The sequence below is a fragment of the Cervus elaphus genome, chromosome 5, assembly GCF_910594005.1.
Source record: "Cervus elaphus chromosome 5, mCerEla1.1, whole genome shotgun sequence".
Lineage (NCBI taxonomy): Eukaryota > Metazoa > Chordata > Mammalia > Artiodactyla > Cervidae > Cervus > Cervus elaphus.
The window spans coordinates 132869047-133105208 of NC_057819.1; the positions used below are offsets into that span (position 1 = coordinate 132869047).

Here is a 236162-nt window from a genome sequence, read left to right on the forward strand (position 1 = left end):
TGTTCTTTGTCACTTACAGGTGAGGAAAGGGAAGTTTCCAGAGAAAATCACTTGCCAGCACTGCACAGCCCGTAAGGAGCAGGGCTGCATAGCCCGTAAGGAACAGGGCTAAGGCTTCAAGGTCAAATGTGCTGAAGGACGTCCTCGGGGTTGGGAAGGGAGCACGTGTGTCCAGATCAGGCCGTGGAGGGAAGATGGGTGGAGACACTGAGGGTTTACATCTCCCAAGGAGCGTAGGTTCGGATACATTGGCCAGCGTTTCAAGGTGAGCACCAGTAGAACAACATGCCAGGAGGCTCTCACTCAGAACTTTCCAGATGAGAAGAGGACAAAAGAGCAAGGAGAGGAACGGAGGAAAAACACAATCTGTGTAGGATGGAGAAGTGGAAAAGCACAGGCAAGCTTAGTTTAGACACGATCCCGTCAAACGGCCGGATGGGATGCACTGTTGATCCTACGATTTACATTCCTTGTAGAAAGTAAAAGATGTGCAGAAGAGGTGAAAGAAAAATAAAATTATTCTGCTCCATGAGACATCCCAGAGGCAGATGACATTGTTTAGTGGCTAAGCCATGTCTGACTCTTTTGCAACCCCGTGGACTGTAGCCCGCCAAGCTCCTCTGTCCATGGGATTGTCTAAGCAAGAATACTGGAGTGGGTAGCTATTCCTTTCTCCAGGGGGTCTTCCCAACCCAGGGGATTAAACCACGTCTCCTGTGTCTCTTGAATTGGCAGGCAGGTTCTCTACCTCTGAGTCACCTGGGAAGCCCAGGCAGATCATAGAGAGAGGCTAAAAGATACCCAAGAAATGCAACTGCAAATAAGATCGGAGGACAGTAACATGTCATACAAAGGAAGTGGCAACACACAAAAAAAGTTCATAAAGCAGGACCGAGTAAAATATCCTTATTATATTTTTAAGAAACAAGGAAATCTGGGGAGAGTATCTACCAAAACCCAAATGCAGGCAGTGCAGCTTGGTCAGGAAGGGTGAAGGGCAAGAGCAGAGAAGATTCTGGAAAAGAGCAGCGTTCCCCGCCTCTCTCTATCAGGCTTCTGGGCTGCTGCATGCTCTCTTGGCAGATCAGGTCCTTACACTTTGACCTGACGCAGTTTTGAGGGCTGCACACAAGTCCCACGGCCCCAGGTACCCGGTACAAATCGCCAGGAGAGTCCAGGAGGAAGCTTTAGCTCCACGCAAAGGACAGCATCTGACCTCCGGCCCTGGAGGATACCGTTGCAAAACACGGGAGGCAAAAGTCAAGGAAAACTGTAAAACGTGCGCGCCTCCCGTGAGACTCGTGGAGGGAAAGAGACACGCAGAGGGCAGACAACACAGCGCTGGTCATCTGAGCTCTCAGGCTGAAGGCGGGGTTTACCCCCAGTTCTGTTCCTCTCAAGCTGTTCGATTTTGTGCAAGTTATTTAAGCTCAGGGACTCAGTCTACTCATCTGTAAAACGGGAGTGATTATAGGAAGGCCTGGGCTTTCCAGTGAAGGGGATACGCTATGCATCGCCCTTTACTATAATTAATGGGGCTTCTTTGAAAAATAAGAATGACTTTCTCGTCACCCCCAGGCGAAGGGCTGGGAGCAGTAAAAAGTACATCGTGGAAAGACACCTTGAAAACAGGATGTTGAGGTACTGCTGTGACTGATGGAAAGCCATCAGTGACGGTTCCCGTCACCAGAGCCTTGAGGGAGTTGCTGAGAAATGGCGTCACTAGCCAAAAAGCTAAACAAAGTCCAGAAAGACCTGAAGGTTTGACACTGAGGACCATGCATTGTACATCTTTATCCCTGATCTGAGATTGTAAAGAACTGATACCTCTAGAGCCGGAACAGGGAAGTAGAAGTTAACAGTAAAAGGCATGCGAGGAGTAGGATCTGGGCTTTTGCCTGCGAGTGGCGTCAGCCCCCTGATCCCCACTGTATTTCTGAGTCTTCTTTTTCTTTATCCTTCTGCAGCTCCGCTCCCTCGGGTCGGTTCGTGGTTGGGCTGGTCCTTACATCCAGGTGGCTCAGAGGTAAAGAATCTGCCTGCCAGTGCAGGAGACACAGCCCTGGGTTCCATCCCTGGGTCGGGAAGATCCCCTGGAGGAGGGCATGGCAACCTCTCCAGGGTTCTTGCCTGGAGAATCGCATGGCAGAGGAGCCTGGTGGGTTACAATCCACAGCGTCTCAGAAGAGTCAGACACAACTGGGCAGGCATGTACACACGCATGGTGATGCCCACCTCATGAGGTTCTAATGTTTATTCAGTATGGCAATTTTTCACTGTGCCTGGCACATAATAAACACCACATGTGGTTGCTTCAGAAGGACATTATGCTACAAAATTAGCGCTATTCCACTTTTGAAATCCCAACTGGACAATTTTTTTAAATTGGGAAGCTGAAACTAAAGCTTATTCAGAAGAGTGCAGACATGGCTTGATCAAGAAAATATTGAAAAAGAAGATTAATGAGGGTATGCTTGCTGTGTTACAACACTCTAAAGTCAAGGAAGAGGCCAGCATGTTGAAAGAAAAGAATCCAGCCCAGAAGCCAACTGGGGTCAGAAGACATACTCTCTCTCCTAGATACAAAGTTCTTCTGAAAACAAAATGTCCGCATCATATTCTCTGGCAGGTATTATTAAGTATGATGATTTTGTATCTTCTGCAGAAGACAGTAGACACATAGGAACACTCAGAGTCTGTTTGTTTGACAGTCGTAGGCATTAATGAATTCAATCTGCCTCTATTTTGCTGGCCTAGCAATTTCTGGACTCATACAATTAATAAGAGAATAAATATGAGAGAATGGGAGGTAAATGAGGAAGACCTCACGTGATTATCACGGCCCGTAGGGAACAGATGAGTCTGCTTGGTGTGAGGGTTACCCTCACAGGATACCCTCAGGGGCGTTTTCAGGACATAGTTACAGGGGAGGGGAAGTAACAGACTCACGCAGCGGGCAGAGAGATGCTGGTCCCTATTCAACGTTCTCCACGAATTACACTTTCATGAAATTACAATTTCATGCAATTTCACAAGCAACTTTTTCACTTTTTTTTAGAATTGCCCCGTCTTTACCTGAAATGTTCAAAAAAAGACAGAACGGCAGCTCTTACCTGTTCAAAATGTTTCTTCAATAATATGAAAAACAAGACATACTGAAACCCAGCGGCTGCTTACAGAAATACTGGAGTGGGTAGCCATTCCTTTCTCCAGGGGATCTTCCCAACCCAGGGGATTAACCCACGTCTCCTGTGTCTCTTGAATGGGCAGGCAGGTTCTTTACCTCTGAGTCACCTGGGAAGCCCAGGCAGATCATAGCTCGTTGCAGAAACAACGAGCTTGTAGATCTCGGGAGGGCAGGTGCTTGGAGGTGACGTTGCTCTAAGGACCCGCCTACTCCCCACCGCAAGAAAGATGCTGCAGCGTGCTTGCATGCAACACAGCTCAGATGAAGATGAAAACTCAGTTCATTGTGTTCCCTTAAAAAAATTACATTCTACATCGCCATATTTCCACATCCAGATTTTAAGAACTAAATTTCAACGGAAACTTTTGAGTTACTTTCTGGCCTGTTTCTGTATTTGTCTTTTTTTTTTCCCAAATGGGTGCATGAGTGCTTCTCACAGGTATCCCCTGGACTCAGGACAGAGCGTGTGTGTGTGTTAGCTGCTCAGCCATGTCCAACTCTTTGCGATCCCATGGACAGTAGCCCGCCAGGCTTCTCTGTCCATGGGATTCTCCTAAGAATATTCGAGTGGGTCGCCGTTCCCTTCTCCGTGTCATATTTTTTTTTCTTTTTCACTTGTCTCTGCTCTGTTCTGAACTGTTTCTTTACTTATGTTTCTTTAAAAGCCTGTGTTGGGAGTCAGCTCTCCCACGAGGGCCTTGTATGAAAAAGCCAATTGGAAAAGACTAGCTCCCCTTTGATTTGATAGTACTTCATGCTTGCTGTGTCCAGCCAGCCATCTGCAGCTACGAACTCCCTGCTGAGGAGCTGGCGGGGAGACAAATGGAGAGCTATAATGAAGTCTCCATGTCACGTGAGCAGAGTTTTTGGCAGTCTGGCTGAATTAAGACCATAATCTTTTACGGAAGTCATTCTACACGGAACTATTCACAATAAACATGAAATTAAAAGCGTGATGTAGTAGTGACCCAAAAGGAATGTGAATTGTTCTCCAGGACCCGCGGAGACCCGTGGATGAACTGTTGATAGAGTCTCGCTCCAGCTTTCCTGAGAGTAAGTTAACCTCTGAAACCGTGCTTTTGCGTATGAAAATATAACTTGTGACTTCAAACAGGGAATGCCAAACACTTGGATGAAAACTGTTAAATGCAGGATGTTGTTAGCAAGTCATTTTGATTTTTCAAATCATCTGAGTATTTCATGTTGTATGGCTAAATAACCATTTGGAGAACCAAGGTTTATTTAAATTTTTACCCCATGACTAAAGCATATTTGGACAAATAGCATGTTTTATCTAAGAGACTATTGGATAAGCTGAAAGGAATGTGACTTTATGTTGCCTCTTTACTAGGATAAGCTATGTTTGTTTCTCAAACTGTAGAAATTGCTTATTCTTTTTTGTTCATTTCCAATTTTGCTGCCAGAGGCTTTATACGCACTGGGGGATACATGATTTTCTGAGTATTAATTTTTTTTTTTAACCAGCAACCTAAGGGTCTGAGCATTTAAATGATTTAACTGGCTATATTTTTGTTGACCTTGTTTATCATCCTAAATTTTTGTAAACTTTGTTGTGTAACATGATTATTCTCTGAATACTGGGAATCCTGTCTGAATGGGAAATGACTGGCTTTTATAGCCAAGTTATTATTTCTAGATCACTACGGGCTCCTATTCAGAGCAATTTAAGCTAAATGGATGTTTTGTGCAACTACAGTGAATAGTATTTTTATTTCTGACCAGGACATGCTGTGGAAAAAAGAATCAGCCTTAACAGTTAGAAACACCACAATCATGACTAGATCACGTTCATTATTCTTTAAAATATCCTGCAGCACACGCACTCATCCACAGCAAGAACGTAGAGGAGACCCCGGCAGTGTGTTAACCCTTGCAGACACCACGGTCCACTGCAGCTTTGGTTTCCTGCCTGAAGTGTTTCATATACTTGCATATTTTGTTTGTTTGTTTGTTTCTGGCTGCACTGGGTCCTTATTGCCGTGCAGGCTTCTGCCGAGCTGCAGCCCGGGGGCTTCTCTTTGCGCTGGCGTCTCCTGTCGCAGGTCACGGGCTCCCGGGCCCTCGGGCTCCAGACACAGGCTCAGACTCACGGGCTTAGAGGCTCTGCGCAAGCAGGGTCTTCCCAGACCAGGGTGTGAACCAGTGTCCCTCGAATTGCAAAGCAGATTCGTAACAACTGGGGCACCAGAGAAGCCCTGAAATATTTTGGTTTGGTTTCAGTCAGAGTCTCCAGCTGCCACAGTCTTCTCTGATGACGTTGTTATCAGGAACTCATCCACATAGCTTCTAAACCCTTCCTTCACTCCTGGACAGGTTCTAAACCTGAATCCATGCCCTCAAGAGAGGTGTCATTGTACAGCTCGGGAGGTAAGAAGTGGGACCTGAGGGTCACTGGACCAAAATCAAGGTGTTGGCAAGGCTGTGCTCCTTTCTGGAGGATGTAGGAGAGATTTCTGTTTTCTTATCTTTCTTGGCTTCTAGGCACATCTGTGTCCCTGGCTCATGCCCTTCTTTCTCCATCTTGGAAGCAAACAACAGGCTGAGTCCTTGAAACAGCACTATAGGGGCTTTGCAGCTGGTGCCGTGGTAAAGAACCCGCCTGCCAACGCAGGCGACGCAAGAGATGCGGGTTTGACCCCTGGGTTGGGAAGATCCCCCGGAGGAGGAAATGGCAACCCACTCCAGTATCCTTGCCTGGGAAATCCCATGGTCAGAGGAGCCTGGCAGCTACAGTCTATGGGTTTGCGAAGAGTCAGACACGACAGAGACTAAGTGTGTGGCTAAGCACACACACTGCATCGCTTCACTCTGACCTCCTCTTCACTCTGACCTCCTCTTCACTCTGACCTCCTGCAGAAGGTCAGAGTCCTCCCTTCTGCACGTCTAAGGACCCTTGTGATGACGCTGGGTCTGCCCTGAGAATCCAAGCTCACCTCCCTGGTTTGAAGGCAGTTGGTCACCAACCTCAGGACAGGCTGCTGATTTTACTCTCCTGGGCCCCAGGGGCATTGCTTAGTGGAGAGGTCTCCAGAACTTGGCAACCTGGGTTAAATCCCTCCTGGCCTCATGGACCTGTTTGTGCTGCAGTTTCCTCATCTGTGGAATGGGGAGAATAGTATCCCAGAGATTTATTGGAAGGGTTAAACTAATTTTAATAAAACACGTAGAGCTGGAACATAAAAAAAGCATCATTGAACATAGTTAGTTTTATTTCCTTTCCAATCTCTTATGTTCAAACTCCTTCCACTCTCTCATTGTTTCAGCTGAATGATTGAATGATTGGTTCAAGCAAAGTCCCTGTCTGTTTTGATCATTTATCTTCCTGAGTTTAAAACTCCCGTTTCACCTGCTGCCTCTACTCCCATCCCCACTGGTCGCCTTTTATTTTTTTCTAATTGGATGAAAGATTCTTTAAATTCAATTGTTGTTGTTGTTCAGTCGCTCAGTCGTGTCTGACTCTCTGCGACCCCATGGACGGCAGCACGCCAGGCTTCCCTGTCCTTCACCATCTCCTGGAGCTTGCTCAGACTCATGTCCATTGAGTCGGTGATGCCATCCAACCATCTCATCCTCTGTCGTCCCCTTCTCCTCCCGCCCTCATTTTTCCCCAGCGTCAGGGTCTTTTCCAGTGAGTCAGCTCTTTGCATCAGGTACTTTACAGTTTCCAAAAGTTTCACACACGTGAATTCGTATAAGCCCAGGACCACCCTTCCCCTACCTACCCCTGTGTCTCTCTCCCCGCCCCCACTGACAACCACTGGTATTTGTCTGTGAGAGTCTGTGTCTTTTTTGTTTTGTTCACTAGTTTGTAATATTTTTTAGCTTCCATATACACGTGGTGCCATGCAGTACTTGCCTTTCTCTCCCTGCCTTATTCTACTTAGCATAACGCTCTCCAGGTCCATCCTTGTTGTTGCAAATGGAAATGTTTCATTCTTTATAGCTGAGTAATATTCCATCTTCTGTAGCCATTCTCTGTTGGTGGACACTGGGTTGCTTCCACACCCTGGCGATCGTAAATAATGCTACGATGAACATTGGGGAAGTGACAGTCGAAGTCCCTCAGTCGTGTCTGACTCTTGGCAACCCCAAGGACTATGCAGTCTGTGGAATCCTCCAGGCCAGAATACTGGAGCGGGTAGCCTTTCCCTTCTTCAAGGGATCTTCCCAACCCAGGTCTCCCACATTCCAAGCAGACTCCTCACCAGCTGAGCCACAGACGGAGCCTGAACACTGGGGTGCAAGTATCTTTTAAAATGAGTGTTTTTGTTACTTTCAGGTATTGCCCAGGCGTGACACTGCTCAGCCATATGGCAGTCCTGTTTTTAGTTTTGCAAGAAACCTTAGCGTGGCTGTCCACAGCGGCTGCACCCACTGACATTCCCACCCACCGCACTCAAGGGCTCCCTTTCTCCACATCCTCACCGACATTTGTGACTTGTGGTGTTTCTGCTAATGGCATTCTGAGCGTTGTGAGGTGACATCTCACTGCGGTCTGGGTTTGCATTTCCCCGACGATCACCGATATGATACTGACCATCTTTTCTTGCGCCTCTGCCTTTCCTCTTTGGAAAAATGTCTGTTCAGCTCTTCTGCCCACTTTCAATAGGGTTGTTTGTTTTGGGGGGGTTGAGTTGTAGGTGTTGGTTATATATGTTGAAATGGCTGTTGGTCACCTTTTCATTGTCCTGGATATTCTTTATTGCTCGCACTATTAATTAATACAGACTTCCCAGCTGGCTCAGTGGTAAAGAACCTACATGCCAATGCAGGAGACGCAGGGTCAATCTCTGGGTTGGGAAAATCCCCTAGAGAAGGGAATGGTGACCGACTCCAGTATTCCTGGGAAATCCCAAGGAGAGAGGAGCCTGGTGAGCTATAGTCCACGGGGGCGCAAAAGAGTCAGACAGGACGGAGCAGCTGAGCATGCCTGCATTAATGAATATAAATGACGCAGCGGTATCACTTTCAAACTTCTTTTGCATTTTCTGAATTGGCACTGTGTTTTCAAACCTCTTCACGTGGATCAGTGGGTACTGATTCACTGCCTCTGAATCCTACCCGGTACTCCATGAACTGTATCCATTCAAATCTGATGACACTGCACCGCGATGCTCTCCACTCTGACGAGCCTCCTGGGACAGGCCCCGCGTGGGCGCGTGTGGGCGTCTCCTTGGCGTACACAGCAGGAGCGGTGAGGAGCTGGTGGTGAGCCCGAGAATGGCTGGGTGGTCTTCTCCCGCCAGCAGCACCTCGTGTTCCTTTATCCCGTTAAAGAACTGAACACGACTCTGCTGAATTCTCTGTTTCCTCAGTCTAATGAGGAGTCAACATTCAGTACGTGTGCACACACTTGTTTGGAGTTTTTCTTTTCATCCTGAGCTCCATCATCCCTTCACGCGTTTTTCAGCTTTTTTGGCTCCCTTTGCTACTCATGCAATTGGGAGCAGCTGCTGTGATGTTTCTCTTTGGTTGGGTTGCACAATGTTTTCTATTTCCAACCCTCACATTTTCCCCGTTTACTTTCTCCTTTTAAAATAAACAGGTCAGGATGAGCAAGAGGCACTTCAGTGTGGGCCAGCAAACGAGGGCGCTTCTTGGCAAGAATTTTCTTAGGAAATGGAGGATGAAGAGAGAGACCTTGTCGGTACGGTTCAGAGTCTATGTCATCTCATATTTAAAAGAGGACAGAGTACTTTCTTGTGCACAAACACTTTATCTGTTTTCCTTACTCTTTCATAGATATTCTATTTCTAATTAGCAGGTTGGATTTTTTTTTTTTCAAATTCTGAGCTTTGCTATTATTTCAAGTGAGATTCCTTTCAAATATGAAATTTCATTACGACATGTCTTATTGAAAGCAATTTGTAAAAAACTTATACTCAAAAACTCCGTGAAAAACAAAGCTATGAAAACAAACTCCCATTAAAAATAAAGCCTGAAAATGTATCCTACTGAGGTAGCAATTACATCTGAATTCATTTGAATATCATAAAGGAATAAGTACAGAAATTCAGCAGGAAAATAAAAGAAACTTACTTAATTCAGAACGTAATCAGAGCTTAATCCAGAAAGTAATACAAAACTAAAAAAAAAAAAACTCCAAGGACAAACTGTAGCACTTGCAAACCATTGTACTACGGACAGAGATGATGTTGGTTTGAAAGAAATCATGAGCAGAAAAACAGAGGAAAGGAAAACGGCATTTGAACTCTTGCTTGTAGTAAGCTTCCTAAGGATGATCGCATACTATTCATGTAGGAACTTTAGTAAATTCAGAAAAATCTAACTTAAAACCACTTGTAAAATACCCATATTTCAAGAGTGGATATATTAACATTTCACTTTCTGAACACTGTGAGTGTGCATGTGTTCTTTTAGCAAATGTGCACTGAGCGCTTAAATCGGCAGTGACTGAAGTGTGCAAAGACCCCCGAGTGGAGGAAGGGTTATATACGTGTAAATGCTGGAGTCTACGCTATGGGGATGTTTTATGTCTTTTTATCTCTTTTAGTATAAGGATTATAACTGTCAATTTATTTATCTAAACAGATATAGGTGTAAAAACAAACCGACATATGAGTTAAAGTACAATCATCTGGTGAATAAGATATATACCTCTTTTAAAGGCCATGTGTTACAATTATGGGATTCCCTTGTAGCTCAGACAATAAAGAATCCACTTGCAATGCAGGAGACCTGGGTTTGATCCCTATAACTGAACAATAAAGTGTGTTCTTATCAGATTTCAAATGCATTTGAAATTCTGGTACATTTCCAATTCCAGAATGCTATCACAATGAAAAAGGCTTTTAAAAGTCTTTTCAGGAAGCAATGTTTTGGAGTACATTTCCAATTCCAGAATGCCATCACAATGACAAAGGCTTTTAAAAGTCTTCTCAGGAAGCAATGTTTTGGAGCTATCTTCTTTTGCATTTGGGCAGCAGAAAATAAATATACCACTTCACTCCTGATTATGGAGGTGAATTGTCTATTTAATTTCAATGAACATTTCTTTATCATTCTCACTCAGGGGTCAACACGACCATTCATGAAGCAATCCAGCCTTTAACACTTGCACTGAAGTAAATAAACTTAAATTATTAATTATAATTGGAATTGACACTACAACTCTGCCTTGATGGATGATGTGCATATTTCAAAATACACGGATTAAAGGACAAAAGAAAGTCGAAACACTTAAACACTTAAAAACTGGAAGAGAGGAAAAAGCAATGTCCAAGCAACCAACAACAGAATGAAGAGTTTTTAAATTGTCTCTGATCAGTCCGTGGTAGAACATCTGTTGACTTGCTTCCTTTTTCTCTCACTGTTCTGTAGGAATGGCTCTTCTCGGGTCTTCTAGTGCTGTTTGCTCACCTGCTTTCCTCTAATCTACACCAAGTTAATGACTTCCCTCAACTGCCCGCTGTGGACTTGGGGCGTGTAGATAATTTTAATGATTCTGATTACGTTATTGCATTTGCTCCTGAATCCAAGACCACCCAGGAGATAATGAACAAGTTGGCTTCTGCCCCTTTCATTAAAGGTATGTTTTAAGCAGTTCGTGGTCATTTCCTTGTTTGCAAAATACACAAATTCATTTGCAATTTCTTTGATAAACTGTGTTCAACGTTCAAGTATCTAGATTTCGTTAACATTAATTCATATTCCTCTCGAGTATCAAGGAGATTTTCTTACTGGTTACTAGTCTTCTATTGAAGAAATTTTATATTAAAAGGGTGATCCTCATTGTAGTCCTTATCAAAATGAGACAGTCCAGGACCATTCAGACGTATGTTTGTGAGAAGACTCTGGGAAGATTGGTAGGTGGTGACAATGTGGCCTTTTAATCTCTTCAAATACTTCTTTGGTTTCTTCTCTGGCCGATCACCTTGCTTTGCCTGGTTCTGAGTCTGTATTAGGCTTCCCCCATGGCTCAGTGATTAAAGAATCTGCATGGAATGCAGGAAGCCCAGGAGACACGGGCTAGATCCCTGGGTGGGGACGATCCCCTGGAGGAGGCATGGCAAGCCACTCAGTGTTCTTGCCTGGAGAATCCCACGGACAGAGGAGCCTGGAGGCCACAGCCTACGAGGTCACACAGAGTCGGACACGCCTCAGCAGGAGCCCGAGTCTGGGTCTGGTTTGCCTCTGGTGCGCCCACGTGCCCGCCTCTCTTAGCCACGATGGGGTCTAGCGATGAGGCCTGTGAGGAGGCTGACATCACTCCCTTTTGACCTCCCAGGAGCCTACCCACACAGGTGCAGTCAGGAGGGTCTCCCTGACCTCGGGAGTGAGGGACCTGGGGTCTCTTATCCTTACAAAGACACGACTCAGATTCTCCCTCCTGCTGCTTTAGAGCGTCTGTCCGAAGCGCATGGGCTCCGCTGCTCCAGCGGGGGCCCATCCATCTCCTGCCTCAAAACCAAGGGCAACGTGCCCAACAGAACTAGGTGAGAAGGCGCCTCCTGCGACCTCAGAAGGTCAGGGGTGGGAACAGGGGCTCTGCGGGCCCGAGGAGAGAACAAGGACCCTGTCGGAGGAAAGCAGCGGCCCCTGCGGAGCGGACGGGCCGAGCCCGGGGCAGTGAGGCTGTCCCAAACCCCAGCCACGGCGCTGCCTCGGGGCTGCACAGAAATGTCACCGGCTGTGCCCTCCTCTCCCTCGGCAGGAAGAACCATCTCGGGCTGGCCTGATGAACAGAGCATGGGTAAGCTGGAGCTAAACTATTCTACAGACGCCGTGAGAGTCATCTTTAACAACAACTTCTCATACCATTTGAAGTTTTTGTGGGGACATAGAATCCCCACGATGAAGGAGCACAGAGACCATTCAGGTAACCTTGCTATTGGAAAAAAAATCTATTTTTTGCTATATTGTCATTAGCCACAAGGAGGCCTATGTGATAGTAGATGTCTACTATCTACAAACATACACAACATAAAGTTTAATTTCTGAACATACGTGAGATTCATTCTTATTAAATAAAGCCTATGATCTTAAGTGTATTTTTTAAAGAAATTATATTGCTATCATTCCTATGTTACTCCTAAATAAAACCTCAAGAAAAGGCTCTTGCTCAATGATTTCCAATCATTAAAAAAAGCAGTGCTTTATTGGCACAAGCAACAGAAGAACAAAACTCAACAAAACATTCTCAACTAATGGAGAGAATGGATGATAAGATTTAATGAAAAGTTGTTGAGAGAGGGTCTTAAGAACATTGATAAAGCACGTCTGGTATATTGTCCTTGGGTGAACCCCCCTGAGAACCCCTACCACCCATTATATTATTGTGGACCAGGAGTGTATTTTGGAACTTTGAAATTCTGATTTTCCCTGTATCCCAGACTGTCCCATATCATCATAATGGGTGTTTTCTTTCTTTCTTTTGTTTCCCCCTAAAGCTCATTGTCAAGTAGTGGATGAAACTGTCATTTGTGAAGCTTCTTTGTTCTGGGAGAAAGGCTTTATAGCTTTTCAAGCTGCTATTAATGCTGCCATCATAGAAGTGAGTATTGAGTTCAAGGAAACTAACTGCTTTGAAAATCTGGTTTTCATAGAGGGTGATCGAATGGCTCTGTCATTGAATTAATTTAGTCACTTAATATGGAACAACACGCTGAATAATCACCCTGCCTAAACCTTACGCCAAGCACTGAGGATTAAGAAAGAAGTAGAACACAGGCCCTTTTCTCCAGGGATCCTGGATCACGGGGCACAGAAATGTGAATAAACAGTTGTGAGAGTTCCGGCTCTGTCATGGGCGGGAAGTGATGGCGAGGCAGGCCACAGACAGAGGATTCTCTGGCGAGATGTATCAAAGGAGACTTACTGACCAAAGTGACACTTCAGAAGTGACTTCACCTGTGTGTAGAATTTCATCCACTGGAGATACTAAGTAAGGATATTCTAAGGAATCGAGACAAAATCTAGCATATTCCAGGATTTACAAGGGGACAAATCATATAGATGGACATACATATAGATTAAACGTGGAGTGAACGCATGTAACTTCTATAATGGAGACAAAATGCATGAGGCTATAATTAGCTTAATGCTAACACTGTGTTCATTGATGTCTTTCTTTAGATCACAACAAATCATTCAGTGATGGAAAAACTGATGTCAGTGACCGGTATAAATATGAAGATACTACCTTTTGTTGCCCAAGCAGGAGTTATGACTGATTTTTTCATTTTCTTCTGCATTATTTCTTTTTCTGCTTTCATATACTACGTATCAGTCAGTGTTACACAAGAAAGACAGTTCCTGAAGCCAGTGATGACAGTGATGGGACTTCGAGAGTCAGCCTTCTGGTAAACCCCATGGCTACACAGAGAGAGAACGAGTTAGCTGGTTGGACCCCCTAGACCTGGAAAGCATCATATTTAAACCTGATACTGTCATAAACTAGTGCCTTGTGTAGGAATGGAGTGAATGGACCTGTAGGTTCCATTACAACCAGTGGCCACGTTAAACGCATAATATACAGCACTTCATTTAATTCTTATTATTTTTCAGTAGAGGATAAGGAAGTTTAAACAGAATAAGTAACTACCTTCAGGGTCAGATAGGTACAGTATAGCAGAGAAAGGGTCAAACCAGCTTCATAGAAGGGGAAAGTTTATTCTTTCCTTATAAAGAAGCTTTCTTCCTGATTCTTTGAAATCAATCGCAAAAAAAAAAAGACAAAACTTATCTTCATTTCCATCTAAATATGTGTCTCTATATCCAGTGTCTATGTGTATAAATGTGTCTACATCCAGTCTTTATCCAGTCATCTGTGTCAGGGGTTGGTGAACTGAGTGGCCCATTTGTTTTTACAAAACTAGGAATAATTGGAGGCAAAAGGAAAAGAGGGGAGCAGAGGATGAGATGGTTGGATGGCATCACCGACTCAGCGGATGTGAATCTGAGCAAACTCCAGGAGACGGTGAAGCAGAGGGAAGCCTGGCATGCTTCTGTCCAGGGGGTCACAGAGAGTCCGTCATAACTTAGCCACTGACCAGCAACAACAAAAACTAGGAAAGGCTTTTACCTGAGTTTGAAAAAATCATAAGAACAATAATGTTCTAAGGCACCAACTTTTTATATGAAATTCAAAGTTCAGCATCTACAAATACATTTTTAGTGGAACACAGCCATGGTCAAACTGTTCATGTTGTCTGTGACTGCTTCTGTGTTACGAAGGTGGTGCCGAGTAGTAGCCGCAGAGACTATGGTCTGAAAAGCCTAAAATATTTACTATCTGGCTCTTCAGAGAAAAAGTTTGCTGATCCCTGCTTCATCATCTGCTTTGTTTGTTTTGGTTTTTGTTCCATGATGTTTATGTAATTACTGAAAGAGGAGGTCCAGAACTGACAAACCAATCATCATAAATGTCTTCCCTGGAAACCTCTCCCATTCACTCTCATCACGATACCCGGCTTTGCTGCCGTTCAGCTGCTCAGGCGTGTCCGACTCTTTGAGACCTGGTGGACTATAGCACGCCAGGCTCCTCTGCCCTCCACTCTCTCCAGAGTTTGCTCAAAGTCTTGTCCATTGAGTTGGTGATGCCATCCAACCATCTCACCCTCTGTCACCCCCTTCTCTTCCTGCCCTCAATCTTTCCCAGCATCAGGGTCTTTTCCACTGAGTTGGCTTTTTGCATCAAGTGGCCAAACTATTGGAGCTTCAGCTTCAGCATCAGTCCTTCCCATGAATATTCAGGGTTGATTTCCTTTGGGATGGACTGGTTTGATCTCCAGTTTATTTGTCTTATTTTGAAATTAGCTACCTTTTTTTACCCATTAACTTGTTTTATTGCGATCTTCTCCAGTAGAAGATGAAACTCAGGGGCAGAGAAGTTTGCTGACTTACGAGATGTTGTGTTCCCTTTACTCCTGGCATATGGCAAGCTTCACAAGACAGCTGCTAAAAAATGAATGAATCAAGGGGTGGAATAGCAGCACTTTGAACTGATGTTTTCTTTCTATGCCAGGCTGTCCTGGGGTTTGATGTACACTGGCTTCATCTCTATCACGGCCACTCTGATGGCCCTTATAGTGACATATGCCCCAGTGGTCGTCCTGACTGGCTTCATGGTGGTCTTCACCCTCTTTCTCCTCTACGGCCTGTCTTTGGTGAGTTGGTGAATTTTCTCTCTCTCTCTCTCTCTGAACTCTTGTTCAGAGAAAACTACCAGTCATGTCTCACCGATTCTGCTCACATATCCTCTGTTCTGTTCGCAATATTTGAGTCTTTGCGTGAGACAGTATCTAGAGGTTGGGGGCAATGATGAAACATACTTCTGCATGATGAAATTCTTTTCCATTATGTCTCTGATGATTCCCGGTGGATTGTGGACCACCTGGAGCCTTCCTCTCCTTTCAGATAACGTTAGCTTTCCTGATGAGCGTGTTGGTGAAGAAACCCTTCCTGACGGGTCTGGTGGTCTTCCTCCTCACTGTCTTCTGGGGGAGCCTGGGGTTCACAGCTCTGTACAGACACCTTCCCGCGGCGTTGGAGTGGATCTTGTGTCTCCTTAGCCCCTTTGCTTTCACTGCTGGAATGGCCCAGGTGAGAGTTCATGAGACTATTTCACTTACTGTGTGTGCTCAGTCGTGTCCGACTCTTTTCAGCCCCATGGACTGTAGCCCACCAGGCCCCTCTGTCCATGGGATTCTCCAGGCAAGAATACTAGAGTGGGTTGCCATTTCCCTCTCCAGGGGATCTTCCCTACCCAGGAATCAAACCCATGTCTCTTGTGTCTCCTATATCACTGTGCCACCTGGGAAGGTTTTTAGAGTCCCCCTAGATAATTCATGCGACACATACTAAAGGTTAAAATTCCCACTTGCTTTTGTAAAGGTGCACATTGAAAAGACAGGAAAGGTTTTTCTTTCTCTCTCTCAGCACTATCCGTTTTCTTTTAGATCTGATTAATATACACTGATACCCCATTACTGGTGTGGTCAGCTTTTACTTTTATAGGACTGTCCCCCAAAGAACATTTATTTCATTTAATGCTCAAGAAACATGACCCTTCATGTTATTATCTCCAGTGTTTGAAAACCAATAATTCCCTAGAGACATTTTTAAGACTCACTTATTTACGTATGTATTTATTTATTTATGGCCGTGCTGGGCCTTCGTTGCAGTGGGCAGCCTTTTCCGGTCGAGGCAAGAGTGGGGTCTGCTCTTCACGGCCGCGCACGGTCTCTCTCCGCAGTCGTTCTCACGGTGCTGAGCGCTGGCTCTGCGCGCAAGCTCAGTAGTTGTGGTTCCCGGGCTTAGTCGCTCTGCGGCAGGTGGGACCTTCCCAGACCAGGGATCTAACCCGTGTCCCCTGCATTGGCAGGCGGATTCTTAGCCCCTGGACCACTAGCGATCTCCTAGAACACATTTTTATTTTTTGATAGGCCAGACTGACCTCCTCTCGGAAAATTTAGTTCTGGTTACCACACCATAACTTGTGCTGAGTTGCTTCCCTGACGGCTCAGATGGTAAAGAATCTGCCTGCAATGCGGGAGACCTGGCTTCGATCCCTGAGTTGGGAAGATCCCCTGGAGAAGGGAACCGCTATCCACTCCAGTGTTCTGGCCTGGAGAATTCCATGGACAGAGGAGCCTGGTGGGCTACAGTCCATGGGGTCACAAACACCGCTACTAAGAAATTATTCTTCTGTCTTCTGCCTGACTGCAAAAGCACTCCAGCCCTCTCCCTTTCACTCTCAAATAGCGTCCTCCCTCTAGAACCCCTGCATCTCCTCCACGGTCAGCCTGGTGAAGTCCCCCGGCAGCCCAGCTCCAGTATCAGCGTCCTGGTTTTCACCTCTGCCTGGAGGACTTCCCTGTTGCAGACTGCGCCTTCCAAACCCTAAGTACCACCTTCATTAACTCCCTGAATTGCTTTGCGGTTAGATGGTTTCCTTCCCGTATCTTCCAACAGATTAGAGCTCTATGAAAACAGAATCATGTTTCATTTATCTTTTCAATCCCAATGTCTAGCAGAAATAAGACAATAATAATTTTAATGCTCTGTTTATCCTTTTTCAATTCCACACATATATCTTTTTTTTTTTTCCAGCTTATCCATTTGGACTATGACGTGAATTCTAACATCCATTCAGATTCTCCAAATGACCAGTACCTCATAATAGCTACCATTTTCATGTTGCTTTTTGATGCTCTTCTCTATTTGGTATTGACATTGTACTTGGACAAAATTTTGCCCAGTAAGTAGTAACATGATTGCGATTCAACACAGTTTCATTCATTTCTATTTCTTTAAAATAACTGTCTACAACATATTAGATATAAATTATCAAGCATCCCCTCCCCCACCAAAGTTTCTAAAATTAGCTGTAGCAGTATTCTGCATTTAATATCACTTTCTAAGATCTTGTTCTACCATAACATTTTAGATGGTTTCTTTAAGAAAAAGGCACTTGTAATAGATTAAGGATAATTTATAGATGAAGGATAGTAGACCCAGGATAACTGCACTGTTAGTGCTTGTCTCAGAATGGGCCAAAGAACCTTAGTTCCTGATGCTGGATCTGAGGAATCTCTAAACCTTCCCAGACGGGTTGCATTGTCTTCTGGCGGCTCTGGTGCTCCAGGTGGTGACTGACCCAGTGCTTCTTTACCACCTGTTCACGTAGCTGAATACGGACAGCAGCGGCCTCCCTGGTTTTTCCTGAAGTCCTCTTCTTGGTTCCAACGCCGAAGGGCTGATCGTGCAGCCCTCGAGAATGACATCGATCCAGATTTTCCATCCAATGACTCTTTTGAACCAGTGTCTCCAGAATTCCACGGGAAAGAAGCCATCAGGTAATGAAAGTATCACGTGGGGCTGAAATGGAGAGCAGGTCTGAGAGCAGAGCTCTATCAGGCAAACTCGGAGGGGACAGAGGTTTCTCTCAGCGCCTCTGAGTACCCACCACCCCAGGATGCTGCACTCGTGAAAGGCTCCTCTCATTTTTTGGGGGGCCACACCCCTATGCAGCTTACAAGACCTCAGTTCTTCACCAAGCAGGGGAACTCAGCAGTGAAAGTTCCAAGTCCTAACCACTGACTACCTGGGAATTCCCAAGGCTAGCCTCATTCTTAACCACACTTGGTCTTCTCATCTTGTCCGCGTTTGCTTTTACTAATATCTTACGATGGAACGACATTCATCAGTGAAGTGATAGCTTCATATTTGTTTTCTTCATCACCTCTCTTTTATTTTGCCTTTTTTTCTCTGTCCTTTCCCTTTAGACACAGTCCTCATCTTTGTTATTCTGACCCCCCCTTTTCTCTGCAATTCACTTTATCTCTCTTCTTTTGCTTCCTGATTAATAAGACCAGAGGGAAGAAGCAAGAGATACAGACAAGGGGAGATGGGAAGGGGCGCTCTGGCACGTGTATCTTCCCTCTGAGATAAAGTGTGTGCTGTAGTCCATGCTGATGGCTCCATTTCCAAACCACCAGCAGCACCTAAACTCCCTGGATCTCTGCTCAGAATTTGCCCATCATACGACTGTTGCCTTTGTCTCACACCTGAATGAAACCTTTCTGGTTCACCCCCTCCACTAGGCTATTTTAACTCTGAACATTTATGATACGTACAGTCTCTAAGTAGTAACTTTTGAAAACAAGGGCCCAGTATGAACAGACACCAAGAGCGGCGTTCTCTCACTCGTGGGGTGTCAGGGCTGCGTCACCAAGAATCGCGACCTCCCTGCAAGCTGGAATTTTTACGTCCCTTCCGATGTCTGGGCCAGAATCAGGGGCCATCAGAGGAGGCGTAGAAAGTCCTAAATGCGCAGGAGGCATTTTGTCTTCCCCAGTGGGTGGGGAGCAGGGTGTGGATGATTTGTGAGTTATAGTTAGCCACAGCAGCTCTGTGCTCTAAAAAAACACCCCCAGCATGAACAGAGGCCTTGGGGGCAGACAATCCCACGTATTTGATCGTGAGATAGTTTAGGAGTTTGAGCTATGAACTGGCAACCCTGGGCTACAGGTCTTGCTTCGTGGCTCTGCCCTGTGCTGCAAACAACAGGTTGTGTGTGTGTGCATGTGCATGTATGTGTGCATGTATGTGCGTGTGTGTGCGTGTGTGTGCGTGTGCGAGTGCATGTTTGTGTGTGCGTGTGCGTGTGTGTGTGTGTGCGTGTGTGTGTGAGAGTTAGTCGCTCAGTCATGTCTGACTCTTTGCGACCCCGTGGGCTGTAGCCAGCCAGGCTCCTCTGTCCATGGGATTCTCCAAGCAGGAATACAGGAGTGGGTTGCCATGCCCTCCTCCAAGGGATCTTCCTGACCCAGGGATCAAACCTGCATCTCCTGCACTGTGCCGCTAGGGAAGCCCTGGTGAAAAAAAGGTCACGCAGATGAAATCCACAGGACCCCGGCTTAGAACGGGCCTTCACTGTGATTAAAATTTTTTTTTTCTCTGTACTCTGTTTTCTTATCTTTTTCCTCTTCTCTCATCTTCTTGGGAAGTGTCTTGTCTCCCGGGCATTTTTCTTCTCTGCACATAGGATCTTATTCACTCTACAAATCAACCCTATGAGAGAGCGAATGTCATTCCCATTTTACTGCTGAACTCGGTGAGCTTCGAGTCCATGGACGGTGTGCGTGGCTCATGAGTCTTGGACTTGACCCCGGGCAGTCTGACCCCCAAAGCTGGCGTGTCTCTTTGCGGGCACGCTTGCGTCTGTCCTCCGCTGGAGTGCGGGTCCTCTACACACCATCTCATTGCCCACTTTCCCCTGGTCAGTCACTTCTCACCGTCCCCACGGCATTCTGTCTCCATGGACTCGCGCTGCCTGCGGAGTGTGAGATGCTCAGCGTGTGACGAGGACGGAGGCAGGCTCCGATGAGATGCCGAGATGTTTCTGTTCATCTGCGGACCTCCAGCCTTCCTGACAGCCTCCGTGGCTTGATTCATGAATTCTCTGCCCACCTCTACCATTTGCTCAAAACGTCTTCCTCTCTTTTCAGAATAAGAAATCTTAAAAAGGCATATGGAAAAGGCAAGCACGAAAAAGTAGAAGCTTTGAAAGGTAACTACCATTTGCTCAAATCGTCTTCCTCTCTTTTCAGAATAAGAAATCTTAAAAAGGCATATGGAAAAGGCAAGCACGAAAAAGTAGAAGCTTTGAAAGGTAATGAAATAACCTCATACGTAACCTAGTGATGTGATTTAGCGACGGTGCCTCACTGCTACACTGTCCCAGTCACGATTAAGAACAGATATTCCGGATACCATGAATTGTCTTTATTTGAACACATTATGGTTTCTTCCAAGTAAACTTCAAAATCTTATAATAATTTTAGGAAGTCAGATGCACCACTGATATCTTATGGGTTTGAAGGATACAGGATAGCATGGTACTGTTTATTTTCAACTCATGGTATTAACCCTAAAGCTATCTTTATTATAGTCAGCCTATCTTTAATGACAAGATTGCTTTTATTGAAAAAATTGTTAATCAGATAATAATATATATCATGACAATACTGATGTATACAATGTGTATCATAGAATGTGCAGTTTTATTTTTTTAAAGATTTTTTTTTATGTGGACCATTTTTAAAGCCTTTTTTGAGTTTGTTACATATTGCTTCTGTTTTACATTTTGGTTTTTTGGCTGGGAGTCATGTGGGGACCTAGCTCCCTGACCTGGGATTGAACCCACACCTCCCACATTGGAAGGGAGAGTTAACCACTGAACTGCCAGGGAAGTCCCAGAAGATGCTATTTTAAAGGAATGAATTTGGGGGTGCATTTTATCTTGAGTATTGCTAGCCAAATATGCAGAGGCTGTGAGAACTTATAAAAATTTCAGAGACTGTAAAGTTACCACGTAGGCTCTGAGTGTCATCTTCTTGGAATAATGCCAGGCCTGGTATTTGACGTATACGAAGGCCAGATCACGGGCATCCTCGGTCACAGCGGAGCTGGGAAAACCACGCTGTTAAATATACTCAGCGGACTGTCGGCCCCAACGTCAGGTGAGAAGAAGGTTGCGCCACGACACGAGCGCGGGCAAGCGAACGCACTGTGCATTTCATCGGTTCACGAGTTTCATTCTCGAACTCCTGTAAGCAGTTTCATCAGTAATAGCCACACCCAGGTACTTAAGAGAGGATCTTTAGAAGGTTCTTCAAGTTATTATTTATTTATTATCCAACGGGCTTGGATGTACGGTGAACATTAAGTGTTAATTCAAGTGTTAATTCAAGAGTGTACAGTACTCCCCTTAGGTAAAAGGAAAATGGATAAAGAAAGTATGAGAAAATAGAAGCTTTGGAAGGTAATGAAATAGCTTCATATGTAAACTAGTGATGTGATTTAGCGATGGTGCCTCACTGTTATACTGTCCCGGTAGCTATTAAGAACAAATATTCCAGATATTATGCCTTGCCTGTATTTGAACACATTATTTTTATCTGAGCACATTATTGTAATAATTTTGTTATAATGTTTAAAGGACTTTAGTATTGACCCCCGTTGTTTTCGGTTTTAAAATCTCTCTCATGAGACCTGGATCTTTATCCTGAGGCTGACCGTTTCCCTTCCAGGGTCCATCACCATCTACAATCACTCACTCTCAGAAACGGCTGACCTAGAACACATCAGCAAGCTCACTGGAGTCTGCCCACAATCCAACGTGCAATTTGGCTTCCTCACCGTGAGAGAAAACCTCAGGCTCTTTGCTAAGATAAAAGGGATTCAGCCACATGAAGTGGAGCAACAGGTAGATGCCTACGTTAGCAGTCACAGCCAGGAGAATGGAACCGCTTACCTAGAAAATCCTTAATGTGTTTGTGTTATTTCTACACAATTCATCGTCAAAAGGTCCAAAAGGCCCTTTGCAATGAACAGCAGAGTGATAGTGTCCTTAAGAGAAACAGTCTAACTTTGGACTCAATATCTTTTGTTAGGTTCAACAGGTTTTACAGGATCTGGACATGGGAAACATTCAAGACGTTCTTGCTCAAAATTTAAGCGGTGGACAAAAGAGGAAACTGACATTTGGGATTGCCATTTTAGGAGATCCCCAGGTAAGTCGACCTGAAATTACTAGTGAAATCAGGTGGAGAGTTGTGAAACTGTGGTGTGCGATCCCATTTAATTTGCAACTGATAAATGTCAGAGAACTGTTCCAATGAAGAGTTAAGTGCTAAAATATTTCTCCTAAATAATTTTACAAGTACAGTTGAGTCTTGAACAATGCAGGGTTCGGGGCGGGGGTGGGCAGCCCTCCGCACAGTGGGAAATCCTAGTAGAACCTCCCGGACAGCCGTCAGCACACACGGTCCCGCCTCTGCAAACGCCTCCAGCCTGGGACTGAGTGCAGTGTGGTGTGCAGTGGAAACCATCCGCGGACACGCAGGCCCGCGCGGTTCAAAGCCGTGCCCTTCACCGCTCTTCGTTTTTTATTCGCTTTCTTTTTTATTAACTGACTTTTGGGCGCTCTTATTCATTGAGACCTCGTTGCTTTCCGATGCTGTGTTCGCCTCTGCTGTGCATCTGTGTCCATCAGCCCTGCGCGCACACACCCTCCCTCGGGGGGCTCCCTCCCCGCCCCCCCGCCCTCTAGGTCATCACGGAGCAGAGCTGAGCTCCCAGCTCCCGCAGCAGCTTCCCGCCGGCGGCCCGTCTCACACCCAGCGTGTACACGTGTCCACCCTCATCTCCTGACTCACTGTACGTCGCTTTTTGAAAGAATCCCGCACAAGCGGGGAAAGCGGTTTCAGGGCCTTTCCTGCCATGCAGGTTTTGCTATTGGACGAGCCGACTGCGGGGTCAGACCCTCTTTGGAGACACCGGGTGTGGAACCTCCTGCGAGAGAGGAAGTCAGACCACGTGGTCCTCTTCAGCACGCCGTTCATGGACGAGGCTGACGTCCTGGCTGGTGAGCCTTGCGTTTCCTTCGTGTATCTCCCTGACGACTTAGGGACCCGGGTGGACCGTGTGCAGCGAGGTTCCAGTGCAGCTGCCGAGCATGAGGCTCCCTCGAGCCAGGCGGGGGGACGGTCCTCTGGCCAATCCGAGTGTCTTCATCCCCGAGGGCATTGTCCCAGCAAGGATTCTGACCCTACTGCAAAGCATCTCACCCGTTGTAAAATACAAAGCATGCTCCCCACGATGTCTTCTGATTTGCACTGTATGAAGGGCACTCCCCAGGCGGCTCGGTGGTAAAGAGTTTGCCTGCAGTGTAGAGACGCAAGAGGTGTGGGTTCAGTCCCTGGGTGGGGAAGATCCCCTGGAGGAGGAAAAGGCAACCCACTCCAGTGTTCTTGACCGGAGAATCCCCATGGACAGAGGAGCCTGGCGGGCTGCAGTCCATGGGGTCCCAAAGAGTTGGACACGACTGAGCCCGCATGCACACATTCAGTATATTCAGAATATCGGTTGGCTTGAAACATCCTTTTAGTGTATGACAGTTTTTCTAAATATACTCAGGAATAAACTAACACATCACTTGATTTATCAGATGTCGAAGAACTGGCTGACTTGTGGCCAGAATTAGGATATGCCTGTATTAGTGAGTGGTGCTCCTAAAATACACTGTTTGTTCATGAATTTGTTCTTTTTTAATAAATAGTGAAAAAATGATCTCTGAATACAATTATTTCTTTCTTCCAACTTAGACAGGAAAGTGTTTATGTCCAACGGAAGGCTGAAGTGTTCCGGCTCGTCTCTGTTCCTGAAGAGGAAATGGGGCATCGGCTACCATCTAAGGTACAGCCCTTACTGTATGTTAGAATGTGCTGGAAATGTCAGGTTCATCACTGTGAGCCTGTTAACATAGGTTGCTCCGTTAGTAAGATCATTTCGAGAGAGCTGAGAGAATCCCACGGACAGAGGAGCCTGGTGGGCCATGGTCCATGGGGTCACAAAGAGTCGGACATGACTTAGCGACTAAACAACAACAACCAGTGAGATGTAAATAGTGTCTGGAAAATATGTTCACAACCCAGTGTTTGCTAAGAGAAATTTATTGACACTCCAGCCTGTCTCTTGTCCTGTCTCTGATGTTTATTTTTGCCAGTCGTAGCAATTTCAGTAGCTTCCTCTCTGTTCCCCCGACTTCACTTTCCCTGTCACTTGTTTCTGTCTCCTTTTAGCACTATTAAGTCATGTCTATCACTTACTAAGCGTGGACTGAATTTTAGATATGTCCTAAGATATTTACATGTAGAGTACTCATATAATCTTACTTAATTCCCCGAATGACTTTAGGAAGATGGTATTATTATGCTTCTTTGACAAGTCAAAGAGTTTTAGTAATCTGCCCACTCTCACGTCATTTACACTGTGCTTAGTCGCTCAGTCGTGTCCAGCTCTTTGTGACCCTGTGGACTGTAACCCACCAGGCCCCTCTGTCCAGGGGGTTCTCCAGACAAGAACACTGGAGTGGGTTGCCGTGCCCTCGCCCAGGGGATCTTCCCGACCCAGGGATCAAACCCAGTCTCCCGCATTGCAATTTGGACTGAGATTATAGATGTGATGTAAATTACTCCCTACACTTCCCAGTAAAGTGTAATTATTCTTAAAAAGTGATTCAAGTCATTCCATCCCCAGTGGCTAAATGGATCCCACATTATTCACTCCAAGTGTTTTGTGGTTGCTCAGTCACTAAGTCGTGGCTGACTCTTTGTGACCCCGTGTACGACAGCACACCAGGCTTCCCTGTCCTTCACTGTCTCCCGGGGTTTGCTCAAGCTCATGGCCATTGAGTTGGTGATGCCATCCAACCACTTCATCCTCTGTCACCCACTTCTCCTGCCTTCAGGGTCTTTTCCAATGAGTCGGCTCTTCACAACAGGTGACCAAAATATTGGAGCTTCAGCTTCAGCGTCAGTCCTTCCAATGAATATTCAGGACTGATTTCCTTTAGGGTGGACTGGTTGAATCTCCTTGCAGTCCAAGGGACTCTCAAGAGTCTTCTCCAACAACACAAATCAAAAGCATCAATTCTTCGGTGATCAGCCTCCTTTATGGTCCAAATTTCACATCGGTACATGACTGCTGGAGAAACCATAGCTTTGACTGGATAGTGGTTAACCACTATATAGGGGTTAAATGGATCTCACATCATTCACTCTCAAGTGTTTATTGTGATCTAATTTACGATCCACCATGATTTCGGGGCACGACCTGGTTGAATAAATGCCTCAGCTAAAACCAACATGGGCCGTCCTCTGGGGACCTCCACGCTGTGGTGTCCTGACTCTGCTTAAGGTGGGACGCCTGTGTGCTGATTCTTCCGCCATCGCATTTTAACCGTGTTCACATCTCATCCGCTCTTGAAGGTCTTCTCTGAATGTCTTCTCTTGAACAATAAGCACCCTCTTTACCGCAACTTTGAAAGCACTATTTTGAATTGTTGCCTGAGGCATCTTAATTAACTTCTTTGATCCTCCGTTAAAAAAGTGAAACAATAATACCTACTTTGCAGTGAAGGCTAAAATGTTGAAATGAATACCTAAAGAGGAACCAGCTGCTCAGCTGGTTGAGCTCCGCTTCCCTCCCCCTTCCTCCTGTTACGCGCTGCCTCATCTCTCTGCCGTGTCCCAGCTCCTTTAGGGAAGGCACGACACTCTCCCTGTTTGGTATCCTGAAGAGCGATTCACACAGGGTCTTATAAACTCAGAATGCTTTTAGCTACAACTGATCTTTTTAGGTTTGTCTCACCAAAGTCCATCACGACGCCCTTGTCATTGTACAACCTCAGTAAGTTTCTTTTTCTTTTTAGTGTCAGATAAAGTCTCTGACTTTTTATTTAAATTTTAATACTTACTTACTTACTTGGCTGCTCCGGGTCTTAGTTGCAGCACACGGGGTCTAGTTCCCTGACCGTGGATGGAACCTGGGCCCCCGCATTGGGAGGGAGCATGGAGTCCTAGCCAGTGGACCACCAGGCAAGTCCCAGCCTCAGGAAATGCCAGTGGATGTGACTAATAATAGGGTTTCTTAAGTCTAATGATTCCATACAGAACTTTATATGTTCTCATCACGAAGATGGACCAACTTTGACTTGAATAAATTTTGCCCCCCGCAAAAGATAAAATTAGCTAACATATTTTGAGGTTTACACGTTGCCAGGACCTATATGACTCCATACATACTGTGTTTTGCTATGTCTTCCAAAATTCTTGGAGACCTGAGTATTATTTCCCATCACAGAGTAGAAGACAGATGCTCAGAGACCTAAATCTGGAACATGGACCTACAGGACACGAGAACTGTGTTCTTAACGACTGCAGCAAATTAACACTCTTTCTTTCTGCTGCCTCCACTCTGTTTTGTAGAACTCATATTTTACTGCAAAGGGAGAATTCAAAAGTTGAGATTTTGAACAGTTGGAGGCAAAATCACCATTCCCCCACCTGACCCCAGTCAGGATGGAGCCGGATATCTTTCTCCCAAATAACAAACCTTGAGTCTCCTTACTTATCCTTAAGTGTTGTGAGTGTTAGTCACTCAGTCGTGCCCGACTCTTTGCAACCCCGTGGACTGCAGCCCACCAGGCTCCTCTGTCCATGAGATTTTCCAGGCAAGGATACTGGGTGGGTTGCCATTTTCTTTTCCAGAGGATCTTCCCAACTCAGGGATCGAACCCAGGTCTCCTGCACTGCAGGCAGATTCTTTCCTGACTGAGCTACAAGGGAAGCATCCTTTAATGTTTCTCCCTCTGCATGTTGTGTAGATGATACAGCTTGGGCCACATGGATATTTTTAAGTCTTGCTTCCTCTATTAGATTGTACTGTTTTGTCTCATAAATATTAATGAAGTGACAAACACATGCTAGGATTTTTGTACAGGTAGTGTTGGATAAGAACAGACTTAACTTACTGTTTTTAAACATCAGTTTGCATCTGAATGAGACATGTGATCCAGACAGTGTAACATCGATTGTTAAACACCACATCCCCGATGCCAAATTAACAGCCCAAAGTGAAGAAAAGCTGACATATATTCTGCCTTTGGAAAGGACAAGCAAATTTCCAGGTAACAGAATGCAAGAGACCACAGAATTGTTTGTAATAATGTTGTGTACGATCACTGTGGTATTTAGAATGATGGTTGATATTCTGCTGCTTTCAAAGTACATGGCACTGTGAATTATTTATGACTTATTGTTTAATATTTCAATAGCACTTATGAGTACACTGAAGCAAGAAAATGCTAATTATGTTTCAAGTTACAACATGTGCAGTCAAGAGATACAGAGCGACATCAAGCTACAGTGAGAAGCATTAGGGGAATTTGTGTCAGGAATGCCTGAGAAGGAGGTCCAGGCAGGAAGAGGTCTGGGCAAACCCTGGCGGGGAATCAGATGGGAGCCAAGGGAGCATGCACTATAGGTAGATGGTGTCATAAGCACCGCGGCATAACGTTATAATCTACACAATTCGACAGTAATTATGATCAGCCTATAAGAAGATCAAGAGCTTTGCTGCAAACACGAATGGCTGGAGAGCCATCGCCTTTACCCCTCTTCTGTCTGGTTTCCCAATATGCTGTTTCATTCCCCAAGCATTCTGAGCTGGATTGTATTACAAAGTGTAACCCATAAAAATGTGTTTACTTTATTGAATTCCGAGAACTTGCCAACTCCTGATGGAAGGTCCTGGGGCCAATCTGCATGCTTGAATTAATAAGCCTGCAGCAATCATGGCTAATAAAGAAATACAGCACCAGGCAAGCTTGGCTGCCAGAGCCAGACTGGCTAGATTCAAAGCCTAGCTGTGCTGACCACCCTGTCACCCCAGACAGGTTATACGCCACCTCAGTTTGACCATTTGTAAAAGGAGGTTCATGTTAGTACAAACTTTATAGGGTGTTTATGAAGCTTCAATTCATTTACATTTATTATGAAAATATTAAATATAAATCAAGCACCTGGAAGATACCTGACAGGTAGCACCTATGGAATTTCAGCAAGTTTCAGAAACCCTCAGTTTCAGAATGTGCCACCAAGGAGGAAACAGAAAGGAACGATGCTGGCTTTTAAAATACGACCTCCTAGCATTTATGACACATGCTCGTTTCAGATGCACTAAAAGTTGATGAAATGTATTCATTTTAGAATCAGTGAACTAATGATCATATGAACACACACAATGCCTTTGATATTTGTATTGTTTGTGTGCACACGCGCTAAGTTGTGTCCAACTCTTCTGCAGCCCCATGGAGCGTGGCCCGCCAGGCTCCTCTGTCCATGGGATTCCCAGGCAAGAGTACTGGAGTGGGTTGCAGATTCCTCCTCCAGGGGAATCTTCCCGACCCCGGGATGAAACCTGAGTCTCCTGCATTAGCAGGTAGATTCTTTACCACTGAGCCACCCGGGAAGCCTGACAATTACATTTTTAAAAAACACATTAAATAAAATAGAATACTTTTTTTTCCCCAAAACCCCCCACATGTGTAGTAGTCTAGGCATGAGACAAGAAATTTCTAGATTTTTATACCCAAGAAGGTCTGGAAATTAACACACTCTATAGTTTATCTTAGAAGTAAGGGAATGTCTATAGCATAGGTTTGTTTCTGATGAATGTATTTGTCCTATCACAAATGTTTTCTACTTTGAAAAAATATAGTTATTATCAATCTCATTACAACTGATATTAATTTAGTACATGTTTATGCCTATTCTTAGACCTCTACAGGGATCTTGAAAGCTGTTCCAATCAGGGCATTGAGAATTATGGTATTTCCATGACAACATTGAATGAAGTGTTCTTAAAATTAGAAGGAAAATCAGCTATTGATGAATCAGGTAATAAATAATTTTTTAACTTGAAATGTCTCATTCTGTGCTATATTTTGTCCTGAAAACACACTTGGAATGATGAAAGTTCTATGATTTTCGAGGTGCTATGATTCAATATGATCTTGGAAAAAGTTAGAGCAGATGAGAAGTCTATTTCTTGTTTTCTTCCCTCTTCTCTCAGTACTGGTCTCACCTCTTGGATTCTGTATTTTGTCCCAGACATTTTACTAAGCCTGTGAAATACAGCGGTGTACAGACTAGGTCTTTATGTGGCAGACATAAATGTGCAATATAGTGTTTTTTTGAATGTAACTGCTATGGATAAAAGAAAATTAGAATTGTAAATTGAAAGTTATTTTCTTGACATATTTGAGGATATTATTTCACTATTAGGCTTCTCTGGTGGCTCAGTGGTAAAGAATCTGCCTGCAATGCAGGAGACCGGGGTTTGATCCCTGGGTCAGGAAGATCCCCTTGAGAAGGAAATGGCAACCCACTCCAATATTTCACTATTGCTGTTGAAAGATTTGCTGTCAGTCTAATTGCTACTCCTCGGAGTTTTCTGCCTTTCTTCTCTAGTTGCTCTAAGATGTTTCTTTTGTCTCTGGTCTAACTTCATCTACTGTGTTTAGTCTTGACCATGCTCTTATCTTCTTTTCTTTTTTGATTGCTCAGGTGGGAAGCCTTTTTTATATACTTGAAACTTTTTTAAGTGGTATAATTCACTTTTAGGGAACATACATTCAAAACATCTAGACTTGATCAATTTCTCTAGGCTTCTCTTCCAAAAGAGGTAACTTTGTCTAGTTTTCAGGCTTCCCTTGTGGCTCAGATGGTAAAGAATCCAGCTGCAATGCAGGGGACCCACGTTTGATCCCTGGGTTGGGAAGATATACTGGAGAAGGGAATGGCAACCCACTCCAGTATTCTTGCCTGGAGAACCCCATAGACAGAGGAGGCTGACAGGCTACAGTCCTTGGGGTCACAAAGAGTTAGACATGAATAAGTGATTTTAACGTACCTAGTTTTCAGCTATGGCTATGTTAAAAATATTGTCTCAACAAATTTCATATTCTTCTGTTCTTCGTATTCTTTCATATTCTCCTTGGTCAAAAATACTAAGAGAGTTTATCTTTTGCAATAGATTTCTCCCAGGCTAAATATGGATTTCTGTTCATTATGTTCTCTACAGTGAATTCAGTCCTTTAAAGCTCTAGGTACAGAGCTTTTTTTTTTTTTTTCCAGAAAATGTAAGATTTCCTTTTTTTTATGTCATTATTTTATCTTCCTGTATTATATCTTTTTATTTTTTTTTGCTGTGTTCCTGTTTCTTTAGCAGTTTCTCTAGTGGTGCCCTGAATTAGATTACTTGCATCTTTGCCCAAGACTCTCCTCTGACAACAATTGTTGAAAAGATGATCCTAGGAAAATCTAAACAATGCACATTAGCATCACTGACTCAATGGACGTGAGTTTGAGCAAACTCCGGGGGACAGTGAGGGACAGGGGAACGTGGTGTTCCGCAGTCCACGGGGTCGCAGAGTCGGACACGACTGAGCGACTGAACCACAGCACAGCGGCTCTTCGCAAATGACTGATTTCATCTTTTGTAGGAACTGGAGTTTGGGAACAGAGTGACAGGACAGATGACCCAGGCAGCCTCGCCGAGCCGGAACAAGTTGCGCCGTCCTTCAGCGAGGCGAACAGCACGGTCGGCGGCCTGGCCCTCTGGCGGCAGCAGGTCTGTGCAGTGGCGAAAGTCCGCCTCCTGAAGTTAAAGAGCGAAAAGAGGGCCCTGCTGGCCATGTGAGTACCTTCGCGCTTCAGGCTCACAGGAGCAGCGTGCTCTCACCAAACCCAGGAGAGGAGCTGAGACGGAAGCTGTTCCAGCAACTGCAGACGGCCTCTTTAGCACGGAAACCAGTGTTTCCTTAACTTTCATTTTATGCTGGAGCATGCTCTTGTTGTGTCGCTAACTTGTGTCCAATTCTTTCGTGACCCCGTGGGCAGAAGCCAGGCTCCTCTGTCCAGGGGATACAGCCAGCCAACAATATTGTGATGGTCTCAGGCAGGCAGCGAAGGGACTCAGCCATGCACACACGTGTCCACTCTCCCCCAAGCTCCCCTCCCGTCCAGGCTGCCGCAGACCATTGAGCAGAACCCCTGTGCTGGACACAGGTCCTTGTTGGTTATCGTTTTAAATAGAGCAGTGTGTCCGTGTCCATCCCAAACAACCAAGCATCCCTTCCCCTCTTCTCCCCGCCGGCAACCATAAGTTCACACAGAAATCAATTTTAATTGTTTTGGTGGATATGTAATTAAACCAGATAGAGTTTGGGATTTTTCTTTTAATTTTTACAGAATCTGCTCTGATCAAAGGGTTGAAGTAGTTTTTCAGGAGCTTAGAAGTCAGGCCCTAGGTTCTAAGGACTTGCCTCTTTCCCCAGAGTAGCTCTGTGCCCGTTTTTATTTGAGCACAGAATTCAAGTCATTTCCTAGAACTTACCTGTAGAGCTCCAGGCTCTTTGTTAAGTAATACTTCCTTGCAAGAGTCCTCTCTCTACCCAGGACATATATTCATTAAGAAATATTTGTGAGTACTCCTGCATAACACTCTCTGCTAAATGTCTAACACTTATCGAATAAGCCAGACATAAGATTTGGCTTTGGAGGGAGATTAGAAGTACACTAAAGAAGCATAACGCAACAATAGCCAGCAGAGGGAAGCAACCTAGATGTTCATCAACAGATGAATGCATAAAGAAGCTGTGGTCCCTACATACAATGGAGTGTCACTCAGCCATAAAAAGGAATGAATCGGAGTCTGTTCTGGTGAGGTGGATGAACTTAGAGCCTTTACGCATAGTGAAGTAAGTCAAAAAGAGAAAAACAAATACCATATATTAATGTATATATGTACATGGAATCTAGAAGGATGGCACTGATGAACCTGTTTGCAGAGGAGGAGTAGAGACACGTAGAGAACAGAGTCATGGACGCGGCAGAGGAAGGAGACGGCGAGATGAACTGAGATCAGCCCTGACGGACACACACCACAAGTGTAAAGCGGACAGCTAGTGGGAAGCTGCCGCGTGGCCCAGGGGGCTCAGCCTGGAGCTCTGCGACAGCCTGGAGCGGGGCGGTGGGGAGGGGCTGAGACGGAGGCTCGAGAGGGAGGGCGCGTGTGGACACGTACGGCTGATTCACGTTGTCCGGCGGAAACCAACATGGCTTTGGAACGCAGTTATCCTCCAATTAAAAAAAAAGGCAGAGTGCAGTTAGACAATATCGTCAGCTGTAGCACTGATACAAGAGAAATGATGTCCAAATGGGGCTTCCCCAAAAATGAATCTTACATGAGGCAGAATTTGAATTTGGTGGAAGAAAACGGAGCACATAGCTAAGGAAAGAAAGGAGGATGAAAAAGCAGGCAGAGGAGGCAGTTTGCGGCGTGGAGATACGTGAGGAGAGAGGAAAAATTGGACTTAATTTGAGTTAGTTGCCAGCCTGCAGCACAGGATGTACGAGAGAGTAAGAATAATTCTGATAACACATTAAATAGAGCTAAGGAGTTTGGGCTTTATACAAAGTAAGGAACTAATGAGTTTCTTTTATTATTTTTGAATGGGCAATTGGTATAACTAGAACAGAATGCCAAGAAACTTAATTGCGCAACCGTGCAAAAAGATTTAGAAAGAGTAGGCACTGGAGACCAGGAAGAGACATTGGGGGCAGTTGGAAAGAGGTCAGGAAAGGGCTCACTCGGGTCCAAATTTGAAAAGTAGGAGAGAGGTTTTGGAGGCAAGCAGTAATGATGACATGATAAGCAGAAGATGTCACCGTTCAGTAAAGGGACAGAAGGGAGAGAAATAAGTAGACGCAGACCGAGGCTCAGGCTTGCGCAAATGAGAAAACGTCGTTTATAGGAATTGGGAACAGGAGGAGGAGAAGGTTCAGGCCGTAGGAAGTCTGGGTGTTGGTGACACGCCAGCTTGCAGAGTTCCAGAAAAAGATGGCAAGCAGGGCTGAAACAGGATGAAGAAATGGGCGCTGGAGAGAGAGATTTCAGGGTCTTCCTCAGCTGACTTCGTCAACTGGAAAGATGTGTTCAGAGGGGGAGGGGGAGGCGGTTTAGAGATACACAGACCAAGAACAGATGCACACGCGCCACCTCATGTCAGAAAAAAGAAAAGAGCGGGGGCGGGGGGGGGGGGGCACATTCATATGCTTGACTAGTGTTTGCAACTTATTTCTATTTTCACAGTTACCTGCTTGAACTGAAAAACCCACAATAGTTGCTACAGATGAATTGTTTTCTTGTACATTTCCTCCTTGTAGATTACTGCTTTTTGGCATTACCTTTGGTCCTCAGCTTTTCGAGCATCTGTTCTATCGGTTACATCAAAAAAGCTATTCTTGGGGACTATCTCCGAACATGTACTTCCTCTCCCCGGGTCAACCACCTCGAGCCCCGCTGACCCGCTTACTGGTCATCAACAGAACAGGTGAACGTGCGGCTGGACGCGCCGGTTCAATGTTGATTTGTGTTGAGAGGCTCCCCTAGACCATACGAACCACGAAGGGAAAAGGAATTCTGTATGTTTTAGAAAAGTGTAGGTGAGGTCAAACAGGAAATGCATTCCAAAGTGAAAAATATAAGGGAGGGGAGTTTGTTTTTAAAAACACATTTTGCAAGTTTACTTAAAGCCTAAAGCTTGTTGCACAAAGCAACTCAAGGGAATTTAGAAAGTGGTTACTGATTGATGTTTGAGGTCTCTCTACAACACTTTTTAAGTACTATACAGTTGTGAGCTTTGGAGAAAAAAAAATATTTTCCACATTTCTAAAATGGAAGTTTAATATGGTCGAGGATTTGAATATTAATTTTAAGTAGCATTTGCACACAAACAGAAATGATAAGTAAATGCTTCAGCTGTAGGTAAAGCAAGTCTGACGTCTCCTTGACACCAGAATGGATTTTAGTCCCACGGCATTGATTCTGGCTTTGTAAGGAAATCCTTAGAGTCCTTATTATGGTATGCTTTGAGTGACATCATTTAGTGTTTTAAAAAACATTCCTTTGTGTGTTTTACTTCATTTTTGCTTCTTTTGATCTTACCCACCTGGTAGGGTCAAGCATTGATGACTTCATATATTCACTGAGGCACCAAAACATCGCTTTAGAAGTGGACGCCTTTGGAACCAGAAATGGCCCCAATGAGTCATCATACAATGGGGCCATCACCGTGACAGGAGATGACAAGGTACGCCGGGCTCTGACTGACGCCCAGCACATCAAAGACGGGCAGGAACGTGCAGCTTCAACAATGCACATCAGCTGATACAAAAGGCCAATCTGACACAAGCAGATGGGAAATTTCTGATTTTTAGAGGTTCATTCATTCTGCACATTCTTTATTTATAAACTGAATGTGTCACATCCTGAAACAAAGCCTACTGTTGTGTTTAAGTGAGGTTGCATTATGGAGGTCTATAGTGAGTGTTTAAAGTTTAAAGTGAAAGTCGCTCTGTCGTGTCCAACTGTTTGCGACCCTCCATGAAATTCTCCAGAGGCCAGAATACTGGAGTGGGTAGCCTTGCCCTTCTCCAGGGGATCCTCCCAACCCGGGGATCGGACCCAAGCCTCCCACATTGCAGGCAGATTCTTTACCAGCTGAGCCACAAGTGCTGCTGCTAAAAATCATGTGATGTATTTTGTTTTAGTTTAGGCATAAATAGTCACACAGCTAATGCTGTCACAGTTGGTAGAGATCAAAATACTGAACTCCTTCCAGTATATTGGGAATTAATTGAATCATATGAGTGATGATAGTATTCATGACACTTAGTGCTTTAGCCTTCCTGTGTTGTCCATAATTTGAAAGCTTTTCTACCATGCACTTTCATTAAATTGTATATTTGCTTTCTGAGGACTTAGAATGCATGTTTGCTATGCTTTAGGATCCCAGATTTTCAATAGCCTGTAACACCAAAAGGCTGAATTGCTTTCCTGTACTCATGGACATCATTAGCAATGGGCTACTTGGAATGCTTAATTCTTCAGAACACATTCAGACAGACAGAGCCACATATTTTGAGGTAAGTATGGTATCATCTCACTTTTCGTGGGTCATGAGACGTTTTCAGGAAAATACTTGAAATGCTGAAATAACAGGGTAGTTTTTACGAACTTATTCTTGAATGTTTGTTTTATATGCAACTAAATTAGCATACATATTTATATGTACACACATGTGTATACATACATATGCAATATTTAGCAATATTGCAAAGCATTGTAACTTTAATTGGATGACAGGGCCAATGGAACAACAGAAATACAATTAATTGGGAAAAAATGATGAATTTTGGGCTTAGATGTGTTAGCATCTGTGGCTCTCAGTAGTGGGACCTAGTTAAACAGCCAGCATCTTAAATGCCAGGCTTTGTGACCTTGTAACAGCTGGACTTTTGTAGGTCTAGGTTCAACAATCCACAAAAAAATACAGATAAAAAGTTTATCATGAGGCTTCCCCAGTGGCTCAGTGGATGAGAATTACCTGCCAATGCAGGAGACGTGGGTTCAGCCTCTGGTCTGGGAAGATCCCACAGGCCACCGAGCCACTGAATCTGTGGGCCTCAACCACTGAGCCTGTGCTCTGGGGCCGGGAGCCCCCGAGCCACTGAATCTGTGGGCCACGACCACTGAGCCTGTGCTCTGGGGCCGGGAGCCCCCGAGCCACTGAATCTGTGGGCCACGACCACTGAGCCTGTGCTCTGGGGCCGGGAGCCCCCGAGCCACTGAATCTGTGGGCCACGACCACTGAGCCTGTGCTCTGGGGCCGGGAGCCCCCGAGCCACTGAATCTGTGGGCCACGACCACTGAGCCTGTGCTCTGGGGCCGGGAGCCCCCGAGCCACTGAATCTGTGGGCCACGACCACTGAGCCTGTGCTCTGGGGCCGGGAGCCCCCGAGCCACTGAATCTGTGGGCCACGACCACTGAGCCTGTGCTCTGGGGCCGGGAGCCCCCGAGCCACTGAATCTGTGGGCCACGACCACTGAGCCTGTGCTCTGGGGCCGGGAGCCCCCGAGCCACTGAATCTGTGGGCCACGACCACTGAGCCTGTGCTCTGGGGCCGGGAGCCCCCGAGCCACTGAATCTGTGGGCCACGACCACTGAGCCTGTGCTCTGGGGCCGGGAGCCCCCGAGCCCACGTGCCCGAGCTCCACGGCAGGAGGAGCCGCCGCGGTGAGAAGCCCGGGCACCGCAGCTAGAGAGGGGCCCGTACGGCAACCAAGACCCAGCACAGCCTCAGCTAAAAATAAACGAGAAAAATGATAAAGAAAAACACCAAAAACTCCATCACAAAGCTCCCTCACGAAGGAGACAAGACAATGTTGGCAGGAGGTTTTGGGGCTGAGTTACTATAAAGACAAGTGACGAGGCACATAGAAAACCAGAGGCGCTCGCTAATCTCACTTACTATCACTATTGAGGTTTGCTCGATAATCGCACTTACTGTCACTATTGAGGTTAGTATTGTTTTTCTTGGGAATTCATCAAGTTTCCCTCAAAGAAGGTTCAGCTTTGACTAGACCAGGGACCGGCTGAGTTAGAACTGGACGACGCACTTGCATAAAACACGACTGGCCGGCCGTGCCCGGACCCCTGAGTCAGGACCTCAACGGGGGGCGAGGCTGTGCGGATCCGCATCTTCAGGTCACCCCTAACGTCCCTGTCTGTGTTGGGTCTCTCTTTGCCTCCTTTAAATGACGCCTTGGGCATATTCTGTAGCTCACTGGTCACTTTCTGTTGTCAAGAATTACTCCAGTGCGGTCCAAACCTCAAGTTCCTGTCCGGTTCACACCCTGCAGTCAGCGGTAGCCTGAGGGGTGCGGGCCGGCGTGGGCTGTCGCGGTGTGAGGCGCGCCTTCCTCCCCTTCCGCGGTCCAACCTCTTGGGGCGGAGAGGAGCGCGCGCCTTTCTCCTCCTCCTGAGTAACGTGGCGGGTGCTGGGAGAGTAGCCGGGGACGAGTGTGAGGGGCTGAGGCTCTCCTGCCATCGAGCTGTGGCTGCCCCGGTCCCCTCTGCTACGTGGTGGCCCCGCCAAGGGGGCCTGTGTGGTGGCTTGGGGCGGGTTTAGCTTGGACCCCGGGCCCTCCTGGAGATGAAGACCCGCTCAGCTTTGCAGAGCAGAAGTCCCCTCGGGCTGCGGGAGAGACAGTCACACCATCCTGCTTTCTACAGGTTTTATTGTTTAATGTGCCATCGGTCAGGTAGTGGAACAATTTTGTCTCCTGGGTCTAGAACATATAATTTAGGGTTTACCTCATAAAATTCAGCTATTTAAGAACATTTTGTAATATATAAATATAAGTAAAATATAACTTGCTTTCATTTCTTAGAATACATTTTAATTTAAAATAGTTTAAATTTGCCAGTAATAAAGAAAATGCATTAGTCTTCAAATAAATATTTCAAAACTTTAAAGGAGTTATATTGAGTAACAGTTTTATCACTGCAGTGTCTTAGTTTTGGCATTAAATTATATGGTAACTTTAAAAAAAAAATGGCTTTACTACAAAATGTTTGCCGCCTACCAGCCTAGCTGAGCTTGGGTACCTGTGTAGATAATTTCTCTCAGAGTGAACCCTGTTGATTCCCCCCCTGCCCCCACTCCTGGCCTGCTCCGATTCTGCAAGCCCGTTTGCCTTGAGTCTAAAGCATAGAGCTCGCTTCTGCCCCCACTCATGACTTTAACTGTCCGTCAGAGTGTCCTGCAGTGGCCCCCACTGGCCACCCTGCATGTCCGCGCCTGACCAGTTCCCCAGCTGATATCAAGAGGCTCTGCGGGCTCTTGCAGGCTGAGCTCTACAGCACCCCGCCTGTGGGTCCATGTCATCTAACACGGACAGAATATGATGTTTATGAACCAAGTTTTGAGTGAGGAGTCAGCCATTGAGACTAATTGTGAATTTTCCATTCCCAAAGAGCATCCCTGGTTGCTCAGAGGGTAAAGAACCTGCTGCAATGCAGGAGATGTGGGTTCGATCCCTGGGTCAGGAAGATCCCCTGGAGAAGGGCATGGCAACCCACTCCAGTATTCTTGCCTGTCCCTTGGACAGAGGAACCTGATGGGCTAGAGTTCATGGGGTCACAAGTAGTCAGACATGACTGAGCCACTAACACACACTAAAGATATCCCAGATCTGGAAAACCAACAAGGGTGACCAGAGGCAGAGATAAGAGATGCTATGGTGGACCTGGGTGCACTTTCTTCCCTTTATCTCCACGTGTGCATCTAGATTCAGGCAGTGCTGACCAGCCGCAAGAGCGCAGAGGGGCCCTTTGTTTAGGAGGGGCCAAGAGAAGGTAAGCAGCTCTCAAGGCTCGGGGTCCCCACCTCAGACGATGAGCAAGCAGTGAGGCAACAAGTCACCGATGAGATCAAGGCTTCACGCCAAACCCAAAGCCCTCTTTAACCTGTACAGGACTTTGAATCGCTTTAACTCGATGCTTTTATGTAGAGTGTGGGCTGATCATTTTTCTCCAAGCCCAGACACCTACCTACTCAATAATTCATACCTGCCGGCACTTTGAAGGCATTTGAGCTTCCTCCATTATGTTGAACAAGAAAAATGATTCCTCCTACATGTTGAACTGAACTGACTTAGCCTCAGGTTCTGAACGTAGCATAGTAGCTCCTCTGTTGACAGCCCACGACCTCTGTCTATTAAAATGTCAGCCTCAACGCAGTCGTCTCAGAGCTGGGGATGAGGTGGTGTGATTATGTCCCCTGTTGTTAACCGTGGGAATACAGCCAGGTCACGCGATGCGATGGGGTTTGCTTCTTCGTGAATAAATCAGGATGTGTGTTCGAATGTCCCAGCCGCTGTAACACACGACTAAAGATGCGAAGTTGCAAACCTTGGGAAGTGCTCTGGGTAGTTAGACCGCTTCACTCGTGGAAACGATTTGGTTTAGAAATAGTATGAATGAGGTCTATACCTGATCGCCATCAGCTCACGTGTTCGGCATGATTTCAGGAGCACACGTCTGACGAGCACGGGCACCTGAACATGGCCTCCTTCTGGATCCCCGGGATGGCCTGCTTCACTCCGTACATCTCCATGGGCAGCATCGGCGACTATAAAGTAAGAGCAGCTAATCAGATCACGTCCTGCTCTGTAATCCCCTGTAACACCCAGAGGGGCGGAGAGTGAGACGGGATAGACACTTGCAGACGACCTCTGGGTCACTCTGCCGTACGCCTGAAACCAACGCAACGTTGTCAGTCAGCGACACTCCCACATAAAAGAAAAATTCGTAAAAGCCGAGGAGTGAGAAAAAATGCAATGAAAGGGATTAAGTCAGATTTCTCAAATTTTCCTCCCTGAGGGGAAAAATGTTTCCTATCCTAAGTAGTAATAATAATAAAGAGCAAAAGTCCTCATATGTTCTTCTATATTTTTTTATTGGAGTATAATCGCTTTACCACGTTGTGTTGGCTTCTGCTCTACAACAAGGTGATTCAGCCGTCTGCACGCACACATCCCCTCCTTCCTACACCTCCCCGCTCCCCCACGCCACCCCCTCCCGCCCCCCGCCCCCCAGGTCATCCCAGAGCCCCGCGCTGAGCTCCCCGCCAGCTCTCTGCCTCGCACACACTAGTGTGTATGCGTCAGAGCCACTCACCCACGATAGACTTCCTGTGCCTCCATGCTGCGTCTGTGCAGAGAAGTTCCCTCCTCGCGCTTCCACATCCTCAGCGTCATCCGCCGGGGTTCCCTCTGCGCCGCTGAGCCGTGTGCAAGTGCGGGAGGTGTTGTTGGTGGACTCAAGTTAATCTCCACGTACCCTGCTCTTAAGCTACCCTTCTCTTTAGCAATTTCTCCCCTGAGAAACAAAGCAAGATGCCGATTATAAGTGTGCTGTTTACATTCAGCAAAACTTAAGAGTCTTCCAGGAAATTGTGCACCTCCTTCTCTTGAAACTCTGTGCAGCTTGCAAGGCTCCATAGTGTCAGAGGCATCAGTAGCTTTGACAAGAAAAGAACAAGAATCTTCTCACCGCGGCAATGCTGTGTAGACCCCTTCTTCCTGGAGATAGCGTGGCATACAGCATTATCAACGCCCCTGAAATAGGACCGGGGCAGGTCACAGTGTCGTTCGCTAAATTAGCATAATATATAAAAGAGACATAGGGGAAATGAATGCTTTTGTGCTGCCTATTTGCAATTTCTCAAGCCTAAACTATTCAAAAACTTTTGATGATTCTTTTGCTTCTTTATCAGAAAAAAGTTTACTTCCAGCTGCGGATTTCAGGCCTCTACCCTTCCGCTTACTGGTTTGGGCAGGCACTGGTGGACGTTCCCCTGTACCTCTTGATCCTCCTTCTAATGCAAATAATGGATTACGTTTTTAGCCCAGAGGAGTCTGAGTTTATCATTCAAAACCTGGCAGTTGAGGTAAGTGGCAAAAGCTATCAAATGGCTTTATTAGACTATTTTTCATAAATGCAATTACATGATTCATCTTAAACCAAAGAACTTCACACTATGTTTGTTATAACTTAGTTCTGGAAAGCTGAGTTTAAGTTGTTGTTCAGTCCCTAAGTCGTGACCAACTCTTTGCAACCCCATGGACTACAGCACGCCAGGCTTCCCTGTCCTTCACCATCTCCAGGAGTTTGCTTATATTCATGTCCATCGAGTCAGTGATGCCATCCAACCATCTCATCCTCTGTCGTCCCCTTCTCCTCCTGCCCTCAATCATTCCCAGCATCAGGGTCTTTTCCAATGAGTCAGCTCTTCGCATCAGGTGGCCCAAGTATTGGAGCTTCAGCATCAGTCCTTCCAATGAATATTCAGGGCTGATTTCCTTTAGGATGGACTGGTTTGATCTCCTTGCTGTCCAAGAGTTTAAATATAAATTTGTATTTAGATAGCATTTACCTTAGGTAACAGTAATATTTCTATTTTCAGACCCTGTGTATAATTGGCTATGTCTCATCTCTTGTTTTCTTGACATATGTGATTTCATTCATTTTTCGCCATGGGAGGAAAAATAGTGGCATTTGGTCATTTTTCTTCTTAATTGTAAGTATGCATATGGTGCACGTTATTTTATTTTTAAACTATTTTTAATAATTCTGAGAATATATATTTTAATCTTTGTAGTAAGCATGGTGGTAAATTAATATTGCTTTCAGAATGTTATACTTTGATGAAACTATGCTCTTCTTATTTTAGGTCACCCTCTTCTCCATTGTTGCTAATTATCTGAACGAACACGCATTTCTAGGACTGTTTCTCTGCACCATATTGATACCACCCTTCACGCTAATTGGCGTTCTACTCATTTTTTCTGAGGTGAGTATTTTCACGTCTGTTCTGGGATCATGAAAAGCGCTGCCTTTGGAGAAAACCCTGGATATGATACAACGTAAGTAGAGCCCTCAGCCGGGCAGGTTTGTGCCTGCCTTCAGAAGATCGCTCACTTCCCACAGGCGGGGGTCGCAGTCTCCTTCTGGAGGAAGCCCCGCCACGCTTTACCCAGGTCAGAGGCAAAGGCAGAGGGTAGGGTTTGACAGTTCTCTTGGCCACCCTCATGCTGGGGGTGAAGGACCTACTGGGAGGTGGCAGAGACGCCCTTTCTCTATTCATTCCAGACACATGAGGTTTAAGGTTCCTAAGAGACATGCAGTGGGAAATGGCAAGTGGTCAGTGAGTGAGCTCAAAACTAAAGCTGAACCCCTGAGATTCACACGCTTAGGGGTGTGTTTAAAGCCGCAGGACTAGGTCGTGTAACCTACAGAGTGAGCGTTGTTAGATTGAAAAGAAGACGAAGCATTTTTGCTTTGAGCTACAAACTTTAAAGATTGGGAAGAAGAGGACTCCACGAACCACTTTAAGAAGAAGCCTGTGAGGGAGGAGGAAAAAAGGAGGAAATTTGTGCATCAGACTCTCATCTCTGAAACCCACCCACCCACCCACCCCCGAACACTCAGGGTATCAGTAACTAAGGATGTGAGTCAGATGGCAGCAAAGCATGTTTCAAAAAGGATGGAGGGGTTCATCTAATGAGTGGTCTAGAAAGATGACAGTTGAGAAGAAACTGCTGAGCTGGACCACATTAGAGTCCCTGGCGACGTTCACAAGACAGGTTTCAGTGGAAGCGTGGACACAAAAGCTTAGAAGGAGCGAGCTTGGTACAGAATGTAGAGTGAAGAGCTCGTGAGGTGGTTATAGACACATAGGTCTAAGAGCTTTGCTGAAAAGGGTACCAGCGAGATGGAAGAGTGGGTGAGTGAGCACAGATTTAGGTTTAAGGAGGGAGATACTGTGCTGATGTGACAGAAATTTTAGATGAAAGAAAGATGGAGTACCTCGGAAGCCAAGTCCTTGAAGATCTGGGAGAAGATGGCATACAGAGCCCAAGCCGCCGGGGGTGGGAGGGGGTCCCGTCACTAAAGCTGGAATATTCCAGACGCAGATGGAGAGGATGGACCTGTGGACCCGGGGGGGCGGTGGTGGGGAGAGAAGGGTGGAGTGAATTGTGAGTGGCTTTGACACAGACACGCCGCCTCTTGTGGGGCAGAGAGCCGGCGGGAAGCTGCCGGAGCGCAGGGAGGCCGGCTGAGCGCCCGTGATGACCCGGGGGGTGCGGTGGGGACGGGGGACGTTCAAGAGGGAGGGGATGTGTGCATATCCGTACAGCTGACTCACTCCACTGGACGGCAGAAACCAGCACACCATTGCAAAGAGATTATACTGACCTTTGCCCTGTCCAATTTTACAAAAAGATGCCACAGGGGAAAAAAGGTCATGTCCAGAGCATATGGAAACTGAAATATTCTCCTTTCTTAGGGAGAAAGGGTAAATTATCATCTGAGTGAAGTGAAGGGAGGTCTTGGGACTTTGAGGGTGGAAGAAAAGATGTGAAAAATTATTTCAGAGGGCAGGTCAGCAGAATGGACACAGTGTTAGAGGAGCACCCCCCCACCACTTCCCAAGTGAAGTCAGCAGAGTGAAGTTTCTGTCATCTCATCTGCTTCTCTTGTGTAACTCAGGAGAAGTGGAGAGTCAGCTTTGACCAGGGTTAGGGTTTTGCCAGATGAGTTGATGAAGCAAAGGGTCAGGGACAGAGTTTCTGTGTAAAGAGGGGTCGTGACAATGGACCGTGGCGTCTAAGCTCGGGAATGAGGAAGGGGAGGAGGCGAGGGGGGTCTGTGGACAGGGGAGTGGTGGGTGGAGGGTCACCAACTCCAAATTATAGAGAAAGGATGCTCAGAATAAAATCAGTGGCAGACAGGGCAGAGACCAGGGAGCCTGAAGTCGACTTTGGATATGATACAGTCCTTGGATGTGAGCAAGATGACGTCAGGATCCGGGCAGGTCATCCGATAGGAAAACAATCATCTTAGATGGCGGATGGCTGTGCTGGTTAGAGGTTTACTCTGTCTGGTCTGTTAGTCGCTCAGTGGTGCCCGAATCTTTGCAACCGCATGGACTGCAGCCCATCAGGCTCCTCTGTCCATGGGATTTTCCAGGCAAGGATACTGGAGTGGGTTGCCATTTCCTACATCGGATTAAAGATGCTCAGAAAAGAAGTCTTGGGAAATACAACTTGAGAAACAAAACAGGTCCTGTGCCCCTCAATCACAAAAGAGCTGGGAGGCCTTTTAAATAGCGCTGAGGAAAACCACGCCTTTGAGTGTGTGCAGGGGAAACCCCGGTGAAGAACTTTGTCCTCTGGCTGAGGGTCGGTCACAGGTGCTCTCCAGAGCAGGGGGAGCAGGTGACGAGCAGCGGGCTGGTTCCAGGGCAGAGGTGTGAAGAGAAAGGCAGGTGGGGGGCGGGGGAGGGTTGTCTCCAGGCACGTCTTGCCCTTGGCTTCAGTGGGTCCCACCAGCACCACCCAGGCTTCCACTGGCAGAGCAGTCCTGCTCACTCATGCACAGATGCATCTGAGCTACAGCCAAGCTCAGGTTGGCAGGTAGGTCGCCAAGTGACCGTGGAAGCAAGGAGGGCGCATGGTTAGGAACTGACTCTTAACCTGATGCAGAAGACGACTCACGTAGAATGCAGGCGAGTCATTTAATGGGCATCATTCTTCGTGGGAAGAGATTCACACACGGATCAAGTTGCATCTAAATACCCCTTTTTCCTCATTTCACAGATTTCTCCTGACTCTGTGGATTACCTGGGGCCTTCAGAACAGCAGGTTGCATTTCTGACATTGCTAATCGTAAGAAGACGCTTTCATTTAAATGTTCTTGCCTGAGGGGACAGCTTTGCATGCTCTGTGTTAAAGGAACAGTTTTAATTCGGACACTTCAGTTTTAATTCCTCACTTCCGGCATCTGACCCCTAGTTGATACTCATCATCTGACACTGAGTGGGAAGCCCGAACTCCCAATGGTGTGGGTAGTGCTAGCATCAACTCATTACTATTTCTTTTTTTTAAATGATTTTATTTATTTAAAAATAAACAGAGACGCCTGCATGGGCTCTCTCTGGCTGCAGAGAGCTGGGCCACGCTCTGGCTGTGCCGCATGGCCCCTCACTGCCCCGGCTTCTCCTGTGGCGGGGCGCGGGCTCAGGGCGCAGGACCCAGTCGCTGTGGCTCCTGGGCTCAGTCGCCCTGCGGCACCTGGGATCTCCCCAAGTCAGGGATCGAGCCCGTGTCCCCCGCACTGGCCAGCAGATTCTTCACCACCGAGTCACCGGGGAAGCCCAGCTTACGGCTATTTCTGTCATGATTCCTCTTACTTACAGTAACACAAACTGGGAGAGCGTCACCAAATGTTAAATATATTGCCTTTCAATCTTGTGAAAATGTTACCAAATCCTTAACAACCTTGCACATGATCAAACTCCTTAAATCAGTTCCAATATGGAAGTTGCTTTTATACTGATGCTAACTGTGATTGTCTTTTTCTCCCCAGCCTTATCTTCATTTCTTCATTTTCCTCTTTATCTTACGATGTCTGGAAATGAAATTTAGGAAGAAATCAATGAGAAAGGATCCTGTGTTCAGGTTAAGAAAATTCAAATAATATTTCATGTCTTACTTTAATACTCACTGTTTAAAGACATTTTAATATGTCCAATTAATTGCATAAAAAGTCTGTGTAGAATTGTTTTGAAGGGACTGTGTAGAGTTGTTGCTCACTCGCTCAGTCGTGTCCGACCTTCGTGACCCCACGGACTGCAGCACACCAGGCTTCCCTGTCCATCACCAACTCCTGGGCACGTCTATATAAGCAGCTGAAGTATAGGCATCCAGGAAGGAGGGGTAGCTGAGCGAGAGGATGAAAGTTGGAATAAACACCGCCTTCCTGTAGATTTGAGAAGGCAGCTGGAACAAACTTGGAGGCATGTGTTGCAGGATCATGAAAAATTAAACTGAAGCTCAGTACTGGAGGGTTTTGGGTAGAGAAGCTTAGGGAGGGTTTTGAAAGTTACACAATGAAAAATGAAGACAGATGTGCTTTGAAAGCATTGCCTTACTCAGGACAGGAATCAAGCTCAAGTCCAGCTTACGCGAGCAGAGCAGGAGATGACAGCTCTGCTTTAGGACATCGGCTGTCAGCAGAAGTCGGAGAGAGAGACAGGCAGCAGCCGTAACCAGTGGTTTGGGGCGATGATGGAGGGAATTCGGTTGGTAGCAGTCGGAAAAGAGTAATTCTGACACACAGGTCATGTCTCCGATTATAAGCATTTTGGTCCACTGTGGCAACAAAGCCTTCAGAATTCTGAAATGTCTGTGCCAAAATTACAGTTCCTAGGTTCCTTTCACATGCAACCCTGCCTCAAAATCCTTTTCCAGGGAAGTGTGTACCAGTTTATTATTTAAAAAGAAGTTATGACCGATAACGAGTATTATGCTCAGGCAAAAAGCCAGGATGATGTGAAAGTAGCGTCACTGATGGGATTGAGGCTGTTTGAAAGGGGAACGGGGTCGACTAGAAGCTTAGAGATTCTGCTGTGCATTCTCGGCCAGCTGAGCCACAAGGGAAGCCCCACAGCTACTCAATCTGTCCAAATGATTGATCGCAGTACATGCAAAATTCACCATTTTGGGTACGCGTTTTTCAGCTGGAAACCTGTTAGATTCGCACTGTTTTGCTTTTAGAATTTCACCAAGGAGCAGTGCTGTTTTTCCAAACCCAGAGAAACCCGAAGGAGAGGATGAAGACGTCCAGATGGAAAGAAGGAGAACAGCAGACGCCGTGGCCGCCCCGGACTCAGAGGAGGTAGAGCCGTGAAATCACGCATCAGACACTTGACTCTGTCCGGGCAAGGGGGCCAGTGTGCGGTCTTACTTTTCCAAACACACTTGAGGTTCTTTAGTTCTTACACATGGAGCCCATCATTTGACTTCTGTGACTGTGCAGTGCCCACAAAGATGAGAGAACCAAGGAAACACACACACACTGACTTGTCCATTCCTTTTTCAGTCATAGTTTTGGCAAATAAAGCCAGTCATCACAAAACCAAAGTGAGACTTTGTAAGTTTTCTAAATGGAGTAAAGTTTGCTGCAAGCAGTTCAGGGAGAGAGTTCATCTGAGCTGTGTGTGTCTTTGTGTGCCCGGCTGTGTCTGTTTGTGTGTTTGTGTGTATTTGTGTGCCTGGATGTATCTGTGTGCCTGTGTGTGTGTGTGTGTGTGTGTGTGTGTGTGTGTGTGTGTGCCTATGAGTGTGTGTACGTGAACACACATCTTCACAGACCTACTGGTTGGGTGGATGTTTCTATTCCAGCTTACAGAGGAAGAGCAAGCAGGAATCATATGATACAGTACAGATGTCTCTTCCCTGAAGGAATGTATTAGACTGGGGGAGTTTGCTGGAAAATGGCAGTTTCTAGGGGGAAGGGCTGGTCTGACTCGGGGTATTGAGCAGGAGAGATCTGGGCCCAGAGAGGAGGGGACACGCGCTCGTTTCACGGTGAAAATGAAGCCCCATCGGACTTCTTGCTTTTCCAGAAACCCGCCATCGTGGCCAGCTGTCTGCGGAAGGAGTATGCAGGCAGAAAGAAAAACTGTTTTGCCAAGGGGAAGAAGAAAGTAGCCACCAGAAATGTCTCTTTCTGCGTGAAAAAAGGTGGGAACCAGTCGCTATGCTGGCAGAGCCGTCTTGACCCGTGACCGTGAGGTCTCCTGAAGGGCCTGGGAGGGTCTGAATCCGGGGCCGTCTGCAGATGAACCCGGAGGCAGCCAGCCCTCCTCCACAGGCCCCGGCCGAGCCAGCCCGTGGAAAATCTCAGCTGTAATTACAATGGTGTTTTCTTTGCGTAGGAAGACAGTTCTGTTCAATTCAAACAGACACACGGAAAAGAGGAACGGTAAGGACAATGACCAAAAAAGGAGGCGGTCCTTCTATTAAGAAGGATGGGCTTATTTTCTAAGTAATATAATTAATTTCACAACAGGGATTAGTTCCCAGGAAGAAACCTCCTGGGGTACCACAGTGCATCCATCCTCACAAATAGCATGTTTTGTAGCGTGTTGGTTAAATGCAAAAAAAAAAAAAAAAAAAAAATGCACTTCAGATTCCAGCTCAACCTCAGATTGGCTGCAAGACCTTCGTCATTTTGTTCTCCATTCTCTTTGCATCTCCGTTTCCTTGCCTGCAAAATGAAGCTAGTGACAACACTTAGGTGTGCGTGTGAAGAATAAGTGAACTAATGCCTATAGTTTGACACACGGTGAACCATGAAACAGTATTTGTGTTACTTTTATTATAATAATTTGCAGGTATAATCCTGAATGTACCTGTTTCTTTCAGGTGAAGTTTTAGGGCTCTTGGGACACAATGGAGCAGGTAAAAGCACAACCATCAAGATGATAACTGGAGAGACGAGACCAACCTCAGGACAGGTGAGTAAACACATGGAAATATTCTTATCAATGCTGCCTAGAAGAAATATTTTCCAGTGACCATAGATGCCAATCTTAAAAATATATATCTGGTCCTTTCTTATTAATCAATGTGATTTATGCATTGAATGAAGAGGATTAATGAAAAATGTCTCCCCTTAATTCCAAAAATAGTTAGGCACTGAAGCCTATGTGTTATCTATACTATGCCTTTTACTGAGTGAAAAATAGACACATTCACGGGAAACATTTGGAAAAGTAAAGCTAAACATTAGCTTTGTTCATGGTCAAAAGTCTATTTTTTTTTTTTAAGTTCTGTATCCTGAGAACTTGTTGAATTGAATTGCCAAGATCCAGGATTTATTCAGAAAATAGAGATCTTAAATTAGTGAAAAATTGTCCAAATTCCAAAGCAAAAAACCACAATAGTATATGAATACAATGGGGTGCTATGTCGGGGCCAAGTTGTGTAAAGTGATGGACAGAGGATTGAAGTATTACAATTTTGTCTTTTTCATTTTTTTTTTTTTTTTTTAGTATGCCTTTATTTAGCTGCAATGGGTCTTAGTTGCAGCATTGAACTGGGATTCAGGGACTGAACCTGAAGTTATAGGGCTCAATCCCAGGTTCAGGGACTGAACCTGGGCCCCCGCGTTAGGAGCACAGAGTCTTAGCCGCCCGGCCACCAGGGAAATCCCACAGTATGCACATTTGAAGGGGAGATGCTATTGACACGGGTCAGAAGGTGAAGGCCAGAGGGCGTGCTCACCACGAGAAGCTGATGGCGCCCTTGGCTTCCCTTCCCCTCTCACTCCCTGGCAGCCAGAGTGGTCCCAGAGGGCGTGCTCACCACGAGAAGCTGATGGCGCCCTTGGCTTCCCTTCCCCTCTCACTCCATGGCAGCCAGAGTGGTCCTTAAAAAATTGCAGAAGCGCTCATGCCATTACCCTGCTTATGACCCCGCAGCTGGAGTGCGTCCAGAACCTTCACAGTGGCCGCAGAAGGCCCTGCAGCATCTGGGCTCCGGTGATGACTCTGGCTCCCACCAGCCTTCGGTGGTCTTCCCACTGTGAGGCCTTCGGGCGTGCTCTCCCGGGGGCTGGAGGGCTCCGCCCTCGGCTCCTCACGTGTCTGCTCATCTCGGTCTCGTCACTGAAAATCCACGTCCCCAGAGGCCTCTCCCAGTGACCCTCGGGGCTGACAGCGTTACTGCCCCGAAAGCGGTCAGCAGGCGCGGCGATCCACTCACGTGTCTGCTGCTGAACTCTCCGTTTCTCTGTCTAGACTGAAAGCTCTGTGAGGCCAGGTTAGCGAGGGCTCTGCTCCTCTGTCCTGGGCAGAGACGAGACAGCCCCAAGGTCACGGGCTTGCCGTCCAAGGGCAGGCCCCAGTTCCCACTCCCGGCTCTACCTCGGACGGCCTCCTGCATGGGTCTAACAGACGACGCTTGTTTGTTTCCTCATGTGTGAAACATGACTATCCAGCTAATGCCCGAGTCAGGTCGGGTTTTTCTGAGGCCAAAATAATTTGAAACACAGAAAACGTAAGCACTGGTACACATACCTGTTATTATTATTATATGGCACAGTATCTGGCTCATAAAAAAAATAAATGCATGTATTTATTGATTCCTATGTGCCAGACTAGTGCTGAGAGGTTTCCATTTGCCTTAGTTCAGGATTTCTCAGGTTTGGCCCCTGGGACCATGTTGGGGTTTGCAGGGGGTGGGGGGGTAGGATGCTTGTTTTCGTTGTTTATCTTCTCTTTTTTTGAACTTAATAAATACCTTTTTATTTCACATTGCCCATTAACAACGTTGTGATGGTTTCAGTGGACAGCAAAGGGACTCAGCCACACACACACACATGTGTCCGTGCTCCCCAAACTCCCCTCCTGTCCAGGCTGCCTCAGAACCTGAGCAGGGTTCCCTGTGCTGCTCAGGAGGACCTTGCTGGTCCCCATTTTAAATACAGCTGTGTGCACGTGTCCATCCCAGCTCCCTAACTGTCCCTGCCCCCATCCCATCCCCCGGCCACCCTAAGTGTTTTTCTGCATCTGTTTATCAGTTCAGTCACTCAGTCGTGTCTGACTCTTTGCGACCCCATGAATCGCAACACGCCAGGCCTCCCTGTCCATCACCAACTCCCGGAGTTTACTCAGACTCATTTCCATCAGGTCATGACGCCATCCAACCATCTCATCCTCTGTCGTCCCCTTCTCCTCCTGCCCCCAACCCCTCCCAGCATCAGGGTCTTTTTCCAATGAGTCAGTTCTTTGCCTCAGGTGGCCAAAGTGTTGGAGTTTCAGCTTCAGCCTCAGTCCTTCCAATGAACACCCAGGACTGGTCTCCTTTAGGATGGACTGGTTGGAGCTCCTTGCAGTCCAAGGGACTCTCAAGAGTCTTCTCCAACAACCACAGTTCAAAAGCATCAATCTTCGTGGCTCAGCTTTCTTTATAGTCCAACTCTCACATCCATACATGACCACTGGAAAAACCATAGCCTTGACTAGACGGACCTTTGTTGGCAAAGTAATGTCTCTGCTTTTTAATATGTTGTCTAGATTGGTCATAGATTTTCTTCTGAGGAGCAAGCATCTTTTAATTTCATGGCTGCAGTCACCATCTGCAGTGGTGTTGGAGCTTAAAAAAATAGTCTGTCACTGTTTCCATTGTTTCCCCATCTATTTGCTGTGAAGTGATGGGACCGGATGCCATGATCTTAGTTTTCTGAATGTTGAGCTTTAAGCCAACTTTTCCACTCTGCTCTTTCACTTTCATCAAGAGGTTCTTGAGTTCTTCGCTTTCTGCCATAAGGGTGGTGTCATCTGCATATCTGAGGTTTCTGTTTTTAAATAAGTTCATTTGTATCATTTCTTTTTAGATTCTACACATAATGTCACAGGATATTTCTCCTCTGTTTTACTTCACTCAGTATGACATTTCTAAGTCCATCCCTGTGTTTTTTAAGCTTTTTGTTCCATGTTGGTGCATTAGTTGATCCACAGTGTGACCCCAGTGTCATTCTGACCAGATCATTCTTATTATGAAGGGCTGTCCTGTGCATGGAGGGATGTTTAGCAGCATCCTTGGCCTCAAGCCACTAGATTCTCAATCAGGACAACACAAGTGTCTCCATATGGGCCAGAAGTCCCCTGGCAGGAAGGCTGGAAAAAACTAGCTTATTTAATCTTCACGATATACTTATGAAATGTCCCATAAGTGTAACGATTTTAACTTTGGAAAAACAGAATCTTCAGCAAATACCTCTTCCTATGGGTGTTTGGATCAGTAAATGAAGAAGGCAAGCATTGGACAGCTAGGCTTACCAGGTGGCTCAGTGGTAAAGAGTCTGCCAGCCAATGCGGGAGACAGACTCGGGTTGGCTCCCTGGATCGGGAAGATCCCCTGGAGGAGGATATGGCAACCCACTCCAGTATCCTTGCCTGGGAAATTCCATGGACAGAGGAGTCTGGAGGGCTCCAGTCCATGGGGTCGCAAAGAGTCAGACACGACTTAGCGACTAAACAACAACAACAGTTGGACGACCAAATAAGCGACCTTGAATTCTTTCACGCACTTGGTAACCAAGTCCAAACTGTGATAGAGAGTCTGTCCTGTGAGAGTGTGGAGCGTCTGCCTTTCCGTTTTCAGTCGTCTTTTCCCCAGAGCTGGTGATCACCCACTTACTTCTGGACTCGGGCACCGCGTGTGCGGGCGGACACCACTGAAATAACCCCCGGCGCCAGCACCCGTGGTTCTGGAGGGAATGTGAGAACGCCCTTGTCTCTGCAGGTGCTGCTCGCGGGGGGCAGCGGAGGGGCGCCCCTGGGGTTCCTGGGGTACTGTCCCCAGGAGAGCGTGCTGTGGCCCAGCCTGACGGTGAGGGAGCACCTCGAGGTGTCGGCCGCCGTGAAAGGGCTGCGGAGGGCGGACGCCGCAGCCGCTATTGCCAGGTGCGTGGGGGGCTCACCTGCTCTCACCGGGGCTGAGACCCCGTCACACAGAAGGAGGCGGGCGGTGCTGACAGCTCCGAGCTCGCTGAGCGTCTGGACCCCAGTTCAGTGCTTTCACCCGCTTTAAGCCTGGAGAGGAAAAGGCTATGTGTTACTATTTCTTAATTGATGTACAGTTGACTTACAATACAGTGTTAGTTTCAGGTGTACGACAAAGTGATTCAGCCATATTTTTTTTTCAGATTCTTTTTCACCATAGGCTATTACAAGGTGTTGAGTACAGCCCCGTGTGTTATATAGCAAATCCTTGTTGCATATCTATTTTATGTATAGTAGTTTGTATCTGTTAAACCCAAAGTCCGCATTTATCCCGCCCCTCTCCCCTTTCCCCTGTGGTAACCATAAGTTTTTCTCTGTGTCGGTGACCCTATTTCTGTTTTCTATATAGAATCATTTGTATTATATTTTTAGATTCTACATGTAAGTGACATCATATACTATTTGCCTTTGTCTGACTCACTTCAGACTAACTTCACGATGTATAATATTCTCTAGATCTATCTACATTGCTGGAAGTGACAATATTTCATGCTTTTTTATGGCTGAGTAATCTTCCGTTGCTTATGTGTACCACATCGTCTTAAGCCAGTTGACCACTGATGGACATCTAGGTCGCTTCCATGTCCTGGCTACTGTAAATAGAGCCGCCGTGAACACTGGGGTGCGTGTATGGTTTCAGATTTAGAGTTTTCGTCTTTTCTGGATGTCTGCCCTCGTGGGGGACTGCAGGACCTTTGCAGGATCATATAGGATGAGACACTCACTGTTCTCAGTACAGAGAAGTCACTGCAAGTATGAGTCTGGCTGCCAAGAAGGGTTCATAAAACACCCTAGGTGGTTTCAATTTTAGGATCACTCTGAGCCTCGTTTAAACTCTCTGCCTTAGCATCTGTCTGACTTGCTGGTTCTCCCCTGTGCATCCCCCGCCCCGAGCAGGGCGCTGTGGGTTTGACTCCCCCTGCTTCCCGCAGGCTGGCGGACGCGCTGAAGCTGCAGGACCAGATGGCGCTCCCCGCCAAGGCCTTACCCGAAGGGGCGAAGAGAAAGGTAGGATGGGGCGGGGCCGGGCTCCCCCGCGCGCCCCCGGCCGGTACGGGGTGGGGGGACCCTGCCCCGCGCGCCCCCAGCCGGTACGGGGTGGGGGGACCCTGCCCCGCGCGCCCCCGGCCGGTACGGGGGTGCCCCCTGCCCCGCGCGCCCCCGGCCGGTACGGGGTGGGGGGACCCTGCCCCGCGCGCCCCCGGCCGGTACGGGGGTGCCCCCTGCCCCGCGCGCCCCCAGGCCGGTACGGGGTGGGGGGACCCTGCCCCGCGCGCCCCCAGGCCGGTACGGGGGTGCCCCCTGCCCCGCGCGCCCCCAGGCCGGCGCCGACGCGGCTCCTCTCTTGCAGCTGAGCTTCGCGCTGAGCGTCCTGGGGGGCCCGGCCGTGCTGCTTCTCGACGAGCCGACCACGGGGATGGACCCCGAGGGGCAGCTGCGGATGTGGTGAGGGGCGTGGGGAGCATCCCCGAGCGAATGTGTCACCTGTAACAGCTGACCCTCAAAAGCATTGCTGGTTATGTCAGATCCAGTGGTGAGAGTTGGTGATTATTTTGTGTGCTGAAAGATTTTCTTCCCCTTGGACTCACTTGTATGAATGCACCTAAGCAACTGCTTTGCAGTTGTCATTTGGAAGTCTGAAATTTCCCACTAAAAATGTCCTTGATGCAATAAAAAAAAAGAAAAAAAATTAAATCATTGTTTATAAAGGGAAAGATAGCCACATTACCAGAAAGAAACAGTATGAAGAAAAAATCCTGATGTCATATCACATCCAGTTTTTATTAAGGAGAAAAAGGTAATTGGAACTCAATCCTCACTCTAAAAATTTCATTTTCATCTTAGCTCTTCCGAGTAAGTATTCAAGGCTCATTTTTATATTTAATCAGATCAATCTATCATTAAGTTTAAATCTTTTGCAACATCACCCAATACATAATTCTTATGGAAGGAAGAATAAATTCCAATGTATTCTCTTTTTTGACATGCAAAATATTCATTTTATCTTATTTAAAAATTCTTTTATTGAAGTATAATTGATGTATAATATTAGTTTCAATTGTACAATATAATGATTCAAAAATTTGTGATAGATTATACTCAATATATTCTCTAATCACTAAGAATTTTCTGAAATCTGTCATTTCTGTGCTTTCGGGCATATGTCATTGTTACCACGCTTTTTCATAAGGTCTCATCTGTCCTCCTACTGCCTTCCCATAAATCTGATTGAAATACAGCGTCTTTGTAGACAAGCGTGTACCCACCATCACTCCCTACATCCAGCCCAAGCCCTGCTCCGAATGAGACGCCCTGTTTTCTTGGTTCTTTCTGTACCCCTTGTCCCTCCGAACCTCCTGTCTTTGAGGGGTGAATCTGAATTCACTATTTGTTTCATAAGTGCCAGTGGAAATGCCGTCACGTCATTTTCACATCGTCTGGAGCTTCCCCACTAGCTGACATTTATTTTCCGTGGCCTCACTCCAGGCAGCTGATCCGGGCCTCCGTTAGAAACGCGGCGAGGGGCGCCCTGCTGACCACCCACTCCATGGCCGAGGCGGAGGCCGTGTGCGACCGTGTGGCCGTCATGGTGTCTGGGAGCCTGAGGTGGGTGCCGGCCAAGCCCACGCTGGGTCCCCGGGCGTGCTCTGAGGGAGGGCATCCCCACACACACCGTGGTCTCTGCGTGGAGCTGGGCTGGCCGACTGCCCTGGTCCCAGGGCCCCGCGTCTCCAGCGGTGGGTTTCCCCTCCCTTCCCCTGCCTGATCCTCCTCTCACCTCCAGGTGCGTCGGCTCCATCCAGCATCTGAAGAGCAAGTTCGGCAGAGATTACCTGCTGGAGATGAAGCTGAAGAGCCTGGCCCAGCTGGAGGCTCTGCACTGCGAGGTCCTGAGGCTCTTCCCCCAGGCTGCTCGGCAGGAGAGGTCAACGCCGGCTCATTCTGTTTCATCTTGATCTTTGCTCCATTTTTCTGTGATGGCGAGACATAAAAGCTTCATCTTCTCATTCATGTTTGTTTGTTTTTTTTAAACTATATGGGAATCATGAGGACTTGAGTGAGTAGAGAAACATCCAATTCCAAGGGATAGCACAAGAGGGAAATAAGAGAACCAAGTCCTGGTTTGGAAGCTGATTCTTGCAAGGGAATTAACATTCTTCCTTTTTCTTTTCTTTTCACTTTCAAGGGCCTATTTGTTTATTTAATATATTGAATTGCAGTTGACCTCACTATGTGGCGGTAGCTCTAGGCACGCAGCCGAGCCCCGGACGAGCCTGCTGCCCGCTCCGAGACGCGCGCCCGTTCGCGGCCGTGCCTCGGGTCCTGAATTCGGCTCTCTCTCCTCGCCTCCAGGTTCGCCTCCCTCATGGTCTACAAGTTGCCTGTTGAGGATGTGCACCCTTTATCACACGCCTTCTTCAGTCTAGAGACAGGTGAGAGTGCCTGCCGCGGGGTGAGCCTCTGGAGACAGATCACGTTCAAGTCTTGCCTAAAACCAGCATAAGAAGTATTAATACGTGGGCCTAAAAATGTGATGTTTTAGTATAAGTGTAGTATCATACTGTATTACACGATAAGGGCTTCTCTTGTGGCTCAGCTGGTAAAGAATCCACCTACAATGCGGGAGGCCAGGTTTGATCCCTGGGTTGGGAAGATCCCCTGGAGAAGGCAAAGGCTACCCACTCCAGTATTCTGGCCTGGAGAATTATGGGGACTATGCAGTCCATGGGGTCGCAAAGAGTCAGACACGACTGAGCAACCTTCACTTCACATACTATAAGTGAATAGTAAGGTTTTAACACAGTGGTTCTCAACCAGTGATTTGGCAGCTTCTGGGGATACAGGCAGACCTCAGAGGTATTGTGGGTTGGGTTCCAGACCCTCACTATATATTGAATACTGCAATAAAGGAAGTCTCATGAGTTTTTTGGTTTCCCAGGGCATATGAAAGTGATATTTAGGGGACTTCCCTGGCAGTCCAGTGTTTAAGACTTTGCCTTCCAACGCAAGGGGTGCAAGTTCGATCTCTGGTTGGGGAGCTAAGATCCAACATGACTTGAAGCTAAAAAGTCAAAACATAAAGCAGAAAAAATATTGTAACAAATTCAATAGAGACTTTAAAAATGGTCCACATCCCCAAAAAATGATGTTTACACTGTACCACAGTTTATTAAGTGTGCAATAACATTATTTCTAAAAACCATAATTACTTGCCATAATTTAGAATATTTTATTGCTAAAAAATGAGAGCCTCCATCTGAGTCTTAAACAAGTAGTAATCTTTTTTTATAATAGTATCGAAGATCACGGATCAGCATGAAAAATAGAATCAGAATGGAAAATTTGAAATATCTTTAGAATTAGCAAAATGTGACACATAATGTCACATTATGAAATGAGACACAAAGTGAGGAATGCTGCTAGGGAAATGGTGCCACAGACGTGACAGGCGCGGGGCGGCCGCACACCCGTGGTTTGTGAAAGGGCAGCTCTGCAAAATGAGGCTCCCTGCGGCTTTGGCTTCCACAGCCGGTGGTGTGGTTGGGGGCACAGCTGGTGTCTAGTAGGTCTTTTAGGGGCTTCCCAGGCAGCTCAGTGGTAAAGAACCCGCCTGCCAATGCAGGAGACGCGGGTTTGATTGCTGGGTTGGGAAGATCCCCTGGAGAAGGCGAGGGCCACCCACTCCGGTGTTCTTCTCACAGACAGGGGAGCCTGGTGGGCTACCGTCCATGGGGTCACAAAGAGCCAGACACGACTAACTAAACAACAACAAGCTCTCCTAGAGGCCAGGGGCGATGTGGATCTAGTAACTAACTAACTGTCCACGAGAAATCTCGACTCTCCGGGGTCTTCTTTCCACGCCTGGTTCTTCTCTCTTATGTATTTGCTTGTTTGGACTCTCAGTCACAATCCACATGGGTAAAAGGTAGTAAATTCAAAACTAGAATAATTCCAGACTTCCCTGGTGGTCCAGTGATTGGCTCCACGCTTCCAGTGCGGGGTGCACAGGTTTGATTCCCAGTCAGGGAAGATGCCACATGCAGGCCATAACAAAAAAACCATAAATTAAACAACAACAACAAAAAAAAGGATAACTCCAGGGGCTTTTTGTTTATAAAGGGGCTGTTTGGCGAGGTGCCAGGAACAGTGCAGTCACCTGAGGCTGGACTGGACACCAGGGTTCCCATTCTTGGGTCCAAAGGGATGAGAGAGGGGGCAGTGACTGGACCCTGGGAGTCGACTCGGGTAGAATCTGCCACCTTGAGGGAAGAAGTGACCTTCAATCAAAGGACACGCTTGGTGTCAGAGAGGAAGAGGAGGGATAAAAGCCCCATCTCCTCTCTCCTCTGCCCCTCCTCCTGGGCTTTCCACTGGTGGAACCTCTTAGGAGGAGCCCCCCAAGTCGGGCTCTGGAGCAGAGAGCAGGGTGGAGGAGAGTGAGGGCGGATGCGGAGCGGCTGCGGGCGGTGGTCCAGCCTCTAGCTTGACCCGCACAGGCGATCCAGAATCTCACGTCCAGGCTTCAGTCTTGTGGCCCCTCTGCCGAAGCTCTAAGATGATGAGAGAGAGGACCATATGGTGAATATGCATTCCCATATTTAATCCAAGTTTATTACCTCGCCTTTTATCTTTAAGATCTGTCCATGTGTGCCCTTGGTACATGACTTGGCAAATTTATAAGTGAAAGACATTTGCAGTCCTAATACATGTCCATCCTTCTGCAGTTAAACAGAACTTCGACCTGGAGGAGTACAGCCTCTCCCAGAGCAGCCTGGAGCAGGTGGGTCCGTTTTTCAGATCTCACAGCAGGTGGCTCAGAGGGTAAGGCAGCCACCTGCAACGTGGGAGACCCGGGTTCAGTCCCTGGGTCGGGAAGATCCCCTGGAGAAGGAAATGGCAGCCCACTCCAGCATTCTTGCCTGGGGAATCCTGTGGACAGAGGAGCCTGGCGGGCTCCTTGGGGTCCCAGAGAATCAGACTTGACTGAGTGGCTAACACTTTGCCCTTCACGGAATATGAAGATAGAAGGTGTGCACACGCTCTGCACTCACTCGGGGCTACAGGAATCAGTGGTCACCCCATCTCTTTATTTCTTCCTCCATTGCAGGTTTTCTTGGAACTCTGCAAGGAGCAGGAGCGGGATGATTCTGATGAGGAAGTTGATCTCTCTGTGAGGTGGAAGCTCCTGCAGGAAGAGCCTTAAAGCCCAAATCCACGATTTTTAAGGCAATATTTTATAGCGTTAATATACCTTGGCTCAGATATGATTTCAAAATGCTTTTGAAACTCACGTCATCACTTTTCTCAATAACATGATGGATAGCGGGACTCAGGAGTAAGGTCAGAGCAGTGACGCTCAGCGGACCAGGCAGCTTCTGAAACAGCAATTGAAACCAGGGTTCCATACAGCAGCAGATTTTTAAATGCACCTAATTATGGAATTTTTATGTTTCTGAGAATGATACAGAAATTAATTTTCTTCCTCTGACCTTTAAAATCTTAAGTATTGTCTCATCTTTTTAAGTAGGCAGGTGGCTAAATGGTAAAGATTTCGCCTGCCGCTGCAGGAGACACAGGTTTGACCCCTGGGTCGGGAAGATCCCCTGGAGGAGGGCATGGCAACCCACTCCAGTATTCTTGCCTGGGCGATCCCATGGACAGAGGAGCCTGGTGGGCCACATAGGATCACAAGATTGGACAAGACTAAACAATGACTAAACAACGAGAAGTATAAAGTAAGACAGGACGCTCACGGTTGCCATAAGGGAAGCGGAACCCAAGGATGTCACGGGAGCGCGGTCTTGCTCCTTTTCATTTCTTTGCACCTGTTCTTCATGTGCTCATCTCCCTTTCCCATCACTTCTCAGATTTCAGCTTGTACAGTCATGTTGTATCTGTTGTGACGACGCAGGAGATGCGAGACCTGTTAAAATGGCTGTGGTGAGAATTTGAACGATCAAGTCGAGGAAAGTTTAAAAAACAAACCCTTCTTACAATTTTGAATCACAACAAACTGGAAAATTGTGAAAGAGATACAAATACCAGATCACTTGACTTGCCTCTTGGGAAACCTGTATGCAGGTCAGGAAGCAACAGTTAGAACTGGACATGGAACAGCAGACTGGTTCCAAATAGGGAAAGGAGTACGTCAAGGCTGTATATCGTCACCCTGTTTATTTAACTTATATGCAGAGTACATCATGAGAAATGCTGGGCTGGATGAAGCATAAGCCGGGATCAGGATTGCCAGGAGAAATATCACTAACCTTAGATATGCAGATGATACCACCCTTATGGCAGAAAACAATATTATTTTTGGGGGCTCCAAAATCATTGCAGATGGTGACTGCAGCCATGAAATTAAAAGACACTTACTCATTGGGAGAAAATTTATGACCAACCTAGATAGCATATTGAAAAGCAGAGACATTACTTTGCCAACAAACCTCCATCTAGTCAAGGCTATGGTTTTTCCAGTGGTCATGTATGGATGTGAGAGTTGGACTATAGAGAAAGCTGAGCACTGAAGAATTGATGCTTTTGGACTGTGGTGTTGGAGAAGACTCTTGAGAGTCCCTTGGACTGCAAGGAGATCCAACCAGTCCATCCTAAAGGAGATCAGTCCTGGGTGTTCACTGGAAGGACTGATGCTGAAGCTGAAACTCCAGTACTTTGGCCACCTGATGTGAAGACCTGACTCATTTGAAAAGACCCTGATGTGGGAAAGATTGAGGGCAGGAGGAGAAGGGGAGGACAGAGGATGAGACAGTTGGATGGCATCACCGACTCGATGGACATGAATTTGAGTAAGCTCTGGGAGTTGGTGATGGACAGGGAGGCCTGGTGTGCTGCAGTCCATGGGGTCGCAAAGAGTCGGACACGACTAAGCGACTGAACTGAACTGATAATTTTGAAGCATGTTTTTATCTTCTGTTTCTTATGATGTGAGGGCCTACTGCACAGTGCTAGAACTTTATCGGTACCGCTTTCTTATGTCTGTGTATGCTGTGACCCCTCCAGCTGACCATCCTATAAACACCCTGAAATCGATGCAGTTTCTGGTGTGCTCTCACTCAGCTGAGTCGTCGCTGCTGCTCTCCTTGCTGTTTCCGGTCGTGTACTGAACTGTGTTCCCCGCAAACTCATAGATCCATTCTCCAGGGTGGCTGTGTTTGGAGGTGGGGCTTGTAAAGAGATAATTCAAGTTAAGCAAGGTTGTCAGGGTGGGGCCCTGATCTGAGGACATTTGTGTTTCTCTAAGATGAGGGGGCAACAAAGGTCCTTTGCCAACAAAGGTCCATCTAGTCAAGGCTATGGTTTTTCCAGTGGTCGTGTATGGATGTGAGAGTTTGGACTATAAAGAAAGCTGAGCACCGAAGAATTGATGCTTTTGAACTGTGGTGTTGGAGAAGACTCTTGAAGAGTCCCTTGGACTGCAAAGAGATCCAACCAGTCCATCCTAAAGGAAATCAGTCCTGGGTGTTCATTGGAAGGACTGATGCTGAGGCTGAAACTCTAATTCTTTGGCCACCTGATGTGAAGAGCTGGCTCATTTGAAAAGACCCTGATGCTGGGAGGGATTGGGGGCAGGAGGAGAAGGGGACGACAGAGGATGAGATGGTTGGATGGCATCACCGACTCGATGGACATGGGTTTGAGTAAACTCCGGGAGTTGGTGATGGACAGGGAGGCCTGGAGTGCTGCAGTCCATGGGGTCTCAAAGAGTTAGACATGACTGAGCGACTGAACTGGACTGAAGAAGAGAGAGACGCCTCAGTGACCTGTAGGCTCACAGGGAAAAGGTCCCCTGAGGGCACAGTGACAGGTGGCCGCCTGCAGACCAGGAAGCAACCAGATTCTCTGGCTTCATGATCGTAGGCTTTTAGCCTCCAGAACCATGAGAAAATAAATTTCTGCAGTTTGAGCGTCTCCTGTCTAATGATTCCTCCCTTTTCCCATCACTGCGCCTCCCAGCCTGGGCTCGAACCCACTCCCTTGGCAGTGAAAGCTGGACCACTGGACCGCCAGGGACTCCCCTGTGATACTGTTATTTATAATCAGAAATGAATGCTTGGCCTTTGCCCCCTTTTTAGCACAGAGTTTTTAAAACCTCTGGAATTCCCAAAAGGAGGAAAGCTGCATTGGTGCCTTTTGTTATGTTAACGTGATAACCTGGGACTGAGACTCAGGTAGGGGGGGTGGTCAAGAAAATCAATCCCATGATTAAAGGGTTGGAGTTTTCAGGACCACCCCCTGACAGATGGGGAGGAAGGGAGCCTGGAGGCTGAATCAGTCACCAGTGGTTAATCACCAGTGGTTTCAACAATCATGCCTACATGATGAAGACACCCTAAAAACCCAAGTGTCACTCGTGGTAAAGAACCTGTCTCCAACGCAGGAGATGTGGGTTCCATCTCTGGGTCTGGGAGACACCCTGAAGGAGCGCATGGCAGCCACCCCAGTGTTCTTGCCCAAGAATCCCATGGACAGAGGAGCCTGGCGGGCTACAGTCATAAGGTTGCAAAGAGTCGCAAAGACATGACAAGCTACTTAGCGTGCACCCAATAGGCTAGTAGACAGAACTAACAGAGAAAATGAGCAACATCAAGCAACTAGATCCAACAGATATTTATACAATACTCCACTCACTCAACGGCAATGTGTGTGTTCATTGTGTTCAGTGGCTCAGTCGTGTCTGACTCTCTCCGACCCCGCGTGCCAGGCTCCTCTGTCCGTGGGGTTATCCCAGGCAAGCATATGGAGTGGTTACCGTTTTCTCCTCCAGGAGATGTTCCCGACTCAAGGATCAAACCTGTGTCTCTTGTGTCTCCTGCATTGGCAGCTGCGTTCTTTACCACTGGGGTGACTTGAAAAGCTCAGAAGAAAGCTTGCCCAAAAGGTGGAATTGAAACACTGTCGCTAGACAGCTACAGGTTTGAAGCCTGCACCCCAGACCACTGAGGATCACTCCGCTCGCTCAAAGTAGAATATACCTCTTTTCAAGCACATGCAGAATACTCACCAAAACAGATCATAGGCTGGGATCACAAAACAAGTCTTAACAAGAGTGATGTTCAAAACAAATTTTCAGACCATAACAGAATTAAACTAGAAATCAATAACCCAAAGACAACAGGAAGATCACCAGATGCTTGGAAATCAGGCAACATACTTTTAAGCAATTCATGGGTCCAAGAGTAAGTCTCAAAGGAGATTGGAAAATATTCTGAACTGAATGAAAATGAGGAACAGAGGAATGAAAACCCTAATTATCCAAACGATGCTTTGGAGAAATCTTTTCTCTGATCAAACCATTTACTTTCTCCTGGTTGAAAGACAGTGCTTGAAATTTTGATATTGGCCATACCATCTTAGACGTCATAGAGAAAAGCTACGGATGTTGAGTTTCCCCTGTAATATTGCTCTTTTTCACATGATATGGCCAGGCAGTCACCTATAAATGCCACTGCTTGGCGGGACCTGGCCGGGTGTCAGAGGAAAGACAAACAGTTGAAGACTGACCATGTGAGTGTGGTGCTCCTCAGGACCAACAGAATCTTTTCTGAAAGCGGTCTTCACGGGAGTGTTCACAGATGTCACACAGTTACAGCCAATTCTAGAGATGCAGTGGAAACCAGGGGGAAAACGTGGATCTTTTTCTTCTAAATAAGAGACCAGTGGATCAGCTGTGCTCCTGAATTCCTTGCTCCAAATTTCTCAAAAGTAAGTTCATTGTATTTTTTCCGGTTTTGTTTTATGTGTTATGGTGTTTTTTTTTTCTTTTTTCCTTCTCATCACAAAATTATAAACAAGGCTTTAAGAAATAAATGCCAACCATCTGTGGAGGCATTTATTTTGAAAAATAAGGAGCTGTTTTGATGTTTGGGGATATTTAATGTTTGATATTACAAAGATGAAAATATGGAATTAAAACATCAGTTTTTAAAAATGATGCAACTGGTTTTAAGCCAGAAATAAGTGTGAAAATTTGCTAACAAATTAATTGTGGAGAACTAAGAGTCTTGAGACCTGAGAAAGTGGATTGTTTTTGAAGTTACAGATGTTTAATTTAACTGCACAATAATTTAGGGCCAGCCATTCTGGTTAAACTGCTTTTCTGACCTCAAGACTGTTTACAGAAGTATTTTTATTGTCCTTATCTCTCAGGCTCTAAGAATTTTAGAAATGCAAGATGCTTTCCAGTTTTCACTCTGCATACCATGTATTGAATCAGAATGTGAAATGTGTAGCTTCTCCTTATCACAGTATTATCTCAAATGCATTGTGATTGTGCTAAGATGCTTCGGTCAAGTCCGACTCTTTGTGACCCCAGGGACTGTAGCCCGCCAGGCTCCTCAGTTCATGGGATTCTCCAGGCAAGAACACTGGAGCGGGTGCGTGCCCTCCTCCAGGGGACCTTCCCGACCCAGGGATCAAGCCCGCGTCTCTTACGTCTCCTACAGTGGCAGGTGAGTTCTTCACCACGAGCTTGCAATAAATAGAACTTTCACGCTCCTGTAGCACAGACACATTGTTCTGAATTTCACGACCACAGAGGAGAAAAATCAGCCATTAAAATCTGAAACTATCTACGAGATGTATGATAAGGAACTTCAGTGATTGCTACACTTTGGATGACCTCCAGCGTGTATATGAACTGGGAAAATAAAGCCGGCAGTGTTCATTCACAATGGAGACATCTAAGGGGCGGAGCCAAACTGAAGTTTCCACACTTTCCGGGGCTGTGGCTGACCCCGTGGTGAGGGGGTCACCCTCGTGGACACCCGCCCTACACCGCGGTCCCAAACGGCCCCCTTCCAGGTGTCTACACAGGCTCTCTACCCTCGGGGCAGCGCGGGGGACCCCCGACTCCCTCTCCCTGGCCCCGGACCCCTTCCTTTCCTCTGGGAACTGTCTCCCTCCCTCCAAATGTCATCCCGGGCCCCCCATCACGCCTCCTGGGTCTGCTTCTGTCTAGAGTGCCGCTCAGCTCATAGCAGCCACAGGCAGGCTCTTCCCCCAGCGAGGCGCTGGCCAACGTGCCTCCCATCAACACCGCTCCGCACCTCTCCTCTGAGCTTTGTCTCCAGGAAATGGCACCGACCAGAGCATCGTCCTGCTCGTAACCAACAGGACGAGAGCTCCGGGTGGCAGCCAGCCCGCTCCCAGTCGAGGGATGAGGTTGCAGCCTCCACGCGGTTTCTCTTCGTGGCCAGCGTGACCCACGCAGGAGAGGGAGCGGCCCGGTCACTCCAGGTTCGGGACTTCAGGGCCGCGTCCGGGACAGGCTGCTGGCTCTCTGCGCTGAAGCCCTGACTCATTTTTTCAAGCCCCATCCCTGGCGTGTTTCCCAGAAAACTGAGGCCTGTTCCAGATTCTCTTTATTTGCTAAAATTCAGCTGAGACGCACTGTGTCTTCCTGCAGTGAAGACCCTTCGGGAGCAGTCAAGTCCTGCCATTTTCAGGAGAAGCTCAGCAAGACATATTTGTGTAGCGTTGGTTGATCAGGGCTACGGAACGGAAAGGTGTGGTATTATTATTATGCACGAAAGCATTGGGGGAACTGCTGCAATAAAATCAATGAACAAATCTCCTACCTAATCACCACCCCGCCCACACATATTCTGTGTCTGTCTCTCTGCTCAAGGTTGAATGTGCTAAAGCTGTGACTTGTGGCTTATCTTCCTGCCCTGTGGTTGCCAGTGCAGACCTCTGGAAGAATAATGCTGCCCTTTGCAGGCAGTTTTAGGTAGAGTCCTTGGAATATTTTCACAGTGAACTCACCTATACACAAGTCCAAGGGTGCTGGTTTTTTAACCTGCTAAAGCCTCTCAAAGCCCAGTCCAGGTGGAGTTCCTGCCCTCCATCTCAAGCACAAACTCAAGTATATTACAGCCTCGCCATAATATCCTGCATAAACCACTAGCAAATCTAATTAACTGTTGTTGTTCAGCCTCTAAGTCTTGTCTGACTCTTTTGTGACCCCGTGGACTGTATCCCGCCAGGCTCCTCTGTCCGTGGGATTCTCCAGGCAAGAATGCTGGAGTGGGTTGCCACTTCCTCCTCCAGAGGACCTTCCTGACCCGGGGATCAAACCATGTCTCCTGCATTGGCAGGCAGATTCTTCACCTCTGAGTCACCAGGGAAGTCCAAAATCAACTATACTCCAATTTTTTAAAAAATGCTTAAAAAAGAAAGAAAAGTAGGTGGAAAGTGATTTTGGCAAATCTGTACCAGGACCGGCTCATCTCCATCCCAGGGGACGCGGACCCTGACCCGTCTCAGGCTCCTCTCCTGTCCCCGGTCCTCCTGGGGCTCAGCCGCTCGTTGCCACTGTGGATCCTACTCATTCATTCATTCATTCATTAAGTCATTCGCTCAGCCCACCCGCCCAGAGCGAAGGCTTCAGCCGGCTTCCACCGGCCGCAGGCGCACCAGCCTCCCTCTCCTCTCCTCTGGTCCCAGGTTCTTGTCTCTGATGGTCTAGAAGCTACGAGTGGAAGATGCTCCACCTTTAGCCCAAGCTTCCTTCAGATGAGAGAATAGTAAGAGCTATAAGCTTTGAAATAAGGTCCCAGAGAGCGGACCTTTCCAAATCATAAGTTAATCCATCAGCATGACAAAAAATGGGCTGTGACAGACTGTGTTCCGTTTAAAAGTTAAACTCTCAGAGTGAATTGTGGGACCAGAAAATCAACGGGGTGGAGAACCCTATGTGCGTGTTTGGGGGCCAATGGGCGTGACTTTCACTTTGTGGGGTGTTTCTGTGTATTTCTCTGTGTGTGTGTCAATAAAACGGTACTAGTCAAAACTCAGTAATATCTGCACTTAAGGAGAATGTTAGTGTTTCTTTGTGGAACGTAGATGCACATGTATTTAAAATTAAATTTTATCTGGACTTGTGTATTATTTTGTTGCCTTAGACGCTGACCTGTTGCCTGGTCCCTAAGACAGTCTTCTTGTGTCCATTACACCATAAAACTGACCACAGGCCCCTGCCACCACCAGGCTCGGGCCTGGTTCTCCGTCCGAGCCCATTTGCTCTGCTTCTCTGAAACATCCCGGATCCATCAGTATTCTCTTTTCCTTGTCACGGCTCAGAAATTATCTTTGCTTCTTTGCCAGCTTTTCTGAGGAAGGGGATTGAATCTCCTGGTCCTGGGAGGCTGTTCCCACTCCTGCCCATAGCGTTCATGGTCCATGACGCATCCTCCTTCCATCCTCGGAGCCGAGCATCCGGCCACCTGGACTGGTCCCTCGCAGCTCTCCCCTGATTGGCGCTGTGGCCGGCACTGGCCTGGTACTGCTGGGGACGCATCGCCCGTCCGCTGGGCACCGATCAGGGCTCTCACCACCCTTCTCGATCTTCTCTGGTCGGTGAGAAGGGTCTTCAGTCCAACTGAGGGCATGCTGGCCTGGTTTCCAGCAAGAGGTCACAAGCATCTTTCTCGGTAACCTTCTTACACAACCCTTTCCAAAAGGCATCCTCCCTTCCACCTCGTCCCTCTTCCTGGCTGACATGAGGGGCAGAAAGCCTTCTCAGCAGCATTTCTCCCTTAAATGAACCTCTCAGTAACATAATACCAGCCCTTCGTCCCCAAACCCAAGTGAATGCATCGGTATATTTTTAACTGAGTCCTGTGCTTAAACCATGAACGATACTTATCTTAACTTTCTTATTTAAGATTTTTAAAAAGCTGATTTGTACTATCAGTCCAGTTCGGTCGCTCAGTTGTGTCCAACTCTTTGCAACCCCACGGCCTGCAGCATGCCAGGCTTCCCTGCCCATCACAGAACTCCCGGAGCTTTGTATTATATGCTGACTCATGAGACCATCTGGATGTAAAACTACGTGATCCCCTGACACACATCCTTCTCTGCTCAGCTGAACGGAGCCTGACCTGGGAGCACAGCCTCCCCAGCGCCCTGGAGCAGGCGGGTCAGCCTCACGGATTCGTCCCATCCCCGAATACGAAGGTGGAAGGCGTGCACACGCTGCGCGCTCACTCGGCACCATGAGAAGCAGGATGACACTCCTGTCTCGATTTCCTCCCTCCTTTCAGGTATTCCCGGAGCTCTCCACGGAGCAGGAGCTGGATGATTTAAAGGAGGAACCTGACCCCTCAGTGAAGCAGAAGTTCCTCCCACAGGAAGAGCCTTGAAGCCCCAAACCCCCCATGTTCCCCTTTGAGCCTGTGGTTGTTTACTAAGACATTCATTTTTATAGCTTCAGTGGCATATTTGTAGAGACCACAGTGTAAGCACTGATGTGGTTCTCTGTGGGTGGAGAGGAGGCGTGAGTGCTGGATCAGTGCAGTGATAATGTGGGCAGAGGCATGTGGCTGAGCCCAGCCTGCGGGAATGTCTTAGTGTCTCTACAGGTTACCCTGATTCCATTCCTCTGTATAAATGGTGAATAAACAAGGTTACTTTTAATTGTTTCAGTTTCTGAGTATGATAAACAAATCTTCTTTAATTTTTTCTTTTATCACTTAATTTAAAAAAATGCTTACCACCTCACCTAGACCCCTTTCCAATTTGGAGAAGGCCACCACTAACAAACTATAAGATAATTATCTTAACTGCCTTGAGGATTGGAAGATGGGGTATTGGGAAAAAGAGAACTGAAGACTTCCCAGAGCCCTTTATTTTCAGAACTGCCACCTGAGCCATTCTTTATAGAGAGATCATGGCCCTGGTTTGTGACCATTCAGTATGAGATTCTATTGGACTTATTGCAGAAATGCAAACCACAGCTGCTGGGCATTTAGATCCAGCTGTCTCAGCAACGTCACATCCAGTTTCTGCTCGTTGGAAAGTCCTTCATAAAAGACCACTTCCTTCCTTTTCTCTGATGAGGGGTTTTGAATAGCAGAGATGCTTAAAAACAAATACAAAGAGATGGCTGTGTCAAGGTGAATGCAAATTTCTGGAACTCTATGCTGCATATCTACTATTCAAAAGATGGGGGGTTATGGATAAATGGTGTTCTGTGTTTCAGAAAATTGAAGAGCCTGGGTCCTTTAAGAAATCCCAGCAGGGCAAAAAGATGTTGGCAAAGAATTCAGAGAAGGAGGGTATGAGTTCTGGAAGGAGTAGGATGGTGCTGTTGGTGAGAAAGAGGTTTCATCTGCTCCTCAAAGATTCTCTCAGCTGGTCTAATAATCAAATCGACATGTGAGAGAGTAACAGGAGAAAAACAAATTTATCTTCATACATATGGGAATCCTACATACACAAGAGGTTCAAAGACAAAAGGGTAAGATGAGGAATGAATATATATGCCCTCCTGAGCTAGGAAATGGGGCAGGGACCTGGGCTTCCAAGGGGAGGAGGGGACTCACAGGACGAGGAGAAGAGCAGGTGTTGAGTAATTGGAGGTGGGCCACTCAGATAAAAGGGGTCCCTGGCAATTGTCCTCCTCCTGGAAAGACCCCCTTTTCCATTTTCCTAGGTAACTGGCGGAGGGGCCGATGTTTCTCGAGGCCTCAGGGTCTCAGCTGCCTTCGGCTCAGGATGACCCACATGCAGAGATGGTGCGTGTTGGGAACGCTCGTTCTGAACCCTTCAAGGGGCTGCTGACGAGCTTCCTTCTCAAGTGTTTCCTCTCTTGGGACTTTTGTGGGAATCAGACGCAGAAAGCATTACATGGCTTATGTGTTAGATTTTAGTCACCCCATACAATGAACGTGGCTCTTAGCTTAAACATACAAGGATTTTAAAAGAAAATGATCAGAGACTTCCCTGGAGGTCCCACGGTGAAGACTTGGCCTCCCAGTGCAGCGGGTGTGGGTTTGATCCCTAGTCAGGGAGCTAAGATTCCACACACCTTGAAGCCAAAAAACCAGAACAGGAAAAATGGAATCAATACTGTAACAAATTGAACAGACTTTAAAAATGTTCCACATCAAAAAAGACTTTTTAAAAATTTTCAAAGTAAAGGAAAATGATTACATTACAGAATACAATATTCACAATTATTATTCATTGTTCATATCATCTCGTCTTGATTGGACTTCCTGGTGGCTCAGACAGTAAAGAATTGCCTATAGAAGACCCAAATTCAATCCCTGATTTGGGAGGATCCCCTGGAGAAGGGAGTGGCACCCCACTCCAGTATTCTTGCCTGGAGAATTCTCCGCACGGACTGAGGAACTTGGAAAACTATGGCCCAGGGAGTCGCAAAGAGTCAGACATAACTGAGTGACTAACACTTCACATCTTGATTAAAGGAGTTGGGACAGCTTACAATAAAAATAAAGTGCTAATAAAGACCACTAGTACATGGGTTAAAAAATAAATAAATAAAAAACAGGAAAACTAAGTGATACTGAGAAAATACAAAGTGAGAAGAGGGGAAAAATGGGTAAAAATTCAGGCATGTGTGAAATGATACACCGTTTGTGACAATGGTTTTAAAATGGAGTGGAATAATTTTTCATTATTAAAAGGGCTGCAGCTGTATCTCAAAGGAGTCAGTCAGTCTTTCCAGGTTTCACAGTAAATGGACATTTGAGAGTCCTGCAGCTGCAGAAGCCCTCTGGGAAAGAGAGCGACGTGTCTATCAGCCTAGAACATTCCACAAAACAAAGGGGAAGTTAAAATTATTGTGAAAGTTACTCACCATGGTGACATTCTATTAAGAGAAACGTTTCTTTTCTGTAAACTACATGAATGCTGGCATAAGAGAACTCGACATCGTATAAAAACTCATCTTCCTTGTCTCATAAACCATAGAGCAGTCATCCCACCACTTCCAACAGAAGTAGAAGGAGCAATCAGATGATTCTCCTTCATGGAGAAGAAGCATAAAACTGGACAAAGTTACAGTCAAAACTTGCAGTGTCTGTACATTTTTGAGTCAACTATTGAGCATTTTCTTCTACAAGGGATCTTCTACAGTTTGGGTACTGTGCCAAAGCAAAGTTATTCAAGGTCAAGGGGGGAATTTGAAATTTCACAAGCTTTGGATAAACATTCAAGACCCAAAAAAGAAAATCTTCACCGTACCATCTGCTTTACTGTTGCTCACTAGGAAACTCAGTAGTCATGCCGTTAGGGTCTGAGTATGACTTCTTTTGTGCCTTTTCCAAGTCAAAAGAATAGGCTTGGCTCTGAACCTATTTATCTTTGACAAATCCTGGAAGGAAAACAAACCACTTGGGCTCTTCCATAAATAGTCTTTTTTAAAAATCAGTGAAAATAAAGTGCATTTTCTCTTTCTCCTTGTTCCTGAGACTTTGGTGCAGATCAGCCCAGTTTTCACCACTCCGTCCCATGATGACACGAAGAATTCCACCCAGACACTCAAGGCTTTGCTTCAAAAGGATAATGGAGCCTCTCTCTGCTGCTGCAGCTTACCCCAGTGTTCAACAGCCTTTATGAAGAGCAGCACGCCCATTCCTTCTCAATATAATAGGAGGTGGAGAGTCTTGCATAAGAAGTGGAAAATGGTCTCTTTGCTGCTTGATTTCTCTGTCATTTGCTGTCTCAATCTTTCTAAAAAATACATTTATTTGTGTATGAGGCTACACTGGGTCTCGGTTGTGGCATGCAGGGTCTTTAGTTGCGGCAAGCAACCTCTCAGTTGTGCCTGTGGGATCTAGTTCCCTGACCAGGGATCGAACCCAGGGCCCCTGCATGGGCAGGTGGATTCTGAACCACTGGGCCACCAGGGAAATCCCCAGTTTTTATTGGGTCACTAACATGCTAAATTCTGAGGCTATACCGATGAGTAAGATACACTCTCTACTCTCAAGAATCTCAGCTGAGTAGGAGAGAGAGAGACAAATTAGGTGACTCAAATAAAATATAATAGAGGCTATAATTCATGGGTGTCTAATGTGTTGTGAAAGCAAAGAAGAAGAGGCTAATAGTTCTTCCTGGGGACCATTCCACCATCACTCTCCCCTAACTGACCATACTATTGAAGGAGAGAGCAAATTTTATTATGCGGTATCTTATTAGACACAATCTTATAATACTCAACCCAAACTAAAAAGAAAACATGAATTTAAAGGCTATTTTTTAACTTATGCAAATATCTTTGAAGCAGCCTAGGATTAAAAAAAAAATCACCAAAGCACGGGGGACAAATAAGTGAAATAATTTGACTACCAGATGTGGTCATTCTTAAGTTTTACTTGTAGTTTTTGCCTAACAAGTTACCTATCAGCTCCCATAAAATATAGTTGCTTCAATTATTATAACATAGCAAATTCCAACTTTGTTAAGTCATTCTTTATCTTTTTTAGCTCATTTATTTATCTATTTGATGTGAACCAATTTTAAAGTCTTTGTTGAGCTGATTACAATATTGCTTCTGTTGTTTATGTTCTGGTTTTTCCTGGCCATGAGGCATGTGGGGTTCTTAGCTTCCCAGACCAGGGATCAAACCCACACCCCTTCACTGGAAGGTGAGGTCTTAACCACTGGACCACCAGGAAAGTCCCCATTCTTTCTTATTAACCTATTCTTTCTCGTGTGTATCTCTAAGTTAACATCACCCGATACTTTGCTGCACAGACAATACCTGCCTCTCACAATCCAAATTTTCTGTTAAAATGTTAATCCAGTTGCATTTGAGCTTTGGGGTATGACGAAACACTTGCTTATGGCAGGGCACGAAGTCCTGCGGCTGTCTTACTGGATTCAGAAATCAGCAAGGGTTAAACCTTGCCTCCATCTTACAAGAAATAAATAAACAGCTTGACCTCTGACACCTCACGGAATCGACGTGTACCCAGGAGGAGCCTCTGCTTGGCACTGAACCTCACTCTCTGAACCACTTGGGAAATCAGAGCCTCACATCTGCTTCAATTCACGATGCTGGACTCGAAAAACATTTTGTTGGTCTGTTTTTTGGTGTGGGAATATAGTGTGCTGTGGTCACCCTGGACAGATTAAATAGTTGTGATGTTTTCCATTAAGTTGTTGACTTCCTGCAGCTGTTGAAAAATCTCTCATTAACACTGGCTTCCAACGTCAGAGGCCAGGCCCTCCTCTTAATCGTTCGCATCTTGCTGTCACTGCTGCGTGGAGGCGGCAAATGCGCACACATGTCCAGCCAGGCTGGCCATTTGGAAGTTTGCAGGTCCAAACTGATATCATGCTGTTTAAAAGAGGCAGCTGAACAAAATGATCATCCCATTTTGCTTCAAAACTAACTCAAGGAAGTTTTGCTTGGAGTGCGATGAAGTACGACCTCTCGTGTTCTTTGCTGTTGTCGTCAGTCGCTTCAGTCCAGTTCAGTTCAGTCGCTCAGTCGTGTCCGACTCTTTGCGACGCCATGAACCGCAGAACGCCAGGCCTCCCTGTCCATCACCAACTCCCAGAGTCCACCCAAACCCATGTCCATTGAGTTGGTGATGCCATCCAACCATCTCATCCTCTGTCGTCCCCTTCTCCTCCTGCCCCCAATCCCTCCCAGCATCATGGTCTTTTCCAATGAGTCAGCTCTTCACATCAGGTGACCAAAGTATTGGAGTTTCAGCTTCAGCATCAGTCCTTCCAGTGAACACCCAGGACTGACCTCCTCTAGGATGGACTGGTTGGATCTGCTTGCAGTCCAAGGGACTCTCAGTTGCTTCAGTTGTGTCCAGTTCTTTGCAACCCCATGGACTGCAGCCCGCCAGGCTCCTCTGTCCGTGGGATTCTCCAGGCAAGAATACTGGAGTGGGTTGACATTCCCTTCTCCAGGGGGATCTTCCTGATCCAGGGATCGGACCCGAGTCTCCTGCATCTCCTTCAGCAGCAGGTGAATTCTTTACCACTGAGCCGCCAGGGAAGCCCTCTTGTGTCCTACCGTTGGGGAACGTGAGAATAAAAAGGCACTGCAGGGTGTCGTGCAGTTAAGTCCATACTGAGTCAGGTGACCAAGGCTTGCTGGAGCATCTATAAAAATAAAATAAGCGGGATTCTTTGTGGAAAGAACATAAAAAATGGAGCTGGTTTGGCACCAAAATAAACGAGCCAGGCAGGCAGAACAGATCTGAGGTTTCGTCATGCACTTTGCTTTCTTAGAAAATCACAGGCAGACAGCTCTAAGGACTTCTAATTCTGCTCAGGTCCCACCGGGAAAGCCCCCAAAGAGAGGCTCTGAGGACAGCGATCACGGAGACACGAGGTCAAGCTGTGGGGCTCGTGGTCAGGCTGCGAGGGTCACTCAGTCCCCTTATCAGGTCGCCCTACTGTGACTTCTGTGGTTTGGTTTATAAATCCCTTGCCCACCTTCCCACCCCCGTTTACAAAGCTTTGCAAACAATAAAGCTGTCCTTTTGCTTTAAGACAAACCTAACACTTTTGCAGGATTTACTGCTAATTTAGGGCAACACAGTCCTTAAGGAAAAGTGTTTATCATTTGCTGTCAGGCTTTGTTCTACAATGCCTGTGACCAACATTCCTGAGATCGGCAGCCTCTGAATTTCTTTCCACCTACCTACCTCTGCCAGTTAAGTGTTCTTCCAAATGTGGCAACTGAGAATATTTTGTTCAGTAACAAACTTCACTCATTGACTCCTTACGCTTGTACCGGTCAGAGCCCCGCGGTGTCCCGGATGTGGCCTATTCATCTTTGAGTCCCAAGCAAACACTGATGAAGCTCACAATGGAGACGCTTGCTGCAGCGGACAACACAGTCCTCACCCTCTGCACGGACGGACCCTGAAAACAGGGAGTTAAGAGCAGGAACTCAAGAAACGGATTCAAAAGGGGAGCTGAGCCTGCTGGTACTCACGGTGGACTCTTGACTGACCCCGGGGTCGCCCCAATTGGGGCAGCCTTCTGCTCTCCACCATCGTTCCTTGAATCTTCACCCCAGACCACCCTCCAGCTCGGACTGCCCCTTTCTCATGCGCAACAACCACTATTCCATTGTAGGCACCTGCGGCATCTTCATCCTTTCCTCTGCTGGCGGACATTCAGGTTGGTTCCATGCCTGGATCGCCACCATTTTTAACCTGTTTCAGGCAATCGGTTAAACAAGTGCAGTGAGTAACGATACGCTTAGATGGCTATGAGGGTACAGAGAAACCACTGAGCAGAGGACGGGCTGGAATAAGGGCACAGAGCGAGTGAATCGCTCTTTCACCCAGAGTGGTCGGCGCATCAAGTGAGATCCGGGCCAAGACGTGAGGAAGGTGAGGAAACAAACTGCGTGCGGGAGAAACAGGAGGGCCGGAAGGACGGTGTCCTGGGAGCGTGCCTGGGAAGGGCAAGGGACAAAGGACCGTCGGTGGGGGAGGCGCTGAAGAGGAAGGAGAAGAGGGCCAAGGTCAGGGGAGGAGGGGGCTGTAAGTGCTTAGACCTGGACTCGAGCGGACGGACAGCCCCTGAGGAGGCTGAGCCCGATCGGACACGCTGGTCGTGTTTTGAAAGGGCCCCTCTCACTGCGGTGTGAGCAGTAAGCTGTAAGTCTCAGACACGGAGAACTGAACTCCTCTGACACCCGAGCAAAAGTTGTCTGAAACGGACAGTAATCAGAGACTCAGGAAAGGAGTACATCAAGGCTGTATATTGTCACCCTACTTATTTAACTTATATGCAGAGTACATCATGCAAAATGATGGGCTGGATGAAGCACTAGCTGGAATCAAGATTGCCAGGAGAAATATCAATAACCTCAGATACGCAGGTGATATCACCTTTGTGGCAGAAAATGAAGGAAAACTAAAGAGCCTCTTGATGAAAGTGAAAGAAGAGAGTGAAAAAGTTGGCTTAAAACTGAACATTCAGAAAACTAAGATCATGGCATCTGGTCCCATCACTTCAGGGCAAATAGATGGGGAAACAATGGAAACAGTGACAGACTTTATTTTTCTGGGCTCCAAAATCACTGCAGATGGTGACTGCAGCCATGAAATAAAAAGATACTTACTCCTTGGAAGAAAAGCTATGACCAACCTAGACAGCATATTCAAAAGCAGAGACATAAGTTTGCCAACAAAGATCCATCTAGTCAAAGCTATGGTTTCTCCAGTAGTCATGTATGGATGTGAGAGTTAGACCATAAAGAAGGCTGAGGGCCGAAGAATTGATGCTTTTGAACTGTGGTGTTGGAGAAGACTCTTGAGAGTCTCTTGGACTGCAAAGAGATCCAACCAGTCCATCCTAAAGGAAATCAGTCCTGAATATTCATTGGAAGAACTGATGCTGAAGCTGAAACTCCAATACTTTGGCCACCTGATGTGAAGAACTGACTCATTTGAAAAGACCCTGATGCTGGGAAAGATTGAGGGCAGGAGGAGAAGGGGACGACAGAGGATGAGATGGTTGGATCACCGACTCAATGGACATGAGTCTGAGTAAACTTGAGGAGTTGGTGATGGACAGGGAGGCCTGGCGTGCTGCAATCCACAGGGTCGCAAAGAGTTGGACATGGATGAGTGACTGAACTGAACTGAGAGACTCGGAAAATTACCCAATCTTCACAGGAAAGAGAAAAGTATTCCTCATTCTATTCCCCAGAAAATCCTATCTTTGTAATCAATCTGTGGGGACACATGGACGCAGTAACTCAATGAACATAAGTTTGAGCAAACTCTAGGAGATGGTGAAGGACAAAGAAGCCTGGTGCTGCAGTCCATGGGGTCGCAAAGAGTTGGACACAACTTAGCAAGTGAACAACAACAACAACATATGCACATGAACTGAGCTTGTCTTCCTCCTCTGACCTTCCCACCTTGAGCCGGGTGAGCACCCTTCAGAACTTCCTGCCCATATGCAAGGGTCCAGGCAACTTACACAGTCTGTAAAGTGATCCACAGCCTGGACAGCACCTCCAAGCTCTGCCTTCCACTCTGGACTTTGGACCCTGTCTTTTATTTCTCAACTGCATTTCACATCTCATAGTGTCCTTTGGGATCAAAGACCAAGTTGGACTATATGCCTGGCTTTTATATTCTGGTTTCTTCATAAGATATCCTGTTTCCCTCTCTCTTAACCCACATCCTCTGAGCCAGGAGCAAATGAGTCTTTGCTCCCTGGCAACAAACAAATGTAGGTATTTGGGTGAATGGGACATGGGTTTATTTGGAAAAGGAATAATAATAAAACTAAGGCTCTCTTTCCCAATGCGCTGCTAAGACTCCAAGCAAAGCCAGAGGGGTTCTTGGGGCAGAGAAGGGTACCTGAAGGCTGTAAACTGAGACAGCGGGGGGCTTCCCTGGCGGCTCCGCCTGCCAAGCGGGAGATGCTGGTTCGATCCCTGGTCCGGGAAGATCTCACATGCACCACAACTACAGAAGCCCGCGTGCCCCAGAGCCTGTGCTCCCCAAGAGACCACGGCGCGCAGAAGCTGAGCCGCTCAACCAGAGAGCAGTCCCCGAGCGCCGCAGCCAGCGAAAAGTCCGCACAGCGACAGAGGCCCAGCACAGCCAAAAAGAAATCAGTCTAAAAGTAAACAAACCGAGACAGGGGCTTCCCCAAATTTGGGAGCAACATACTACTCTTAAATTGCTTTTTGGTTGGAGTATAGTTGTTTTACAACACTGTGTTAATTCCCGCTCTACAACACGGGGAATCAGCTCTGCAGACACACACATCCTCGCCTTCTCTCGCCTCCCTCCCCCTCGAGGTCATCCCAGGGCACAGAGCTGAGCTGCCTGTGACGTCCAGCCGCTCCACTTCCCACTAGCGTGTTACACGTGGTCGTGTGTGTGTCTCAATGCACTCTCCCAATTCGTCCCAGCTTCTCCTTCACCCACGGTGTCCGCAAGGCCGTTATCCACATCTCCCTCCCTTCAAAAGAAAGGAAGAAAGAGAAGTCGCTCAGTCGCGTACCATTCTCTGTGACCCCGTGGACTGTAGCCCACCAGGCTCCTCCATCCATGGAATTCTCCAGGCAAGAATACTGGAGTGGGTTGCGGTTTCCTTCTCCAGGGGGTCCTCCCGACCCTGGGATCGAACCCAGGTCCCCCGCGCTGCAGGCAGACGCTTTACTATCTGAGCCTCCAGGGAAGCCTATTCCTGCCCTGCAAATAGGTTCATCAGTACCAGTTTTCTAGATTCCATGTATATGCAGGGAACAGCATGTTCATTTTTTAAAATCTTCTCTCAGGCCCCAGAGAAATGGTTGATGAGGCAGAGTGCCCTAAGAGATGAAATACTATCATCAGAAATCGTCAGTGAAGAGCACCACTAAGGCCAGGAAACGGGAAACGTGGACGGGAGACCTTCCCGTTTTCTAACCCAGGCAAGAGCTAAAGCTTGTGTTCCTGTATTAGGGACCGATCATATTTTCAAGACATGGATACAAAATCAGAATACCATCTGGGTTAGAGCAAGAGATATTTCTACATGTTACAGCTGCTAAACATGGCAGGATTTTAACTGAGTTCTTGGACTGGGCACTCTTGGATTCTGACAGGAAGACGTAATTAATCGTAAGGCTGGGTACTAGAAAGTCAATTACGCCTCCACGTAGCATTGGTACAAGAAGTCTCAGGGCTGACAGCTTTATTTTACTTTATTTATTTTACTTATTTGTTTTATTTGTACTTATTTTATTTATTTACTTATTTACTTTATTTATTTTACTTTATTTTACTCTTTAGCCAGGAGCTATTCTTACCTAGTAAAGAGAGAATGGAAAAAACAAAAAACAAAAAAAAAGTGCCTCTGACTCCATCCTGTTATTTGCATCAACCAAAAAAGCTTTGTGTGAAACTTTCTTTAGAACACTATAAAATGTCTCCAACTTTTCCAGAAAGCACATGAGATTCTATTGCCAACTCTTCAAACCCAAAAACAATTTCACAAGAAAAATCCCTCAAACCATCATTAAGATGTCACCGTAGGTCATCAACAAAATGCTGTTCTTTTCCGAGATTGCATTACATTTTGGAATTGATATAATGAAAACCTTTCTGTAGTTTTTTTTTTTCCTTTCATTTGCCAAGCTAAATTTTCAAAGAGTGCCATCTTTGGGTTTATTTTTTTTAATATCCGTGGACGTCCAAGTCAGAATGCTCTAGAAGCTCGCTATGCGCTGGCCCTGCACAGACAGAAGTATTTGCTTTCTTCTTCCAGCCACCTGGGTGGCATCAAGAGTCTCCAACTCAAGTTCAGGGTCTGAGAACTCGACCCAAGCTTCTTGCTGAGCTCAGGCTGGAAATCATTCCAACAGGATGGGTGTGGCAAGAGTGTAATGTTTATGGACTGGGAGGCCCTTTCAAGTGTCTGACATTGTGTCTGACAAACACACTTAGTCTCCCACCCCAGGGAGTTTTCTGTCCCTCTTTTGCCAAAGGAGCCAGAGCTCCACACACCATGTACTTTCCAGCTCTCATTCATATTCAAACCGGCATCAACCCTGCAACCTGAAGCTTACTTATTCCAACACAAAATACTGCAGCTTCTCTTATTTATTTGAGTCAGTTTGGAACCTGAAGCTTACTTATTCCAACACAAAATACTGCCATTTCTCTTATTTACTTCAGTCACTAAGTAATTTATCACATCAAATGTCATTTTCTTGCAGTTTTTTATTGAAGTGTAGTTGATTTACAATCTTAATTTCTGCAATACAGTAAAGTGATTCAGTTATATATATATATACATTTTAATATTCTTTTCCACTATGGCTTACCCTAGGATGCTGAATACAGTGCTCTGTGCCTTTCAGCAGGCCCTCGTGGTTTATCCATCCCACATAGCATAGCTCACATCTGCTAATCCCAAACTCCCACTCCACCCCCTCTCCGCCCCCCTCCCCCATATCACATCAGATTTTAAACCTCTGACTTACTCTTCTGAGAGCAATGTACAACTTAAATCCACCCAAGAGTGTGCTGTCTCCAACATGACGAAGTAGTTTTATGTCTGAATAACTCTCCTGATGATAACAATCTTAAAACTCAGTGCAAATATTCAAAAGCAGTGGAGAACAACCAGAGCATACAAAGCCTGGATGGAATATGACCCTTAAGAGAAAGGGACATATGCTCGGCAAGCTCTACATGGGTCCAGCTTTCCTCCTGAGGGAAATCTCCGATACTTACCAACTCCAGGAATTGAGCCTAAGCAGAAAGCAGTAGTCATAGTGAATTCAGGAGACAGAGTCCAGAGTTCACTGCTTTAACAGCAGCTGGGATATAATCCTAGAAAGGAGGGAACCACAGACTGTGAGCCCCAAATTCCACCCAAACAGCCCTGTAAAGGTAAGGTGTATGGGCTTCCCACACACCTTAAAGAATCCGCCTGCCAATGCAGGAGACTCAGGACGATCTCCTGGAGAAGGGAATGGCAGCCCACTCCAGGATTCTTGCCTGGGAAATCCCATGGACAGAGGAGCCTGGTGGGCTATAGTTCACAGACTCATAAAAGAGTCAGACACGACTTAGCGTCTAAAAACGTTGGGGTATACCTGAGCAGCCTGTGTGTAGATTAGAGCTCAGAGAAGTCTCGTGGAAAGCAGCAGAGAGAGTGGTTGAACTGCTCACAGAGATTCAGAAGCTACCTTGTACTTGCAAAGTCAGCCAGGTTAGAGGGGGTTTTCTGTTGAAACACAGAAAAGCAAAACTTAAGTAGAGAGGCCCTTACAGAACTCACCATCAAGGTGGACTGCTGGGTCTCTACCTGCTGCCAAAAGAGAACTCAACCCACTTGGAAGGAAAACATCTTCCAGAGACTCTAAACTTATCACTTAGTCAAGGATAAAAAGAGAGACAGTTGACTGTCAACGAAGAGAGACAGCCAACAAGAGAACTGGGACCCCAATCCTGTCTCACTGGCAGGAACATGAGTTTGAACCATATGGAGTTGCCGTTTCTATACGTTAAAACAGTCAAAGTGAAAGTTGCTCAGTCGTGTCTGACTCTTTGTGATCCCATGGACTGTACAGTCCATGGAATTCTTGAGGCCAGAATACCAGAGTGGGTAGCCTTTTCCTCTCTCTAGGTGATCTTCCCAACCCAGGGACTGAACCCAGGTCTCCCACATTGAAGGTGGATTCTTTGCTAGCTGAACTACCGGGGAATCCAAAAACAAACACTGGCAATTTCATGTCGTTCTATCCAACAGTCAAGACACACATGCTGCAATATGGATTTCAAATGTTCTTTCCCCTCTGTGCTCACATCTGTAAGATGTAAATAAGCTGTTGGCGTGGAAAATTAAAGCCCATCGAACCTAATGCTTTGCGTAAGGGAAACAAAACACATGAATAATCAGGGTCTGCAGGCGTTTTTGTTTTTTAACTTCTCAGCCGATGATCTTCATGGGCATAAACACGTGCTCCGCCCTGTTTCGCTTTTTCCCAGGCGGCTTCTTTGTCTCTCTGGGGTTTACCAGCTCTCTCCCTTATTTCCTTCATCTTCTTTCTAGTTCGCTTGTGTTTATTTTTTTTTTCCGACCCGTAAGGGACTACACAGGCTTCCGGGTTGCGTGGTGTATCGGATTGTTCTGTAAACAACATGGAGAAACACAGAGGCGGTGGGAGTCCTGGAAACACCGCGTGCTCGGGTCTCAGAGGGCTTTCTGTGCCCGAAACTCCCAGCGAGAACATCTGGGGCTACTCGCAGCTGCAGAGAGAGCGGTTCGTGAAGGAGGGACAAAGCCCTTTTATCCAAAGGAAACCGAGGCTTCCATCCCTGCAGAGTCACAAGCGCGCCCTCTGCTGTTGGCCGGTAGCGTGTGCCCGCCTGGCCGCTCTGCACATCCAGGGAAAAAGCCCTCAACGTAAGGGCGAGAACCCTGCAGGGAGGGCTTCCGGGATGGCTCGGAGGGCACGAGTCCGCCTGCCAATCCAGGAGGCGCGGGTTCGATCCCCGGGTTGGGACGATCCCCCGGAAGAGGAAATAACGACCCGCTCCAGTGTTCCTGCCTGGGAAACCCCGTGGACAGAGGCGCCTGGCGGATTACAGTCCCTGGGAGCCTTTATAGCACACAGTGCCGTAATCAGACACACAGACGTGTGCACATCGTGGACACGTAATCGCATCTCAAGTGGAGAGACGGCTCCAAACAGGAGACGCCGTGGGAGGCACTGCAGAACCTGGCTTTTCATTACGGCTTAAAAACAGCAGCGACCATCCCTATCCACTGCGGAGTAGGAATGAAAACTCTCCAAGCTTCCCATTTTCATCTCTGCATCCCCTTCTGTGGAAAGGGTGGAAACGTTAGCGTTTGGGGGGTCTGGAGTCTCGTGTTTTTGAGCTGATGACGCGCAGGAAGCAAAGAGAGCCGCCCTCTAGAGCGAGCGGGACCTCCCGGACTCTGGGCCCCGAACCAGCCTTGTCATCACACCCCTTTCATTTCCAGCACTCAGCGTCACAAGACACCTCCGAGCCAAACTCTTATTAACCAGGTGCTGATACAGCCAAGATCTCTCTCTGCCTGGAAGATATCTCCGCCTTCCTCAGTACCCTCCTCCCGAGGAGGGTCATAAGCTGAAGACTCAAAATTTTATACAGAAAAGCTCTGTGGTCATTTAAGTGTCTCTTGGGTTTGTTAGAATGTGATTCTCTCCCCTAACAGTTGGCACTCAAATCACGAAGATCAATTCACAGTATCACATATTTTAAAAATTCTCACTGGATATTTGCTTTTACTGTTATTAAATAAACTTTGTTTTCTTAGTAATACAAGTTACTGTGTTGGTGTGTGATAGTGTTTTCCAGTATCGTGGCAGTTAAGGGACAAGCAAACAAAAAAAAAAAAACGATGGAAAATCCACAATATTGCTTAGAAGCAAATGATCAGCTGAACAGACCATCACACGCTCAGGTTGCCTGTGTTTCAGCGACCTGTTTCTGCTCCAGTGAAGTGGTCCCCAGATGGAAGGACTGTGTCCTTTGGGGCGCGTAGGTCCCCTGGAAAAGTTTCCTATTATCACCACTTGGGGAAGGGCGGTACAGCTGGTATGTAGTATACAGAGGCCAGTGACATCACTGGATAGAACTGCCACCCACACCAAGGCCCCACTGTAGCGCCCAGGGGACTGTGCTCAACACGCTGTGTGTGTGTGCTAAATCACTTCAGTCCTGTCCGACTGTGACCCCATGGCCTGCAGCCCGCCAGGCTCCTCCGCTCATGGGATTCTCCAGGCAAGGATGCTGGAGTGGGTTTCCATGCCCTTCCCAAGGGGGTCTTCCCGACCCAGGGACCGAATCCACATCTCCTGCTTCTCCTACCCTGGCAGGTGGGTGCCTTACTAACTGTGCCATGAAGCCATGGGTCGATGCCAACTAAATAAACTGGTATTCACTTAGTAAGTGGACTGTGAATGAGTCAAGTACTCAATAAGCAGTGCTAGGAGTGACAGTCGTGACGATAGCCCAACTAAAACAACGACCTCGCCCGTGAGTCCAAGAGTGAACCGAAAACACAAGTGACTCCACCCTGGTGGGATCTGGAGATACATGGAGCTTCTGCTATCTGCTGATGAGGTCGATTGATTGTGTTGGGTAAAGCTTGGACTAAATGTTCTCAAAGATCCTTTCCAGTTCCTAAATTCCATGAGAATAAGAACTGTCAAATGGTCCGATTGTAGAAGTCAGGAAGTTTCTATGCCTCCAGGGAGGCTGGAAAGGTCATGGAGCTGGAATCGCGGAGCTGTTTCTAGAAGAGGAACAACACGGCCCTCTCCCCAGCTGCACCCCCACTTGTTATTTATAACACAAGAGCGCTTTGTCCCTGCACCTTTCTCTGAAGGAACATGGGAGGCTGTCTCTAAAATTCTCAGAATGTACATCCGCGATTTCTTTTGTCTGTTCCCCACCCCGCCCCGTCCCAGGCCCTCCCAAAGAAACACCCAAGGATGGCAAGAATCTTCAGGATGTGAATTATGGCCTTTGACGATATTTGGTCTTCTTCCAGTTCTGCTTTGGATCTTTGACCTCAGTGTGGAAAACAGAAACGCCTTGTTTCTACTGAAAAGAGCAAATAGGTTTTCTTCTTTTCTTTAACTTTCTCTTCTGTGTTGGGGTTTAGCCGATGAACAGTGTTGTGATGGTTTCAGGTGGACAGGGAAGGGACTCAGCCATGCGCACCCGCGTGTCCACGCTCCCCCCAGACTCCCCTCGCGTCCAGGCTGCCACAGGACGCCGAGCCGAGCCGAGCCCCCTGCGCTGTGGGGCAGGTCCTTGCTGTTTTCCTTTTTAAACAAGCCGCGTGCACATGTCCGTCCCAGACTCCCTACCTGTCGCTTCCCCCCAGCCTTCCCCACCTCCCACAAACACAACCGAAAGATCCTTCTCTCTGTCCAGAGTCTGGATGAGATGCGGAAGCAGGCTTGCGGCCGGCGCCACCTCCTGGCCCACTGTGGACGCTAGCAGGGCAGATCCCCTGTTTGCGCTCGGCATCAGGGAGGCAGGAGAGGAGACATCAATATTTCAAACAGCAACAGGATCGTAGTACGAGTTAGGTATTCCCTATGAAACACATCAACATGGATGTTTTTAAGTTAAAAATAGAGTTGCCGTATGATCCTGCGATCCCAATCCTGGGCCATCTGGAGAAAGCTCTAAAAGATACGGGCAACCCTACGTTCACTGCAGCACGATTCACAGCGGCCAGGACATGGAAGCAACCGAGATGTCCATCGACAGGTGAATGGATAGAGAGGATGTGGTCCCTGCATACAACGGAGGATCACTCAGCCATAAAAAGGATGCAGCACACACAGAGGGAAGTAAGTCAGAAAGAGAAAAACAGATATCGTATAATTAATGATATATCAGGAATCAAGAAAGGTGGTACTGATGAGCCCATATGCAGGGCAGCAAGGAAGATGCAGACACAGAGAATAGCCTTGTGGACGCCAGGGCAGGAGAGGGTGGGACGAGCAGAGGGTAGCATTAAACATACACATCACCATATGCAAAACAGAGAGCCGGGGAATCCGCTGTGTGGTGCAGGGAGCCCAACCCTGCTCTGTGACTCGCTAGAGGGGTGGGATGGGTGGGATGGGGAGGGGGCTCAAGAGCGAGGGGACATGTGCATACCTGTAGGTGATTTGTGTTGGCGTATGGCAGAAACCCACACAATCCTGTAAAGCAATTACCATCCAATTAAAAATTACTTTTTAAAAAAGGAACGACATAATGCCATCTGCAGCGACACGGACGGACCTAGAGACGATCTTACTGAGAACCGAAGTCAGAGAAAGACAGATACAACATGATACCGCGTACGTGTGGGATCTAAAATGGGATGCAAATGGACTTACCTACAAAACAGAAACAGACTCACAGCCCGGAAAAGAGGCCTGTGGCTGCCAAGGGGCAGGGGACGTGGGGGGAGGCGCGGACGGCAGTCTGGGATCGGCAGACGCAAGCCATCACCTATGGAGTGGGTAAGCAGCAAGGCCCGCTGTATGGCACGGGGAACTATATCAGTATCCTGTCATAAATGAACAGCCACGGGCTAGAATCTGAAAAAGAATATATACAGCCGAATCACGTTGCTGTGCAGTAGACATGAACACAATATTTAAATAGTAAATCAACTCTACTTCAATAAAATTAATTTTAAAAAATTTTAAATTAAATAACTGCAAGATTTTAAAGAAACAAAAAATACAGAGAGACATTTTTAAAAGAAGCATGCCATCAAGACATATTCATAATAAGCTTATCTGATTTGTCACAAGGTAAATTCTTGGACCATGTTTATTTGCTGTTTAACAAAACTCTATATGGAAACCTCATTTCTAGGTTTTTTTCCCCGCCCAGGGATACACAGCTGCCAAGAGAACAAGACCTTCAGATACAGAGTGAAGTAACTCAGCCTTTCCCAAAGTGTGTTCCCTGGAACACCAGCTCTTTAAGATGTTCGGTGGGAAAAAAAAAAGAAAAAAGTGTCTTACTCCAACAAGTTGGAGAAATACTGTGTTGTATTTGCCTTCTAGAGGAGGCACTGTGCATACAAGCTTATGATGGATTAAGACACTTGGAAGTAAAAAAAAAAAAAAAATCCAGCATTTTAAATTTTGCTTCCCATCAAAATTTTCAAACTTCACGAACCAGAGAATATTTCTGTAGAGGACCATGTAACAAGGAGCATGCAGGAGTCAGGGTTCTAAGGAACACGACATGGAAAACATTGCTCATAGAGAAGCAGGTGTGTGGGTTGTTCTCGTTGACAGTAATTTCCCAGAACCAGGAGACGGGCCTGACACGTGGCTGCAGTCTGACAATGTGAGCAACTCTGTGGGCGGAGAGCAGAAAGGAGACGCGGATTCAGCAGGTCCTTGAATCGCTGAGGCCGCATCTTTACCATCCTTCCCTGGTGGCTCAGACCGTAAAGAACCCGCCTGCCAATGCAGGAGGCTTGGGTTTGACCTCTGGGTGGGGAAGATGCCCTGGAGAAGGGAGTGGCCACCCACTGTGGTGTTCTTGCTGGAGAGTCCCGTGGATGGAGGAGCCTGGTGAACTGCAGTCCGCGGGGCCACAGAGAAATGACTGACACAGCGTTGCCCACGACAGCCATCCGAGCTCCAGGAGGTGAGACCACAGCTGTTGTTAGACAACGACAAAATCAGCCTCCCCACAAACCACTTAGGAAGTCAATCAACCCACTGCTCTCTGAAGAGCTTTGCGACCCCACAGACTGTATCCCGCCAGGCTCCTCTGTCCACGGGATTCTCCAGGCAAGGGTACTGGAGTGGGTTGCCATTTCCTCCTCTGGGGGTCTTCCTGACTCAGGGATCGAACCCAGGTCTCTTGAGACTCCTGCATTGACAGGCGGATTCTCTACCACTGGGCCACCAGGGAAGCCCATCTGAAGGGCTGGATTCTATTTATTCACTTATTTATCTTTTGGCCACGCTGCACACGAGAACTTAGTTACCTGAACCAGGGATCAGATCCAAACCCCCTGCTTTGGGAGTCTTAACCACTGGATTGCCCGGGAAGCCCCTGAAGGGCTGGGTTCTAATGTGAGTATTGTAATATTTTGTCTCCACCGAACCTGGTAGCCTTCTTGCTGTATCTATCACTCTTCCAAAAAGGACTGGAGCTTTATTTCTTTTCTGTAAAATTAGAATGCCTGTGCTGGACTTGGCTTTCCAAGGCTCTGTCAGCCTTAAAAAAAAAATTGTTACACAAACAAGTGAAAAAGAAATCCATCACGTTCTCCTGTTTGATGCCTCTGTAGAATTTTAAATTTGTAAGGGAACTTCTTTGTATGTTTTCCATGCTAAACATAACTCCTTTTAATTTCTCGGTCACTGTTGTGGGATACTGTGCTTTCCGGTTTGGAGGAAAGAAAGGGAGGATTATATACCATAGTCATCGTCTGGGAATTTGCAAATGGGTTTATCTGGCTGAATTTTGTGGAGGGTTAAGCAAACCTTCTTGGAGAAATGCAGTGTGCTTTGCCCTCAAGAGTAGTAAATTATAAACTGACCACATTTCCCTTTCCACTTGACCTTCATCTTCCACAGAGAATTCTTCTGCAAGGATTTGGCTCCCTTTATTTTGCTACTTTAAGCAAAAAAGATTAAGCACCATGCCCCAGAAACCTACTCTCCTCCTTCTGGGTGTTTAGAGCACTCACAATCACACTAAAATTCATCCAGGGCTGTATTATGGGGATTGTCATAGACTGTTGTGATCAGAGGTCCCATCTTCTTTCTCCCAAGAAGTTCAGTCGAAAGCGCCGTCTCCCCGGGGCCTCCCTGGTGGTCCAGTGGTTAAGAATCCGCCTGCCAATGCGGGGGACATGGGTTCAATCTCTGGTCCGGGAAGATCCCTCATGCCATGGAGCACTAAGCCCGCGTGCCCCAACTACTGCGCCTGCGCCCTGGAGCGCCGGAGCCGCAACGCGGAAGCCCACGTGCGCGGGAGCGCTCCGCGCGGAGAGGAGGCCCTGCGCGGAGGGAGGCGCGCGCCGCCGCGAAGCGCAGGCCGGGCTCGCGGCAACAGGAGAAAGCCCGCGTGCGGCAGCGCGGACCAGCACAGGCAAAAATCAGTGCAGCTCAGGCGCGGCCGCCTCTTTGCGGCCAAAAATACATAAGTAAATTAAAAACAATTTTTAAAAAATATGAAGTATCAACTCCCAGAGGGAAGCGCTCATTTCAGTAAAATCCAGAGGGAAACCGCATCCCTGCTTTCACACAAGGATGCTGCACGGCGTCCCCCCCACCCCCCACCGCGCTCTGGAAAATCTGTCTACAGTCAAGGAGACGCGCGTGGTCACTTCTGCCAGGCTGACCTAAGGGTCGGGGGATCGCTGTCATAATTGCTACCAGCATGCCTCAAAGTCAGAGATCTGAGAGGCGGGAGTGTAAAGGTCACGTTGAAATCCAAAGAGCTTATTTTGGACTCCCTAAGAAGAAGATACCTTGGCATTGCCAGCTAGTAAGCCTTATTCTGTATATAAGCTACTTCTAGACTTTTCGGCAAAGAGGCGACTCATTGGGAAAGACCCTGATGCTGGGAAAGATTGAAGGCAGGAGGAGAAGGGGACGACAGAGGATGAGATGGTTGGATGGCATCACCGACTGGATGGACATGAGTCTGTGCAAACTCCGAGAGACAGTGAAGGACAGGGAAGCCTGGCGTGTTGCAGTCCAAGGGGTCTCAAGGAGTCGGACACGACTTAGAGACTGAACAACAAGAAAACTTTTCCAAAGAAGTTCCTGCCAATCTGATTGAGTCCCCACATGCCTCCAGGACCTCGGGCAGCTGCAAGCATTCTGAAGGGCAGGTGCGCTGGTCTGACCGACAGCAGCCTTGCTGGCCTTCTTGTTCATCTTGTTGCGACTGCGGCAAAGAGAGACGCCTCAGAGGACGGAGACCAGGGTTCAAAGTGCTTGACGCACTGCTTTGTTTTTCTTTAGAATCCTGAAAAAAAAAAAAGAAAAAACAGGATACTGAGAGTTGAGCAGGAACAAGATTCCCTCAAGTAAAGTTTCCACTTCATTCCCCCCTAAAATGGTGACTCTCCAAGGATTCTAGAAAGTCCCGTCTCAGTTCCTGGGCCCTAAGGCCCAGGACCCCCAGAGCTCCTCTCCGTCAGACTTGAAATCCCCCCCTTTGCTGCCGGCAGGTGCAAGGCAGGCAAGGGTGACAGAATTCCCGCAGGAAGAGCCAGCTCGCTTCTTCACCTGACGTGGAGACTGTGGTAACTGCTTGGCCTCATGAGGCTCTCAGCCCTCATTATAAAGTCCTCCTGCTGCTCCGCACGGGTTTCTGTCTTTTCCCACCAGCCCCCTGCTTTCACTGTCTCAGTCTTTACTTCATGTGCAACCCTCAGGTCCCAGGGAAGCTCAAGAAAGGGATTCTAGCATACTCAGGGGTCTCATCAATGCCTTCTCAGTTTCAGGGGGCATTTGTGGTCAACATGGAACCCTAAGGTTCTCTTAATTTCTGCCCTCCTTGACTGTACCTACTTTGCCATATTGATATGCTTGAAATAGTAAAAAAAGAAAAAAATTTAGGCAAAGAGAAACATTGCCCTCTACAGGGCAAGTGAATCTCAGACTTTCATAGGCGATCACTTACAAGCAAAGAACATCTTTAAAATGGAGTCTTCAGGAAGGAAATTCCAAAAAGAGGAGATACATGTATATGTGTAGCTGGATCACTCTGCTTACAGCAGAAATTAACACAGCCATATACGCTCAGTCATGTCCGACTCTGCGACCCCGTGGACTGTAGCCCCTCAGGCTCCTCTGTCCATGGGATTCTCCAGGCAGGAATACTGGAGTCGTTGCCATTTCCTTCTCCAGGGGATCTTCCCAGCCCAGGGATCCAACCTGCATCTCCTGCTTGGCAGGCAGGCTCTTTATCACTGAGCCACCTGGGAAGCCCCTAAAACAACTATACTCCAATAAAAATTAAATAAGCTGAAATAAGCAATGAAATGCTGGGTGTTAGGCTAGCCTGATAAAACACTAGAACAGGATAAACGGAATGCTCACTCTTTTCTCCCGTGACACTGAGGTGAGTGAATGCAGCCTGCAGGCGGTCTTGTCTCCGCCGTTCACTCAGTCCTCAAACAGTCATGGACGGAATCCGAAGCGCGAGTCTGAGGGATGTGCCCAGGGCCTCCCAGCCCACCAGTTTTAAAGGACAGTGATCCAGCCGAGGCCTGTGTGAATCCCATCCTTCCCAGTACCTCCCTCTCTCTCCCAAGCAGGTCAGTACGTGGAGCCTGCCTGAGGTGCAGCGTGAATGGGGCCGTGTTTCTGCAGTCCTCCTGCTAAATGAGGCCATATAATTTGCAGTTGATAAAAATAGCCCTACAGCAAGCCTCTCCAACCCTACTGTCCTTCGGGCCACTGAGACGATGCCTCTCAGGTTAATCTTACTACGACACCAATCTGTGCCATCCACAAGCCGTCCAGTCAAGGCCGCAGCACTTGACCTCAAGCCAGGAAGCCCCTCCATCCTCGTACAACCCTGTCACGCCTGGCTTCGCTCCGCATGCCCCCCACCCCTGCAGGCCGTTGGGGATGTTCTATTCCTGACGCATGTGGTAATGCCTTGTCCAGCTTTGAGCAAACGCCCTGTGCTGGCAGAAGTAGTCTCTTCTCTTTCCTCTTCCCCTCCGCTTCCTTTAAGAATGACTTCAAGTTGCCCAGGGTCCATCCTTGAGATTCCCAGGACCCCAGAGTCAGACTCCATTCACCCCAACTCTGCCACTTCCTAGCTGGTGACCGTGGACAAGTCACTCAACTTCTCTGTGTTTCATCGTCCTCAACTACAACATGAGGATGATGCTAGTACCTTCCTCTAAGAGGTGGTGTGAGAATTAAACGAGTGACTATATGATACTTGAAACAGCATCTGACATAGTAAATGCTCTCTAGATTTAACTATTACCAAAAGTTTCACCATCATCAAAAAATGCTTCATCATCCTTATCAGCATCATTTCCGGATCAAACTTTCTTTAGATCTTCTAGTACCTCAGTCAAAGGCGTGCACTCAGTCGTGTCTGACTCTTTGCGACCCCATGAACTCTGGCCCAGCAGGCTCCTCTGTCCACGGGATTTCCCAGGCAAGAATACTGGAGTGGGTTGTCATTCCCTCCTCCAGGGGATCTTCCTGACCCAGGGATCTAACCCAGGTCTGACACATTGCAGGCAGATTCTTTACCACTGGGAAGCCCCTCAGAAAAAGAGGTAAACGCCAAAGTCCCGCCTACAATGGTCTGTAAGTCCGATACAACCAGCCCCTAATTACCTCCTTGACTTTGAACCCTACGCATGTTTCCCCACCCCCATCACTCAGCTCACCCGTGCAGCTTCCCCATCACTTCAGATAGAGTCTCAGCTCAGGGTCTGTGCACACTCTGCTCTCTGCACCCCGAAACCTCTCCCCCGAATATCTCACGGCTGGTCATCTCACCTCCTCCGGTCTTTGCCCAAATCCCGTCTTTTTAGAGGCCTGCCCACCCACCCCAGAGAGAATCACAGCCTCCTCTGACCCCACCTGGCTCTTCTCCCCGAGGGTCTCACCACCTTCTCGTACAACAATGTCCTCCCTTGTCAAGCTCCCCGCCGCCTCCTCCGCTCTAACAAGAGACCCGGGGCAGGGATGTTTCTTCCAACACAAGGAGCAGACTCTGACGGGAGGCAGGAGCTCAGTCAGTATGGAGTGAGCAGGACTTCCCTGGACGTCCAGTGGTTACGAATCGCCTGCCATTGCAGGGGGCCGGGCTAATCCCTGGTCGGGAAGGTTCCGCCCGCCAAGAGGCAGCTAAGCCCGCACATGACATGACTCCAGACACCTGCAGGCCCTGGAGCCCGGGGTTCACAACAAGAAAAGCCGGGGCACTGCAGCCAGGGGAAGTCCACTTGCAGCAACAGAGACCCCGCCCAGCCCACAGTAAGAAACAAAGACCATTTCAAAGTACAGAATGAACAAATCAGTAGAGCTGAGGCTCAGTCTGGGCCATGCGAGTTCTTCTGAAGGCACCGTGGTGCCTGCATGGCCCCTCTGATGCTAACCTAGACTAAACGTGGATCTCCAGGAGCTAACGTCGCTGGGTACCACCATCACCCATCCTATGGCTATCTGCTCAGGCACATCACAGCTGACTGCTTACCTGCCCGGGATTATATGGCTCCTATTAAAAGACAGTTCTGGGTAGAGAAGATGAGCAGGCAAACATGTGTTTGCTTCATGATAACATGAGCGCAGTCAGAGGCTGGAGAGAAGACAAGAGACCAGACAGGGACAAGTCATGGGGCAAGCCAGCTGGCCAGAAGCTCCAGGAGATGGCACCTCAAGTGTGGGTTTGGCTTGATTCAGCTGCTTTTTTGCTGTCGAAAACTCAGGGATCAGATCTGGGTTTGTTTTTTTTTTTATATTGGGGCTTCTTCTCTGGTCGCTCAGACGGTAAAGAATCCACCTGCCAATGCAGGAGACACAGGTTCAAGCCCTGGGGTGGGAAGATCCCCTGGAGGAGGGCAGGGCAACCCACTCCAGGATTCTTGGAGCCAGGTGGGCTACAGTCCACGGGGTCGCAGAGAGTCGGACATGACTGAGAGACTAATATTTTGCACCATCCAAGTCGTACGAGTGAACATCATTAACCAGGAGGCCCACACTGAGGATGGAAATCGAAACGGTAATTTAGAATTCAGGGTATCCAAGGAGTGCGGAGCCTTCAAGGGCGTCAGGCAGTCAGCGTCTCTGGCTCCATCTCCAAACAGCGCCTTCAGTGGGCGCTGCAGTACTCAGGTCTGACTCAGGGTGGCGCTGCTGCTCTTCCCAAGAGAGCCAGGCCTCCTGCCGCAGGCCGCGCAGGACAGGCTTCTTAACTCAGCCTGCGGGACAACCGGATGACTCAGCATATAGGAAGCATTCAGTTGCCTTGTACACAAGCTTGCCATCACCACCAGCACAAAAAAATTACTTTGTGGATGTATCCTTTCTTAGGTGTTCCATCTCTTTGGCAGGATTTAGAGGGCTCCAAGCAGATAACCAAGGCTCCCGGGGTGCCTCAGTGGTAAAGAATCTGCCTGCTCACAGATTCGATCCCTGGGTTTCAGCAAGATTCCAAGGGACTGGCAACCCACTCCAGTATTCCTGCCTGGAGAATCTCATGGACAGAGGAGCCCGGTGGGCTAGTACATGGGACTGCAAAGAGTGACCTGGAGTCGGTCATGACTTAGGGACTCGGTTCAGTTCAGTTGCTCAGTCATGCCCAGCTCTTTGCGATGCCATGGACTGCAGCACACCAGGCCTCCCTGTTCATCACCAACTCCCAGAGTTTACTCAAACTCAAGTCCATGGAGTCGGTGATGCCATCCAACCGTCTCATCCTCTGTCGTCCCCTTCTCCTCCTGCCCTCAATCTTTCCCAGCATCAGGGTCTTTTCAAATGAGTCAGTTCTTCACATCAGGTGGCCAAAGTATTGGAGTTTCAGCTTCAACATCTCTCCTTCCAATGAATATTCAGGACTGATCTCCTTTAGGATGGACTGGTTGGATCTCCTTGCAGTCCAAGGGACTCTCAAGAGTCTTCTCCAGCACCACAGTTCAAAAGCATCAATTCTTCAGCACTCAGCTTTCTTTATAGTCCAACTCTCACATCCACACGTGACTACTGGAAAAACCATAGCTTTGACTAGATAGACCTTTGTCAGCAAAGTAATGTCTCTGCTTTTTAATTTGCTGCCTCAGTTGATCATAACTTTTCTTCCAAGAAGCAAGTGTCTTTTAATTTCATGGCTGCAGTCACCGTCTGCTGTGATTTTGGAGCCCCCCAAAATAAAGTCTCTTACTGTCTCCATTGTTTCCCCATCTAGACTTTGGGACTAAACAACAATAAAGCAGATAACCACTTGAGCAGTCCCATTAACCCACCTAAACACAGGAACCCTCGGCTAATAGAAGAGGAGGGGGCCATGCTGGTTGGAGGTTGGTCAACCATCGGGTCGTGCTTCTGCCTGCAGCAGGAGAGAGGCCACCTGCTCACTGTTCTGGTTTTCTTTCTTTTCCAGTCTTTGGGCTGTCTTTTGAGGAAGCCACTGGAGCCCGAGGGCCCAGCAGGCTGGCCTGCCTGATCCTGCATGCAGGGCGTGACTCACTCTGACCCAGGACGTCAGCAGCCCGCAGTTCTAGCCAAACAGACTCTGTCTGTGCCTGGCGGGCAAAGCCCTCAGTTAATCCTGCTGGTGGTCAAGACCATACCCTGTCATTAGCCCATGTACTTGACCACAGAGTTCAAAACATTTTAACAGCATGGGCTTGTTTAATCCTTGTAATCTTTGGTAAGTCTGCGGTGATCTTACTTTTCAAATTTCTGCTTTGTGTACTGGGAAACAATCAGTTGGGTGGAGAGACCCTGCAGAGGTCATCCAAGGATTCAGAATTAGAGTTCTGGACCCTTGACCTTCAATCAGGGGTGCTGACTTTTCTAAATCTCTGCCACAAATCCCTCCTTATCCCCCCAACCCTCAGCTCCCAATCATCCTTTCCTTGTGGATATAGTGTTCGTTTTGTTCTCTGTTGTGGCTCTTGTTGGTCAGCCCTGTTGCATCCGACTCTCTGCAACCCCATGGACTGCAGCACACCAGGCTCCTCCGTCCTCCTCTGTCTCCCAGAATTTGCTCAAATTCATGTCCACTGAGTTGGTGATGCCATCCAACCATCTCATCTTCTGCCCTTCTTTCTACTTTGCCTTCAGTCTTTTCCAGCATCAGGGTCTTTTCTAGCTTTTCGCATCAGGAGGCCAAAGTATTGGAGTTTCAGCTTCAACAACAGTCCTTCCAATGAACATTCAAGGTTGATTTCCTTTAGGATGGACTGGTTGGATCTCCTCGCCATCCAAGGGACTCTCAAGAGTCTTCTCCAGCTCCACAGTTCAAAGGCATCAATTCTTCGGCTCTCAGCTTTCTTTATGATCCAACTCTCATGTCCGTACACGACTACTGGAAAAACCGTAGCTTTGACTATACAGACTTTTGTTGGCAAAGTGATGTCTCTGCTTTTAATATGCTATTCAGGTTTGTCGTAGCTTTTCTGCCAAGGAGCAAGCGTCTTTTAATTTCAAGGCTGCAGTCACCATGCACAGTTATTTTGGAGGCCAGAAAAATAAAATCTGTGGTTCTTTTTTTTAAAGAGTATACACATTCACACAAGTACACAAATCCATATCTGTTTCTGCAGAGCTAAGCCACATGCTAAAGATGCTCTGTTCCCGGTACAGCCCAAAAGTTACCACAACCATCACATACCTTTACACTGGAACCTGACTTCTGAAATATACACAGGGTCTCCCTTGTTGATATACACAATTCAGGATGACCGATGAGAAATCCTGTAAAAACACAATGGTTTTACTTATTTAACCACAAAGTTTCCAAGCTTCCTTAAATACAGGTGACTTTCTCCCACAGTACCTCTCTGTTGACAACACCGTGATCAGGTTCCTTGGAATCCCCCTTTGGAAATGATGCATAAAATCGTTATCTCTTTGGAGCCTAGGGTTGGGTGTGCAGGTGATGACCTCCACTCCTAGTCCACCTTGCTACACTGGGGAATTCCAAAGTTCACCCAATTAGTCTTCTTAGAGACAGTGGGATTTCTGTGGTCTCCCATGGCACGCTGACGGTTAACGGAAGCCAGGCCCCATGGCAGTTTCCCCAGCCTAAGATTATGGAGCAGAGCGCAGCTTAAATGCCGTTCTCTCCTCCTTCAGAATCAGCCCTGGGTGTTCACGGGAAGGACTGAGGCTGAAGCTGAAGTTTTAGTACTTTGGCCACCTGATGCGAAGAGCCAACTCATCGGAAAAGACCCTGATGCTGGGAGAGATTGAGGGCAGGAGGAGAAGGGGGCAGCAGAGGATGAGATGGTTGGACGGCATCACCGACTCAACGGCATGAGTTTGAGCAAACTCAGGGAGATGGTGAAGGACAGGGAGGCCTGGCGTGCCGCGGTCCATGGGGTCACAAAGAGTTGGACACTTCTGAGTGACTGAACAACAGCAAGCCTCCTTCCAATGGGCCCATCCCACCCACCTTACCAGATCAGCAGATGTCTCCGCCCAAGGCCCCTGAACCCCGCCAGCTGTCCCACTGTTGGCGTCAGTGAGGACTTCCTATTCCCAGCCCTTTGGAGGTGAACCCATCAGTCCCTTGAAGGTTTGATCACCAGGATAGTTCTACAAACACCTCGGTTCTTCATCTCTCTCCAAACCGAAGTAATAACCCCGAGGCAGTACTTCTCTGTTTTCTACAATGAGAAAAATCTCAACTTGCTCCAGGAACATATGTTTCACACCTTTTATTTGTTCAGAAGAGCAGGTGGTTTTGCCCCAAAGCTGAAGTTCCTCCACCACCCCTGGTAGCCTTTCATAGCCAGAGGAGCTAAGAAAACACATGGACTTAGCTTGAAGCCTTTGGGGAACAGTAACCTTACAGCAACGACCCTACGTGCTGCCTTCTGTTACTCAACGTAACTGTGTGGGTCAGTCTTCCAGCGCCGTGGAAGTGTCCTGGGTCATCTCAGAAAAACGGGTTGACTTAGGAGGAAGTAAAATGCTGGGCTAGGGTGATGGTCCCACCATGCTGGGCGCTTCTCTCTGGCCCCTTCCTGAGCTTTGGGATCAGCAACAGACATCTTCACATTGTGACCCCTGCAGACATTGGTCTGAGGATACCATCTTAGTTCTTCCATAAACAATTACAAGCGCCAAGCCTAGAAGGGCAAGGGGACCTGAGAGAATCAGCCCCTTTTCTGTGGATCAGATATCTTCTTTAAAGAACCAACCAATCCCCCAAACTCACAATCACACACACACACACAGTCATATTGCTTACAGGACTAGTAACTTCATCTAGAGACATTCAGGATAACTGCCTGAACGTGACGGCCTACATTAAGCAGATCAATTCGCTCAGTATTGCATTGGTGGCTGGCAGGCTGTTCCCCTATGTATTTAGGTCAAGCCTTGAAAAGGGTGCATTCTTGTTTTTACAACTATTTTTAAGCTGTGGTTATGTACCACCATCCAAACGTACGAGGCACTGACCAGATTCTTTACTGTCTGAGCCACCTGCCCACCTATAGAGAAGGGAAGGGTTTTTAACTGAAAGGAATTTGATTTCAGTCTTGAAACAGGTTAGTGATTTTTCTTTGTTTGTTTGCAAGAATGTAAGGTGGCCACATCTCCTACGCTGTAAGTCTACCTTAGAAACCATCACGTAGGACTTCCCTGGTGGCGTAGTGGATAAGAATCTATCTGCCAATGCAGTGGACACAGGTTTGATCCCTGGTCCGGGAAGACTCCACACGTCTCAGAGTAACTAAGCCCGTGCGCCCCAAGTCCTGAGCCTGAGAATCACGACAGGGAGGCCACTGAGTGGGAGGGCCCCGCACCGCGGGAAGAGTAGCCCCGGCTCGTCGCAACCAGAGAAAACCTGCACTTTAGCAACAAAGTTATTTACGTAAACAAATAAAAACTCACAGTTCAGTCAGCTCAGCTGGCAGACATTTATTGGTTATCAACCGTGGACCAACGACCAGGTGCAGAAATACTAAGTTCTAATAAGACGTGGATGCTCTCCTTTGGGAACTTAGACTCAAGGACACCCATCAAAGACGCCAGTGCTGCTGAGGGAGAAATAGACATTGTTCAATGTTCTTTGAGTCCTGTTAGAAGTCACAAGTTCTTAGCTTCGTGGTTAAAGATTACAGCTTCTAGGATCAGAGGGTCTTAACCAAGACCCAGTTCTACTCTCTGCTGGCCTCCGTCTCCCCCGCCTCCCAGGGCTGACCTCCGTCTCCCCCGCCTCCCGGCGCTGGCCTCCGTTTCCCCCGCCTCCCAGGGCTGACCTCCGTTTCCCCCGCCTCCTGGCGCTGGCCTCCATCTCCCTGCCTCCCAGGGCTGACCTCCGTCTCCCCCGCCTCCCGGCGCTGGCCTCCGTCTCCCCGCCTCCCAGCCCAGGAGGGGAAACCGCACAGCTACTTCCCCAGCTGCTGCTCCTTGTCCAGTCTCCAGCACGAAGCCATTTCCTGATGCGAGACCTACAGGAGAACCAGGTCCCTTCCTGCTCTGCCAGCCTCTGCGGTCAGCATGACATTGACCCAAAGACAAAAACCACAAAAGGACTAGGGGCTTCCCAGGTGGCACTAATGGTGAATACCTACCTGCTGAGGCAGGAGACACAAGAGACTTGGGTTTGATCCCTGGGTCGAGAGGATCCCCTGGGGGAGGGCACGGCAGTCCACTCCAGTGTTCTTGCCTGGAGAATCCCATGGACAGAGGTGCCTGGCGGGCTGCAGCCCATGGATTTGCCAAGAGTTGGACATGGCTGAAGTGTCTTAGCACGCACAGCACACACACAGAAGGACGGATGCAAGGGTGAGATCGAGGTCTGACCCACCCACCCCAGGGGCCTTTAAAAGGCCGGTGCCCATCGACACATCTTCGTACCCTGCACTTTCCTGTCCACGGGGAGAGCTGAGCCCCTCCGGGAGGGGCTGAGGGCTCTGGACAGCATGGCGTCCCTCCATCCTCAGTCACCCAGCAGCCCTTCTCCAAGGACATTGCACAGACATCCTGGGAGCCACCATCTCTGAAGTTCAAGGGCAGATTCTCAGTTATTCCAGGGATGCAGTGAGCGAGCTTTGCTTTCACTGGCTCTGGATGGTCATGCAGTATGCCTGGTGTTCCCACAGTGAGGAAAGAGCAAACTGCTTTCTTTCAGGCAAAAGCAGAAAAGACTCTGTAACTCCTTCCTTTAGGGTGTGGTGCCCAGCACATCACCTGGAGAAGCGTAGCTACTTCTGCCAACAGCAGCAAACCCTGCACAGATCTCATGCCAGGATTCCCAAGTTCATTGTTCATCTTCCTGATTCACCCTCAAGACACCAGCGCTGTCAGACGGTTAATTAGAACATGCTCCAGTGCAGAAGCGATCCTGGTTCAGTGTCTTAACCATGCTCTGTACTCAAATGCCCTTAAAGTGAAGCAAAAAAGATTCGAAAATAAAATCAAGCCAATAGGACGTTTCCAAGATGGTGAAGGGTCCAGGATCAGAGCGTCACAACTAATTGGTAAAGTTTTCTTAAAAGGAAGCCTCCATAATCGTTCATCATTGAACAAGGCTTTGCTGTGTTCTAGGCACTATACTCAGCACCTTATATAGATTTTTCTCAGCACATCCTCTCGAAAACTCTTTGAGAAGGTGCAGTTATCTCCCCCACTTAAACCCGAGACAACTAATGCTTTAGTGAGGCTTAGCAATTTACACAAGGGCATGCAGTAAGTTTTTGGACCCTCCTCATTTCTAGAGAAAGAAAAAACATAATCTCAACATTTCTTGGATTGCCTCGGCAGTAGAAGGGCTGGTTGAATGAATCTGATCTCAACGCCTTTAGGTGTTTCTGGTTGAACCATCTTCTTTGAAACCAACTGTTCCTGAAGGCTGGATTGACGTAATCAACCAATTCTGAACATCAACACACAGTCTACGTGGTTTCATAGTGGTTCCTCTTCCCGCCTCCCAGGCTGCCGCGATCGTCTACTAGGAGAGAGGAAGACCAGGAGGTCTGAAGAGCAGAACAGAAAAGCTCGGCCATGTTCCCTTCCTCCTAAATGGACTTAAGAAACCATCACGGTGTGATCTTGTTTCCTCGTTTGAAGTGTAGACACAGCTCCTTCTTAGTAACCAGAGCCCTCGAGGTCCCGCTGATTCCAAAACAGAGTCACAGCATCATCACAGGTTACGTTCACACAGGCTTCCCGTCAAGAAAACCCTCTACACTTGCCTTCCTCCGCTGACCATCACGTGCTGGGCTTCAGAGTTAAGTCTCCCCAGGAATGTGTACTGCGTGGGCAAATGAAAATGGTGATGGATAACCAGGTTTCCCAGGTGGTGCAGTGGTAAAGAACCCGTCTGCAATGCAGGAGACACAAGAGACATGGGTTCGATCCCTGTGTGGGGAAGATCCCGTGGAGGAGGAAACGGCAACCCACTCGTGTTCTTGCCTGGAAAGCCCACGGACAGAGGAACTTAAGGAGCTACAGTTCATAGGGTCGCAAAAGAGTCAGACAGGACTAAAGCAACTGAACACAACACACACTCTTTCTCTTTCTTGGGTGATGCAGGTTTAGGGCCTTCTCTGCCACACAGGCCTGCAGACCTGCTGAAGAAGTCTGAGGTCTCACTGGGTGGCCGCCTCTTCTTCAGGCCTATGTCCTATGTCCATCTGCTCAACTTCATCCGTGAGCCCAACGCACCAAGACCCCACAGTGTGGGTCCTGTTTGTACAACCACGGGTACCACCAGGCCAGACGCCATGACTGAGACCTCCTAGGGGTCTAGGGCCACGCTGACGGGCCGCACAGAGGAGACGGCAAAGGGCAGATCTGGCCTCCAGCCAGCTCCTTGATTGTACTGGCCACCGCTCACCTACAAGTCCATCCTAAAGGAAATCAACCCGGATTATTCATTGGAAGGGATGATGCTGAAACCGAAGCTCCAGTACTCTGGCCACCTGATGTGAAGAGCCCACTCACTGGAACAGACCCTGATGCTGGGAAAGATTGAGGGCAAGAGGAGAAGGGGACGACAGAGGATGAGATGGTAGGATGGCATCATCCCCTCAATGGACATGAGTTTGAGCAAACTCTGGGAGACAGTGAAGGACAGAGGAGCCTGGTGGGCTGCAGTCCATGAGGTTGCAAAGACTCGGACACAACTGAGCCACTGAGCAACAACCTCCCTCTTGAACCTGCCTCCCACCTCCCACCCCATCTCACCCTCTAGGTAACGCAACCTCTAGTACCTGGAAATGAATTCCATGGTCTTGGGGACTGGGTAGGGAGATTCAATCTCACCCTCCGTGCCCTCACCCCCCACACTTCCAGAAGGGACCCTGATCTTCCAGCTCTTCTCCACCTGCGATCCATCCCCACCTTAGGGTGTCTATCCCTGAGGCATCTGTTGCACGTAAGGCATTGACTTCTCTGCTTTGCATCTATAAGCCACCTAGCTTTGCACTTGCCTTGGGAGGACTCAGATCAGTTCAGTTCAGTCGCTCAGTCGTGTCCGACTCTTTGAGACCCCATGAATCGCAGCACGCCAGGCCTCCCTGTCCATCACAAACTCCTGGAGTTTACTCAAAATGGACTCAGATCAGAGTTACTCAATTCATTTTTCTGTAAGGATTAATGCTTTTGAGGAACTGGGGTTGAAAAAGCTCCCACATAGGAGACTGGACTCTTTTCTTTCTTAACAAGCATAGCTTGTTTTAAGCAACGCAGACTTTGGAAATTTTTCATTGCAGATCCAGAAAACTAAGACAATTGTGTTTTTGGTGTTTTCTTTGTAAAACTATTAAAATCTTGGTTAGATATATTCCTAGATTTTGTTTAATGTTTTTGATGTCAGCAAAAAAGCACCGTTTTTTAAAAGTTTATTATCTAATTGTCTTTTTGTACTACATTGGAGGGCTTCCCAGGTGGCTCAATGGTGAAGAATCCTCCTGCAACGCAGAAGATGCAGGTTCAATCCCTGGGTTGGGAAGATCCCCTGGAGGAGGAAATGGCGACCCACTCCAGTATTCTTGCCTGGGAAATCCCAGGGACAGAGAAGCCTGGCAGGCTACAGTCAGCGGGGTCGCAAAGAGTCTGACAGGACTGAGTGATTAAACAACAATAACATTATGGGAATCCAGCTGATTTTCCAAACTGACCCTGTATCCAACAAACTTGCTTTTTCTTTTCTTCCTGAAGGATGTTTTCCCTGGATGCAGAATAGTGAATTTACGGCTCTTTTCTTTCAGCACCTGAAAAATATTATGCCATTTCCTCCTGGCTTCCGTCGTTTCCAGTAAGAAACCATAGTTAAGGTGTTACATCTCTCCTGCTGTTTTCAAGGGTTTTTTGTTTTTTTTTTCTCTGTCTTCAGGTTTCTGGAGTTTGGATGTTCTGGGGCTAGGAGTTCCAGCTCCCTGGGTCTTGGCAAAGATTCCTTTGGTGTGAATTTCTTAGGATGGTGCACTGGATTTGGCTCACAGAACAGAGTTTGGCAATTCCCACCTTGATCAGATGTTCTAATTTTACAAGAAAAACTAGAAATAATGGAGTGTTTTTTAAATTTTAAATCCCCTGGTTTTTCAAAACTCTCAATAAATTCTAATTTGTTTACGCCAAAGTGCTGGATAAAAAAAAAGAAAGAAAGAAAACAAAAAGGAAAACAATCTTCCCAGCGCCAGAGACCTCGGGACCTATTCGTTAACCCTTAAATGTGGTTCTCTTTAAAACAGTAACGTACCTTCTTTGTTTCACTTAATGCTCTCATTACTTTAACTCTGACGCCAAGATGAAGATTCATACTGTGTTTTAACTTATTTTTTGCCTGCCCGGCCTTTCCCATTCTTTACATTCAACCCCGATGAGTCACTTGGTTTTCCGATGTCTCTTTTCTCAGCTTACAGTTGGGTTCAGCTTTGTGATCCCGTCGTGTTTTAGAAACAATGCTACTTAGCCCACTTACAGTTACTGACGCGCTAGATATGATTAATCTTAATTTGCTTCCTCTGTGATGAGTGTCTGGGCTTCTGAAGGCATAGACACAGCTACAGAACTACATTCCAGCAAAGATTTAGAAAAGCATGTGGTCGCCATGACTACACTGATAGGATTTCATATGTCTAATCCTCCGTGGGCTGTCTAACCTCTGATAACTCAGTACTTAAAAGATCATCCTCACTTATTTACAGGGACAAAGATTCCCCCGAGAGAAAACCTTTGAAGAAAAAGGAATTTCCTCTCCCCTTTCTGCCTCCTTTCGGCAGCACGCAGAGGAATGTGAGCCAGCGCGGCGGGTGGGGTTTTCTGTTTCCCGCACACCGCGGGCGCCCCTCACTCCAGAGCCGCCGGCTGTCTGGCAGCTGGCCCTCATTCCAAGAAGCGGACGCTCAGGCATGTGACACCGGACTCACTCGGCTGCCCCCCGAAGCAACTGGAAAAATCTGCTGGCTCTGGCTCTTTTGCAGTCTTGCAACAACTCAAGCTGCCAGAGATCAGAAAGGCATCATGAGAAAATCCCCTCCCTACCGCAGGCCTTATGCTTCTGCGTCCTAAACAGGGATGACAGACAAGGGAGGGGGTCCTACCTGGGTCCGAGCCCCACACCTGTATCATGGACCCAGCATCCATCCTTCCTCCCTGCGCTTCCCAAGCCCCACGTTCAGACTGAGGGGGGCACGAACAGAGGGCGCGGCGGTCGCCAGGAAACTTTGAGAAGGAAAGAAACAGCAGAGCATCTCTCTGGCAGGCTGGTCACGGGATAATGGACTCTCCAGCTGAACTTCCAGGCACCTGGGATGGAAAGTGCACGTCTCCTTGCATCGAAACTGAAGCGCTCAGAAGGATCAGATCACGCTGCTCCAGCCAACCTGAGCTGGCCAGGACCGAGGCTGGGATTTCTCAGCCTTGAGGGCCAGCCATGTCCCAGACAGCACAGCCCAGGGAGGCAGTCAGTCCAGTGACTTGTGTCTCCAGTGGATTCCTTGTCAGCTTCCATTAGACTTCACAGACAGGAAGCCAGGGATTCAAGTTTAAGTTTGCCTAAAGCCCTCCCCTGGACCTTAAGCAGTGGCTTTTGCTGAGCAGAGTAAGAGACTTGAAGTCAGGCTGAGATTTGAATATTGTCTCTGCCACTGAGCATCCATGTGACCTTCAGTTATGCTCCTAAGAATGAGATGAGGGACTTCCCTGGTGGTCCAGCAGCTTAGACTGCTCTCAATGCAGGGGCCCAGGGTCGATCTCTGGTCCGGAAACTAGACCCCACAGGCCACAAAGAAGATCCCACATGTGGGAACTAAGGCCTGATGCAGCCAAACAATAAAAAGAAAAGGAGTTAACCAAAAAAAAGAAAGAGAATGAAATGAGATGTGCATAGAATACCTACTGCGTGTGTGCTAAGGCGCTTCAGTCATGTCCGACTCTTCATGACCTCATGGATTGTAGCCCGCCAGGCTCCTCTGTCCATGGGGATTCCCCAGGCAAGAATACTGGAGTGGGTTGCCATGCCCTCCTCCAGGGGATCTTCCCAACCCAGGGATCAAACCCAGGTCTCCTGCATTGGCCAGCGGATTCCTTACCACTGAGGTACCGGGAAGCCCCTTAGTTCCCCTACTAGGGATCAAACCCCTGCCCCCTGCACTGGAAATGTGGAGTCCTCACCACTGCACCACCAGGAAAATCCCTTATTGTGGATATTTTAATTCAGTTAATGTTTAGTAACAAATCCATGACATAAATACTCTTATTGTCCCCATTTTATAGATGAGGAAACTGAGGCACAGTGAACCCAGGTCTATGGCCAATAAGTGACAGAGCCACTTTTTTAACCCAAACTAATTGGCTCCAGAGAAATAGCTGGCACTTAGAAATAATGTCTTCAAAGCCCTAAAAAGTGGACATGTTTAATCACATTCGAGAACACTTCCAGAACTAGTCTATGCACTTGGGCACAGAAATAGACAAGGTAACGTGCCTGTTTGGGTGGCTCAGATGCCTCTGCACTGTACACAGAATGAGGTCAGAACACCCCGTGTCCTATCGAGAGACGTCAGGACTCGCCAACTTCGCGTAGAGCCTGCCGGCTACCTTCCTCCCCACACTGGACGCCTCAGCGGACCCTGCACACGTGGCCCGCCTCCCTTCGTTTGCAGCTCTGCGCAGATCTGTTTACTGCGGGGTGGCCCTGCACCCACAGTTCGCTGTCCTGTCCAGACCCTGCGGTGATCTACCCACCCAAGCACTCTCCCATGCTTTCTTTCCTCATCAGAATGCATCTCCCTCTCCCCATCCGATGTGGATCTGTGGGGGCCCTCCCTGCTGGTCCAGCGGTTAAGAATCTGCCTTGCAATGCAGGGGACTTGGTCAGGGAACTAAGATCCCACGGAGCAACTAAGTCAGAGCACCGCAACTACCAAGCCCCCCACGCCACGGCCAGAGAGTCTGTGCAGTGAAGATCCCATGTGCTGCAGCCAGAAAATAAATGAATCAATCAATGAGGATTTTTAAAACGTCTTAAAAAAAAAAGACGGATCTGTGATTCTGTCACCAAGAATGACGTGCATTCAGAGAGGCTCTATCGGTGAGGAAGTCCCCGGGCGGGGGCTGGGAAGCTTCCCGGTGTCACACTGGCGGGAGCTGGGAGGCTGGCTGACACAGCTTCCTTGGCTTCAGCTGGAATGAAGCGACCACTTCTTATATGGGCCCTTGGGGGGCGGGCGGGGGGTGGGAGGCGGCACATGCATCAGAAGGGAAAGCAAAAGTTGAAAACGGCAGCGTTTCACACTCACACATAATGCTAGAAAGATGATGAGGGGGGATTATAAAAATAACTCGGAATCCACTCAAACTTATTCTTAAAAAATAAGTCATCCTCATTTGGTACTTTATTATTGGGAAGAAATTGCTGATGACACGTTTCAGGACTAATGGTGCCCACCGGAGGGTGGAAGGCGGGGACAAGGCGGGAGAGGCTGCTCCCGGGTCTCCTCTGACCTGAGAGGCTCTGGAGGCCCGGACCGCGTCTCAGTCACTTAAAGAGGCAGCTCCGCGCTCGGAGCGCAGCAGGAGCTCCTTACCCGCGCCTGGCACTGACCTGACTACCTGGATCAGGTGTGATGAAGGTTTGGTCAGACCAGCTCCCCGGGTAGAGTACTCACGTAAATAAGCACTTCTGCAGCCCCTCCGGGCACAACGTCTTGTGAGCAGACGATTGAATAACAGTCACGAGAGAAGATGCCCATCCCCAGCCTTCACAGAGGGCGCCTGGGAGGCAAGAACCACAAACACGCAGTCAGCATAAACACGAAGAGGAAAGTACAGTCACCCCAGGAGCCTGCCGAGGGGAGAACGAATGGCCAAGGCAGAAGAGATGAACCACAGGGTCCCCAGGAGAGCAGACGCTGGCCGCGTGTCTGATTCACCAGGGCATTAGTAGCCCGAGAAGAAAAGCCCAGACAGCACTCTGATTCGGGTCTCCCAAGCGTGTTCTCCGCAGTGGGGAGAAGGGCTGAGACCCACGGGCCCTTCTCGAGACTTCTCTTCCCAGAGCACATCTAGGGGGCCTGTCAGGCTCTCCCTGGTGACTCTGCAAGAGTGACCACCTCCCTGGGCACCCAGATTAGGGTCAAATGGACCAGCGTGCAACATAAGGAGGATTCAAGCTTGCAGAGGTGCTGTGGGTGGTCCAAGAGAATCCAGCTTAACGCCAACTCTCAGAATGAGCTGACAGGCATAAAGCTCCCAGAACGGCACCTGGAATGCCCACAGCAGCTTCCCCACCATCTCCCTGGAGTAAGGGGCTTCCCAAGGGGCGCCAGCAGCAAAGGACCCGCCTGCCAATGCTGGAGACTTAAGAGACACGGGTTCCATCCTTGGGTCGGGAAGATCCCCTGGAGGAGGAAATGGCAACCCACTCCAGTATCCTTGCCTGGAGAACCCCGTGGGCAGAGGAGCCTGGGGGCTACAACCCGTGGGGTCGCAAAGACTCGGACACGACTGAGCGACTTGAGATGCGCGCACACACCTGCAGTAAGAGGCCCAGTCACAGTCCACGTGATCCTCGGGCCCCACCTTCACCCCAGGGAACTCCGACCCCCTTCAAGGCCCTTCCAGAAAGGTCTGGGGGTCCCCAGCTCCCCTCTTAGCACCTGCTCGCCGGGCCTCCAGCAAACAGACCCAGATGCCTTTAATACTAGAGTCGGCGTGGTATCACTTGCCGCATTAGGACTGGGCTGGGTTACGGTAGCTCCCCCACGGGAGAGAGCCCTGGCACTTACAGCCAAGCTTTCAGAGCAGCCTGACCCAGAATCGACGCCAGGCAGAGCCACTCACTTGCTCTGTGACGCTCGGCTGTTTGACCTTTCAGAGCCAGGTGTTCTTTGTAAATAACAGTAGCTATTCAGAGCCCCAAAGGTTTTTCTTTTGCCAAACACGCAATTTACTAAGTGCTTATCAAATACAAACCTGTCTAGTTCTCCAAACAAGCCTATGACGTCGGTGCTGTGATTATCCTCATCTTATAGACGGCATCTTATAGAGAGGTCAAGTAACAGGCTGAAGGTCACACAGCTAGTGGGATGGAACTAGCGGAAGCGGGATTTGAGCTCTGGTGTTCTGGCTACTGAATCCTTGTTCTTAAGCACCATCCTACCTAAGCGTTAACAGTCAAACAACTCTTTTTCATACTTCTGTTGAGAAGTATGAGAAATTTGTTGAGAAGATGAGAAATTTCAAATACACAAAAGCAATGAGAATCCCCTGTACTCAGCATTCAACCTAAGCAATCAACAACACTGCACTGTTTCAAAGACATTGTTAATTTTCTTAAATTGCAATAATACATTTTTTGCATTCTTTTTGACCTTGCTTAAATCAACGGTCACGTTTCAGTAATTTCCTTTCATTTCCTCAAACAATCATAAAATGAAGACATCGGGTTCTTATGTTTACAAAGTACGTTTACAATACCATTATTGTATACCTCTGTGTGTAGCTTATGGAGCACCTTTGCTTGATTACGTCATTGGATTTTTCAGCAACCTCTGAAGATGAGCAGTGAGATTGCTAGGATTCCACTTTTAAAAATGGTCAGATGAAGCCCAGAGACCGTAAAGAATTTGCTCAAGTTCACATAGTTTGATTTTTTTTAAGTTTTCAGTTGACTGGTTCCCAGAACATCAATATATAGTGGAAAAAATAATGGCTCTGGAATTCAGCAGCATTCAATTCGTACAATATATGATGTAGAATCAAAATAGTAATGTGTGGATAATGTGTGTGATCAAACATAGATGGATGTGGTCCATATAGGGGGATGTGTGTGTCTGTGTGTCGTGACTAACCCACTGAACATACATTCCCTTTCCCCCTTCTAGATGGGATCACTCAGAAAAAAATCCCCCAATTACTCTGGTCGCTTTCAATCCTTCCAAATCTTGTCAGCACCAGGATATTCTCTAGAGTCCTGGACGCTCCTGTTTTCCCCAAAAATCGCTGGCTTCTCTGGTTCTCAGGCGAGGTTGTCTCAATGTTATCAATGACATGCTTCCCCTTTTAGGAAGATCCAGGGAAAACCTCCATTATCTTATTTGAACTCTGTTTTCCTTCTGAGGGCCGTGTTGGAGATTTTACGATACACTTTTTATAAGAAGAATCGTTTGGGTGTGATCACTAAAAAAAAGAATGTGCCACCAAAATTGCTGCCCCACTGCCACAAAGCCTTTTCTCAGTAAAATAAACACATCCGTGGCTCCATGGCCTGCTTCCGTGTTTACCAACAAAGTTTATTAAGAACATCATAGATAATTCATTTTTAGTTCAAGTCTGTCAGACTTTTAGCCTTCCTGGTGGTTCAGATGGTAAGAATCTCCCTGAAATGCAGAAGACCCAGTTTCAATCCCTGGGTCAGGAACATCCCCAGAGAAGGAAATGGCAACCCACTGCAGTCTTCTTGCTGAGAAATCCCCAGGACAGAGGAGCCTGGCGGGCTATGGTCCATGGGGTCGCAGAGGTCACACACGACTGAGTGACTCACACACACACACAAGGTCTAAGGAGACCCAGTTTTGGAGCTAGCACACTGATGATTCCACACTAGACTTAAACAGCGAAGGAAAGTTTGTCTTTTGCAACTGGAAAAATCATCTGAGCCATGTTTCTGTCCTCATATGTTTGCATTTAAAGTTTATATGGTTTCCGTGGAAACGACACAGTGACTTTTAAAGAAGAAATTCAAGAAAAGCAGTTCCTTTCACGTGTCCCATTACATGATGAAAGTCCCTGACTTCAGACCGTAAGGCACAACGCCTGGAGCAGGGTTGGAATGTGGTACGTTTTGTTGAATAATAAACAAGTGAATGGAGTCCTCTAACCACCTGGTGAAGTATGAAGTGTTACATCCTCAAGACATTTGTTAGGACTTTTTTCCCACATGTGTGTGAAGTAATTTCAGTTAGAGATAACAGGTTTTTCAAATAGTAATACCTTGGGAACCTGTTTTAATGAATAAAGAGTAATAACATTGGATGAAATGATTGATCATCTAAGGTTTTTGCTCAGTTGATAAGTCGTGTCCTACTCTTTGTGACCCCATGAACTGCAGCTCGCCAGGCCTCCCTGTCCATCACCAACTCCCAGAGCTTGCTCAAACTCATGTCCATTGAGTCGGTGATGCCATCCAACCATCTCATCCTCTGTCACCCCGTTCTCCTCCTGCCTTCAATCTTTCCCAGCATGAGGGTCTTTTCCAATGAGTCAGCTCTTCACATCAGGTGTCCAGAGTATTGGAGTTTCAGCTTCAGCATCAGTCCTCCCAATGAATATTCAGGGTTTATTTCCTTTAGGATGAACTGGTTTGATCTCCTCACAGTCCAAGAGACTCTCAAGAGTCTTCTCCAGCACCACAGTTTAAAAGCATCAATTCTTTGGTGCTCAGCCTTTATACAAATAGGTATTTTTCAATAAAAGAAAAGATTTGCTGTTTTACTTTAAGTCTCTCTCTCATTCTCTCTTTTATCTTTTTTAAAACAGAAGATGAAGGTAACCTCAGCTTTTCTCCATCTACAAAACTGTAACTGCTTTACACAGCTCCTGGTTCTCAATAAATGTTTATTCCATAAAAGAACTGTTTCACTGCTTGAGCCTCCATGTATCAGAGGGACACACCCTGACTTTGCTCCTCTCTGAAACACTTGGGTTCCTGACGGGAGGTTTCCTTTCCTCTCCAATGCTCTCTGCTTCTGATTCCACAGATAACCAGCATCAGTAACATAGCGTCCAAATAGGTTGAACTCTGTGCAATTTACAACATTTGATTGGCTCACAAAAGCAGACATTTCAAAGAGATTAAAAGTCAATAGAATTATGATGTGGAATGTCTTAAAGTGTGATTTTAACATCCGTCTGTTACAAACTGATCAAGTGATCAAAAAATAACAACGATGTTGGATATTAGAACAGCGTGATTAAGACACTGTATGATATTCACACATTCAGAAATTTATCTCAACTCTTTTAATCCGGATTCTTAACCAGACTTTGAGGAATATTTCTAAAAGTTGAGCACTCACTAGGCCACAAAGGACATCTCAATAGGTACCAAAGAATTGGTAAAAACATATATACTATATTCTCTGACCACAGTATGATAAAATAAGAACTCAATTTAAAAAACAAAGTACTCTTGTATATTTAGAAATTAAAAATGGTACCACATCTTGTGTGTATGGGCCAAAGAGGAAATCATGCTCAAAATTAGAAATAATGCCACGATCAGCCTGGATGGGAGGGGAGTTTGGCGGAGAAAGGATACATGTGTGTGTGTGGCTGAGTCCTTCACTGTCCACCTGAAATCATCACAACACTGTTTATCAACTGTACCCCAGTACAAAATAAAAAGCTCAAATTAAAAAAAGAATAATGTCAAGTTGCTTTGTCATGGCCTGATTTTTCCCATTTTATTCAGGATGGCTTACCATCTGATGACACCAGGAAAGCTAACAGCAGGCCTCAGGAACCAAAAAATAAGCCTGGTTTTTAGTGGGGAAAACTATAAAGTCTTAATGAAATGGCTTACTTTTTAATAGCTTATTCTTTTCACCCATCTGTCCATAGATTCTGTGTCTAGATTTTTATTCAGACGATGAAGAATCCGCCTGCAATGCAGGAGACCCAGATTTGATCGCTGGGTTGGGAAGATCCCCTGAAGAAGGAAATGGCAACCCACTCCAGTATTCTTGCCTGGAGAATTTCACGGACAGAGGAGCCCAGCAGGCTACAATCCATGGGGGTCACAGAGAGTCGGACAGGACTGAGCGACTGACGCTAACACTGCCTGCACTTGACTCACCAGGGCTCAAGTAAGAACAGCCGCTTCCAGCACATGGAAAAGTCAGTCCATTCCTGTGTGGCTCCAAGACTGCCTCCATCCAAGGCTCTTCTGGAAGAACCTGCAAACTGTGGACAGCGGAGGGACACCCCTGGGAATGTGAGAGACAACCAGATGGCATCTCAAAATACCAGCACGCTCCATTTACAACAGGGTTCCCGACCACAGCATCACATCGAGATGAACCTGCTAGGCAGTCCTATTGAAATAGGCATCTCCACTATGCACGGATGGGCTTCCCAGGTGGCTCAGTGGTAAAGAACCCGCCTGCCAAGGCAGGAGACTCAGGTTCGATCCCTGGTCTGGGAAGATCCCCTGGAGAAGGGCATGGCCACCCACTCCAGTATTCTTGTCTGGAGAATCCCATGGACAGAGGAGCCAGGCGGGAGAAAGTCCATGGGGTCGCAAAGAGCTGTGTGTGACCTGAGCAGATTTGATCACATCTCTTTCCCGTTGCAAGTCAACAAAAACACAGGAATAAGTCATCGTTCAGAATAGCCAATGCGTCCCAGACAGAGCTACGTGCACCAGAGCAGGGGATGTATTTTGCTTCCTGCTCATCCCTCAGTCCAAGTAAAATGCTTCCCCACCGTCACATGCTTGAGTGCACAAAGGGGAAAAACCATGCCGAGGTCAGCAGAGCTAAAATCTCTTCTTCAGGACTCTAGTCCCAAACGGCTTAGGAATTCCATTGGCAACATCATAATGTCAACATTCCAAGGAAGTCCAGAGCCCCCGGAATCAAGGACTAGGATGCCAGAGAAAGGATGGAACGCGATCCCCGTGAATCCTAGGATTTGGTGTAAGGGTAAAGGCTAAGAAGCCGGAAGTGAAGAGAGAAATCCCGTCCACACTGCTGAATCTGAGCACCATCCGAAGAATGTCCCGTTTCAGTAACTGGAAGGCCTGCCAAGTCAGCAGAAGCTTGATGCCATTTGACAACATCAGGTAATCAGCCGTCCTTTTCTTCCTTTATGTCGCTGGACTCCCGCTCTAGGTGTCGGTAGCAGGGCTTTCCTTAAGCAGAGGGTTAAAAAAGCTCACAGCTGCAGCAGCAGTCCTTTCAGTTCAGTTCAGTCACTCAGCCACGTCCAACTCTTTGCGACCCCATGGACGGCAGCGTGCCAGGCCTCCCTGTCCATCACCAACTCCCGGAGTCCACCCAAACTCATGTCCATTGAGTCAGTGATGCCATCCAACCATCTCATCCTCTGTCGTCCCCTTCTCCTCCTGCCCTCAATCTTTCCCAGCATCAGGGTCTTTTCCAATGAGTCAGCTCTTCACATCAGGTAGCCAAAGTATTGGAGTTTCAGCTTCAACATCTCTCCTTCCAATGAATATTCAGGACTGATTTCCTTTAGGATGGACTGGTTGGATCTCCTTGCAGTCCAAGGGACTCTCAAGAGTCTTCTCCAACACCACAGTTCAAAAGTGTCAATTCTTTACCACTCAGCTTTCTTTATAGTCCAACTCTCACATCCATACATGAGTACTGGAAAAACCATAGCCTTGACTAGACGGACCTTTGTTGGCAAAGTAATGTCTCTGCTTTTTAATATGCTGTCTAGGTTGGTCATAACTTTGCTTCCAAGGAGTAAGTCTTTTTTAATTTCATGGCTGCAGTCACCATCTGCAGTGATTTTCAAGCCCCCAAAAATAAAGTCTGCCACTGTTTCCACTGTTTCCCCATCTATTTGCCATGCAGTGATGGGACCAGATGTCATGATCTTAGTTTTCTGAATGTTGAGCTTTAAGCCAACTTTTTCACTCTCCTCTTTCACTTTCATCAAGAGGCTCTTTAGTTCTTCTTCACTTTCTGCCATAAGGGTGGTGCCCTTTAACAAGATAAATAAGAAAATCGTGTTGTTTTTTTAATTGGATGTCTTTGTCGTATGGTAGAGCGAATGTGGACATTTTACTTTCTGTATTAATTTAAGTTATTAGAGTAAAAATAACTAGGTAAAAGTCGTTGCAGTAGGTGAAATGCATTCATCACCATTTATCTGACTCAAGGTGGCTCCAAGGCCACAAGTGAAAAGTGAAAGTGAAGTCGCTCAGTTGGGTCCGACTCTTTGCAACCCTGTGGACTGTAGCCCACCTGCTCCTCCGTCCATGGGATTCTCCAGGCAAGAGTACTAGAGTGGGTTGCCATTTCCTCCTCCAGGGGACCTTCTTGACCCAGGGATCAAACCTGGGTCTCCCACGCTGCAGGCAGACGCTTTACCCTCTGAGCCACCAAGGAAGCCCCAAGGGTCCAAGGCCCAGGGTCCCAGGCCAAGGATGCCTCCTAAAGAGTCCCTCTTGTAAGGGAAGGCTCCGAGAGGGCTTCGGAATTTACCCAGAGCACAGCCGCGTGGAGAAAATGAAGTCGTTCGCCCCTGGTTTCTTGCTCTGGAGTTCCCGGTCCCCCTGATGGCCAAGAAAAATCAAAACTGCCCATGAAGGGGAACTTACTCTGTTCCAGTTTGAAGCAGTTCACCTTGAGATGAGCTCAGCTTCCTTCGGGTAAATGAAGAATCAACTCGAAGGCTGTTTCTTCCTCCGTCCAGGGGTCACTTCAGCCGCCCCTCCCCAGTTAGGAGGCGCGCGCGGGGCGGGCACACGGCCGGCCGGGGTCCTCCGCCGCGGGCTGCGGTCTCTGGGCGCCTGGGCGGGGGCTCGCTCAGGTGCAGCCGGTCTCACATCCTCGTGGCGCCCTGCTGGCCTCTGCCGAAGCCCGAGTCCCCGCGGCCCTCAGGTCACCAGGTCCCCGTGCAGGGCGGGCCCCTGGCCACGGGGCTGGGTCAGCACCGAGCGCTCAACACCCCGGCGACCGCTCGGCGGGGCCAGAAGGGCCCCAGCATCCGGGGCTCTGCCTCCTGCAACCCCGGCAGATGCAGGGGGCCCCGGGTGGACCACAGTGTGTGTGCAGACTCTCCTGAGAGTCTGACGCCCCATCACCCCTCCCCGGTTTGGTTAAACCAGGTGGAGTCGGGGAGGAGACGCCTGGCGAGGAGGCGGTGCCTTCTCGGTGACCGAGCTGGCGTTAGCATCCTAGCTCTTCCCTCCCAGACACCCCCCCCCCCCCCGCCCCGGGGGGAAGTGGTTTCCACTTCCTCTTCTGATTGGGGTGGGCACTTCCCCGAAGCCGTTTCCTCCACCTGCTCTGCACTATGGCTTTTTTTAAACTTATTTTTCATTGGAATATAATTGCTTTACAATCCTACGTTAGTTTTTACTGTACAACAGTGTGAATCAGCCATAAGTATACACACATCCCCTCCCTCTTGACGCTCCCTGATCTCCTCCGGCTCTTTATATGTTAAAGGAAACCCTTAAGCATTTAGAAAACCCCTTCTCTCTTCACAAAACCTGGTTTCTACCTTGCTGTGAATTCTTTGCCAACGGGAGATGAGGACTTTGAAATTGACTTCATTGTCTCTGCTTTCTGTTTCAATAGCCCTAATTGTCCCCAGTTCAGTAGAAGCTACATCTTCTGATGACTTACTGGATGTAGGATAAATCAAAGCAGCTTTACAAAGTTATGGGAGCCACACAAGGGAAAGGGAAGGAACAACACATAGCCAAGGCTGGTGACCATGTAAGCATCACCACCTGGAGATTTGAGACCCGATAGTCCGAAGCGGGGTTACCAAACCCAGACACAAAGTGTGGAAAGAGAGCAGCTGACCTTCAGTTCAGCTTCCCAGGTGGGTCAGTGGTAAAGAACTCACCTGTCAATGCAGGGGACATAGGAGGTACAATAAATGGGGGTTTGATCCCCGGGTCAGGAAGATCCCCTGGAGGAGGGCCCAGCAACCCACTCCAGTCTTCTTGCCTGGAGCATCCCACGGACAGAGGAGCCTGGCCGGCTATGGCCCACAGCGTCGCAAAGAGTCAGATGTGACTGAAGCGACTTCACGCACGCATGCAGCCTTCAGCTGAGATCGCAGTAGGCTTGAGACAGCCTCCCAAGGAGGAGCCAGCCCAAGGAGTAAGTACTGCATCACTTTCCTCCCTTCTTCTCATCCCCCACTAAGCATCCCATCCGCCTAAACGAACTGGACGCCAGAGGCAAGGGCTCCCCTGATAGAATCCAACCGGCAGCTCCACAGTGGAAGGATGGACAGTGGACAGGCTGGATGAGATTCAGTCTAAAAGCTTTTCCTGAAACAGCATGGGGAAGGGATCAAGTACAAGTGGATGAAGGAGAAAATCCCATTTGTATTTTTCAGAGATATGATCTCCCTATAACATATGCCTGTCATATCCATAGTTCCATTTCTACCAGTGTCTAAGTGGCTGCTTCATCCATCTAAGTATGGATTTCAACCAGATGCCCACTGATCTGTGAAGTGTTCTGGTGAGGATAACCGTAGCTGGCCCCAAGGGCTTTCCGCATGCCAAGCACTGTGGGAAAACTTGTTATTTCCTCTTCAAAAGAGACTTCAGGGGTAACACATTATTAGCATCTCCTTTTTACAGATGGGGAAACCGAAACTAAAAGAATTAGAGAATTCATCCAAGGTCCTACGAGCTGATCCACAGTCCATATGAGATAAAAGGCCAGGCTCTCCAAGATGGGTGGGCTTCCCAGGTGGCTCAGTGGTAAAGAATCCACCTATAATGCAGGAGACATGGATTCTCTCCCTGGGCCAGGAAGATCCCCTGGAGAAGGAAATGGCAACCCACTCCAGTATTCTTGGCTGGAGAATCCCATGGACAGAGGAGCCTGGTGGGCTACCGTCCACAGGGTCGCAAAGAGTTGGACGTGACTGAGCAACTGAACAAGAACAACTCCAAGACAGGCAGGGAGCTGGGCAGCACACACGGGACCTTGGCATCAGCTTCTAGATCATAGCGCTGGTCACCAGCTGGAGCGGGGGCCCCGGGCCACCAGATGGTTTTTCAAGAGAAGCTTGTAATCCACGTTGCACAGGAAAGTTCCCATTTCTTGTGCAATTTACATTGGTTGTTCAAAGTGATTTAAAGTATGCAATCAGGAGATCCAGTCTGCAAACCTCTGCTCAATTGTAACAGAGAAAATCCACCCCAGGACCCCCTCACCTCCCCCGCAACACACACACAACTGAAGTGCTTGTCAACAGCCTTTCAAGAGCTGCAAACCAGGAATGTTTGTTTCCTGTCCAATAGACAACCATTGCGTTTGTAAGTTTGATGATAATAAAAATGTGATAGACAATTTGTGGTGACCAGTATGAACTGTCTCATGCTAAGAACTTTACATGTGTCATTTCATTTTGTCTTCACAACTACTCTGCACTTTACATTTATCTCATTATTCACGTCTTCCAGACAAAAACAGAGTTCAACAATATTTTCAGAAATACTGTATGATATCACTTATATGTGGAATCTAAAAAGTACAACAGACTAGTGAGCATAACAAAAAAAAAAAGCAGACTTGCAGATGTAGAGAGCAAGCTAGTGGTTCCCAGTCGGTAGAGGCGGGGAGAGGTGAGACAGGGGTGGGGAACTAAGGGGTACAAACCATTAGATATAAAATAAGCTACAACGAAAAAAGTAATCAAAGAAGATACAAGGATATACTGTACAGCAAGGAAAATATAGCCAATATTTTGCAAAACTATAAATGGGGTATATATCCCTTAAAACTGTGAAGGACTGCATAGTAGTCCTGCAATTTGCACAATATTGAACAACACTTACGGGGTTCCCAGGTGACTCAGAGGTAAAGAATCTGCCTGCCAATGCAGGAGACGTGAATTCGACCCATGGGTCAGGAAGATCCCCTGGAGAATGAAATGTCACTCTTACACTTGAAAACAAAAATGCTTATCACAGTCCTCAAGTCTTAAACTAGATGACCGTAGAGCTTAGGACTTGACTGAAGCTCTCTGACTCCCCAAATTAAGCTTTTTCTACCAGAAGTAGAAGACTTTCCCCTGCACGGCTCTGAGATTCTAGGCACACACTCCAGAAATCCGCTGGGACAAGTTTTTCTTCCAAGTGGGTCACCAGTGATAACCGCAAGTGAATGCATTTTGCAGTGCAGGCAGCTCACCAATCGTTCAAACATCACACGCCCTAAAAGCACCACGGACACCTTTAGAACCAAACAGAAAGTGAGATAAGCGGAGTAGAGCACGGAACAGCCTGTTCTCAGACGCCAGCAGGCTGGTGGAAAAACAAACAGAATCTGCTGAAAATTAATAGGAAGGCAGAGACCTATTGAAGAAATGTTAAGAGGAGCCTCGGTGCTTTTTTTCAATCCCTGATGTAGAGAGAAAATGTCATTTTTACAGAGTAGCTTTAAAAAATGGGTTCCACTTGCTGGAACCGAAAGGATGACATTAAATAAGTAGCTTGGATCATCCCCACTGGGCTTTCCTGTGGCTCAGATGGTGAGGAATCCGCCTGCAACACTGGAGACACGGGTTCGATCCCTGCATTGGGAAGATCCCCTGGAGGAGGAGACGGCTCCCCACTCCAGTTTTCTTGCCTGGGAAATCCCATGGATAGAGGAGCCTGGTGGGCTACAGCCCATGGAGTCGGGAAGAGTCAGACACGGCTGAGTGACTAGTTTCTCTCTGAGTGGCTTGTTCTTGAGCAGTTTGTTTTTCGGGAGGCGCACTGCAGCACGCAGGATCTTAGCTCCCCAACCAGGGACGGAACCTGAGCCCTCCGCAGTGGAAATACAGAGTCCTAGCCACCGGAGTGCCAGAGAAGGGCTTGAGTGTCTCACTCTTATCATGCAGGCCTCAGATCCCAATTCTCTTGCCCGAAGGAGTAGACCACTCAGTTCAGAAGGGTGCTGTTCAGTCGCCCGGTTGTGTCCTTTGCGAGCCCGTGGACGGCAGTACGCCAGGCCTCCCTGTCCCTCACCACCTCCCGGAATTTGGCCAAGTTTGTGTCCATCGGGTCGGCGATGCCATCCAGCCATCTCATCCTCTGCTGCCCTCTTTTCCTTTGGCCTTCAGTTTCCCCAGCAATTCAGAAGGGGGCCCTCACAATGACTTTCTCTCTCCCTCGTTTATTTCCCTTCCAGCACTTTTCACGAAGGACAACTGCTCTCTCTAGATATTCACTCACCGACTCTCTTGTCCCCCAACACCCTAGCACCCAACACAGCATCTACAACATCCCAGGGAACAGAAAACAAGTGTTGGATAAGCAGCCCCAGGCCCCGTCCTGCAGCCCCAACAAAGCATACACCAGACTCACAGCGGAGAAAGCCGTGTCACCGCCGCCTGTGTGAAAGCAAACAGCCAGTTCCACTTATAAAAATATGCTTTCAGTTAAGATCACAGGAGATAGTTTCTAACTGATTATGCTGAGCTGGGGAGTGAGATGCAAAGATAATAAACACATTTAATTGAAAACAGATGGAAAGCAGTCCATTCCCCCATGGGTGACTTGACGGAGGGCCCCTTAGACTACTCTTCTCGCCAGCATTTTATGAGCATAATTTTACATGCCAGAACACACGTTCTCATGAGGGGACATCTCTGCCGCCCCAGCAGTCACTCGATGGTCAATCCATCTTGACAAGGAGTCCTGAGGGTCCATGCTCATTTGCATTTCTGCCCAGGTCTGGTTCCTGGTACTGCCCGGCTCCAACTTCATAAATAAGAATCCATAACAGAGGGAAACGGTCTAAGATCCTTGAATAGGGCACCAGAGACACTATAATAGCATCTTTATTGAGTGTCGATTTCCTTCTTGTGCCAAAACACGCCTCCGGGTGATTGGTTCAAAGGATACAACTTGCTAGCAAAGCTGGAGGTTTCTGGTGATCAGACACAGAGCAGATGTCCCCTGAGTACAAGAATGTTGTTTTTCTAAACAACTGCCCAGCAACTCACAACGGTGCCGCACACACACTGCTGAAGCTGCCTCTCTGCGGAGGAGCAGCAGAGAAGCCCAAGAAGTCACAGAGGCTTCAGAAACCAAGGTCAAACTCATCAAAGAAAGGCCACACACTTTTTCACGGCACGGAGAAAATTCCAGGTGCCCGTCCAACCTCAGGGAGGACAGTTCGATGCCTGGTGGTAACCCAGGGCTCCCAGAGGGACGCAGTGTTGCTAAATCTTCACATTCTCTTCTAATTATCACGTCCAGGACGCTGGGTTTCAGATGCTACTTCTCTGGCTCTCAGGAAGAACTTAAGCTGGCCAGAGACGTTACCACTTAGTGCTTCTTCAGATGGGCTAGCCACAAAAAGGAAACACAAAACCATGTCCTGTTTTCTGAGCCTTTAGTGTAGCTGGACACTCTTGATGAATCTCAGATGCAACTTTCATTGGTACAAGCAGCACCCAGACTCTCTGCTCCTGGCTGACTCTGGGTGTCACTGCGGCTCTGGGGCGTATTAATCATGCCTCCAACTCTCTCTTCCACATAGTTCATATTTTTAATCTACTGTCTTTTATTCTCCTCAACCTTTACCCTATATTTTGCCCTGTGCCCATCCATCTATCCATCCATCCATCCATCCATTCATCCGTCCACCCACCCAGCCATCCACCCGCTCACCCACCCATCCGTCCATCTGTCCCTCCATTCACCCGTCCATCCATCCATATGAACTGAGCGTCTGTCTCTCACCAGATACAGTGCTACTTGCTGGGGATGCACTGGTGAACAAGATAGAGTCTAAGACCTCGTGGGACATCACACCTAACAGTGGAGACAGGCGCGAAGATGGACCACTTATTGCACCTGTGGTCGTTATTAGACTGGAGATGCTTGAAAGGGGCTGGGGACCAGAGGGAGGGCAGGTCTACATGGATGGGCGGGAGGCAGGAGGTGTCATGGACCCCTTCATGGAGGACGTGACAAGGAGGAGTCCCCAGGAGGATGGGAGCACAAACGAGGAAAGGGGGAAAGTGTGACATTCGAGGCAGAGTGAGAAACACAACCCAAGGCGCAGAAACCCGCAGCCCCGGGATGCTCAGCGCCGGGGTGGGGAGGGTGGGGAGGAAGTGGGCAGGGCTGAGTCGGGAAGCTCCTGGTGCGCCTTGCCAAGAGGGGTGACTTGGAGGTTTGAGGGTGACCAGAGAATTGTGTTTGGTACTCCCCCAAAATAACCTTCTTTTCAATTGCTCTGCCTGCAATGCAGGAGACGCAAGAGACGTGGGTTGGATCCCTGGATCAGAAAGATCCACTAGAGAAGGAAATGGCACTCCAGTGTTCTTGCTGGGAAATCCCAGGGACAGAGGAGCCTGGTGGGTACAGTCCATGGGGTCGCAAAGAGTCAGACACAACTGAATAACTAAATAACAGCAAATATTAAGTTTACCCCATAAAAATGAAATACTAGCTCTTAAAAGTGTTCTGAGTTATAGGAACTTTTCTTTCATTTATATACATGAATGTGTATAGTAAGTATGTGTACACATGCACACATACATGCACACTCACACACACACGCACACACACACACGCACCTGCTCTCCGAGCGCCCTGCTACTTGGGGACAGGACACGCCCACTCATCTCTCCCTCTACTATACGCAAGGATAAGGGAGAACATCCATTTTCTCTCCAGTTTACATTCTTTTTCCTGAAGTTAGGCTTTCCATTCATCACCTTCCTCTTAAGCCCACAGGCCGGGCCCCACGTTCAGGGGCAGTTGACGCCCTCAGAGCATCGGCGCTGACGGAGGTTTTGTGTTTAGAGCGCCCCGTGAGAGGAGGAAGGAGAACAAGAAGGAAGCCCTGTTTGAAGAGCAGCCCCGGCCCCTCGGTCAGAGGCTGCCGAAAGGGGAAGGGGCCCAGATCACGGGCGACAAGACCAGGGACGCAGGAGCTGACAAGGCTGCGGAGGACAGCGCTCCTCTCGGCAAGAGAGAGTCCCGAAAGGACGCCAGGGGTAAGGCCAGCCATCCGGGGGCATCTGCGGCGGTAAGGCCGGCCGTCCTGGGGAACCTGCGGGGGTAAGGCCGGCCGTCCTGGGGAACCTGCGGGGGTAAGGCCGGCCGTCCTGGGGAACCTGCGGGGGTAAGGCCGGCCGTCCTGGGGATCCTGCGGGGTAAGGCCAGCCGTCCTGGGGCATCTGCGGGGGTAAGGCCAGCCGTCCTGGGGAACCTGCGGGGGTAAGGCCAGCCGTCCTAGGGAACCTGCGGGGGTAAGGCCGGCCATCCAGGGGCATCTGCGGGGGTAAGGCCGGCCGTCCTGGGGCATCTGCGGGGGTAAGGCCGGCCGTCCTGGGGCATCTGCGGGGGTAAGGCCGGCCGTCCTGGGGCATCTGCGGGGGTAAGGCCGGCCGTCCTGGGGCATCTGCGGGGGTAAGGCTGGCCGTCCTGGGGCATCTGCGGGGGTAAGGTCAGCCATCCTGGGGAACCTGCAGGCTTTCTTCCATTTCAGGAACTGGGGCAAGGGGGCAAGGGCGGAGCTGATGTGATGGGACCCAGGGAATGGAGGTGGGGGGATTGAGGTTATAAAGTGCAAGTCTGCAGAGCTACAGTGCTCAGGACATAGCATCCAACCCCAAGGCTCTCACTTCTGACTTTAGGTCAAACCGGGGTTGGGCAAAAGCGGACGGCTCCCAGGGACACCGATGGCCAGGCAGGGCAGGGGCTCAGTGGCCAGACCACAGGTGCTGCGCCCTCAGGGAGAGAGTCTGCTTCTGGCCAAGGACACGCGAGCCCTTCCCGACACGCTGCCTTCACGCCTGGGAGCTGGGCTCTTCCCGCAAAGCAGGGACCGCGCCGGGCACACCCCATTCAGGCAGGAAGAGCTCAGCTGCCAACGAGGCATCCTTCGAGACTGGAGGGCAGGGATGGCCCTGGTGGTCCAGCGGAGAGGCAACCACGTTGCAACGCAAGGGACTCAGGTTCCACTCGCCGTGGGGCCGCCAAGCCCACCCACCGCAGGGAAGATGCCCCAGGACGCAACGGAGAGCCGACACAGCCAAACATTTAAAAACAGAAGAATGGGGATGCGTCCCCTCGTGCCTGCGGCAGACACCAGGGCGGGGCCACAGCCGGGAGCTGGAGCCCAGAAGAGAGAGGAAGACAGGCAAGGCCTCTTCGCATTTCCGCCTCCTGCTGTAGCCGAGAAGCCGCACCTTCTGCAGAATCGCGCACGGGATGGTTCTGCTTGGTGTGCCTCCTGGATGCAGGAGAGAAAAGCAGGGGGTGTTTTTAAGGTGAAATGTTATCTTCAAGCCTCACTTACTAACTGGATGGTGCAATCCTTTCTGATCATTAACTCAGAGCTCTCACTTATTCCGAGTCCCAAACAGAGTGACAAATTCCAGTTGCCAGAGCCAGGGTTACATAAATCCTCCTGACTGCCTCCTGATCCCGCTCACACAGAATCAGGAAGGGGTCTTAGGGATGCAGACCCAGCTCACATTTTGCAAATCGGTTTCTAGTCCCTAAAAGTCTTCTTGGTTTCAGCCACATGGAAGCCAGTGAAAACTGTGAAGATGTGAACCAGGTAAAACTGAGCTTAGAAAGCTTTTGCAAGCTTTGCCAAGTCTGGTCCTGCTCCCCAGCACTGAAACTAGTCCTTAAGAAGCTCCGTGGGGGGACTTCCCTGTGGCCCAGTGGCTAAGACTCCATTCTCCCAATGCAGGGGGCCCGGGTTCAATCCCTGGTCAGGGAACTAAGATCCCACATGCCACAACTAGGACCTGAAGCCACCAAATAAATAAATAAAAACAAACATTTAAAAAAAAAAAAAAAGGAAGACTTGTGGGAAAGGGAAAGAGGAGAGATACAGCAAAAGTAGGAAACAGGAGACAACTTATCTTAGGCTAACAACTTCAACTTTGAAGCAAAGCAAGTGCAAACTCTTCGTCGCCAACGGAATTCAGAATGAGTGTCAACTTCAAAGGCACAGGAGACAGACATCTGGCTCCTCTTGTCTCCCAGCTCAGAGGCCGTCTGAGGGTCTGCACACGAGCCCACAGCGTTCCAGACCCCTGCATGCAGCCGTGTTGATTCTCCCCCAGGCTTCCGACCTTTTCATTCACATTCCCCTCCAGCTCTGCTCAGAGATCAAAGCCCTAGCGTCGTGCACCAACCACGCGCACAGTCAGCTAAGTGACAGGCACTTTGGGAGCGTGTAGGGTAGAAGAGTGGGCTCATTCTGTCATTCACTGACTATGTGGTGAGCACCCACTCTGCTCTAGACAGTTTTAGGTGCTGAAAACCCCTCAGTGAATACAAACCAGAGGAGATCGTCCACAACACAAACGCAGAAATCACTCAGCTGAGAGACGAGGGCAGCATGGACCTGCATGAAAACAGTATTAGAAAGGTCCCCCTCTGAAACACGTGGTGCTCAGGGAAGGAGTTCAAATGGAAGCCCATACATGTTGGGCTTCCTGGGCGGCTCAGACGGTAAAGAATCTGCCTGCAGTGCAGGAGACCTGGGTTCGATCCCTGGGTCGGGAAGATCCCCTGGAGAAGGGCATGGCAACCTACTCCAGTACTCCTGGCCTTCCCTTGTGGCTCAGACAGTAAAGAATCTGCCAGTAATGTAGGAGACCTGGGTTCAATCCCTGGGTTGGGAAGATGCCCTGGAGAAGGGAAGGGCAACCCACTTTAGTCTTCTTGCCTGGAGAATCCCGTGGACAGAGGAGCCTGGTGGGCTACAGTCCACTGGGTCATGAAGAGTTGGACATGACTGAATGACTAACACTTTCACTTTCACACGTTAAATATTATTGTATGTGCCTAGATGCTCTGTTGATAGACTGACTTTATATGCATGATTAATGACATAAAATATTTAATTTATACTTTATCATTAAAAACGGCTTCCTAGGTGGTTCAGTGGTAAAGACTCCACCTGCCAATGCAGGAGACGCAGGAAATGTGAGTTCAGTCCCTGGGTCAGGAAGATCCCTGGAGGAGGAAATGGCAACCTATTCCAATATTCTTGCTGGGAAAACCTCACGGACAGAGGAGCCTGGGGGGCTACAGTCCATGGGGTCACAGAGAGTTGGACACGACTGGTCAACTGAGCACCTCATTAAAATAACACACTAATGCAGAGAATGCAGTTATGGACCATATTCTATTCTGCAACTCATCTCCAGCCTCCCAGCGCAGTGTGGGCCGAGGGAGAATTTGAATGCCACTTTCATCTGCATATGGTCCCATCTGGGCCGAATCAATGACCCCAGGAGGTCAGGGCTTGGTCCCTAAGGGGGCGGTGGAAGCTATGGAAGCTGTCGTGGGAGCCTGCAGTTCAGACTCTGCCATGTGAGCCCGACTGTTTCTTACTGTCCTCCCACTTGAAAGTGATTAGGACTTTCTTCCATTTGGGGTTTTTTTACCCACTTCTGTCCCTGAAAGGCTCCGGAAATTACACAGCAAGTTTTCCAACAGATGCTCCTACAAGCAGCCGACAGTCCCTCACAGCTGCCCGGCTGCCCTCCCCACATGTCACAGGCCTGACGTGGCACAGAGGAAGGGAGACTCGAGCCCACAGCCCTGCCGCCTCCAGAATGCCCAGCTCCAAAGCCAGGTTGCCTTTCACAGCCTGGGGAGGTGCCTCTAAACCACCAGGGGTTCTGCCAGGCAAGAGATCCCAGCAGGAAATACCCAGGCATGTAAGATGTCAAGTCGGAGTGGTGGGGAGGGGGAGACGGAGAAATGTTCCAGAAGAAATGGGCTTGCTTGGAAAAGTGCGATTGCCAAAGCAATTTTTGGAACCTTAGTGCAGAGAATAGTGGGAGCGACTGCATCTGGGGGACCGGCGGGCACTCCCCAGCCCCGGACTCACATGCGGCATGAAATCTGAACCATGGCCTTTGCATTCGACTGCCTCTCCTCGGGGGTATGTGAGGAGATCGGGAAGACTGCAGATCAAAGGAGCACTTGCTCCAGCGTGTCGGGGTCAGGGAGCACAACTCTCGGGCCAACTCTGCACTTTCCGCCCAAACGTGCTCGAGACTAGACGGCTGAGCTGAGCGTGGCTCGGTTTTCTCTGAGAAGAGCAGATGGTTGGACGAGAAAGGGGCGCAGAGAGCAAAGGCTCAGAAAGGGTGAAGGTCCACCCCTCACACATGGCTTTGTTCACCTCAGCCCACATCCTGGTGCCCTGGCTCTTCTTGGGCAAAACGGAGTTCATTGCACTCAGCTTGCGAAGTCATTTCAGTCGTGCCCAATTCTTTGTGACCCTATGGACCATAGCCCGCCAGGCTCCTCTGTCCATGGCATTCTCCAGGCAAGAATACTGGAGTGGGTTTCCATTCCTTTCTCCAGGGGATCTTCCCCACCCAGGTATCAAACTCGGGTCTCCTTCCTTTGCAGGCAGATTCTTTACCATCTGAGCCACCAGGATGGGACCAGAGTAGATGATGTAGACGAGAGCGGCGTTCAAATTCTCCCTCTGCCCACACTGCTCTAAGAGGCTGGAGACAAGTTGGAGAACAGAACGTGGTCCATAAATGCATTCTCTGCAGTGGTGTTTTTTTTTAACCAAACCTCACCCAAACCCGCCTCCCTGCAGCTTCCTTTGTTGGTTCTAGTTTCGTCCACAGGGTCTGGTCAGACGAGCTTGACCCCTGTTCTTCATGGCAGCCTTCAGATATTTGAGAGTGACTGCATGTCCCCCGCCAGATTCATTCATCTTCCGTCTAACCATTCCCACTCCTTTCAGTCACGCCCCAAAGAACAAAGAGCGTTTTAGGGTTTCCACGCCATCGTCACCACTCTCCTCTGAAGGAGCCCCAGTGGGTCCAGGTGCCCTAAGCTGAATTCAAGGATTCACCTGTGATGAGACCAAGAAGAGAACACTGGGTCCATTCCCTTCTTGTTCCAGATTCTATGTCTACTGATGCAGGCAGTGGCCTTGTAGACAGGTTCTCAGTCACTCAGTCATGTCTGACTCTTTGCAACCCATGAACTGTAGCCTGCCAGGCTCCTCTGTCCATGGGACTTTCCAGGCAAGAATCCTGGAGTGGGTAGCCATTTCCTTCTTCCATCCACTCACACAGTTCAGTTCAGTTCAATCGCTCAGTCATGTCTGACTCTTTGTGACCCCATGGACGGCAGCATGCCAGGCCTCCCTGTCCATCACCAACTCCCGGAGTCCACTCAAACTCATGTCCATTGAGTCGGTGATGCCATCCAACCATCTCATCCTCTGTCATCCCCTTCTCCTCCTGCCCTCAATCTTTCCCAGCATCAGGGCCTTTTCCAATGAGTCAGTTCTTTGCATCAGGTGGCCAAAGTACTGGAGTTTCAGCTTCAGCACCAGTCCTTCCAATGAATATTCAGGACTGATTTCCTTTAGGATGGACTGGTTGGATCTCCTTGCAGTCCAGAGGACTCTCAAGAGTCTTCTCTAACACCACAGTTCCAAAGCATCAATTCTTCGGCGCTCAACTTTCTTTATGGTCCACCTCTCGCATCCATATATGATTACTGGAAAAAACACAGCTTTGACTATATGGGCCTTTGTTGGCAAAGTAATGTCTCTCCTTTTTAATATGCTGTATTGGTCATAGCTTTTCTTCCAAGGAGTAAATGTCTGTTAACTTCATGGCTGCAGTCACCATCTGCAGTGATTTTGGAGCCCAAGAAAACAGTCTCTCACTGTCTCCATTGTTTCCCTCTCTATTTGCCGTGAAGTGATGGGACCGGATGCCACGGTCTTAGTCTCCTGAACGTTGAGTTTTAAGGCTCACAGAGCAAGCAGCAAATTTGTCCTGCTGCCGATTTCCCTAAAGCTTGCAAACTAGGAAGTGTTTTCCTGTTTTTAACTGGCTGACGAAGAAATCAAAAGAGGACTATTTGGTGACACAGAAGAACGAAATGAAAGTCAGAATGTAGTGCCCATGAATAAAGTTTCACTGGGACACAGTCAGTCCCACCCACTCATTTGCATATTTGCATACTGTCTGTGGCTACTCTGGTGCTGTGATAGATGAGATGGCCCACAAAGGCTTAAATGTTTACTATCAGGCCATCAGCGGAGAAAGTCCTCCGACCTCCACGCTCAAGTCAAAGAATGATCCTGCACAAAGGCAGAAAAATGAGAGGCGTACTTAAGTCATCCTTTAATAAACCAAATTAAATGACTATGTCAGAGCCCCTAAGAACCTTCTCTAACTCAGTTAAACCCCCAGAGCAAGAATCAACTCAACCTGTGTGGCCTCAACGCACGAACAACGAACGTGGCCTGAGACACGTCCACCGAGCTGGTCACATTCCAGAAAAGTGAATCGGAACATCGTGACCAGGGTTCCGTGGGTCTCCTGACAAGTGCTTTCATTCTGGGCTCTGGGATGAGGGTCTGTTCTTTCTCAGCCGCACAAGCCTCTTCCTTGTTATGCTGGGGTCAAACACGGACAGATCAGCCCCGGTCGCGGTGGGAAGGAAGGGGTGAGGTGCCGGGGTCCTCCACGGTGCCCTTCTCTCCTCACCCCCCAGGAACAGACTGGAAGCTGCCGGTCCCCCTGGGACCTGTTTATCCACCTTTGGTCTCGACTCTGAGCTCCGTGAAAGCCCTGGGACGAAGCTGGGAACTGTCTCCTCCGATGACAAACAGGTTCTGGATACACGACGTGAGACTCCCGAGGGTCCCTTTCCTCCTTCGTCCTTTGCAGGTTGAACAGTGAGAACGGGCCCCGTCTGGGGTGAGCTGAGCAGAGTGCTGAGGCCAGTGCAAACCAGGGGAGCAGGAGCAGGTGGTGTCTGTCCCTCCCCACGTCCCCGTCCTGCCCGGACACCTGGTGAGACCAGGGCAGGGGAGAAAGGGAACCCCGAGTGCAAGTCCTAATGCACCCAGCATGACCCTCATCGGGGACCCCTACAGGGAGAAAAGAAAAACCCTCAAAACCGGGCCGTCTCCTGATGGTCCTAATGGTTTCTTCCACGTCAGGCCTGCTCTGTTCCTCCTCCCGCCGAAGCAAACTTACAGCTACCAAAGCGAAAACCCTGGTTGGGGGGAGATAAATCAGGAGCTGGGAGGAACACTCACACTACTATACGTAAGACAGACGACCAGGGACCCACTCTGCAGCACAGAGAACTCTGCTCAATAGTCTGTGATAAACTATAGGGGAAAAGAATCTGAAAAATAAAAAGATGCATGTTTACATATAACTGAGGGCTTCCCCGGTAGCTCAGATGGTAAAGAATCTGCCTGCAATGTGGCAGACCCAGGTTCGATCCCTGGGTCGGGAAGATCCCTTGGAGGAGAAAATGGCAACCGACTCCAGTATTCTTGTCTAGAAAATCCCATGGACAGAGGAGCCTGGTGGGCTACAGTCCATGGGGTTCAAAAGAGTCGGACACAGCTGAGCTACTAACACTTATGTATAACTGAATCACTTTGCCGTACACCTGAATCTAAGACAACGTTGTAAATCAACTACGCCCCAAATAAAATTTTAAAATAATAATAATCTGCCACAGAGGCGGGTGGTGAGGGGTGGGGTCATCACTAGAGCTTGTGCCCTGACCCTCCAGCCACTGACCCACTGACCCAGTGACCCAGTGACACATGAGGGGTTACGGTTAGTGTTGGTGGGGGGCGGGCTTGCCCCTGTGATCTGCATCTCAGGGATACAGAAAATTAAGAAAGGTGCCCGGAAGCCCAACTCATGCACGAGAGGCATGAATGAGAGCTGCCCGTTCTAAAAAGCCCCCGCCTGGTCTCACCGTGAGCCCGTGGCGCTCGGGAACCTTTGTTTCTTGGGCTCCTCGCCAGGTTCGTGTGGCCCACCTGCCCCAGCAGGGCCCCTTCCAGAACTTCATGGACATGAAGGCGGAGAAGAGGCTGGCCGGCCGCAAGGAGCGTCGCAGCCGCTTTGGAGACATCAACACTCACAAGTGCTATCAGTTTGGACAGATTTTCTGCCCTTTCCAGGCCCTTGCCACCACGGTGAGCAAGCTTTTCTTCCGTTTTCTTCCATAACGTCTTTTAGTGAGAACCGGGACAAAACCCAGGGCTTCCTTTCTTTGGAGGGATACATTAGTCAGTTCTGGCTGCAAAATAAATTACCCTAAAACTCAGTGGCTTACGCTAGCAAGCATCTACATTTCTCCCTCGCTAGCTTAAAGAGAAATATATTCATTCCACTTTTTCTCACTGCAAGTCCACAGGGCAGGAAGAGTAAGAATTGAGAATAATCCCAACTATCACAAAAGACTAAATCTGGTCTACCTACAGGTCTGCAACCCCAGAATTAGGGAAAGAGCTGAAGGCAGGTGGCCACAGTTGTGTTCAGAAATACAGCCATTTCCAGAAGAGGAAGAGGCCTAGAGAGGGGGGGATCTTTTGTGATAAAGGATGATGGTTCTGGTTCCTTCTTCCTCACCTGTCACCTTCGGGACCCAGGTCAATTCAAGTCGGACTGTTCCAGGAGGCAGGTCCTTGAAACTCTTGCTGTTACGTCTTCATGGTACTTTGTAGAGTTGCAGTCTTACCGTTCTAAAATTTGAGTGTGCCTGTGAATCACTTGGGGGATGTCCCTGGTGGTTCAGTGGTAAAGAATCCGCCTGCCAGTCCAGGAGACACAGAGATGTGGGTTCAGTCCCTGGGTCGGGAAGATTCCCTGGAGAAGGAAATGGCAATCCACTCCATTATTTTTGCTTGGATAATCCCATGGATAGAGGAGCGTGGCAGGCTACAGTCCATGGGGTTGCAGAGTCAGACATGACTTAGGGACTAACACAACAACAAAATGAACCACTTGGGAAGCTTGATAAAAATGTAGATCCCCCTTGTAGCCATTACCATGCAGGGGTCTTGGGTGTCTTGGATGGGTCCTCAGAATTTCCCTTTTTGATGAGTTCTCTATGTCCCGTGTTTATGTATCATCACTCAGCAGGACTTCCCAAACTGGCTCACTCCATCAGTGCCCCTAGGGCTGATGGCCAGTATGCCAGGCCGCCTGTAACCCGTTCCCAACTCCATCGTGTACACTGGAACCCGGGTCAGAAACTTCTACCCATCTGTAGTTCCCATACTTCCCTGAACTTCACAGTCGCCTGGGCAATCACGCTCCTCCCCATCTTCCCTCCGCCAGAGCAGAGATCAGAAGCTCTGGGGGCGAGTCCCCAGCAGCAGCATGCTATAAAGCCCCGCTGGTAGGGGCTTTAGAGTTCACCCCAGTTTCCCCAGGACTGACTTGCCTGGTTTTCCTGGGACTTTGTATCTTTCAACACTAAGAATCCTGAGTCCCAGGACCCCACATTCCTGGTTTTAAAACTGAATATCTCAAGTCCCTGGAACTCATGCAAACCGCGTGGTTCGTCACCTGTCCACTCGTGATTCCAAGGTGCAGCCACTCAGGGAGGTCTGCACTCCGACCTTCCCACGCACCAGCCCCAGCGCCTCCGCTCCCAGGTCACTGCTGCCCATCTTCCCAGCTGCTGACCAGTATCCCCTGTGGAGGGGCCACGTGCCCAGAGCCAGGCATGCTGGAGCACCCAGACATGGAGTTTGAATGGTGCAGGTCACCATTCCAAACTTCCTACCCACCCTCAGGGAGGGCGAGCAAACTGAGCCACACGCCTCAACACGAGCAAAACGGACCAGTAGTAACAGCAGCGCTATAAACTGAGGGGCCCAGAGGAGAGGAGGGCTCTCCAAACTGGAGATGCTCTCTGCTAAATCCAGTACCCGCCCCCCACATCCCCGAGGCCCTGCTGAAGGACAGTGTCTCTAGGTAGGGACGATGTGTCTCGGTAGGGACGGCCTCTCAGCACACAGGGTCACCTGGGAAGAGTGGATCCCTGTGAACTGGAGACAATAGGATCCTTGTGCGGAATCCTTAGTGTGGGGCAGGTATAGTGCCAGAGCCCTCACAAGGCCTTGGGCTTCATGACCTCCGTCATATGAACATCATCCTCGTTTTATCCACGAGGAGACAAAGAGCAAGACGTTAAGGGATTGGCCCAAGACGGCTGCCAGTCAGAGCTGGAGCCGGGACGTGAGGCTGCTGGGCCGGAGCAGGTACCCCCGGCTCCCATGCTCTATTCTACTTTTTTTTTTATTGAAGTATGTATATACAGTGGAATATTACTGAACCATAAAAAGAAGCAAGTAATGTCAATTGAAGCAGTCTGGATGGACCTAGAGATTATTGTACTAAGTCAGACACAGACAAATAACATATGATATCATTTATATGTGGAATCTAAAATCTGATGCAAACAAACCCATCTGCAAAACAGAAGCAGACTCGCAGACGCAGAGAACAGGCTTGTGGTTGCCAGGGGGCGGGGCTGGGGGGGTGGACTGGGGGTCTGGGGTCAGCGGGTGCAACTAGTGCGCAAGGGGTGGTAGAGAGCAAGGCCCTCCTGGGCAGCACGGGCAGCTGCTGCTCTTCCGTTTTTTCAGTTTAAACTTTTCATTCGGTATTGGAGTATAACCGATGAACAATGTTGTCATAGCCTCCGGTGGGCAGCCAAGGGACTCTGCCATACACGTGCACGGATGTGTTCTCCCCCAGACTCCGCTCCCTTCCAGGCTGCACGTGAGACTGAGCAGAGATCCCCATGCTCAGCAGCAGGTCCTCGCTGCTTCTTCACTTTAAACAGAGCTGGGTGTAGGTCACCATTCCAAACTTCCTACCCTTCTCCCCATTCTTCCCCGCCCCAACCATGAGCAGGGAGCTCCAGTGTAGCCATTATTCTCTGCCTGACAGGAGATGCAAAGACTGGTTTTCCCTCGAGACCTGCCCATGAGCCCACACATGCAGAGACTGGGCATCTCCTGCCCCACCGAAGAGAGTCTTCAGGACTTACCCTTGTCTTCCGCACAACTGGGCTTGGGGAAGGACGCCAACAACCACGAAAAGGAGAAACCATCAAGCCACGTGAAAACGCCTCTATTCCCCCCAATAGTTAAGGCAACAAAATCTAATGACAGGAAATAATAAACATTTCAAAACTGCATTTTGGCCTCTCACTACAAGGCTTTGGATTAAAACAGCTCCCCAGGACTTGAGAACTGCTCATTCTCTAACCCAACTTAAGGCATTCCATCAACATGCCTCTGCGAACAGTCTGGGAAGGATGACCTACTTAGAAGCTGCAGTGCCCAAAGAGAACCGAATCCTCCACGAGTCCACTTGTCTCAGGTCTCTGAAAATACATGGGAGGAGGTGGGTACAGGTCAATGAACCAAGGGCCCCACTCTTTCCATCCTTCTGGTCTACCAGCACCAGAGTGTTGTATAGTGACCTTGGGGTTAGCTCCGTGTGGTCACAAAAGACTTGGCACTGCACCAACAACCACATCCTCACAGGAGCACATCTAACCCTGAAAGGCTGAAGTTTCTGCCTACGTTACACACACACACACACACACACACACACACAGCCAGCCAGAAGGAGAACCTCCCCCAGCGACCGCTGAGCAGATTTCCCAGCAACTCTCCTTGGCAAGGATGTGGCTCGCCCATGCTGTGACCACAAGGGAAGCTGGGAAGACAAGTATTGGATATCTGCTGGGGGCAAGTTCTGCCATTAGGAAAACTGCTGATAAGCAATGAGTGTCTGCTACCCTGGGACACTCCCTAGTTTGCAGCTCAGACCCTTAGACATTCCTACTTAGGCTGAATGAAGACCTGGCTTCTTACGGTTTCTAAGCATGCATCCTAAGGTTTCTCCTCCATGTTAAATAGCTTTAATTTTTCATTTTAAAAGTAACATATGTTTATAATAAAAGTTACTCAAAAATATAAATAAGAAAGGGCTTCCCTGGTGGCTCAGTGGTAAAGAATCCTCCCACAATGCAGGAGACTCAAGCTCAATCCCTAGGTCCGGAAGATCCCCTGGAGGAGGCAATGGCAACCCACTCCAGTATTCTTGCCTGGAGAATCCCATGGACAGAGGACCCTGGGGGGGCCACAATCCACGGGGTCACAAAGAGTCGGAGATGACTCAGACACTGAATGGCAACAATAAAAGAGAAAACAACTACCCAAGTCCCAACACTGAGCGACAACTAGCGTTTGCATCTGGAAACTTTTAGATGGCTTTTCAGTGTTCTGTTTTTATTGTTCTCTAGGCCTGCATCTGTTTTCCAGACTTATTTTCTAGCTGCGCCACAAGGCATGTGAGATGTGAGTTCCCCGACCAGGGATCCAACCCATGCCGCTGCACTAGAAGCCCAGAGTCTCAACCACTGGACGACCAGGCAAGGCCTGCCTTTTCTGCAGTCTTGACTTGTTGTTTTTTGCCACCACTGCCCAGCACCTCTCAGAGAGTTTGCATTACAGGCCCCTGTTTGCATTACAGCTTTGTCCCCAGGCACGGGGTCTACCCTTTCCTGTGAACTTTTGACTATACTAAACAACTTCCCTCCAAACTAAAAACAAAATCTATTCCTTCTTTATTTGTAAACTTTAGCCATTTTTGCTGATTCCCAGAGCTTAATTTTTTCACATCAGCAAGCTTATTTCTGAGCCACAGGACGTGCACGCATGACGCGGTCCCCTCCTCTCCGGCACACGCCTCCTTCAATCCCAGGCAGACAGCTCCCTGTGCAACTACGCTGATTAATTCAATTGTCTACTTGTTTTTCCTCTGACTGCTGTGATTCACGATGACATAGGCAGAATTTTATATTTCAGCCTTTCCCATCTCTCTTAAGCCAGGGATTCACACACTATGGCTCTCAGGTCAAACCTGAGCTTCCTGGATTTTTGTATAAAGTTTTACGGGAAAGGCAGACACATGCACTTGTTAGCACATCTTTTACCGTGGCTTTGGGGCCACAGCCACAGAGCTGACCAGTTACAACTGTGACTGTACAGCTCAGAAAGTCGAAAATATTCACTCTCTGGCCCCTTACAGAAAAAGCTGTCTCTTCTTTCTTAAACCAAATTCCCCTTTATGATTTCCAATGAAGGGATTCTACTTCACTTATCTCCACTTCGTAAAAATATCCTTGAAATCTGGAGTCCATGACTATGTCCATCGACCAGCAGAGGAAGTCAGGAAGGTATCCAGGTCTCTTTCTAGGAGGACGCGGGGTCGAGAGCTCTCTGATGCTGCCCGGCGCACTCTGTCTGCACACAGGTGAGGCTGCTATCTGGCGAAGAGACCATCCTGTGTGTCTCATGCATGACCTTGCAGTGTGTGGAGAAGCTTCTGTCTTTCTCTCCTTTTATTCTAACCATGAGCCACCACTTCACACCGGCTTCCACTTCCAGGCAGAGAATTCCATACAGAAAGACCGGCTGTGTATGGGCCGGTCTGGGCACTCTGCTTTCTTTTATGCAAGGTGCAAACTTCTACCTGGACTCAAGCAGAGATACAGCTCTGGACAATCACAATGGAATGCGGGGAGAGCTAGAGACCCAAGGAGGAGACTGCCCACACTTAGACCACATGCCCAGACACGAAGAGGAAGAACGATGAGTGAAATTCACAACTGACAATGAATCTGCTTTACATACATCTTTGCAGAAACCCATTAATGCACCGAGCAAGATCTACACAGACAGTCCTAGGTCTGCTCTAGGACTTGAGCAAGGCAGGACTCAGATGAAAATCATAAAAACCACACCACCAGCGTATCCTGACTAATTACTTTGTTCTGCACACTGTATTCAAAGATTTTGTGGGGCTTCCCTAAAAAATCAGCATTATTTATCTCCTGATGAGTTGGGCTTCCCTAGTGGCTCAGAATCTGCCTGCAATGTGGCAGACCTGGGTTAGATCCCTGGGTCGGGAAGATCCCCTGGAGGAGGGCATGGCAACCCACTCCAGTATTCTTGCCTGGAGAATCCCATGGACAGAGGAGCCTGGCGGGGTACAGTCCACTCACTCACAGAGTCAGACAGGACTGAGCGACGAAGCAGAGCGCACAGCATATCCCCCGGTGGCTCAGGGGTAAAGAACCTGCCTGCCAAAGCAGGAGACACCGGGGTTGATCCCTGGTCCGGGTAGATCCCACAGGCATCGAGGCAAGTAAGCCCGTGTGCTGCAACTATTGAGCCTGTGCTGTGGATCCCGGGAGCTGCAGCTCCTGAAGCCTGTCCACCTCGAGTGCGTGCTCTGCGACAGGAGACGCCTCCGCAGCGAGAAACCCGAGGCGCCGCAACGAGAGAGGAGCCCCCAGGCTCTGCAGCCAGAGCCAAACCAGCACAGCAGTGAGGATCCAGCACAGCCAAAAATCAATAATAAAATTACATATAACTTAATCCACACTATTATTCCCCTGAATTAATCCACCATCATTAAGGCTGAGAAACCTGACCTTTAAAGAGATTATAACGGCATCAGGCAGGCACCAGGCAGGCAGCCTCGACAGCCCAGCCGCGGCCCCCCAGGCTTGCCCCGCACAACAGCATTAGCGTTGTGTATCTCACACGCTTGTTTAGAAACCACCTCACACGTCCCTACCCACTCCTGCCCTGTGGTGTATTTGTCCTCTGCTCTTTCCTACGCTCTCTTGATAAAATAACCCCTGCATACGCGACAAATGTTAATGGAGTCATCTGTCACCGCTGGTAGATAACATCTTACAGTTTTCCCTGCTGCCTCCTAGAGCTGATGCCTCAACGTGAGCGCTTCCCCTCCTGGCCTTGGAGGGGGCGAGGACCTGGAAGGGAGACGTTGGGCTTTTAATGTGCAGGGTCCCCAGGGACAGGGCGAACGGGCAGAGAGGAGGGGAGCTCTGGGTACTGCCAGCAGCTTCGAGCTGGTTTGGGAGAGCTTGGCCACTCAGGACGGGACAGCCTTGGGCGTGACGCCTGTGAGATGTTGAGGAGGCCAGCTCCTGGTGAACAGCCTCGGTGTGACCGAGGCCTGACCGTCCGCAGTTGGAAGGCTTTCCCTGGCAGGTCCCAGGCCAGGCCTGCTGGCAGTCACGCACCGCTGACTCTGAAGGGTCCCCTGGCCTGCTGGCATTCCACACCCTCGTCTCTCAGTGAATGGGCAGAGGGGATCAGCTCCAGGACCCCCTGCGGATGTTAAAATTATGGGATGCTCAAGCCCCTTACTCAAAACTCTCTGCTTGTAACCTTCACACACCCTCCTGTACACTTTAATCATCTGCAGATTAATTACTGTTGACACTATGGGAACAGTTGCCAGTGGGGGGAAGGTTGCAAATTCAAGTTTCACTTTTTGGAATTTTCTGGAGCCTTTTCCCACAGTGAGTTGAATGCAAGGATGAGGGATCCGCAGAAACATACGGCCCACGGTGCTCGCAGGCCCAGCGCTGGTGCTTCCTTTCCTGGTGTCTCTCTCTGCAGCCTTGGGCGGGAACGGGCTTCTTCAGGGGCTAGGCTTCCTCTCGGGACAGAAGCGGGGAGGACCTTGAGACCCCGTCCCCACCCTGACCCAGGACACCCCGCTCACTCCCCGCCTTCCGCTCCCTGGCCGTTCCTGAGCCAGACTCAGGGACCCCTCGCAGAGACACGACCCCTGGCCCGCTCTGATCCAAACTGCAGGGAGGAAGATGGGACGGGGTCAGCCTTTTCTGTGGCTTCTGACTGTTTCTGAGCCCGTCACAGTCGTGTTTGAAGGCTTCACTCCCTCATTCTCGGCTCCTGCCCTGGATCGGCGGCTCAGCGTCCGTGCCCAGCTCCCAGAGCTCCAGGCAGACGTGCCCGCGGCCCTTTCTGAGTGAGAAGGAGGGGTGACGGGGTGCCTGGAAGGTATCCAGCGCGTAACGGGTTCAGGACAGTAGCTGCCGTGGCTTTCTCCTCACCTTTTCCAAGGCTTGATTCTAAGCCTCACATCCAGACCTCTGTGCACATGTGTGAGTGTGTGCATACACACGAATGTGAGTGTGTGTGCACCATGAATTCAGGGAAAAGCTGACTACAGCCTTCAGTCTGCGACGCCCGCCGCCCCCCAGAGAACCCCACCTTTCTCTCTGATGCTCACCTTTCTCCCCAAAGTGGAGAAACTCTGCTGCCCAAAGGGCGGAGCCCCCGTCTCGCAGACAAGGCCGGGCTGGGGAACCATAACCACCATCTCTCTGCATAACTGAGCCCCAAGCTCCAGGACACAGATCTAGCAACAAACTGCTATCACAGAGCTCTATTTTTCCTACAAAAATAGCAAATGACAGCGATCTACCATATAGCAGAGGGAACTAAACTCAATAACCTGTAGTGGAAAAGAATCTGAAGAAGAATATATATGGATATAATAAGAATATGTATATACTTGTCTGTAACTGAATCGTTTCGCTATACACCTGAAACTAACACAACATTGTAAATTAACACGCTGTGTATGCTTACTCACGCAGTTGTTTCCGACTCTTTGGGACCCCATGGACTGTAGCCCACCAACCCACTCTGTCCATGGGGATTCTCCAGGCCAGAATACCGGAGTGGGTAGCCTTTCCCTCCTCCAGAGGATCTTCCCAACCCAGGAATCGAACCCAGGTCTCCCGCATTGCAGGCAGATTCTTTACCAGCTGAGTCACCAGAGAGGCCCAAATTAACTATACTTCAATTTAAAAAGTGAACGGAAGAACAAAAACAGCAAATAGCCTGCCGCATTTCTTTATGATTTTGTTACATCAGGAATTTTCAAAAAAGTCTTGGTCCGCATGGGCAGGCCTGGGTCTCACATTATCCACGTCCTTGTGAAGCCAAACAAAGCAGGAAAAAAAAAAAAAAACCAAGATGTGCTCACGGTTTTGTTTTGTTCCTATTTCTTGCTGACTGGGACTAAATGATGCCATATGCTGAGAAAATATCCAGCATTTGCATGTTGGGTTTTTTCCCTTGTTTAGTTTTATCTGGTCGAGTCACGGAGCCGTTGGCTAAGGAAGCCTATAATCTGTACTTCGTGAATGACCATGTAATTGAGCGATTGCAGTCACGGCTGCGGCTGCTCTGTGGACAGTAGTCTTTGGGGTTTTTTTCCAATTTTTTTTCTGGAACGCCCAGAAAGGGAGCATGTGAGTTGGTTCTCGGGGCTCCTGTCCTGGAATCTGCAGCCTTCTTCCAGGAGTGATGAAGGTGAGGAAACAGGGCCATGGAACCCCAGGGAATCCAGCTCGGGAGAGTTTCCCAGGGTGATTTTCTGGGTTGGTTTGTTTGTTTTGGTTGGAAAGTTGGGAAAAGCTAGATCTGTGCAGAACCCACTTCAGTGTTTGGAAGGGTCTTTTCAGAGCTCTGTGTCATGGGAGTAACTGTCTGCAGACAGGCTCCCCACCTCAGTGCATCAACACAAGCCTACTGCTTGATATCTCAACACATAGATGGTGGATGGATGGATGGATGGGTGGGTGGGTGGGTGGATGGGTGGAGGGGTGGGTGGGTGGGTGAGCAGGTGGATGGATGGATGGATGGATGGATGGATGGGCGGGTGGGTGAGTGGATGGATGGGTGGGTGGGTGAGTGGAGGGATGGGTGGGTGGGTAGGTGGGTGAGCAGGTGGATGGATGGATGGATGGATGGATGGATGGATGGATAGAAGGATGGATGGGTTGTTGGGTGGATGGATGGAGGGATGGAGGGATGGGTAGATGGATGGATGGATGGATGGGTCGTTGGGTGGATGGATGGAGGCATGGGTAGATGGGTAGATGGATGGATGGATGGATGAATGGGTGGTTGGGTGGATGGATACGGATGGGTATGGATGGGTGGGTAAATGGATGGATAGATGGATGGATGGGTGGTTGGTGGATGGATGGGTGGATGGATAGATGGATGGACCGCTGAATATTCTTAGGACACAGAATTGCTTTAAGTTAATCAGATACACGAGAAAATTATAATGCTTCAAGGTGCCAATCTTTCAACACTCCAAGTAACACAATGATTCAGCCCAAATCTTCAATATTACTTTAAGGAATGGCACTCATGAGTGAGATGTGAGAGTTTTGAGAAGGTTGCAGGCATTGACATTTTTTGGTCCCAAATGACACCAACTCTGCCTGCATAAAATACTAGTCCTGGCAGGAAGCACCAGTGGCTCCTCACCACTTAGGAATGAAAATAAGCGGCAAACAGGAAACCGCATTTATTTTTTACTACAAGTCAGCCAAACTCCCACACCTGTGCTGTGTATTCCCTCTGTTGGGCGTCACAAAGGGCAGCAGGAAAGTGACACTTTTCTCCCAAGAAGCTGTCTCCCTGCTGGGTAGCGTCTGTGAGGGGAAGCAGGGGAGCGCAGCCGAGACAGTTCAGGGAAAGTCTCCGTCCCCCAGTCCCGATCCCTCAAGAGAGTCACTCAGCACTTGGCCCTCCCAGGGATGCTGGGGGCTCCTGGCAGTAGCTCTGGGGACAAGGTAGCATTTGATGAAACACCCCATCCAGGACACAACTGAGTCCCAAGGCAGAACAAGTTGCTGCTGGAAATTATCCTGTGATGAGACGATTTGGAAGGAAGCGATCCGCCCCAAGAGCCAATGGCCACGTTCCCTGCTTCTCACTCACCGGGATGGATAAGTTCAGTTCAGTCGCTCAGTCGTGTCCGACTCTGCGACCCCATGAACCACAGCATGCCAGGCCTCCCTGTCCATCACCAACTCCCGGAGTCCACCCAAACCCATGTCCATTGAGTCGGTGATGCCATCCAACCATCTCATCCTCTGTCGTCCCCTTCTCCTCCTGTGCCCAATCCCTCCCAGCATCAGGGTCTTTTCCAATGAGTCAGCTCTTCACATCAGGTGGCCAAAGTATTGGAGTTTCAGCTTCAGCATCAGTCCTTCCAATGAACACCCAGGACTGATTTCCTTTAGGATGGACTGGTTGGATCTCCTTGCAGTCCAAGAGACTCTCAAGAGTCTTCTCCAACACCACAGTTCAAAAGCATCAATTCTTCTGCGCCTAGCTTTCTTTATAGACCAACTCTCACATCCATACATGACCACTGGAAAAACCATAAGGTTTGCCTTCAAAAGATGAGTTTGCCCACAATTCCTTCAGCGAAGTTTCTTTATCCCGGTGAGCCTCTTCTAGAGAATGGCTGAACTGTGAATACCTGTTCTAAGTTAGACTGCTCTTTCAGCTCCATTTAAATTACTATCATTATGCTCGGCTTCTTTAATGATGCACCTTGGGAGGCCAGAACGTCTCTGAGGTGCAGGTCCTTAATGAGGAGCTTCGTCCAAGAGATATAATTTGAGCCGTCTGCCGTGAAGCGGTCCCGACTGAGCCGGGCCCTGTCCCTCTGGCGCTGAACTTCCCCTGCCCCTGAGAAGCACTCGGCTTGGTTCTCTCCATTTTCCTCACGGCCGGGGCACTGACGTGTCTTTCTGCTTGGATCTGCCCGTCTGGTCTTCATGTAAGAATAGCATCATAGTTGAACATGAATCGGCAAATTGGGGACACGTCCTTCTTCATATTCACAGGAGTAAAACTATGACCATCAAGTTTGTCTAGCTGAGGACGAAGTTGCTTTATATTTTAGTCTTTTTATTGTATTGGAGTAGAGTGGATTCACTCTGCTGTGTTAGCACGTGGTGACAGCAAGTGACTCAGTCATATACATACATACATGTATATATATATTCTTTTTCATTATGGTTTATTATAGGACACTGAGTTCCCTGTGCCTTACAGCAGGTCCTTGTTGTTTATCTATTTTACATAAAGTGGTGTGTACCGGCGAATCCCAGATTCCAGTTTTATCCTTGCCCTCCCCACGCATCCCCTGTTGGTAACCATGTTTGTTCTCTGTGTCTGAGTCTTTTCCTGTTTCATCAGTGAGTTCATTCGCATCATTTTTTAGATTCCACACATAAGCGGCATCATATGATACTTGTCTTTATCTCACTGACTCCCCTTAGCCTGACAATTTCCAGGTCTATCTGTGTGGCCGCCACTGGCATTATTTCACGCTTTCTATGGCTGAGGGATATTCCACTGTATACATGGGCTGCATCTTCCCTATCCATTCCTCTGCTGGTGGGCATTTAGGTTGTCACCACGTCTCGGCTATCGTAAATAGTGCTGCGTGAACATTGGGGTGCATGCATCTTTTCAAATTATAGTTTTCTCCAGACACCTGCTGAAGAATGAGATCGCTGGATCATATGGTAACTGTCTCTTTAGCTTTTTAAGGAACTACCATGCTGTTCTCCACAGTGGCTGCACCAATTTACATTCCCACCAGCAGTGTAGAAGCGTTCCCTTTTCCCGACACCCCGCCCAGCGTTTGTTACTTCTAGACTTTTTACTGATGGCCATCCTGACCAGTGTCAGGTGGTAACTCACTGGACTCGCAGCTGTAGCAAAGCTCAACCCTCTCGTTCCCACCCCATGTCCCCGCCTCCTTCACAAGTGAGCCCCTAAAAGCACACACCAAGGGACCTGGTCACATGCGTCTCCATCTCAGAGCCAACCCGGGTGTCACGGCAATCCACCAGCCTTCTAATCCATTCCCCTCCAACCTGGATCCACTCTCAGGTCTGACTTCTCTGAGCGGCTCTTTAAAACAGAGAATTTAGCATTTGGAAAGTCAACAGCCAGGGCCTTCAGGAAAGCCTGCCCGCCGTTCTTTGCAGTTCATCAAAATCACATCACCTCCACCCTTCCCCCTGGCCAGTCTTTCTTTACGTCTTCCTGTCCCCACTGAAGCTGCAAATGCCACATCTTCACAGTTAAAGGTTTGTATAGTCAGGACGATGTTCACCCAAAACAAAATCTCTCGTGACTGGTTTTCTGCTCGCCCGTCGCTTCCCTGTCTGCTGACCTTGAATCTCAGACCAAAGGAAACGAGGGACAGCAGGTCACGGGCGAAGCTGCGCGTGGACCTAAGAGGCCAGTCCCTGGGCTGGATGGGTCTGTCTGCACTCCCGCTGTCCTGCTAATTGGTAGGTCTCTGCTCTTGTGGACTCGCTGGCATGTGGGCCTGGCCTGGCCTTGATTTAAAAGGAGGAAATAAGTCACAAATCTTTATGGGCAAAGATAATTGCCATGGGCCACGTTTTTCCTAACCCAAGTCTGCTCCTCATCAGCGCTGGACTCACGCGGACTTCACCCCCCAGAGCAGGCGCCCGGGGCCTGGGCCTCGAGGCTTTCAACGCAGCCGTCAGCTAGACTTTGATTTCCTCCTCCTCCACCCCCTGCTACAGAGATCCCGGGGCTCAAAGAAGCTTCCCTTAACTCTGCTGGGCTTTGTGTGGCAGCCTGGGTGGGATGGGAGTCTGGCGGAGGATGGATACGTGTGTGGTAGGGCTGAGGAGCTGTGAAAAGTGATGGCCATGTGAAAGTGGAAGTGTTAGTCGCCCTGTCCTGTCTGACTCTCTGCACCTCCACGGACTGCAGCCTCTGTCCACGGGATTCTCCAGGCAAGGATACTGGAGTGGGTTGTCATGTCCTTCTCCGGGGGATCCTCCCGACCCAGGGGCTGAACCTGGGTCTCCCGCATTGCAGGTGGATCCTTTACCTTCTGAGTCACCAGGGAAGTTCTGTTGGCTAGACTCCAATATAAAATTAAAAGTTTGAAAAATAAAGAAATAAAAAACAAAAGAAGTTCCCCTTTAGAGAAACAACTCCCAATTGTCCAGAGAAAGGATTTTGTACTTGTCCATTGTCCATGGACAGAGGAGCCTGGCAGGCTGCAGTCCATAGGGTCCCAAAGAGTCAGACACAACTGAGCAACTTAGCCCATATGCACTGTCTAATGTTTCAATTCATAAATTGATGCATGAATTGGTCTGTTATTTCTACATCTATTTATGCTGTGAACTGGCCTAGGGCTCATGCAAAACTTGGAAGTTGTTTAGGGAGACCACGACAGCTGCTGAAGAAGTTGAGGATGGGGAAGGTCTAGCTACTCTCTCGTAAGCTCCCTGTCAGGGTGTAAGGAAAAAGAATCTCAGACCAAATTCTTCCTTTCACGTGGACATTTTTTCAACAAATGTTTCTTGGCAAGCAGACACAAAATAGCTCATGCAATCAGTTCTGTAGACACAAATGAAGCCCCAGCTCCGTGTCTCTTGGGCGTGATGAACAGTTCATTTATTAGAAAGGTTTGGTCAAGACAGACACAACTCTAGAAGCAGGATTCAGCTTTCTCCCTGAAAGAGAGACTCAGGCCACTGAAAATGTTCCAGTGTCAGAGGCTGAACACGACGTTACTCACTCTGAGAGGACGGGTGATAGCCTTGCAAGACTTTCACAGCCTGGTCTTGGAAGATAAGGGTATCTTCAAAGCACTTTGTTGTTATTTAGTTGCTCAGTCGTGTCCAGTTCTTTGCCACCACAAGGACTGTAGCTCACCAGGCTCCTCTGTCCATGGGATTTTTCCAGGCAAGAATACTAGAGTGGGATTCCTTCTAGTAGCCTTCTAGAAGCCGTTTCCTTCTCCTTGGGATCTTCCTGACTTCAGGGGTCAAACCTTCATCTCCTGTATCTCCTGCATTGCAGGCAGATTCTTTAAGTTGAGCCATCACGACAAGGGCGCTTATATGCCTATACACTGGCATTAAGAAACGGATTCCTTTATAAAGGAACTAGTTGGTTGAATCTGGATTTGAGTTTTCTGAAGTAAAAGTTCTAAGAAATCTCTCCTCTTCTCTTGACAAACATGAGCACTTATTTGTCTTTTTTTAGCAAGACTCAAGTAGGCCTTGATGTAGGGCTGGCAGGTTGAAACATTATGATTCCATCCATCATGTCCATAATTCATGCATTTGCATCTCTAAGGAACCAGATCAGAATAAACAAGCTGCTGGCACTTTCTCAAATGTTGGTCTCTGTCATCTGTCTCTTAATAACTTCCAGAAGAGGCAGTGGAAAAAAGCAGCAGTGGTTCAGCCGGGGTCAGCTTCCAAACGACTGACTGATGCTGGCGTCAGGATCGTTCTTCAAAGACATCTTCAGAAGGGAGAGGCGTGTGGGCGTGTGACGAGCAATCCCCTTATCCCGAAAGGAGGCGAGGCCCGCCACAGGGACGCTTACAGTCCAGCGCTTCGGACTTTCCTTTCTCTCCTTTTTGGCTTTGCCGTTTACTCTTGTTAGGAAGGTACCCCAGCTTGTTCCACTGAAGTGAATGTCAGCATGGCCTTTGGAACAACAGGACTCAGAAGTATATCTGTAGCATCTCTTGTTGGGAAACCAGAAAGGGCATCCTGGAGAATCACTTGCTGCCCCAGATGTTTTCTTCTCACAGGTCTGGTCGCCCAGTTGTTTTATTTACAAATGAGAGATTAGCCAGTAGGAAGAGCAAAGTGAACGTGAAAGTGAAAGTCGCTCAGTCGTGTCTGACTGTTTACGACTCCATGGACTGTACAGTCCATGGTATCTTCAGGCAAGAATATTGGAGTGGGGAGCCTTCTCCAGCATGGAGTGAAGGTCCTTCTCCAGCGGATCTTCGCAACCCAGGAATCGAACTGGGGTCTCCTGCATTGCAGGCTGATTCTTTACCAGCTGAGCCACCAGGGAAGCCCAGGAAGAGCGAAACCTTAGCTTTTCAAAGGTGGAGATTCTAGTGCAAAATGGCAAACCAGTCAAGTGCAGGGGTAGAACTAGGAATCTGAATGCAATTCTGGTAATCTAGGACTCCTCCTCACTCCTAAGAGTCCAGGATGTGGTGGTTTCTCCTGGAAGGAAAGAAGGTCAAAAGAATAATCCAGAGGCAAAGTCTGCTGCAAGTGGCTAAATGCAGAGCTCCCTAGAAAAACCACACAGTATCGGGGAACATGCAAGAGAAAAAGCTACCAGGACTTCCCAAGTGGCCCAGTGATTAAGACTTTGAACTACCAGTGTGGGGGACTCAGGTTCCATCCCTGGTGGGGAACTAAGATCCCATGTGCTGTGTAGGGAGGCCAAAAAAAAAAAGCTACCAGACTTGTTACCATTTACTGGGGAAACCAAGTCTGTTCACACGGTGAAATGTTACAGGAAGAACGCAGAGTAACACACCAACGGGCGAAAGAAAACCAGCCATAAATGCCGAAGGTACCAGTGGTGAAAGAGTCGTCAGAACTGAAATGGGACTGTTTCTTGCCAAAAAAAAAGTTTGTTTTTATATCAAGGAACCCCCACATCTTCATTAGCAATACTGATTTGGTGACAGTTATATATTAAAAAAATTAGGGCTTCCCCAACAGCTCAGTGGTAAAGAACCCACCTGCCAATGCAAGAGATGCATGCAGGAGATGGGGGTTCCATCCCTGGGTTGGGAAGATCCCCCGGAGAGGGAAATGGCAGCCCACTCCAGTATTCTTGCCTGGACAATCCCATGGATAGAGGAGTCTGGCAGGCTACAGTCCATGGGTTTGCAAAGAGTCAGACACAACTGAACACACACATACATATATTAAAATTAATTAGTTTCAGCCCAGAAACATAAGCATGAATGTGTGGGCATATAGAGTAGGACGTAGCATTGTCAAAGTGAAGGGGGAAAGACACGGTATTTAACAATTGTGTTGAGATTTTCCATTTTGTGAAAGGAGTTAGATCTCTCCCACATATACAAAAATGAATCCCAGCTGGAATAAATAATCAGAGACAAACCACAAGCTACAAAAGAATTAGAAAAACTAGACAAAATATTTTTGTAGCTTTAAGGATAAGGAAGACTTCACAAAGAAGACATAAAAGTGAGAAGGTCACAATGAGAGACCCTGACTGAGCTGACAGCACCGCCCTGGGACACCCACACACGGATCGCGTCCCAGAGTCAAAGACGCCGTCAGAGTCAGACCCCGACCCGGGGCCACCCCGACACGGACCCAGAGTCAAAGACGCCGTCAGAGTCAGACCCCGGCCCGGGGCCACCCCGACACGGACCCAGAGTCAAAGACGCCCTCAGAGTCAGACCCCGCCCTGGGACACCCGACAGGGACCCAGAGTCAAAGACGCCCTCAGAGTCAGACCCCGCCCTGGGGCACCCGACACGGACCCAGAGTCAAAGACGCAGTAGGAGTCAGACCCCGCCCTGGGCCACCCCGACACGGACCGCGTCCCAGAGTCAAAGACGACGACAGAGTCAGACCCCGACCCGGGACACCCCGACACGGACCGCGTCCCAGGGTCAAAGACGCCGTCAGAGTCAGACCCCGACCCGGGACACCCCGACACGGACCGCGTCCCAGGGTCAAAGACGCCGTCAGAGTCAGACCCCGCCCTGGGACACCCACACACGGACGGCGTCCCAGAGTGAAAGACGCCATCAGAGTCAGACCCCGACCCGGGACACCACGACACGGACGGCGTCCCAGAGTCAAAGACGCCGTCAGAGTCAGACCCTGACCCGGGGCACCCCGACACGGACCGAGACGGCGTCCCAGGGTCAAAGACGCCGTCAGAGTCAGACCCCGAACCGGGACACCCCGACACGGACGGCGTCCCAGGGTCAAAGACGCCGTCAGAGTCAGACCCCGCCCTGGGGCACCCCGACACTGACGGCATCCCAGAAAGACACCATCAGAGTCAGACCCCGCCCTGGGACACCCCGACACGATCCCAGAGTCAAAAACGCCGTCAGAGTCAGACCCCGACCCGGGGCACCCCGACACGGACCCAGACGGCCTCCCAGGGTCAAAGACGCCGTCAGAGTCAGACCCCGACCCGGGACACCCCGACACGGACCCAGAGTCAAAGACACCGTCAGAGTCAGACCCCGCCCTGGGGCACCCCGACACGGACGGCGTCCCAGGGTCAAAGACGCCGTCAGAGTCAGACCCTGACCCGGGGAACCCCGACACGGACGGCGTCCCAGAGTCAAAGACACCATCAGAGTCAGACCCTGACCCGGGACCCTGACACAGACCGCGTCCCAGAAAGACACCATCAGAGTCAGACCACGCCCTGGGACACCCCGACACGGTCCCAGAGTCAAAAACGCTGTCAGAGTCAGACCCGGCCCTGGGACACCCTGACACGGACCGCGCCCCAGAGTCAAAGATGCCGTCAGAGTCAGACCCCGCCCTGGGGCACCCCGACACAGACGGCGTCCCAGGGTCAAAGACGTCGTCAGAGTCAGACCCTGACCCGGGGAACCCCGACACAGACGGCGTCCCAGAGTCAAAGACGCCGTCAGAGTCAGACCCCGACCCGGGACACCCCGACACGGACCGCGTCCCAGGGTCAAAGACGCCGTCAGAGTCAGACCCCGCCCTGGGACACCCACACACGGACGGCGTCCCAGAGTCAAAGACGCCGTCAGAGTCAGACCCTGACCCGGGGCACCCCGACACGGACCGAGACGGTGTCCCAGGGTCAAAGACGCGTCAGAGTCAGACCCCGACCCGGGACACCCCGACACGGACGGCGTCCCAGGGTCAAAGACGCCGTCAGAGTCAGACCCCGACCCGGGACACCCCGACACGGACGGCGTCCCAGGGTCAAAGACGCCGTCAGAGTCAAACCCCGCCCTGGGGCACCCCGACACTGACGGCGTCCCAGAAAGACACCATCAGAGTCAGACCCCACCCTGGGACACCCCGACACGGTCCCAGAGTCAAAAATGCCGTCAGAGTCAGACCCCGACCCGGGGCACCCCGACACGGACCCAGACGGCCTCCCAGGGTCAAAGACGCCGTCAGAGTCAGACCCCGACCCGGGACACCCCGACACGGACGGCGTCCCAGAGTCAAAGACACCGTCAGAGTCAGACCCCGCCCTGGGGCACCCCGACACGGACGGCGTCCCAGGGTCAAAGACGCCGTCAGAGTCAGACCCTGACCCGGGGAACCCCGACACGGACGGCGTCCCAGAGTCAAAGACGCCATCAGAGTCAGACCCCGACCCGGGACCCCGACACAGACCGCGTCCCAGAAAGACACCATCAGAGTCAGACCACGCCCTGGGACACCCCGACATGGTCCCAGAGTCAAACACGCCGTCAGAGTCAGACCCGGCCCTGGGACACCCTGACACGGACCGCGCCCCAGAGTCAAAGATGCCGTCAGAGTCAGACCCCGCCCTGGGGCACCCCGACACAGACGGCGTCCCAGGGTCAAAGACGCCGTCAGAGTCAGACCCTGACCCGGGGAACCCCGACACAGACGGCGTCCCAGAGTCAAAGACACCGTCAGAGTCAGACCCCGACCCGGGACACCCCGACACAGACGGCGCCCCAGAGTCAAAGACGCCGTCAGAGTTAGACCCCGACCCGGGACACCCCGACACGGACCGTGTCCCAGGGTCAAAGACGCCATCAGAATCAGACCCCGACCCGGGACACCCCGACACAGACGGCGTCCCAGAGTCAAAGACGCCGTCAGAGTCAGACCCCGCCCTGGGACACCCCGACACGGACGGCGTCCCAGAGTCAAAGACGCCGTCAGAGTCAGACCCCGATCCGGGACACCCCGACACGGACGGCGTCCCAGGGTCAAAGACGCCGACACAGTCAGACCCCGCCCTGGGGCACCCCGACACGGTCCCAGAGTCAAAGACGCCGTCAGAGTCAGACCCCGACCCGGGACACCACGACACGGACGGCGTCCCAGAGTCAAAGACACCGTCACAGTCAGACCCCGCCCTGGGACACCCCGACACGGACCTCGTTCCAGAGTCAAAGACGCCGTCAGAGTCAGACCCCGACCCGGGGCACCCCGACATGGACCGCGTCCCAGGGTCAAAGACGCCGACACAGTCAGACCCCGCCCTGGGACACCCGAAACAGACAGCGTCCCAGAAAGACACCATGAGAGTCAGACCCCAGCACGGGAAACCCACACACGGACGGCGTCCCAGAGTCAAAGACACCGTCACAGTCAGACCCCGACCCGGGACACCCCGACACGGACGGCGTCCCAGGGTCAAAGACGCCGTCAGAGTCAGACCCCGACCCGGGACACCCCGACACGGACGGCGTCCCAGAGTCAAAGACGCCATCAGAGTCAGACCCCGACCCGGGACACCCCGACACGGACGGCGTCCCAGGGTCAAAGACGCCGTCAGTCAGATCCCGACCCAGGACACCCCGACACGGACCGCGTCCCAGGGTCAAAGACGCCGTCAGAGTCAGACCCCACCCTGGGACACCCGAAACGGACAGCGTCCCAGAAAGACACCATCAGAGTCAGACCCCAGCACGGGAAACCCACACATGGATGGCGTCCCAGAGTCAAAGACGCCGTCAGAGTCAGACCCCGACCTGGGACACCCCCACATGGGCGGCGTCCCAGAGTCAAAGACGCCGTCAGAGTCAGACCCCAACCTGGGACACCCACACACGGACGGCGTCCCAGAGTCAAAGAAGCCATCAGAGTCAGACCCCGACCTGGGACACCCCCACATGGGTGGTGTCCCAGAAAGACACCATCATAGTCAGACCCCGACCTGGGACACCCACACATGGACGGCGTCCCAGAGGGACACCATCAGAGTCAGACCACAACAAACCGATAACAGCCTGAAAAGAAATGTCCAGCAAAGAGAAAGAAGCAACACCCGGAATGCAGTGTTCATTACAAATCGACAAAAAATGGGCGAACATGGCGCAGAAAACCAGCAGACAACGAGACAGGGGTAGGGTGAGACCCGACAGCAGGAAAGGAGCCCAAATCATGAGCACACGTGAAAATACGCTCAACTTCGTCTAGACTCTAGAAGGACAAAAATGGTTACAGCAAGCATTTTTATAACATTGATAATACCTACTGCTAGCAAGAAAGCAAGATCAAAGACACTGCCACACTGTTGATATGATTGTAACCCCGTTAATATTAACTCATTAATGCCCACATCCCTGGAATCAGAATTTCCATTTCTTAGAGTCTGCTGCTGCTGCTGCTGCTAAGTCACTTCAGCCGTGTCCCACTCTGCGAGACCCCATAGACGGCAGCCCACCAGGCTCCGCCGTCCCTGGGATTCTCCAGGCAGGAACACTGGAGTGAAACATCATACAGTTGCCAGTTGCCAAGATATAGAAGCAACCTAAGTGTCCATCAACAGATGAACAAATAAAGAAGATAAGGTATATATACATACATGGGCTTCCCAGGTGGCACTCGTGGTAAAGAACCTGTCTGCCAATGCAGGGGATGTAAGAGATGAGGGTTCGAGACTTGGGCTGGGAAGATCCCATGCAGGAGGATGTGGAAACCCACTCTGATATTCTTGCCTGGAGAATCCCATGGACAGAGGAGCCTGATGGGCTCCAGTTCATGGGGTCACAAAGAGTCAGACACAACTGAAGTGACTTAGTGCACACACATGCATACACACATACGCCGACAATAGAATACTACTCAGCTATAAAAAAGAATTTTTTTTTCCATTTGCAGCAACATGCATGGACGTAATGCAAGGGCATTATGCTAAGTGAAATAAGTCAGGCAGAGAAAGACAAACACTGTATGATATCACTTACATGTGGAATCTAATAAATACAACAAACTAGTGAAAATAACAAAACAGAAGCAGATTCACAGACATAGAAAGCAAATTAGTAGTTACCAGTGGATTAGGGGAGGGGCAATGTAGGGATGGGGAGAGGGTACAGACAATCGGGTACAAGATGGGCGCAAGGCTGCATTGTTCAACATGGGGAATACAATCAATCTTGTGAAATAACTAAATGAAGTATAATCTTTAAAAACCGTATAAAAAATAAAATTTAAAATTTTTTTAAAAATTAGAAACATCCAAAGTTAGAATTCTTGGTCAAAGGGTAGGAAGATTTTTAAGTCGTCTATTTTAAACTGGCTTATTTCAAAAAATACTCTGTACATGTTCTACACAGGACTCAGGATAAAAGTAATTAAACTACTGTGTAGTCATTCATTCAGTGATATTAGAGTTCCACTGTTTTCTGTAAGCCATGCTCAGCCTGGGCCTGACGGTCATTATGAAATAAGCGAAACTTTCCCAGCCTTGATCAAACATCAAATTCTAATGAAAGAAATAACTTCAGCTATTTATGAGAGTATGAGACTTAACCCTAAGGGAAATCAACTCTGAATATTCACTGGAAGGACTGATGTCAAAGCTGAAACTCCAGTACTTTGGCCACCTGATGGGAAGAGCCAACTCACTGGAAAAGCCCCTGATGCTGGGAGAGATTGAGGGCAGGAGGAGAAGGGGGCGACAGAGGATGAGATGATTGGATGGCATCGCTGATTCAATGGACATGAGTTTGCGCAAACTCTGGGAGATAGGAAAGACAGGGAAGTCTGGCATGCTGCAGTCCATGGGGCGGCAAAGAGTCAGACACAACTTAGCAATGGAACAACAACATGAGACTCCAAGAAAGACCATGCTTCGTCTAAAGAAGATGAAATTAAACTAGGAATTGGAGAATTGGATGATCTGAGTCAAGTCCCCTTGTTGTTGTTTAGTCGCTAAGTCATATCCAACTCTTCTGTGACTCCATGGACTGTAGCCCACCAGGCTGCCCTACACATAGCATTTCCCAGGCAAGAACACTGGAGCGAGTGGGTTGCCATCTCCTCCTCCATTTCCAAGTCACCTTAAGCAAGTTATTTCACCTCCCTGACCTCCAATGAACACGTTTGCAGAATGAGGATAATAACACCCGTCCTTCTGAAGGATTCCTGTGAGGATTCACGACACAAACTAGGAGATCAAGCTCTATGGAGACCTGGAGTATTATTAGGACTGAGTGTCTCATGCAATAAAGTGAAAACTGAAAGATACGCATGACAGCTAACTGCTTCCTTTCAGGAAACGTTTCTCCTAACTCTTAGAAACACTGAGGGTTTACCCCGTCCCTGGCACCCGTGTGTCAGCAGCGCCAAGAGTGAGCGGAAAGGACAACCCGCCCTGAGCTCTCAAGAGCCAGGATGAAGCGTCAGGAAAAGACTTTGTTTAAGTCTCAAGCTGGGGTTCTGACATACATCTAATCTTCACATCACCTCCTGAGTTTGTGTGGTGGGTACATGAGCAGGGTGGGTCCGGAAACCCAGGACATGTCCTTGTGTCCCTCTGCAAAGCCATGGACGCCTGGGACCCATTCTGGGCATGGTGACCTCAGCCTCTGGTCACAGGTTGAGAAAGGGGTGGCTGCCCAGGCTGGTCCAATCAGAGCATCTCTTCTAGACTCTTGCAAAAGGTCAGCCTCTCTGTTGACCGAGGTTGTTAACTTTAACCCTGAAACGGTACAGCCACCTGGCCCTGCCTCACCTCAGAGGATTTACGGCAGAGGTGAAGCCAAACTCACAACCTGTTCTGTGGCTCTGGCCCTGGCTTTCATCTCTCTGTGTCTCTCCCTGTCCCTCCCTCTCTTCCTCTCTGTCTCTCTGATCAATCTCTTGATAAACACACACATAAAAGGGGGGCAGAGAAAATCACAAAACGTTTGTACTTGTTATGAACAACCTTCCCCCACCACTGTGCAAGTTGAAAAGGCAATAACAATAGTAAGCTTTCTCACACATACCTCCCGCTCTCCACCAGCGGTTGATATTTTATGAGCCAACAAAACAAGCTTGTGGCTGGACAAAAACAGCACATCGAAAACAGACAGACTGCTTCCCAGGTCAGAGTTCACCTGGAAGCAACAGAGAACTCTGGCTTCTCCCGGGCACCAGTGCAAATTTTTGCGGCAGCGAACTTAAGAGCAGAAGCACGCGACCTGGGGCTCATCAGTCAATACGACAAACGACTTCGAAGAAGACCTGTGTCACCAGTATGGAAAGTCCCCAAACAAGTGTTGTAAGATAATGACTTGCAAGTCATACAAGTTCATACAGATATCCTCCCAAAATCCCCTTCCCCACAAAAGCAGCTGAGAAGTGAGTCTGATGGGTGGGGTGAGAGCATGAAAAATTCAGCTAGGGAAAAGTAGAAAAGAAAGAAGTTCTTATTCCTGGCTTGCCACTGGCTTTCCTGCTTCTGGTTCTGTTTTTCTCTTAAGTTACATGAGATAAACCTGGGGCAGGGGTGTAACCATGAAATTAAAAGATGCTTGCTCCTTGGAAGGAAAGGCATGATGAACCTAGACAGCTTATTTAAAAACTAGAGACATCACTTTGCTGACAAAGGTCCGTCTAGTCAAAGCTATGGTTTTTTCCAGTGGTCACGTATGGATGTGAGAGTTGGACTGTGAAGAAAGCTGAGCGCCGAAGAATTGATGCTTTTGAACTGTGGTGTTGGAGAAGACTCTTTAGAGTCCCTTGGACTGCAAGGAGATCCAACCAGTCCATCCTAAAGGAGATCAGTCCTGAATATTCATTGGAAGGACTGATGCTGAAGCTGGAACTCTAATAATCTGGCCACCTGATGTGAAGAACTGATTCATTTGAAAAGACACTTATGCTGGGAGGGATTGGGGGCAGGAGGAGAAGGGGACGACAGAGGATGAGATGGTTGGATGGCATCACCAACTCAATGGACATGAGTTTGAGCAGACTCCAGGAGACAGTGAAGGACAGAGAAGCGTGGTGTGCTGCAATCCCTGGGGTCACAAAGAGTCAGACATGACTCATGGACTGAACAACAGCATGAGACAAAGATGCAGACTTAAGATAGATTGCTGAGGTTGCCTCAAGTGAGGTTCCAACGTTTATAACAGAGGAAGTCTAAATATTTCCGATAGATGTTACGAGTCCCCTTTCTTAATGAGGAAACAGAGGGTTAATGAAGAGAAGGGACTTGGTCAAGGTCAAATGGTTCTCCACCTCTCCCCCCACCACCAGGCGTATCTAACTCCAAGCCTGCGGTCTTTCCAGTGAGCTGGTGAGCATAGGATGTGTCCAGGCCCTTAGGGTCTGAACTATCTGGGTACACTGTCTCGTGGATTTCCCTCTTGTCTCCAGGCAACAAGTTATCCAATGAGAGAATCTCATTCCTTCCTTGCTCCTCTGCTTCCCATTCTCCTGGTCAGGACTGGAATTCCATTCCCTGCCGCAGCCCTTGAAATCTCTAGGTCACAGCAGCTCAGGAAGAGAGGAGCCTGGGAAAGGAAGTTTTGTGCATCTCTCCTCTCGGACTCCAGGCTGGAAGCTGTTTACCCCTGTAGGATTTGACTATGGTCTTAAAGACTAAACGGCAAGAGATAAACTTAAGTCCTTCCAAAGGTCAGCTCGCTCAGTCTCACCTCCCACCTTGCCTCACAGAGAGGCATTTCTGAAATCAAGGATGTGGCCCTGCTGTTGAACAGAATTAATGAATTATCCTTATTTGAATTATCCTTATTTCAGCAAAAATTAGAGGAGGGCTTCCCTGAGGGCTCAGTAGTAAAGAGTCTGCCTGCCAATGCAGCAGACACGGGTTCGACTCCTGGTCCGGGGAGATCCCACCTGCTTTGGAGCAACTAAACCTGTGCATCCCAACTATTGAGCCTGTGCTCAAGAGCCCGGGAGACACGACTGCTGAGCCCACGTGCCGCAACTACTGCGGCCTGCGTGGCCTGCGGCTGTGGTCCTCAACAAAGGAAGCCACGGCAAGGAGAGACCCTCACGCGCAACTAGAGGAAAGCCACACAGCCCTGAAGACCCAGGACGACCAAAAATAACTAAATAACATGTGTTTAAAAGTTAGAGGGACAAAAAGATGTATCACACAGAATCCTACCCTTCTTGCACTACCTGTGTTAGGAATCCGGTACATTTTTTCCCATCCTTTTTCTTAAGCATCTGTTTCAAATAAAGTTGTTATGAAGAGGTCTAATTTTGTGACGTATTTTCTTTAATAAGCATTTCCCATGTTGCTGTATGTGCTTTACAACCATAAATTTAAGGATGGACCAATCCCAAGGATATAGGATCATCACGATGGACATTTACAGGGGCTCTCTGCAGGGAACTGAGTCACTTTGCTGTCCACCTGAATCACTGTAAATCAACTTTTAATTTGTAAAAAAAGGTAAATAATCACTAGGGAAGTTATGCACAACAAGATGACTATAGTCACTATTGCTGTGTGATACATAGGGAAGTTTAGAGAGTAGATTCTAAAAATTTTCATCACAAGAAGAACATTTGCTTTCTTTTTTTTTTTTATTGTATCTATAAGTGAAAAAATGAAAGTTGCTCAGTCGTGTCCAACTCCTTGTGACCCCTTGGAGTGTAGCCCACCAGGCTCCTCTGTCCATGGGGTTCTCCAGGCAAGAATACTGGAGTGGGTTGCCATTTCCTCCTCAGAGGATCTTCCCAACCCAGGGATTGAAACCGTGTCTCATATCTCCTGCATTGGCAGGTGGATTCTTTCACCACTAGAGCCTCCTTGGAAGCCCCTTATTTCTCAGTAATACTGGGAAAATACATGTACAGTTAGTGGGTTTTGACAAACACGCGCATCTGAGTAACTGCCATCACAATTAAGATGTAGAGCTTTGTCTTCACTCCAAAAAGCCCCCATCTCCACCCTCAGCCCCACCCAGACAAGCACTAAACTGTCACTGTGAACTAGCTTTCTCTGCTGCAGAATTTCACATGAATAGAATCAGACATTTATTCTACTTTCATGCATCATAATATTTTTGAAATGCAGCCATGTTGTTGCATATATAAGTCATTTTTGTTTCGTTTTATTGCTGAAGTATCCCACTGAATGGATGCATCACAATTTCTTTACTCATTCACTATCCAAACATCTGGGTTGCTTCCAGTTTTTTGTTTTTTTGTCATTATAAATAAAACTGCAATAATCCTTTCTGCGTAATTCTTTTTGTGGATGTATGTTTTCATTTCTTTTATGTAATACCTAACCATGAAATTTCTGGATTGTATGGTAAATGTATAAACTCTAGAAGAAGCTGTCTGTAAAGTGCTTCTACAATTTTACATTCCTTGCAGTAATAAGTTAGGTTCTCATTTCTCCACATCCCCACCAACACTTTTTGCTGTTAGCCATTTCAATTTGAAATGGATGGAGGCAGGATCAAATTTCAAATTTTTTTTTTTTTTGGAAAGAAGTAAAGTATTATTCTACTATATAAACATATAACTTGTGCCATGCCAAACAATACTGGTTAATTTCCGTGATGTTCGTTTGGTTGGAAAGCAGACTAGAAAAAAAAAGCGAAGGTGGAGGTAGAGATGCGGGAATATTAAGGAAGTGAAGGAGAGTCTGTCGGTGGGAATAGGGGCTCTATGGAGACGCTCCAGGAGGATTAGCTGGGTGACAGTGTGAGCTGGAATTCAGAGGTTGGCAGATGTTTATCATTCCCAAGCTTAGGTTCCTGGATTTAAAATCCGTAAAAGGAGTTGCTTCTATGTGGAATCTAGAAAAATGGTACAGATCAACCTGTTTGTAAAGCAGAAATAGAGACACAGATGTAGAGAATGGACGTGTGGTCACAGGGGTGGGGGTGATGAGTGGGAGATCGGGAGGACGTGTGCACACTGCTGATCCCGTGTGTAAAGCAGACGGCTGGTGGGCTCACACTGCCCGGTGCAGGGGACTCTGCTCCGTGCCCTGTGATGACCGGAGCAGGAAGGGAGTCTGAAAAAGAGGAGACACGTGTGCATGTGGGTCTCATCCACTTTGCCATGCAGTGGAAACTAACACAGTATAAAGCAACTAGACTCCAAATGAAAATTTTAAATAAATACATTTCACCTTTTATAAGTTAAAAAGGGGGAGGAGTCCATGAAATTTGAGCAGAAACCCGGAAATCACACTTAGGACAGCAGACAGAGACTCCTCCATATTTATAAACTTCCCAATGATGGGACTCAGCTTAGAGTTCTGTGAATTTTATCAGTCCTCACTCACGGACTCGTGAACCCCTGTCTAGAGTTCTGCAACTTGTGAATCAGTCAGTTCAGTCGCTCAGTCGTGTCCGACTCTTCAACCCCATGGACTGCAGCACACCAGGCCTCCCTGTCCATCACCAACTCCCAGAGCCTACCCAAACTCAAGTCCATTGAGTCAGTGATGCCATCCAACCATCTCACCCTCTGTTGTCCCTTTCTCCTCCCGCCTTCAATCTTCCCCAGCATCAGGAATATCTAGCCTCAATTACTGAAATAAGCTGTGTGTTTAGGGTGAAAATACCCTTTCCCTTGCCAACTCCAAACCATGTGTCTTGCTTTTTGGCCACAGCCAGTCATGAGGTCAGCAGGCTCAGCCTAACCTAACCTATCTAACACAAACATTAGGGAGTATTTTGCAAGTGGCCATGCTTCGGATCGTGTATGTTAAACCCAGGGTCTGAGGTTTGTTAAATCAACACAGTCACAATAAAATATGTGAGAGCCGCAATTCCCATGGGGAAAGAAACAATGGTTAGTGTACATCAGAGGCTCTGCCTGCTTCCAGAACCTCACACACAGTTAAATAATGTCTTTGTGCCTCTGGGGTTTTTTCCCTCTTCATAAACAAGGACCAAACAAAGGACCTCCTTGATGATAACTAAAAGGGGGAAATTTTCAGAAGACCAGCGCTATTTGTACAACCATCATCCTAAATTAACATTTATTCTGTGCTGGCCAAAGTCCAGGCACTTGTTGTTCTGAGCTCTTACCAGGCATTAAGCAGCCCATCCACTCCTCAGACAGTCCTGCCCCACGTGCCCTTCCCTTGGCACCGACCGGGGATGGGGCCCCGGGGGCCCTGTTGATGCTAAGATTCAGTGATGCCGAAGCCTCTCGTGTGAACACCTCCTAAGTGAACAAGTGCGCTTCCCAGATTGCTCAGTGGTAAGGAATCTGCCTGCAATACAGGAGACCTGGGTTCAATGTCTGGGTCAGGAAGACCCCCGGGAGGAGGAAATGGCAACCCACTCCAGTACTCTTACCTGGGAAATCCCATGGACAGAGGAGCCTGATGGGCTACAGTCCATGGGGTCACAAAGAGTCAGACACGACTGAGCAACTCAACAACAATAGCAAAGTGAATAAGCAGACCCTCCACATCTGCAGATTCAACCAAAGTGAAAGTCGTAGTTGCTCAGTCGTGTTCGACTCTCTGCAGCCCCCTGGACTGTAGCCCGCCAGGCTCCTCTGTCCGTGGGATTCTCCAGGTAAGAATCCTGGGAGTGGGTGCCATGCCTTTCTCCAGGGGACCTTCCAGACCCAGGGATCAAACCATGGTCTCCTGCATTGGGGGCAGACTGTTTACCATCTGAGCCAGCAGGGATTCAACCAAGCACAGATCTAAATTTCACGACTGGAAATCCTCAGTGGGTTGAATTCCCGGAAATAAAGCCCTGGGACACAAGGGCAGGTACTGTACTCCAAGTAGTTCGTCCACAGCCAACCATATGAGACGCGTCAGAGCCAGGAGCCCAACACAGGCTTTCTCCCCAAAGCTGGTGTCCGTAGCCACCCCCCAGTTAGAGCACAGGGTAGAATGAACTTGCCGGCAGTACTGTCTTGATGAATTGGATTGAATTAGCCTATCTCACATCGCTACAAATGCAGAGGCTGGGGCCTCGGTGTAAGTCACATTTTTTCAAAGTGTAATCCAGCAAAATTCCTGGGCGAGTTCTTTTATTCTCCTTCCTTCTCCAGCCCTGAATTTCTCACCTCTTGGGAATTGGTACTATTTTAGCAGACATGGGGTAAAACTGAAGGAAAAAAAAGACAAATGTAAAGAGTACCTTCCAGGAGAATCATAGCATCATTAAAACGCCTACAAGGTGGAAAAGGAGTCGAAACACACTTATTACACACAAATTACACGGCAGTTCATCTGAGGCATTAGATTTTGCAGCAAGGTTAGCATGTTTCAAATACTCTCCACTTTGGGCCTCTCCTTTTCGGCCCTTCTTCTGCTTTTAACAGCAAAGGTATTTTATGCTTTTGTTTCAGGGGATGATATAAAGAAGGAAGCAAGGGGGGAAAAACATAGTATTTTCCTGGCTCTACTGTTTTAAAAGCTTTGGATGGCAGGAGCCTGGAAGGGCCTCAGCTTTGACACAATACTTCTTGGAAAACGTCCTGAATCAGGGGAAAGCTAGGTAGGAACTGCGCAGACAGAAAAAAGGAAGTCCCCCAGAGACAAGCGCGGGCCAACAAAGGACAACCAAGTTGGACGGCAGAGGTCTTACCCAGGACCCTGGTAACCAGATTAAAGAGGAGACATGCCCACGGGACGTTTATCTCCCCAAATTTAAATACAATCCTGGAGCAGAGAAAGAAAAAGAATATCAACTGAGGTTAAGTGCTTTCCACTCTGGTGCAATAAGGGTTGGAAACAGAAGTTAGACTGCGTTTCAAACATCGACTGTAAGTTGTTTCTCCTGTATACTCTGGCTTCTGGGCTAAGATTTGATTCACACCTACAGCAGCTCACACAACTGAGTGCAAACCAGCGCACACTCCCGGCAGGCTGCTGTCCCCAAGGGCTTCTCAGGGAAGGAGCGAGAGGAAGAGGCTACAGGCCAGAAGTCGGGGAAATTTCTGGACAGCCGAAGGGACGGGCCACACTTCCCTGCCAAGTCAGCTCGGGTGAAAGGACAACTTGTCTCTTTATAGATGTCCCACAGCAGGAACGGCAAGCGGTTTCGAAACACTTCTTCTCAGGGAAAGGGCCAAGATGTTACATAAAGTTAAAAACCAGTGTGCAGCCCAAACCCCAAGACGAGCCAGCGCTGAACCCTCACTGAAGGCGCGGGGGGCCCTGCTGCCCGGCACAGGTAACCTCCCCCTCTGTGCTCTGCAGACACCAGGCCACGGCTCGCTCTCCTCCTTAAGAGGAGCTAGACAGGCTTCGTTTTTAGCCCAGAAAATGATGGGAGAAATCCATAGAAACGCAGGTGCTAAATCTGGCTCCCCTCTGATTGCCAAACATCCCACAAGTGTATCCAATTTCCTACACGCTTTTGACTCAATCGATGGCTTGGAGACGGCGCAAGGACAGAAGGGACAACAGAGGTGCCTTCTGCAGTAACAGAAGATTCTGGGTCCTGACATGCCAAGAGTGTTCCAAGGAGCCACAGGAACCGCATCACCCAGCAGCTTGTTAGAAATGGATGGTGGACCACACCCCAGGGCGGAGCACAGAGGATTTTTATAGCAGTGAAAATATTCTGTCTGATATTATAATGATAAGTCCATGTCATTATATCTGCCTGCAATGTGGGAGACCTGGGTTGAATCCCTGAGTCAGGAAAATCTCCTGAAGGGGGACGCGGCAATCCACTCCAGTATTCTTGCCTGGAGAATCCCGCGGATTCTCCATGGGATTGCAGCTACAGTCCACGGGGTTCACAAAGAGTCAGACACGACTGAGCAACTCACACACACACACACGTCATTATAAATTTGTCCAAACCCATAGGATGTTCAACATCAAGAGTGAACCCAGGGACTTCCCCAGTGGTCCAGTGGAGAAGACCCCCTGCTTCCACTGCAGGGGTTACAGGTTCAGTCCCTGGTCAGGGACCTAAGATCCTGCATAGCAAGTGGCATGGCCAAAAGATTTTTTCTGAAAAAGACAGTGAACACAACAGTGAATGAGGGATTTGGAGCAATGGTGATCTGTTAATGTAGGTTCATCCATTGTACCAAACGTCCTGCTCTGGTGAGTGATAGGGATCTCGGTGGGCGGGGGTGGGGGCAGGCTGTGTATGGAGAGGTGGGGGAGGGGAGGAGGGGGCGGGGGGATAGGAGAAAACTCTCTGCCTTCCTCTCAACTTTGCTTTAAACCTAAACTTCTCTAAAAATATTGTTGCTAGTGTTGTTTAGTCACTAAGTTGTGGCTGACTTTATTTTTCTGGGCTCCAAAATCACTTCAGATGGTGATTGCAGCCATGAAATTAAAAGACACTTACTCCTTGGAAGGAAAGTTATGATCAACCTAGACAGCATATTAAAAAGCAGAGACATTACTTTGCCAACAAAGGTCCATCTAGTCAAGGCTATGGTTTTTCCAGTGGTCATGTATGGATGTGAGAGTTGGAATATAAAGAAAGCTGAGCACTGAAGAATTGATGCTTTTGAACTGTGGTGTTGGAGAAGACTCTTGAGAGCCCCTTGGACTGCAAGGAGATCCAACCAGTCCATCCTGAAGGAGATCAGTCCTGGATGTTCATTGGAAGGACTGATTTTGAAGCTGAAACTCCAATACTTTGGCCACCTGATGGGAAGAGCTGACTCATTTGAAAAGACCCTGATGCTGGGAAAGATTGAAGGCAGAAGGAGAAGGGGACGACAGAGGATGAGATGGCTGGATGGCATCACTGACTCAATGGACATGGGTTTGGGTGGACTCTGGGGGTTGGTGATGGATAGGGAGGCCTAGCGTGCTGCGGTTGGTTCATGGGGTCACAAAGAGTCAGACACGACTGAGCGACTGAACTGAACGGAACTGTGTCTGACTCTTTGCGACCCCATGGACTGTAGCCCTCCAGGGTCCTCTGTCCCTGAGCTTCTCCAGGCAAGAACACTGGAGTGGGCTGCCATTTCCTCCTCCAGGGGCTCTTACTGTTTCATCTCCTGCTTTGGCAGGCGGTTTCCTTACGCTGAGCCACAGGGTCCACTCCAAACAGTGGGGAGCTCAGTCAGTTATATGAAGGAAAGGTTCACATCACTGTTTCTCAAACTTCATTCATTCTAGAAACATTCACTCTTTTTTAAAAAACCATTTCCATATACAACCCTTACACATTATTTTAATTAGTCAATTTACAATGAATTTGGTTTCTTCAGAAGCTACCTTCTAGTCAATAAGTAAGACCGATGAAATCAGAAATCTGATGCTCTAAATTGTGTTTTTTTTTCCTAATCCACTTTAACGGGAAACCATAACTATGGAAATTAAAAAGTCACACATAAAAATGTGACTTAGAACTCCAGAAAGTCCCTTCATTCCTACATTTGCATCTCATTAGGTCTCAGTGGCAGTTCTGTTTCGACATTAAATCTCTTCACCCAAGTGGCGGGAGCAAAACTTCTTGGCTCCCAGCTCGTGCACGTCAGCCAGGGACCAGAACTGACGATCGACTGGCCCGAGGTGATGCGCCTGCTGCAAGGCGGGAGGACTAGAGCGCGGCTCGTCACCGCAGCAGGGCTGAGCGTCCACACCCCACTGCAAGCCCCGCCGCTCCGGGACCTGGGTCTCGGTCCTGCAGCTCTATGGAACCCCTCCCTTCATGTCAGGAGTCGGTGGGTCTGTACTGCAGAGCGAGGAGTCACCGTTTCTAAGGGTCAAGGCTTTCCTTCTGCAGCTTTCTGACATCCGAGGGGCCCGATTTCTTTCAGAGCCGCTCATCAGAGTTTCTTTTCACGGAACCAAAGCCACGTCTTGCTCTTCCTGCCATGCTGCTTGTCACAGAGCAGATTTCAAAGGCTGAGCTTCCCAGGCCAAATTCCACCCTCCTTAAACATGTTTTTTTAAAAACAGCTCCTACAAAAGGAATGTGTGAGCAAGCTCCGTGAGTGACAGCCTCTGGCCCAGTTATTTCTTCTCCAAGTTTTCTCTCTGTGACTTTCCTAGCGATATTCTACTGATTCTTGGCAATAATAATTCACGTCTGAGGAACAAGGGTAAATTAGCAGTGCCTTTCTGCTCTGCTCTATGGCAAGCGTGAGAACATCCTTGCACACTATATTATCAATTCTCAGTTCAACTCTGGAAATATGTTTTGAGGGTCCCAGACAAGCCACAGGTGTTAAATGCTTCCAGGTCACAAGACTTCCATGTGACACATTGCAGTCCTCACAAAAGAGGGATGTGTCTTTCCCACCCAACAAAAAAGTTGTCAGCTTGTATTTTCTAAATCATGTGTCCTCATTGGGGGCAAAGTTGGTTCTTGGAGGCGAAGATATCTTGGCTGTGAGAGTGGTATGTGGCCCTTCTTAGCTCACCTCAACCCAACAAAATCTTCTTCCCCCTAGAATTAAATTTCTCTCATCAGAGTGAAATTTAATTTTAATCAATTTAAGTAGTTCATTGAATTTAAAATTCAAGTTTAATTTTTTTTTCCTTAGGGTCAGTGATAATGGCGGGGGGCGGGGGGTGGTGGGGAGGTTGAGAAACACTGAAAATGCAATGAAATTATATTTCAATTGTACTTCTCCTCTGACCTAGAAATTCTTCTGTTTCCCTCCTAGAGAAAAGTGTCCCAAAAGAAGCATTTACACAGAACTGCTGACAGCACCATCTTTTTTAATAGTGGAAAAACCTGAATGTCCATCAGTTGAAAATGGTTAAAAAAAAAAAAAGAAGTACATCTGTATTTTGAGATGCTATGTACGAGTGCTCCTTGGAAGGAAAGCTAGGACAAACCTACACAGGGGATTAAAAAGCAGAGACATCACTTTGCCAACAAAGGTCCGTCTAGTCAAAGCTATGGTTTTTCCAGTGGTCATGTACGGATGTGAGAGCTGGACCCTAAAGAAGGCCAAGCACTACAGAATTGATGCTTTTGCACTGTGGTGTTGGAGAAGAGTCTTGAGAGTCCTTTGGACTGCAAGGATATCAAACCAGTCCATCCTAAAGGAGATCAATTCTAAATATTCATTGGAAGGACTGATGCTGAAACTGAAGCTCCAGTACTTTGGCCACCTGATGCACAGAACTGACTCATTGGAAAAGACCCTGATGCTGGGAAAGATTGAAGGCAGGAGGAGAAGGGGACGACAGAGGATGAGATGGTTGGATGGCGTCACTGACTCAAAGGACATGAATTTGAGTAGACTCCTGGAGGCAGTGAAGGACAGGGAATCTTGGCGTGCTTCCAGTTCCTGGGCTCACAAAGAGTCGGACACAACTTAGCGACTGAACAACAACACTGGCATTTTCTGTTCCTCCTAAAAGTAAATAAAATGCTCCCAATAAAATTATGGCACAAAGTTTATCACTTTGAATTTTTTGTCTACTTATTGAAGAAGCTGCTTTAGACATCAGTGATTATTTATCACAGATTCCTCATGTGTCTTAATGAGAAAGAAAATATAAGAGATATAAAATGTTCAGAGTCTGAATGAGCTAAATTGTTTTTCAGTTCAAGTCAGCAACCATCATATTTCTCCAAAATCATCCTTCAAGCAACCAACGACTCTCCTCCAGGATTTTCTTTTAATGCTGACACCCATTCTGCAGCTTTTGACGTTGGCGCTTTCTTGATCAGCAACAATCCATCACAACAACCTTTCATGGCTTTGAAATTTTCTTCATCCAAGTCTGTGGAACTTCACAATTTCTCCTGCCTCCAATCACATAGCTTAGCATGGGATAAAAAAAGAAAAAAAGCCCCCTTGTGTGCATTTCCAAAATAAATAAATAAATAACAGCTTTATCGACTTAGGAATCCCTTCCTTAGGTCTCATGAAGCAGCCATCGTCTGGCAAGAAACAATAAACATGGAACTGTGATCATTTCTCTAATGATTAAAACTTGCATCACAAATATCCAATTTATGCACCAACTGGCAATAATTGCAAGATGCATCCTTGATTTCAGAGATGTTAAAATATGGACAATATACATCCTAGAATTGATGACATATAGTGCCCTAACTGGGGCTTCCTAGGTGGTGCATTCATAAAGAAGCCACCTGCCAATGCAGAAGACACAAGAGACTTGGGTTCAATTCCTGGGTCAGGAGTATCCCCTGGAGTAGGAAATGGCAACCCACTCCAGTATTCTCACCTGGAGAATTCCATGGACAGAGGAGCCTGGATACATTAAGTGTCCTCTTTGAGCTTCCCAGAAGCCCTGTGAAGCAATTACTGTGTTTACAGACAAAGAGGCGGAAATGTAACTAGTGAAAAGAACTCTCCCAAGGTCGCAGAGCCATTGAGCTAACACAGATACTCAACTCCGGAATCTTCTGACGCTGCACCCAGAGCACATGACCTCCACACTCTGGCTGCTCAAGTCAGTAGAGCCATGGTCATCCCCGGCACCATTATCAACACGACGGTCACTGTCCTCATCAGTCATCTTAGGCGTGGTCCTCCCCGTCAGTGTCACGGTGAGGCAGACGGGACCTGGGCCTCTTTGCTGCACCGCTTGCACCTGGACGAACGTCTCCCTCAGCCACAAAATGCAGAGTAACATGAAAGCGTTACTTGGCTCAGTCATGTCCAACTCTTTGTGACCCCGTGGATTGTGGCCCACCAGGCTCCTCTGTCCATGGAGTTCTCCAGGCAAGAAGTTGGAGTGGGTTGTCATTGCCTTCTCCAGGGGATCTTCCTGACCCAGGGATCAAACCCTGGTCTGCACTGCAGGCAGATTCTTTACCATCTGAGCCACAAAGGGACTGAAAATATTAATGCATGCGTGCAGGTGTGGTTGGGGCAAATGCTGGACAATGAGATACACAGAGACCAAGAAGTCCAGCTGCCACTTCTGAAGAGCCAGGAGCGAAAGCAGAGTGCCCGCTGCACACAACACCACGTCAGGGTGGGCAACCCCCCTGAGCCTCCCCTCCGTCCTGATTCCTGGACACCTCTCTACCCTCACCCCAGGTAAGAACCAGCTCAGCCCGCCTGAGTGGGCAAGGAAACCTGTTACTTGTTCTCGCTCCTTCTTGCTGCAGCAAGGGCCCCGTAAAGCCTTGCCTGAATCTCCTGTCCAGCCTCTTATCAACTTCTATTGATTAAGGAGGCCAAGAACCCCGGTCGGGAATGACAGTAATCACCAGCAATGTCGTCATCATCGTAGCTAATATTTACTGAGCACCTATTTACCAGGTGCTAGGTTCTATGCTAAAGTTAGCATGGTTTATAACTACCCTATAGATACGTGTATTATAACCTCATTCTACAAGCACTGATAGTAAGACTCAACAGGATCAAGTAACTTGTTTAACATTATTCATCTGAGGCCCAAATTCACACCCTGGCCCTCTGACTGTAGATACCACTCTCATAACTAGTAAGGATTAAGTACAGAGCACGGCAAACTGTAGGCACTCAATAAGTGACACGTATATTTGTGCCTTAGCCCAGTGACTGGTATGTGGAAAATAAATGATTATAACAACAGTAGGGGCTTTCCTGGTGGCCCAGTGGTAAAGAATTCGCCTGCAGTGCAGGAGACCCGGCTCCAATCCCTGGGCTGAGAAGATCCCCTGGAGGAGGGCATGGCAACCCACTCCAGTGTTCCTGCCTGGAAAACCCCACGGAGCCTGGCGGGCTAGTCCACGGGGTCACACAGACGTGGACACGACCGAGGAGCTAACACTGAGAGCCTGCCACTCCCAGATGGCGAGATTTGGGGTCAGCCATCAGCAGGATGCAGATGAGAGTGATGTCTAACGTCTTCACCATGTGTCTCTCGTCCCCAGGGCGGGACTCACCCCACAGCATTGTTCTCCCCTAAGTGTGAGTCTTTGCTCGCTTTTAACTCCCTGTTACAAAACCACAACCCGTGCCACCTATCAAACTCGACATAAACACACCCAGACTCAATGTCTTCTCCTCACTTGCTCCTCCTTTTTCTTAGAAGGCCCTTTAACTGCCTCGTGTTCTTCAGTAGCCCAGGGGCACCCTCCACTATGGTTTCCAGCTCTGACCACTCTCCTGAATTCTGCCCGAGTCAGCCTCTTCCCCAGGCCTCCCTTCATCCTGGCCCATCCTACACACTGCTTCCCGGAAATGTGCAGAGTTGGAAAAGTCTGACTCCGTACGGATCTGCTTCTCTTACTTTCGCCTTTGTGCTCCGTTGCCTGGGCTGAGTCACGCTGACTCGGCACCTTCTGTACAAGGATGCTGCCCATAGCCTGAGATATATAGGACAGCCCGTTCCCAAGGCTCTGACCTTTAAGGGCGTAACACTTTTCCATTCATAAAGAGATAAAGAGTTGCAGAAGAGAAAATAACATTTGTCTTGCTGGAGGTTGATGGGAAGATCTAGACCTGACCTAGGTGGACAGCTCCAAGAACAAAGGACTCCAGTGCCAAGAAGTCTGCCCCAACCAACCCCACGCCCCTTCTCACCTAGCCTTTAGAAATGCCTTCCTGAGACCCTGTGGGGAGTCTGGGCTTGGGGGCAGGAGCCCGTCTCCTTGCATGGCCCTGCTATAAACCTTTCTCTGCTTCCAGCTCTGATGTTCCGTTTGGTTTGACCTCTTGTGTCGGGCACATGAATTTGTGTTCAGTAACAAAACCCAACTATTCACTCCGCTGCTTAAAAACTCGCCATGGCTCCTTATGTCCCGTCTAATAAAGACCAAATGCCTTAACGAAGCTTGTGAAGGCCCCTTCCAGCCCCTTCCAACCTCAGGTTCTCCCGTCTGTCACCCTGTACCGAACAGCACCTGCCCTGCGCTCTTGCGTCCGTGGGTCTGTCCACGCCCCACACTGCTTCTGTCTCATGCGAGGTCACGAGTTGCTCAAACCCCAGCATACGTGTTATTTATCTCTAAACCTGCCTGGGCCGCCGCCCGCAATACGAGTGCCTGGTTTGGGGAGGGTACTTAACGCAGAGCCCACAGGAAGGACATCTACTAGATTCATACTCAGGGCTCTCTCTCCCCACCTCGTGACTCCGACCCAGGGAAGGAGAAGATGACCTGGCTGATTCATGAGTTTGGCAAAAGGACCTGAATTTGCTCGGCTCACATCCCTTCCTCCATCCTCCCTTTGAGGAACCAGCCGCTTATACGTAACCTGTATTCAAGCTGAATTCTCTTTTCTTCTTGGCCATCCAGAAAGTTTATTCAGGCAGGATCATCCCAGCAGAGAAGACTTCCACTTTGGGGGAAGGATGTAAGTGTGAACCAGGGGTGTGTAAACAAACCTACCGGCCAGATTAACTCCTGCCCTCTGACAGAGGGCTCTGTGAGTAAGAAAGGTGATATTTTTATCTCCATCTGTCTGCTTCTTACATCAATTTTTCAACTCTTTCCAATTAAGGCAGGTTAGAGGGATGTTATATTTTAGGTTGTCTTAAGACCTAGTGTCTCGTACAGACAATGTGTATCTCATATGTGTCCTTGATTTAACTGACTTGAATTCTATCCCAAAGACTTATTTTCAGCTTTCTTATCCTGAGTGAGATTGAGCAAACAAAGCCTTACTTTAAATAGTACAACAGCAACATGGCATCTTTCAGCTGAGGAAACTGAAACATTTGGGGTTTGAGAAACATCATTTGTCACTTCACAAATAGCAGGCGGTTGGGAAAAGCCAAAAATGGATTTTCCATGTCAAATTTCACTTCATCTATAAATCCTTCCCTTCTTGGAGAAATTTATGGGTTTCTGGCTTCCTTTTCCCTTTGGCCATCAAATTTAATTTCCCAGGAGTTTTGTTTTTTTTCTCTCTCTCTTTTTTAGTTTCTGCTAGAAACTTGTAAAATTTTCCTGATTCTTGATGTTCCATATCTTCTAGCTTATTCCTTCCTTCTACCTCCACTCTCTTCTTTTATTCCTCTATAAATTCTAGAGATGACCAGACCTCCTGCTTCTCTAAGATCCATGTTGAGCCTTTGGATTTAACATCTCAAAACATCTGTCAACATTTTTCATCCTTCTCTCCAGCCTCTGATTATACACATGTCCCTCTCTCTCCAAAGTGAGCTTTTGACTTCTACCTTCCATTGACCCCAGGAGACCCCCTTTCCTCCATTCCTCTTACATCCTTTCTATTTCTTTCTCTCCCCTGGCTCCTTCCCACCTGCCTTTAAACATACCCAGATCCCATCATTTGGAAAAACCTCTCATTTTTCACTTTGCTCCTTGCCCACCTCTAGCTGCTTCCCTCTGTTCCATTCACTATCGAGGCTCTAAAAACATCATCACACAGGTTCTACCTGTATTTCCACATCACTGTAATGCTCCACGATTCCATGACCTTTTGCTTCCAACCCAAGCGTTCAATGGAAAGAATTACCCTTAAAGTTCACCAACAGTTTCTTTATTGACACATTCTTCGGTCTTCACTGCGTCCCTATTCTTTTTGATTTCTTTGCTTCTTTCAGCACTGATGGCCACTTTCTACCGTACCAACACCACCAGCTTATTTACCTGTCTTTTCGTCTTAGGCTCATGTTCTCTCAAAACGGTGAGCCAGTCCTGAGTCCTGATAAACTCGACAGCAAGCATTCCTGGTGGCATTGTCACTTGACCTAACAGAACAAGCTTTTCAACCCAGTCACGGAGAACTCTTCCCATCTGAGTGAGTGGTGCAGGGGTGAGCAGGTGGGCCACCTCTGACCCATGATAAAGGGAAGACCTCTCAGGAGCTCAGGGAAACATTCTCCTTCCTATTAGAGAGAGGCCCAAGGAGAAAAGCACTTTCTCCTGCCCTCCCCTTTTTTCTTGGGATGTTGTCACAGAAGAACATGAAATCCTGAGCTGTGCCACCTTGTCACCAAGAAGGAAGGTCAAGCCAAGACTGTGTCTGACATCAAGGAAAGCTTCCAAGTCAATGCTCTAACTTCTGACACCTTTGAGTAAAAATAGGTCTAGATGTAAGTAATAAGTATTGGCTGTATATCTATCACTTGCAGCCAAATACACTGAAACATTCTTCCAAAACTCTCTGCCTCATCCGTTCTCAGAGAGCACATTGTGGTGTCTATGCTGACGTCATCAGAATCCTTATTTCCAAATGTCTCTCCCACCCCCGACGCCCCGGGTCCTAGATGTTTCCCCTCGGATTCTCACACCATCAGCTTAAAGCGGCATGTCAAATCCAGACTGGTCAGTTTTCCCCTAAAGTCAGCCAATCTTTAGTCACCTTCATAAAGACTAAGAAGCCCCTTGAGCTTCAGTAGAAGAATGTGCAGTTCAAACTAGCTAGTTGCGGTGGGGGACGGGGTCAATGTGCAGACACGACAGACAGAATTTAACGTTCCTGTCTTAATGAGGCTTATCTCTGTCTGGGTGTGCTTGGAATTTCATGATGGATAAGGGTATAAAGGCATAGATGACGCACAGGATACCCAGCAGGAAGTGGCCAAACATAAAGCTGAAATGAAGACCATCAGGAGACCACGAGAGATGCCTTCCTAAAGAGCTAGGCTTCAGTAGCGTAGATTGTGTCCGCTTTTAAGCTGTGGAACAGCATGATCAGATTTACATTTTGCAGAAATAGCTTCAGCGACAACATGCAAAATGGATCAGAAGATGAAAGCCTGAGATACCGGAGCTCTCAGGGCGGTTAAGTGAGCCAAGCCGCAGTTGCCAAGATCCCTTCTTAGCTAAGGTAGCCCTGCCAACGACGGAGCAAAGCGTGGTGAGAAGCCCCCCGACACGGGATGCCTCCATCAGGCACTCCTGGCTCTGGAGCGCTCTGATGGACTCGAACTATCAGACCCGCCTTGCGGTCAGATGGCCCCCTCTGCCCAGGAAACCTTGAGCACTTAGCCTCTGCATCACAGAGAACCCAGCTGACTCCATGTACGTGAGTTAACACCTATTATTTGACTTGGTTAAATAAGTATTTAATAAGCATTAAAGAGGTGAGAGGCTGGTAATTTCCTCAACGAACCAAAACTACCTAATACAGCGATTCTTACTCAAAGCAATTCACTTTCTATTAATTAATGTGCTCAGCCCTCCCTGGGTTTTTACTTCTCTAAAGTTAGAATATAACCATATTCCATCAATATTCCCTCCAAAATATCATCCATTTCTGTTGTCCTACTTTGTTCTTAAAATTTACCTTGCAATATTACACAGGAGAAATAAACAGGGATGAATGAACAAATCATGGTGAAAAGAATTCATTCAAGCCCCTCTGTGTATGTCATTACTGATTATTTTCCAGATTCAACTATATTTGACAAAAACCACAATCATTCAACACATAAATCCACATGGCAAAAGCTCTGTATAGTGAGATGAACATACAAGGCTTGTATTATGTCTGTTCCCAGGACATCATGGTCAGAAGCATTGCCAACAGAAGTAATTGAAAAGATTCTTGTTTCTGAGAATCAAACCGTTTAGTTAACAAAGACAGAGATTCATTTTCTCTTTCTTCCTTTTACGCCAGTCATCATTGATCCCAGATTAATCTTCCAAGAAAAGCACATAGAACTACAAATATGTTGGCATTTCCTTCTTACAAGAAAAACAACAAAGTAGATAAAAATCTGCTTTCTCAGATTCTAGAGAGCCAGTACTATATTACTGGTATCCTATTCAACTTTCAGGGGTCAGCAAACTACCAACCATGGACCTAATCTGGCCCACCACTTGCTTTTATAAATAAAGTTTTATTGAAACACAGAGATGTAGTTAGTTTATGTATTGTCCCTGGTTGCTTTCCTACTTCAATGATAGTGTTGAATCACTGCAATGAAGACCATCGAGCCACAAAGCCTAAAATAGTTATTATCTGGCCCTTAACAACAACAATAAAAATTGCCCTAGTTAAAACAGCATGGTATTTTCTCACATATTGGTTATTTGTTCACTCATCATCTTTCATTCATAACATTTTAACTGACATCTTAACATCACTGCTAATGTGTCAACCTGAAATTAGCAATGATTTTTGAAGATCACAATGAATGCTCTCCTTTACTCTTGGTTAATAGGTGATTATTATTTTTCAATGAACCTAATTTTTAAAAAATCTACCACCCAGAAGCCATCTAGAATTTTGAGTATTGCACTCAATATGTATTCATGTTTTAGTCTAGCTTTAAACTTTAAGCTTTAAAACAAAAAGAGATTAATCTCCAAATGAGGCTGGAAATATAACCATAGCCTTAAGAAAAATTAAAAGATAATTATCCCCTAGCTACCATGTTTTCCTTTCTTTCCTTTTGGAAAGATCGCCTCTCTAAATAAAAGATGCCAGCCTTTTAAAATGCCTTTCATCCCTGGATCTTTTGACGTCACAGACCTTCTTATTTTAATGGAGCAACATCTTCCTAGGAACTTATCAATGAATCATAGCCTGAGAATGAAGAGGAAAAGGAGGAGGTCTGCCCTGAAAGAAAGTGATACAGGGAGGTTCCAGCTTTGATTCCGGGATCTAGGCAGTGAGGGCTGTGCAGGCCACAAGTCTGTTCAATAAAGACTTACAGAACAAGAACTGTGAGCTGGATCTTATACCAAGGAATTGTCTTCAAGACACCAAACCTTTCAGTCTTTTTCTACTTCTACATACAAATACATGCAAAAATATTTTTTTAGTGGATAACAATGTATAAGTTGCAATTATTACATCTTTTTACCTAACAACATAAACACATTTTCATGAAAATAAATAAATAGAGGAGCTTCCCTGACGGCTCAGTGGTAACGATTCTGCCTGGTGATGCAGGAGACACGGGTTCAATTCCTGATCCCGGAAGATCCCATATACTGTGGAGCAACGAAGTCTGAGCGCGGCAACTACTTGAGCCCGTGCTCTAGGGCCTGGGAGCCTCAGCTGCTGAAGCCCTGGAGCCAGAGCTCCTCAACAGGAGACGTCCACACGGTGAGAAGCCCGTGTACGGCAGGAGAGGGCAGCCCCGCTTGCTACAACCAGAGAAAAGCCTGCATAGCAACAAAGGCCCAGCACAGCCAGAAATAAATAAAATTATCAAAAAATAAATAAAATTATTTAAAAATGAATAAAAATAGAGCTTCATCTTATAGATGAACCATCATTTTGCTTAACCAGTTCTCAATTTTGGAACACTGAGTTTATTTCCTTTTTTCTTACCTATATAGCAATGACCATTCTCTATCTAAATACTCATGTGCACCTTTGATGATTTCCTTAAATTTTTTAAAATGGAATGTAGAGGCCAGAGTCTGTGCCAATTGTCAATTTCTTATCTCCGTTCCAAATCTATTCCTCTTCCCCCACCGTGAAACCAGAGCTTTGTGAAACCAGAGCCGGACCCTGTACACGTTTCTCCCCCACCAGTTGGCAGCATGTGGGGCTTTATCAACAGAGGCTGTTGGAGAAACCCCGCCAGGCAGTGGTGGTAGAAAGACCACGGGTCCCTGCGCACGGCGGCTGGAGACACACGGGTGTGAAGTGAGGGGCCACAGGTGAGGCTGGCGAGGAAGCCCGGGCCGAGACGCGGAGAGCCGGAGCAGGAGCAGAGGGAACGCGTATTTCCAGGAGGGAGAAGGAGCGACTTGGGCAGAGCCTGAGGACGGTGAGACCCACTGCCCCATCCCGCCCGGGACTTCTCTCGGCCCACAGCCTCTGCCACACTTAATATCTGACTTCCACAGGCAGTCTGCTCTTGACCTTTATGCAGCAGCGGAAAACGTGTTTAGACAGTTTCTACTCGAGTTAGGAATATTGCTTCCTGAATGGAGCTCAGACAAAACGGGTGTGGAAGAAGGGAAGTCATAAGATTCGTGATGGCTCTGCGCCCACACCCTTGCTGGCCCGGAAACGCAAACCACGCTTCCTCCTCGTTGTTACCAACGCAACGCCGACGGGTGCCCGACTCCTTCATCCCTCGCCGGGAGGCCTAGTTAGACACATCCGAAGCGTCTTAGAAACTGGAGACCTGCTCAAATTTGATTGCAAAAAAGAAGGTGGTTCCAAAACCCCCCAAATCCAGCCAGCATCCTCAGCTGAGCAGAGCGGCTGGCGATGGGATCATCCGGGCACCCCTCGCATGGACGCGGCACTGTAGGCCACCAGTGGCATTGCTGACCACGGTCCTTTAATGGCATCTTCCTTCTCAGTACCTTCCTGCCTTCGTGCCTCTCATGAACAGTCTTCAACCTTCCCCAGTGTATGACAGGAACCAAGAAGCAATTGTATTTCTGGCAAACACACCGCTCACACTCACCACGTGCTGGGGGCTGTTCAAAGCCGGTTATCTACTTAAAGTCCCTTAATGAAAGTGAAAGCCGCTCAGTCGTGTCCGACTCTTTGCGATCCCGTGGACTATACAGTCCATGGGATTCTCCAGGCCAGAATACTGGAGTGGGTAGCCTTTCCCTTCTCCAGGGAATCTTCCCAACCCAGGGATCGAACCCAGGTCTCTCGAATTGCAGGCAGATTCTTTACCAGCTGAGTCACCTTAAGCCACACAGTAACCCTATGGGGTGTGCGTGTGTGTGTGTGTTCGTCACTTAGTTGTGTCCAACTAAGGGGGTCTTTGCGACCCCCTGGACTACATCCTGCCAGGCTCCTCTGTTCATGGGACTCTCCAGGCAAGAATACTGGAGTGGGTTGCCATTTCCTTCCCCAGGGGATCTTCCCCACCCAGGGACCTTACCCCAGTCTCCTGCGTTGCAGGCTGATTTTTTATGGCCTGAGCCACCAGGGAAGCCCAACCCTATGGGGTAAGTTCTATTATTAGGTTCATTTACAGATGATGGGGCTGGCAGAGGCCACAGGGATCTCCCACCAAGCCACAGGGGGAGGAAATCGAGTCTGAACCCACAAGCCCAACTGCGGCTGAGTCCAGGAGGGCAGGAGAGGGTTAAAGAGCCAAGTTCACAGAAGGGGGACATTCTATGCCTGGGCGGGCAGCTCCTGGCAAAGATGCATCTTCATACCCAGGAAGGGGTCGAGGTGTGGGATGCTGCCTCCGCCTTCAGACCAGCACGTCTCCATCCCACCAGCTCATTAAACGGAGGAGCCAGGAGTTCAGGGCCGGGCAACCACCTCGCCCTCCTTCTTCCTCAAAGGAAAAACGGGGTGGGAAGGGGTGTGAATGACCTCACAGGATACCAGGGGAAAGCCTAACACAGTCCTTCAGTGATTCATTTGGGCGGACCCGCTTTCGCACCCAGCTGAGCACGAAGTTCGGAGTGGGGTCAGCGGCAGGGCCCGCTCCTTCGCGGGAGGACACATTCCCCCTCGGTAGACGCGGGCACGCCGGGAACCGCGCTCCATCCAGACAGGAAGTCGGCAAGATTCTAGGTAGAACCGGCGCCTTCTTTTCAAAGGTCAAACTTTTTCCCTAGCTGAGCGCGGCTGTCCCCTGAGCGCCTACTACGCGCCAAGCGCCGGACACGCGGTCCTTCCGGATCTGGACGGGGCTCTGCGGGAAGACGCAGAGAGCGAAAGGGCCACACACGCGCACACATGCGCGCACACACACACACACGCACACACCTGGCAGATCTTAAGGGGAAAGGCTTTCAGGGAGCTGTCTTCTTTCTAGGAAATAAATACGAAAATCCAAGGTCTCGCGCGCAGCTTCGGAGCCCCCTCGAGCGCCTGGCTGAGTCCCGAGCGGGACCCGCGCGCGTCCCGGGCGAGAGGCCGGCGCGCGGCGGCCGGGCGACCAGGTGGCCGGGCAGGGCCGGAAGAGGGCCCGGAGTCGGCGGGCGGGCGGCGCCGGGGGCAGGTGCCAGCGGCAGTGGGCGGGGGCGGCGGCGTCACCCCTCCCCCGGGGGCCGGGCGCGCACACCAGCTCGGCCCGAGGAGCCGGGGGCACGGGCGTCCCCGCCGCCCTCCGGAGGAGCCGGAGCGACCGCATCCTCCGGAGAGACGCCCCGCGCTCCGCGGCCGCCCTCCGCCGCCGCCGCCGCCAGGAGGCGAGCACCGCCGGTCCCCGCGCCCCGGAGCCCCGATCCTCCACCTGCCGCGGCTCCCGGGGCGCAGGGGGTGTGAGAAGCAGGGACCCAGGGACACCGGCCCCCGGGGGCCACAGGGCGCGGAAAGGGACCGCCGCCCCCGGCCGCGCGCTCTGCGCCCCGGCCGCGAGTTCAAGGGCGACCCCCTCGGAGGGGGCTCCGCACGCGCGGCGCGTCCGACCCCGGGACTCGGGCGCCTCCGCGCGCACCCGGCGGGGCCATGCCCGGGCTGCGCCGGGACCGCCTGCTGACCCTGCTGCTGCTGGGCGCGCTGCTGGCCGCCGATCTCTACTTCCACCTCGGGCCCCGCGTGCGGCGCCGCCTGCAGCCCCGGGAGCGCCCGCTCGGCTGCCCGTGCGCCCGCCGCGCCGCCTCCCCGGCGCCCGCCCCGGCCCCCTCGGCCCCGCGGCGGGTCGAGCCGGGCGGCGGCGGCGACCCCGGCTCCAAGCTGCAGGCCCTCTTCGCGCACCCGCTGTACAACCAGCCGGAGGAGCCGCCGCTCCTGGGGCCCGAAGACTCGCTCTTGGCCGGCCCGGAGGCGCTGCGCTACTACCGGAGGAAGGTGGCCCGCTGGAACAGGTGAGCCCCGCCCGGCGCCCGGCCGCGCCGCGCCCGCCTCGGGGCGAGGAGAAGTTTGCAGGCAGTAGTGTGCCCGGAGATGCTCCCAGACCCGCCCCCTGAGTCCCCGGGGTTCACCCCGGGCCCCTTCCCCTGAGCCATCTCCTCGCTCTTTCTTCCGCTCCTGATGTGGAAAGCCGCTGTGGGATCTCGGTTTTCCAGAATGAGGTTTCCAAACAGAGCAACTCGAGCGCTTCTCCGCACCCAGCACTTAGCTCTAGACCTGGGCCCCTTCCAGAAACCAGGGCTTCTCCCCGAAACCCCGCTCTCCCCTCTTGTTTATTCCCCCGCCCAGGGTCAGAGATCAGGAGAGGTCAGTAGGCCAGAAAGTCAGTTTCCCCAAGTGGTCGCCACTCTGTTCAGTTTAAAGCGTGGCTTGCCCCTTTCTCCTGAGTGTTATAACCTGCAAGCAGTTTTATTTTTGTGAAGGGTTGGCTAACTTAGAGCTGAGGCTCCATGCTTTCATAGAATACCTGGGAATTTTTTACATTCAAGGCTAAATATAGAGGGGGAAATGCCAAACATATGTAGGATAATATCAAGAAGGATTTTTGTGTGTGTGTGAAGGGGTGGGGAAGGAGGGTGTTGGAGAAGCTGGGATGGCCAGTTCTGAGACCCCCAGCTGATGACAGAGGCCTCAGAGGAGTTAGGACTCTGGTTGAATACCGACTCGTCTGAGGATAACTCAGCTCACTTTTGGACACATTCATCACTTTTCTCAATACAAGAGATTTCCAAACGAGCCCTCCTCGCTGGTTTTATGGTCCCCCCAGAGGATGGGCAAACATAAGTCTCTGGAAAGTCAGTGCTTGTCCAAGTTAAAACTGTTTGCTCATTGTTCTATAGCACTGAGAGTGGCCTGGGGTGCAGGGGGCCTTTGGAAAGTAAAAAGAGAAAAAAATGAGAGTTATCGGCTGAAGTCGCTACGGTGCGTTTCAATTGCAACTCTATGGCTGATAATTTTATATTAGAAAGTGGTTCCCAAGTCTCTTGCTAATTGAATGCAATAAAAAGGCAGTTTGAGATTGCTTCTCAGACACTGTCATTTTCAATATTACCTTTATTTCATCAACCTTTATTTCGATATTACCTTTATTTCATCAACCTGTGAGGATCGGTGAAGGAGGAAAATGATCGACACGTCAGTTGAGGATTTGAGGGGATACGCGGGAGACATCGCTGTGTCACTGTTGATCAGTATCCACTTATTCACACGGCTGTGGCCTTAAATTCTGTATGTTACTCTGGTCCTTAAGGAGAGTCGGAGGGGTATTTTGGCAGAAAAGCAAGACTTTCTCACCAATCTGTCCTACAGATGATTTTGAGCTTGCCTTCTGTGTCATTACGTGTCAGAAAGCCTCGTTTACTGCTGAGGAATGATCTTGGCCGTTTAACCATGGGTGGGTGGGGGCTGGGCCCTTACTGTACACGCAGGTAACAGGATGGGTTTGTGTGGTCGGTTGAATGTGACAGTTGTGATATTGACTCATTAGTGAAGTGAAAGTCGCTCAGTCGTGTCCGACTCTTTGTGACTGTAGAGTCCATGGAATTCTCCAGGCCAGAATACTGCAGGGGGTAGCCTATCCTTTCTCCAAGGGATCTTCCCAACCCAGGAATCGAACTGGGATCTCCTGCATTGCAGGCAGATTCTTTACCAGCTGAGCTACCAGGGAAGCGCATTACTTCCTGTTAATCCATGAGATCTCAGAAGAGGTTTGTGGGCTGTAACAGGAGGGGGAGCTATTCCTGCAAGTGCTGAAACTGGACCCTAAAGGCAGAGAAGCTTCACCCAGGGTGCATGGCAAGCGTCCAGGCAGGGATGTTCATAAGCAGATTCCGGCTTCGGTGGTGTGATCAGGGCTTCCCTGGTGGCTCAGCTGGTAATGAATCCACCTGCAATGCAGAGACCCTCTTTCGATCCCTGCGTCAGGAAGATCCCCTGGAGAAGGGAACAGCAACCCACTCCAGTATACTGGTCTGGAGAATCCCATGGACAGAGGAGCCTGGCAGGCTACAGTCCATGGGGTCGCAAAGAGTCAGACACGACTGAATAATTAGCACTTCATCAGGCTAGAAATGCAATGTGGGGGACTTCCCTGGTGGTCCAGTGGTTAAGACTCTGAGCTTCCAATGCAGGGGGCCCAGGTTCAATCCTCGATCAGGGAGCTAAGATCCCACATGCCACACAGCATGGCCAAAAAAATAAATAAATTAATTAAATAAAACATGGTGTAGAAGAATTTTTAACAAAAAAAAAATAGTAATCATAAATGGAATGTGGAAGACTCCCCAGCCAGGGTGCATCTGCACCGCACTCAGGGTTCTGTTCTGAGAGGCAGTCACCCGTCACCTTAAGTGAGTCGGGGCCCCATCGACGTGAGCATTCGTGAAAGCATCTGCTGCAATGCCCAGGGCCAGCGAGAGCTGCGGGCTCCAGTGCCGCCGGCGAGAACGAACAGCAGAGGAGAGAAGCAGGGAGAGACCACGCCGATTGCTTCTCTCTTGCACGTACAAGCCTGCGCCCCCACCCTTGTCTGCAGCCGCTATCCAGCCAGGATTAAAAACCCAGGGCTTTGCACACATATGTGGGTGCCATCATGCCAATAATTACTTAACGTGAACTGCTTTCCAAAATAACTTCAGCAGCAAACCACCTGCCTCACCTGGAGAAGTGCAGCAGCCAAATCAGCCTCCCTCCCACGTGCTCCGATGAGCCCGCTGGTCTGCCTGACTGATCCTTCCTAACCACCACCCTAGCAAGTAATGCATGAAGTCAGACGTACATTCCTATAACTTGGGCTTGTGACCAGAGTTACCCACCGCCTCCCAGCACATCCCTTTTTTATTTCAGTGGAAGATGGAGCTTACACACTGTTTTGCATATTTCAGGTCCTCGATCAATATTCGTTCATGGGATGTCAGTATCTAGTTAAGTTGAAACGATGCGAAAGGCACCTCGTGGGTCAAGTGGGCGATCCCCGTGCTGACCCGAAGCCTCCTGCAGGCCTCCTTAACTGCCGTCCTTCCTTCCCTTCCTCTTTTTCCCCCTCAAAATGTAGCTAAGTGACGCACAGTTCAGTTCAGTTCAGTCGCTCAGCCGTGTCCAACTCTTTGCAACCCCATGAACCACAGCACGCCAGGCCTCCCTGTCCATCACCAACTCCCGGAGTCCACCCAAACCCATGTCCATTGAGTCGGTGATGCCATCCAACCATCTCATCCTCTGTCGTCCCCTTCTCCTGACCTCAATCTTTCCCAGCATCAGGGTCATTTCAAATGAGTCAACTCTTCTCATGAGATGCCCAAAGTATTGGAGTTTCAGCTTCAGCATCAGTCCTTCCAACGAATACCCAGGACTGATCTCCTTTAGGATGGACTGGTTGGATCTCCTTGCAGTCCAAGGGACTCCCAAGAGTCTTCTCCAACACCACAGTGAGGCACAATCCAAGTTAATAAAGTAATCGGGGAAAATGTTCCTGTCGCATCGTCGGCCGCTGATCCCCACAAGTGGTCCAGCACCAGCCCTCGACGGGTGTGAGGACGCAGGGGGCACCAGGAGCCGGGGCGGGGGCACGGGGAGCCAGGGAAATGGGGTCGTCGCTATTTCAGGCCTTAAACCAACAAGCTAGCTGAAGCCTTTTCCTGTCAAAGCGGTGATGGAGGGCAGCGCATACCTGGAGCCCAGGGTCACGGTGCCACTACCCTCACAACTTAGAGGCTAAGCTCCGGGTTTCATCCCCTCCCAGAAGCTGCCCGAGCCAGACCACAGCTGTCCTTTGACTTGTCACAGCCGGTCAGCTCGGCTTGGCCCTGCGCCCACATATCTTTGGTCGGTTCCTCTTAAACCCTCTGGTTCTTTCAGTCAAGGTCAAATGGGGTCATGCCTCCCTGGTGTAAAAACTCCAGCAGCTACGACACAGACCCAAATTCTCTTCTCTCTGCTTTTCTCTCTGGACCTCCTCCTCCAGGATCAAGAAGGTTCTGTTTTCCTGTAATTCCCGATTCAGCGTTTCTCAAGCCGTGTATGTGTATCTGTGCTCTCCCCTCATCAGATGCCCCGTCTCCCTCCTCCCGAGTACTTGCTCTCACTGAAGAAAGTCTGGCCCAAGACTCTCTTTGAAAATCACAGCAAAGAGACGCTGCAGCTCTACGAAAATGACAGGGGTTCAAGGGGAGTAACCTGGCTCCAGTGTTTCTGGGAGAAGCTTTGAGAAACTCCAGAAGCCAAAGCAGTGGTAGGAGAGCAGGTAGAGAGACGGACGAGATGAGAAAGAATTCAGCCAGGCACAAGAACGCTCTGGTCTCAGAATCGGCAGAGGGAAAGCTGCTTCCCACCGTGGCATCTGGGGAAGGAAAAGTAAAGTCTCTCCTCACCTCTTCCTTTTTGCTTCTTCCTACTGATCTCACACTCACCCAGATCACTTGGAGAGCAGGATTATTGGGAACGGGCGGCTCCCCTACAGAGCTTTGGCTAGAAGCCCAGGGCCCAGCTCAGAGACGCTGCGGTCTGCCTTTCGCCCAGAGTCAGCGAGGCCAGGGCCCCCTGCTGGTTCTTCCGCCAGTGATGCCAGGCTGAGAACGGGCCTGAAAAGGACCCTCGGCCCCAACCCGCGTGTGGTTAGCAGAGGGGGTGGGAGTCCGGACGTCCGTTTCTCTAATCTCCCAATTAAAGCCTTGCTGGGCTGGTTGGGGAAAAGCTATGACTTCAGTGGTTTCTGAGTCCCTGGACTTGCAGCCAGAGGAAACCTCCCCGTTCTTGTCAGAGCCAAGAGCTCCAAGCAGATGGTTTCAGAGAGGGCTAGGCCAGCTTCCTGTTCCCTCATCCCAAAGCCCAGTCCTCACTGCAGTCAGCGCAGCAAGGACCCAAACTGGGGAGGGTACCACGCAAGGAAGACTCGCACCTCCTGCCTCCGGTGACATCAGAATGAAGCCCGTTGGCCGGGAACCGGGAGGTGCTCATGAACTGCTCCATTGGTCCCAACACCTGCCACCCGACCTCCTTTACCCCAGGCAAGTCCTCAACCATCTGCGAGATGGGCTGGCCGGTTCTCTGCATGCAAATCCCGCCCAAGACAGGCGTGGTACTTGACATACACCTGCTAACTCAGGCCTCACAGTTTCTCAGAAAGAAGGTGCATGATTCCGAGACGTGTCCCTAGAGGCCGGGCCCTGCTGTCCACATGCCTCCTCATTCAATCCAGTGCAACCAGGCCCTGCAGGAAAGGGAGTTTACAGGTGTAACTAAACCTCTCTCCCAGAGAGGGTCACCTTGGGATAGGGAGATTACCCAGGTATTTGTTGTTGTTATTGTTCAGTTGCTACATCATATCCGTCTCTTCAAGACCCCATGGATGGCTGCATGCCAGGCTCCCCTGACCTTCACCATTTCCAGAGTTTGCTCAAATTCAGGTCCACTGAGTCAGTGATGCCATCCAACCATCTCATCCTCTGTCGTCCCCTTCTCCTCCTGCCTTTAATCTTTCCCAGCTTGGGGTCTTTTTCATGAGACAGCTGTTCGCATCAGGTGGCCAAAGTATTGGAGTTTCGGCTTCAGCATCAGTCCTTCCAGTGAATATTCAGGACTGATTTCCTTTAGGATGGACTGGTTGGATCTCCTTGCAGTCCAAGGGGCTCTCAAGGGTCTTCTTCAGCACCGCAGTTCAGAAGCATCAGTTCTTCAGCTCTCAGCCTTCTTTATGGTCCAACTCTCACATCCATGCATGACTATACAGACTTTTGTGGGCAAAGGATATCTTTGCTTTTTAATACACTGTCTAGGTTTGTCACAACTTGCCTTCCAAGGAGCAAGCGTCTTTTAATTTCGTGGCTGCAGTCACCGTCCACAGTGATTTTGGATCCCAAGAAAATAAAACCTGTCACTGTTTCCACTTTTCCCCCGTCTATTTGCCATGAAGTGATGGGACTGGATGCCATGACCTTAGTGTTTTGAATCTTGAGTTTTAAGTCAGCTTTTTCACTCTCTTCTTTCACCCTCATCAAGAGGCTCTTTAGTTCCTCTTTGCTTTCTGCCATAAGGGTGGTATCATCTGCATATCTGAGGTTATTGATATTTCTCCCAGCAATCTTGATTCCAGCTTCTGCTTCATCCAGCCTGGCATTTCGCATGGTGTACTCTGCATATTAGTTAAATAAGCAGGGTGACAATATACAGCCTTGACGTACTCTTTTCCCAATTTGGAACCAGTCTGTTGTTCCATGTCTGGTTCTAACTCTTACTTCTTGACCCGCATACAGATTTCTTAGGAGGCAGGTCAGGTGGTCTGGTATTCCCATCTCTTGAAGAATTTCCCACAGTTTGTTGGGATCCACACAAAGGCTTTAGCGTAGTCAGTGAAGCAGCAGTAGATGTTTTTCTGGAACTCCCTTGCTTTCTCTATAATCCAGTGAATGCTGACAATGTTGACCTGGCTATGTTGGACCTGATCACGTGAGCCCTTTGAAGGCAGAGAGTTTTCTCTAGCTAATCAAAGAAGAGGAAGTCGAATAAGGGCTGGAAGTGCCTCTGCTGACTTGCAGATGGGGCGGGGGGGCTGTGGCAAGAGAGACAGTAACCTTCAGGACCTAAGCTGGGCCCCAGCTGACAGCCAGCCAGGAAACAAGGCCCTCGGTTGCACAACCACAAGGAGATGAATTCTTCCAACAACAGGAACAAACATGGCAGCAGAGCTTCTGCCGGATCTCCGGATGAGCCCTCAGCCTGGCGGACGACTTGACCTGAGCCTCGTGAAGCCTGCGCTGGGAACTCAGTCACGCTGAGCTGGAACCCGGACCCGCAGCTCGGAGAGCGGATCAGTGGGTGTTGCTTAAGGCCACCAGGGTGGTGGTAATTTGCTCCTTGGCAGAGAAAACAAAGGTGGCGCTGCTGCTGACTTTGTTTTCTGGAGGAAACTGGGGAACGCAAGGTGGTTGCCGGTCGCCTTCTTATGTCAGGCGGCTGGCAAACTTCCGATGGGCCAGGATCCACACGGTCTCACCGTCAGCTCTAGCCCTCTGCATCCTGGGAAGCCTCCAGGTCCTCCTCTCCTCCCTGGGAAAGGCTTTTCCGACCACCTCCCCCCACGCTGGTCCCTCCCCGACGGGACACATCCTCCCCTACAGCATCACGGGAATGTTCATGACTCTGCAGCTTCACGGCAGCTGTCACGTGAGCGTGAATGGCCACTCGCTCCTGGCATGAGAAGCCCCCAGCCTGCACGTGGTCGCACGAATACATCTGTTCCGTGGTTTCCCCTACAGGAGAGCCAGAGTGAATATCTGTGGAACAAATAATTGGGAACAGAAGACCTCAGGACTTGGGGGCTGTTACTCAACATCCTCTTAGCCCCTGTGGGGGATGAAAGCCTTGAACGAAAACAATCTTGAACAAAAACAAGTCATCCCACCTATAACCTGCCTCCTCCTCCTCCTTTGAAACTCTCAGGCGAAACCCTCCTACTGAGACATCCTGGCATTTAGACCTGGGGTGCTCTCTCTATCGCAGTAGCGTAAATAAAATCAACTTCCAACTTTTTTTTTTAAAAAAGCCCTGGAAGAAAGTTGAGAAGGTGCCGTTTGCCAAGAAGAGAGAATTTCCTCAGCTTCCTGCATTTTCTGAGGAAAGAGCAGCCAAGAAGTCATGCATTTAAAAAAGCGGGAGCCACAGAGAGACCCTGACTTAGCCAAAAGCACTCCCTGCTCGCCCCTCCGTAGGCGCTGACCTGTGTCTTCCCAGTGATCATCTGTTAAAGCAGACACTGCTGAGGACCAGAGGGTTCTACTGAAGTCGGCTTTCGCGTGGCTCAGAGCCGAGGGGGGATGCCATTCCAAACAGCTGCAGCCTGGACGGAGCAGAAGTTCTAGGAGTGAGAGCATCTGAGTACTTGTTATTATAGGCAGGCACACACACAGGCCTAATGAAGACCGCAGTATGGAAAAAAGGCCTAGTTCTTTTTATGGCCTGTCACTTGGCAGGATGCCCTACGGTGGAAATGCGAAATCAACACAACCCTGAGTCTGAGCGCCTTGGCGATGCCGGGGTCTGGGAGTGCGGGTCCCTGGAGGCTGACCTTGGAAATCAAGACCTGGATCCCGCCAGCGTCTTTCGTCTTGAGCAAGAGGCGAAGCTAAGACCCAGAGAAGGACCTATTTTATTGGATTCTCTCGTAACAAACCCGATAGATTTGGACAGCCACAGGGGATAGAAAATGGTGGAGGACTGTGATTGCTAAGAAGCCAAGAGCCTGTAAGAAAATTCAGCGAAATGTGGAGAGCAGAGAGAAACCGAAGGAGCTGCTGGCACGGGGGCAGGTGAACGAAGAGCTGGGCGACGGAAATGAGACGGCCTGGGAGGAGACGGGGCTTTAGAAAACTTGGGAGAGGCGGGTGGGTGAGAAAAGCGTTCTGCTGGAAGAAGAAAAAGCAAAGCTGTTCCGCCCCAGGAAGCCGAGTCTAGCTCTCAGGTGGCACCCTGGCCTTCAGTTGTCTCTACCTGGGTCACGCGCATGGGTCGTGGGCAAGCTCATTTTTCGTGATGCTCACCACAGCAGAGTCTGTGTGGGGGGACCGAGTGTCATCCGAGTTTCATCCACGTAAGTGGAGTCTTTATTTTATACTGGAGTGTAGCCGATTGACAATGTTGTGATGGTTTCAGGTGGAGCAAAGGGACTCAGCCGCACATACACATGTACCCACTCTCCCCAAACGCCCCTTGCGTCCAGGCGGCCCAGAACTTGAGCAGAGTGCCCTGCACTCTACAGCAGGATGACTGGAATTCCTCTAGCTCTGGTTCATCTTCCTCAGTGGCTGAGAGTGACTTTGTGCGGAAAGTGTATTTATCTGCACTCACGGCCCGGCCTGTGTTTTGTTTTTTGTTTTAACGCTGAGTTAGGAGTCCTGCTCCACCAGCAGCGGCTTATTTCTGCCTCCTGTGCTCCTCGGGGCACTCAGAGAGATTCTGGAGGAAGTCAGACTGACCAGCTACAATTCCATCATCAAGTCAAGCCCCGATTCACCACCATTTCATTGCAGCGTTGTTTTTTAAACCGGGATCATTGGATCCTACCCAGCTCAACTGATGAGGTCTACGTTTCCCTTACATTTTACACATACTTTGCATTCTGTGGCTACGTGTATTTTCTTAGAAAATAGTACATGATATTTGCAAAGTGCTGCCTACTCTCTTTAGGATACTTTGATGTTAAGCGACAGAAACCCAGTTAAAACGTGGAGAATCAAGTAACCAAAGCTCAGGGACCTCAGCCCTCTCTACTCTCTGTCGCCTAGTCCTTCTGCGTGCCGTAATGCCCTCTGCAGTTTCCGAGCCCCAAGAGCCCTGCGACCAGAGAGAGAAAAGGGCTTCTCAGATTTCCACAAAGAAAGATCCTGGGCAAAGTCGCTGGTTGGCCAGACCGGGTATACAGCCAGGCTCTAGAGAGTTCTGATTGGTCCAGTTCTGAGGAGGATGCAGGCACTTCAACCAATCACTGGCTCTGGGGAGGCGGAGCCATTGGAAACTATTGACGCTCCATTCGAGCCACGTGGCTCAGTGTGGGAAGAACAGTTCCCCCAAACCAGGCTGGCTGCCCAGACCTCAAGTGACCTGGAAGAACTTCTGTGACCAGCGTGATGCTAGAAATTTTCTCAACTTGTGCCTGCTGCAGTTTCTGACTCTGATAGCCACTGTTCTGGGGTTTCAGTAAGACCTTTTAAATTTTTGTTTATTTTTGGCCGTGCGTGTCTGTTGCTGCTGGCTTCTCTCTAGCTGTGGCGAACGGGAGCTCCTCCCTAGTTGCAGCGTGCGGGCTTCTCCTCGCGGTGGCTTTTGTTGCGGGGGCCTCTCTTGTTGCCGCGGAGCACGGGCGCGGTGGTGCGAGGGCTTCCCTAGTTGCGGCTCCCGGCACAGGCTTAGTTGTTCCGCAGCATGTGGGATCTTCCCGGATCAGGGAGAGAGCCCAGGTCTCCAGCGTTCGCAGGCAGATTCTTTACCACTGAGCCGTTAGGGAAGCCTCATAAGACATTTTTAAAGCAAATTCATTTGTTAACAAGTTCCTATTGTGCAGATCTTTTACACCAACCATTAGAATTCTTGCAAGAGGATAGGAATCTTTATTAATTTGGGCTTTCCCTTAAATCAACCGTGCTCTCTTTATAGGAGCTCAAAGAAGGAGCAGATGTGAACTCATGTCTCTTTCTCCCAAAACTCCACTGGGACCCATGACGCCTTCTGTCAATCCCTAGGGAAGCACTTACGTCTTTTTGACATGAAGAGGGTGAGTCTGTGGTTCTTGAAGCTCCAGCAGCCCTATTTTCCAAGCTCTGCACACCTTCAACCAGGGTTTCTTCTAAATAAAAACACTGGACAAGCACTTTCCAAGTGTGTTTCATGAACTTCCAGGGTTTCTGGAGGTGCTTCTTGGGTTCTGAGAATGATTGCTTCAGTTTGCATTTTGGAAATCTGTGCCTCAAGGTAATTTTGACAATATGAGGAAACGCACACCCAGTTGTGTTACGCCCATTGAGCCATCGGATCTCTTGGCATTTGCTGAGAAAGGTCTAAAAAAGGAATTCAGTCACTGTGTTCGTCTCCCAGGGCTACCGTGGCAAATTGCCCCTGTTTAAGTCACTGTTGGTTGCCTGGAACAATGTAAACTTATTCTTTCACAATTCTGGAGTCTGTGTTCTGAAACCAAGGTGTGGGCAGGATAGCAGGCTCCCCGGAGGGTCTGTGGGAGAGTCCATTCTGCGCTTCTTCCAGCTTCAGTGGCTGCCGGCATCCCTGTCACCTCGCCTCCTCTTCCACCTCTGTGTCTGTCTCTGCTTCTGTGTCGCTCTCCTAAGGACACAGGTTGTGAACTCGGGCTGCTGTGGTTTAGTCACCCAGGCATATCCCCCCAGTGACCCCGTGGACTGCAGCACGCCAGGCTTCCCTGTCCTTCACCATCTCCCAGAGTTTGGTCAAACTCATGTCCACCGAGTCGGTGATGCCATCCAACCATCTCACCCTCTGTCATCCCTTTTTCCTCCTGCTCTCAATCTTTCCCAGCATCAAAGTCTTTTCCAGTGAGTCATCTCTTCACATCAGGTGGCCAAAGTATTGGAGCTTCAGCTTCAGAATCAGTCCTTCTGATGAATATTCCGGGTCGATTTCCTTTGGGGTTGACTGGTTTGACCTCCTTGCAGTCCAAATGACTCTCCATTCTATCTGTATCTCTCTCCTACAAGGACCCAGGTCATGGACACAGGACTCACCTGGATAATCCAAGACAGTCTCATCTCAAGAACTTTACTTACCTCTTGCCAGAGTCCAGCCCCAGCGGATCCCTGCAGCTCCTGACAACCTCTGTCATAGCAGATCCAAAAGAATTGGCTGGGGAGAGTCCACACTGCTCCCAGCCCTTATTTTCCAAATAAGGTCACTGTCACTGGTTTCAGAGGTTAGGGAGAGGATAGGTATGAGTGTTCAGTTGTGTCTGACTCTTTGTGACCCCATAGACTGTAGCCCGAAAGCTCCTCTGTCCTTGGGCTTCTCCAGGCAAGAATACTGGAGGGGGTTGCCATTTCCTCCTCCAGGAGATCTTCCTGACCCAAGAATCAAACCTGTGTCTCCTGTGGGTCCTGCATTGGCAGGCAGACTCTTTACCACTAGCCCTACCTGGAGGTTAGGTCACGGACATGTGTTTAGGGGGAGCCCCATGCAGACTGCTGAGGTCACGTCTCATCGATGCCTAGCAAGGCCGTGCCGTTGCCATTTTACTTTCATTTTTAAAAAGGACTGTTTTTCTGTTCACACAGAAGAGCGCTTTACGGGTTACACAGCGGATCTTGCTCCCTCTGCCAGAGCTTCTGATGGGCTTTGAGCAGCAGCGCATTGAGGATGAGACCCCTGGCGGTGTCTGGAGTGTGGTCATCAGGGTTCTCATTCGGGACAGGGAAATAGATCTGCTAATTAACTGAACGTGGATGTGGGAACAAAGGCTCTTTATGAAGGTCTCGGAGTCAAACGGGACTGACAAGGGAACTCAAGCCATGGCCTCAAGCCACGGAGCCCAGACAGGGGCCAGACACGGAGTCCAGGCAGGGGCCTGAGGACCAGGGCCTCCCGGAGCCTCCTCGGCTGGTTCTCCGGATCTGCGGTGACGGGCAAGCCAACGGAAGGTCCACACGTAAAACCTGTGTGATGCAGAATGGGACTGCACAGTGTTTGGCTGGAAAAATACAGAATAGATGATAAGCCAGTACTCACCTTAGGTATTAAAAAGCCATCAATAAAGCGACCATCGGATGCTGAATTTGAGCAGTGTAACTTACCAGGGGCCCCTCCAGGTTAAACTCTTTGCAAAATGTGCACCCCACGTAACTGGATGAGGTGGCGTTCTGTTCTGCCATGAGCTGTAAATCCGTCGAAAGATCAGGGGAGGTCGGCCACAAACAATGGGCTTGGGTTTATAGCAATTGATCTGCAGACCTTCTTTTTCGCGGGAACCGAGCTAGCGCTCTGTTTAGGCCACTTGTGATTTGTGATGTTTAAAATCACTTTATCTGCATCTGTGACAATGCTTCGTCCTCACTCTCTGGGCAGGGGTGGGTGCTGTGCCTAACACACCCCATGCTGTTATTTACTCTTTAAGGTGTAAATAAACAAGCAGGTGAACAAGGCTGGAACCCTGGGTACCACTGGAGATGGTCAGCTCACTCCTGTCCTTCCGGACAGCCTGCAAAGCTGCCCACTCGGAGAATCTGTCCTGTCCCTCCAACCCAAAGAGAGGCCCGGCCTCCTTCAGCAACTCCTGCTTGACTTTCATCGGGGCTTTTGTCACGACTTACTGCCTTCTCGTTTACTGGCATGCTTCGGGTACACCCTCACGGGATTGTCAGCTTTTCAAGGACATATTGAACTGAGTGGATGTAGCCACATCCCGATCCCCAGAACACCGTTATCTTCTTTGGAAAAAATCTTTGCAGATGTGCTTAAGCGTCTTGACAGGAGGAGACATGGCTAGAGTAGGTGGGCCCTGAATCCCACAGCATGTGTCCTTGCAAGAGAAAAGCAGAGCGAGCTTAGACACAGACAGGAACGGAGGAGATGTTGTAACCAAGAAGGCAGAGTCTGGAGGGACGTGGCCATAAGCCAAGGGACGTCAGCAGCCACCGGAGCTGGAAGAAGCAAAGAGTGGGTTCTCCCAGAAGGAACGCAGCCCTGCCAACACCGCAATGTCAAACTCTTGGCTACAGACCTCCGAGAATACATTTCCGTAAAGCCCCCAAGTCTGAGTTGTTTGTTAGGGCTGCCGCGGGAAACAGGCAGAAGCCTGGATGTTTGCTTGCTTCTTGGCCGTGTGACCCCACTGTCTAAAACGCTGCCTGTGTACAGCAGGTGCCTAATAAGTGTTTGCAAATGAGTGAAGAAGGCGGAACAAAGAAGAATTGATGCTTTCAAACTGTGGTGCTGGAGAAGACTCTTGAGAGTCCCTTGGGATGCAAAGAGACCCAACCAGTCTGTCCTAAAGGAGATCAACCCTGAATATTCATTGAAAGGACTGATGCTGAATCTGAAACTCCAGTATTTTGGCCTCCTGATGGGAAGAGCTGACTCATTGGAAAAGACCCTGATGCTGGGAAAACTTGAGGGCAGGAGGAGAAGGGGGCCACAGAGGATGAGATGGTTGGATGGCATCACCGACTCAGTGGGCATGAACTTGGGCAAACTCTGGAGGATGGTGAGGGACAGGGAAGCCTGGAGTGCTGCAGTCCATGGGGTCGCAAAGAGTCTGTCACGACTTAGCGACTGAAAAACAAAAACTGAGTGAATACATGAGAACCCCAGAGGCTTTGTGGTTGGGCAGCTCTGGGTTAAATCCTGACTCTGCTACATAAACACTGGGAGACCCGAGGCTCATTTTCTCAGTTTCCTGCTCCATAGCGTGGGCCGCAGACCTACCCCAGTGGGTGCTGGGGGCAGAGTGAGGTCTCCAGGGTAACGCACGGGGCAGAGGGCCTGGCTCCCGCCGCCCTGAGTCAGCAGCAGGTAAAGCAGCACTCGTTGGTTATCCCTCTGCGTTCCGTGTGGGTGATTTGATATCCATCAACAGCCAACCATATTGATTAATGTTTAATGCCTGCTTAGGTGCACGAGACGCAGGAAGCAGGATCTGCGTTCCCCAGATGCCAGGGAAAAACCCCGGAGCTTCCAGCCTGGCTCTGGCCTGCCTCAGCCTCTGCTGCTGACAGACCCGGGGCATCTGCAATTAGTCTGCCTACCCCAGAAATTACAGGGCTTCCCTGGTGCTCAGCAGTGAAGAACCGCCTGCAGTGCAGGAGACGCGGGTTCGATCCCTGGGTCAGGAAGATCACCTGGAGAAGGAAATGGCAACCCTCTCCAGGATTCCTGCCTGGAGAGTGCCATGGACAGAGGAGCCTGGTGGCCTACAGTCTATAGGGTTGCAAGAGTCTGACACGACTGAGTGACTAAAACAACTCCAGAAATCATATGCCCCACATACACAGACACACGTGCACACACACACACGTACACACACGTGCACACACACGCACATGCACACACGTGTGCACACACACACCTGGGGGAAAGCCATCAGCTGATGTTTCTCACTGACTTGGCACGAGTCCTCCTTTTCCTATTCTTTCCTCTTCTCTTTTTCTCACAAAGCGTTTATCAAGCCAGTTCACAGGCTGCTCTTGCCTCACTGGGGACCTTTCCCTCCAACCTTGAGCTGGTGGCATTGACAATGGGTGACAGCCATTCTGCGTGGGTGCAGGGCTGGCCCCACCCCACGGTTGGGGTTCTTTAACTCTCAGATCCACTCTCTATGAGAGGCACTGGTATCCCCATCTTCACACGAGGATGGCCGCTCAGACAAGCTGGGTCTCACCGGAACCCGGACGTCAAAGGCAGAGGCAAACCCAGGATGTCAACAGTGATGCTAACTTTGCCTCGCGTCTCAGGTCGGGTCCTGGAGACAAAGCTGAGATGCCACCTGAGCGCACTGGTGGGCAGCGATCAGGGTCCCAGAGGCAGGAAGGGCAGCTCCGCGTCCAGCTCTCTGCTCTGGATGCAGAGAGCCTGTGCGGTCCTTCCAGAGAGGAGGCTGTCAGTAAGCAGCAAAAGCTTTGTAAAGAGCCGAACTCATCCATCCTTATACACCGTAGATCTGCTTCGTATGGTTATACTGTAATTTCTTTGTCTTTATAACCGAGGGTGAAAGCGTTACTGGTAGAATCTCTCGCCCACATTCCGATTCCAGGCTTGAGTTGGATCACAGGTCAGCTGCTTCTCAGCAGGGCGACCTTGGAGAGTTCGCCCGTGCTGCCTTCATCCGGGTCCCATTTCTTTAGGGTGGATGTAGTAACAGTCACACTGACCTTATAAGGAGTTCCTGGGAGGCGTCCATGAGTAAAAGTTGCCAAGTGCTTCAGAAAGTGCTTGACAAAAGGACTGATGCTGAAGCTGAAACTCCAGTACTTTGGCGATGCGAAGTATCGATCAGTATACAATCTGATGCGAAGAGCCGACTCACTGGACAAGACCCTGATGCTGGGAAAGATTGAGGGCAGGAGGAGAAGGGGACGAGAGGATGAGATGGCTGGATGGCATCACTGGCTCAATGGACATGAGTCTGAGCAAACTCTGGGAGCTGGTGAAGGACGGGGAGGCCTGGCGTGCTGCGTGCAGTCCATGGGGTCGCAAAGAGTCGGAAGTGACAGAGTGACTGAGCAACAAACATGAGTAAAACCTGCAAAGTGCTTCAGGCAGCACTGGGCCCTCTCTAAGAGCGAAGTGAGGGTGAGCGATCTCCTTTCGTTTACTCAGGCCTCTTGGCCCAGTCGGGGTTGCTGCTCCTCTTCCTTCTGATTTCTGTTCTCGTGACCGCGGTCCTGGTGGTTCCCCCGCCTGGGCCGGCCTCTGAGCGCCCCTTCCCGCGCTGGTCCCCTGCACTCCGTTCCCTCCGGCTCGAGCCCTGACCTGTCACTGTGCCCCAAGCCTGAGCCGTGACTCCGGGAGGTCAGGACGGGCCGGGCCAGTGAAGCCCGAGTGGAAACACAGGGTCTATTGCGACACCGCTTCGAGGGAGGAAGTGATCATATTTCAACCAGGAAGGAAGGGGTTTGTGTCAGGAAATCAGCCCAGTTAGCAAAATCTCACTGAAATCTTGGTACAGTTATTACTTTCTCAACAGAAAACAGATCAGCCGATTCATTGTTTCCACCACCATCCTGATGTTTAAGAAGTTTCCATCAACAGTCTCAACGTGTGTGTGTGTGTGTGTGTGTGTGTGTGTGTGCACGCGCGCGCTCAGTCCTGTCCAACTCTTTGCAACCCCATGGACTAGCCCACCAGGCTCCTCTGTCCACGGCATTTCCCAGGTAAGAATACTGGAGCGGGCTGCCATTTCCTCCTCCAGGGGATCTTCCCGACCCAGGGATCGAACCCAGAACTCTTATCTCTCCGGCACTGGCAGGCGGCTTCCTTACCAGCGCGCCACCTGGGAAGCCCTAACAGTCTTAGTACTCCTTGCACAGATTCCCGGTCTGCGCGGCCTCCGTGGAAGAGCAGAGAGGTCTCGGCTCAGAACTGTCAGCCTCTCCCTTTTCACTGAGTCGTCCGCTCACCCACACGGACCTTCATCTCCTCCTCTGTAGTTTGGAGAAATGTCGTTTGGTCCCAGGACTTCGGGGAGCTAGAGTAAGACAATGCAGGGGGAAAACCCAAAATTCATTTGTAATAAGCTCTTCACCAATGCAGGTATAAGAATGTTAAATAAAGTGATGCCTCCGATGCTAAACAAGCACCCGAGGCTGGGGGCAGAAGCACCAGAATCCACGCGCCCCCGAGTGGGTCCCAGCCTCCTCGCGGCTGGGAGCAGGGAGGGCCGTGGGCCAACTTCCAGCCCAGCCTGTGGGCGGAAATGAGCTATGTCACTTCCTGGCCAGAGCCTTTAAAAGCTGGGGCTTCCCAGGCAGCCGTAGTGGTAAAGAACCCGCCTGCCAATGCAGGAGACATAAGAGACTGAGGTTCGATCCCTGGGTCGGGAAGATCCCCTGGAGGAAGGTACCGCAACCCACTCCAGGATCCTCGCCTGGAGAATCCCATGGACAGAGGAGCCGGCGGGCTGAGGTCGCAAAGAAAGGGACACCACTTGGGACTGAGTAACAAGGAGAAGACAAGGAAACAGAGTCCGCCACCTTCTTAGAACAGGGCTCGGGAGAAATTCCACCAGAACAGAAATCACATTCATTTCTCAGCAGGTCATCCTCCCCCACAGGTCACTTCTCGTGCTGAGGAGGAAAAGAGACCAGTTATCCTCTCCGTGGGGAAATCAGAAGGAAAAATAACACATGCAAATCCGCACAGTGCTCAGGCCAAGGGCTGGGGAGAATTTAACCTGCAGGGAAGCCACAGGGAAACCTGCCGGCCGACACGGAAATGCGCGACCCCCCGCCAGAACCCCTCATTCAGATCCTTCTCTACTGGGGCAGCCCAGGCCTGCTGACAGGCGGCAAGGCCAAGTTCAAACACTTTTGAAAACAAGTATATTTGGGTCACCGTTTGTTTATTGAAGGATCCAGCGTTTGGGTTTTTAAGGCTCTTCTTTTTCCTTAATTCGCTCTGAGCACTGCCTTTAGACTTAAAGTTCTGTTTTCTGCCCTTGGGAAAACGGTGACATAGCCATCCAATGTCAGTGTCGTGTGTTTACTCTGTGTGAGAGAGACAGAGAGAGAGAGAAACATTTATTTGTTTATTTTAGGTCTCACAGTCAGAGGATGAAAAAAGCCAAAATTCAACACTGCATCTTTTGCAAGCACCGCCTGTGTTGCTATTTTATCCATATGCTTGTTGGGTTGCTACAAGCCTGACAGCCAAACAACTGCTGACTCACATTTGTCTTTTTTTAAACAATTAAATAATAGTTAAATTTTTGCCAGGCAGCATGTACAGGGGGAGGGTAGCAGAGCCTGAGGAAGGCTTTTAGGCTGTGTATGGAAAGTCTTGAGTTTCTCAGAGTCCAGAACCCATCACAGCAATTCTCAGGTCGTTATCAGAGGATTAAGTGCTTCATTTGCTCATGATTCTGTGGCTCGGGGCCAGGGCTTCTCAACCTCAGCACTGCTGACATTTGGGGAAGATGATTTTCTGTCTCGCTGGGCTCAAGAGAAAATTAAATAAAATAGGAGAATGCATTGCAGGATGTTTGGTAGCGTCCATTAGCACTGCCCCCACCAGCTGTGATGCCAAGATGTCCCTCAGTGGTGCCATCCACGAGGGAGGCGGTTGCCCCTAGTCGAGAACCTCGGTCTACGCCACGGAGGCAGGATCCTACGGGAGCATGTCGTTCTCAGCCGTGGGCCTTCCGCTCTGTAAACGGTCACACTGGGGTGAGAGTGAGGGCTCAGTGTTGGGGTCTGATGTTTCTCAAAGTCCATCGTGCCCACACAGAGTCCAGGGCATGCCCTCCCGTGCTAGGCAACGGAAGGGTTTAGGACACGCCCCCTGCCCGGGAGGCCTGACCGCCGCCCTTCTCAGAGCCTTGACTGTCTTTGTGTGACTGAGACTCTCCCTGAGAGGTTACACTTTGCAACTCTTTCCAGTTTTATTTGTATAGAGTGATGTTTCCTGGTTACTTCGGTGCTTAGCTCTGGGCCCAGGACCAGAATCTGGGAAGCTTGGCCCAGCTGGAAGTTACCTGCTAGTTCCCTGCCTCGTCTCCGGGGGATCCCTCGGACCAGAGATCATCCTGCCACCTTCTCCAGGGTGTCCGATCTACTGTCACCTTCGGCAACAGGTCTGGAAGTTGTTGCTAGGGTAGAGACACAGGTTTCTCACTGAGGCCAGAATCCCAGCTCCAAGAATGTCCCTCTGGGTTTGCCAGGGGCATCCAGCTCATTGTGATGGGCCATCCAAGGTCAGCAAGGTCTGTTGACAACAGCCAGGATGTGGTAACAACCTAGGTGTCCATCCATGGATGAATGGATAGAGAAGACGTGGTTTGTACAGTGGGATGTTAGCCTTTAAAAAGAATGAGGTTTTGCCATTTGTAGCAACACGGGTAGACTTGGAAGGTCTCACGCAAAGTGAAATAAGTCAGACCAAGAAGTAGAAATACTGTGTGTCATTTATATGTGGGATCTTAAAAAATACAACTAACTAGTGACTAGAGCATAAAACAAGCGCAGCCTACAGCGTTATAGCAAATAGACTCTCAGATGTACAGAACGGACTAGGGTTGTCAGTTGAGGCGGGAATATAAGGCGGTAGGGTGGGAGGTAGAAGCTATTGAGTGTAAGATGGGCTCAAGGAAGCTCAAGGCTTCCGTGGACTTGCCTTGGCCTCAAAGACACTGGGATAAACACAGCGGGAGGCAGGGGAACAGAAAGGGATGAAGTGGGGCCGTGCTGCTTGTTGGAGTCGAAGACGGAGCAGCGGGGAGACGTCCCGGCCTGTTTGTGAAAAGTCACAGGAGTCATTTTACTTAAACTGTATTGGAGTACAGTTGGTTTATGACGTTGGGTTAATTTCTGCTCTACAGCAGAGTGACTCAGAATATATATACATACATATCAGTTCAGTTCAGTTCAGTCACTCAGTTGTGTCCAACTCTTTGCGACCCCATGGACTGCAGCACGCCAGGCTTCCCTGTCCACCACCAATTTTCAGAGCTTGCTCAAACTCATGTCCATTGAGTCAGTGATGCCACCCAACCATCTCATCCTCTGTCGTCCCCTTCTCCTCCCGCCTTCAATCTTTTCCAGCATCAGGGTCTTTTCCAGTGAGTCAGTTATTTGCATTAGGTGGCCAAAATACTTGAGTTTCAGCTTCAGCATCAGTCTTTCCAATGAATATTCAGGACTGATTTCCTTTAGGATGGACTGGTTGGATCTAAGTGACTCTGTTTATATGTATATATATATATATATATATATATATATATATATATGCTGTGCTTAGTCGCTCAGTCGTGTCTGACTCTTTGTGACCCCATGGACTGTAGCCCGCCAGGCTCCTCTGTCCATGGGGATTCTCCAGACCAGAATACTGGAGTGGGTTGCCGTGCCCTCCTCTAGGGTATCTTCCCAAACCAGGGATCAAACCCAGGTCTTCCACATTGCAGGCGGATTCTTTACCAACTGAGCCGCCGGGGAAGCCCATAGATACATATTCTTTTTCATATTCTCTTCCATGATGGTTTATCCCAGGATATTGACTATACTTCCCTGATGTCAGGGATTTCAGTGGTGAGCCCACTAGACTGCTGGGGGGCATTTGGAGAGAATCCTGTTCCAGATAATTCTGTCATGGGGACATGCAGCCTGCATGGGCCCAGTGGTCTCAGAAATAAAGTGCATTTCTGAGGCAGGTTGCAATCAAGATGTTATGTATGAAATCTTAGGCGTGTATGAAGACAAGGTTCTAGTAATTTGTTGCCATCTTTTCTCATTCCAAAGAAATAGTCACACTCATGCCTGATTTTGTGATCACAGTTTTGTACTCTTTTTCTTAGAAATTGTCTTCCAAATATATAAAGCATCAGGTCCCATTAAACGTGGATCATTCTTATTCACAAGAGAAATAGGAAAAGAAAGAAGAAGGTATTTCCAAACTTGTCACCACCCAAACAAAGTAACTCTGGGAAAAATGTTCTTCCTATGTCCATTGTCAAGGATGAGAATATTGAAACAGACATATGGATCAAACAGATGCACAGATTTAGATAGAAAGCCAAGTCTCTCAGAGGCTCACCGTAGTGCTTTTATAATTTTCTTTATGGCAGAGTGCTTTTGGAAATTCAGGAAATGAGTAAGATGATAAATAAGTCAGAAAGTAGCCTTGTGCGTTCCCGTCCAGCAGAGACAGGACTCGAGGGTGACTGTGTGACCCCTGCATTCCAAACACTTTTCCCCTTGAGTTTTGATGCGAGTATTTTGGAGTCTGATGTAGTTTTTGCAGCAGGAAAATTGTTCGGGCATCCAAGGATCAGTTATTTATAGAGCATTTCCTGCATGCAGAGCCCTTCATCAAATACTAAGGAAGATGCAAAAATCTTGGGCAGGTCCCTGCCCTCAAGAGACGTAGAGTTTAGCTGGGAAGAAAACACACGACGTGGCTCTGAAGTCTTTCCCTGGTGCCCCCATCCCCCTCCCCATGCGGCTGCACAAGGACCACAGAACTGAGTTTCCAGCAGAGGGAATTTTGCCTGAGCGCCTGCCAGCCGTTCCTGCCTCCCTCCTGCTGTTGAGGATCCTACGTGCGGATGGTCTGGGCTCTGTGAACCTCCACAGGCCATCTGTCCAGAGCCCGGTGCTGGGGTTCAGGAGCCCCACCATACTTCTGCACCTGGCTCAGCGTCTCCCAGACATGCTGGGGAAGGAACAGCGTGGGGAGGGGGGTCAATTAATTAGAAAATAATTCATGGATAATCACCAGATTCCTCCCCAGGGGACCTCAGCGTGAGCCCGTAAAGCAGGGAGGATGTCACTTCTCATCACTGCTTCGTAACCAGTGAATGTAGCAAAATATAAATTCTAAGGCATGCAGTTGAAATAGCTCTGCCTGAGAGGGCTTGGCACCCTTGCTTTTGGCAGGGAACATGTGCCCAGATGCCAAAGAGAGACTGGTTATTTCAGAGGAAAGGACAGAAATTAATCCTCAAGATCAGTTCAGGCTGTCCTGACTCAAGAGAACCAAGAAATTTATGAGATGATACAGTTAGAAAGAGGGAAAAGTGACAGGATTTCATGGAACTTGAGCATCAGAGCAAACACACGTGATCCGAAAAGCATGCAGGTCAGCTTCTCCTGAGTAAGCCTGTGATTCCCGTTAACTGTCTTTCCAGAAAAATACAGAGGGTAGTTCTCATAGAGCTTATCTCAGCCACTGTGGGTGAGAGAAGGAGCACATTCCTTCATTCCCCAGGGATTTATCAAGGACCTGTTACATATGGCAAGGACAACAGAAGAGATGGGAAGTGTGTACAGATTTGCAGGCTCCAGAGAGAAAGCTCACATTCAGTTGCAGAATTGGAAACGCTTCAAAGAGGACGTTCCTAGGGAGTTTGGCCCTGGAAGCTGGAGAAGAAAATGTGGAGGAGGGCATTCCCACGGGAGAAACAGCATGAGGCGGGGAGGAACCATTGCAAAGGCAGTGTCTGTGTGCGTCAGTTGTTCAATTGCAAAATTACAGAAATAGATAAAGTAAAAAGTGAAAGTCACTCATCGTCACCCCTAAGGCACACTGTCCTTAATGGTTTGTGTACTTTTCATGCACAGCAAATTGTTTGTGTTTATATGTGTATGTAGATGATATTTTTAACAACAACAACAACATGAGATCCACTCCACAAACTGTGCTGAAATTAGAAATTCTTCTGTGTCACTAAATACAGAGCCATCCCGGTAATACCCTGTCAGAGACGCTCGTGTTTTCTCCATTTGTATAGTTATAAACAACGCTGTGTGCTTAGTCACTCAGTCATGTCCAGCTGTCTGTGACGACATGGACTGTAGCCCGCCAGGCTCCTCTGTCCATAGGATTTCCCAGGCAAGAAAACTGGAGTGGGTTGCCATGCCCTCCTCCAGGGGATCTTCCCAACTCTGGGATCGAACCCAAGTCTCCCGCATTGCAGGTGGACTCTTTACTGCCTGAGCCACCAGGGACGCCCAGACGCCCAAACAACACTGTAGCGAAGATCTTTGAACGTATTTTCTTGCACGCTTGTGCAGGTTGGATAAGCTGCAGAAATGAAACTGCTGAGTCAAAGGGTGTGTATGTGTGTGTGCTCAGTCGTTCAGTTGGGTCTGGCTCTTAGCTTGCCAGGCTCCTCTGCCTAAGGAATTTTTCAAGCAAGAATACTGGAGGGTTGCCATTTCCCAGTCCCATGGAGCTTCCCGATCCAGGGACTGAACCTTGGGTCTCTTGTGAGTCTCCTACATTGACAGGCAGATTCTTTACCACTGAGCTACCTAGGAAGCCCCACTCAGTATAAATTCTGAAATGGAAAATTGCCCTCTGCAAAGATGTGCCAATTACACTTTCATCAATAATGCAAGACAGCACTATAATAATGCTATTCAATACGCCCGTTTAAACCCTGTTCAGGTTCCATTTTAAAAGGGTTTTGTAATTGTAAAATCTGCATAGATAACTACACAAGTTGGGGCTGTATAGGAAAACTATCGACAAGACAGTAAAGCAAGTTTCAGGACTGTGTGGATGTTATGTTATCAAATCCCTAAGAATAAAAGTGGAGAGAGACAAGGGAAAAACACTGACCACATCGGTTACCTCTGGGGAGGGGAGGTTGGTGAACCAGCAGACATGAATGAAAGAGAGGTTTCCGAAATTAAAGATGTTGAACCATGCAAATATTTCCTGTTCAAAACTAAAGAATGTTATATATATATATATATATATATATATATATATTTTAAATCTAAAAGAGGTGCTGCTCCTTCCAGGAAGCAGTTTTCATGGAAAATTCCAGTTCTGCAGAGAAGAAGGAGCGGACTGGTGTTTCCTCCTTCCCTCAAGGTCACAGGACTTGTAACCCAGGTTTTTTCTTTTTATCAATGAAAGCAACATCCGTCAGTACTTCGTGCTTTGTTTTTTGATATCTACTTTAGCTCTTCCTTTAAAGGTAAGGCTACCTTAGAGACCAGGAATATCTTGGCTGATATTATACATAGCAATCCTCCATATATATAATATTTTTTCATATAGTGACATTTACTGTTGCCACATTAAGTTGCATTTTTAGAAATCTATTTTTTTTCATTGGGTATAGCAAACAGGGGTAAAAAGCAGGTAACTTCTGTGTTCACCATTTTTTAAAAGTCCTTATTTTATATTGAAGTTCAGTTGATTAGGGTGTCCCTGGTGGCTCAGTGGTAAAGAATCTACTTGCCAATGCAGGAGACCTGGGTTCGATCCCTGAGTGGGGAAGATCCCCCTGGAGAAGGAAATGGCAACCCACTCCCGTATTCTTGTCTGGGAAATCCCATGGGCAGAAGAGCCTAGTGGGCTACAGACCATGGGGTCACAGAGTCAGACCCAACCGAGCGACTAAGCAACAACAACATAGTCGATTAACAATGTCGTGTTCGTTTCAAGTGTTCAGCAAAGCGATTCAGGTGTACATATACATGCATCTGCTCTTTTCCAAGTTCTTTTCCCATTTAGGTTATTACAGACTACTGAGCAGAATTCCCTGTGCTATATAGTAAGTCCTAGTTGGTCACATATTTTATCACTTTTATTTTTGCAAGCACACAACCCTAACCAGAGCACAGGTCAGTGGGCTGCAAAATGTGCTCTCCTTTAGGGGAAAAAAGCCCCGATGTGTACCATTTGCCAATTTCCATGGTGTACATTCACCCACGATGGCATCTGTCAAGCTCCCTGTCCAAGTCAGCTCAGGCAGTCCTCTGCTGGTTGTCCTCAGGGAACAAAGGGCACAAACATTTCTAAAAGAAAAAGAAAAAGATGACTCTCAGCAGCTCTACCGTAACCATTAAAAAACAAACAAAAGGCCCAGTGAGAAAGACCCCGACACCCTCTCTCCCTCTCCCCCTGCTCTGCCCAGGTTGTGACTCGGGCTCTGGCAGGGGCTGAACAGCTACCCAGAGAGCCGTGAGGCCCCACCCAAAGTAAACATGGAGATTTAAAGAGCAGCTTGTCCGCTGTCAGAAGCTACACTCAATTTGCCACGTTTGTTTTTCTGTTTGGAGGCTGGAACCCTGACTGTTGTTATAAGCAGAACCCGTCAGCTCTCAGCTCCACTTAAGAAAACTCGACTCCGCCCCTCTGCCCAGCCCAGTCCGGCCGCGGTCCTTGTCTCTCTTTCTCTGAACTTCTCTGCGCTGCCCGACCTCAGGGGGCCTGACGCAGTTCAGGACTGGGCAGTCTTCCCACCAGGCTCCCGGCAGAGCTGAGCCGTCCCAGAGTTTTAGCCTCCGAGCAGCCTTGGGAACTGGAATAAAATACGGATGAATGTGAATAAAGTAAGGGGAAGCTGGCAGGTGCGGCCCGCAGGTAAACATCTGGGGCTGCCTCAGTTTAACAGGTCACATCTCAGACCACGGCAGGAGGAGCTCAGGGACCCCCGGGACCAGGTCACAGTCAGACGCGCACTGTGGCCTGGAGGGAAGGTGACCGGATGCAGAAACTGAACCTGGAGGCCAGCACGTGCGGTGCATCATCCGACATTCACAAGGCTACAGCGTAAGGAAGGAAGCTGTTCTGCATCAAGAGCCAAGACTCCGCGGTGGAAGCTCTGGAAAGATCTTGGCTCAGTTTTGGAAAGTGCTTTCTCACAGGGCTGGCCCGATGGATCGGGCCACTCCTGGGTGTAGCCCAGGAGGAGAAGGGGGTGACAAAGGAGGAGATGGTTGAATGGCATCACTAATTCAATAGACATGAATTTGAGCAAGCTCCGAGAGCCCGTGAAGGACAGGGAGACCTGGGGGGCTGCAGTCCACGGGGCCGCAAAGAGTCAGACACGACGGAGCAGCTGAACAACAACTTTGGGTGTGGTACACCCCTTCACAGGAGCTGACCAAGTACGGAATGTTGTAAGTGGAACAGGGCATTAGGTTCAGGGTCTTTCAGATCACTCCCGAGAGAAATACAGATGTAGAGGGACACCCGAATCCTGCCCCATCAACCCACATGACCCTCACCATCACTTAACTCGCCAGATGACTGGTGCACCTTGCCTTGCCTTCCAGTCTGAAGGGCTCCATCTTTTCACTCACCCATCTATCTATCCGTCTCTCCTCTCTGATCCTTAGGTACACCTGTCCCTTGCCTGCCTCTTGAGGTCGTGTGTACTTTATCCCCAGTCCCAGAGCACGTCTCCCCTTCAGTCCAAACACCACCCCTGTGAACCCCCTGAAGTCCACGTTCTCCCATCTGAGTCTTCCTCTGACTACTTGACCCCACAACTGTCCATCCCTTTCCCAGCAGGTCAAGATGTTTTAGTCCGAACACGTGTCTAGCAGTTGATCTACAACTGCCTCACATTGGCTCTGAATATTTCACAGACACGCAGCTTCTCTCCCAGACTAGACTCTGAGCCTCTACATTGCAGTGGTGGTGTTTTTCACTTTGCTTTTTGTCCTGGCAGAAAAGTTTCCTGAGCAGAACAATCGGTACGTGGCTAATTAATTCTTATCTTATAGGACATACTAATTAATCTAACTCAGCTTCCAGCTCTCCTTACTGACCCTGACCCTCATCCTTTTCGTTGTCACCAATTACCTTCTCTCTCCTATCTCCTGCCTCCTAAGGTCAAGAAATTACTGGGAAATATAAAATATAGACTTTTTCATGGGAAAGTCCAGGAAGAGACCCAGGATCACTCCCGGAGATACCAGATTATATGAGGCCCCTAAGTTTACTCCCAGCCACGCCCCTTTCCCTCACAGCACTTGTCACTGTCTGTGGCTAGCTGTTTGCGTGTGTGCGTGTGGCACTGTGGACCTGTCGGGCTGTTTCACTCACCGGACTGTAAGCGCTCTGAGGGCAGGGAGTCCGGTGCTTGCTGTGCCCCCCACAGTATCCTCAGCTCACACCGAGCCTCGTGAACATTAGGCACTTCATGGTGTTGATGAAGGAACGCAAGAACAGATGGAGCGTCCAGATGCGGCGCTCCTGCAGGTCTTTGCGTTCTCTTCCCCCAACTGAAGAAACACTCTTCATGCTTTTAGACGACGAAGGATGTACAAAGAGCAGCTGAACCTCACGTCCCCGGAACCCCCAGTGCAGCTCCACCCGGAGGCCAGCTGGGTCCAGTTTCACCTGGGGATCAACCGTCACGGCCTGTACCCCCGGTCCAGCCCCATCGTCAGCAAACTCCTCCAGGACATGAGGGACTTCCCCACCATCAGTGCTGGTAAGCGTCACAGACCAGCAGGGAGACTTTCTCCCGGAAAGGCTGGGAAACCATCTCAGGCTGGGCTCCAGGGTAAAATAGTAGAGGGCTGATTCCACCACTCAACAGAGTAAGAAGAAGGAAAACACGAACATTGATCTTTTTCCCTTTGAAAGAGATCTTATGACCATGATCTCATAAAGGGGGCATAGGAGGTGTCTGTACCGTACAGAAAGGTGATGTCACTGTTGATCCTGTGCCAATCTGGCGACTGTCTCTTATACAGTGATCTTCTGATGTAGACCAGGGGTCCCCAACCTCCCGGCTGCTAATCGGTACCTCCTGTCTAATCAGCAGTGGCATTCGATTAGAAATAAAGTGCACAATAAGTGTAACATGCTTGAATCATCCTGAAACCATCCCCCACCTCCACCCCCAGGTGGGTAGAAATATTGTCTTCCACGAAATTGGTCCCTGGTGCCAAAAGTTGGGGACCGCTGAGTGTAGACAACATGCTTGCCATTTTACAGATGGGAACACTAAGAAAGCTTAAGCAACCTGGCCGAGGACCCAGTGGTGGCCTGCTGTCTCAGGTCACAAGCAGTACGCCAGTCTAAGGGACACACAGAGGGACTATTAATAGCAAAGGTTTCCCAAACAGGCGTGGCTGGAGTGTCCACTGAAGGGCTAGGGAGCGTGAGGTCAGGATCGAGCAGGGTGGGAGACTGTGGCCACAAATGGGGCTCGGGGAGACTCCCTATGAAACAGTCAAGGGTCCCAGGCCGCCTCCCACTCTCCCCCTCTGATGCCTGAACAAGAACTGATGTCCTCACTGGCCTGCTCATCCGTTGCAGATTACAGTCAGGACGAGAAAGCCCTGCTTGGAGCCTGCGACTGCTCCCAGAGTAAGTGGCCTGGCCCCGCCTCGTTTCTGGTTCCACCCTAGACTTGGCCCCGCCCCACCCCTGGCCCTGGCCCTGGCCCCGCCTCATCTCTGGTTCCACTCTAGCCTTGGCCCCGCCCCACCCCCCGCCCCTGGCCCTGGTCCCGCCTCGTCTTAGGTTCCTCCCTAGCCTTGGCCCCACCCCTAGATTTGGCCCCGCCCCACCCGTGGCCCTGGCCCCGCCTCATCTCTGGTTCCACCCTAGCCTTGGCCCCGCCCCACCCCAGGCCCTGGCCCTGGCCCTGGCCCCACCCCGCCCCTGGCCCTGGCCCCACCTCATCTCTGGTTCCACCCTAGCCTTGGCCCCGCCCCTAGTCTTGGCCCCACCCCACCCGTGGCCCTGGCCCCGCCTCATCCATCCCTGGTTCCACCCCAGCCTTGGACCCGCCCCACCCCGCCCCTGGCCCTGGCCCCACCTCGTCTTAGGTTCCTCCCTAGCCGTGGCCCCGCCCCGGCCTTGGCCCCACCCCGCCCTTGGCCCTGGCCCCGCCTCATCTCTGGTTCCACCCTAGCCTTGGCCCCGCCCCGACCTTGGCCCCACCCCACCCCTGGCTAGCCGTGGCCCCGCCCCTAATTTGGCCCCGCCCCACCCATGGCCCTGGCCCCGCCTCATCTCTGGTTCCACCCTAGCCTTGGCCCCGCCCCGACCTTGGCCCCGCCCCACCCCTGGCCCTGGCCCTGGCCCCGCCTCGTCTCTGGCTCCTCCCTAGCCGTGGCCCCGCCCCCTCATCGCCCTGCCCTGGGAACCCGGTACCTGGCGGCAGCCTGGAGGTCCCACAGGCCTCCCCAGGGGACCAGGTCGCGAGCCCCCTGCCTCCTCTCCGCACTCGCACAGAAGGGAAGGCCTTCCAGAGGAGCTTGCAGGTGGGCCCGGCCGGGCGGCCTGCGGCCCCTGCCCAGCGTCGTCGCGGGGTCGAGGAGCTGGTTCGAAAGCGGAGTCTCGGTCCCCACTCCGATTTTCTGAATCAGAATCTGGGTTCTCACAAAATCCTCGAGGGACTGGAGTACATTTTCAGAGTTAGGAAGCCGTGGGGCAGGGCAGTGGCTGTCAACCTGGCGACAGGTGTCAGTGACCCGGGTGCGGGGCGGGGGGTGGGTGGTCAGTGGCCTGAGGGAGGAGGCCCAGGCGTCAGCACGGCAGAAACCCTTCAGGGTCTCAGGCAGCCAGGCTGACTCCCTGGGGTGAAGATTCATGCAGGCGAAAGAGGGGCCTGGGTGCAGCCCGGTCCTTGGGAGGGGGTGCTCTGTACTGGGGTTCAGACGTTCACGGACACTGAGCCCACAGCAGGTCACTGCCAGGCCAGGAACCTCCTCCGTTGGCCTCAGTGAACCGAACACACGTCAGAAACATCCGTGTGTCCTGACTTGTCAAAAGCTTAAAAGACACAAGACGGTAGGGCCTGGGGCTTCCCTCTTCCTCAGTTTCGCCCCTGCCATTTGCCAGTTCATTGGAAGCCAAAGGTGAGGGGGCATTGTCCCGCCCCCCTAGGGGCTGACAGCAGGGCAGGGCGGGGCCGGGGACTCAGGTGCCCAGGACACGTGTCAGGAGGCAGCTCCCGCCGGCAGGGTCTCGCAGGGGCCCCTCAGGCGTCACGAGGCCCCAACACAGCCTGGGTGTCCAGTCTTACTAGGAAGAGATGGTCACAAGTCCAATGCGACGTGACAGGTGGCAGGTTCAGAGTCTCTAAGGCAAGGTTGAAGCAGAGAGGAAGAGGTCAGCTCTTCTCAGGAAAATGTCCTTTTGGGGTTTTCAGAGAGTGTCCCTCTGGGGAAACCTGCGTTGTTTGCCCCTTTCCAATAACATCAGAAAAAGTCTTATCTTGAGTCCCTGGACACACTCTCCATAATCTGACCAGACTTTACTCTGCAGGCTTTGAGAGCAAATTCTAGTCTTTAGAGTCTCAAGTGAGAGCAAAGAGAAGAAACGGGGCTGAGTTTGTGGAATGAATAAAAGGCCACAGCCCCGGGCCTGGGCCCAGAAGCACTGTTAACCCCCCATTCTTCCCATGCAGTCGTGAAACCCAGTGGCGTCCACCTCAAACTGGTTCTGAGGTTCTCGGACTTCGGGAAGGCCATGTTCAAACCGATGAGGTAAATGACTGCTTCCCGCACCCCCACGCCCAGCTGTGGCAGCCATAATAAAAGTTTAATCTTCATTTTATAAAGTTTAGTCCCAAGTCAGAGTATCATTTTAAATGTACTTCCCGAACAAGCATGCATTTTTCTTCTATTAAGTGATGTAGACAGAATTTGTCCCTTTTTATAAAAGGAAAGTAGAAATTTATCTTTGGGTAATATAAATGATGACCACAGAGATTATATTTTTAACGTAATATAATACAGTACAGAAGTGAAAGTCTTATTCGCTTAGTCATGTCAGACTCTTTGCAACCCCATGGTCTGTATCCCGCCAGGCTCCTCTGTCCGTGGGATTCTCCAGGTAAGAATACTGGAGTGGGTTGCCATTGCCTGCTCCAGGGGATCTTCCCAACCCAAGGATCAAGCCCACATCTCCTGCATTGCAGGCAGATTCTTTACCATCTGAGCCACCTGGCAAGCCCATAGTAGAGGACATACAATAAGAAACCTGAGTGTTCATTGGAAGGACTGATGCTGAAGATGAAACTCCAATACTTGGGCCACCTGATGTGAAGAGACAACTCACTGGAAAAGACCCTGATGCTGGGAAAGATTGAGGGCAAGAGGAGAAAGGGGATGACAGAGGATGAGATGGTTGGATGGCATCACTGGTTCAATGCACATGAGTTTGAGCAAACTCAGGGAGATAGTGAAGGACAGGGAAGCCTGATGGGCTGCAATCCATGGGGTCGCAGAGTCAGACACAACTTATCAACGAAACAACAACAGTAAGAAATACATCCATGCTAGTCAGGCTTTGGGAAGTAAATGATTTTCAGATTTAAAATCATGCCTAAATATGCCATTCAAAGATGAAATGATGATTCAGAAAATTCGGAAGGGCATCCAAAGGATTGTATATTCTCTCTTTTTTCAATTTTTATTTTTTCTTTACCTTTTTTTTTTTAGCCACCCCACTCGGCTTGTGCGATCTTAGTTCCCTGACCAGGGACTGAACCCGCAGGTCATGGCAATGAAAGGGTTCAGTCCTAACCACTGGACCATCAGGGAACTCCCAGAGTGTGTATTCCTACAGACAGAATTCAGGAATTAAAGCAAGCTCAGGACACACGAATGGTCCTCGCTGACCTGGACATCAGGAGATGCTAACGCATAGCCTGGGGTCAGGCCTGGCCACGGGGGCCTGTGCTTCAAAAGTGGCTGGGCCTTTGAAAGGAGAGTCCCCACTTTGGGCAGCCCCTTGCTGTGGTTTCCAGGACTGGCTGGTGATTTTCTTTTATGTTTTGTTTTGTTTTTTGAAGGTTTTCTTTTATTTGGACCATTTCTAAAGTTGTTATTGAATTTGTTACAATGTTGCTTCTGTTTCCTGTTTCGGTTTTTTGGCCACAAGGCCTCTGGGATCCTAGCTCCCGACCAGGGACCGAGCCCACACCCCTGCCTTGGAAGGCAAAGTCTTAACCACTGGAGTGCGGGGGGAAAGTTCCAAGGCTGCTGTTTTTCAGCAAAGCGCACGTCATTGTTCCCCTGGCAGGTGCTGCCGACTTAACGGCTTTCCACAGAATGAGATTTGTTTACATTGACATCACTCTTGCAGCCACCGTGCAGCCCCATGCGGTGGACTATAAAATTATTCCAAGATCGTCCTTCTTCAAATGATTATCAGCGTCCAGGCCAGTCACCGCGGGGCCAGCAGGCAGGGTGCCCTTCATTAGTGGGAGACGCCTTTCTGAACATACACACCCAGCAGCCGGCTCCTCACGACCAGGCAGGGGATGATTTTCAGCGATGCAGTAGAGATTTCTTAATGTTTATAAACAAATATCCTCGACGCCAGCCTCCCTGCCGTCTCTGGCAGGGCCGCTCTCATGACCCAGCGGAGGTGCCTCTGCGCGGACGGTGGGTCCACGCACCTGGGACTTTCCTGCTCTTCAGATGTCCGTGCTGCTGAATCACATCTCTGGGGCACTTTTCCTTTTATGAGGTTCTGTCTCGGACCTGGCCTCTCTCAGTCCTCGGCATCCGGGTCTGCCCCACCTCTGGTCTGTTAGCCAGCGCCCTGTCCTCCGCGTGTCTGCAGAGAAGTGCATTTATTCACTCTCAAAGACTGGGCTTTTCAGAGAATCCGCCACTGTCATCAGAGCGGCTTGAGTGGGAGGCCTGGTGTGGAGGGCGCAGGGGGCAGGGGGCTGCAGGATAGTCAGCGTCGGGCACGCAGCCCGGCTCCTCCCACCCGCAGGTCCCACCGGCAGAGGGGCCTCCGGCCGCTCCACGTGTGGTCCCTCCCTGTGCGAGCTCTGAGAGCACAGACGCGCATCTTCTTTCCCGCTGGTCTTGTGAATCAGCTCTGCTACCAGGCTCCCGCCTGAGGTCTGAGTCCAGGGCCTGACTCCTCTCTTCCATTCAGACAGCAACGAGACGAAGAGACGCCTGAGGACTTCTTCTATTTCATCGACTTTCAGAGACACAACGCGGAGATCGCCGCTTTCCACCTGGACAGGTAGCGCTGGCCCCATGGAGGCGGGGCTGGCTGCAGAGGCCAGCCTGGAGAGGCGCCCCCACCCGCCCACCCCCGCCTCCTCCCTCCGTTCCTCCTGCTGGATTTTCTTGGTGGATCCCAGTGATGCCTTCAAATCCAACACAACCCATCAGCCCCAGGGATCGCAAAACACAAGGCCTTTTAATGTAACAAGGAGTGCTTGGTAAGGAAAGGAGCCCTGCCAGGCTGCCTGTGGCTCAGTCTCCGGACCTGAGAGTGGGGCGCATGCGCCCCCTGCCACTTCCCCATAGTGCCTCCCGGCTGCTGGGTGTGAAAAGGTGAAAGCGCATTCCTGAACGTCCCAGCCCCCTGCCTGCCGAGGTGTGGTCTGGGGACTGGCAACCCAGCCTCCACGCCCCTCCCTGGAACTTTCCAGAAACGCAGAATCCCAGCCTCAGCCTGGCCCCGCTGACTCAGAGGCGCATCTGAACAGATTCGGGGTGACTCATGTGCACACGAGCGTGAGGAGCTCTGAGCCGAGCACTGGGTCATGGGGGGCGGGGGGGGTGTGTGCCCAGAAGGGCTGATGGGATAGAGTCTCCCCACCTCCCAGCCCCTGGGGTGCATGCTTGTCCTGGACACTGAGACCCCCACCCTTGACTGAGGGCAGTCAGGAAGACCCGTCCATTCCCTTTTCTCTCTCTTTTTTTTTTTTTTTGGCCGTGCCTGGGAGCTGGTGGGATCTTAGTTCCCCAACCAGGGATTGAACCTTTGCCCCCTGCAGTGGAAGCGCAGAGTCCTAACCACTGCTCCGCCGGGGAATCCTCAGCAGGTCCGTTTCTAGTGGCGGCCACTTCTTTCAGGTGGTCATCCCTAGGACCTCAGCAGGCCTCCATCTCTTTCAGGATTCTGGACTTCCGGCGGGTGCCGCCGACTGTGGGCAGGCTGGTCAACATCACCAAGGAGATCCTGGAGGTGACCAGGAACGAGATCCTGCAGAGCGTGTTCTTCGTCTCTCCAGGTGGGCTGACCTCCTGCCGGCGGTCCCCCGTTCCCGGGCGGCTGCCTGCCGCCTGCAGAGGCTGCCCTCGGGCCTCCTGACGGTCGCACGCGGTGACCTGTGGACTGAGGTGGCTGGGTGCCAGGCACCCCCTGGCCCGTGCAGGCCCTGAACTCTGGTGCCCGCAGCCCCGGAGGCAGATGTCACCCGTCCAGACAAAAAGCACAAAGAGACTGCAAGTGTCAGTCGCTCAGCTGCGTCTGACTCTGTGCAACCCCGTGGACTGTAGCCCACCAGGCTCCTCTGTCCATGGGATTCTCCAGGCAAGAACACTGGACTGGGTTGCCATGCCCTTCTCCAGGGGATCTTCCTGACCCAGGGATCGAACCCAGGTCTCCCGCATGGCGGTAGACTCTACCAACTGAGCCACCAGGGAAGCCCCCTGCTGGTGTGGGCACGATGCAGTGGGCTGAGCCCACTAGTCTCGACTCCCAGACGGTTGAGAGGTGGATCCCAGGATGCTCGATTCCGTAGTATCCTCCACAGATGGAAGAGGCCACGTTTTCTCTCCCGCCTTCTCCCGAGACACGCGCTCGGGCGCCCTCGGGGCGGGCGGACGGGTGCCCGCTGCCCCTCTGACCGCCCTCCTTCTCTGCCCTCCAGCCAGCAACGTGTGCTTCTTCGCCAAGTGTCCGTACATGTGCAAGACGGAGTACGCCGTGTGTGGCAACCCGCACCTGCTGGAGGGCTCCCTGTCCGCCTTCCTGCCGTCCCTCAACCTGGCCCCGCGGCTGTCCGTGCCCAACCCCTGGATCCGCTCCTACTCGCTGGCAGGCAGAGAGGAGTGAGTTGGTCCTGGGACTGAGGGCGGCTCACCCGGCCTCGGGAGGCCTGATGCTGTCTCCGCCCCTCCGCCTCACCCCATGTGGATGCTGGGTGTTGCTGCCATCCCTTTAGTTCACGGGTTGTCATAAAAAGCCCCCTGTCTACCCCACACTGGATGCCAGGGGAGGCAGAAAGGACAGACCCAGGTTCTTCCTTCGAGAGGCCCCTCAGTCCAGCCTGGGGGCAGACAGCAGCCAGGCTGTGAGAAGGCAGAGATGCCCGCGGGGGACCCGGGCTCCCCGAGGTGGTCGTTCCCCGGGCCTGGCACACGCCCGGGCACACGGCAGGTGCTCAGTGAACAAGCCAACTGGATGAACGGGTTCATCCCTCCAGACCCCCAGCCGTGGTGGGAAGAGGAGGGAACAGGCAGGACTTCTGGGGGACGCGGCAGGTCCTTAGGGACTCGTGAAGGCGGAGGAGAAGCTCCCCAGGCGAAAAGGGACCTGGGGGCTTCTAGTGGGCAGAGAGGCAGCAGAGGGTGGCTGGCAGGGGGCTGCAGATGGCTCGGGAGACGAGAGAGCAGCGCCCAAGAGGCCGTTGGGGGGGGGGCACTGCAGAGGAAGCCGGGGAGCTGGGGGTCCGGCACATCAGTGTAGCACCCCGCTGGGCAGGTCACTGTGAAAGGTCTGGAACCTTCTCACGAAGGGAGTCTGCCACTTCCGGGGGCCCCCGCCCAGGTCCTCCTGGGGGTCCGCACGGCCCCCAGCCCGGGCAGGGACGCGGGTGAGGTGAGAGCGGACTCTTCCACCCCCAGGTGGGAGGTCAACCCCCTCTACTGCGCCACGGTGAAGCAGCTGTACCCCCAAGGCAGCAGTGACCGCCTTCTCAACATCATCGACATGGCCATCTTCGACTTCCTGACCGGTGGGTGCGGCGCCGGGGGCCCCGTGACCCGGGCGCGGAGTGCGCTGCTGTCCCGTCTGGAGGGGCAGGCCTCCAGCCCGAGGCCGGGCAGGGATGGAAGTTGCCCCCTTCACTGTGGGGGCGTGGGGCGCAGGACGTGCAGGGGTGGGAGGAGCCAGGGACGGGATCCTCATCTGCCGTGGAGGCCCCCGGGGACGGGCAGGCTGGGGAGAAGGGCAGGGGTGAAGGCCACTGCCCCGGGGGCCGGTGAGCTTCTGGAAAGGCGGGGAGCCGGGCCCAATGCGGGCGCTGGGCAAGGAGGCCCAACCTTCCAGGCGGGTGTTTAGGACGCCGGCGGGCTGGGGCAGCAGGAAAAGCCTCAGGCTTGAGGGGGGCCTGCCTGCTCCTGCGACCTCACCAGGGGCCCCAGGAGACAGGCTCGGGCGGGTACAGACTCCCGCCGCCTCTGGAGGGCTGCAGCCTCGGCCCCTGAGGGAGCTCGGAGGCGGGCGCTGTGTCCACAGGCCCTGGCTCGCCGCAGCGCCTCGCCTCCTCCACAGGGAACATGGACCGGCACCACTACGAGATGTTCACCAGGTTTGGGGACGACGGGTTCCTGATCCACCTGGACAACGCCCGGGGGTGAGCGCCCCCCTCGCCCCAGCCCGCGGGGCCTCTATGGTCGCGTCCCCGCCTCCCCCTCCCCTGGCTCGGTGGCCTTTGCTCTTTATTCTTTTTTTGGCTGCTGGGTCTCTGTTGCTGTGCGGGCTTTTCTCTAGTGGGGACAGCGGGGCTGCTCACTGCGGTGCCCTCTTTAATGCAGCCCGCGCTCAGTGGTCAGGGCTCCCCGGCTCCGGGGCTCAGGCTTAGCTCAGTAGCCGTGGCACCTGGCCTTAGTTGCTCCCCGGCTCGTGGATCTTCCCAGACCAGGCACGGGCCCCGCGCCCTGTGCGTTGGCCAGGCAGAGGCTTACCCGCTGCACCAGCAGGGAAGCCTTCCCTTCGCTCCGTCTTTGCTGAGGCGGCGGCCTGCGGGCCCTGGTGCAGCGGATGCGCACGCTCTCCCCCTCTCCCTCCGCGGTCACCGCTGGACGCAGAGCGCCCGCCTCCTCCTGTCAGCCTCCACCCTCGGGCTGGTGGATACAGGGACGAATGGACGCTTTTTTTGCCCTCTCTGGAGGAGGCTTGTGTGTCCCGAGGAGGAGAGGGCCAGGAGGGGCAGCGGCCGTGGGCCCGACGTGCACGCAGAGCCGTGTCTGGGCGCAGCAGAGGGCAGGTGGGGGCGGCCCCCGAGCGCCGTCTGTCTGTCTCTCCCGCAGGTTCGGCCGGCACTCCCATGACGAGGTCTCCATCCTGGCGCCGCTCTTCCAGTGCTGCCGGTGAGCGTCCCCTTCCAGGCGGCTCTGAACCGCTCGTTTCCGCTGCTCTAGGAGGTGGGCGGGCGGATCTCCTGTCCCGTGACCGCAGAACTGTCCCCGCAGAGGGGGACTTAGGGCCTGAGCTTTCAGACATCTCGGCTGCCTGCCTTCATCCTCAAGCCACGCAGATAAGCACGCGCTCACTCTTGCGGAGCCTGGTGGCCTCTGCTGTGCCCGCGCTCACGTAGCTCGTAAATACCGCTATCCCGTCACCATCTAAGCAGAATCCTGACTCAAGTCCCATGACCTCTTGTCAGAGGAGAGGAAGCCCCCGGGCCTCCACCTGGCCAGCACGTCTCCGCAGCGTCTCTGACAGCCTCCAGTCTGGCTGGCGTCTCAGCCCAGCCGGCCAGGACCGCGCACCTGCTCACGGTGGTGTCCGAGGCTGGATAGAAACGTGTGGTTCACGCGGAGCAAAACTGTCTCCATTCCCCGCTGGGAAGTTCGGGGCCTGAACTTTCTTCCTCCACTTCCTGGGGTAACTTACACGTGTCCCCCTACCTGCCATCCCCTCCTCCTGAGCAGGAAAGGCAGGGGTTGTGTGTGATCGAGGCTGGACACTTAGAGCTGCTTACACATGAGTCCAAGTCACAGTCCCACATAAAAAAAATCGGAACCCTAAAGGTGGACCCGACCCCATTTCAGAGTCTGATGCAGAGAAATCAGAACCACAGAGTTGAGCAGAAACAAGCCAACAGTACCCACGGCCTTTGAGGTGGCAGGCACCTGCATCGTCTCACCTACTGGGGGCTTCTCTCGTTAGCTTTAAATTCCCTGGAAAAGCTCTCACTCCGCACTTGCTTGGATTCCCCGAGAAGCGCCGGATGCGTGGGGCGCCACAGTTCAGAGCACGACGGCTCGGCAGACCGCTGGCCGCCACCCCATCCAGTCCCTTCTTACCGGCGGGTCATTAGAGTGCCCGAGAAGGCGCTGGGGGAGCAGAAGGCTCTGCAGCATGAGCCAGAGCGGGCAGTGGGGAGAGAAGTCAGTCCAGGAAGCGTCTCCCCTCACCTTGGCTAACTGGGCTTTGCCTCTGTCCTCCAGGGTAAAGAGGAAGACGCTCCTGCACCTGCAGCTGCTGGCCCAGGCCGAGTACAGGCTCAGCGATGTGATGCGCGAGTCGCTGCTGGAGGACCAGCTCAGCCCCGTGCTCACGGAGCCCCACCTCCTCGCCCTGGACCGCAGGCTGCAGACCGTCCTCAGGGCCGTACAGGACTGCATCGAGGCCCACGGGGAGCAGAGCGTGGTGGCCGACGGCCCCGTGGGACAGTGGGCCCCAGACTCCGGCAGGGCTAACGCGACGAGCTAGGGGCCGGAGGAGGCACCCCCCGGAAACTGGACCGGAGCTGCGGTGGACTCCGAGTGTGGCCCACCGCTTCCCCGGGGTCCCCATCCAGGCTGAGGCCTGGGTCAGGAGCTCACGAGGCAGGCAGGGCAAGGGGATGATTCTGAAAGAGCGGAAGTGCGACCCAGTGAGCCTCCCTCCTTGGAGCACTGGCCTGGCTCCCCTCCCCTGGGAAGCTCTGCTCCATCAAGGCCACAGACACCTGCTGAGCCCACCGGGAACCTGGACATGGGTCTGGCTTGGAACAGCATTAACTGTCTGTCACAAATAAAATGACAGGACATCAGATGGACACCTCCAGGTGTTTATTATAGCCACAAGGATGACTCCTGATCCATACAGACAGACAAAGAAACTGCACATGGTGACTCTCCACCGGGTTTAAAGTATACTTTACACTCTCCTCACATTCCAGTCTCTGTGGCCCAGTCTCAACACAGCCATCCGCTCTGACTGGTCCTGATTTCTCAGACGTGTTACCACAAGAGGTAAACGTAACAGAGGGATCTGCTCAGGGTATCAGAAAAGGATGTTTCCATCTCAAAGAGTAAACATCGACTGAACTGGCATCACGGATGTCAGGACTGGCATCGGTAACCATAAAAGGCAAAGCGAGGGGGGTCCTGCAGCGGGACAAGACGGGTCCGGCAGGGACACGAGCCTGGCCTGGAACAGGGCAGCCAGGGCCCGCCCGCCAGCCACAGTGCTGGCTCCCGTGAGACCCAGCAGTGGCCCCGCCGGTCCCCAAGGGCAGCAGGCTGCCCGGAGCAATCTGACGCTCTAGATGCCCTCCCCTCCACCGCCTGCTCAGACAGGGCTCAGTCCACTTTACTTCCTAAGCCTCCGGGCGTTTGGGGACTTCCTGTCTGGCGAGCCCTGTCTGCTGACCTGCTCACGTCTGAACAGGAGGTCTTGTTTCTCACTCCACAGCCCGCGACAGCACACATGACGGGTATATTCGTATGAATCAGGAGGCAGGCGACAAGGGCTGATGTCGTCAGATCGGCTTTTCAGGTAAAGGCCAGAGGCTCAGATGCTGGTGATGAGGGGGTGGGAAGACACTGAGGCTGAGGCGGGTCCCAGGGCAGCACCTCTGGACTTCATCCAGGACCTCGGCCGTGCGCCCAGAGACAGCCCCAGGGGACACACTCTAGATGGGTTTCCGGCCCCCCAGGGCCCCCACTGCCACACCCCAAGGTGCAGACACCATGACCGCCCCCCCCCCCCCGAGCTCCCGCCGCATGCCGCCTCCGACCCACCCATAGACAGAATCCCCACCTCATCTGGACTGCCAAGGAAACAGGGGCTCAGGAAGGTTAGCTAAAACCACACAACCTAGGGGGTCACAGCTATGCCAAAGTGTTCCTTCCACTGAACCCAGAAATATACCCGGCTTGTGAAGCTGTTTGTTGACTTTACAACAGAAACCAGTCTTTGGTAGAGGGACCTTAACCCCAGAGGCCTGCAGCACCGAGGAGTCTCCCTGCCCCTGGGGCTCCCCCCTTACGAACAGTTTCTCCTGCTTCGAGCCGGAGTGGGGGGAACAGAGGGACGGCAGGGAAAACGCGGGCAGAAGCGGCCCAAGGACAGAACAAACGGTCCCCAAATCCAGACGGCAGAGCCCCAGGCAGGCCAAGCCCAGCTCCACATCAAGCCAGCCTCTCGTGTTCAGGTGGCCCGCGGTAATAAAGATGCTGGTCTCCTTCACAAACCGAGCGACAGAACTGAGTGTGACCAGTGTATCCGGCACCTAACCACCTCCTGACTCACCTGTCTTACACACCATTGTTCTTTCACTAACACCAAAATTAAGACTACACTATTTGTCAAAAACACCATAACACAGAAGACCCCAGTCTTGGAACTATCAGCTTCTTCCAACACGTCCAAGACTGAAAATTCTTGTCTTCTGTGTAAGAATTTTTTGTGTTCCTGTCGTTACTACTGATGGCAAAGTAAAAAAATGAAAGGGAACAGATGGATCGTGAGCTGGTGAAGAGGTCTGGAGGAACTCAGCCTCCCCCAAACCTAGAGGGCATCTGGGTTTGAAGACTGTAAGAAGTGTAGTTGCCTCTCTTATTGATGGTGGTTTAGACAGAGGTCGAGATGGTTGGATGGCATCACCAACTCAGTGGACATGAGTTTGAGCAAACTCTGGGAGATGATGATGGACAGGGAAGCCTGGCGTGCTGCAGTCCATGGGGTCAGAGTCAGACACGACTTGGCAACTGAAGAACCACCACCAAGAAATGGTAGACAAAGTCACCAGAGACTGAGTGGGGGAGACAGCTGTCTGCTCCTATTAGAAACAGGCGCGTAGGTTCCCCGGAGCCTCTCGTTACACCTTGGCCCGCCAGCCGACCCGTGATCGTCTGCTGTCTGTGTTGGGTGTGCGAAGACACCCCAGCCACTGCTGCTGCGTGAATCCTGAACCCGTGGCCAACAGCACTGCAGCTCACGCCTGAGGGAAGTGAGTTACACTCGCGAACACCAGCCAGAAGCTGAGAACTCCTCTGGGGCCATCTTAAACGGCGAAATCACCAACAGAGAAGCTCAAAAATGCAGGGGAAAAAAATGGCATTAAACAGACCAACAGAAAGGGAACCGGCTCACAGGCCTAAATCTGAAAGGCGGCAGGGTACCGCCTCGTCTGACCCGGGCCGGGCGCGTGTCGGGCAAGAGAGCATCCCCTCCGCGCCGCTCCGGCCTGGGCATGACCCTGACGGTGCTGCAAGGGCTGACCTGGGGTACAAACACATCCCAGCGAGCAGACAGGTTTGCAAAATGCACAAACACAGCTTCCGTGAAGAACGAGGATCAACTGTGTGATGACTCTGTGGTGAACAAAGACAATGACGAGCTCTCCATCTAGTGGTCACTGGGGAAACCACAGAGCTGCTTTTCTACACTGGCAGAGCTTCCACAAAAGGAAGAAACGCGCCTCCTCTGGGGTTTGGGTTTTAGGCTGCGTCAGGATGAAGTCACAGCTCTGCACCTAGGACCACAGACTCTGAACCACAGACTCTGTGAAGAGTCTGCACTTCACAAATTTGTCCTTCAACAACGCTGGCTTCTGTGTAAAATTCCACAGGGTAAGAAGGGAGAGATTTCAGCTTCTCCTCTCCAGTCTTACCCGGCACTCACTATTAGGACAGCTACTTGGGGGTCACATTAAATGGTGATCTAGATGCTGCTTCTCAATGCTGTTTCAGCCCATCTAGAAATACACTTGCCAGGGCCTAACAAAAATACAGAACAGGTTCAGCTATCAATTTGTGGTTGGAAAGAAGGCAATGTTAAGAAAACTAACATCATACAACTTCAATTTTATGACATCAATACGCTCACATCATTAAAAAAGGATTTCATATGAGCCAGTGTTTGAGAGGGAAAATTAATCTACAACCAGTATAGTCAACCCAGGAAAATGCTCTTCAATTATATTGTTAAATATTCCAACTCTAGTGGACTGCGGGAGGAGGTGACTGCATCTGGACAAAGCGCATGTGCTACGAAGCAGCACCCAGTTCCAGTAGGGTATGAAGAAATGAAGTCCACCATTCTAACAGACTCAATTAATCATCCCATGCCTCAGAAATTTGAGGAATAAATATTAGAAATGACTTTGTATGTGTGCAAAACACAGACACACACCTAAATATACAAATGCACTTGGTTAAATTTAAACCAAGAAGCATGCTGACCTAGGAGTATTTTCCATTCAGTCTGGGAAAGTTTCAAGGCCAGAGCGCCAGTCTACCCTTAACAAAAAGAAATTCTTTGCCTTGATTTAGTCTTTTCCTTCCATCACTCAGTAAACAGATCCGGTACATCTCAATGACCCTGAAAGTAAGGATTTTAGATTCACTGACAGACTGAACTGGAAAACACTGAAAACAAACGTACTCTTTCAGTGATCCCTCATCTCCTAATTTACAATCAATTTTCATCCTTGCACGCCGGATTTGGATTCGGAGTTTCTGGGGAGTGGGGATGGAGAAGAGAAGAAAAGGAGAAAGGGAAGAAAAACTGATTCATTAAAGAATTAAATTATTTAATCTTTTTATTACTTGACCTACCGTCGAGACAATCTATAACAAAAAGAAGAGAGTATATTAGCACACAGAGTATAATCGGACTAGTAACCAAGCAACAGTACAAAATGGTCCTTTGGCGGTCCACACTGCCTAGAGCAGGAGATCTCATAACTCCCTCACCAAGCCCAGAAATGACGGCGGCTGAAGCTCAGGCTATCCACTGAGACAAATGGTGCCAACTGTGGTTTCTCACATACACCCAGACTGCACAAAGATAAAGCTTAAAATGTGATCGTTTTTAAATTCAGACTTCAATTTTTTTAGATTAAAAACTACAAAAAGGGGTAAACAGCAAAGCCAAATGACTTAAGAGCAAAATTCATTTAGGAAGCATTGTAGGTATCTAAATATACATGGAACATGATTATATACATATAGGAAACTGTGCAAACATATGACATTCTAAATAATTTAGTTAAGTACAGTTTTGGCATTTAAACAAAGATCAAATTAAGCTTTAAGCTAATTAACATGTTTTAATCTTTTAAATATAAAAAGGCAGTTAAACACAAAATACAGATCAAAAATCCTTATTTAGTATAATTTTGAAAAATAAAAAATTTGTAATAAGGTGGCTTTCTATTCCACACTAAAATGTAAAGAAAATGTTTCCCAGATTTATACTCCAAACTAGTAACAACCTAAAAACTGTTCAAATCTGTGAAAAAACATGTACCATGACCAATTTAACGACCCAGGAAAGGGTAAGGAGAAGGGATTAATAATCAGAGTCAGTTGCACACAGAAGGAAAAAGAAACGCTTGCAGTCACTCCCAAATATACCCCTACATGTTATGTTATAAAGATCACAATGTAAATAAAAGTGCCTACATTACGGAACTGTGAGATGCTGTTTAAAAAAACAATAAAGATGAACAGTGGGATTATCATTGGTGCACATGGAATAGTGTAACACAAGGTTGATAAAGCTGGAAAACACTGAAATAGTTAAGACTCAAAACACAAGTTTACACAGAAAAGTTTCCCAGGGAATAGAACAGTGGGTAGGGAAGAACTTCTCAGCAGGATGGCCTTTCTGTCGGGTGAGAAACACAGACACATCCGCCCCCGCCCCCAACCCCCCATAAAGTCTAGTTGACTTAAAGCGGGGCGAGGAGCCGTGCGGGTGCAGAAGCAGAGTAAAGAACGTCTTCCAAGTCCCCTGCCCCGGTGAACTTAGGGGGCAGAGTCCCAACACTGAACTCTGCCTGCCTGCCATCGCCCCCTTTAGCAACCCCTCTTCCCTTTCTCTGTCACGACATCGACACTGAGTGTGTCTGTCCTGGAGTCGGGGCTTGCAGAGCGTAAGAGATGACCATCCTGGGGTCACCTGAAGGACACACACTAACCAGAAGCTCCCAGTTAACCACCAAGAATGCAGACCTCGAATTCTCATTGTCAATTCAGCATCTGCTGATGAGTATTTGGCACTAGCTGGAAAGAGGAAGGTCTAATCAGAATCTGTGAGCTGAGGCAGATGTCGTTAAATCAGAACCGGTATTTGTAGCTTATGCTTCGGTGTGAAATGCAGAAAGCAGGAGCAGATAGCCACACCTCCACACGCTGCTGAGCTGAAGAGGAAACCTTAGCAACCGGAGATAAACAAGACCCGGCAAATCTGCCTGACAGATACAAACTCTCATTAAAAAAAACAACTGGTCATATCACAGCAGCACTGGGCATTCCCACCCTTAAGCTACTTTAACTACAGGCAGATGCCCCACTACATGAAGAGTCTGCTATACCTGTTCCTAATCCTCAGAGCTTCATGAGAAATCACGTATTCTATGCAGACAGACAGCACACATAGCCACAGTCTGAAGAATGCTCATGGTAACAGGAGACGCGTGTCACTTAGAGGAGACCTCGCGCTGTCGCTCAGGCTCCACGTAACTCGGCGGGGCGGGGTCAGCCCTCGGCCGACAGCGAGCTGGGGTGCGGGTGGGGGTGTGAACACTAACACTGCACAGAGAAGCAGGGACAGCAGAGTCTCCAGAGAATCCTTCTATTTATTTAACTGTGTGAGCACTCAGTAATGCTCCAAAATAAAAACGGTGCCACAAAAGCAACTGGAACAGAAGCCAACAAGAAGCTGCGGCGCCCGCGTGGCGCGTCTGCGTGGCAGGGGCGGGGCGGGCGCCTCAGACGGACAGGGACACGAAGCTATTGTACTGCTGGATGTTGCGCTTGAGGATGTCGGAGCACGGGCCGAGGACGCGCTCGAACCGCGGCCGGTCCAGCTTGACGCACTTCAGCGGGCCGCGGGCCACAACGGTGGCTGCACGGGGCCGGTTCATCAGCAGAGCGATCTCGCCTGGAGGGGAGAGAGGGCTGAGCGCGGGTGCACTCCCGGAACGCTTTCCCGGAGGCACCCTCAGAGCAGAGAGAGACCCGCACAGGCCACACGACATCGGCAATTCAGAAAAAACAGTCCAATGACAGACGTGAGATAGTAACATATTAACTGAGTAAAGGTCAAACTCTTCCAGAGCCAAAAAACTAAAGTAAAAACAAATGCAGGAGAAGGAAAACAAGACCAGGAAGGACTGTGATGCTTGCCGAGAAGGGACTTCACCCCGAGGGACCCACTTACCAAAGTAGTCCGAAGGCCCCAACCTTCCCACTTCCACAAACTCTTCGTTCTCTGAACGCCGCTGCAGCACAGCGGCCGAGCCCTGTGATGGGAGCACCAAAGAGCAACGCATGTTAATACGGCTGACTCCTAGGGGACACATGGAACGCCCTGTGCAACTTTAGAGCTCTGCAAAGAAAAAAAATTCAGCAGCTATTTCAAATCCTCTGTGTTCATGTCATGAAGAGGACTGAAGAGTCAGCACAGGCTTGACCTCCAGCCCCCCGGGGGGGCTTCGCATCAGGCCGAGGGGCTTCCAGGGTTGGGACTGAGGTGAGAAACTGCAGGAGGAGCGCCAGGTCCAGGCGCACCGCCTCTTTATAGACACAGCTATACATGAGCGACACACCAGCTCTAGGTGCAGCCCCTGCCTGCTGTCTCACCGTGAGAAGAGTTCTGTCTGCAAAAGAAACACCAGGGCTCAGGAAAGCCTGGACTAGTTACTGCCTGGCCCTTCTCACGAAGACTTCCTCAACCCCTGGCTCGAGAAATACCGGCAGCGTTTCCTGACCGCACTCATAGCACACCAGCTGTGCAGATCTCCATGTCGACGGTCATGAGCATATAAAACACAGGAAAACAGAGAATTTAAAGACCTGAGCTGGGCCCTTTATTGCCACGCAGCCCCAAGGCATGATTTTAACAGAAATGTACCTCACTTCACAGTCTGTGAGTTGAGTGGCCGAGCTCCGTCTGGCCTGTATAAGCAGACGTAACTTGAGTAGATCAGAATCTGGCTAATACTTCCCACAATTCTGACTTAAACTCATTTAAAATGTGGTGGCCTGGCAGAAAAGCATGGAGAAGGAAATGGCAACCCACTCCAGTGTTCTTGCCTTGAGAATCCCAGGGACAGGGAGCTTGGTGGGCTGCCGTTTATGGGGTCGCACAGAGTCGGATACGACTGAAGCGACTTAGCAGCAGCAGAAAAGCAAACGTCCGCATTTCAAAAGGAATGATAACCTTTAACTAAAACTGTCAGGTAACCCCAAAACAGCAGCTGTGACCGAGGACCAGGGCCCCGTCCCCCTCCGGGGCTGCCCCGTCCCCCTCCGGGCTGCCCCATCCCCCTCCGGGGCTGCCCCGTCTTTACCTCTAAAATAATGAAGAACTCATCACCCGGCTCCCCCTGAACCACAATCTTCTGCCCGTCTTCAAACTGGACTGGTTCCAACGCATCAGCTACCGTGAGACGCTCCCACTTGTCCAGAGATTCTAAAAGGCAGATGACAAAAGAGTTTTCTCTATGTTACTTGGTATTGCTAAAAATTTCAAAACAAAAAGTATAAAAAAGTCAACTAAAACACTCTAGTGTGGCTCAGATTCAACTTGGCACCTGTCTTCAACTACCTCTCTCTTAGCAACAACCCCCTGTCACTTACAGGTGGCCCAAGTGCCCTCCTGAATTCAGGGGCCCAGGAGCCAGGTAAATCTACACCAACTGCATCCAATGGGAAAGGAATGAAAAGAATGTGATCATTAAGTATTGCCAAAGACTGCCATCAATGAAAATCAAACCTGCAATTACAGGACCCAAAAAGAATCTGTTCCAGAAATGCAGAGAAATAACTCAGATTTATTTACAAAACCAACAAGAATAACTAAAAAATAACTTATGTTCCCAAAGGCCAAACTGACACTTGAGACACTAGAAAGTAATCATTTCCAAGAAAGGAAAAGGGCACAAAAGTCAAGTCACTGTAAAAAGCAATGATTAAGACTGTGTGACCTTATGAAACTCACCATTCCCTCCCAATGAAGAGCAACTTGTAATAATGTCTCCAAGTCCACAAAACAGATCACACAGAAGCCCCTCTGATTACGCGGCTCTACATTTCCTCAAACTTCTAGCATTTTTTCAGAGAAAGCTAGCAAGTGACACAAAACCTTTCCACAGAAGACACACATTCTTGGCAACACTCACTTTCCTGAACTGAAAAAACTCACAGAGCAATGGAGACCACGTCCCGGGGATAACCAGCCATCCACCGTCTGGAGGACACGTCCAGCCTTTCTATCCTTCCAGGAGGAAATCAGTAGCACTTATTTCTAACTAAGAGGTCAGCCACCCACTAGCAAACTAAACACACATTGAAATTACTTCGTAGCCAAACTTTAGCTCCACATTCCTGTGTTTTTTGTTACTATGAAAAAATATTGATAACTCAAGCAATCTTTATGAAACAGAATCCATTTCCTTAAGCATTATTAACACTTCAATTTAGCAACTCTCCATGCAACTTTCCAACTTACCTAAAATAGACACTTTACTAAGAAACTTCTCATACATCTTCCGCTTTCTCAGCGTGCTTCCCTGTAAATGAAAAAAAGAAAGTCATATCTCTAAAATGTGTAATTCACACAACGCTGTGGAGTAAGAAATGTTTCAGGTAAACTGACAACAGCAGTCTGTCAGAGCTTGCTTGTTTTCTCCTGCTGAAGATGCTAAGGTCTGTGTTCAATAAAAAGTTCTCAGTAACCTGCTCGTAAAAGGAACACCAGGTATATAGATAAAGAATTCATCAAATACTGAAATGTCAAAAAAGCAAATAAGCAGTTCTCAAAAAAAAAAAAAAGAAAAAAAAACCCCAAGTAAAGCTGAGTATACTTCCAGCTCAGGGTCCTTCTCCACAACCCTAATCCTCCACAGAAAGAAGGAACTCAAACTGCTACCATAGAAACGTCAGAGCAGCATCCATCAAGCCATCTGTCTGTGTGAAGACTGGCTAAAGGAAGATGTGCTGACCAATGGAGACAGTTCCAAACATCAGCTGACCACTGCATACACATCCCGTGTTTGTCTCTGTATTATTTCAGCCAAAGTTCTGTTCTAAAAGATCTTTGTTGCAAACGGTGTAGTGGGTAATGCTAAGGTCAAGCATTCAGTCATTACAAGTAGAAGTATTCCCATCTTCCCGCGGTGGTACTGTCGAACACCGAGCCACACAGCCTGGACAGTGGTCTGCACCCACCCCCATGGGCCTCACCATGAGGATCCTTCGGTAGCTGTCCCGGTCAATGCCCCACAGTTTCACGTTCGTCTTGGCCTTGACAGTGGCCGCTCGAGGAGTCCCGTAAATCAGAGCGAGCTCCCCGAAGCTCCCTCCTTCCCCGACACTGGTTGCCCATTCATTGTTGACATAGACCTAAAATACAAAAGCACTGGTTATCTCTACAGACACAAATACATACGGATTAAAAACCTGCACACTCTTTTTTAAGAGATCAGAATCCTGAACTTTGCAGAAAATTAAATGTTACCTCTCCGGTACACAGCAGAGCAAGACACATGACTTCTGACAAATCAAGTATGTTCAGTGTGTCTATAATTTACCTGGTTTAATTATCTGGTAAGAAAAAGGCCCTCAGAAGGGATGATGAGAGCAAAAAAGTGAACTAGGCATTAACAGTACTCGTTACGTATTTACTAGCCAAAAGGAGAAGGGGGCAGCAGAGGATGAGATGGTTACAGAGCATCACCGACTCAATGGACATGACTATAAGCAACCTCCAGGAGAGAGTGGAGGACAGAAGAGCCTGGCGTGCTGCAGTCCATGGGGTTGCAAAGAGTTGGACACAACTTAGCCACTGAACAAGTGTATTTATAGAAGCCTGTGCCAGGCACTGCGCTGGTTAGCACTTTACTTGCTATGCCACCGACTTTTCTAACACTCTCATGGGAGGGACAAGATGTACAGTACAGAGACTGTACCAAGTCTCCCAGCTCATGACCTGCCGAGCCTCCCCTGACCTTATCCTACTCAAAAGCAGGCACACAGGCCTTAACTGCTAACCTAGCAGAAGTCCTGAACTGTACATTCAGCCAAAGAAATTATATTTAAAAGGTTTAGTGTCAGTAAAAATGGCCTTTCTTGGTGTCAGTAAAACATTTGGCAAAAGGAATCTAACATACAAGGATGTAATAGTCCTTCAGACACTCTAAAAAGCAGTAAATAAAAAATAAATAAAAAGCAGTAAATAACAAACTGACTTTTAAGATTCTCGACATATTTTTGCTATTATTAAATCTTACATCCATCTCTCCTTGGTCAATCACGTAGAAGTTATCCCCTTCATCACCTAAAAGTGAGGAGAGTAAAAAAGTCAGAAGCAAATTATAAATTAATGAACAAATCAAACCAAAAAGTCCAGCAATATATTTTACAAGTCATAAAACTGACCAGGTCATCAGTCATCTCATGGTGAAGATGCCTCTGAAAAATAACTTAAGCAAGCCACTTATATGTACAGAAATGTTAACTGCCATGTCATCTAAAACAACAAAACAAGTTGTTACAATAGTAACAACATATCACCTTGTCACTGAAGAAGAAAATATACGGATTATGAAAACCCATGGAAATACTGAGAGTAAACAGATAGGAAAAAAGAGGGAACACCCACAACATGAGCTCCATGTCGGGGTGTGTGGGCAAAATAGAGTCAGCAGAAGGTACAGAGCCTTGTACAGAGATGGGCTAGATGATGAAGAATCTGAGTGTGTGGCTTATTTCTACTTTATTTTCCTCTGACTGGTTAATAATCCATATAAAGGATATATAAAATATATGTGGCTCTGGAATTCCTTATAAAGTAAAAATGCACGAATTTTCTTTAACAGTTACTATAAACAAAACTATACTGACATTAGGGAAATATTAGTCCCTTACTCAAAGTGTGCCTTTTACTTTTAGTTCAGAAGATTTTAATTAAAGAAATAAGAAAATCCAACAGTATACCAAAAGGAAGATGGTAGGCTTAAAGAGGAAAAAAACTTCACAGCTTTAATAACAGCACTTGCATAAAAGCAGCCACCCTTACCCTGCTGAATAACAGTCTCTCCAGCAATAAAGGAAACGGGGAACATGGCGTCAAAAATGTCACTGCAGAGAGAGAAGGCTTCGTGTTACACAACATTAACCTGAGAACTAACAGACCTTAGTCTGTTAGCTAACCTTAGAGCTTCTAGATTTTCAGCCTGGAGTGGCACGAGGTGAACAATCATGAAGACCCTTTAATACCTGCAACAATGAGGCAGCTAGTTTGGGATCCCAACTGTACCAGAAAGATAGCATCACCTACCTCCTCTCGTTGTCATCGAGATGTGAGAACAGCACGTTCTTTTCAATGGCTTTAGCTAAAGCAGCCATTGTCTTGTAATCTTTGGGAATAACCTGGAAAGAGCAGAGAGTCCAATGACCATGCCATACACTCCATAAACCAAAACGACTTCACAACTGCAACCGACACTTCAATTAGATGTCAAGCTACCTTAGGTATTTGAACAAGGCTGCTTTGAGTTAAGTATTTTCAACACAACACTCTCACACTATCTGTGACCCACAAATACTGACTTTGAGTGAACAAATACTAATTAATCCCCTTTGTCTACAACTAGGCCTGTCCTGAAAGGCTGGTATTTGGTTCCTAGTCAACAACCACCTTACCCAAGGTCATTACTGAGGCACACCTAAGCATTTTATGGTAACTGGTCATCTTCTAAAGTATGATCATTTACTGTTAGTCTCACCTCTTGCCAGCCCAATTATCTTCCCCCTTCAGGCTAATCTCGTAACTGGAAATGGCAGACTGGCTCTGAGAAAGAGCCAGTGGAGATGAGTGACGCTTACAGAGCAGAATGGTAAAGCCACACGTGAGTGAGAAGACGCCAAAAACCTGACAGCACGGCTCGAGACAAAAAGGAGCACTGTCTGGTCTTTCACTGCAAAACACCACCACGGAAAAGAAAATCCCCCAAACTCAAGTACTGACTGTTTTATAATCACTATAGATCCCTCCTCTGACGGCCTATTATTACAGAAACCTGCTCCCCAGTACCCAGGAACAGCGCAGGATGGAGTACAGCCCACCCTGTCTGTGTTTACTACTGGGAACAGCGCGCGTTCATCAGAGGAGACGTTCCCGCATGCAGGTACCTTCCGAACATAGGACGCAGCATCCTCCTCCGTGTAGACCTCGGCGCTGATGGCCCCACGTCGTCGCCGGCCCTTCACCACGGGGTTGGGAGGCGGGGGGGAGATTTCATCCTCCCGAGAGTCTGCACGGCTGCCTGCTTTCTGCAGGTTCTGGATCTGCTTTGCCTCCTCCTGAAAAATTACAAGTTTATAAAATGAGACCCTCCATCAGTGCTCTTCACTGGCATTCTCATATTCTAATGACAGTCCTTCTCAGTCACTACAAATCTCTCCTTATCAACATGAAAGTTAAGGGGCAAAGGTCAATCACAAATGGGAGAAAATGGAGAGTCGAGTTTGAAGAGAAATACCCTGAAAGGGTTATACTGCTCCTCAGATGGTGATAGACACTATACTAACAAACAAACAAAAAGCCATTGGTATAAGGGCACATAACATGCAAATTAAAAACTATACACTCATTGTAGTAATAAATTGACAATGATCTATAATGCACTCAACAGTAATAAACTGCAAAACAAAACTCTGGGAAATGAGTGTGAGATCCCTGCCTTGCCCATGCATGCCATCTAGGAATATCACCCAGGCACAGCAAAGTGACATAAGAAAGTCTAGACTATCAGGTTACTCCATTAACTCAATACACACTCTGCGGACCTGCCACGCCACATCTACACTAGGCAGGGGGAGTACAAAAAACAATACGAGAGAGTGCTCAGCCTGCAGGATTCATATTCAACAGGTAATGAAATGTGATGGGAACCTGGACTTCAACCAAGAGGAGACATAACAATATATATCCTAACAGAGCTGGAAGCATTCTTTACAGGCAGGGTGACATTTGGTTTACCTGTTTTTTACAACTTATTAAACCAATCCATATGAAACCAAGATCAACTATTTAACAATCTTATTTTTCAGATCTAGGGCCTTAAAAAGAAATCCCTCTCAGGTCTGCAGTAGAGAATGAGTTATGACTGACGTAAAACCCGAATGAAAAAAGCCAAGAATGGTGAGCTATCACCTTCTCGTTCATGACTCATTCTCCATTCTTTTCCTAAAACAGCCTTCAAATTCTAAATGACAGCATTTACTAATTATTTCTGAAAAATTCTGATAAAAAAGAATTTAAGGAGGGGCGGCTTTTTCTCCTGCCTGGTACTCAGCTCTGCGTCTGGCATCAAGACAAATCAAAGAACACACAAGTGCAGCAAGAACCATCTAGAACAACCACCCCTGAGGCAAGAACAGTGCTTATTTCTATCAGTAGACTTGTGCCCAATCTTTTTATTTTTTGGAGGGAGGAACCAGCTTTATTTTTCTCATCTCTTTAGATTTTTCAATTAAAAACACAGTAATAAAGGCCTATAACGAAACTAACGTGAAGGTATTTGCATATTTAGTTACAAATGCACTTACCTGTTGATCAAATAATCCAGTGTGCCTATGTTAGGAATTTACTTTAAAACATGCATGTATGTGGAATTACAAGATACACAGAGTTATTCATTATACCAAAGCTTTTAACAGCAAAATACCGGAAACCACCAAAATGGTCATCAATGTGGTGATTAAGTACCACGCATTAATGTACATCCGTACAATGGGATACCATGCACACTGGACACAACAGTATAAATGCCCGTATATGATGCAACTCAGGCAGCATTCCAGGGAGACAAAGAAGTAGGAAAAAGACTTTTTATTGTCATGCTGAACCACGGGCAAATATGTAACCAAACTGTTTTTTAAAAAATTTTCAAAGAAAACCCACTTCACTGTCATTCTGGTAATTACAGTAACAGGTAAGGTTTTTTTCATTCCATATTAACAGAGAACTTTAAAACTCAAGTCTCCCCAAAGTTAAAAGTTCAAGAGCATAAATGAAAACAGATTCTACCCAAGATTTGTCATTGATATTTCACAAAAAATTCATGAAAAATCTCACAAGCAACCCTTTATTTGGAAGTACCTTCTAAGTGCATTTTTGCTGTCTTAGACAATTCTGAAGTGCCAAGAGCACTGCGGTTCTAACAGTGCTCTCCGGGTTCCATCGTCAACAGCACTTGGATGTAGCCTGGTCCTGATGACAGAGCCACTGCTGAGGGCACCCATCTCTACTGCACGCCATGACACGTTTTTATGCGTTTCCTTGCTGCCGCCATGCTTCAGTCTCCTCACTCCTCAAACGAACCCCTCCCAGTCCACTTACTGTCAATGCATCCCAGCACATTAAGTTCTGATTCCGTGCCCGTGGCTAACTCAACGTGTTTGCACCATCCTCCCTGCCCTGACATCCATTCTTCCCAGAGGGTGAAGTCGACGTCCCAGCCCACTGGCTCGGGGTTTGGTACGTGGCTTGTTCTTGTAATAGTGCACTCTGGCCCCTGGAGCATCTGACCCGCTCTGCCTTTAGAACACCGCCTTATCTATGGTTGCTCCTTCCACTGGACCCCGGAACAAGACATGTGCAGCCAAGACAGATGGGCTGAGCACAGACGGCTGCACGTGGCCAAGTGTCAGGACATGTGGAGTAACCACCGAGACCCAGGGGTCACGAAGTGCTGCAACGAAAGCTGGTCCCTGCGTGACCACGGCCAAGCTCCCTGGCCCCTTTTAGCTTTACTGCTTCCTCTGTAAAACGGTGACAATCACCAACCGCACACGTTTGAAGTAGTGAGTATTCATAAAAGGTCAAGGGCTCGCCCCGCACCTGGCACACGGGCACTCCATGGTCAGCGCCATCACAAATCCTCTCATCTACTAGTTGGCAAGGTTCAAATGAACACACACAGAAGAGAGGACTCGGATTACAAACAACCGTCTGAAGTAAAACGCAGACGCTGTCAGAGGACCAACTGAGATAGGTTTCTGGGGCATTTCTTACTGAGCAGTTGAGGGAACCAGAAACATGAGCCCTGGTTAGCACGGCAGAGGTGACAAGAGTGTGACTGTATTTTCAGACATATAACTCAACACCTAACGTACAGAAAAATGACCTGTTGAACAGCTGAAACTCTAGTTTCTCCAATGTCCGGGTATCTGTATTCAACCTTGGCTAAAGAAATGAATGCAAATAAACAAAAATCCATGAATTACAGAAAAAGTGGTAAGCTGTGACTCTATTAAAAGGTAGAGAGGCCGACACACATCACATCTAAAAATCCCAGGTGCAAAGAGACTACTTGCATGATCCTCTCCTGTTTTCCCTGCAGTCAGTGCTCCAACAGGGCCATGAAAAAACAAGCCCTGAAATAAGCACCACACTCCACTCTCCCTATAAAAAGACACACACTTCACGTCTCACCCACCTCGGCCGCTCAGCGGGTGGCTCTATTGATGTCCAGGGAGCAGAGGGATCACCTTACAGTGACCGACTTCAGAACCAGACCTCCAGGAACGCACTTCCCTTCCAAACAGGGAGGGAAGGCGCACAGCAGCCTGGTGCAACAACGCTCCACTACCAGCAGCCGCTTCAGTGAGAGGGAAACCAGACTTTCTGCCACAGTCCCCAAACACCAAGGCTACACTCACTGGGGCTGGCTAGGCTTTCCTGTTGTTTTAATTATTCTAACCATGGTACTAAAAACCAATTTCAACAGCTTTCCAAGAAAACGGGAAGAAGGGTCCAGTCACTGAGCCACCCAAACATTTTTTGAACATTAGTAAAACAGATTCTTTTACTAATAAATTATGCTGTTTGAGAAGTTGTCCAAACCAGTGGGATACAGTATAAACCTTTCTGCAATACAACTAGATAATTAACAATCATACACCTAAGAAAATGCCTCCCAAGTGATTCACAGTCATTGTGAACCACATCAAAACTTCAATATGAGTTAAGAAAATCTGTAACTTTATCCTGCTGAAATTTCAGGAGCAAATCAAACAAACTACTTAAAACTCTTAACAATCCAAACTTTCTCATTCATCATTTTTTTGAAGGGATTGAACTAACCTTGATGAAAAATGACCACTTTGCTTAGAAAAGCACATACCCCATGCTTAGGTGCGACTGACACACACACAATAAGGATGAACACCAATGAGTAAAAACTGAATCTTTTTTCAAGAGGAAACAAGTCCTGACCAGAATTGTAAATAAAGTAAATTTCTGACAGCCATCAATCTTACTCTCTCTGCTCCAGAGTCGATTTACTTTGGGACACATCCTACGGTAAAACACACTTGGACAACTCAGAGCTTCTGATACACGAGTCACAAGCCAGACTTGTATGCTCCAGAACAGTGATTTCAAACGCAGGATAAAGCCTACAAGCTTACTTGTTTTGCTGAAGAAAACAGCATTAAATGCTTTCAAGTACTGCAAAAGTTCTCAATTCACACCACTGATGTACCATTTTTATTTTTTAATTTTTACTGGAATATAATCGGTTTACAATCTTGAAAGTTTCTGCTGACCAGTGTTGTACTACTTCCAATCAACTGAACCAACTCAAGTTATTTCCTTTGGTCCATTTTATGTATTAATTAAAACAGTTACAAGGAACTATGGTTGGAAAACCTGTTAGCCAAGTAAGCTGAGCATTCAGAGTAGTTCTGATAAACTCTGATTACAAAGTTACAAATTACTACAAACGCATTAACTGTATTCTTTTCTGAAATTCTATTTTAGATGATGATGATGATGATGATAAATTATTATTTGGTCCGCATCCCTTTTCTCCCCAAAGACGGCGATCAGCGACATTGCCCAGCCGTGCGTTGAACCACCGTAAGGGCCAGCTCTCAGGCTCGCCCATTCCTCTTTACCTTCTCCAGCTTCTCGAAGTACTCCCTGAGGAAGGCCATGGGCCGCTCGGGCCGGGCGGTGCACAGCTGCACGATGGAGTCCTTGAGCAGCGCTTGGATGTTGTGCTTCTGGACATAGAGCTCGCACTCCCGGAGGCTGCGCTCCTCCTCGCTGGCGGTGGTGCCGGATGCCATGGTTCACTACGGAGAAGACACAGAAGCTTGGGAAAACTATTCACAAAGAGCAAACGTAGAGCTGGCCTTCGCCTTAGCAAATTCACCAGGCAACTGATTCACAAAGACTTCATTCTCACTAGGTAGGTTTTTTTAATTTTAAAACAGGGAGGTGAGGGCCAGGGAGTGAAGTATGAGGAGAAGGCACATTCGGGCAAGGCAGTGCTGCACCCAGGCCCTGAGAGGCACACGCGCAGCCGGCCCCCGGGCCGAGAGAGGAAGTGTGAGCGGCTCTCCCCGGCGGGGCTGGTGCTGAGGAGTCAGGCAGACCCCAAGGGAATTTCATTCAGTTCTCTTCTGCAAAAGAAATCACGACGACGCGGGAAGCGTGCAAAGGGTAAACAGGACAGAGAATTAGAAGGTATGCCAGTCGGCGCTTGGTGAAAGCAAGGAAGCACCATGAGGAACATCTGACGTCCCCTTCACATAACCTGGATCCCAGGGGAGCAGGGCGATCTCACCCAGCAAACCACTGGAGCACAGGCTCTCATAAGCCAACACAACCAAAATGGTTTAAAACACAAAAGAAAACCCAGATGAGTTATAAAACCAATTTTTAATCCCAGACTCTTTGTACCAGATTCCAGTCTTAAACGATAACACAATTATCCACTAGTAAAAAGGAAAATCTTTATCGCTACTAACAGAAAAACAAAAACACCATATAAACACCTTAACAAGTAAACTATAAAAGATTTGAATAGGGAAATGTTAAAACATCAAGTTTTTAACTCACATGAAGACTCAATAAACTACATTAGTGACTTTTAGAGGGTTTAAACTACTTCGATGTGAAGTAAAATAAACGCAATAATGGGCGGCTAATCTTAGCCTGGAATTCAAAGCTCACTAACTTAACAAGAGTCACAAACTGTTTTCCTTCCAACTCCTAATTATCATGTAATTAAGATCAGAAGATAAAGGTGAGGTGCTCTCCACTCTGCAAGAGATTTCAGTACTAACCCACGTTTCCCAAATTCAATGCGCACAAAACCAATGAGATCAAACTAAATTTCAAAGGACAAAGAAACAGCACAGTGAAAAGCCACAGCCACAGTACAAAATGCTGTTACTCATTTTGTTTTGACAGCTTTCATGGTAAAGGTCAGTAACAGTAGACTAATTAACAGACCATGAGAAAGTTTGTAGACACCTGACAGGCACATAAATTAAAGAGGCCACAGAAAAAGATTCCTGCTGCTCCTTCAGAAATAAACTCCCTCACACACACACACACAGATTACTTTAAGATAGATTTACACCCGCCTCTTTCACAAGTCAGACAACCATACCAACTTAAAATCCACTTCAGGATTTTCTGCTTTAGAAAATACACTGTACTGAAAGACACCAAAAACGGTCAATGAGATCTTTCTGTGTTTCTAAACACTGAGATACATTTCGGGAATATCAATACATGTTTTCAACTGACCAGAGAAAACCATTCAAAGGTCAGGTCTGTGATCGAAATGAGAGAACTGGGTCCAAGAGGTGAAACTGGCTTTTTGTTTGCAACAATGTATTTAAAAGACCAGAAAGTGGACACTGGTAATTTGGCGGCATATTAATAGAAATGCCCCAGGATTGATGCGTTCATCGTGTGAACCCCAGAAAATCCGTATTTCACGGTCTTAATTTCTTAATGGAATAGATTCACTCTGCACTTGTACTCAGTTCTAAGAGCCTACAATTTAGCTCTCCCTCGTCCCCAGTTATTTAACTGCTAAAAAACGGACACCGCATTGTCTCTCCTAAAAAAACACTGGGATTTGTTCTTCTGGAAAATCAGTTGTGATATTAACACAACGCCGTATCCAAAAGGTTAGACGCGAGGAAGTATGTCAGACCCTTTGAGAAGGTCGCTCATTCAGGCCGCGGCCAGTCCTTCCTGGGGGTCATCCTCGGGGACCACGGAGAAGGCCACTCCCGCGGGCTCCTCCCGGCGCGGACGCGCGTGCCCCGGCCTGGGGGGGAGGGGGAGCTCCCGGGTACCCCGGACGTGTCGGAGGAGAGCAGGGACGTGCCCTTCGCGGCACTTGGGCCCGGGCCGCGGGAGGGAGGCCCCCATCTCACTCCGGTCGGAAAGCCGCGGGGAGACCCCAGGGGGGGCAGCGGGGCGGGGAAGGCGAGAGGGGGGCCGACGAGAGAAGGCCGACAAGACGGGGCTGACGAAAGGGGAATGACAGGGTAGGCCGGCGAGAGGGGGCTGACGAGAGGAGACTGACGGGGAAGGCCGGCGGCCGCCGCCGCGGGGGCGGGGCGGACGGCTGGCCGGGACGGTAGGGGATCGCCGCGGGCGGACGCGGAGGCGGCCGCGGGGGAAAAGCACGGCCCCCGCCCCCCAGGCGGCCGGAAGAGCTGGGGGCTCTGCAGGCCCCCCGCCGCCGCCCTTGTGGGGGGAGGGCGAGCGCGGTGGCGGGGGCGGGCCCGCGCTGGGAGCCGGGAGCCTCCGGGGCGGCCCGGGGCGCGGACGCCGGTCAGCGCGGGGCCCGCGGCAGCCGTGAGGAGAGGCCGCGCGGGCGGGCGGCCATCCCCCCGCAGGGCTCTCCCCGCGACGCCATCTTGGGTCGGCCCGGCGCCGCCGGGCGGGCGGCAGGAGGCGAGGCGAGGAGCGCCGGGGCCCGCGAGCCCCCTCACCTGCGGATGGGCGGCGGCGAGCTGGGCTGCGGGCTCGGAGACGGCCGGCGGGACTCCCTCAGCGACTCCCTCCCGGCTCCGCTTCACTCGGCGATAGCGGCTCCGCAACGGCGCCACCGGAAACGGCCGCGCCGCAGCCAATCAGCGCCCGGCTGCTGACGTCAATGCGCCTCGCTCTGGCCAGAGCCGTCGCCCCGGCAACCTTAAAGGGGCAGCGGCCCCGCAGGCGTACCCTCGCCCCTTCGCCGCCCGGACTGGTCCTCCCTCTGCCCTTGTTTCGGTCCCAACGCGTCCCTGGTCCGCGGCCTCCGGCCCGGGACTCCCATCGCCCGTCACCTGCCGCCCCTCACCTGTCCCCGTTCGGACGCCGCGAGCACCCGGCTGCTCCGCGAGCTCCCGGCCCCTGTGCGCGCAGCGCGGCAGCTCGCGTGCCCGTCCCGCGCTCGCCTGGCGCCCTCACTCCTGCCGCGCGCGCCGCCCGCGCCTTTTCTCCGGCCCTCCGCGCCCGCCCCCGCTCGGCCCCCGTGGGGCGTCCCGGGGGACAGGTGGGCGGCTCCGCCCAGGGCCCCGCCAAGGGGGCGCGGAGCCAGGGAAGGGGCTTCCCACCGCCTCCGGCCCGGGGGAGGCGGCAGCTGCGCCGGGGGCCGCGCGCGGGCGGGTCCGAGCCGCGCACGCCCGCCGGGCATCCCGAGCTCGCCGTCTCCGGGCTGTGACCGGCCATCCGGCCCAGGAAACCCGAGCCCGGCCAAGAGTCCGCTCGGCAGGTCCGAGTGCCCGCCCCGCGCCCCCCCGCCCGGGGTGCTGTGCCGGCGGAGGCCGCTCTGCCCCTTTGGGCACCAAGTGCTGGGAAGGACTTTCGGGGGTCCAGGAGAGGCCCGAATCCCCCTAGAACTTGAAGCGCCCCCATCCTCACCCCTGGCCCAGTGGGGTGAAAAGTGCAAACTTTGCATTTGGGCGCAGACCCTCTAACCGCAGGAGAAATCGCCGCCGCCTGCAAAACGGCCCTCAACGGGGACGATGCGGGAGCGGGGGATGAGGGGTTACTTCACCGCTTCAGCCATTTTTTTTTTCATCCCAGACTCTGCCCCTGGAAGAAGAAAGGGGATGCAGAGAGACGTAGAATGAATGAAGGCCCTTGGAACAAGTGCATCCTTGTGTCTAGCTGGTACCTGTTGGGCTACTAGGGCTGCATGTGTGAGATACACGATGGATTTCACACTTGCATCCCTGGACTTAAAGGACATGAACTTGAGCAAATTCCTGGGAGACAGTAGAGGGCAGGAAGGCCTGGCGGGCTACAGTCCATGGGGTCACAAAGAGTGACACGCTTTAGCAACTGAACTATATATATATATATATATAATGAGATAACATATTATGAGATGTGTATGTATTATAAGATATATATATATATCTTATGAATAATTTTATATTGGTTCCAGGTCAAAACAGTATATTTTGGATATATTCGGTTAAATATTATTAAGATTAATTTTGCCTTTGTTTTTTACCTTTTTGATACAGCTATTAGAAAAATTTCAAATACCTTTAAGGTTTGTGTTTATACTATTTATGTTGGTCACCACTGTCCTAACAGGCCAATTGCTCCCCTAGATCCAGCAGTCTGATAGGGCTCCTGCTTCTCAGAGTATTTCTTTTATTTAGTTGTTATCCTCTGCTTTCTGAAAGTCAGAGGAAGCACAGACAATTATCAGAAGGGCCAGATTAGGTCTATAAGAGGAGGGTGTATGGGGAAGTGCCGACACCCCCATGAATGACGGATTAAAGGCAGAGCCTCTGTCATATAGGATTTCACCCTTGTCGGTACAAAGAATAAACTGAGCCTTAAGCTGGCAAACAGGAGAGGGAATTAAATAGCAGTGAGCAGGCCCGGTCATGTTCCGAGAAGAAAACACTGCTGTCAGATAAATCTGGGTTTGGTTTCAGGCTCTGCCATCTCCGGTAATTGACTTAATCCTGATGAGCCTCAGTTTCCTCAGTGGGAAAAGATGAGCAGGGTGCGGCTCAAATTATTACTCAAGTAAAGATAGTAACAGCACACATGTCTGTAATGCTTAGTATGTTCCTGGCTGTTCTAAGTACTTCGTGCATCATAATTGAGTCTTCATGACAGCTCTAGCATCAGTATTGTTATTGGTACCAAAGGAAAAGCAGGCATGGGGCAGCTAAATGGCCAGGATGGCTCACACCCAGGCAGCGAGCTTCATCTCTCTCCTCTGCAGCCAGGATGCAGTGAATACAAATTAGTTTGCTTGCCATTTGTCCTCCCCTCTCATCAGCGCCCTGCACCGCTAGGTTAAGACGGCCTTGGACAGTGTTCCCTTCCCAAGACCCGTAGAGTAAGGAGACCAGCAGGCCGCCAACGTGGGGCCACCGGCTCTGAGGTGCGGCTGAGCCGTGCTGGGTGGCCTGGCCTTGGCCCCACTCACCTGCACGCAGGCTCCAGTCTAGCCACGGCCGTTCCCTGTGTCTGTCGCGCTCAACCTTGTAGTTGCCAAACTGTCCTGAGCCGGGGCTCTGAGAGACAAAACAGAAACGGCCGCAGATTGTTGAGCCTGGGACCCAAAAACCGAACAGCCCTGGGGGTTTCCAAGAGGGGTGCATGCTCTTTCAGTCCCACGCTGCCCTGGGGAGAATTTCAACTCCTCAATTTCATTTCAGAAGCGACCATTGTGCCACCCTAGTTTCTCTGTGCTTTTCCCATCTCCAGAGGCCCCTGCCCTGGATTCCAAGGTCTGCCAGCTTTTTTTTTTTTTTTTTGTCTTTGTCCTTATAAAGGCTCAACGAGGGACTTCCCTGGTGGTCCAGTGGCTAAAAAGAACTTGGCCATCCCAAGGCAGAGGGCCGAGGATCCCTGACCAGGGAACTAGATCCCATATGCTGCAGCTAAAGATCCCACGTGCCACAACTCAGAGCCAGTGCCACCAATTAAATAAATATTTGTTAAAGGAAAAAGAAAAGGCTCAACGAAATGAGTTTCTACAGTAGTGGGGTTGTAAGTCATTTTTTCTCTTTAAAACAAAATTCCTTAATAGCTGCTACAATGTTTGTGAAACAATAGCAAACAATTTTAGAAGCAAAATAAACATCAGTTGTGCATTTAGCCAAAGTGGAACCAAGCAAGCCAGTGTGTAGATGGAAGGGAGGTTTTGGTAGACCATTTCTTGGCGTTATGTCTAAAGTTTCCACTGGCTAAAGACAGCTGCACCTGCTTCAGATTTCCAAGGAGTACTTTTCAGACTATCACCACCTACTTGTGCTGAGTGTATATGCTTCCTGTGGAACCCAAGATTGTGGTTTCAAAGATAACCTAGTTCCAGCAAGCTTTCCAATGCCAGAAATCTTTCTACTTTCCCCACTGGCAAATGCTCATCTAAACTGAGGGTTGGTGGTCCTGTGGTTAAGACTCCGGGCTTCCAGCGTAGAGGACAGGAGCACAGAAACTAAGTCTGGTGAAGGAACTCAGATCCCGCATGCCTTGCAGCAAGGCCACGCCGCCTCCCCTCCCCAGAACAAGACAAAGTAAAACTGAAGGTTGGTGTTT

At 49.3% G+C, this 236162-nt stretch overlaps 5 protein-coding genes, 1 long non-coding RNA gene and 1 other non-coding gene across 15 annotated transcripts; 4 read left to right on the forward strand and 3 right to left on the reverse strand.

Annotated features, from left to right (window-relative positions):
- The first annotated feature begins 3945 nt into the window (after positions 1–3945).
- Positions 3946–67332, forward strand: LOC122695609 (ATP-binding cassette sub-family A member 9-like). Of its 3 annotated transcripts, none has more exons than XM_043905706.1 (39): positions 3946–4240; positions 8754–8855; positions 10550–10757; positions 11883–12047; positions 12619–12722; positions 13304–13530; positions 15195–15336; positions 15587–15772; positions 17282–17429; positions 17859–18027; positions 20182–20243; positions 21085–21195; positions 21766–21941; positions 22129–22248; positions 22964–23102; positions 23842–23932; positions 27067–27206; positions 28858–28977; positions 30585–30777; positions 33310–33476; positions 34102–34235; positions 34933–35070; positions 39020–39127; positions 40267–40440; positions 40957–41070; positions 41224–41343; positions 44153–44221; positions 44922–45013; positions 46112–46232; positions 46963–47080; positions 47765–47856; positions 51650–51810; positions 52842–52917; positions 53261–53355; positions 54397–54516; positions 54695–54835; positions 55264–55343; positions 57636–57691; positions 66975–67332. In XM_043905706.1, exons 2-39 carry the CDS (start codon positions 8760–8762, stop codon positions 67071–67073), a joined length of 4872 nt encoding a protein of 1623 aa, XP_043761641.1. In that variant the 5' UTR covers positions 3946–4240; positions 8754–8759; the 3' UTR covers positions 67074–67332. The 3 variants fall into 3 exon arrangements, with proteins under 3 accessions (XP_043761641.1, XP_043761639.1, XP_043761640.1); XM_043905704.1 differs by lacking the exon at positions 66975–67332 and adding an exon at positions 58019–59002 and having other exon boundaries at positions 3947–4240; XM_043905705.1 differs by lacking the exons at positions 20182–20243; positions 66975–67332 and adding exons at positions 20284–20345; positions 58019–59002 and having other exon boundaries at positions 3947–4240.
- On the reverse strand, positions 61801–61884 carry TRNASTOP-UCA. The gene has a single exon. It is a non-coding gene; the product is annotated as a tRNA-Sec (tRNA).
- A 20046-nt stretch (positions 67333–87378) lies between the features above and the next one.
- LOC122695610 lies at positions 87379–104676 on the reverse strand. 2 transcript variants are annotated; one of them, XR_006341446.1, is made up of 3 exons: positions 104503–104676; positions 94044–94126; positions 87379–87695 (listed from the first exon to the last, which is right to left on the reverse strand). It is a non-coding gene; the product is annotated as an uncharacterized LOC122695610 (long non-coding RNA). The 2 variants fall into 2 exon arrangements; XR_006341445.1 differs by lacking the exon at positions 104503–104676 and adding an exon at positions 96275–96488.
- A 5752-nt stretch (positions 104677–110428) lies between these two features.
- Positions 110429–127977, forward strand: LOC122693499. 2 transcript variants are annotated; one of them, XM_043900984.1, is made up of 5 exons: positions 110429–110678; positions 119370–119563; positions 126087–126220; positions 127369–127542; positions 127831–127977. In XM_043900984.1, the coding sequence occupies exons 1-5, from the start codon at positions 110611–110613 to the stop codon at positions 127921–127923; spliced, it is 663 nt and encodes a 220-aa protein (XP_043756919.1). In that variant the 5' UTR covers positions 110429–110610; the 3' UTR covers positions 127924–127977. The 2 variants fall into 2 exon arrangements, with proteins under 2 accessions (XP_043756919.1, XP_043756918.1); XM_043900983.1 differs by having other exon boundaries at positions 110611–110678; positions 127369–127549; positions 127842–127977.
- Positions 127978–145452: 17475 nt separating this feature from the next.
- LOC122693271 (basic proline-rich protein-like) lies at positions 145453–173088 on the forward strand. Its single transcript, XM_043900813.1, has 6 exons — positions 145453–145903; positions 146007–147205; positions 157737–157846; positions 157932–158044; positions 160286–160465; positions 173015–173088. Exons 1-6 carry the CDS (start codon positions 145453–145455, stop codon positions 173086–173088), a joined length of 2127 nt encoding a protein of 708 aa, XP_043756748.1.
- A 787-nt stretch (positions 173089–173875) lies between these two features.
- FAM20A (FAM20A golgi associated secretory pathway pseudokinase) lies at positions 173876–212601 on the forward strand. Of its 3 annotated transcripts, XM_043905708.1 has the most exons (12): positions 183959–184115; positions 184572–184689; positions 201137–201321; positions 202155–202205; positions 204256–204334; positions 206748–206840; positions 207725–207840; positions 208483–208663; positions 209459–209568; positions 210108–210189; positions 210866–210925; positions 212009–212601. In XM_043905708.1, exons 3-12 carry the CDS (start codon positions 201147–201149, stop codon positions 212271–212273), a joined length of 1212 nt encoding a protein of 403 aa, XP_043761643.1. In that variant the 5' UTR covers positions 183959–184115; positions 184572–184689; positions 201137–201146; the 3' UTR covers positions 212274–212601. The 3 variants fall into 3 exon arrangements, with proteins under 3 accessions (XP_043761642.1, XP_043761643.1, XP_043761644.1); XM_043905707.1 differs by lacking the exons at positions 183959–184115; positions 184572–184689 and adding an exon at positions 173876–174382; XM_043905709.1 differs by lacking the exon at positions 184572–184689.
- A 3753-nt stretch (positions 212602–216354) lies between these two features.
- PRKAR1A (protein kinase cAMP-dependent type I regulatory subunit alpha) lies at positions 216355–233083 on the reverse strand. 3 transcript variants are annotated; one of them, XM_043905710.1, is made up of 11 exons: positions 232948–233083; positions 229748–229927; positions 224975–225145; positions 224121–224212; positions 223860–223921; positions 223072–223118; positions 222026–222184; positions 221292–221352; positions 220132–220253; positions 219000–219081; positions 216355–218720 (listed from the first exon to the last, which is right to left on the reverse strand). In XM_043905710.1, exons 2-11 carry the CDS (start codon positions 229919–229921, stop codon positions 218548–218550), a joined length of 1143 nt encoding a protein of 380 aa, XP_043761645.1. In that variant the 5' UTR covers positions 229922–229927; positions 232948–233083; the 3' UTR covers positions 216355–218547. The 3 variants fall into 3 exon arrangements, with proteins under 3 accessions (XP_043761645.1, XP_043761646.1, XP_043761648.1); XM_043905711.1 differs by lacking the exon at positions 232948–233083 and adding an exon at positions 232598–232929; XM_043905713.1 differs by lacking the exons at positions 216355–218720; positions 219000–219081; positions 232948–233083 and adding exons at positions 219919–220061; positions 232598–232811 and having other exon boundaries at positions 220103–220253.
- Between the last annotated feature and the right edge of the window lie 3079 nt (positions 233084–236162).

What these genes read in the sequence shown, in the direction of transcription:
- LOC122695609 (XM_043905706.1), top strand. Translation starts at nt 8,760, where the DNA reads ATGAGCAAGAGGCACTTCAGTGTGGGCCAGCAAACGAGGGCGCTTCTT. An exon ending in CTTCGAGAGTCAGCCTTCTG is followed by an intron (nt 13,531 to 15,194) that starts GTAAACCCCATG and finishes TTTCTATGCCAG; the next exon opens with GCTGTCCTGGGGTTTGATGT. An exon ending in CACGGGAAAGAAGCCATCAG is followed by an intron (nt 18,028 to 20,181) that starts GTAATGAAAGTA and finishes CTCTCTTTTCAG; the next exon opens with AATAAGAAATCTTAAAAAGG.
- LOC122693499 (XM_043900983.1), top strand. Translation starts at nt 110,611, where the DNA reads ATGTCCCGTTTCAGTAACTGGAAGGCCTGCCAAGTCAGCAGAAGCTTG. An exon ending in ATGCCATTTGACAACATCAG is followed by an intron (nt 110,679 to 119,369) that starts GTAATCAGCCGT and finishes TTTTGTGTTTAG; the next exon opens with AGCGCCCCGTGAGAGGAGGA. An exon ending in ACAGGTTCTGGATACACGAC is followed by an intron (nt 126,221 to 127,368) that starts GTGAGACTCCCG and finishes GCTCCTCGCCAG; the next exon opens with GTTCGTGTGGCCCACCTGCC.
- LOC122693271 (XM_043900813.1), top strand. Translation starts at nt 145,453, where the DNA reads ATGCCGTCAGAGTCAGACCCCGCCCTGGGGCACCCCGACACAGACGGC. An exon ending in GTCCCAGGGTCAAAGACGCC is followed by an intron (nt 145,904 to 146,006) that starts GTCAGAGTCAAA and finishes ACACGGTCCCAG; the next exon opens with AGTCAAAAATGCCGTCAGAG. An exon ending in GGGCCACACTTCCCTGCCAA is followed by an intron (nt 157,847 to 157,931) that starts GTCAGCTCGGGT and finishes ACTTCTTCTCAG; the next exon opens with GGAAAGGGCCAAGATGTTAC.
- FAM20A (XM_043905707.1), top strand. Translation starts at nt 174,024, where the DNA reads ATGCCCGGGCTGCGCCGGGACCGCCTGCTGACCCTGCTGCTGCTGGGC. An exon ending in AAGGTGGCCCGCTGGAACAG is followed by an intron (nt 174,383 to 201,136) that starts GTGAGCCCCGCC and finishes TCATGCTTTTAG; the next exon opens with ACGACGAAGGATGTACAAAG. An exon ending in TCGCTGGCAGGCAGAGAGGA is followed by an intron (nt 208,664 to 209,458) that starts GTGAGTTGGTCC and finishes TTCCACCCCCAG; the next exon opens with GTGGGAGGTCAACCCCCTCT.
- PRKAR1A (XM_043905710.1), bottom strand. Translation starts at nt 229,921, where the DNA reads ATGGCATCCGGCACCACCGCCAGCGAGGAGGAGCGCAGCCTCCGGGAG. An exon ending in CTCGATGACAACGAGAGGAG is followed by an intron (nt 223,922 to 224,120) that starts GTAGGTGATGCT and finishes CTCTCTCTGCAG; the next exon opens with TGACATTTTTGACGCCATGT. An exon ending in AGAGACTGTTATTCAGCAGG is followed by an intron (nt 223,119 to 223,859) that starts GTAAGGGTGGCT and finishes CCTCACTTTTAG; the next exon opens with GTGATGAAGGGGATAACTTC.